General features: G+C 39.8%; 3 protein-coding genes across 3 annotated transcripts; 2 read left to right on the forward strand and 1 right to left on the reverse strand.

Moving 5' to 3' along the window:
- The first annotated feature begins 9,345 nt into the window (after positions 1–9,345).
- LOC121394230 (solute carrier family 35 member F2-like) lies at positions 9,346–234,993 on the forward strand. The gene is made up of 8 exons (XM_041564610.1): positions 9,346–9,907; positions 146,877–147,052; positions 198,583–198,710; positions 217,430–217,589; positions 218,597–218,765; positions 227,651–227,703; positions 229,140–229,294; positions 230,556–234,993. Exons 1-8 carry the CDS (start codon positions 9,798–9,800, stop codon positions 230,778–230,780), a joined length of 1,176 nt encoding a protein of 391 aa, XP_041420544.1. The 5' UTR covers positions 9,346–9,797; the 3' UTR covers positions 230,781–234,993.
- LOC121394229 lies at positions 112,215–119,101 on the reverse strand. The gene is made up of 2 exons (XM_041564609.1): positions 118,112–119,101; positions 112,215–114,902 (listed from the first exon to the last, which is right to left on the reverse strand). The coding sequence occupies exon 2, from the start codon at positions 114,819–114,821 to the stop codon at positions 113,463–113,465; it is 1,359 nt and encodes a 452-aa protein (XP_041420543.1). The 5' UTR covers positions 114,822–114,902; positions 118,112–119,101; the 3' UTR covers positions 112,215–113,462.
- A 3,505-nt stretch (positions 234,994–238,498) lies between the features above and the next one.
- LOC108717918 lies at positions 238,499–249,534 on the forward strand. Its single transcript, XM_018265368.2, has 8 exons — positions 238,499–238,811; positions 241,100–241,373; positions 241,686–241,823; positions 245,003–245,260; positions 246,013–246,104; positions 247,545–247,726; positions 248,527–248,696; positions 248,786–249,534. The coding sequence occupies exons 1-8, from the start codon at positions 238,530–238,532 to the stop codon at positions 248,965–248,967; spliced, it is 1,578 nt and encodes a 525-aa protein (XP_018120857.1). The 5' UTR covers positions 238,499–238,529; the 3' UTR covers positions 248,968–249,534.
- The last annotated feature ends 38,824 nt before the right edge of the window (positions 249,535–288,358 follow it).

Below are 288,358 nucleotides of genomic sequence, written 5' to 3' on the forward strand. Positions count from 1 at the left end.
ATTAAGTTGTAGTTTTTCAGTTTTTTTAAAATCACATCTAATTCATAGGTGTATGCGCACGGAGGCAAATATGTTATTACTGATGATTTGCAGCACTGGGGCCCTGGGGTTTGTCCCAACCATGGCTTGGTGTGTATGGTGTTTGCCTGTTTTCCCTGTGTTTGCATCATTCAGCACATTATTTGCATCCATCTGGGTGCTGTGTTATCCTGTCAGTTACTCGTGGCACAACAGCAAATTAATTGTCTCCTGAATTTGAATTTATCATCTTCCTCTCACACTCCAGAAACATACAGATAGATTAAACTGTCTCCCCCACTAGGGAAATTTTCTCTGGAACGCTTTGCTAAAATTGCCAGGAAGTGAAAAGTACTTTTTTAAAGGGGACCTGTCACCTGAAAATATTATTTCAAATTCTATTTTAGCACGCTAGTCAAGCAAAAGAAACTTTAATTTCACTATACAAATTATTTGAATCTTGTTTCCTTCTGTCTGGGAATTCTTAATTATAGCAAGCAGGCAGAAACCATTTTGTGAACACTATTATTAAGGCAAGACTTGCATCATCTTGAAATCTTGTTTGTGCACTAGAATGGGGGCCTGATGTCCATCCCCATGCACTGGCTACACAATTAAATGATAAAGAGAGAGGGGGAATGTGGGGATAGCAGTTACATCTAGGAAGTGCTGAATGAAAAGTGAAAGTAAATGCGTGCTCCGCCTCTATGCCTAAGACAAAGAGGAGGGGCAGGCAAAAATTTGACAGATTGACAGCTGAGATTTTAAATGAGTTTACAACAGCTATGAATGCTTTAATAAAAAAAAAGAATTTGGATCTCATGTTTCATTTGGAAAGAACTTTTATTACACAACTTTTTATGTTGGGTAACAGGTCCCCTTTAAGTGGTGAAGCAAGGCTGTAATTAGTGTAATGGCTAGGGCACCCCATGAGAAGCAAGCCACCAGTTTATAGCAACAAATCTTTTAGGCCACACTTATTACACACCATCCCAAAACCACAACATGGTCAGTTAATAGTGGGAGTCACCATGTTACTGTTAACATGGTCATCCAACAGTGATTTTACTAATCTGCTATCAAAGTCTGCTATCAAAGCTAGAGATAACATGGTAATTAGTGTGTACTGACGTATCTATGGAAAGCATTAAGGGCATGTCAGTATTATAGGGTTGTCACCTCTCTGATTTTAACCCAGACAGCCCAGTTTTTGAAGGTCCAAAACCTGTTGGCCATTTTGTACCAGACAAATCCTAGTGAACCACATAGCGTGTGATGTCAAACCCCCACCCAATGCCACAATCCCACCCCAAACACCATTATCCTGCTTCCAACATCATGAGTCAGACTTTTTTGTCCAGATTTGGTTGCTGGTAAAGATGACACCCCTCCAGTATTGCTAGGTGAGAATGGGCAACAACCATCTTTGGTACAAATGTGCCCCAATGCTTTCAGCCCAGTGTAAACTACATACTAGATCAAGAGAGAGCCGTAGAGCCAGTGCTGCATCTTTTATTGTAAGCTTACTGACAGATCACACAGTCTCTAGCCCAGTTATACTACCAACTCTCTGCTTCCAGGCATCTAAAGCATGTCAGAGTGTCAACTATGGTAAGTACTGGTGAGCTGGGCATGGCTTTGGGGCACTTTTGATCCAAAAGAAGGTCATAGACATTCTTACCTTGCAACAGTGGTGTAACTGGTTGTTACTGGACCCCATAGCAAATTCAATTTAGGGTCCTAAAACATTGATAAACTCTTGTATTCTACCAAGATTTACTGAAATTGCTTTTTTAATTACTTTGTTACTGGGCTCTCTAAACTCCAGTTCACCCCTTGCAACCACAGGGTCTGCTTCTTGTGTAGTTACACCACTGCATATCAATAACGACATGTTCCTCTATTTTGCTTAAAAACAGGCCTAAGTAACATCTAAACATGGCAGCATGGTTTGTTATTTGTGTTAGAAATACATAGTTGAAATACATAGTTGATGTTTATAATGTACCACACATCTGTACATGTAGAATCTATACATATAAAAACAGGATGGTTAACAACAGCTTCAGCAGATGGCAGTAAAACACAGTGTAAAGCAACAAGTAATGTAATCTGGGAAAAAACTGAAAACCATAGCGTTTCCTTGTTGCACCGAACAAGTAGAATCACAATGACACAGGTGAAGAATTTCACCTTCTTCTATGGCCAGGATCTAGGGGAAGTGCTTGAAGATCCCAGTAAGAAGTGTGCATGGGTTGGAGGGAGCGGGAGGGTTTTTGACCCAAGGCTCAGCCAGACCCTAGAAATGTTGCATATTTTCCAAACTGAAATATTGGTGGAAGTACAGATTTTTGTCCAGCTTCCATAGGTCTGACTCCTTGATGAACGAGTGCTAACATTTCTTAAGTGCTAATATTTCACAAGTGCTTAGAAATGACAGTTAAACAAGGCAGTTGGACAAGGCTTTGACAAGGCAAAAGGAACCGGATTCCCCTGTAATCAACAGTGAACCATCTGGGATAAGAAGAAAACAGATTTGTTTGTACCTGCTAGTTTGTTACTTCTTACTCTAAACATGCTTTATCCTGCATTTCTCCTCCTTTCACTCTCATGCTTCATAAAACATTTTTCACTACCTCCTCCAGCAAATCCCAGTTCAATACAAATCTCAGCCTCTCTACTCTCCTCTCCTGTCCTCTCCACGCATGAAGTTTATAAAGTACTCTGTTTAGCTATTCCACAAAACTCCTCTTTTTCATACAAACTAAGGACTTATAAATCCCACTCTCACTTAGTCTATCTTTCCTTTCTATTGCTGGCAGCTGGGGACATTTCCCCAATAACTGGCCCTTACCCCATCCCAGTTATATCATGACCACGAGCTCCTTCTCTCCGGAGCAAATTCAAACAGTACAGAACTCTTACTCCTATACCCAAAAACCCAGTTAATCTTTCCTGTGCTCTCTGGAACGCCAGATCTGTCTGCAACAAACTCACCGCTATACATGACCATTTCATTTCAAATTCCTTTAACCTACTCGCGCTTACTGAAACCTGGCTTTCTCCTACTGACACCGCCTCACCTGCTGCCCTGTCCTATGGGGGCCTACACCTTACTCATACTCCCAGACCTGGTAACAGACCTGGAGGTGGGGTAGGTTTGCTTCTCTCTCCCCGCTGTACTTTTAAAGTTCTTCCACCTGTTCCCTCTCTATCATTCTCCTCATTTGAGGCTCACTGCATCAGGCTCTTTTCTCCTGTTTCAATCTGCATTGCTGTTATATATTGACCAACAGGACCAACTGCACAATTTCTGGACAACTTTGCTGCCTGGCTTCCTTACTTTCTTTCATCTAACATCCCATCCATCATATTAGGTGACTTTAATATACCCGTTAACAACATTAACTCTTCTGTCTCTAAACTTCTTTCACTAACCTCCTACCTAGGCTTATCTTTGTGCTCAGACTCCCCCTTTCACTCCAATGGTAATGCTCTGGATCTCATATTTACCAGACTCTGTTCAACCACCAATTTTACTAACTCACCATTTCCCCTCTCTGATCACAATATGCTCACATTTCAACTCTCACTAACTCCCTCCTCACCCCCTGCTATTCCCCAAACACGTACTTACCGTGACTTGCAAGCTGTAGACGTGTCACATCTCTCTTCTTCCTTTGACTCTCTTCACTCTAATATCTCAGCCACCTCATGTTCTAATGTGGCTACCTCTGTCTACTATAGTACTCTCACCACTGCCCTAAATGAGCTTGCTCCTATAAAAACTAAACGTTATAGACCCAAACCACTTCAACCTTGGCATACTACTCATACAAAAGCGCTCCAAAGACATTCACGTGCACTTGAGCGTCGCTGGCGCAAATCCCATTCAGAATCAGACTTTTGGAGGTACAAATCTGCCCTGCGCTCCTATAACACCAGCCTCTTCCAAGCCAAACAAACATACTTTACTTCACTCATTAACTCCCTTTCTAAAAAACCAGCACAACTTTTCTCCACCTTTAACACTCTCCTTTCCCCTTCTCCACCCCCTCCATGCACATCTGTCTCTCCTCAAGATATTGCTGAGCACTTCAATAACAAAATTGACACTATCAGAAGGGACATTACATTACTCAACCCCCCTAGACTTCCACCACCCTCCCTCCACACTCCCCAGTCTCTCCTGTGCTCCTTCGCCCCTGTCACTGATGAGGAAGTCTCAAAGCTTCTGGCCTCTTCTCACCTTACCATCTGCCCGCTTGATCCAAATCCCTCAAAACTTCTCCGCAATACCAATCCTTGTCTAATCAAAGCCTTAACTCACCTATTTAATCTTTCGCTCTCAACTGGACTGTTTCCTTCTCAACTAAAACATGCTCTTGTCACCCCCATTCTGAAAAAACCCTCTCTTGATCCCTCCAATCTTGACAACCTCCGACCTATCTCTCTGCTACCTTTCATCTCTAAACTACTTGAGCGCCTAGTCTACAACCGACTAACATCATTCCTCTCTGACAATAACCTGCTGGACCCCCTACAATCTGGTTTTAAGCCACAACACTCCACGGAAACTGCCCTGGCTTGACTAACTAATGACCTTTTCACCGCTAAAGCCAACAATCATTTCTCACTACTAATACTGCTTGATCTCTCAGCCGCATTTGACACTGTAGATCACCCTCTCCTCCTCCAGTCCCTCCATTCGCTTGGCCTTCGTGACACAGCCCTGTCCTGGTTCTTTTCTTACATCACCAATCCTTCCTTCAGTGTCTCCTACAATGGAGTATCATCTTCTCCCCTACCTCTTTCTGTTGGAGTTCCTCAAGGATCTGTCCTGGGACCATTACTATTCTCCCTCTATACTTCCTCCCTCGGCAAATTAATCAACTCGTATGGTTTCCACTACCACCTCTATACTGACGATACTCAGATCTATCTCTCATCTCCTGATCTCAACCCAGAACTCCTCGTGTCTCCTCCTGCCTGTCCGCTATCTCTACCTGGATGTCGCAACGCTACCTTAAATTAAACCTCTCTAAAACTGATATGGTTCTCTTTCCTCCAACTAACACCAGTAACATCCAGTAAGTATCCATCATAGTTAACAATTCCACTATCACCCCCTCTCCCCAGGCCCGGTCCCTTGGAGTTATTCTAGATTCTGCCCTGTCATTCACTCCTCAGATCCAGTCACTTATTAAATCATGTCACTTCCACCTAAGGAACATATCCAAAATACGATCATTTATCACCCAAGATGCTGCCAAAATTCTTATTCACTCTCTCATCATATCGCGTCTAGACTACTTCAACTCTCTTTTAATTGGCCTTCCCCTCCAGAGTCTGTCACCTCTCCAGCCTATAATGAACACTGCTGCCAGGCTCATATACCTCAGCAACCGCTCCTCCTCTGCCTCGCCATTCTGTCAATCCCTGCACTGGCTTCCGTTACCTTTCAGAATCAAATTCAAATTAATGACACTGACTTTCAAAGCACTTCATAACTCTGCCCCACCCTACATCTCTGAACTCATCTCTATATACTAACCCAATCGCTTACTACGCTCCTCTACTGACCTGCTACTCAACTCTTCTCTCATTACCTCCTCACATCCTCGCATTCAAGACTTTGCAAGGGCTGCACCCCTCCTCTCTCCCACGGTCTGTCCGACTTTCTCCCAACCTTTCTACTTTCAAGAAATCTCTGAAAACGACCAACGCAACACCACATACAATACCACATTTCTCACCCATTTAATTCGATCTTACCCACTCCCACACCTTGTGTATTACTCCCTTCCCTTTAGACTGTATGCCTATGCATAGGGCCTTCCTCACCTTTTTGTACCTGTATTGATTGTGATGTATGTAACTCCATATGTTCTATGTACAGTATATAATTCATGTGATTTAGTTGTATAATCACATTTACTTTACAGTGCTACGCAATATGTTGGCGCTATATAAATACATGTTAATAATAATAATAAAATAGTGTAAACTCATTGTATGTGAAATCTCTATTAAAGTCTGTACAATAAACAAGCCCTTCAGTTTCATGTGAGATACAGATCCTAGTTTTGCCTGTCTGGGGATTCTGACCTGTAGAGAAATTCATACATGCTAAAAGTTTGATGTCCCTTCATTAAACCCAATCATTTGTTCAGGTAAAGGTAATGGTTCCAAACGTAGCTTGTTACAGGTTGTAACCAGATTAACGAGTGAATGTAGTTATTCTTTTAATAACCTAACAACCTATTTTGAGGAAAAAAAATTCAAATACAATTAAATGCAAATGAATATCTTCATGTGATGCTCCATGGCAGAAGCAGCATAGGGTTACTTGCCTAAAAATCCATAACATGAGGGCCCTGGACACCTACCTAATTAGAAGGTTATCTTCCTGACCCTCCTTCCCACACTTATTACCTAGTAAAGTTGGTGGATATTGAAATACAATATAAACTTTGTAGGGATCACCTAGACATCCTTATTGCAGTTATGTCCATAGGCCCCAGTTCCACTATTACCTGCATGGTGAGGTAGTGATTTCAGGCTCCTTAAATCTGCCCTGTACATGGAGTTGTTTTGGTTCACTTGAGATTCCATTGGCCCCTCTTCTTAATTTTCCATCTGGCGTACAGGAATATATTAACAATAGGGGGGGGGGAAATCAATGTTGGCCCCTGGCTTAAGAATTGGTGTTGAGAGCATTATTAACCACCCTCTATGTTTACATATTCTTTGCACCACCACCCATGGTGTATGGAGATGGAGGTGTCTGTTGGAGCTCCCTGATATGCATTCACCACTGTAAAAGGAGGAGGTAGAAGGTTCTTGGAACCCCAGCAATCACATGAGTGCTTATACCACCACAGATGAGACAAGAAAAAGATGGTCAAAGACCAAACTCGGGTTTTTTAATGGGCATAGGTTTTAAATCCCTTATACTCCACCCCAGTGAGTGCAGGATGGGAAAGTGGATCAAGGGTATAACCTACTAAGTCCATGGCAGGAGGGCATCCAGGGTAGCCCAAGCCACTTGTTAATGTTAAAACAGGATTCAAAATGGTCTGTCAGACCAGACATATATAACATATAAAGGTAATGTAAGGGACCCTACTTTCTGACTTTGCCAAAGGGAGTAGTGCGGGACTTTGCCTGGTAGGGAGGTGCCAGGATGGGACTGCTACAGGTTCCCAGGGTAGTGGGTCAATTGTATAAATGAAAATGTACAGTTTTACTTACCCTTTAATTTACACTTTCTTTGTATAAAGTTGATGTTTTTATAGTGTGTGTTGAATGTTATTCCTAATGGGCCACCCGCAGGTGTATTCTCGGATCCCATTAGGTGGAGGCACTGCCGAAGAAGAATTCCCAGTACCTTTTCACCTTGCAAAGGGGACTCAGGACCTGTAAGTCGATAATAATGTACAACATTGGCACCAGGGGGTTGCCAAGAAGGGTGTTACAATAATATATATATACTGTATCTTGGCCAAATCAGGAGGCCCAGACATTAATGCAAGGTTTTCTTGAATCAGTCACAAGCCCAACCTCTCCTTCCACAGCTAGCTATTAACCAAAATAAAACACAGCATTTCTCAACAATACAGAATTTAAAAACATAATTTCTTTCCAGCCATCTTCTCAGGTTACTAGGCCTGGAAAGGGACATGGTCACAAAATTTGTGTGAAGCATATCTTTTTGTCGCTCTCTATCATTTTCAAACATTAAATGCTATATTTATCAAAGGTCGAGTGATAGAGTTTTTTTTAACTCGAATGACCTCGACAGTCGAATGGTATCGTATTTAAGAAAAAACTCAAACGTTTAAAATTAGAATGAATATTACAAACCAGAAAACTCGAATTGAATTTGGATCAAATTCGAATGGAACTTGATTCGAGTTTTTTCTCTGAAAAAAAACTTTGAATGCCAGGAAGCCTATTAACATCTTCAAATGTTTCACTGGACCTCTGCCATTGACTTCTACATGAACTCGGCAGGTTTTAGGTGGTGTACTATCTAATTCAAGTTGTTCCCAGGGTCGAGGTATGATAAATCTAATTTGGAGTTTTGACCAAAAATCCAACTTAAAAATTCGAATTTACCATTCGAACCTTAATAAAACTGCCCCTAAATTGAGATGGATTACATTTGTCGAAAATTATTTTTAGCATAGGAGCAATATATATGTTCAAAAAGCCAAAAGTGTCCAAAAAAGTGTCAGTTTAAAATTACATATTTACAGTTGGAACACTCCCTGCATAGAGTGTCTCTGGAAACAATGTCACCACTAGAACTATTCATTCCAAGTAAGCATGTTTTTTTTGAGTGATCACCATATGCAATGCCAAAACTCAGTTGGACTCTGAAACCATGAAAACTTATTGTCTGAGTAAGGTTCATACAAAATGCACGATACAGGGTGCAGGGGACTGGGCATATTTGAAATGTAAATAGCCACAGTGAAAGTCCACTGAAGTCATCATAATAATTCCTTTATATAGAAAGGCATCAAGGCTATAGCAAGCCATAAATAGTTAGCTTAACACATTAAAAAATAAAAAATATATAAGACCCAATTCCACCCCTTCCTGCCACTGTAGCAAACAATATAAGGTCTCAGGACAGGATTATTAGAATCAATAGCCTTTCAGCTCTCCTATTACCAGCAGTGGGCGCTGTTGTAGCACTGAAGCACCTGCTTTATGCACATATTGAAAAGCTTGAGACACAGACATAAACTACAATCCCATCATGCTGTAGGAGGAGAAGCAAGGCTAGTGCCCGTAGGTTAGGGAACCCCTCACTGTTCTAGGGATCTCTGATGATGAGAATGTGGCACAGCATGTGAATGTAGAGGGTATCGCAGTATCCCTGTATTCTGCCATACAATCTCCCTGACCAGTCTATAATCTCTGTTACTAATAAATCTTTATTGCACCTCCCCAGTTCAGCTCTCCCCACCTCGGCTAGGGGTAGTGGATTGCTTCAGCTGCAGCATAGTTTCTCTGCCCTACAAAAGAGATAAATTTGTATGTGACAGGCCAGACGAATCAGGGTGCAGATAGAATGCTGTAGCAGGAACAAATTGGGGAGTAGAAACCAGGTAGAATGCTGCAGGATAGAGGAATCAGGCAGCAGGATGGGGTTAGTAGGGAGCAGAAAGCATGCTGCAGACCAGGACGTTTGCTTAAATGTAGCGAGAAGGTAAAATACTGCAGCACGATGGAATCAGGGACCATGATAAAAGGAGGTAGCCAGGGAGAGGAGGGAGCAGGGCGGAGGGGGAGGGAGTAGAGAGCTGGATGGAGGGAGGAGGGAGCAGGACAGAGAAAGTATGCTGCAGCCTGGAACAATCATTTACACATAGGAGCTTAACTGGGGAGGCATGGTTGAGAATTTTTAGCAACACAGTTTTTAGTCAGGGGAGGGAGTAGGACACATTGTTATTTTGCATACAAATGTCCTAAAATGGACACTATGCCCATTTCAAGCTGTAGCATTAGGAGCTGGCTGGTGGCACAGGAGAGCTGAGCAGTGCATGGCACAGTGTATGGGGCATCCCTGGCAGCACAGTGATACCTAAGGCACTCTTTCACTCTACCTGCCTGCTCAGATCGGTTTCTTACCCTTACATTCCCTGACGTTGAATCTGTGGTGCCGGAAAGGCAGCAGGTGTCTTCTCGTTCAGTGCCCTGGGCTGCCAGGTTCCTTACATGCTGGAGTTGGAATATGTACAGTGCCTTCTGAAAGCAGAGACGCGATGATTCCTGAGCAGCCAAACCATGTTGTATCCACCATTGAGAACCTGCCGGCTGAAAGCATCTCTACCAGCCCAGGCCCCCTGCACAGGATGAGGAATGTGTTCAGCAGGTGAGCCCTGAGGCCCCATGGTTTGTACCTACATCCCTATGGGAACTTTTTTATATTTGTGTATTTGGCTGGTTTGGGGGAGCAGGGAGTTTATATTATTGTGGAATAGTCTCAGCCAAATTGTCTTTGGGAAATTACAGACTGGAAAACCCAATATTACATCTGGAGAACCTAGTGCATGCCAATGCCACACAGAACTATTTTCATTGATTTTCCACCAGTAAGGCTGCTAAATTTTAGTAATCGCCCAGGATTGGTACCTTGTCTCTGCTAGTGCACTCACAGGTCCAGTAGTTATTGCCATAAAATCTGCTGCATTTCTGATTGATAAGTACCTGACCCATAAGTGCAATGACATGATAGTTACCACTATTTCAAGGCAGGGGGGTTAGATGGAATCGCAATTTGGTTGAGATTTTGGATGAATACTTATGTGCTGTTTCTTTTTCCAAAACTGTAGAAGGGTGACAATTTCTGACATTAACCTTTGTTAGCTGGGACAGGGGGGAGGGGTATATTGGATTTTGGATAGAAGCTTAATTCTTTTGGAAAAAGGTTCTTCCTAAAACCTGTAGAAGAACTATATCTGTCAAGTAAAACAGAGTAGGCTATGGCACATTGGCACCCAAGGCATTTTGATTGTGATTGCCAGTACTGACAGGCCCAAAACAGTTTTGAGGAGCTCCACCAGTATCACTTTGAATGGTTTTTTTCTTCCTTGCTGTGTAACTTGATTTCCAATGAAGTTAAAATGTATTGCTGTGTTTATGGCACAAGCAGTCAATTTAGGTCAGTTAATTTTTTTCAACTGTTACTATAGACCAGCACAATTCAATAAAAAAACAACTTCTTTATCACAAAACACTTGTGTCCAAGGTATCAATCCTTATTCAAGTACCCTGATTTTAAGTTTTCCCGCATTTTACATTTTTTATTTGTGGTCCCACCAATTTATAATGCATTTCAATTGGTGCATTTCCCTGATTTTAATTAATGTTTTCCAGGATTTTACATCAAAATTTTGTCCTCATGTACCCAAAAACTGCTTTTTTCCCTCTATGAATGTTATTATTTGTGGAATAAAGAGGTTTAAATTACCAACCAGATGTATATTTTGCCATGGTCCTGCCTGTAAATGATCAATTCCAATTAGTCTGTCCCTTATACAATTCTGCACAAATTTCTTATTGTTTTAGGTTGTGTACTTGACTGACAGAGAGGCCTTGCACATGCCCCCCATAGTGTAATATTAACGCTGCAAAGCTAAACCCTTGTTAATAACACAGTAAATATTGTATCTCAAAGTAAAACTGACTCCTGTTCTTATATCCTTTCAGCGGTTACTTTAACACATTTTCCGGATTTTTCATTTTCCCTGATCATTTACATCATTTTTTCCTGGTCCCCTGAAAAACATAAAATGGGGGTTCTACTGTACTGACTGACTGCAAAACTTAAATACTCACAAACACTTTGAAAATGTTGCCAAAATGATATCATTCAATTCACACCCTAATAAAGTTTATTCATTTGTGCTTCTATCATATCATTTATATGCAATTGGCATATTTGTCCTGTAGATGTCACTCATATATACTATATATATCTATACACACATATATCTATATCTATCTATATATAGATAGATAGATAGATAGATAGATAGATAGATATATTTACAAGGGCTTTAAATCTTCTACACAAAGGGATTCTAGTTGTGTCCAGCTCCACAAGATTCACACCTGATTTGATATGACCTGTGCTTGACAAATCATCCATAACTGCTTATATATATATATATATATATATATATATATATATATATATATATATATATATATATATATATATATATATATATATATATATATATATATATATAGACAGCTATATCTAAACTTGGACATTTGAGTCAAACATACAGCTTGACACAATACTGTATATCTGATATTAATAGAATGAAGAATCGTTTGACACAGTTTGGAGCTACTACTGTATATCTAATATATCTGCTAGCACAACTGCATCTTTTGAAAGCATCTACTGATGAATAAAGCTTTAGAGAGCCTCTTGCTCATCTAGCAAGCTTACATTCATCTCTCTCCACCTATGGTGAACTCCACAGAATGTGGCCTACCACCAGCCATGATTCTATATAAGGCTCATATCTGGCTCACCTTAAGTTCCTCTCTGAGGTAGCACATCTCAGACCTCTTGGTGCCATTAACAGTTTCTTTTCATCAGCCAAGATAAAAGACAAGAGGATAAGACACATTACTCACTCCATTTTATAACCGCTCCCTCTTGATTGATACTGAGGGAGACCTATTTCCAGAACTTTTTAAAAGGAGATCCCCTGCTTCACAGCACAACAAGGTGAAGTGTTTTGGTGTAAGTTGCCACAACAATGTAGTTTTATTCAACAGATTTCCAGCATAACTGCACTTGCTGCAGAACTAAAATATAGGATGCTTTTATGCCTCTGCCCACTGTTTTGTATTCCAAACACATACTGTAAATAGGTTCTTTGGGGGAGCCCCGAATAGTCCCTCAGAAATATAGCTACTGAAATATGAAAGAGTTTATTCAGTCAAAATTAGGACAGTTAGAATATAATAACGGCATCAAACACCTTGAATACTGTATTTCTAATATATTTTACAAAAGAAAACAAAATGTGTTCATGGGGGTTGTTGTTAGAGACCTACATTTATACTCCAGAGGTCAGTATCGGATATGCAAGGCAAGCAAGTGAGAATCATGTGTGCTTGTGTGTACAGTATATGTGGGGACGATTGCAATCTAACTGTAGCTTCATTCTTTCCCAGCAATAAAAGGGTAATTGTTGAAGTCTTTGAGAAATTTCCATTTATTCTTTAGAAGCATCATGGGCTACCATTGATTAATGAACTGTGCATTCTAAATGTGCTTTTCTCTGTTACACTAAAATAGGAAATAGAATAAGTATATGTCTAAACAACAAATGGATCTCGTCTGTACACTGAACGTGGTGACATGTGTCCTTGGAGTTTCCGCCTGCCTTTCCCAAACCAATGAATGAAATCACTCAGATTAGGGATGTCAACCTTGCAGCATTTAAGCTGTTTTAAACTACAGAACAGAAGAAGCCGGGAAATTTAGTTTTGAGCCTCAGTTTTAAAGACTTGGTTAGAATTTCTTTCCTGAAGTCTTAGACAGAGGTCATAGGAACCTTCATGCACTGTCAAGGATAAAAGCAAAATAGTGAAGACTATGAGTTTCCTCTGCCATGTGGGCAGAGTTTGTGTTGGTTATAGTGATACTGACACTAAAAAACTACTTTTTAAAATATTAAATGTACATTAAAAGTTACCTATAGGTCATGTTGATCAGTTTTTGCAGAGAGGTTTATTTTTGTAAGCAAGTTATTTTAAGTTTCTAAACCTGAATGTTTTGCCAACCTGACTGTCCCATCTCAGCCTGTCAGTTAGAGTTTCCAATGCTAACGGACTCCTGCTGCACAAATATGGCAGCCCCCTCATATAGGAACATGGGGCATCAGACAGGTAATGTAAAAGCAATGTGCAAATACTTTTTGGCAAAGTTATAAGTAGCTTTCAAAGCAATTTTATGAAAGATGTAAAAAAAAGTTAAATTTTTGGTGTCAGTGTCTCTTTAAGAGAGATGCAGCTACATAAAGGTATCTGGAGTAGGCAGGGAGGCTCGTAGCACAGATGCTTCCCCAGGGTTAACCTGATAAATGTAGTGGTGGGGGACATAATTTATTAATTTCCTGTGGTTGCAGTGTCTCTTAAAGAGAACTAAACCCTAAAAATGAATATGGCTAAAAATGGCATATTTTATACACTGAACATATTGCATCAGCCTCAAGTTTCAGCTTCTCAATGCAATGATCCAGGATTTCAAACTTGTCACTGGGGGTTACCATCTTTGAAAGTGTCTGCGATACTCACATGCTCAGTGGGCTCTGAGCAGCTGTTGAGAAGCTAAGTTTAGGGGTCGTCACAAATTATCAAGCTGAAAATGAGGTTGGCCTGTAATATACGCTGATTATTAAATTATTTTGCTAGTTGCACTGGTTTCTTTGCTTGTTCTTGGAGAGGTGTTGAGTCACCTGCATTGAAGCCCAAGAACTTGGAGGAACAGTCGTGAAATTGGCCAATGACAGACAGAAGTTGAAATCCTTTGTTGCTACCTTACATGCCATTGGCTATAAGTGACGTGAGAGAGAGCATTTGGTATGCTTTACCGTGTTGGAAAACTATTCTCCCCTGATTTCATGTCATCAAGAATTCTCAGGGAAATTTTGGCTACACCCTTAATTCACCCCAGATAATTTTCTGATCATTTCAGACATAGCCACAATACTGCCTACGTCTACCCCACTTTTTCTTTTTTTTTGGTGTGCCATAAAGGGGCTTTAGGAATGTATGGCATTAGCTGTCTAGAAAGTAGTCTCTTTTGTTCCCAGCAGAATATACGTGTTACATAGTGTAAGTAATCATCTCATTGTGTATAGTAAATGAGCAATAGCTCTCATTGCCACTGCCATTCCTATTGTATATGCAACCATATTACCTTCATTGTGCATGTATACCAGATCCTGTCTGAATAATAGGAAAGAACTTTTGCTGGATAAAAGGACAAACAGCAGCTAAAGTAAATTAAGGGTCTAGTGATAGGGCTTTCCCATTTTGTATATACGGTTGGGTCTGCATTTAACACATGTTGAAGGTCGATTGGACATATACATATGCACAGTTTATTTGGATATTTCTGTATATACTCATTGGAAACATTAACCCGTAAAGCAACATTATTGTTATCCTTTAATATCACATTCAATATTATTTAAATCAGTTGCTGCCTCTTTCACCTTTGAGAAATAACAGATGTAGCCTTGAGTGCTTAGATAAAATATGTTGCCTGCTTTAAAAGGTGAAACAAGTTGCCTGTTTAAGAGTCCCTACAGAAATGTGCAAATTGTTTCAGAGGGAAGATGAGAGTTCCTCTGATGAATTGGTGACCTTATTAGTCTCTAGCTGCAAGGCATACACTAGAGACCAGTAAAAAGAGGCAAAGTGACAAAGATCTTCTGTTGGCAATGCTGGCATTTGGCCTAAACTTGATGCTGTTATTAAGGCTGTACTGTTCATTAGAATCTCTCTCCTATGCTGCTTGCTATGTCTTGACATATAATGGTTCATACCAACCATTTGGTCAGATCTAAGCTGCAAATTATTCAGATTACAAAATGCTCTCAGTTGACTCATGTGCCATTGCCCGTACACTTTCCATTAAGAGCAATCAGTATTCGTTTAGAGTACTTCCCTTGATTCTCATCCAATATTCCTACTAACGAGATTCACGCACATTTACCTGCCATGGTGTAAACACAAAGTGCAATCAGTGACAAGGAGCAAGCACTTCACTAAAAATATATCTACTTTTAGAAAATGAAGCTTATAAGTGTTTTCCTCCATCAGGCTTAGCATTAGCATAATAGTGACTACGCTCCCAGCCATTGTTTCTACATATTTGGTTCTGTAAAGAAATGTAAAGTAATATGCTGTATAATTGTGGGTATTGACTATGGATGTCACTATAGTTCAGTGCTGTATTATACTAGGGGCACATTTATCAAAGTGTGAGATCACAGACAAACTCACTCGCTGTCTCTTCATTCCTATGGGTTTTTTAGAAGCACATTTATCAATGGGTGAAAGAACGATTCTTAACAATTCCATAGAAATGAGTTTTTCTGTAGTGAGCTCTAATTTCACACTTTGATATGTATTTTTACTGTATGCATCTTCTGCCAGCCAAATGTATTCCAGTAATATCTTGCATGTAAAACATAGAGAATTGTCAACACATTTGGAAATTAATTGGGGATGGGTAATAATAGAAATATAAATCTGGTGCAAGAAAATTGAAAAATGTACTCTTAAGAAAAAAGGTCAATCTCCTGTGTGGCTTTGTGGAAGATGGTGGTTCTGGGTGTCTTTTTGGTGCCTGTTCTTCTTGGCTTCTTTGTATATAGCAAGGGAACAAGTGAGGTTTGGCTAGAGCTTTGCCTTTGTGTTCTGTGGATGTGCCGTTCAGCTGCACTGGGAAAGCTTTTGTCATATTCTTATCCTTTGTGAGAATAAGTAGGATAGAAGATTTACTAAGCAACGAGATAACAATAGTTGGAATTTCAAGAACTCATTGATTACTACTTGGAATAGAAAGCAAGGTGGCCCTTTTTTCTGGAAACCCCATTGGTGTGGTCTTTCTGCGTTAAATATATATCATTGCCTCGTTCAAAGAAATCACAGTTTTGAGGATTTTGTGTTAAACCAATTAGGGCTGTATTTCAGAAGGCAAAATATATAAAGTAACATCCATTTTTTCAACAGATTTCTTAAAATTGACACAAATATATTTGAATCAAGCAAGATTTTCCTAGTGGCTGCTTTTTCATGCTGGAGTTTTAAACAGAAATGGTGATGCCTGGCAGTGTCAATATTTGGATTATTTTATATATCATTAAATATGAAGCTGTCAGGCTGGGCAATAGGTTAAAACATGCATATAAAGAGTACATTCTGCCAGCCTATGGGGTCTACTATCTACATAATAAAGGTTGCAATGGGAGAAGAGAGACAACAGCCACAGAGTAATGTGTCTAAAGTATTAACTGTGTTATACTGTGAAAATCAGGAATGTTAGGATGTAGTATTGCTTTAAGAGAGACAACCCTGAAAACAAGCAAAAGCATTACCATAGTGTAATCAAAAGAAAACCCTTGAATACACTACTGTATTTTTATGTTCTCATTATGCAATACTTTGTATTCTCTTTTTAATACTTTTAAGCTTACAATCTTGACGGTTTCACTTTTTGTGTATATCTATACCATTGGTAGCCCAACTGGTGTAGTATAAAAAATAAAGTGCTTTAGGAGCAGTTCTTAAACCATTTATCCATATTGTTTCTATTGTGAGAACAAAAATATACACCATTCAGGAAATATTTCACAATTTTGACTTTTTTCTAGTTGGTGATTTTTTTTCCCCAGTAACTAAAAAAATGGTCACTTTGTAATTTTTAGAGATCTAAATGTGCCCTCTAAGAAGAATTATTTATGTCACAGCTGCCGGTGAAATGGGAATTCAGATTTCTTGTGATTTACTTTAGATAGATTGGTTCTAATAAAATAAAAGTTGTTTATTACTATAATTTTCTTCTTTGTGGTATGCCAGAAACTGATTTGTTGGTTTTGTACAAAGCAACTGTAGTTGCAACAGCTACATTTGTTCCTGATGGCTGATTTTGTCATCAAATAATTATTGACTTGACTATAATGTCTGTTAGTAGCATCTCAGCGGCTGTTGTATAAGGTATATAAGTTTTATTCATACCTATGCTTTAAGCAAAATTAAACCCACTGCTCATTTTTAATATATAGGCCCCACCTCTCCTCAACTGCATCAGTTTCTGTTCCATGTCTTCTGCCATATACCAACTCTCTTACTGCAGAGTGGTGCAGTGCTGGCCACCATCTTCAGCCACATCACATTCTGTTTATGGCTCCCTGGCACTTAGTGCAGTAGCATATACAGGGGCTACTCTGATATTGGCTTCCCTGTGCTTGGTTCTTGGACTTTTATCTACAAATATAGATGTGGTTGGGGAGAGGACAAGGAAAAGCTATCTGTTAAAATCCTGAGACCTCCTACAAAAAAGCCAATCACAGCCCTTATTTGGCACCCCGAGGAACTTTTTTCACACTTGTGTCGCTCCCCACTCTTTTTGCATTTGAATGTGGCTCACGGGTATAAAAGGTTGAGAACCTCTGTCCTAAAGCATAAATCTATCCTCAGTCACCCCTCAATGACCACTCTTTATCCATATCTTGCTTTCCTAATACCCCACTATTTCTCTTCCCAAACTGTGCCTCACGTTGTACCTTGAATAATTGCCCTGTGTTCTGTGTACCAATGCTATAAAGAGATGGTGTTAAATATAGGCAAGAATGTGTGATTACTAGGCAAGCAAGTACATGATCTCTTATGAGCAGTTAATTCAAACAGGGCTGTGAAAATCAGAAGCAAAGATGTATATAAAGACAAGATGGAGATAAATAAAATTAATTTAAAGGAGATGGAAACAGGCACGGATTTTGTGGGGAGGCAACAAAGGCCCGTGCCTAGGGTTGCATAAATTAGGGGCGGCATCCCGCCCATCCCCACAGGTCGTTTTCCCGACTCTGGGGCGCTAAGCACTTAGCACTATGGTAGGAAAAGTATGAGCAAGCACGTGATCCTAAAGGAGGGAGAAGCCCCAGAGGACGCTGGGGGGAAAGGCATTTTTACTTAGCGGTGCCAAAAGTTAGGCATCCCCAGTGATTGCATCTACTTATCTGACACCACGGCCAGTGCACCTATCAGGAGAAAACGGCACCGGCCGGGGTTATTCAAGCAAGCACGGCGGAGTGATCATCTTCCTGCTTCTTCTTTCTTCAAATTTACCGGGGCAGACGCATGCACAGTAGAACAAAATAGCTGGCTTTTTCATTAAAGTTCGGCAGTTCGCTGTACTGCGAATGCGCATCCACAAAAAGAAAGAAGAAGCAGGAAGAGGATCACTCCGTGGTACTTTTAGGTACTGGAATAAACCCTGGACAGGTGCAGTTTCTGCTGATAGGAGTGCCGGCCTGGAGTTTCAGGTAAGTAAATACAATCACTTGGGGGTGCCTAACGTTTAGCACCCCCAAGCACACTGCTCTACAGACATACTGATCAATACAGTACTTCCTTCCATTTAACAGATGTCTTTAAGGGGCTGGTGCCTCATTTCTTATTTAATGCTTCAACCTTTTTTTGACAAATGCAAGGGTGTCCACTTGTGTCCAGACACACTTTTACACATCCATATTGTTGCACTCAGTGCCCTTTAATTCATTATGCAAATGGTGTGTAAGGGAACCTTGGAGCTACCACCCTGAACGAGGTAGAACAGACTTGCTTATGTTAATGCCATCTTAATGCTGGAAGTGATGCCTTCCCTGCTACAAATGTTTTCGCTGTCTGATTAAAGCTGCATTATGTGTACTTTTGTAAATATTACTCCTTTTTAGGACTCAGCATAGTGGTGCAATTTGAAGGTCAGTGAATGTACTGTATGCTCTCATTGGAACTGCTTCACTTTACATCATCATATTTTTATTACTTTAAAATGCTTTTATTCTTTTGGTGTTACTGTTCCTTTAATAATGTATAATGGAGAATTGCATTTATTATTGGACATCCCCACTATGCAAAAACTGTGTTAATACTCTTATTATGCTGTTACTATACAAAATTGGATTAGTGCCTCTACAATATGCTTCAAAAATAGAGCAATTAGAAATTAGCAGTTTGCGACTTTGAAAACAGACATTGGATTGTGTTAATGTGCACTTATTTTATTATTATTATTATTATTATTATTATTATGTTTTTTATTGCATAATCCAAACAAAGATTACAACATTTTAATGTATCATTGCCATCATTCAAAATGTACCTATTAATACATCTTGTGCATGTTTACAGTACATTTAGATTGTTCCTGTATCCGTGGCATGCTCGGTAATCGGTGGTATGTGTACCTATGAATAAAGTTGGTTGAGGGGAGGGGGGGGAGAAAGGGGGAGAAGGTAGAAATTATTAGCAGGGGGGCCCCCTGAGGAGTGGGGGAGAGAGGAAGAGGTTTGCAGATTAGAAGGTGTAGGAGCCGAAGAGATCTGGGTGTAACCGTTGTCTATCCTCTTGTGAGAGATTTTGAGTCTTTGAAGGTGGTCTAGTGTACCCAGTGCTGTATTGGTGAGCTCTTCAAATCTATAAATCTCATTTATTTTGCCTATCCACTCTTGAATCTTGGGAGGTGCATCTGTTTCCAATGTGTTGGGAAGAGCATTTTCGCAGCATTTAGTGGTTGACATAAAATGTGAAATTGGTTTGTTCAAGTTGAATAGCAGTATGTATGCTGGGTCATCTGGTATAGTAGATTTGGTGATCTGTTCAGAAAGGTTCCTGACTTGTTGCCAGAAGGGCCTTGTCTTGGGGCACTCCCAGAATATGTGTCTTAAGGTGCCTGCTGTTTGTTGACACCTCCAGCATTGGTCTGTTGTGGTTGGCCATATTTTGTGGAGTCTGGTTGGGGTGAGATACCATCTCGTAAATATCTTGTAGTTTGTTTCCTTCATTCTGCAGCACCTGGAACTGTTCAGCAGCATGCGGGTTATTGTATTAGTCTGTGCCTCTTCTAGTTCTGTTTCCAGGTCCCTAGCCCATTTCTGGAAGTACTCCAGTTGTGGCGCCTTTGATGTTTCTTGCAATAGTTTATACAGTGAGGACAACGTCTTTACGGGAGGTTGATCCGTTGAGCACATGGATTCAAATGGTAGCAGCTGTCGGATTAGTGTCTTGTCTCCTCTTAGACTCCCATGGTAATGATGAACTTGGGAAATTGCAAATAAATCGGCTGTGGATGTCTGGAATGTTTTTCTCAGCTGTTCTATGGGGATGAGTTTGCCCCTCTCCATAAAATGTATCCGTTGCAAATTGTCATGTATGAGCCATTTCTTGAACCTTGAGGTACCTTGTCCTGGTGGAAAAGCTGGGTTGTTTATTAGTGGAAGTAGTGGGGATGGGTGTTTATGTAGCCCATATTTAGTTCTGGTTTTATCCCATATGTCCAGCGTAGTGGCTAGTGACGGATGGTCTCTCTGATTCGCCTATGTATTAAGTCTATCCATGGTAAGTAAATAAGGTAGGTATAGGTTGCCTGTTGTTCCATCTGGACCCACTTTTTTGTGTCTGCTTGATGGGACCAGTCTATAGCCCTATTTACAATGGCGTCCTGATGTACAATAATCTAGGTAAGGTGTTCATCTTGACCACGTTGATCCTTCCCATCCAGGATATTGGTTTCACATTCCATCTGGATAAGTCAGTCGATATCTGCTTTAATAACTTTGACAGGTTTATTTGTATCCATTCATTGTAATCTTTTGTAATTATCACCCCTAGGTATGTTATGGAGTTCTTCATCCAGTTATATTGGTGTTTCTTGGCAAGTTGGTCTATTTGTTCAAATGGCAGCAACAGGTGGAGGGTGAAGTTGTTGAGGTTACCATAGGTTTGAAGCTCAGAGTCCAAGTGCTGAAGTGATTTGTCCGGGTCCGTAATGAAGAAAAGTAGATCATCTGCATATGCTGCCAGTTTATGCTCTACATTCCCTATTGTGGTCCCCTTTATATCCGAGTTTTGTCGAATTTTAGCAAGTAGGGGTTCCAGCATGAGAATAAACAGCGTTGGGGAGAGAGGGCAGCCTTGGCATGTGCCATTGGAGATGGTAAAGGGATCTGATATCGCTTGATTGATTTTAATCTTGCTGTTGGAGAGGTGTATAGAGAACTGATGCAATTAAGAAGTTTGATTGATTTTAATCTTGCTGTTGGAGAGGTGTATAGAGAACTGATGCAATTAAGAAGTTTGGGTCCTATTCCATAGTGTCGAAGGCATGCAAACATGAAGGGCCAGCTTACCCTGTCGAAGGCCCTCAGCGTACGTGGAAAGGAGGAGGCTTTGTATGTTGTTCTTCTTATTATGGAACTTTAAGTTGTTCATATTATCTCTCGCTTCCCGCCCAGGTACGAACACAACCTGGTCCATGTATATTAAGTTATGGAGGTATACCTGTATTCTACTTGATTTTTGCCAGAAATTTTATGTCTCCGTTAATCAATTAAATTGGGCGGTAATTGCCCGTATCCAGGGGGTAGATAAGATGGTGGCAGAACTGAAGATACAGTTAGCAGAGGATTGGAGAAGGGTATAGTATGAGAGTTAGAAGAAAAAGGTGGTGAGAGGGGAGAGGGGAAGAGGAAAAAAAAGGGGGGAACGGGGGAGTAGGGCCTAGGTAACAAAAACAAAAATCAGGGGTGGTGAGTGAGATTAAGCGCCGTTACACCGGGAGGCGCTGTAGGCACACCCTATGTAGTTAGTCTCGGCTTAAGTCTAGTGGAATCCACGTAACCGTGGAGTGTCAATTGAAAAGTGGTAGTTGGGAGAGTCCTGGGAGCTCCGCCCCAGGTGTGGGCCTAACTTTGAAACTAGAGACAGGGGTGGTGTAATATTTTACCATGGTTTCCTGTGGAGAAAATGGTTACTTATAACAGGTGCAAACATTTTGATAAGCTGTGGCATATTCAAATACTGTCCCGTAACCCTTTCTAGTCATCAGCAACTCCACTGTCTTATTCATATCAATAAACCTAAGTCAGTAAGTGAAACATTTGAAACATTTGAAATGTATTAACTCAGTCTACTTAACACTTATACATATAACGGTTCTGATCCGGGTGACTCCTAGGTTGGGCCCTGGGGTCCTGTTTACGCCTGCCCTTTCAAAGACTCTGTACCCATATATATATATTTTTTCCCCCTTCTTTTCACACATTCCATCAGCACTGAGCTCTTGCAAGCATTCGTTTTAAATACTGTGTGTAGTCCCATGCCAGTATGTCCCTTTGCCATAATGTGCACTTATATCTAACAAGCATGCTTCTCTGTGGCCAGTGAACACTACAAAACATTTAAATCAGTTATTCTTAAAGGGGAAAATTAAATATTACCTCCAGCATACTGAAGTAAGAAACTTTCTATATACAATCAATTAAAAATTCTGTACCGTTTCTGAAATAAACAAGTTTATCTTCACTATTCCTCTCTGCATATGTTTCTCTTCATTCTGTCTTCAAGCAGGAGTTGGGTCTGATAATCATTGACAGTTAGAGCCAATATATCTTATATTATATTATCATTTTGCTTAGAAGATGTATAGGGGCAAATTTACTTACCTTCGAAGTTGCGCCAGTGTTGGCTTCGCGGCACTTAGCTGCACTTCGCCAGGACACCGCTAATTCACTAAAATCCGAAGTTGCACTCAGCAAGGCGGAAGGTAGCGAAGTTGCGCTACTGTTAATTCTTCAAGCAAAGCGAAGTTACACTAGCGATGCCTAATTTGCATACAGCATGCAGTAAAAGTACAATGAACGTATATGTAGCAGCAAATACATTACGCTACACAAGCCTGGAAAAGCTTCATAAAATAAAATAGAGTTTTTATTTTGCCCTATACATGTGCCTACTGTATAGTTTAGGTGCCATATGTTAGGAAATGTAGGGGGGAAGGAGGGTTCCCCCAAAAAAATTTAGGATCTTTTTCAGCCTATCACCCTTAAAAAAGTAAAAGACACCAGCGTTTTTTGTGACTTAGAAAAAATTTCAACTTTCTTTGAAGCAAGTCCTATCTACACTATTGCACTTCGCCTGGTCTGAGGTGGCGAAGGCAAGTCTGGTGCAAGAGGTAACGTTCAGTAAAATACGCAAGTTAGTGAATTAGCTTAGTTACATCCCGTCGCCATAGCGAAACTTCGTCTGGCATCAGGGTGCGAAGTAGCGCTAGAGTAGGTCCACTTCGCTAGCAAATTTACGCCAGCACCCGTTAGTAAATCGGCGAAGTAACGAAATGAAACGCTGGCGAATTTTCTCTTCACCCTTTAGTAAATTTTCCCCATAGTGCTCACTCTAGACACCATGATATCACCAGACATCATGTCTCTCTACATGCAGAATTTGGAATCAGTTATTTGAGTGAGCTCTAATACATCTGCTAGGAAACAAAGCTCCCCTATAAGATATACTGGTTCTGTCAGTGATTATCTGACAGCCGACTGCTGCATGAAGACAGAATGAAGAGAAACAGATGCTTAGAGAGGAAAAGTGAAGCTAAACTTTATTATTTCAGAAACAATGCAGAATTTTTAATTGATTGTATCAAGAAAGTTTCTTACTTTAGTATGAGAAGGCTTATATTAAATTTTCATTTTCACGATAATTCCCCTTTAAGCTAAGGTCAGCAACCCAAAATCATTTAGGGTGAGACTCCATCACCCCCTTAATAAAGGAAATTGTCTTGATAGATTAGCTAAAAGTAATTAAAATAAGGTACAGATTCAATTTTAAATCCACAAAGTCATAAAGCAGACTCCCAGCTTTAATTTGGGTTCCCTTTAGAAAAGTGTTAGGAAAACATGATTATAATAGCTGGAACTAAGGTCATTATTGATCCTGTTTTTGATCATCATAAACCGCATGGCTTTTACTAAACTCCATCCTGTCTAAAGAAGCCTACACAGTGCAACCACCTCTACAACCCTTTACTTACCTTTTATGTGATCTCAGTGGTGTGAGGGTAGGGCATATCAACTTTGCACTTTCTGTAATAGATAAACTAATTAAAAAAATGTAAAAATGTTCACACAAAGATGTAAGACTTAAAGTGCAGGAGCAGCTGTGCTTGCTTAAACACATTGGCCACTATTGGGTCAGGCACATTTCCCTGTCCAGGCTGCAGTGAAGATGGGACTATATGGAAAAACTCTTAACTATGGGTAAAATATTGCACTCAGATTTGCACTTTGTGCACAGCAGTTGGTATCAAATATAGGGACCCGTAGGGTTAATTCCCCTATGTCTGAACCACATGGTGGAAATCCACTGCTTGTGCAGCTACAGGGTCTCCTAGAGTCTTGGGAGGGGCTGGAGCCCTTGTCCCTATGCAGCATGTCTGGCAGATACCCGAGGGTATCACAAGGTGTCGCTGGTGCACCACCTTTGGATATATAGGAGAGCCATGTGCTCACAGCCATTCCTACTTTCACTGAGAGAGGGTGGACAGAGACTACTGCAAAGATGATGGGGCAGGAGCCCCTGGCCAGTGGTAGCGTTGCAGCCCCAAGCCTGGGAGCTAGAACAGGAGGGTCTGAAGCTCCTAAATGCAAAATATGATCTTTGTGTGCTCGTGCTATGGTCAGTGCTGGGAGCTATAGTTCAGCTGCAGAGGATAAAGCTAGTTGTGTGCACGGCTAGGAGAGCTTGGAGCTTTTGATTATGTCATCACGTGGATGCTTGTTCCAGCTCTGTGTGACCAGGCGCCCTAGGCAGGCCCAGCAGTTGCGGCGCCTGCACGAATTTGCGTCCACGTGCGCATGCACGAATATGCGCTCACATGCGCGAATCCAAGGTCGTGCGAATGCGCAGAAGCTTTGAGAAGCGCGAAGAGAAGGGAACCGGACTTGGGGTAGGCGACAGAGAAGGTACGTGCCTGGCGCCCTCCCAGCTTTGCGCCCTAGGTACGTGCCTACTCTGCCTACCCCTAGTTCCGGCCCTGCGTGTGACCCCCGGGTGAGTCTGCCTGTGGAAGGGTAGAGAAAATGAAAGGATCCAGCGTGTCTCCTGTTGTGATACAGGCTTTGTGTGTGCCTGCCACATGGGAGCAAATGCCTTGTCCAGTGGGAAAGGTGTTTGGGTGGCTAGCGCTACCTGGGAACAATTGTGCTCTTTGGGGAAAAGGGACTGAGACTCTTTGTCCTCCAAAGGAGTAGTGCGGGAATTTTCCTGGCAGGGAGGTGCCAGGATGGAACTGTCACAGGTTCCCCAGGGTAGTGGGCAATGCTATGTGAATGCATATGATTAAACTGAATGTTTACTTTGCCTTTAATCTTGCATAAAGTTGATATTGTTATAAAGCACTGTGTGTGTATTACTGTTTTTCTAATGGGGCCACCTGCCGGTGTATTCCTGGATCCCATTAGGTGGAGGCACTGCCAAGAGAAGAACTTCCCAGTACCCTCTAACCTTGCAAAGAGGACTCAGGACCTGAATTGGTAAGACGGTACAGCCTTGGCACCAGGGGGGTCGCCAAGAGGGTGTTACACATAAATGACCATGGAGTTATGTACTAGCCACTGTTCTAAATATAACAGTTTATATAACATAACTTGTTTTTATACGTACAGTAGATGAATCACACCTGCGTCTCCTCTCTTAATTGGTTTAACCACTTTGTGACAACTCTTTTTGTATTAAATAGCAATACTGCAACATGTGAATACTGTATATGTGAGATATGTACTCTTACTCTTAGCTTATTTAGTACAGAAGTGGGTATACACAGGGTTAATTATTAATCATTCTAACACATGTATTGATTATAAAGGCCATTGAAAAGCATTATTTTCTATAATTCCTTATTGGCTATGTGTGTAAAAAAAATATTTTTTGAGCACATTTTAAACTTGTGTGCGCATTTTTAAAAACTGTGTGCACAAGTCAGAATAAATGCAAAATTTTGTGTTTTCACACAAATTTCTTTGTGTGCATCACAATTTGTTGTGCACATGCGCATGGCTTAGTGAAAAACATTGACCCTCGTGCTTACATATATAGCAGCAGTTATATGGTCTGTCTGTGTCTTTTATGGGAGCACTATTGATGATGATGAAATATGATGTTTTTTCAGTTTGAAAGCTTACCTTGAGAGCTTCCATTTCTACATAAGTGCTTTTTAGTTTGAAAATGTAATTTATTAGCAAGCATATTTCACATTTTATTACTTCAACAAATTAAACAGACAGTATTCCAATCACCCAAAGGATTTATTTCAATAGTTAATCTTGTTAGAAAAATAATTTGGGTTCTGTTTAGCCTCAGGGGCCCACAAACCATTGAAGAGGTATAAGTAGTTCAGAATAATGGGGTGTGGGGGTGGCATCACAATATATAGTAAGAAAATAATTAAGAGACTGAAAAAAGCATTTACAAATAATATGTATTAAAATATGCATAATTTCTTTGCTGTATAATCTGTAACTGATCACTGTATAGAATATTGATCTATCTAACTAGCTGTTTAGGTATGTTTGTTTAGATATTGTGAATGAATTAAAAGAGTAAAGAATTTGTTTACAAATCCTGGCCCCTTTGGATAAGGATATGAGCAGCATGTAGTAAGAGACAGAGAGAGTTGGTGGCTTGTAAAGGGGGTCTGTGTCTCTAAAAAGACAGAGAACTCAATAACCTTAAGGACGTACAATGGCATGAGGTCCTTTTGCTGATCTAAGAATTCTACTGGAAAGAAGTAGATCCAAATAACTTTGCTGGAAAGCAAGTCCATTAGTAAACTTACTTTTGGGACAAGGGACAAGAGAAAGCTATTGAAGCTGTTTCATACAGGCTCATTAAATCTATAAATACCTATGTTCATATACTGTTATGCACTGTGTATGCCTCCAGTCTATGAGTCTATGTAATCCTGTCATGCAGAGCTTTCTGGATAATGGATCCTGCACTTGTACTGGAAATGTTGGGCTGTACTCCTTCTAGCTGCTATATCATTGAGTCCTTTTGGATGCCTTTGTTCATCAGACCAAAGTTTTCAAATATGCCTGTAATGTTCTCAAGTAATTGGGCCATAATTCTCACAATACATGTATTTGTACAGTATTTGTATTGCAAATATAAAATGAGGGTTGTTGCACTGCAGACTTCTGTGCCCTTTTATGAGGTATACATTCTCTCTAAAGCAATCTTGACATTTTAGCTTAGGGGCAGAAATGCAATATACCCTCTGGAGTCAGAACATTTTGTGGCCTTTGCTAAAATGATTTCATAGGAATACAATGCCGCCTTTTTGGCTCCTCTCAGGCACAGATAGTGCCGTGTTAATGTATTGTTAGGCTCTTGGTGACCTTTGAGGAGACAGCTTATCATGGGGTATTGACTGAAATACGTATTGTGCAATGCAAAATAGACCTTAACTGTACAGATATCAGCTAGTGCTTACAGTGGGAAACATTAAAAGATTATGTTGGTTGATTGTGGAACATATAAATATGTATTTCAGTACTGATACAAGTATGAAATAAAACAAGTACTTTGTATACAGTATTACTAATATGTAATGATACGATTTGATACAATTTATGTTTACTATTTTCAATAATTAAGCTATAATAAGCTATAGTATAAATAATGTTTGTTTTTGGTAATTTATTACCACATTTTTAGCCTGCATCAAATACCATAATAAAATGCAATGCAGAATGAGCAAGCATAGAAAAAAAAATGAATAGAATCATTAATTTTATAAAAGACACATGAGGACAAGGTGCTAGCTTTTTGTTTTTTCAGATGCCAGTAATGCCATCTAACTTTTCCTTTAGAGCTTGAACATTTATTGAAAGGGGGTGAAAATACTGTAGTATTTTGGCTAACTTCAAGTTCCAGACTAGTACAAAGGGGTGGCAACATGCATAGCTCCCCTTGTGGTTGGTATTGAAAATGTTCAGTACTACAAAGTTAAAAAGAAGAGGTACAGTATGGCAGTAAAAAGAAAGCAGGACGAAAAGTCTAACCAATGCAGGTTCCTACATTTGCTTATTTGCTTAAAAAAACCTTTTTTATACTGCACAAATTCCCACTCCCATCAGAGGATTTTCAGGGCAATTTATCAATGTTTGTTATTTTTTGCGAAGTAGAAGTGCTTACAAAATAACAAACATTTGCTATTAAGAAATTGCTTTTCAATCCTGGAAAAAATTGTGCCAATGTGGAAAAGATTGCCTGCATTTTTAATTCTTTGCAGTTTGCATTGGAGACTCCCAATTCAGATGGGTGTAAGAGCTTCTAACAACCCACTGAACAGGACAGTGTATTTCTGACACATCTATCTGTCTAAATAAACCTGTCAGTTTGTTAAAAACATTTTTCTGATCAAGAAAGTTCTATATAACTGAAGATTTGAGATTCCTCAATTCTAATTGTATTAACTCTGCCCCTAAGTGAGGATTGATTAAATGTGGTTAAATTGAAACAAAGCATAGAAAAACCTTAGGTAGATCAAAAACAAGAAATTCATGATTAAAAATATTATCCAGTCTAATCTGGTTCTTCTGTAAACCCGTGCTCATTTTAGTTTCATTGGCACAGGTTCCCAGCCAGCAGGGAAATGTAAACAGCAGAATTACTGCCATAATTATGATGGCTTTTAGAAAAGGACAATATCTGCATGACTAAGGGCCTTTTTTGAATAGGTGCAATGAAGCAGAAGCGTGAAGGAATCTCTCCTTTCATCCTTAGTAATTATATTGCATATTTTATAACTGGAATAAAGCTTATATCTAACTTTGTGTTACTCGAATCCTGCTGTTGTATCATCTTGTTCCAAACATACATATTGGGTAAAACAAATAAGATTAGTATATTTTTTATATGTGTTTGTGTGCGTGTGTGTAGTTAAAAAACTATAGTGCTGAATTACAAAAGTCTCAAACTCATCTGCTTCAGCACTAAGGCACATACATTGGAGTGCTTACCCATCACTTAAATTTGAAGCACTGCTTTGTTCTGTACCTCACACTGGATCAAAAATCCAGAGGAAAATGCAGAACACAGCAATGATGGTTGCAAAGTAGCCCTATATGTACTGTCTGCCATAGGAATCTGAATGGATGCCTATGGATCTGGATTACCATTTATTAGGAATTGTCTCTATCCTGAACAGGCATCATTTTTTTTCTTAAGTGGCCCTGAAAGATCTGAATGATTTTGTTTTACTTCCAAACATGCTTAGTTACTCAAAATTTTCAGAACAGGATGAGCGAACAAAATCAGATACGTGTAGACCTACTCAAAATTTTACGTGTTAAGGTATACTTACTATGTTTTTGTTAAATGCTTGTGTTTGGCCATTCTGTAACATTTGCTTTAGTGCTGTTTCAGGACATATGTCCAGATTTATTTAGAAACCTGCAAAATGCTGTAAAACTAGAAAATAGAAATGGTTCTATTTTTGTGTCTGGCTGTCAATATCTGTGTATTGTTTGCTATGTTTAGCTTTGTATCAAAATTCGCTGAATTGCATTGGAGTCAATAGGAAGTCACATGCATTTTTCGCTCAGTATTCTACTGCACGCATGCCCTACATTGTTAGAGGACCTCCTTTCCAATATGCTTTCCCATTGGTTATTGTGGAAGGAGAGGGGTCAATAATATGGTGACGTTTTTCTTGCGTACTATTTGTATTTTTTGTTGCATGCAAAACTGACAAGGTAGTGAATTTTTGGTGATGTTTCACAAAAACTTTGCCAGAGCTGAAAACACAGAAATTCGTGGTGGAACAATAAAAAAATCTTCATCACTAGTGGTTATCATTAGAACAAAGATGGTTCTGTGATTGTTATGTTATACTTATTGATTTACCATTTGTTTCTACTGTTCTACTTGTCATAATTATTGCATAATTTTGGTATATTTATGTAATCAGCAAAATATTTTGAGACAGAGGTTATGCTGGCAAAAAGTAGCCACTGATGTCTTTAAGCTCAGTAGACTCAGAAGAACTTGTGGTTGGCCAAATTGCATTGATCTGGCTGGTTGACCGATGGATGCACAGGGAATGAGTAGCCCATACATTTCAAGGTCAGCTGACAATATGCACCCAATAATTCTAGATAAACCTCTACCAGCCCTAAGCAATGCCGAAACATTTTGGGAAGACTTCTGGCTACAACTCTATCACACACTAGTCACACCCTGTGACACTCGACCACCTCCAAAAAAACTCTGAATTTTTAACCCTTAGAGTGTGGATGAGCAATCCATTTACCAATAGTTAGTATTTTATTAACATTTCATATGTACTAATGCAGTTCAAGAAGTTCAGGCATTTCCTTTTTCATGTCAAGCTGCTTTTCATTCTAAGTAGGTTGCATGTAACATGAATAGCATCATTTGTTGAAGACCTCTCTGCAGTTATGGAGAGAGATTATTCAGAGAACAAATAATGGAATTCACCAGGATAAGATCAGCTCAGCTGGATCCTACAGCTTCTAGAGACTTTGATGTCGGTCCAGGTTATAGAGGTAAAATATGTCAGCGGAAATCATTAATCCTGTGCTCACAGAAACCTAGAAATCTCCCTTCAGGTGCTGTGACATTACAGTTCAGGCTAGAAAGAATCTCGTGAATGATGCTAGTTTCCTTCATCATTGTCCAAAATAGTGTGTGATGCAAGAATGAATATATGGCCTGTTCTCTAAGGAAGGAGGAAGCTGTTCAGAACATCAGCTGTATAGAGTGAATGAAATATGCCTGAGTACAAACACTGGATTGTGACATCTCTGAGGAAATCAGAGGAGAAGAAAAATAGTGGAAACCAAATGAAAATACAAGAGCCACTGTTTTTGACAAAAGCCTCATGAGGAACCAGCAATGGGAAAGGAAACAGAAAATATAATATTCTTTTTCCTTATTCTCTATTTACTAGCACAAGAAGATCTCACAAGAAAAACATAACATTTATAGGAAGAGAAACCTGTATTTGTCAGACTAAAACATGCTTTCTGAACGTACTCTATCATGCAGACCATTTGTTAATATTCCAGCCAGATAATTTCTTCCAAATGTGGCAAGAGTATAATAACACCAGTCTGCCAACTAATAGCAGCCAACCAGTAACTGGTATAGTGTAGTATATTTTTTGTATTGAATGGAAACATTGATGTGGGCATTGATTGATACAGGTGACTAGCTTAAAGAAAGAAAAAGAACCTCATGTTGCACGCACTTTGTCCATTAAAATCATAGAATCTACAACACTACTGGAACTCAAGTACCAGAATGCCAGCACCCAAGATTCTATGTCTGGGTTCTTTGGTCTGAGGGTTCCCCAAAGCTGGCACTAAAAGGGTTAAAGTAACTTTATATTGATCCATTATCTATAAGCAGTATATAAAATAGAGAGAGTGTTTCCTGCTGACAAAATTAAGGGCTATCCCTGTATTGTGATGCATCAAAACAAATCTCTTTCTAAAACTATTCAAATATAGCTTCATTGTTATATAATTTCAGTTTTTAATAACAAGACATTATTTGCACAACTTGATTTGTCACTGCGGTATCTGTTATGAATAAATATTTGAACGCAGAGTAACTCATTCCATTTATTAAAGTAATGTATGTAGAAGCCCTTTATATGAAAAGACCACATTTAAATTCAGAAACAAAAACATTCCACCCATTGTTTCTAAGATATCATTTGGACTGACACCTACAGGACAACATTTTTGCTTCTTTTGCTGAGCTGGGAAATTATGAATTATTATATGTGCTGAACACTAGTGTGATCATAAAGTGTTACAGACTAATAGGGAGCAGTATTCAGATTTTAAATATATACCACAATGTAATAAACAGTGTAATTAACTTAATTACATTGCACATACATAATTTATATATCTATATAATATTTTCCATTTATGTGTTTTATTTCATACTTCCCTAAACTTGAAGCAGTCATTTCTGTTTGCATGAGTTGGAATGAAAATATATACCCTGCCAAATGACACCATCATTCAGATTAGCCTGATTGCACAGATACTGTATACTCATTCTGTATAAAATGGTACATTTTATATCTGCTTTTAGCTCTGCTGGATAGTTTGATGGTAGTGTGATAGCTGCCTTGAAAAGAATGTTTACATAACAAAGTCTTGACTAAACATGAAATATAAATGAATTTCTGGACAGAATAATCGAGTTCTGTTACATATTTTATATATGCTCTAACAAATGTTCCTTGTAAATCATTTGAGATGTAAGCAAAAAAAATACTGTATTTTTACAGAGCTGAAACTATGGAAGAGAAACCTACATATATTATTATAAATAAACAGCCCTGGATTTGTTGGCAGGCCACAAAGGGCACAATTGTGGCCTATGGGCATACCAGCGTTAAATATTTCCCTGCTCAAGCTTTCAGGCTTATGTTAGTCAAAGAACCCACACTGAGTTTCAGCCCAATCAATGGCACTACTGCCATGAGGCGAGTTGAGAAACTCACCACAGATGGGAGCAGCCCACAGATTACCAGGGGAGGCAAAAAGCCACCCTGTTAACTAAAAGAATGTTGGCTCTTCTAGTGCATTTGCACTCTATGCAATAGTGATGCAGCCCACCGGGTGCGAGCATCTGAAAGGCCTCCTCAGGCACCCTGCGCCCAATAACCTTATGAATGTTTATTAAGCTTTGTTTGGCAGCTTTAAGGAGAAACAAACCCGAAACATAAAAAAACCCTACCCCCTACCCTTTGTAGACCCCCTCCCTCCTCCCCCCAACCTAGCTCCCCCCCCAGGCAAATGCCCCTAACTTTTTACTTCCCCCCCATGGAAATTTTCGTGACTTGCGGTGAATGCACAGTTGTTCAGGACCGGAAAATTACTACAACTGCGCATGTGCCGATAACGCAGATCTGCTTCTGAACTTTAACAAAGAAAAGAAGATCACTGTTGTGAACTGCGGGGGAAAGAATCTGCACCGAGGAATAAGTAAAAAGTTAGGGGCATTTGCCCCGGGTACCACCTAAGCTGGGGGGAGGGGGGTCTACAAAGGGTAGGGGTTTTTTATATTACGGGTTTGTTACTCCTTTAAAGTGGAAAAAACAAATATTGACGAGGTTTTCGGGCCCAATAACTCACGTGAGGTTTCCCTAAAGATTGCTCAGGTCTGAAAGCATAAGCAATCTTAAATAGGCTCCCCTGTCCTTGTATATTGCATCAAATAGGTAAAACATGGTTTAGAGAATATTATTTCTAAATCAAGACCACTGGAACACACTTTCAGGATGGTAAATAAAAGGGGAATGAAAACCCATTTGTGTTACATTGTGCTGAAAAATATCATCAAATTAGCACTATTGTCACTGACGATTTGCCGAGACTAAAATGGGGTGGTGATTGGGAGCAGGGTGTTCTCAGACTGAATGTTATTGAATTTGTACTTTGGGTATTTTAAAACCCAAAGGAATTGAAGGGTTGATTCACCCCTATATTCATTTTTAGTATGTTACAGACTGGCTAATTCTATGCAACTTTTCAATTGGTCTTCATTGTTTATTTTTTTTATAGCTTTTTTAATTGCTTGCCTTCTTTTTCTGACTCTTTTCAGCTTTCAAATGGAGATCACTGACACATCTAAAAAAACAAATGCTCTGTAAGGCTACACATTTATTGTTATTGCTACTTTTTATTACTTATGTTACTGTTTGCTCCCTTACAGAGCATTCCTGTTCCAGTCTCTTAATTCAAATAAATGAATGGTTGGTAGGACTATTGGGACTGTAGCAACGACAAATAATAAAACATGAAAACCAATTGCAGATTGACTCGGAATATCACTTTTTACATAAAACTAAAAGTTAATTTAATTGAGGTGAACAAACCCAATAAATCTATCATGCTTTTTGCCAACTCGTTATTTGTCAGTATCCAAGGTGTTAATGAATTGTACAGGTGGTAGAGTGAGGCATTTGGTGTGTTTAGAATGGTTGTGCATCAGTGCAGGTTGTGGTTGTTTGCATTAAAAAAGGTAAAATTTTTAACATCCTGACGTGCCCTGGAGATTTTGCAAGACTTGCTACCAGTGTGGTGTGTTTACCTCTAGTCTGGACACAACCAGGGTCGGAACTAGTGGTAGGCAGAAGAGGTACCTGCCTAGGGTGCAATGATAGAGGGGGGCTGGACAGGCACCTGTTAAAGCGTCTTCTGCCTACTCCTAGTCCATGTTCACTGCCCTCTGTTTCCCTCCCATCCCTCCCCTCTGCATGCATGGACATGCGTGCGCACGCGGGGGGCGGGGGGCGGGGTGTTAGGGTGGCCAGCTGGGTTACCTGTGAGCAACCCTCACCCAATATATAGTATTCAATACCTCCTTGCAGGATTCTCTGCTAACCCAGGCTTGGAAGTTCATCCTGGCCCACAGCTCATTGCGCAGACTCCTGAACATGGCTGAATGTCCCTGTCTCTGGTGTTTCAGTCTGGCAGCTCAGTAATTCAGGTGCAGACTCTAAACTGTTACAATTTTGCAACATTGAGTTGATGCTTTTTCTCAGCAACATCTGTTGAGTATTAGCAACTATTGTATCAATTCTAACAGCTGCCTGTAATGAAACCCAGAGATTCTGCTCAGCAGGGACAAACATAAGAAATGTATCAACTAAATGTATCCATTTAGAATAGTTTACAGGGTCGGCAACCCCCCTCCCAGGACTGCTTCAGAAGGTGAAAAATGACACTTTACACTTCAATATTAGAATAACGGTCACACATAGAAAATGGAAAGTCATTTGAAAAAGTTGTTATTTCTGGTGATCTACAGTATCTGAAAACTACTAGTTGTTTGAAGGTGAACCACCCCTTTAATACCCATTATTCAACAATTAAAAGATGATGCTGTTTCTCCCCTAATTCTTATCAAGCCGTAAACATGATAACATTTCAGGGATATGATGAAGGGAGGGTTTTTCCCATTAATGTCATCCTGGTTGTCCTGGTTAATAAATGGGTTAAGCTACTAGCGTGTGCACCTCCTCTTTGTGTATTTTTTCTTGCTTAATCCCACATGTAATTATATTTTCATTGTGTAGTAAGAGAAGATAAATATTCAATTAAAAACTGATTCAATAATAGTCACAAATTTTATATACTGTAGGTAGCTTCACCCCTTGATTCCCTGAACTACATGCCAGGCTGTATTTATTAAGCTGTTATTGTCTAAGCCCCACTAATTTGCTATGAGTAGAACAGGGAAAAGAAGGGAGGAACTGAGTAGCTGAGTGATACATACAGCAAGTGGTGCAACATTGCCTGGTAAATGTTTAACTATGTTTAACTATGTTCACATGAGGAAAATTGTAGTCAAAAATCTTCAAGAATGAGATGTAAATGATCATGTCTTGACCTAAAATGAACCCATCCCATACTTGTGGCAAAACTGTAACATGGCCTTTTTGGCACTACTTCAGATAGTTTGGGTATTGTTAGGTATGGTGAACTTAAAAGTAAGAATGTTTCTTTATGTGCGCTATCAACTAAACCCATTTATATTCAGTTTCCTGCCCACTGAATGTTAATCTATTTCCACTTACCATTTCACAGAAGGTCTCTCGTTGTCTTCTTCCTCATTGTGCTTTCTCTTTCCAGTCCTGGCAAGCTGAGAAGTGAGCATTATCCACTGTTGACTGCAATTAAAATATAATGGTAATTTCAACAATTATTACAGTTCATGTTCATGTAGAAGAAAGCAGATAAGATTTTTTGGTTCAGGTTTGACAGTGAAAGCCAACTCTGCTTATGTGGGTCCCAGTTACATTACTAAGCCAAATACTGTGCCCTAATATAATTGTCTGGAGCATCTAAGGGTAGAGCTACAGGGAGAATAGGTTTAGATGTCAATAAGGCAGCTGGGAAACAAGCCAGATGAAATTGTAATATTATATATATTATATATTCTTGGCCTCAGGCACAAAAAAACTTAATTGCAAGCTCTATTTGCCTGGTAGTCACCAAACTGCTCTATGTATGTAGATATAACAACAAGTTTCTAGGGTAGTTGCATTGACATTGTTAAGAAAAAGAAAAACAGATGTTTAAGTCAATGTGAACGAAGCTAAACAGAAAGAGCCAGTATATTCTGTATGCCTGTGTAGTGCTCTCTGTTTTGCTTTCTTATTAACCCTGTATATTCTGAGTTTTGAGTAGTTGCTGGGACCCAGGAATGAGGACACATGCAGCATTACAGTGCAGATGAGGGATTTTGTTCCCTTTATTTTAGTGTGAATTCTGTATATGCAACCGACTACATACTGTAAAATATAGGGCAGCCCAGTTTGGCACATGCACAGTGATTTCTATTCAGTCTCACTCCAGCTTTTTTCTTGGCTCTAATAGTGACTAATCTGGTGCCTCACTTACGTTCTCACCATTTCTTCGTTGTCCAGTTGGTCTTCGAAATCCTGTGAAATACTCACTCTGAAATACTCGCTCAATGTATGAAATCTGAAAGAGAGAGGATGATTTAGTAATAAAAAAACAACATTTTCAATGGGGCAGATTTATCAATATTCAATATTATGCTTTGTTGGCTGGTGCAATTTTAAAAGAATTGGAGTAATGGCCCAGGGTATGAGGTATACAATTAAAGTCACTGGGGGAAAACCTGTTAGCTAGTTTCCAGTCCACATTACTGAACTCATGAGGTATCCCTTACCTTGCTTGCACACACAGCAGTTAATCAAATAAATATTGTTAGGGACAGATACCAAGATGCACAGGTTTACTGCTGTTAAAGTGCCCTTAATCACACAACATGTTTTAAACCTAAGAAGCTCTTTATTAAGTAGCAACAAACAAGTTCCCTCTGTCATTTTTTCTGTCCTTGTATTTTTATACACATCAGTTGCCATATCCATCCGTGTGGGGCTGAAGCAGAGGCTTTGGAGCGCTTTGGGAGATTTGGACAAAAAGCCTATTTGATCTATTAGATACACCTGCAAGCCCTGCCTGGGGATCAGCTTGGATGAGCTTGGGCCAAAACCTTGTTTGCTACCATAATGAATAATTTTGAAACTATGTCCAAGTGACTGATATAGCAGTGTGTTGTGCATATCTTAATTTATGACTTAAGGGGAGCACTGACTGAAATTTCCCCCTTAAAGTGATGCTTTAAGGTGCATAAGAAAATGTATATGTTTTAAAAAAATATATAAAAATACTTGAGATTCACCAGCTTACATCAATCTCCAGAGGGGTAAACCGAGTGACATCAGCATCATTCCAACAGTTTTTTATTGACATGCTTAAGGGCTGTCATTGGTTTATCAGCATAGGGAAACCAGTGGCTGCTGGATCAAGGTTATAGAAGCATGTTTTAGCACCATGTTTCCCATCTCTAGAAATATATTTAGTAGTAAGAGAAATAAGATGGTGTCCTAAAATAACTCATCTACCATTGCCACAGGGCTCAAAATTGTGTCATTTGTTTACTTTATTCAATTCAATGGATATTTATTTTCTGTAAAATATCAGAATTGGTTAATGTAAAATTTCACTCCAGCTTTATCACTGTCTCCTGTAAAGTTTGGGTATGGGGCTTTTTGCTATTACACAGAGAAGAATAACAACCGATCTTTTATTCTTTTTCTTTGCATAACTTTAATTCTGCATAATATCCACTGTATTGCCCAAAACCTGTCCTTCCAGAAACTCGTTCCCCAAGAAAGAGTCTCTATCTACTCTTCTAGCATGGCTTTCTATTTAATGTTCCTAAATTAGCATGAAGTTGAATAAATAAAACAGTCAGGACTGCACCTGCCATGAGGCAAGGTTAAAACCTTGTCTCAGACCACAGCGAGTGGCCAGTTACAAGGGGAAGCTAAAAGCTGCCTCTGGTAAATTTAAGAGACACATTCTTCAAATGGAAATTTTGCTCTTCTAGTGCAGAGAGTGAAATAGAGGCACTCCCTTGACTCACCAACACCAAAGAGTTTAGTGGGTACCTGATAAGAAGGGCAGCATTGGGGCTGCTGCTTTAGATGCCATCAGCCCCAGAAACAGCTCTGAGAACAATAGTAAGAGACCATGGCATTTAATGGGCACACTGTACAATATAGGTTCTATCGGGCCAATCAATAGTATACATAATACTGTCACTGTGTACAGTTGTCATTATTTCATGTGAGGTCTGTTGGTAGATCCATGCTTTACAAAACATATCATTGACAAGGAACAGCTGCAAAAAGGCTGATTTGAATGCCAAGCAGCAATTTTCATGATAATTCTGCATAGCCAAACAGCTTATGTAGTGCAGATGTAATATTAGTTTAAAAATATTTTTATTTGCCCACATTCACGGAATGGTTGATAAAGGTTGAAGACACTCGCAAATTAGAGGAAATAGCATATATCGCAAGAAATGATAGTGATCGATACTGGGATATTTGGAGGCCTTGGTTGAAAAATATCCGACCTAATACATATTAAAGGTCACTGAGTTGTCTAGCATCATAAGTATCACTATTTCTTTGAACGATTGTTGTATTATGGTTCTGTTTACATTATCACATTACCTAAGTACCCTCTCTTACAACATGTTTATTTGCTGATACACACTGTACTTTAATGGATATTTAAGGTTTTATGATGTATCTCTGTATGTATATCGCTTCTTATACCATTGCTTTGTATAACTTCCAGTTGACGTGTATATTGTATCTGTATGCTTTCTTACTACCCCTTTCCCCTCCTAATACCCCCTCCCTTTTTATTTCTGTATCCTCATCCCTCCCCTTCCCTGCTTTAAAATTTGAAAATAAAGAATATTTAAAAAAAAATATATATATTTTTTTATTTTTGATCAGTTAGATAATTCATTGTAGATTTACTAAGCAGACTATTTTTTGATTTTTTTTCTATTAATTTTGGCACCATATATTGATATGCTCTATCACACTTCAGTAAAGGGATGCCCAGATCACAAGCAGCACAGGGAAGCAGATAATCGGCTACTTGCATTTGAAAGGGTGGTCCTGTAACTTCTCTAATGCAGAAAGCATTACATTGGCACAATATGAATAGCATTGCACTAGTTCAGAGTGGAGCTCTGTATGCCCTTTAAAAGAGCATCCAATGAAAGGGAGCCCCTGTGTGCAGGCATAAAGTATAGGACTCAGGAGCACCCTGCACCCCTGAAGGACACGGAAGGGTGTGCCAGGAGATACTCTTGTATCACCTGTGTGGCACCCTCTTCATTGCACCCTGTATATAAAAATGGGTGAAACACTTGTAGCTTTAGTCAGGGTTCATTAAGAGTGGAGCCTATGACTGGACTGTACAACTAGAGGGTATCGAGGAACAAAAAAAAGTTGTTTGCTTCCCTCATTCCACCTGTTGTGAATAAGTCCTCAAATATTTTAGCAGATGGTTTGAACTCAGAGTTTATGTCAAATCCATAAACCTACATTTTTATCTATAAATAATTTTCATGATTGTTCTAAAAGGAGTGACAGGCACTTTCATGCAGCTGCCAGCAGAGATTCTAAATGTGCCTTCACTCATCCACTAATGGCAGTAGATAGATTATATTGTGCAGAGGAATGCACGATAAATTGTTTAATTATGAAGGGCATATTGCCTTTTCTGCTTCCTAGCACAAAGTAGTATGATCATGTACTTTATTTTTTAAGTACTTTATTTAACTCTTTCACTCCTCACTGGTTTTCGTCATGGATAAATAATAATAATAATAATGGGCAAAATGCATTAGTAGGCTTGCCACCTTTTTTGGAATTAAAACTAGCTTTGTAACTTTTTGGATTTTTTTTTATTCCTTATTTATAACATTGATTTCAGGATTCAGGAATTGTTTCCATTTACTCGTCTTGTTACTCCCTTCCACCAAGCTTGAAGCCGTTAGCACATATTCTATTATTAGAAAACCCATTATCCAGAAAGCTCCAAAATATGATAGGTACATTTCCCATAGAGTTTAATTAAAAAAATCTTATTTTAAATGATGTTCCTTTTCTCTGTTATAATAAGGTAGTAGCTTGTACTTAAAGGCACATAAGCTACACAAATCCATCTTAGTGGTCAGACACTTGGATTTTTTTGTTGTTTTCTCAGTCTTGAGGAATGATTTAATAAATTATAGAAATATCCCTTATCCAGTATAGAGAATTCCAGATGATAGAGCACATACTTTTGTGTCAATACAGGAAGCTGGTTTTCACCTGAAATATCTATTTATAAGTCTGCTGATAACATGTTCTACAGCATGTTAATTTTTACAAAATCAAAAGTCTTATTAGGATCACTGCACTGTATCCTTTTATAAAAGAATCCCCCTTCCACTCCACACTTGATACACAAAATGTATCATTGAAGTGGGTGAAATGGGGCTGCATCCAGGGTCGGACTGGGCCAGCGGGATACCAGGAAAAAAAAGGTGGGCCCCCATCTCTTGTGGGCCCCACCGGCCCAGATCCGCACCCTGCGCCTTTACTCTTTCTGCCATTAACAGCTGCAGGTGGTGGGGTGGTCAGAGGGGGGACCTGCGGAAGCAGCCTGGTGGGCCATGGGCCCCCCAGTCCAACCATGGTTGCATCACTAATGTAGACAGCAGTATTGCACTCCCTGCATTAGCAGAGCCGAATTTCTGGTTTAAAAACCGGATATTTGCCTCTTATGGTTACAGGAGGTGGCTATTTGCCTCCCTTGGACTTGGTCTATAGAAGGCCAAATCAGCAGCCTTAAGGTAACTTAACAAGAGGAAAATCAGAACTCCTCCATAATTTGTAGTTACCTTACCACTGGGGGGGGTTTCAGTGCATAAAGACATCTTTCGAGGCATACAGTGTGAATCATTTAGCATGTTGGAAAACATTTGGTATCCTGTGTCCAAATAATGTGTGGAGTGTTGTATCCTTCATGGATAAGGACTGTATATGCATAATAACCATTTGTCTTGTCTAAGTCATTAGTTTGTATTCTTTAACTTCAGTTAAAGCTCTCGTGGCTATTTAATCATTTCTATTTTTTACAGAGTGTAGCTATTATCATAAAGCAAAAAAAAATGCTTGGGATCTGAGGTTTTCAGGAAGGAGCTCTTTACTTAACATAAAGTCATATGAAAAAGTTTGGGAACCCCTCGTAATTCTTTGGAGTTTTGTTTATCATTTGTTGAGCTTTGAAAGTAGCAACTTTCTTTAAATATATAGTATGCCTTATGGAAACAGTAGTATTTCAGCAGTGACATAAAGTTTATAGGATTAATTAGGATTAGGTCTAACAAAATTATACAGGTGCATACATTTGGGCACCCCAACAGAGATATTACATCAATACATAGTTGAGCTTCCTTTTGCAAATGTAACAGCCTCTAGACGCCTCATATATAGGGATGTAGCGAACGGCGGAAAAAATGTTCGCGAACATATTCGCGAACTTGCGACAAAACATGCGAATAGTTCGCGAACGTCGCGAACCCCATAGACTTCAATGGGAAGGCGAATTTTAAAAGCTAGAAAAGACATTTCTGGCCAGAAAAATGATTTTAAAGTTGTTTAAAGGGTGCAACGACCTGGACAGTGGCATGCCAGAGGGGGATCAAGGGCAAAAATGTATCTGAAAAATCCATTGTTGACACAGCGCTGCGTTTTGTGCTGTAAAGGGCAGAAATCACACTACGTCACTCAGGTGATGTTTCTGGACACGGAATGTGAAAAAGCTCACACAGCTAGGTGGCACTTGGTTAAAGACTGGGCAAATAATGCCTGCAAGGTCAACGTATACACTACAGCCGTTGGATACGGAATATATTATTGCTGCTTGAAAAACGTCACTCGGGTGGTGTTTCTGGAGACGGTATTATTATTGATATTTAGACAGCTAGGTGGCAGTTGTTTGAAGAACAGATGCAGATGAGAGATCAGCAGCAGGACAGCTGCCCACAGCAGCTACATACAGAGCACTGCAGTAGAAGGTAGATTACTAGCCAGCAAAGCTACCTAACCTAAAATGTCCCTCAAATCCCTGCAGAGTTCTGTCCCTACAATACAGAGCAGTATCAAGTAGATTACTAGCCAGCAAAGTTACTATCAACTGTCCCTCAAATCACTAACAGCTCTCTCCCTACACTAGCTCTTCCAAGCACACACAGGCAGAATGAAAAAACGCTGCAGGGCTTCAGTTTATATATGGAAGGGGAGTGGTCCAGGGGGTGTGGGGGTGGTCCAGGAGGGAGAGCTTCCTGATTGGCTGCCATGTATCTGCTGGTCTGGGGTGAGAGGGCAAAAATAAGCGCCAGCTAAGGCGAACCCAAATTGGCGAACGTCGCGCGACGTTCGCGAACATTCGCCGAACGCGAATAGTCGATGTTCGCGCGAATTAGTTCGCGGGCGAACAGTCCGCGACATCCCTACTCATATACCCTTTGATGAGTGTCTGTATTCTGTATGGTGATATTTTTGGCCAATCGTTCATATAAAATCTCTCCAGTTCAGTTAAATTTGATGGCTGCCGAGTCTTGTTGGAATAACCTACCCCTGTGTAATTTAAACTTTGTGACTGATACTTGAACATTATCCTGAAGAATTTGTTGATATTGGGTTGAATTCATCCGACCCTCGACTTTAATAAGGGCCTCAGTCCCTGAACTAGCCACACAGCCCCACAGCCCCACAGCATGATGGAACCTCCTACAAATTTGACAGTGGGTAGCAGGTGTTTTTCTTGGAATGCGGTGTTCTTTTTCCACCATGCAAAGAACTTTTTGTTATGACCAAGTAACTCAATATTTGTCTTATCAGTCCAAAGCACTTTTTTTCAAAATGATTGTGGCTTGTCTAAATGAGCTTTTTGCATACAACAAGTGTCTCTGTTTGTGGCGTGAGTACAGAAAGGGCTTCCTTCTCATCACCTGCCATACAGATGTTCTTTGTGCAATTTGTGCTGAATTGTAGAATGTTGTACAGATACACCATCTGCATCAAGATGTTCTTCCAGGTCTTTGGGAGTGATCTTTGGGTTGTCTGTAACCATTCTTACAAACCTCCACATATGCCGCTCCTGTATTTTTCTTGGCCTGCCAGATCTGGGTTTTACAGCAACTGTGCCTGTGGCCTTCCATTTCCTGATTACATTACTTACAGTTGAAACTGACAGTAAAAGTTTTTTGTAGCCTTCCCCTAAACCATGATACTGAACAATCTCAGATTTTCAGATCTTTTTTAGAGTTGCTTTGAGGATCCCATGCTGTCACTCTTCAGAGGAGAGTCAAAAAAAAGTACAACTTGCAATTGGCCACCTTAAATACCTTTTCTCATGATTTGAAGAACTGTGATTCTATATACTAGATCCCATATTTAGTCTAGAAAAAAATATCTCCCGTTTTCATCTGTTTGATAAGGGAACATAATCTTAACACGTACAATACTTGACACTCTACAAGATAACATATAAGTGAAGTATGTAGGGATGACTGGCAGGCATATTATATATATTTGTTCAAGCTCCCACTAATCATAAAGTACAATGAGAAAAATGGACCATTTGCCCTTTGAAAAATCTTCCAAAAGGTCATACAAAGAAGAAACAACGGGAAGAGGCCATGGGTGCTTTGTACCAGACTATGTAAGATCAATATACTGTGACTGCCACAGGGTAGCTTTGGGCTTGATGCAGAAATTCCATTTTTGTTCTATGTATTCTCTGGATGTTTTGTTTTATCTCTGTGTATTGATTTTCTTGTTTAGAACATGTATTAACATTAAATGATATTTACTTTTCTGTTATCCAGAATGCTCGGTGTCAGGATCAGCCCGGGACTTGAACTCTGGTGGTGCTGTTCTGCTCATTGCAGCACTTACCTGATGAGCCACTGGGGGCTCTCAGGGCTGATTCTGAACTTTTGAGTGTATTGTTTTCTGTTATCTGCCATTCACAGTCCGTTTTCCACCCACCTCGTTTACCCTCATGTGTTTCCCATTTCCTAATCACCTTCCCTTTATAAACCCCGCCCTGAGCTTTGCTCAGTGCTGAGTCATTGATTGTATCCTGTTTGTTCCTGACCTGCTATTTTGAATCTGAATCTGAATCTGAATCTGAATCTGAACCTGAACCTGAATCTGAACCTGAACCTTGAAAACCTTGTTTGTCTTGTTCCTGAAAACCTTGTTACCTTGTTTCCTGAGTGAGTACCTTTGTTCCTGTGTTCCCCATTTTTCCCTCACCATGTGGATTCCTCGATCAGCCATTTTGCTTGTTCCTGCCTTTTGTGTTTCTGTGTTCCGACTGCAATAAACCTACTATAATTTCTTCACCATCATGTCTTTGCCTACAATTACCTATGGCTACACCCCTGGGCGTCCACCATATCCACTCCCCTTGGAGTGGCTATCCTCGGTCACAACGGTTCCTCGTTGTGAACGTTACAGAATGACTCAGCCCAACTACAGGAAGCCTTTGGGAAAGCCCTCCATGCCTTCTGACTCTGTTGTTAAACTGCAACTCCCTTGGGATGGAGAGGGTAAGGCAGAAGACGCCATCCATTTCACTGATGATGTCTGGCAGGATTTTGTCTCCGATGATGAGTGGGAGGATTCAGCCTTCGATGAGGACTGGGAGGATCTAGACTCGGATGAAGATGAACTACAAACCGCTATCTGGCCTGTGTCAGATCGGCCACTTCCAGTTTTTGGGCCCTTGTCTCCTCCACAACCTTCTGCTCCTGTGGCAGCTGCCAAACCCAGGTCACCCTCTTTTTCTCTCAGACCTGAACCCCAGTTTATTAGTTTTTCTACAGTTTCCCAGCACCCTCTCCAGTCTCCAGCTCGTGTGCCGGCTCTTCAGTCACCTGCTCGTGTGCCGGCTCTTCAGTCACCTGCTCGTGTGCCGGCTCTTCAGTCACCTGCTCGTGTGCCGGCTCTTCAGTCACCTGCTCCTGTGCCGGCTCTTCAGTCACCTGCTCCTGTGCCGGCTCTTCAGTCACCTGCTCCTGTGCCGGCTCTTCAGTCACCTGCTCCTGTGCCGGCTCTTCAGTCACCTGCTCCTGTGCCGGCTCTCCAGCCACCTGCTCCTGTGCCGGCTCTCCAGTCTCCAGCTTTGGTGCCGGCTCTCCAGTCTCCAGCTTTGGTGCCGGCTCTCCAGTCTCCAGCTTTGGTGCCGGCTCTCCAGTCAGTCCTCTCTCCTGTGCCGGCTTCCCAGCCAGTCCTCTCTCCTGTGCCGGCTTCCCAGCCAGTCCTTGCTCCTGTGCCGGCTTCCCAGCCAGTCCTTGCTCCTGTGCCGGCTTCCCAGCCAGTCCTTGCTCCTGTGCCGGCTTCCCAGCCAGTCCTTGCTCCTGTGCCGGCTTCCCAGCCAGTCCTTGCTCCTGTGCCGGCTTCCCAGCCAGTCCTTGCTCCTGTGCCGGCTTCCCAGCCAGTCCTTGCTCCTGTGCCGGCTTCCCAGCCAGTCCTTGCTCCTGTGCCGGCTTCCCAGCCAGTCCTTGCTCCTGTGCCGGCTTCCCAGCCAGTCCTTGCTCCTGTGCCGGCTTCCCAGCCAGTCCTTGCTCCTGTGCCGGCTTCCCAGCCAGTCCTTGCTCCTGTGCCGGCTTCCCAGCCAGTCCTTGCTCCTGTGCCGGCTTCCCAGCCAGTCCTTGCTCCTGTGCCGGCTTCCCAGCCAGTCCTTGCTCCTGTGCCGGCTTCCCAGCCAGTCCTTGCTCCTGTGCCGGCTCCCCGAAAGCTGCCTGTGCCGGCTCCCCGAAAGCTGCCTGTGCCTGCTCCCCGAAAGCTGCCTGCAGCCCAGACGGTTCCAGTCTCCGTGCCTGCAGCCCAGCCGGTTCCAGTCTCCGTGCCTGCAGCCCAGCCGGTTCCAGTCTCCGTGCCTGCAGCCCAGCCGGTTCCAGTCTCCGTGCCTGCAGCCCAGCCGGTTCCAGTCTCCGTGCCTGCAGCCCAGCCGGTTCCAGTCTCCGTGCCTGCAGCCCAGCCGGTTCCAGTCTCCGTGCCTGCAGCCCAGCCGGTTCCAGTCTCCGTGCCTGCAGCCCAGCCGGTTCCAGTCTCCGTGCCTGCAGCCCAGCCGGTTCCAGTCTCCGTGCCTGCAGCCCAGCCGGTTCCAGTCTCCGTGCCTGCAGCCCAGACGGTTCCAGTCTCCGTGCCTGCAGCCCAGACGGTTCCAGTCTCCGTGCCTGCAGCCCAGACGGTTCCAGTCTCCGTGCCTGCAGCCCAGACGGTTCCAGTCTCCGTGCCTGCAGCCCAGACGGTTCCAGTCTCCGTGCCTGCAGCCCAGACGGTTCCAGTCTCCGTGCCAGCAGCCCAGCCAGACTCCGTTCCCGTGCCAGCTCACAGACGACTGCTTCTTCCCGAGCCAGTTTCTGTACGGTTTGCCCTGGCCTCCGGGCCTGAGGACCTGTTTGCCCTGGCCTCCGGGCCTGAGGACCTGTTTGCCCTGGCCTCCGGGCCTGAGGACCTGTTTGCCCTGGCCTCCGGGCCTGAGGACCTGTTTGCCCTGGCCTCCGGGCCTGAGGACCTGTTTGCCCTGGCCTCCGGGCCTGAGGACCTGTTTGCCCTGGCCTCCGGGCCTGAGGACCTGTTTGCCCTGGCCTCCGGGCCTGAGGACCTGTTTGCCCTGGCCTCCGGGCCTGAGGACCTGTTTGCCCTGGCCTCCGGGCCTGAGGACCTGCCTGCCCTGGATAGTGCCACTTTCCCTGCTACTGGACCTGGTAGGGCGGTTAATCCTGTCTCTATCAGGTCTATTGCTGTAGGTGTTGGTATTGCTGTCCTGGCTTGCCTCTTCCTATTTCTAACGGGTGCCTGTGCTCCTGGTCCGCCACCTGTGATGGGTGCCTGTGCTCCTGGTCCGCCACCTGTGATGGGTGCCTGTGCTCCTGGTCCGCCACCTGTGATGGGTGCCTGTGCTCCTGGTCCGCCACCTGTGATGGGTGCCTGTGCTCCTGGTCCGCCACCTGTGATGGGTGCCTGTGCTCCTGGTCCGCCACCTGTGATGGGTGCCTGTGCTCCTGGTCCGCCACCTGTGATGGGTGCCTGTGCTCCTGGTCCGCCACCTGTGATGGGTGCCTGTGCTCCTGGTCCGCCACCTGTGATGGGTGCCTGTGCTCCTGGTCCGCCACCTGTGATGGGTGCCTGTGCTCCTGGTCCGCCACCTGTGATGGGTGCCTGTGCTCCTGGTCCGCCACCTGTGATGGGTGCCTGTGCTCTTGGTCCGCCACCTGTGATGGGTGCCTGTGCTCTTGGTCCGCCACCTGTGATGGGTGCCTGTATTCCTGGTCCGCCACCTGTGATGGGTGCCCGTGCTCTTGGTCCGCCACCTGTGATGGGTGCCCGTGCTCTTGGTCCGCCACCTGTGATGGGTGTCCAAACTCCTGATCCGCCACCCGTGATGGGTGCCTGTATTCCTGGTCTGCCACCCGTGATGGGTGTCCAAACTCCTGATCCGCCACCCATGATGGGTGCCTGTATTCCTGGTCTGCCACCCGTGATGGGTGTCCAAACTCCTGATCCGCCACCCGTGATGGGTGCCTGTATTCCTGGTCTGCCACCCGTGATGGGTGTCCAAACTCCTGATCCGCCACCCGTGATGGGTGCCTGTATTCCTGGTCTGCCACCCGTGATGGGTGTCCAAGCTCCTGGGCCGCCACCTGTAATGGGTGCCTGTATTGATCTTGTCTGTCTTCATGTCCTGGTTTCCGACTCTGGCTGTGATATCTTGGCTCCTAATTCTGCCAATGTTCCTGTTCTGGCTCCTGACCCCAGCAATTTCTTTGTTTTGTTTTCCAATCCTCAAGAAGCTCCTGTTCTCGTTTCTGGCGAGGCTTCGGCCCATTTCCCCAGGGTTTGGACTAAAATGGATGGGGGACCATTTGATCCTGGGATCGCCCGGAGGTCGATCCTCAAGGGGGGGGTAATGTCAGGATCAGCCCGGGACTTGAACTCTGGTGGTGCTGTTCTGCTCATTGCAGCACTTACCTGATGAGCCACTGGGGGCTCTCAGGGCTGATTCTGAACTTTTGAGTGTATTGTTTTCTGTTATCTGCCATTCACAGTCCGTTTTCCACCCACCTCGTTTACCCTCATGTGTTTCCCATTTCCTAATCACCTTCCCTTTATAAACCCCGCCCTGAGCTTTGCTCAGTGCTGAGTCATTGATTGTATCCTGTTTGTTCCTGACCTGCTATTTTGAATCTGAATCTGAATCTGAATCTGAATCTGAACCTGAACCTGAATCTGAACCTGAACCTTGAAAACCTTGTTTGTCTTGTTCCTGAAAACCTTGTTACCTTGTTTCCTGAGTGAGTACCTTTGTTCCTGTGTTCCCCATTTTTCCCTCACCATGTGGATTCCTCGATCAGCCATTTTGCTTGTTCCTGCCTTTTGTGTTTCTGTGTTCCGACTGCAATAAACCTACTATAATTTCTTCACCATCATGTCTTTGCCTACAATTACCTATGGCTACACCCCTGGGCGTCCACCATATCCACTCCCCTTGGAGTGGCTATCCTCGGTCACAACGGTTCCTCGTTGTGAACGTTACACTCGGGACCTATGGCTTTCTGGATAATGGATCTTATTGTAATTTGGATCTTTATACCTTAAATCTACTAGAAAATCATGTAAACATGAAATAAACCCAATAGGCTTTTTCTGCTTCCAATAGGGGTTAATTATATCTTAGTTTGGATAATGTACAAGGTACTGTTTTATTATTACAGAGAAAACGGGAATCATTTTTAACAATTTGGATGATTTGGATAAAATGGAGTCAATGGGAGATGGCCTTTCCGTTATTTCAGAGTTTTTTGGATAACGGGATTTTGCATAATGTATCCCATACCTGTAAAAGATTTTACTGTATTAAATGGGATCATGGAAAATCTCCCTAAATAGTTGTCCGTGAACTCCGATGCCCTGAATCTGCACTGAGGGGTAATGAAAGAATTAGGGGCATTTACCAAGGGTACCACCTAGGCTGGGGGGAGCAGTGAGCTGGGTCTATGTAGGGTTTTTATTAGCAAGGGTTTGGTTCTCCTTTAAGAGCATACAAGCTGAACCCAAAGCTGCGAAGATCTAAAGCACCGAATACCCGATTTGGGGAAGACCCAAAGTGCCAAAGACCCGAAACTTTAAAGACCCGAAGCACAGAAGATCAGAAGCTGCAAACAGATCCAAAGCTGCGATAAGACTCGAAGCCACGAAAGGAGCCGAAGCAGAAGCCACGAAAAGACCCAAAGTCACGAAAGGATCTGAAGTCGCAGACACGAAGCTGTGAAAAGACCAGAAGCCACGAAAGGAGCAGAGAACAAATTAAGTAGCTGCCATCGCCAAGGACAAGGAAGAAGAAACTAAGGTAAAGTAAGTGCCACTGAACACCAATATTTTTTTTATTAAATCCCTTGCCACCAATGTTTTTATTTTTAATATTCTATGGGTCCCCTGACCACCTATGTTTTTTTTCTAACTTGTAGAGGGGGGGGCTGGCCATTTTTTTAACTTTTATAGGGGTTCCTGACCACCAATTATTTTTTTTTAACTTTTTTTAGGGGGACCCTGGTCACCAATGGGTTTTTAGCATTCATATTTTACTGTGTTGTGGGTGTGTGGGGTCCAGGGCGGGGGCTGTGGTGGTGTTACAAATTTACAAGCAGTGGTACCTGTAACTTTTATGGGGGGGGCCTTTTTTTAAAAAAATTTTAACTTGTAGGGGGGCCTGGCCACCAGTGAAGTTTTTTTTTAACTTTTATGGGGGGGCCTTGACCACCAATTATTTTTTTTTGAACTTGTAGGGGGACCCTGGCCACCAATGGGTTTTTAGCATTCATATTTTACAGTGGTGTGGGTGTATGGGGTCTATGGTGGGGGCTGTGGTCGTTTTACTAATTTACAAGCAGTGGTACCTGTATTATCAGTACTTTTGTATTATACAAGTATTAGCATCAATGCCCCTTAATCTAAATGAATATATTTAATAATTGTGAACTAGCTAGAGAGTAAAGAACTTTCCTAACAATCATCTGATAAATAAAGAGTATCTAGATGAAGAAAACACATTACCCTTGCATTGATGGTCACCTGAATTTATTAAAATGTGAATAATTCAGATATGTTCTGGAGCACTCACATTTCAGTCCTATTTAGAATATTAATGTTTCCATCTCTGTTCTTTGTCATTAGTTTGTTTGAGCTTTAATGCCCATTAATGTTTGATTTTTATTGGGTAAGCAAGTTATCACTGAAGAGTTGAACAGCTTTTTACAGAAATTGATGTTGCTTTTTCTCTTCAGGCTGCTATAGGAGTGAGAAAATTAAATTCAACACTGGCAGAAAATAACATTTGCAGTTTAAAATTTGCAATACTAGAGTTTTCTAAAATTGCTTGTACCACAAAGTTTTTTATTGGCACTAATTATGGTGAAAAAAAATATTTTTCTACCTAAAACATATGTCTTGGTTGGATAGGTTGGTAGTTTCTTTATGAAACTGTACTTTTTATAACTCCACAAAACAACAAAACAAAAAGTTTATAAAAATGAGATGATAATGCACATGCATTGAAGTGATGTAATGCATATAAGCATCACATCACTTGCATTAGCGTGCAGGCCCACAAGATACCCTCTACACCCCTCCTCCACCACCAGATTTAATGGAGAAGTAACATAGTAACATAGTAACATAGTAAGTAAGGTTGAAAAAAGACACATGTCCATCGAGTTCAACCTTTTTTTTTATTAACTACCTATCTGCCAGTTGATCCAGAGGAAGGCAAAAAAACCCATCTGAAGCCTCTCCAATTTGCCTTAGAGGGGGAAAAATTCCTTCCTGACTCCAAAACGGACTAGTCCCTGGATCAACTTGGACCATGTTATTCCCCATAACCCTGTATTCCCTTACTTGCTAAAAAGCTATCCACCCCCTTCTTAAAGCTATCTAATGTATCAGCCTGTACAACTGATTCAGGGAGAGAATTCCACATCTTCACAGCTCTCACTGTAAAAAACCCCTTCTGAATATTTAGGCGGAACCTCTTTTCTTCTAATCGGAATGGGTGACCTCGTGTCAGATGGAAAGACCTACTGGTAAATAAAGCATTAAAGAGATTATTAAATGATCCCCTTATATATTTATACATAGTCATCATATCACCCCTTAAGCGCCTCTTCTCCAGCGTGAACATCTCCAATTTGGCCAGTCTTTCCTCATAGCTAAGATTTTTACCAGCTTAGTTGCCCTTCTCTGTACCCTCTCTAATACAAAAGTATCCAACAGTGGTGGGGTTTTTTTCTGCAAAAAATGTTATTTACCTTATAGGCAATAGAGGGATATCCCCCTAAATCTGCCACCCTAAGCACAGACTCTTGAATGGCTACATGGTAACTATGCCCCTGAGCATAACCGAAAATGCCTCTCACCTTAAGGTGGTTCCTTTCCCACTGGGTATGACTCAGACATAGGAAGTAGTGTCAGATTGTACTCCGCCACTGTAAAAAACAGAACAATTACCTAGAGGAATGAACGTTGGTGATTTTGGGCCTCAGGAAAAGGAGGAACCATTTTCAGCAAGGTAATATCCCAAAAGTCCAAGGCCCTACATTAAGACTGACTGAAGAGATATAAGGCCTTATTTATGTCGCCAGATTTTTCCCAGCAGTAAATTGCATCTAAAACCACTATCATTAAAGGTATCCAGATACACTCATCTCACTGCGATATAGTCACGCTCAGTGCAAATCAGTCTTTTCATCTTCCGTTTTGAATGGATTGAGTACTGCTATGGCTATTGACGCATGGGGCTGTGCAAACCCATTACCCCTGACCAGGAGGTAGCACCAGGGTTCAATCAGCACCCTGCGTCAATAGTATCCTCACACCTAAAAAATTCAGGCACAGATGTAATTTGCACACTGAACACCGGAATCAGACTGCGTATGATTTACAGTGAATTGCATCCAATTCAATGCTCTCATTGCACAGGCAGTGTTGCTAGGATTCTGAGTGAAAAAGGCACATTGTGAGTAAAAGAAACATGGCAATTGCATTTCACACAGTGTCAAGGTAATGAAATACACCATATAATCTCTTCTCATAACCTGAAATTATTGCTGTGGAGTAGCAGCAAGCACTTTTTAAGCTAAAGGAATAGAGTTTCCTATGCTTTCTTTTCAGAATTCTCATATGCACAGTAAGGCCTGCTTCACATCTGCTTGCACAAAAAACTGGATGTTATTGCAGGTGTTGAACTGGCATCCATTGACTTTTATTGAAATCACGTTATAATCAGGCTGTGCAAATTGGTTTCCAATGGAGTCCAGCTATTATGCTGTGATACTGCCATCTGAAACTTGCCCGTTAGCAGTGTGTGAATATGCAAGAAGTTGGAACAACTGCAATCACTTATTAAACAGATGTGCAGGATTGCACATTGCAGAATAGAACCAGAGCTGATTTACATGTTTAATGATTAGGCTTTATTTTTCAGTAGATTTATTTTGTTCCAGCTTTGTCCATATTGTCTTATATTGTTGCTCTATTTCATCAGTGTTTAGTCCCTGACCAACCAGAGAAACACATTAGAATTATACTCCGTTAGTGTGGTGGCTTGATTACATGTATTAAACTAAATGAATACTGGAGGCTTTATATCATATATATGAAAATTAATATGACATTAGTGAAAGTTTAGACCAATTAATTGAACGTTTAAAGTGAGCATTAATGTCCATAAATAATAAAGTAGAGAACAGATTCAGGAATCAGACAGGCAAGGTAGCTTTGGAATTTTAATGAGGAGTCCTATTCCCTTGGTACTTTTTAGGAATAAAGTGACAGTTTTTTATGTGAATTCTTTATTGTAACAGACACAAGTATATTCATCCTAAAATTAGATAACCAGATATAAGCTAAACAACTTAAAATATAGAACACTGATCTTTTTCCTTGAAAATTTTGATTCGGGTACATTTCACTGATTTATCACTATAAAAAAAAAAGAACCTGTTAAACAGATAAGCAGAGACAGTAATAAGCTAAAATATACTAAAGCAGAGGTTACAGAGAAGATAAGTAATACAAAGTTAGTCTCTTCTATAAAAGAACGACTTAAGACACCCATATGGCAGTAGAATTTGAGTTAATCCAGTCTGTTTGATCTGTAGACCCAACTTTTAAATAGTGACCTTTTTGGCCATCAGCATCTTGATGAAAAATATCTTCTGATGCCGCAGATATGCAGCAAGAATAGACATCAACATAAGCAAATCAGATTTCATTACTACTGGCCACTTGGAGTTAATATATGTTGATATCATATTAAATATAATGAAGCAATAAAGGTAGGCGAATGTTATGAAGTAGAAAACATTGAAAACTTTTAGTGAAATGTAACACTTTCTTGGGCTATCCTGCCAATTAGGAGTTAAGGGTGTCCAGTTAGGAAGTGAGCATAGGTTACATTGCGAATCTACACCCAGGGCAGAGACTTCGCCAAATGGAAGCTTCATCATTAATATGTTGTAAAACTACAACCCACAAGCTAATTAGTGCAAAAGTAGATGAATTGGACGCCAGGAAGTTCTTAGTGAAACAAAAGAGTGGTATTTATTGTACAAATATGCAAAATGCAATTGACCACAGGTTTACTCACGCAGGAGTTGTAGCAGGTATAGCATATCACAGAGGAGGAAGGATAGCAGGATGATGATGCAGCATGATAGATAGTGATGGGCGAATTTGCGCCGTTTCTCTTCGGCGAAAAATTCGCGAAATTCGCGAAACGGCGAAAAATTCGTGAAACGGCGCCGGCATCTCGTTTTTGACGCCGGCGCCCGTTTTTGACGCCGGCGCCCGTTTTTTCCCGCGAATTTTCCCGGGCGTTTTGCGAATTTATTCGCTGGCGGCGAATCGCGCAAATTCGCCGCGAATTCGCGCCTGGCGAATAAATTCGCCCATCACTAATGATAGAGACTGTCACTCCCATAGTCAAATCGTCAAGAAGAATACCTCTTTCCCAAAGACCGATATACCAGTGAGGGGATCGGGATCAATCAGGTAGGGTACAGGCAGTCCACTGCTAAACTAGATTCCCTATCACTGAGTTCCCTGCTCTAAAGGCAAACAAGAAGCCTTTGGGAAGCTACTCCCTGCTATTATCCTTGATGGAGCACACAGCTGCTCATGCTACACAACACTGACTATCTCTCTCTCTCCTACAGAGACTATTACAGGTCTGCCCTAATGATAGCTAACCTCATTCAAGGGATTGCCTGGTTCCCGACTTCAGCACCAAAATTACAGGTCCCTGTGGGGTAAATGGCTTTACTGGGACCTCGGTGATCCCAGGCTCAATGGGAAACACCTAGCAGCACAGACACCAGGAGCCAAAGAGAAAAAGGCCACTCCCTGCACAACACTATATAGCAGTGTGGCAGGGGAGTGTCATTACACTCTTTGTCCAATAGGTGAGGGGGTTACACTTAAACTGTTGCAAGGCTTGTGCCCAATGACAAAGGATAAGAGTACTATAAGGAAAGGTAGGGGATTAACTCTATAGGGACTAGCAGAACCTATAGGTTCCTACAGAAAGATATTCATATGTATGTTTTAGAACTGATAAGGTTGTAGTATAGTGTCTATTTATGCAAAACTGCCCCTCTTCAGAAAGGTATCCGTACATGGTCCTCTGCAGCTTGAGCACCACTGAGCCCCTGTAGCCTGCGGTGATGAATTGTGTCTGTTGTCATTAAGCTTTTTTTTTTTTTCTCAGGGGACCCAAATTAAATGAGGGAATGAAACTGGTTATACAAATAAGTAATAAGACATTTATAATCTATTGCCTTGGGATTTGCCTTGATCTAAGCATGGTATGCCCAATGTCTTCCTCGCAACTGCTTATTTAGCCAATGTAACAAGTTTGCGGGACAGTTTTAAGAAGATAATTTCATACAGTATATATGAATCTATAAAATTGATAAATGATCAGGCTGGGGGACCATATAATTTGAAGGTCTCATCTGGCAAGTTGCATAGCCTTGGCCTAAGAACCAAACCTAAAAAAGGCATATTTATTAAGGAGATATTTATTTTTGCATTCTGATGACAGTTGGTCATGGCTTCTCTTTGTATTGTACAGGTATGGGATCCGTTATCCGGAAACCCCTTATCCAGAAAGTTCTGAAAGTCTTCCATAGACTCTATTCATTATAATCAAATAATCCAAATTTTTAAAAATGATTTCCTTTTTCTCTGTAATAATAAAACAGTAGCTTGTACTTGATCAAAACGAAGATGCAATTAATCCTTATTGGAAGCAAAACCAGCCTATTGGGTTTATTTAATGCTTACATAATCTTCTAGTAGTCTTAAGGTGTGAAGATCCAAATAACGGAAAGACCCGTTATCTGGAAAGTCCCAGGTCTCAAAAATTCTGGAAAACAGGTCCCATACCTGTACTGCCAACCAAAATAACCCTCTTTTTTCACTATTTGAGTTTTACCAAAAATTCAAGAGCCATTGATATAATTAGAGACAAAAGATTAGCAAATGTATTTTTTTCATCAGCAATAACTCATAGGGGCAGATTTATCAAGGGTCGAATTTCAAACTCATGGGGGTTTTTTAAAACTCCCATTAACGCGAAATTTGACCAATCAAAATTTATTAAAAAAATCTAATTTTCTAAACTCAGGTGAATAGGATAAACCCGAAAACTCAAAAAAAAACTTGAATGTTGGAAGGCTGCAAACAGTTCCAAATTTATCCCAGGATGTCTCCCACTGACTAAAACAGCAATTTGGCAGGTTTTAGAAGGCGAATAATTGAGTTTGAGTTCTTAAAGGGCCAGAGTTTAATAAATCTCGAAAATTGAATTCAAAGTTTTTAAAAACTTGATCAAATTTTAACAATTCCCTAGTTTAATTCGACAGTTTTGACCATAAAAAAATTTGAAAATTCAAATTCGAATTTTCTATTTTACCCTTGATAAATCTGCCAAATAATGTGTGCCACCACATAAATCCACTTTAATAGACCAGGGCCATAGCACTCTCAATATAACAGTTAAACACAAAAACAACTTCTACTATCCAGATTCCAAATTACTTTCCATAACACTAAAATGCTCTTATTTTATGTTGCTGCTTTGAAGGTCCATTATGCTTTTGATTTGCAGCCCTGAGCAAATAAGTTCCATTCACCTTGCTAGGAATTCTTGCTACATTTGTTTTTTCCCCATTTTGTGAGGAGATGCAATAATTTACAGAGATTGTTAGCCAAAATATCATCAGTAAAATATTCCCTGTAAGACTGCTGCTAATGTTAATATGCAAAATGTTAAAAAAATATTTTCCACCAATGTACAATTTTTAAAAAACTGTGTTCCCAGAAGGGTGGATAGGTGTGAGCAGATACTAAAAATGTCATTTATGCAAGACCTTAAGCGCTCATTTACAGAGCTCTTGTGCCCCCGGAATTACTGCTCTATGCACTTGCTGCCAGAGTTAGAAGATGGAACCATACTCTGTTCTTACCACAAGGCTGTACTGCCTGCCTCTCCTACATTTCATCCCTGAATGAGCACTAGTTAGCGGTCCGGAGAGGGATCCCTAGGTATCTCCATAAGCCCACCCCTTACCAGTACAGAACTAACATAAACAGTCACTGCTGTATTAGCAAGGGGATCCACAGATCTATACGCTTTACAATGGAGTGCAGTGGCGTTTGGCAAGTTACATAATGCTTGAATCGTGCAAAAATTGGCTGATTGTAACTGAGCCCTAAAGGGTATAATTTATGAAGTATTTGTAACATTTACCAAGCACACTATTGCACAGTAAATGTTACCAATCATTTTGGTAATGATTTGGAAGGGTATTAGTGCTCAGAGGGCCTAAGTCAATGTTTTGGCAGTATGTAGGCACAGGTATATATTATTGCAATGTTCCTGAGGAGTACACAGCATTTTCTGGTGAGCAAACGATAGTGAGCTGCAAAGGTGTGCAAGGCTGATTAATGTTAATGTGGGACCATTATTCAAAAACAGATCCTGTTCTCAGGCTTAAAACTATTAGCCTGTAGATATCAGTTATGGGAGCTTTTGGAGAGGTAATAAGAGATGAGATACTGAAGTACAGTTCAAGTCTCAATATATTAAGTTTCTGCCAGCATGATTTTATGTGTACTAGATCTTGCCAGACAAATTAAATTACCTTCTATGAGGAGGTAAGCAGAAGGCTAGACATTTGGGTGGCAGTGGATGTGATCTGCATAGCATTTGATTCAGTACCACTGAATAGGGATGTAGCGACCGTCGGAAAAAATGTTCGCGAACATATTCGCGAACTTGCGTCAAAAATGCGAACAGTTCGCGAACGTCGCGAACCCCATAGACTTCAATGGGAAGGCGAATTTTAAAAGCTAGAAAAGACATTTCTGGCCAGAAAAATGATTTTAAAGTTGTTTAAAGGGTGCAACGACCTGGACAGTGGCATGCCAGAGGGGGATCAAGGGCAAAAATGTATCTAAAAAATACATTGTTGACACAGCGCTGCGTTTTGTGCTGTAAAGGGCAGAAATCACACTACATTTCTAAACTTGTGTAATAAACTGCTTTAAAACGTCCGGCGTCTACATGCCAATCAAGTCGTGTAAAGGTTACAGCCTGTTCACACGCAAAGACAAAACGCGGCGCTTACTGCAACGCAAAAAAACGCAAAGAGCTTTCATGAATGATACCGTCAAGTGAGCAAATAATAGTTTTTAATTACTAGTTGCTTGTCACCTCCAGGATGTTCGTCCTGTTGGTGGCAATATTTCTGTAGTGGTGTGTTTAGCAGTCACCGTGCTTGTGCGCACGTGCACGGTCAGGCAGAGGTAATTCAATGTACAGTGAAGTGAACCAAAAAACACTGATTCTGCAGTGTCGGCCCAGTTTTGGTCTACTTTATTGATCACCTGCGGTGACCATAAAAGATGCGATTTTGCCACTGTTGCAGAACCCTGAAAAATTAGGCATGTGTACTTTCCTGAAAAATTATGTTTTTTTTGTCGCAGCCACTGAAGCACAGAGGCCAGAAAAAATATGCCATGTGAATGCTAAAAATATAAAAAAATTTTGTCGCAGCGACTGAAGCACAGAGGCCAGAAAAAATATGCCATATAAATGCTAAAAATAGTCATTTTTTTTGTCGCAGCCACTGAAGCACAGAGGCCAGAAAAAATATGCCATATAAATGCTAAAAATAGTCATTTTTTTTGTCGCAGCCACTGAAGCACAGAGGCCAGAAAAAATATGCCATATAAATGCTGAAAATAGTCATTTTTTTTGTCGCAGCCACTGAAGCACAGAGGCCAGAAAAAATATGCCATATAAATGCTGAAAATAGTCATTTTTTTTTGTTGCAGCCACTGAAGCACAGAGGCCAGAAAAAATATGCCATATAAATGCTAAAAATAGTCATTTTTTTTGTCGCAGCCACTGAAGCACAGAGGCCAGAAAAAATATGCCATATAAATGCTAAAAATAGTCATTTTTTTTGTCGCAGCCACTGAAGCACAGAGGCCAGAAAAAATATGCCATATAAATGCTGAAAATAGTCATTTTTTTTGTCGCAGCCACTGAAGCACAGAGGCCAGAAAAAATATGCCATATAAATGCTGAAAATAGTCTTTTTTTTTGTCGCAGCCACTGAAGCACAGAGGCCAGAAAAAATATGCCATATAAATGCTAAAAATATTCATTTTTTTTGTCGCAGCCACTGAAGCACAGAGGCCAGAAAAAATATGCCATATAAATGCTGAAAATAGTCATTTTTTTGTCGCAGCCACTGAAGCACAGAGGCCAGAAAAATATGCCATATAAATGCTAAAAATAGTCATTTTTTTGTCGCAGCCACTGAAGCACAGAGGCCAGAAAAATATGCCATATAAATGCTAAAAATAGTCATTTTTTTTGTCGCAGCCACTGAAGCACAGAGGCCAGAAAAAATATGCCATATAAATGCTGAAAATAGTCATTTTTTTTTGTCGCAGCCACTGAAGCACAGAGGCCAGAAAAAATATGCCATATAAATGCTAAAAATAGTCATTTTTTTTGTCGCAGCCACTGAAGCACAGAGGCCAGAAAAAATATGCCATATAAATGCTGAAAATAGTCTTTTTTTTTTGTCGCAGCCACTGAAGCACAGAGGCCAGAAAAAATATGCCATATAAATGCTGAAAATAGTCATTTTTTTTGTCGCAGCCACTGAAGCACAGAGGCCAGAAAAAATATGCCATATAAATGCTAAAAATAGTCATTTTTTTTGTCGCAGCCACTGAAGCACAGAGGCCAGAAAAAATATGCCATATAAATGCTAAAAATAGTCATTTTTTTTGTCGCAGCCACTGAAGCACAGAGGCCAGAAAACTCAGGATTTACCTGTCCAAAAAGTTTTGATTCAAATGAAACCAAACCAGTAGGGTTTGCACCCTAGTTTGTAACGGTGGCGGAGGGAGGAGGACGCTAAAGGACAGCTGTGTGTGGAGTCATGCGGCGTGCAGAGAAGGACAGCTGCATGGGGAGTCAGAACAAGTCTTCCGGCGTGCAGTAACCCTCCGAGATCCATGCCTCGTTCATTTTAATAAAGGTCAGGTAATCCACACTTTTGTGACCTAGGCGAGTTCTCTTGTCAGTTACAATCCCTCCTGCTGCACTGAAGGTCCTTTCTGAGAGGACACTTGAGGCGGGGCAAGACAAGAGGTTCATGGCAAATTGTGACAGCTCTGGCCACAGATCAAGCCTGCGCACCCAGTAGTCCAGGGGTTCATCGCTCCTCAGAGTGTCGATATCTGCAGTTAATGCCAGGTAGTCCGCTACCTGCCGGTCGAGGCGTTCTTTGAGGGTGGATCCCGAAGGGTTCTGGCGCTGCCTTGGACTGAAAAACATTTGCATGTCTGACGTTACAGAGTGGCCAAAGTGCATTGTCCTTGCAGGTGCGCTCGTGGCAGGATTACTGGCACCTCTGCCCCTGGAATGTTGATGAGTTCCTGAAGTGACATCACCCTTAAAAGCATTGTACAACATGTTTTGCAGGCTGGTTTGTAAATGCAGCATCCTTTTGGACTTGTGGTACGTTGGTAACATTTCTGCCACTTTATGCTTGTACCGAGGGTCTAGTAGCGTTGCGACCCAGTACAGGTCCTTCTCCTTAAGCCTCTTGATACGGGGGTCCTTCAACAGGCATGACAGCATGAAAGACCCCATTCTCACAAGGTTGGATGCAGAGGTATCCATCTCCGCTTCCTCGTTATCAAGGACTACATCATCCACGGTCTCCTCCCCCCAGCCACGTACAAGACCAGGGGTCCCCAAACGGTCACCACAAGCCCCCTGGGAAGCCTGCTCCTGTTGGTCCTCCTCCTCCACAAAGCCACCTTCCTCCTCTGACTCCACTTCTGACACCTCTCCCTGAGTTGCAGCAGGTGCCTGGGCTCGTTCTGGTGATTCCGACCAGAAATCGTGCGCTTCCTGCTCCTCGTCACGCTGGTCTACAGCCTCATCTGTCACTCGTCGCACGGCACGCTCCAGGAAGAAAGCAAAGGGTATTAGGTCGCTGATGGTGCCTTCGGTGCGACTGACCATGTTTGTAACCTCTTCAAAAGGGCGCATGAGCCTGCAGGCATCGCGCATAAGCAGATTCTGTAATAAATGTTCCTACCGCACACTCGCCTTTCCTCTCACTGCGTTGGTGGTGCTGGTTTCTCCGTTGACCCCGGCCAGGTCCCTTAGCAACAGCAAACAAGAAACGGATCCGCACACACGCTATTATCAGCAGTTGGGGGGACACCCCTCTTTATTATATCACCTCGTGATCAACGTTTCGGGGGGATAAACTCCCTTCCTGATGAAGGGAGGTTTATCCCCCTGAAACGTTGATCACGAGGTGATATAATAAAGAGGGGTGTCCCCCCAACTGCTGATAATAGCGTGTGTGCGGATCCGTTTCTTGTTTGCTATCGCGCATAAGCACCCAGTAACGGGGGAAAAAAATCCCCAGCTCTGCAGATCCAGTCCTACCACCCAGTTCAAACAGGTATTCATTGACGGCTCTTTGTTGTTGCAGCAGACGTTCAAACATGAGGAGCGTTGAATTCCAGCGAGTCTGGCTGTCGCAAATTAAACGCCTGACTGGCATGTTGTACCGCTGCTGAATGTCAGCAAGGCGTGCCATGGCTGTGTAGGAACGTCTGAAATGGGCCGACACCTTCCTGGACTGCCTGAGAATGTCCTGGAATCCTGGGTACTTCGAGATAAAACGTTGGACTATTAAATTCAGAACATGTGCCATGCAGGGCACATGTGTTAAATTGCCCAGTCTCAGTGCTGCCAACAGATTGCTTCCGTTGTCACACACCACTTTTCCGATCTTCAGTTGGTGTGGGGTCAGCCACCGATCGGCCTGTGACTGCAGAGATGACAGGAGTACAGATCCGGTATGGTTTCTGCTTTCCAGGCACGTCACCCCCAAGACAGCATGACAACGGCGTACCTGGCACGTCGAATAGCCTAGGGGGAGCTGGGGGTGCACAGGTGTGGAGGAGGAGGACCCAGCAGCAGAGGAGGAGGAAGCAGAGGAAGAAGACGAGGTAGAGAGCGAAGGAGGAGTAGAGGTGGTGGCAGAACCGCGTGCAATCCGTGGCGGTGACACCAACTCCACTGTTGTTGTTGAGCCACGCATTCCCTGCTTCCCAGCCATAAGCAAGTTCACCCAGTGGGCAGTGTAGGTGACATACCTGCCCTGACCATGCTTGGAGGACCATGCGTCAGTAGTCATATGGACCTTTGCCCCAACACTAAGTGACAGAGATGCGGTGACTTGGCTCTGCACATGGTGGTACAGGTGTGGTATTCCCTTCTTGGAGAAAAAATTGCGGCTGGGTACCTTCCACTGCGGTGTCCCAATTGCTACAAATTTGCGGAAGGCCTCAGAGTCCACCAGCTGGTATGGTAAAAGCTGGCGGGCTAAGAGTGCAGACAAGCCAGCTGTCAGACGCCGGGCAAGGGGGTGACTCGCAGACATTAGCTTCTTACGCTCAAACATGGCCCTCACAGAAACTTGGCTGGGGGCAGATGACTGGGAACTTGTGGTCAAGGTGGAAGGCGGAGTGGAGGGTGGTTCAGACGGGTCAAGGACAGCAGAGGTAGAGCAGTAAGATGCTGGACCAGAAGGAGGGTGGCTTTTAGTTTGTCTGCTGCCTTTGAGGTGTTGCTCCCATAGTGCTTTGTGCTTGCCGTTCATGTGCCTTCGCATAGAAGTTGTACCTATGTGGGTGTTGGGCTTCCCAAGACTCAGTTTCTGACTGCACTCATTGCAAATTACAACGCTTTTGTCAGAGGCACACACATTAAAAAAATCCCACACTGCTGACCTATTTGAAGCTGGCAATCTGGCGGTAACAGTAGAAGTTGGCGGCAATGGCGGGTGCGTTGGCCGGCTGACCACAGGTGGCGATACATGTTGTTGCCCTACTGTTCCCTGCAAGCTGTCCTCCCTGCTTCTTCTAAGTCTTATTCTCCTCCTGCCTCTCTGACTCTCCGTCTCTCCATCTGAACTATCCTCCTCTTGCTCTCTTCTACTGGGCACCCACAAAACATCAATCTCCTCATCATCATTCTCCTCAGATGCATCAATTTCTTCTAACAGCTCACAGAAGGAAGCAGCAGCGGGGACCTCCTCATCACTCATTATGTCCATCTCTGTTGTGTTTTCTGCCAGAATTATATCTGGTGTAACGTCCTCATCTCCTTCATCTTCTTCTGCCAATAATGGTTGCGCATCACTCAGTTCAAAAAACTCATGTGTAAATAACTCCTCTGACTCCAGTGAAGAAGGGGCGCCGGTGGTGGAGGAAGTGTTACGTGGGGTGCCCATAGCAGAGGAGGATGAGGATGTTGTGGCAAAGTTAGAAACGGTAGAGGATGGGGTGTGCTGTGTAAGCCAGTCAACTACCTCTTCAGCATTTTGGGAGTTCAGGGTAATTACCTTTGTAAAACTGGGCAATTTCCTAGGGCCACAGGATAGCATAGCAGCACGGCCCCTAGTGCCTCTGCGTGGCGGCCTGCCTTTGCCTGGCATTTTTTTTAAAACAACAACAACAACTCAGGTGGTGTTTCTGGAGACGGTATTATTATTGATATTTAGACAGAATGTGAACAAGCTCACACAGCTAGGTGGCAGTTGTTTGAAAATGAAGAACACACTGGGCAAACAATGCCTGCAAGGTCAACGTATACACTACAGCAGTGGATACGGAATATATTATTGCTGCTTGAAAAACGTCACTCAGGTGGTGTTTCTGGAGACGGTATTATTATTGATATTAAGACAGAATGTGAACAAGCTCACACAGCTAGGTGGCCGTTGTTTGAAAATGAAGAACACACTGGGCAAACAAATTGAAACAATGCCTGCAAGGTCAACGTATACACTACAGCAGTGGATACGGAATATATTATTGCTGCTTGAAAAACGTCACTCAGGTGGTGTTTCTGGAGACGGTATTATTATTGATATTTAGACAGAATGTGAACAAGCTCACACAGCTAGGTGGCAGTTGTTTGAAAAATGAAGAACACACTGGGCAAACAATGCCTGCAAGGTCAACGTATACACTACAGCAGTGGATACGGAATATATTATTGCTGCTTGAAAAACGTCACTCAGGTGGTGTTTCTGGAGACGGTATTATTATTGATATTTAGACAGAATGTGAACAAGCTCACACAGCTAGGTGGCCGTTGTTTGAAAATGAAGAACACACTGGGCAAACAAATTGAAAAAATGCCTGCAAGGTCAACATATACACTACAGCAGTGGATACGGAATATATTATTGCTGCTTGAAAAACGTCACTCAGGTGGTGTTTTCTGGAGATGGTATTATTATTGATATTTAGACAGAATGTGAACAAGCTCACACAGCTAGGTGGTCGTTGTTTGAAGAACACACTGGGCAAATAATGCCTGCAAGTGCACTACTATTGGTGCACTACTATGAAGAACAGCAAACAGCACTGGACACGTTAAAGAACAGTGAGATAAGTAAAATAAAAAAATATATATATATATTTAAAAAAAAAATTACTCTGGTTGGTGCTGAACTACTAGGAGCAGCACACCAGTCCCACTCCCCACCCCAACACAGCTAGACTAATAGCACTGGGCTCTTATAGTAGCAACTAGCAAAGTAAAAAAACAAAAAAGAAAATAAAAGCAGTCCTTACAAGGACTATTGGGTTACAGGCAGCAGTCAGCAGATGAGAGATCAGCAGCAGTGCCCACAGCAGCTACACACAGAGCACTGCAGTAGAAGGTAGATTACTAGCCAGCAAAGCTACCTAACCTAAAATGTCCCTCAAATCCCTGCAGAGTTCTGTCCCTACAATACAGAGCAGTATCAAGTCGATTACTAGCCAGCAAAGTTACTATCAACTGTCCCTCAAATCACTAACAGCTCTCTCCCTACACTAGCTCTTCCAAGCACACACAGGCAGAATGAAAAAACGCTGCAGGGCTTCAGTTTATATATGGAAGGGGAGTGGTCCAGGGGGTGTGGGGGTGGTCCAGGAGGGAGAGCTTCCTGATTGGCTGCCATGTATCTGCTGGTCTGGGGTGAGAGTTCAAAAATAAGCGCCAGCTATGGCGAACCCAAATTGGCGAACGTCGCGCGACGTTCACGAACATTCGGCGGACGCGAACACCCGATGTTCGCACGAACTAGTTCGCGGGCGAACAGTCCGCGACATCCCTACCACTGAAGGTTACTGATTAATTTAAGGAAAATTGGCCTTACTTATTATACTGTATTAAGGAGTATTTGCTTGGAACATGATGTTTGTACTTGAATAGAGCACTGGCTGAATGATAGATTACAGAGAGGGGTGACACCTAAAACATTTTCTAATTGTCCTTGGTCCTTTGTTTTTTATTTTTTTTACTAAAGACCTTATGGTTGTTATTGTAATTGCTGTCTCAATTTTTCCTGATGATAATACAGTATATAGTGCAAAACAATAAATTCCTTGTAAAATGTTGACACTTTGCAGAGAGATTTTGAATTGTATAACTGGCAAATGAGTTTCAGTTTTGAAAAGTATAAGGTTATTCACTTTGGTAAAAACAATACATGCTAGTTATACACTGAATGGTAGTGATTGGGTGCCTCCTTAACAGACACCTGGGGGGAATGTAATATGTTTTGTTAGCGACCGTGTTTGCTCCATTTTTGACTGGTTAAAGACCTCAACGACTTCCTTGCAAAGTACAAAAATATTTAGCGAAACTCCAGACCAGGTGTTAAATTGTGAATTTTATTACATTTCCCCAGTGACAACTAAAGCAAATAAAGTGCTGTCTTGCAGAGAAATGCTAATTATCCTGAGGGATGGATGCAGAATTTTGTCTCTGGGAAGGCATCACCTTGACTATATGCAGTTTTGGCCCCCAATCCAAAAAAGGATATTACAGAGCAGGAGAGAGTGCAGAGACATGCAACTAGACTTAATAGAATAATTCAACTACAAGGAGAGACTTCCAAGGTTGTAGGGCTCATGATTTTTGTTTACATATACATTAGATGACATTGTAGACACAAGGTTGGCACATAAAAGGGGTCATCAACCTACTTGCTTATTAGATGAAAATGTTGAAGGTTGATTGGATACACCCAGAGTAAACCCATGCATGGTAAGTAATATACAAATGTACAGCAAAAGAGATTAAGAATAATAAAATAGATACTGACATTAAACCATTTTTACATCTATAATAGTATTGGCTTTGTTTGCCGCTTATAATTTTGCACAAAGCTTTTTCATTACCCATCTTACTCCCCATGCTCGTCTATGAGGGGATTTCCATAATTCTGCATCAGAAGTCCGTTAGCATTAGACAGGCTGAGATGGGACAGTCAGGTTGGCAAAACAGTCAGATTTAGGAACATCATCTAAAAATTATTTACAAAAACAGACGTCTCAGCAAAAAATGATCAGAATGACCTATGGGTAACTTTTAGGGGCAGATTCACTAAGGGTCGAATTTCGAAGTAAAAAATACTTCGAAATTCGACCCTCGAATTGAAATCCTTCGACTTCGAATATCGAAGTCGAAGGATTTAGCGCTAAACGTTTGTTCGATCGATCGAAGGATTTTTCGTTCGATCGAACGATTAAATCCTTCGAATCGAACGATTCAAAGGATTTTAATCCAACGATCGAAGGAAAATCCTTAGATCAAAAAAAGGTTAGCAAACCTATGGGGACCTTCCCCATAGGCTAACATTGACTTCGGTAGGTTTTACCTGCCGAAGTAGGGGGTCGAAGTTTTTTTTAAAGGGAAAGTACTTCGACTATCGAATGGTCGAATAGTCGAACGATTTTTCGTTTGATTCGTTCGATTTCGTTCGTATTCGAACGAATTTAACCAATTCGATGGCCGAAGTACCAAAAAAATACTTCGAAATTCGAATTTTTTTCATTCGAATCCTTCACTCGAGCTTAGTGAATCGGCCCCTTAATGTACATTCATATTTTAAAAAAGAACTATATTTTAAGCAGCACCTGAATAGAAGCTTGGCAATACAAGGAAAATGATTATATATTCACCCCTTGTTACATCTATTAGAGAAACTGAAAGGCAAAATTGACTACAAAGTTATAAAGGCCCTGTAAGCCATCCTGTTTAATTAAGTGTGCTTAACTTTAATGAAATAATTTGTTCATATTTTAGGTGTTTACTATTTCTGCTACACAGATGTACTGTACTGAGCTTTTACTTACCATATCAAATTGATATTTTGCGAGTGAGTCTCAGGGGCAGTATTTGGCTGTGTATTCAGCAATGCTCAGGAATGAAAGTAACTATCAATATTGAAAATTGAGGAAAGAAAAAACCTATATTTCACCATGGAGGACGGCTGACTATGTATTGTTAGAACAAACATCTTTATGAATAATTCATACTCACAAAAAAAGGTTTTATATCTTTGAAGTTTAAACCAGAATAGACATCTATAAAGATTTTTTTTTCATTGTTTTCTACAAAAAGGATAGTGGAAGAGTTCCTGGAGCAATTGTAATTACCCTGGGAATACTGTCATTGGTATTAGCGGAAAATTATGAGATCTTTGTGCCTTATCTTCTAGGTAGCTGTTAGGTTAGAGGGCAGCTGCATAGATTTAGGTTTTGTGCTTAGACCATATTTAAGAATTTGAATTGACTATTTTTGGGATTGAAATTGGGAAGCCCATGTCTTACTATTTTGTTATCTATAGAAATGTAAATTCTGAATACTGTAGAAATTTTCTTTTTTATATAAACCTCTTAAAAAAGCTATACATGTTTTAAGTATGCATACATTTAAGAGACTACACTCTCTTTGATATATGGCTAATAGGTGCTTATATGTGAATCACGTGGAAAACAATTCATTGCCAATTGATAATGTTGCTTATGCAAAGACAAATCTACTCAATTGACAATTTTTACATCAGTGTTTTTTGGCAAGGCTAGAATAGGTTCCTTGCATGCATGGCAGTAGCTGCTGCTACATTACGGGGCAGATTTATCAAGGGTCGAAGTGAATTTGAGGGATGTAAAAAAATTCAAAAGTCTTTAAATTGTGTAACTCATTAACAATTTTGCCCAGTTTCTTCCGTATTCAAACATAGCATTAACAGTAGGATGCAAGAACTCTGTAAAACAAATGTGTCTGGAACAATGGCAACATGGAAAACAAGTTTTCCCTACTCCTGCTTTGACTAAGCTTTCAAATTATGCAGACTGATAAAATGAAAGGCCTCACATCTCTTGTGCCTGAGAGGTCTCTCCACATAATGGATTATATTCAATAGCCACTGATTGCCCAAGAGATGGCATACATCAGAATATGTCATGAGAGGCAGACAGTTTCACTAAGGAAATGTTACATTTTAATCACCAGTGCAGAAAATGACTGCAGTGAAATAATACTGTTCAGTGAACTGTTTATTTTATTTTGCCTGCTTATGCGTGTCAGTCTCCTGTGTGCTTGATAGCTATGGCATTTTTGTCTAATTAGCCATTTTTCAAGTTGAGTCTTCTACAATTAAATATCAAATCCTTGTATTTAAAGGACAGAAAGTGTTTCTTTCTTTGCTACTGCTACTCTTCAGAACAGCTATTATGAACTAGAGATGTTTCCTGTATCCTCACCAGTAAGAAGTCCTGTCAGGGTAGTAACTTGAGCGCATTGCCCCCCCCCCACTTGTCTGCAACTTCCTCACCGCTTCTCCACACAGGTACGAGTGTGTTAATTAAAAGAGAAAGATGACTAGAGGAAAATTTTAAAGCAGACCCGTAATCCAGACCTCCCCTTTTCCCTGGGCCCCCCATGATCACAGGGTCTGATTTCTCTATAGTTATACAACTGGGTCCTTTGACTCCCACTAGCCTTAAAGCTGTACATCCAGTTCCAGGCTGGCAAAATGTTAGTGAGCCATTTATTTCAAGGCATTGTGCCTATACCTTGTTCTTTTATGGGGTTAGCTTTTAAACGGATTACTTTATTCCATGTCCAAAATAACCTTGGGGTTTAGAAAGTGCTATACAAATATTTTGTAAAACCTGTGCAATATGATCATTTCTAATCACAGTTTTTCAAACCTATGTATTCTTTATTGACTATGTGTCAACAACATGCAAGTTTTGATGCGGGTCTTCGTATAACTATAGGCATAACCTGTGGCATGGCTATAGAGCAAGCAGACCCTGTAGTCGCATAAGACTATGATTTTGTACCATCTTTTTAGGATAAGTGAAAATGCATGCTTCTTCTATATAGAAATCTGTTTACTTATTCCTTGGAATGTGTTCTCTAGGAAAGAACCCAGCTGCAGCTACATTTACTACTTTGTGCCTTCAGTGCCAACATGGGCATAGTTTAATTGATATCCCTGAGACTAAGTACTCAGCAGTTATCTAATTACATGGCTATAGTATAAGTTTGGGGGAATGCTATAAAAATCCTGGTTTGAGTTTATTGAAGAGCAATGCTAGGATGTAAAAATATACCTTGTCCTTGTTAAATGTAATTTATTTGGTAACTACACCCCCCATCTGTCTAACCCTAATTCAAAGTTTTGTGATGAGGTTACCATTATTAATGGAAAATGGTTATTGCAGTGCTAATCAAATTTATTATTTGAACTGTCCCAATTTGTCATATGATCGAAATACCTTTTCTATGCATGTAAAATGATCTGATATTTATTGTGGAGTTTTTACAATTTTTATGAAAGCTTCCTGCTTCTAAATATTCAACATTTGTGGATCAAATCCTAGGTAGTAGTGATGAGTGAAGTTTTGCCACGAAAATGATGCCCATAGACATAAATGTTGTGCAACAAAAATCTGCAGTGCAATTTGTCGAGCATCAAAAAACATTTTTGTCACCCATAGACAAAATTTTAAACTAAGAGAAACAGGACTTCCTCAATATAATCTACTGTGATGAAATCAGTTATACAATTGAACAATGATTTAAGTTATAAAGTGTGATTTATAATTTTCTTTCTCATTTAACAACTAAATGTGACACCAGATTCTAAGGATGTGAGGCTGCCCAACCCAAAGAATTAAAAATGTTTATAGCAGAAACAGCTGACCCTGATATAGAACTGTTACTGAAATGTAGTCCCATAATGTAAACCCTACTTTAAAATGGGTTGATTTTTTTTTTTTGCCGTAAGAAAGCAAGTGAACATGAAAAAGCGCCCAGTGACAAATGCTTTTTGCATGAAAAAATGCAGCATGGTATTTTGCCATTAGGCCCACTGAATAATACAATGGAGGCTCACCAGGAAGCATACTGCACATCCACCCAAACTGCCATATTAACAGACTGACAAATATAAGCATAGCCATAGGTAGTCACATTTAGACCATAGTATTCTTAGACATATTATGAATGAACTTTGTTACCGCCTGTATAGATTTAAAAAACAAAGACTGGCAGAGCTATTTAGGGGGTGTTATGATGACATAAAAAGCATAAAAGCTAAATTACAAAAGACAGAATATCTTTCTGTAAATGTTTTCAAGTAAGAAGTGTGAAACCTAGTTATTTTAAATGTGTTTGCATTTTTAACACAAGACTGAATTGCAGCCTGTTGGGGGAAGTTATGAAAGCTTGCATTTGCATATGTAGTGGTGAAATCATAAAAACAAGTGTTTCTCCTCACAATATCTTCTAACTTGGGAGGAACTTTACAACTTAAATGAGTTAAAGTAAATGAGCCATGACAAGAAGTCAGTTTATAATACATTCACTTGGTTATATTGGAATTGGCTATTGGGAGTCATATTTGTGGAGCCATCTGGAAAATGTGGAACTGCACGTTTCTCAAGGGTGTAACAGGAAGCAAATTTCACAAGTGGATCAGGATCTAGAAAAAAAATGATAGAAGGCTGTAACACGCAAAGCTTGTAGTCCACAGTATAACCAGGTCTCTGACACTGCACATGGTTTACAATAAGATACTGACCAGCATATGTAATAAAAGGCAATGTTTGCCCAGACGCAATAACACATAGCAACCAATACAATGTTTTCATTTAAACAGGTGACCAGTAAATGCTTCATGTTGATTGGTTGCTATAGGTGATTGAATTTCTTTTTTTAGCTTTATGTCTCCTCAGCATTGTGATCATTGTGAGCTTTTTTAATATTTTTCTCTAATTCAGTTACAGACCTGTGAACTTTGGGTCCTATTGCAGTACTTAAGGGTGAACGAAAGGTCAACAAAGAATTAGGCTATCAATGCTTTGGCCATGTGTACCAGCCTATGGCCAAGATCTGTTCCTCCAAAGATGCCCTCAGTAGCTCCCCAGTAGTTCATTCTGCTTCAGAATTAACAACCAGCCCTGTAGCATCAGCTTTTGTGACAGATGTAACCTTATTTTCCACAAATGTTTTGATGATTTCCAATAAGCTTAGCTTCAAAACAGCAGTCCAGGGCACAGTTAGCATGTGACATTTAAAGGATGGCCTAACAAGATCTGAAGATGGTGAGCAGCTGTGGACATCTTTGAAGGCATGGATCATTACTGTCAACTCATAACGCTTATCGACCTCTGGGCTGGTACAGTATATTTAGTATATAAAATACCTCATTTCTAGCCATATGCTTATTTAGGATTCAGTTCTCCTTTAAGGCTATTAAATTATACTGTGGTCATTTTAAATCTGCTAAGAGAGTTGTCACATTTATTCTGCCCAAGAACATAAAGGCTATAATTTGCAGTGAATATCTATTCATATTGTGCTAGGAATGGTAAAATTGTTGTGCCATTTCCTTAATAACTAAAATGAGATATATAACAAAGAGCTCTCCTTAAACTAAGTGGAATGCAAAGTGAGGATATTTTACTGGATGATTTCCTGGCAATTTGCTTCGAAATTTTATGAACAAAAGAAGCTTTCAAAAAATGGCGTTTTCTCCGGTAACCCATCAACAGAACTAAATTTGTAACAAAGATAATGAATGTACAATGAGATATTTTCCAGAATACAAAAGATACCACTACAGTCATTATAAAATGAAACACACTGCTGGTTACAGAAATATGGTAAAATATTTAAAACTTGTAAAAATCTTGGGAAAGTATTCCTAAACTCACTTAAAATAAAATGCCTCAGTGTTATTATCTATTGTTATCTTTAATGCTATCGCTATTAAAGGGGAACTGTCATTTTTAAATAATATCCACAAAACGATAGCGGATATTTAATAATTGTTTCTAAATTTTAGGTTTTATAATTTGTTTCTTATAGTTTTTAATTTGTCATTATTCTTAGCGTAATCCTTCAACCCAGCAATTTTTCAACTCTGCTGTTTGTGAGTAGTGCATAGTGAATTATGTGAATCAGCCAATGAGCAGGTAGAGTTATTCATTGAGTCACAGCCAAAGTGTGTTGGTTACATCTCGAAAAGTGTGTTAATTTGAAGAACACACTGATAAGTCATATATTATGTAAACAAATGCATGCATACAAGGCCACCACTACCCTTTCATCCTTATAAAATATTGCCAGGGTCGGACTAGGCCAGTGGGACACCGGGGAAAATATCTGGTGGGCCTAGATCTGGTCCCTGCACTCCCTCTCCCTGCACTCAGAGAGGGAGAGGACTTTGCTGAATATTGCATATACTATATTCCAATGTTCCCATTATAAATCCACCACAATACCCATATTGTCAGTCTGAACTTCTGTGACCTCTAGAAAGGTACTTGATATGCAATATTTTGTCTTCACACATGAAACTTTGCAGTAACTTTCAGGGCCAGATTTACATAGCGGACGCCCCTAGGCCCTCCCCTTTATGCGTGCAAATTTTCATGGAGATTGTATCTCCTGTGCATCCCCAGTGTTTTTGAACCAATGTGGGTGTGGTTGGGCAGCATGCCGCCCCCCCTAAAATCCTGCCGCCCTAGGCCCAGGCCTAGGTGGCCTTCCCACAAATCCAGGCCTGGTAACTTTGTTATAGTTTTTATAATTGTATGCCTTGGACAGGCATTCAGAATTACTAGCACATATGCAGCCATTGCATACAAACTTACAAGCAGCTTCTTCTTAGATCTCATCAGACAAGACTTGATGACTGATTAGAAGGACTTGTATAATAAACAATTGGAGCCAGTAATGTTAGGATGAGCTAAAATGACACAAATACACAACAGAGTCTACTAGAAGCAATGGATGTGCAAGAATCAGAATATAATATGATATGGTAAAATAAAATGAAAAGTTTAACAACAAAACAATGTTTCCTGTCTATCTTGTGAAGTCTTGCAAAGGGCTTCATTAAAAGTATGCACTGTACTGTATATCAGTGGAAATTAAATAAATGGTCAAGTAATAACTGAATAAAAAGTACAGTAATAAAGTTCAACCTAAACACAGGTATTGTACATAAATGTTCTGAACTAAAATTCTGTCTTTGTCTGATATGTTATCCAACTATATAAACCAACTATCAATAAAAAATGTCTTCATTTGTAGGTTTCCATATCTAAATCTGAATGCTTCCTGGAGGCAAAGTTCTCAAATGTGACAAAACATCCCTCATGACAGCAGACCCTTATTTAATATGAAACTGGAATTTCATTTTTTTTCCACAAATCGCAATTTTTTTTTTAGTTTTCTAATTTTTTTAAAAAAGATCAAATAATTTTAGATTTATCAAGTTTAAAAACCACGACAGCCTTTCATGCCAAACTTTGTCAAGTTAAAGTAGTCAAGGTGCTATAGAAGTCAATGGGAGGAGCGCTGATCTTTTAATAAATTCAATGACAATCATATTTAAATAAGCCTCCACGTTAAGATTTAATCAACTATTTTAATCTAATAAACCAATTGTGAGGAATTTTTAATATTAAATTGGGTTATTTTTTGTAAATATGATTTAAGTTTTATATTATTTATAATATTACATAGTAACATAGTAAGTAAGGTTGAAAAAAGACACAAGTCTATCAAGTTCAACCTTTTAGTTTTTTTTTAATCTGCCTAACTGCTAGTTGATCCAGAGGAAGGCAAAAAAAAACATCTGAAGCCTCTCCAATTTGCCTCAGAGGGAGTCCTTCCTGACTCCAAAATCGCAATCGGACTAGTCCCTGGATCAACTTGTTCTATGAGCTATCTCCCATAACCCTGTATGGGGAATGCTTCATTTTCTAAAAAGCAATTCAACCCCTTCTTAAAGCTATCTAATGTATCAGCCTGTACAACTGATTCAGAGAGAGAATTCCACATCTTCACTGCTCTCACTGTAAAAAAACCCTTCCGAATATTTAGGCGGAACCTCTTTTCTTCTAATCGGAATGGGTGACCTTGTGTCAGCTGGAAAGACCTACTGGTATATAAAGCATTAAAGAGATTATTATATGATCCCCTTATATATTTATACATAGTTATCATATCTCCCCTTAAGTGCCTCTTCTCCAGCGTGAACTTCCCCAATTTGGCCAGTCTTTCCTCATAGCTAGGATTTTCCATACCTTTTACCAGCTTAGTTGCCCTTCTCTGTACCCTCTCTAATACAATAATGTCCTGTTTGAGTGATGGAGACCAAACTTGTACGGCATATTCTAGATGGGGCCTTACAAGTGCTCTATACAGTGGAAGAATGACCCCCTCCTCCTGTGACTCTATGCCCCTTTTGATACAGCTCAAGACCTTATTTGCCCTTGATGCTGCTGACTGGCATTGCTTGCTAAGCCAAATTTATCATCTACAAGGACTCCAAGGTCCTTTTCCATAATGGATTTGTCTAGTGCAGTCCCATTAAGGGTATAAGTGGATTGGATATTTTTACAACCCAGGTGCATGACTTTACATTTATCAAAATTGAATCTCATTTGCCACTTAGCTGCCCAGATTGCCAGTTTGTCAAGATCATGTTGGAAGGATTCCACATCTTGGATGAAATTAATTGGGCTGGATAGTTTTGTGTCATCTGCAAACACTGATACATTACTTACAATACCCTCCCCTAAGTCATTAATGAACAAGTTAAATAAAAATGGACCCAATGCCGAGCCCTGAGGGACCCCACTAAGAACAACTTTGGGTTATGATTCTATGCATTTCAATGGTGCAGGTAAGTTGAGTTTGTGTGTAAAGTACGACGAGTTACTACAACTGACAGATGGGCTTAAAGGGGCGGTTCATTTTAACGTTAACTTTTAGGGGGTTATTTATTGAAGCACAATTTTTTCGCAGCATCCGTTTTGACACTGAAAACCTAAAAAAGAAGCAATTTTTTTGCGATTTATTATGCCCATAAGCTGTTCCAAGTCCAAATCCGAAAATACTCCATCTAAAATGAATTCATGTAAAAGTCAATGGCAGATGTCCCCTTAACCATTTGAAAATGTTTTAACCCTCACAAAATGTTTGGAGTTTTCGAGGTATGACGCTGGTTTTTCAGCGAAAACTCAGATTTTTCAAGCAACAATCCAAAAAAGTCGTGTTTTAACCTGATCTGATTTTTATAGCTTTTTATCAATGAATAAGGGCAAATCGTGGATTCTAGTTTAGTTGGACTTTTTGTATTTAAAAAAATCTGAAAAATTCTGATTTTGATAAATAAACCCCATAGTATGTTCTAGAATAGTTAATTCTGAAAAACTTTTTAACTGGCCTTCATTTTTTTTATGGTTTTTAGAATTATTTGCCTTCTTCTTCGAAATATTTCCAGCTTTCAAATGGAGGCCACTGACCCATCTACAAACAAGTGCTCTGTTAGGCTACAAATGTATTGTTATTGCTACTTTTTATTACTCATCTTTCTATTCAGGCCATCTTCTATTCATATTCTAAACCCCGTGGGGGGTGGGTGAGGGACCTGGACCACAGGGTCTGCTTCCTCTATAGCAGTAAAAAATGGTCCCCTCCCCAGCTGCTGTCCTAGCTTTGAGCGGGAGGGAAGGCACGGAGAGCTTAATATGCTAGATGTAGTGCAGGTAATGGGAAGGCAGAGTTACATGCAGGATTAAGTGCTAATGTTGCACCATAGATCTTAGTCCACCACTGTGGTCACAGAGTGTATCCAGATTTAGTGATATAAGCATTTTAACTCAGTTTTTCAACTGTTATTGTAGAGCAAATAAAAGGGTATCTAAAGCCAAGCATGTCCTGTACTTACCCATAGTGGTAACATCAGATTTTAGTCATTCACCAGTTCTTTGCAGTGTAACTAGAGACCCTGTATGATTAAATACCACTCAAATGTGTACTCCGGCATTGCACCTCGCTTATTTAAGTGTCATCTTTTTTTGCTGCCAGGGATTATTCTTTGAATGAAAAATATTCAATAAATGCACAGTGGTACATGCAGTTCTTTTACATTCTTAAAGAATAAAAAAGGTTTTCCTCAGATATAATCTGTTTTAAAGTCTTGGAAAATACAATATATAACGTGTTAGCAAAAGAAAAGAAACAAATGTGGCCTTGTGCTTTATTGTGAATATCAAATGGACAGCAGGTTATTAAGTAGCATTTTTATTCTGTCTGTGATATCTTGGCTTTTTCTCTGCTTTTGTTTTTTATACATTTTTATCTTGGGCAGCACATAATCTCTCCATTATATTTCTCTCTTGTGCAGTAGTATTACAGAAAAATATGAGTATTCTTCATACATACATTGTTGGCAAAAAAATGTTTTAATTAGCACCCTAGCCTACCTTTGCAGTGTCCAGCATAACATTGTATAAACTATCCACCTCAATACCCCGTCTTGGGTGCAATACGGCAGGGAGGAGCAGGGGGTGGCGATGGATGTATGACTGAGCAGGTGTGGGCCAAGCATGCAGGGAACACCAGCCTAAGTATTATTGCCTTGGTCAGCAATTAATTTTGGCCCAGCTCACCTCAGCCTCTTAAGCAATAATTTTAACACTTCTTTTATCTAGTATTTTCAGGTTTGGTTTGGCTACATGGGGGTTCTACAATATTTCGAATTAAGAGCATCCCTGGGCTAAGTACATTTCAGTTCCCTGGTTGGCATATGGATATATTATCCCAATTAGGCCTCCTATTATATGGTCCCTAAACACTTTTTTATGATTTCACCATTGTTGTTGATTTTTAAGAAAAGGAACAGAGCTCCTCTACATATAGGGTCAGACTGGGCCCAGACCTGCTCCCTACTTGAAACACCGCTGCTCTCCCTCTCTGGCCCTGGTCACTGCCTCTCTGTCCCTCCCTGGCACGGTCACTGCCGCGTGAAGCAATAGGTAAGAGCCAGGGTGCCAAAGTGCAGTTGTAGGTGCAATGGGGAGGGGCTAAAGGGCTGGTTACAGCTGGGGGGAGTCAGAGTGTGCTTTGCAGCTGGGGGCCCAGGGGTGGTGTGGGGGCCCCTAAGGCAGCAGGCTGGGTGGGCACTGGTCCTACAAGCCCGATGCTGCCTACATATAGATGGGAGTGTGATGAATGCATTACTGCATCTACTATATAGAATGTACAACAATTGCTGAAAATCTGTTATGGTGCCTTGTTCCTTAGTATTTGAAAGACAACTTATTAATGTAATTAAAGCAGTAAAACCTGATGGTCCTGAAGATTTAGAAGAAAAAATTATTTTAGGTTTCCTTGGACTCATAATTTGGGATTTTGGTAGCTTCTCAGTTGCACACTTTCACATAGATTAATTAAAGCAATTAGTCAGCAATCCCATTTAACCTTAATTAATGTTTCAGGCTTGATGCTGCTCATCGATCCCTAAACATCTAGCAAGAATGATAACGTATCCATATTACATGATCCATTAAAATGCCACATTCCATTAATTTACCTAATAGTTCTTTATAATAGTCATTTTCAATTAGAATTATTCACCAACTGGGCTTAAAACTTTACATAATTTTGTCAGGTAACACACAAGTTGGTAATGCAAAACATAAAAAAGTAGGGACATTTGAAATGTGTTCGCTACTGTATGTTAAAGGGAAAACTAAGTCCTTCAATGGAAATATGTTGTAAAAAAAAGCAGATGCATGCTATTTTTTATTTAAAGCCAAATATTGTTTAAATAGGTCATATATATTTTTTTTGTTTCTGTTTTTGGCTATGTTAGTATAAATGCCTTCTTTTCTTTTCTTAAAACCATTTCCCGCATGAGTAGTTGGCATCACTGACCTATACATCCTTCCAGTATCTGTAGTTATCCCCAAGAAAACAAAAGCAAGAAAACAATGAGGGTCTCTTATCACAAATGCCAGTAAGTCCGAAATGTCCTCACCATGTAGAGTGCCAATTTTTTGTTAGTGACTACACAATTGAGTTACATTAAAAAGTGGGCATCAGGAGCATTTTCAGGTGCTTTTTCTCCAGCAGAAATATGATGATGAGGGAAAAAGCCATGTGTGTCTTAGGGCACATGGGCCTAGCTGCCAAGCTATTTTTTGAATGACATTCTTTGGAAAAGACATTGGTTTTCCAATTTGTTCCTTTGTGGTTTATGTGCAGCTGTTGCCTGAGGCTTTCAAGCAATATGAAACTGTTAGCCAATCCTAGATGTTTGTCTTTTTTTTGTGAATGTTTAATTTCTTTTTATTGTTCTGTTTTATGTTTTCGTCAAAATATTTGTACCTTTTTTCTTATGATAGATAGTCATTAGCATATAGCATTATTATAACCATGTAAGGTAAAAGAGGGTATTCTCGCCAAAATGTTGTTTCTACCCTCATGTACCCAGCAGTGCTTAGTGATGACAACATTCAACAGGAGTTTCTGCAATAGTGTAGTAGTGAAAGTTGACCTGTCATTCTATGTACCTGCACTAATCAAACTTTGTTTCCTTCAACCCACCATCATAGCAATCATGCAGGCATCATTTTGTGGAAGTTGTTATCAAGGCACCATCCCTAAATCTTGTGCATGTAGTATTATTTATAAACGTTAAAGCATAGTTACAGCAGTAGTCACATCAATCAAATGCTTTTCAGAGTGCAATAGCTGCAGTTTAATGAGGCAGGGCTTACTTTTGGCCTTTAGCATGCTGAGTGGTAAGAGCTAAAATGAGTGAGACAGAGGCTGCTAGAATGTAGATTGAGAAGTTATAAAATGTTCATTATACTCTTTTAAATCCATGTTATCCCATGATTTGTAAGATTAGGAAAATACATTCCTTGACAGAATAATAAGGTGATGTTCTGCATTGTAACCCCTAACCCCACTATTCCTCTTTATTGGAATGAAAGCTGCTCACTATCTTTTTTGAGCCTGTCTCTTGCTCCTAGAGCAACAATGACAAAACTTTCTATCACGAGATAACTTTATCTAACTTTTACCAAACTACAGCCCTGGGCCTGTAACACCTCTCAGAGAGGTGAGGTCCCAGGAAAAACCATGAGCACATGGGGCTATACAACTTTATACTTTTAAACGCTACCATCTACTTGGCAACAAGAGCCTAGCTCAAGTTACAGTAAATCCAGGAAGGGAGACATAGCTGCCTGGGTAAATCCAAAGGACCACAAAAATACAAGGGGAACTGCCTGAGTTAACCATACCTGAACCTCAGGGTTCCTACATGCATATTCATTTTAATATCTTTAGGTTTTGGGCAGATTTTGATTATGCAAGCTCTTATGCTATAGAACAAGAAGTTGTATCTTTGTACTCTGTAACAATGGCTTTGAAATATGTAAGAATTGGGTGTAAAATGCAAATAAAGCAAACAACTTACCCAATAATTATCTGCACTTGAATCACCTATAGTCCACAGTTGACAACAAAATTGTGCATCTTCTATAATCATATACCCTACATACATGTCTAACAAGGAAATAAAGTACCTGCATTCTGTTTCTTGCAGTGCTTTACTCTATCTTGATAAATTAAATATTATATATTGACAATAATCTCCATGGGGCTGGGACTTATATGAATGGTGTGTAATCACTATAATAACACTGTGTAAATATGTTAGCGCTCTATAAATAAAGGATAATAACATCATGATGATAAAATGTATTAACTGGTGATTGCTCCCGCACACCAGTCTGTGCAGATATATCCAAATCCACTTGGTGCTCAGTGATAGAGGTAACCGGCAACCTCAAATCAGATACTGAGAAAAGGCACATTGGCACACAAAGGGGCTTGCCCCAAAACGTTGCACTTCTGGTAATAAAATTTTGCAAGGTTTTCAGGTGCATTCACATCTTGTGTGCCAGTGTGCCTTTTCTCAGGATAAAATGTATTAAGCAATGAAGACACTCTAGAGATCCAAAACCTTGACCTTGTCTAAATTCATGATTTCGATTTACACACTGGCTTTGTTTATATAGCTGAAGGCATATAAGTTTTTAGTGACAGCAGCTTGTTAGCGGACATCACTAGTTTCCAGAGAACAGACACATATTTTATTTGGCTGTCGAAAACCAGTAGTGCCCATCCCTCTTGCTGGTTCATATCGAAGAGGGCATCATCATACAATTGCCATAATAACCATTAAATTTGCTTCTAGTGCAAAGTGACATCTGCCCATTTGGAATATTAAAACTTAAATGCCAAAAACCAATTTGATAGCTAAATTCTTCTAACTTTTAGTCCCATAATTAATGTAGATTATTGGTACTCGATATTGGTACTTGATTTGCAAGCAGGTTGAGAAAGCATACTGTTTTCTAATTCCTAACTAGAACATTTTTACATAATTTTTGGGTTTGTTAAAGAGCCAGGATGTGGCTTGAAACGTAACTGTATCTTTTGGTCATAGCCAAGTTACAATAAAGGCTTTTTTACTTATAAAAACGGTGCTGTCCATATTCGAAACTCTACATCATTTTTGGAACCTTCAATGACATATAGAAAATTCAGACGACCCAGAGTACACTGTTAATCAATAAACGGAAACACAAATCTGCATTAAATTAAGCATCATATTGAAAAATTTCATTTTATCACCGGCTCAATCAGTGTTCCAACCTTTAAGCTGGTCCAGTGCCATGCTAATAATATCTGCTTTAGATGGCTATGTGAGAGCGATAATAGCATGCATTGGATTGACTGAAGGCACACATTAACCACAGACTTTCATGTACATCAGTTGGTATTGCTTCTGCATAGAAATTCTGTATAATCAAGAGAAGCTGTTAATTGCTTCAGCACAGTGATGGCCTGTCTGTTCCTTCTTTTTAAATCTACACAAGGCCCAATCTCTGTTTTTCAGAAACATTTTTGCCTTTTCGATTCATTTCAGAAGCAGATTTTGACATTTACTTTTATATTCACAGATAACAAAGGCAAAAATATATATTTTTCTATTCATATTGCTCTTTTTCCAATAAGGATTAATTATAACTTAGTTGGGATCAAGTACAAGGTACTTTTTTAGTATTACAGAGAAAAAGGAATAATTTTTGAAAAATTACATTTTTAAAAAAAATATAGTCTATGAAAGATGGCATATGCATAATTTGTAGCTTTCTGGATAACAGTTTTCAGATAACGGGTTTCTGGATAATTGCTACTGGCAAAGTTTATTTTCCAGTATACCAGAATAGCTATACCCATACGGCGAATTTATGAAACAGTGCTTATTCGCTTAAGATTCATTAGACTTCAGATACTGAGATTCCAGTAGTGCCTAAAGATTTATGTTACCCTACCTACAGAACCATTATGTGAAATATTAAATTTTTTAAATGCATAGCTAGATTAAGATTGATAGGGATTCCACCTGTTGCATTCTGATACTGAATAAATCTGGTTTTGTACCATAATGATAGTCAGGGCACAATACACATATTTTTAGTATTTGAAACCTGGAATATGACTGAGGCTTCCCTCTTTAAACCATTTGAGATAGAGTTTGGGAAATTATTTTATGCCTCTAGTGTTAACTCTTTGTAACCTTTTTGCAGTCTCTCTACTCCTAATTAATCGTACTGTCATAAATAGATCATCACAGTGCTAAATATTGAAAAGTGTTGGAAGTGTAAAATGCGTTTGCTTTGCTTATATTTCAGCAGCCATTTATATGCTCCTTTTTTGAGTATGCTGGGGTAACTAAAGTGCTCAGTTCAGCTCCCTAAACCTATTTATAGCCCTTCTGGGAGACAGAAATCAGAGGTTTTGAAAGTGAGAGCAGACAGGAGCAGAGATCATTCAGTCTATCACAGCAGTAGGTTCTGCTACATCATTACCACTTGCTCAGCATCTTCAAGGTGCTCACTGGGGCTTAGACTAAAAATAGGCGAGATATTTCAGAGCATTGATTCCAATATTTTATTTGTAGAAATAGCCCAGTAATAGGCATCTCAGCTCTTCTGCTGTTAAACACTATAAAAAGATGTTTGCTACAGTAGTAACTCCTGTAGGAATGATATTTTATACTATGTAATGATACGTTAGCATAACTTTAATTACTATTTTCATTAACTTTTGTAGTGGGTTTCAGTGTGATATTTAATAATTAATGTTGGCCTATCATATCAGTACTTGGACCACCTTTCACAAGAAAGACATATTGGATGTTTTATTCAAATGATTAAATCTTCAGTTAAAGGAGTGTTATTGGCTGCACCAATTACTTTCCCAAAAGGGTTAACATGGTGCCTGCCCTACATGGAGCTAGCAAACCAGTTCACATCCCTTCATCTGTCACAGGATTGTGTGCATCCATTCGGCTGTCAGTGGGATGCTGGGAACAGTAGATCAAGGCCATATGGAAGACCAAAACCCACCCAACCATTCCTTATAGCAAGATTTCTATGACGAGCCAACCCAAAAGAATGTGTATATGCACTCCTTCCCCCCCCCATTTTTCAGCTATATCATTATAAATATGCACACAACCTATACAACTCACAAGATTGCTCAGTGAGAAATCCTTCAAAGAATATTTTGTACCATCATGAAGTTACAATGCTATTTTCTTTTGAATTATAAATACAGAAAATACAGATTTTTGTTTTAAGGATAATTTTAGATGCTACATGAAATATTCTAATTAATATTTTAAAGTCAATTACATATTCTCTGTAATGGAAAATTCTGTAAGAAACATTGCATGTTGTACCATCAAGTATTTTTAACATATTGAGTGGGAACCAGAACTTGACCAGGGATATCCAGCCTCTGGGCATTCAGACATGTTACAACTACAACTCTCAAATTAAGATTGTGGTGAATACTGGCAGTTCTCCTGTAGTTCAGCAACAGCCACTGGCTGGACATCCCTGACATATAGCATTTAAATATCAACATGATTGATGTTCAGCAGGAACCCTCAAGTTGTATGAACTAACAATCCGAATGCATTTTTACACATGGCTGGCCTAGTCATGTTCTCTCAGCTTCAACCTGCTGGAATACAAAACAGTCTCCTATTTTGTATTCCAACAGGACCCCGATCTGTGAAGTATGAAAGTGGAATTGAATGAGCCCTTAAATGACTAATGAACATTCAAATGCACCATAAAAGGATTCAAAAGCACTATAGCATACAAGGTTTTAATTTATTTTGTAGGAGCAATATAGCTAATACAAATAAACCACAGCAACTTGCCAGAACCACAAAAATATTACAGTAAATGAGATGCATGGGTGCACATTTATTAATGGGGGAAATAGAGTTCAGCCTGATAAATATGCCCCTAACTAAGGAGGAATTCCATCCTAGTAAACTGTGTCAAACTCAGTTTTCACCATTTGCAAGATATGTCACATATAGTATGTTAAAAGAAGAAGATTCAAGAAAGCATGGCAGTGCATGTGCAACTTGTTCTATGCTGTTGTTATATAAACCATATGCCACGACTGTCCAATAATAAGAACATAGAGGTAATTTACGAACACATTGCAGTATGAAAAGTGAAGTTTTAGACACAAATCAGCATTTTTGTTACCCACAATGAAGCTTGATTCTAAAGGGCAGATTTTTTATGTGGTGTAAAAATGGCATAATAATTTGCCACACAGCGCTTAGCATTGGCATGTAAAAAATGGTGCACATCTGGTGTTCCCATGACGTAAAATAAAATACACCTTGATAAATCCAACATTTATTTTACACAGCTTTTAACGCAGTTTATTGGCGAATTTCATTCTACACAGCATAATAAATAGGCCCTGTTATGTCTAGATTTCTGGTGTCATTGCAAGCATTAGCTTGTGGTTTTTACTGCGTTAATAGGCACACTTGTACTTAACTTAGCAGAAGAGGCAGAATAGACACAGTGTCACATGGCACAACTATAGGGAAATGGAAGGGATGTGTTTGCACACAAGTACCTTTAATGAATGGTGTTGTAAGCTCACCATTTGCCTTCATAAATTACCCCTTTTATCTTTATGGGAAATGCTAAAGTAGTACTACTGATGTAAAACAGATCTATACAAATCTGCTTTAACTATGATTTTAAATTGTTTATACCAAAAGTATCAATCTAGGCTTATGCAATAAAAGGTAAGCAGTTTCCTAAAGGTCTAGTCACCTATAGCAACCAATCAGCAGTTTGCTTTTACTGCCCACTTGCTTAAAAATGTGCATCTTATTGGATGCTAAAATAAGCAAATAAGGAGATATGTATAGACTAGATTGATCGAGAATGTTTGCATTCTTAGGGAAGTGTTTGTTTTGTTTATATTTGCATAATAAGGAATAATCACTGCACCACTGAAAATAATAATAACAAATGGCAACTTTCAGTGACAATATTGTTATGTTTTAACATATGGTGGATTCAATATATGACTCCTTTAAGTGCCTATTATATTTGCATTTACATCATGTTTGCAAATTCTGCAACAAACCTTTTACCTTAGAGTAAATTGTAGATCATGTTGTCATGGTAAATGCTACAGTGTATGCTGTTCAAGTCATGATTTAAAGCCCATTTTTCTGGTTAATAGAACAATACCCTTATTTCCTGGGCTTCGTGTAGCCTGGAAAATCCATCCTTTTGTGTAACCTAGCAACATCCCTACCTCCCTGTGGACCGTTCAGAAACAAGAATCTGTATGATGCAGCAGTAAGTATGTGTTTGAAAAAAATTTAATTTCATTCCTCTGGATATGATTGTTCATTTATTTTATGGGTTTATTAAGTCACACTTTACTTATGTCATATTATAGGCCTAATGGAACTAGATTCACTAATAACCTCAAAAGCCACCTAAGTTTTGAAATTTTACCATAGCGATAACCCATTTTGCACAACCTGCCTCAAACCTTTTGAAAGCTTTGAGTTAAAGAATGGCACAGAAGCCAATACCTGCTCAAGGCATAATTTTAGCAAGACATAACTTTGGCTACAATATATAGATAAACATGTAATATCTCTGCCCTTGGTTAACATGTTTTGCATATACAATGCAGTGCTTTCCAAGAATTTGAGCATAAAATCTAGTGCAAAAAACTAGCACATGATTAACCAATGCAGACACAAATGACTTTCCAATGGCTCAGCAACTATGGTGACCTAAACCTCTACATGCTTCTGCCACCACAGTTTCAATTTACCATATATTCTGCTCCTCTATAAATGTGTAATAACTGTACATTGTTACCATAACTTCATTAGTTTAAATATGAATCATATTTTATTTAGTAATCATTTTATTCCCCTAGTACAAGCAGTGTATGCACAGTTTAATAGCATTTTAATTCATTACAGACAGAAAATACACATAAAGGTATGTTCTGTGCCAAGTAGACTAGAAAGGGTACTTACATAATATGTAAAGTGATGAAGAATAAGTAACTAAAATGATGTGGAAAAAGATGGAGGCTGTTTAATTTTAGAAGTATTAAAAAACATGAAATGGAAATTAAAGCATAAAATAAACTGTAGGAAATCATAATTTTGAGAGTGACTGTCTCGGAAGATGCTTATGCTAAATCAGTCCTCTGTGTGAGGTTTACAATTTCTAATGAACGCACACACTAATATAAAACAAAATGTTAAAATATGAATCTTTTAGCAATTTATTTAAAGTGTTAGGGCAGCTGTGTGGTGTTCCTAAGTCAAACCTAAAATATTGTACTTTAAATATACAATGGATAGAAGCCAACACTGCATTGGTCTCCACTGGCAAGAAAGTACATTGGTCCTAGTCACTAACCATAGTCTAGTCCAGAGCTGTCCAAGTGGAGGCCCACAACCCCCCTTGTGTGGCCCCCCACCTACCTGCTGTGTTTGCTTGCCATGTGTAAACTTTAAAGGGTATAACTACAGAGATTAACTGGCCCCTGCATTGTTTAAACCTCAAATTCAGACTAATCCCCTGTATTGTTCACACCTGTGATCCCCCTGCATTGTTCACACTTGTGACACCTATATTGTTACACCCCTAAAGACCTGTACTGTTCACACCCGAGACACAGACTGAAACTGCCCACATTGTTCACCTGTTCACACTTTATACAAAATGCTAATAGGGCACCAGCACTGTATCACTGTATGTAGTACATATTAGACTGGTCCTGATTGGTTTCCCTGTCTCTTGCTCTGTTCTGCCTTCTATATGCTCCCTGTGTGTGCCCTGTTCTACCTGTGTGTGCCATGCTCTGCCTGTGCCCTACTCTGCCTGTGTGTGCCCTGCTCTGTCTGTGTGTGACATACTCTGCCTGTGTGCCCTGCTTTGCCTATGTGTGCCCTACACTGCCTACGTGTGCCCTGCTCTGCCTGTGTGTGCCCTGCTCTGACTGTGTGTGCCCTGCAATGCCTTTGTCCTACTCTGTCTGTGTGTGCCCTGCTCTGCCTGTGAGTGCCCTGCTCTGTCTGTGTGTGACATACTCTGCCTATGTGTGCCCTGCTCTGCCTGTGTGTGCCCTACTCTGCCTGCGTGTGCCCTGCTCTGTCTGTGTGTGCCCTGCTCTGTCTGTGTGTGCCCCGCTCTGCCTGTGTGTGCCCTGCTCTGCCTGTGTGTGACATACTCTGCCTATGTGTGCCCTACTTTGCCTGCGTATGCCTTGCTCTGCCTGTGGAACTTAAGCCTGGTATTTGTTCTTGGGGTTTGTTAGCATTTGAACATAAATTATTGTTAGGGGCCCCTAAGGTGTTTAATCCTGTGCTGGGAGTGCTGTGTTATCCAAGGGGAAGAGGAGGCATTTAGATTTAAGGGTATTATGACAACTTAAGGGTAATATGACAATTTTTTTCACATATGAGTGATATCCCTGCAGTGAGCACCAACCATTTAGTTTTTTGGTGTGCTACCACAATTAATGTGGACATGGTATTGTGGTAACATAGGTGTAGTTTAAAGTGGGGGTGGTTTAAAAACAGGGAGTGGTCAACACTGGCTTCCATTATCGGCCCTCCACTATGTAGGCCGGAAAAATTTTGGCCCTTGGTACCACAGAAGTTGGACAGCACTGGTCTGTAATGATCTGACTGTTGTTAAATAGGAGAAATATTAGTTCTCTAGTAGTTCTTATTTGGTGACCCTCTGTGCTGCATTTGTATAGATATTTATTAGAGTATCAGCATTAGTGGAGTTTGAATATGTTTATTATTTTCCACTGATACCACAGGAAAAAAGAGCAGAGATAAAATACTTACTGTAGGTAATTCCTGCCTGGCTACCTTAATGCATAACTCTGCCAATATATTATGCCAATCCTCTCATATTTTCTCATTATATACTGTATTATCATAGTAGGCTGTTGAATTTATATAAAAGACTTCCGCATGCTTGAGGCATTTATGCATAAAACCATGGCATGAGTTGAGCAAAGTTGTTATGAATTATACATACACATGCATTCTCACTTTTTAATAGTAATATGTTGATAAATATATAAAATACACAGCATCAATATATAACTATACCATTGCATTTTTGGGGGCATTATTATATAATTATTTAATTTATTTTAATATGTGAAAGTTTTAATGAGAACACTGAAAGAAATAAAAATAATTATTTATTGCTCAGATCTTATCATGTGTGCAGATTTTATGTACACATGAAAAGACATATAAATGGATAACTATCAAGCTGCTTTTTATTATGCAAAAATCCTTTCAAAATCCCCTCCGCGTCTGTTTCAATCTGTTTGATTTTTATACAAAAGTAGTTTGGACTTCATCTATAATAAAGCTAAGGCATTAGCCTTCAACTTTTAGACCATTTTAAGAAACATGTTTGTAATGATTTGTTTTGGAATGCATTATATTGTTGTTAAGGACCATCATCAGGGAAACTAGGTATAATACATAATGCTTCTATATTGTAAGAGTGTAAATAATAAGGCTGATGAGCTTTATTGTAGACAGGGTCTAATTTGTAAATCCCTTCAGCATCATCTATCACAAGTGTCTAGCCAATAAACACACTAGAGCTGTCATAAGCAGCAGACGCATTTATGGAGCGGGTAGAATTGATTTCAGTGTCGGACTGGCCCACAGGGATACCAGGAAAAGTCCCGGTGGGCCAAGGTGTCAGTGGGCCCTCATGCTGCTAGACATTTGGCCTATTTCATGGCCATTCCCTATTTCTATCAGAACAAAGTGGCTAAATAGATCATCATCATCATTTATTTATATAGCGCTGTCAAGATATGCAGTGCTTTTTGGAACCATAGATTATAGTATGTAGAGAAAAGGAGAATAGATGAGTAAGGAAAGAAAGAATAATAACTAAGCACAGACTCCTGGTCTAAGATTAATTGGTGGGCCCCTAGTCAAAGGTTTTTGGGTGGGCCCCTGGTGTCCCAGTCCGACACTAATTTTATTTTGATACCTATGTAAGGCTCTTGAAGGTGAGGGTGTTCTGGATGGCCAGTGAAACATTCTGGTGTATTATGAAATGAGTATGGTAATTAATTCTACACATGCACCAGTCTCCGTATCTAATTTTCATGAACTAATCTTTATAAATACAATAGCAGAGTTTGTGGCACTTGGGAAATAGTGTTTTCTTTAAATAAACATATTCAACATATTCAAATGCTATAATAACATTTATTTCTTCCTATCCTTACATATATTAAAACTGAGTTGATGAATGATTATATGTTGATTATTGTCATTATTATGACACAGCTCAGAGCCCTCCGTTGCACATGTGTACACAAGTGGCTCAACTAGTTTTAATATATGTAGGGATTAAAAAATTTAAAAAATTATTATAAAGGTAAACTATTAAAGGGATGGTTCAGCTTTGGGTTAACGTTTAGTATTTTATAGAATGCCCTATTCCCAGAAATTTAAATTGTTTTTCATTATTTATTTTTTTATAGTCGATGAATTATTTCCCTTCTTTTGCTGCCTTTTCCAGCTTTCAAATGGGGTTCACATGTTATTAATTATCGTTCCATTTAGGTCCACTCCTGTTCATATTCCCATCTATTATTTTAACCTGGTTGCTAGGACAAATAATGCTACCCCCCCCCCCTCAACCACCACACACTTACCTTTTCTGTGCTCAAAAAGCACACTAGTGCATGATTCTTGGAACTAATTTGGTGCTCACAATTGAACTTGCCTCAAATACATGCAAGTGCAGGGCAAGTACCTTTAATAAATGCCTTCAATACATACAATGACATACAGAACAATTGTGGCTGAGGTATTAAATGATCAATACTGATGATATAAATGCATACAAATTATATTTATATTGTGTTTTTTTAAATAAAGCAATCTATTTATTTCTTAGAAACCATGAAAATATGAGACATATTTCAAGTGTTTCTATTGATGCAATATTAAGAGAATATTGTTTCAGTACTTCACATATACTGGAAAGCTGTCATGAGATACATTTTACCTGGAAACTCTTGCTGTCCATAACATGCGTTCCCTTCCAACAATTCAAAGCTATAATTGAACATTAAAAGAAATTCTTGCCAGTCTGATTGTGACATCACAGTTATTACTAAAGCAGCATGGTGTCTTGGGCAGGTGTTCAGGATTAATAGAAAGATAATGATGAGTTTGAAATTCACACATTATTATAATAAATATATTTTTCATAATTAGTTGAACGTTGGTGCATGGACCTGACATTGGAAGGAAATACATCTCTGGTACTAATGTGTAACTTACTATTTAAAACCATTTCTTTAGGAGCTGTAGTGAGACAAGCAGGGAAGCTCCTAAATCTCAACTAATTAAAGTATCCCTGTAAGAGAATCACTGTACTAAGACCTAAATGGAAGAAATTGTGCTTGTTCTAACACATCTATCTCACCGCTCAACATCAGCTGCTCCCATATGCATATCCCTTCACTGGCTTCCAATCTCTAGAATCAAATTCAAACTACTGACAAGTGTTTGACAAGTGTACTGACAAGTGACATTCAAGGCCCTTAACAGTGAAGGCCCTCCCTATGGTGCATATTTATCAAGGAGTGAAGTTAGAGATCACCACAGTCCACTAGAGTGAAATTCCGTCACTCTCCATTCATTTCTATAGGATTTTTGAAAGAGTATTTATCAATGGGTGAAAGTGAAAGTTCACTCTTCCTTTAAAAATGCCATAGAAATTAATGGAGAGTGGCAGATTTTCGCTCTAGAGAACTGTGGTGATCTCTAACTTCACATACATATGCCCCATTTCATCTCTGATCTCCAAATACACTCCTTCACGTAACCTTATCTCAGTTTCTAACATTCGCCTCCCTTCTCCTCTCATCACTTCCGCCCATTCTCGTCTACAAGATTTCTCTCTCGGGCCTCTCTTTTTTCTCTCTGCCTTCAGCTGACTTCAGACAGTCAAGAGTCAGACGAGTCAGACTTTCTCCTTCTTTCCAAATTTTCAAACACTCCTTAAAGACCCACCTGTTTAAAGAAGCTTATTCAATGTACGCTGATTAATCAATCATTAGTGATGGGCGAATTTGCGGTACTCGCCGCCGGCGAGTAAATTTGTGAAACGGGCACGAAGATTTGCGGGCGAAAATTCACCGCCGTCAAAAAAAATTGACACCGGCACATTTTCGCCAGCGGGAAATTCTTGAATTTTTCGGCAAAACAGCGCCAATTCGCCATCACTATCAATCATTGCTGTATCAAAAATCAAAATTTTTTTCTAAAATCCTAATGTCTCAATTGTACCCTATGACAAATAAGAGATATGGAGAGCACTACTTACACTCTTCAGGTGTTGTTGGTGGTGCTATTCCTTAGATGTACGGCCACGTCAACATTCAGCAAAATTTCACAGGAAAGGCAAGCACTTCACCACTTGCTGTGCAAATAATCCTTTATTTTAGCCAGTTTTACCACAGAACAACATTTTTATATTAAACATCCATATCTGTCATAAATTAAATTGAAATCTCAAATGTCTAACATATCGTGCCTTCCCTGCCTCTATACCTCAAGCACACTTTTACAGTACTTTAATTTCTACACTACTTAGATGTCAATGACCTCCCCACATCCCCCTTCACTCTCTATACTTGGCTTGGGCTTCATGCCTCCATTCTGGTGCATAAATAAGATTTTGGGATGATGCAAAGCTCACCTTCAACATTTTACTGAAGGGTCAGAGACCGTCACAGATTGCTTTTAAAACCATTCATCGATCTTTATGTTCCAACATTTAAAATGTTATGAGCAAATATATCCCACTTTCCTCGGTTATATTATCAAAAGGGTGTATTTATTTGGTTTAGTTTTTCATTCAGTTTAAAGGAACTGTAACACCAAAAAAATTAATTTAAAGTAATTAAAAAAGGATTTACTGTTGCCTGGCACTGGTCAAACAGGATGTTTGCTTCAGAAACACTACTGCAGTTTATCTAAATAAGCTGCTGTGTAGCTGTGGGAGCAGCCATCCAAAGCTGAGAAAGGAGAAAAGGAACACGTTTACCAGCAAACATATAAGCTTCAAATTGATTCAGCAGAGCTTATCTGTTATTTACTATGTGCCTTTTCTATTTTTTTCAGCTTGAATGATTGCCCCCATGGCTACACAGCAACATGTTTATATAACTTATAAAAAGTCTTCATATCTGCTCAGATGGTTGGACCTGTGTTTGTGAAACAGCTTCATGAACTTAAACATAAATAGACATCAATTTAGACATCAGAAACGTCATTAAGTGGCTTACAGAGGGCCATGGAATGGAGACAAAAAAGTATTGTGAGTGGTGGCAGGTCATAAAAGGCTGCAAGTTATAAAATGATGGACAAGCTGTGACTACGACATGCAGCAAATGATTAAAAATGTAGGCCTGTAAGGCCTGCAAAGAGGTGTAAATGAGAAGCCAGCCAAATAAACAGAAATAACAACAGGTAGGAAAAAGGAATGGGAATACTAAAAAAGTTGCCTGCTATCTTTCTCCAACAGCCAGACTCAGTTTGCATACACAGCTGTTGTGGCATCTGTATGTGTGCAAAGCAGTATATATTCGAAGGAAAACCCATGACAATACATAAGTAAAAATTAAAGTGGACATGCCAGAATTATGTCATACACATACCTTCATGATATAGGTCTATATACTAGCACAGCATTACTGTTCTTATTTATTTTTTAAGTCTCTCTTGAACTTTTCCATTTTCTCGAAAAGCAGAAATGTTCTCAGAGAGCTCTTTGTATTGACCTTTTATATATTTTTCATATTCCCTTGTTAGCACATCTTATAGCAGGAACTAGCGCAGGCTTTACATCCTTTTTTTTACTGCTTAAATGTTTTATTTCTGTTGTGAAGTTAATTACCATCTGCTGTTATTTCAGATCCAATGTGATATATATACACTATATATATATATATATATATATATATATATATATATATATATATATATATATATATATATATATATATATATATATATATGTATACACACACTATATAGGGGCAGATTTACTAAGCTCGAGTGAATTTTCGAAGTTAAAAAAGTTTGAATTTCAAAGTAATTTTTTGGGTACTTCAACCATCGAATAGGATACTACGACTTTGAATTTACTTCGATTCAATTCGAAGTAAAAATCTTTCAAATATTCGACCATTCGATAATCGAAGTACTGTCTCTTTAAAAATAACTTAGACTTCATACTTCGCCAAATTAAAGCTACCGAAGTGCAATGTTAGCCTATGGGGACCTTCCACAGCACTTTTCTACGTTTTTTTTTTGATCGAATAGAAATCCTTCGATCGGTCCTTAAAAATAGTTCAAATCATTCGATTCAAACTATTGAATCGAACAATTTCTATTCGAATCAAATATTCTAAAAATCCTTCAACTTCGATATTCAAAGTCGAAGGATTTCAATTCGAGGGTCGAATTTCGAAGTTTTTTTAACTTCGAAATTCGACCCTTAGTAAATCTGCCCATATATGTATGTATGTATGTATTTATGTATGTGTGTATGTATATATATATTTATATAGTTTTTCAAACATGGAATTTAACTTTGATTAAAGCTTTAATCATTAGATTTTAATTATACTAGAATTATATATTGTTGGCTTTCAAGACGCTAACTGGTTTTGGGAATAGATGCATCCTTGGAGAGGCTTCTCTGCCAACATCATAGGTATAAAGCTGGCCAATTACAAGATTCTGTTTTATTATTACAGTCTGTTTTATTATATTATTACAGGAAAAAGGAAAATAATTTTTTCAAAAATCTAGATTATTTGGAAAAAATGGAGTCTAAAGGAGACAGTCTTTCCTTAATTCGGAGCTTCCTGGATAACAGGTTTCCGGATAACAGATCCAATACCTGTAATGCAAAAACAATCACAAATAAAAGCAAAGAAAACCAAAAACATTGCATATGAAACAAATGTATGATCTGCAGATAAGCTCTCAGTTATAAAAACAAACTGCAGAGAGTATACGGGGTGTTAACTGTATAGGTCAGATTTTATAGCACACACAATTTTCTAACTGAAGATGATTCACTATAAACAATACACTAAACTATACATTTCCAAATGCTCCACCAGTAGAATATATAAGCTTTCATAATACTGCAATAAACTTCCATGGCATGTTTAACTGTGTGAAACTGAAAAGAAAATCCAACCTTGGTGTTTCAAGTGCATGCTGGCTTCATAAATATAGATGGACACAGAGAATGTGACAAAAAAAATGTGTTGCTGTGCCATCCAAAGCCATGTGCTTTTAGAACATAATTGACTTTACACTCCAATATTTTCCAGCTATTGTGGGTACTGCGGCTATGATAACATTGACATGTCTCTATTTCCAGTTTCCTTTTTGATGTATGCCATGCCATGTGCATAACTCCCAACTGTCCCGTTTTGCGCAGGACAGTCCCAATTTTGACAGCTCAAACCACAGTCCTGGATTGTTACTGAAATGTCCCAATTTTCTCTTTGATCTCCTACACTAAACAGCCAGAAATAGATACAAAGTTTCTAAAACTTAATTGGCTTTTGGCAGAGAGCCCAGACTATGTGGCAGGTGCACTTAGACACATGTGTTACAATTTAAGATAAGCAAATAAACAATTGTAACTATTTAAGATAAGCAGGTCTCTTGGGGAAACTGTGACTTCCAGTTTAAAGGGCAGTTCACATAACACATAATAACACACAAAACCTGACCCTAAAATCGCCAGAAATGTGTTGAAACTCCCCATAACTTGCCAAATTTTGTAAAATGGACATGGTAATTAGGGTGTGTGATCAGAAATTGGTGTGGTCTATCTTTCTATTTTCAAAATGTTGGGTGGTATGCATGTTTTACCAAGCCTGAGTATGCATATGTTCCCAAGTGACTGGTGGTGTCTTTATGTTAGCAGGAGTACATATACAATACATTTATACAATAACACACACATATACTGTATATAGATAGATAGATAAAACTTATTCATATCTTGGCAACTACCAAACTTCAATTTGTTATAACTATAGCATACATCAAATCACTGAGCCATTAAGAACAAGAAAGAACATGGATAAATGAAATCAGCAGAAAACAGAGGAACTTAATTTTAAATATTCATGCAAGTCATAATCTTTATTCAGCACATGTGGAACTAAAGTATTTAACCTATGTATGCACCACACCTCACGTCTTCTCAAGATCTGTTCTCTATACCCTCCCCTCCTAGGTATGGGGGGCCATTTCTAGGACCATAAATGTCCATGTTCAATATAGTGTATATATACAGGTTATTTCATTTTACCCTTCCTAATAGTAGAGTGGTGCTGAGTGATCTGCAATGTGGTCTCACCCACACAGAGGAGACCACATGGGCAGACCAGGACGTATACCACAAATTTGATCAGAGAAGTGTGATATCCCCTAATATGATAAATTGTCTCAGTTTCTGGATGTATGAAGGATCTACCTTTAATCATCATAACTTAGTAACATAGTAAGTTAGGTTGAAAAATACACACATCTATCAAGTTCAACCTTTTAAGTATATATATATATATATATATATATATAAAACTTGTTGCCTTATATAACCTGTTTTTAACTGCAGAGTATAGAAAACGTTAGATTAGGGAGCACCGACCATCAATTTGAGAAAGCGGATGGTGTGCAGGGTCAAAATTATAAGTCATTAATAAGAGAAAAAAAATGACTAACCCTTGAAGTGGCACCTTCCCATCCCATGATCCGATCACTCAGTTAACCAATTTAAAACATAACTTTTACTATGTGAATTAAAAAGGAAAATCTAGGAAAAACATTAAAATAAGGGAAGGAACGGGGAGACAGAAAGACTGAGGGTAGGGGAAAGGCAATCAGTGTTTATGGGGCAAATTCACTAAGATTCGTAGTTGCGCCAGGCGCAACTTCGCCGCGCTTCGCCGCACTTCGTCACACTTCGCAAGGCGTAGTTTCGCCAGCGCTCCGCAAATTCACTAAAATCCGAAGTTGCGCACAGGGGTAGCGTAAGATTGCGAAGTTGCGCTAGCGTTGATTCGCTAAGTGAAGCGAAGTTACGCTAGCGAAGGTTAATTTGCATACGGCGCCAAATTCAAATTTCAATGGAGGAATACGTATAAGCACTACAAATGCCTAGAAAACCTTCAAAACATCAAATAAAAATTTTATTTTGCCCTACACATGTGCCCACTGTATAGGTAAGTTGCCATGAGTCAGGAAATGTAGGGGGGAAGGAGGGGAGCCCCAAAAAATTTTTAGATCTTTTTCAGCCTATCACCCATAATGTAGAAAACACGCCAGCGTGTTTTGGGACTTAGAAAAAAATTTTGACTTTTTTTGAAACAATCCCTATCTACTCTATTGCGCTTCGCCTGGTCTGAGGTGGCGAAGGAAGTCTAGCGTAAAAGGTAGCGTTCAGTACACTGTGCGTTAGTGAATTTGCGTAGTTACGTCCGTAGCGAAAATTCGCCAGGCGTAAGGGTGCGAAGTAACACTAGCGAATCTACGCCAGCGTTCGTTAGTGAATTTGCGCAGTAACGAAAATGCCAAACGCTAGCGAAGTAATGCTTAGTGAATTTGCCCCTATGAGTTTCAGAGTGGGTCTCAGACCTGCCTAATCGGCTTGCAGCCAGCTGCTGTAGTAAACTAGGGATACCCCTTCAGTAAACCATTCATCAACTACCTCTTCATTAATAGCGGTACATTTTTGCTTACCAAAATCACAGTAAAGCAAATTTTGTGACAATTGCAGTGTAATAAAAGAACAAATCCTGACACATATACTGTATGTGTAACAGTGTAAGCATGAAAGTGAAAATTATTATTTAGCTTAAAATGGTTCGGAAACTGTCAGAAGGACAATTTGAAACTCAACAGTGGCAGAAACTGTAGTTTGCAAAACCCATTTGTAAAACATATAGTGGTTAAACTGAAGATTAGGGGTTGATTGCTTGCACATTAGCATAACGAGTACGTCATATAAATGTACCCTTCCGACTGACGTATTATTTTAAATGTCAGAGTATGGTAATCACTTTAACCCCCAGTTATCATACTCCTCTTTCAAGTCACAAAAACCAGTAAAGGTATTGCTGACTAAAGGGGTCAATATTTCCGCTGGGGTGCTAATGTCATTAGGAGCATTCTCTTTGTTTTTTAAAATGACTGCTCCAAAATTGCTTCCCCTTCCACTGCCCACTGCTCTGATCACTGTTACAGGTTGTAGCAACCACGCTTGAAGAGCTGAGTTGCTCGAAGCATCTGCTTCCCAACAATAAACCAATTAATGAATAATAATGGGTATAGGGTGAATTGCAGTGATTATTGATGTCATTGGGGCAGTGGTGTGCACAGTGGTGTAACTAGGCAACAGCGGGCCCGGATGTAGAATGCGCACCACCCCCCTTACGAACTGCATGTGGCAAAAATCTCCCCCCTGCCCTGTTGCTTTCGATAAAACTTATCGAAGCTCCAGCAAGCCCCCACATGCCTGGTAGTTATGCCACTGGGCATGCATCAACTACAGTAATTGCTAAATGTCTCATATTTGCAAAACACTTTTTCATCACACTTAATATGGTGTTTGCTAAACATTCTTTGTATTATTACCTGTGCCTAAGCTTTGAGAACCCTTCTGATACCATGCCATTGGATTCTTGTCCATTCTCTTGTGCCAGCTTCCTCATAAATTATTGTGGCTCGGAAAGCTTAGCAGGACAGATGTGTTCTTTTTCCAGCCTCAGTTTTTCCAGTTCTTTTTTACTACTTTTACTATATCATACATACTGTATATAATACATGGAATTGCTTGCTTCTAAAAGTCAAACTTGGGTACTCCACCCACATCACAGTAAAAGAAAAAAATAATTTCAAGCATAATATACAATACAGTGCAACCTTTGCATAGAGATTGCTTAACCCACTGGAGATGAGGGCTACCATACTCCAGACTGGTGTAACAATAGTGTTTTCTTTTTTATTTAAAAAAGCACCCTATGAAGTGCTCTGCCTCCCACACTGAGAGGGAGCTCCAGGCAGCCATGCTGGGATACAGCTTACGTACCCCCTGTCCTATGACACATGCATGAGTGAGCCATAACACTGGGTCAGACCACACAAACCAATTTATGTGAGAGGTGCCCTTTAAATACACATTTGCACTGGTTGTAAATTTATTTGTAAATGTAATTACTCTGACTCGTAAAACAACATTGCAAAAGAAACTCCTGTTTCATTGTTTTAAGAGTCAAACCCAAAGAACAGAAATTGATAAACTAAATAAAACATATGGACATTTGTACTTAATATGTACTAGATAATGTAGTTCTTAGAAGTATATTATTTCTTTCATCACACAAAAAACAAAATCAGTTTTGGGTGGAAGAACCCTTGAAAGTCAGTTCCTAATTTGCCTACTATGAATAACTGATTGCTGCTTTTTTAAAAGGGGTCCTCCACTGAAAACCAGGTTTTTAGCATAGTCAATGAGTAAATGAAAATTAAATGAATGCAACTTTTCATTATACATAATTAAATATTTTCCATGGTTTTAAAGTAATTTATTGATGTATTATAAAAGTGTTTATTTATCATTTCTTTCACTTCATGTTTTTGGATGGAGGATCCTTTAAATGTTTTATAATGGATTATATTCTGCATTGCTTTACTGCTTGGGTAATAACATATGATTACCATATTGACTGCAGATATAAAAAATAATGACAAAGACTAATAAAGTAGGCTTTAATCCTCATCAAAGGCTCATTAGGTTAAAGGAGATCTAAGAATAATAATTGATCCAATTAAGCTGACATTTCCCAGCACATTATATCTGACTTGTGGTTTACATCTGAAATCAAAAGACCTTAAGAGTTCCACAGAGCTAGGTCTGGACTGAGAGTTAAAATAGGCCCTGGCATTTCAGGTACGCAGAGGCACAATCAGCCCACATAGAGGCCCAAACAGCCTCCATCAGCCCACTAAATACTGACTTTCTATGGGAACTTATAGTACCCTCTCTGGCATTTGCCAGAACCCACAGATTGCCAGTCCGGGCCTGCCAGAGCAGTTGGATGATAATTACTTAGATATGGGTAAGCTACAATTCCAGTATTAGACTTGTCTACCATTTACTCACAGTTAGGTTGGAATTCTTTTTATAGTTCGGTTCCTAGGATAATTCTAATTGTATGTAATAGGATTTAATAATAAGCAGCAGTACTGTACTAATGTGCTGGTATAAGTGCTGCTTACATGAATATAAATCCAATCCCACACACTGGCAAACTATATTGTAGTGTGAAAAGATTAGGCAACACATTTTTTTTTTATTGTTTCAGAGTTCTGATAGAAATCAAGAGGAATAAAAGAGGAGGACGAACACAAGTGCTAGGGAAGAGGGTGCCAACTAGAAAAAAAAAACTCAGAAACGCCTACATGATTTATTTTGTTGTCAGGAAGATTTGAATTAGTTCTCTCTCCTGATCCCCATTCTGGAAAATAAAGAACTAATTACTATGTAGAGCATATATAGTTTGGAAATACAGTACATTTATAAAAAAACAGTAACAACAACAAAAATTATACTGCTGTTGTACTGTTACACTTCACTGGTAAAAATAGTATCTGGTTCAGAAGCACTACTGCAGATTATACTGCATAAACTGCTGTTTAGCCATGGGGGCAGTCATTCAAGTGGAAATTGGGCTATAGTATGATCTTTATAGTTCACAGGAAGGTACATATAATTTATGGCTCACTACAGAATGATATATTGAAAACCTTTCTCATATAAGGAACAACATTTGTATGTTATAAATAATACGTTCCCATGGGAGCCTTGTGGTTCTGGTATATATACATATGCCAATGGCTATACTCAATATCAGAATAGCACAATGTACGGACCCACGCAGTCCACAAGGATATAGTCAGATCCAATTTTTTTGGAAATTATGTTCCATTGAAACTTGCCCAAAATATTAAAATAGCAGTGTTCACAAGGCCTTAAACTTATGACACAAGACTCAGGGTTTTGACTTAATGATTAACCCAATTACATTCTTCATTGATAATGGCTGCAGAATCCCTGAAACTAGCCTTAAGTTTTATTAGAAAAAGATCAGTTGAGCTGTTTTCAGTACACCAGACCTAATGACATTTTTCCATTGTTTATATTTTTACTGTTTTTCTCAGATTTAAGTTTAAGGTTTAATTTTCCAGCCTCCTGTGTACCAGGAGCAATTAGTAAGATAGAGTCACCCTCTAAACTGTTAAAATGTTATATATTTTTGATACGTTTTTTAAAGGGGCATAAATGTACTGTATGTAGAGTGGTTCTTTTCAGCCAGCATTGGACTGGGCCGGCGGGACACCAGGAGAAAACACGGTGGGCCCTGGCCCTTGTTGGCCCCCGCCGACCCAGGTCCACTGTTGGAAACTTCTGCCTACAGGAGCCAGCCACATCACTCTGCTCCCCCCCCACGTGCATTAAGTATGTGTTGTGTGCGGGTGGGTTGGTTTAACTTGTGATTGGAGTGGTGGTGGCACTTGCGACTGGGGTGGGGGCCCCCAGGCACCAGTCCCGGTGGGCCCGGACACCCCAGTCCGACACTGCTCTCAGTCTCTTTTGTCATTTACTTTAATTTCCTATTTTAAATGCTTTCTGAGAGATATTAGCAGTTTTATACTACCAGGCAGGCTTTCTACTCAACACCTTTTGAAGGCCCAACATGCCACAACACTAAGGGGCCCATTAACTAACAATCGAATTGCGTTTTTTTCCCCATGAATCACCATGAAAGCCTTTAATGTGAATCTTCAACAAGCAAAAGTTGTTGAGGGGCTGTAGAAGTCAATGGGAGGTGAGCTGGTCAGAATGTTAGAGCTGTTTATTGAATTTGTATACAAAACTATCCGTAATACACAAAATTAATGTCTTTCATGGTATATAAGTATTTGTGACCATACACAGATAAATAAATATACGAAAGACTTATTTCTATTAATGAATGAGAACATACTTACCTACTGTATGTCTAAAAATGATGTAAATGGAAGCATCTTTTTGAAAATGCTATGGGAAAATATGGCATTCATCCATCACACTTTTTTCCACATTTTTTTTAAAATAATTAAAGGTATCAAAATATAAAGTGATTATTGCTGGTGAACTGTCTCAATACAATAAATGTTTGGAACTACCCCTTTAACTAGAACACTGGTTACAGCTGTAGATTTCAATGTCAAAAAAAGGTCAAGAGAAAATGTAAGTTGTAGCCATGGGGGCAGCCATTCAAGGAGAATAGGGCAAAAAGGCACATAAGATTGAAATGCTGTATATTATAATAGTGTTAGGAAAATAATAATTGTCAAATGTCATTTATGACTCTTTAAAGGACTGCAGAATGAAAACTGATACAAATGTTAAATATATTAAGTATAAAGTATATTAAATATAAAAATGTAATTAATTTTTTTATTTTACTGGTTCTGTAAATGAGGGGTCTGTTCTTCTAATTACTTGTCATTAAGCATTCAAGTACATAGTTTAGAGCATCCTCAGATTACACCTCCCATTCATATTTTCATTTAGAATATTTACCTGCCATATTGCTCACCTGTAATTTTCAGATGAATGTAAAATTACAGTGCCAAAAATAGATTTGTTACATTTAGGAAGTATGCTTTATTGAGGACTGGGTAGAATGCTTCACCAAGGGCAATATATAGGGAAGCTCTTAATCTTATGTGTATATTCAGGTAATGTATGTTCTTTACACATAATGAGCTAGGTGAAATAGACTTCTCTTACTTGAAAGGCATAAAAATCATTCAAAGAAATATATAGGGACAGGGTATATTCCATATTAAATATTGTGCATTTACATGGGCGTCCACATATAGGGGCAATGGGGGGCACTGCCCCCCCCGGACTTGTACTTCATGCCTATCTTGCCCATGTGCATCTGTAATGGCACAGCCCGGGACCATGAGGGAGAAGGCACTTACCCCGCCACACGATCATCAATGTCAGACTGGGACACAAGGGGACTACCCAAAAACCTTAGACCAGGGGCCCACTCTCAGTACTATTATTCTTCCTCTCCTCGCTCAACCGATATTCTCCTAGTCTATTTTCTTTACATAATATAATAGTAGCATCAATTATTCCATCTGACTCTAGGTAATTACACCGGGTGAAATTTTTTTTATTATGATACCTCTTTTGTCTTTGTGTTGTCTGTGAAAATGTTATGTGCTGCTCAGACACCATATGACTTCAAGTATTTATATAACATAAATGAAATGATGCACTTTGTCCCAACTCACTGCAATGTTACTTCATTCAGTAACTGCTTAGACATCCCACTATGCTGCACAATAAGAACCGCCTAGATAGTATCTCAAAAATTTGTATATTTCTTTTTTTTTTTAAAAGGTATTGTGTTGAGTTACATGAAGTATAATGTGCAGCACTTTTGATTAGTTAGGGGCCCCTGAAATGGTGCATTTTGGTAAAGAGAAATACCATAAAACTGTCATCTTGGGCATTCCTCTGGGCTTACCAGAACTCTGCTGTAATATGTAAGTGTATAGAATCCCTTTTGGTGCAATTATCTAGATGTGCCAGAAAGAATCCAAGTACAGGTATCTTATTCCAGTGCTCTGACATACACACAATAGGCTTAACTTGTTTGAAAGTGTAGTCGCATTAACAATAGAAATCACTTGCAAACAGAGATCAGAGCTAATGTACTATTCCATGTTCTGAAATAAATACCACAAGCAGTGCTGTTGGTTCCCTTTACTACTCATAAAGATTTCATGATATTAAATATTTTAAGGTACTAACATATAATTTCAGATAATCTGTTTCTCTCCTAGGGCTGTATTTAAGTCCGATGCCACCCTAGGCACCTGACCTAAACACGCCCCCTACACTGTGCGCATGACATCACTTCCGCCAACCAATTGCCTGCATGATCCCTTTATCTATAATACCCTCATTCATACTGTATGTCTAAAATGCTGGTCTTGTTGTCATTTAACCACCCACAGTCTCAGTATTACCCTGTTGCTTTATCAGCTTTTTACAGATGGAATTGTGTAATGCACTTTTAGCTTGTATAACCTTCCTCCATACAATACAGCTAGCTATGTTCAACCTTGTGTTCATTCCAGGAGTCTGATTCTCAACATCTGTTTCATAAAACCTCTATAGATTATACCTTCTTACACTAATAAATGGGTGTGATAAAGGCTGGGAAGTGTCAAGTCTATATAAATATCCCACCTAATCCAGATGCAACCCAGTATAACTTGCCTTTGTTATCATCTACTGAAGAGGCTAAATAAGTAGATTCCTTCCTAATTCCAGGGAATTTTAGACAACTAAGGTAAAAGAGCATGAGATAATGGGGCTCATTTATCAACACTGGGCAAATTTGCCCATGGGCAGTTACATATAGCAACCAATCAGTGATTAGCTTTTTAAAGCCAGCTGCAGGTAAAACAATAAATGCAACCATTTGATTGGTTGTCATGGGTTACTGCCCATGGGCACATTTGCCCAGTGTTGATAAATGACCCCCAATGATTCTAAAACAGAATTTGGTTGCAGATCTGCATGTAACTGGTTTTCTCTCTAAATATTCAATTTCCATGGCTTCCTTAAACCAACACAGACCATCAGGGCCCTTCTAAACCGTGGGGCCAGCCCTTTTCCAAAAGCCCAAAGGGAAGAGTTCTTCAAAGGCCATTTAGGGTGATATTTTGAAAGGATGTTTATTGGCTCTCAGTATTACATAGGTTCCTATAAGTCCTATGGACGATAGTAGTACTGACACAGCAGTAATATGTTGTTTCAGGTTCATTGTTAGGAACCAAGGAGAAACATAACCAATGCGACCATTTCCTGCTCTATAAGAGCCTTATTCTAACTTCTCTCCCTCCCCTCTATATGTTATCCCTGCAAAAACCCTAGCCCAATACCCACAATAAAGATACACACAATGACTTTGTGGTTAATCGTGTAATCCACAGCTTTATTATTAATTAGATAAACTGCGCTTTTTGATCGCAAGGAAGGCAAAAAACCTCTGAAAAGCGAATTTCCTTCACTAGAGGGAAAAATTCCTTCCTGACCCCTTAAAGGCGATCGGATTTGCTCCCACAATCAATACGCCACATTGAATCAAGGGAAGCGGAGGGGGGGGAATATGGTACGGTAAGGGACTGCAGTGAAGGGATAAGAAAGAGAAGGCAATATGGCAGCATAAACATGGTCACATTAAAGGCGCACGATGAATGCTGCATTCCTTTCCATTCCATTGGACCCGGGCAGCCTGCAGACCCCAGCATTTGCAGTCTGAGGGATGGAATGAAAAGGAATGCAGGGTCTACCAAGTGGCTTAAAGGAGTTCCTGTGTATAACACCATATTTTGTATAAAGGGGAGGAACCACTGGTGGAACTAAGGTGGCTGAAAGCACCGCTGGTGAAAGTGCAGTGGATGAATTGGGGGCATCACTGGTGGAATTGAGATGCCCCATACTTACTGCTGTTTCCTGAGGATGTGGTGCCTCGACTGAGGTGCATCGGTATTTGGTACAGAGGAAACTGCTGGTGGTGCTGGTATCATGTGCCGTTTGTGAGTTGTTCCGAGGACCATCTGTAAAACCAAACAAGATAACTCAGACTATGTATTTGTTTACCTTAGCAAGTGATATCCCTGTAAAATCCTTATATGGGTATGGGACCTGTTATCCAGAATGCTTGGGACCCTGGGTTTTCCGGATAATGGAAAAAAAATGGAAAATGGAAAAAAAATTGGATTAGTTGAATAAAATGAAGTCTATGGGAGATGATACTTTCTGTAATTCGGAGCTTCTTGGATAATGGGTTTCTGGATAACAGATCCCACATATTTAGGAGCACATTAAGCACAAATCAGGTGATTAAGCAAAATTAAATGATTGGCCAAGTGTGGGAAAGCAAAGGATGGATTACATACTGCACCTGAATATCTCTCATTGTTCTTAATCAGTATGGCCTTGTTGATCTTCTCTAGTTTTTTGTAGAGGTGTTTCAGGTGGGCCTTGATGTAGTCCTGCCAGAACTCCTTCTTAAGGTGTAATTTCCACCATTTTGTAATCTTCACACAGTCCTTGGCCATCCACAGCTTGTAGAGTGCAAACCCGATGTCATTGGTGATCATACCCCTGATGCACTCGAGATAAGGGCCCGCGAGTGGATCCTCAAAATCCCTGATCTCAAAGATGTCCAGATCAGGCGAGATCCACCGTGAGTGCTAGAAAAATGTAAGAAGCAAGAAAACATTGAGGTCAGGGCACACACTATGCTAAACCCTGTCAAATTTCTGTTTCATTGTATTTACACAGAAGATATGCCATGTTTAGCATTGGGTTAGCCCCTCCTTTATCCCCTTGGATATCTTTCTCAGCAGTCAGAAAATAAAATGAGGAAATTAGCTGTGAGCACCTTTACCTTTTCATAGCGCCACTGGTAGTAAAGCCTGCTACTTGCACTCATGCCCATCTTTGATGTTCCTGTAATATAAAATAGAGATTTGGGAAGGTTAGTGTTAACATAAAGATGTAAGACCCCCAAATAAACACAATAAAGAGCAGAGGTAAAAACAGCAGCATATTTACACCTTATTTAATAAGAACCCTTTTCATTCAGAAACTATGGTTTTAATATGGTTCCAATTAGAAACAAATGCTTACTTATGTATATAGAATGCCCCTCCCCACCAGCTCCCCATGTCCCCATTTTAAGAAAATACCATCCCATTTTATTTGGTCCACAAATCAGCCCATTATTTCTGTCAGGGCCCTACTTTCCTCTGGATCAGCAGTTACACAAAAAGGTCTTATCTACTGTGTAATCATATTACAGAAGGGAACAGGGCCACCATTAGAAATCACGGGGCCCTGCCCACACTTTCGCCTGAGCCCTACCCCAGATCCCACCTACTCCACATCACAGTTAAAAGACCACATAGATATCAGCGCTAAAAAAGTAACCCCCCACACACAAGTTACAAAAATATTGATGGTCAGGGCCCCCTTATAAGTTAAAAAAAACAGTGGTGCCAGGGCCCCCCATAAAAGTTTTTTTTAAAAAAGCATTGGTGCCAGGGTTCACCTTACAAGTAAAAAAAAACTTGGGGCCCCAAAGAATATTTTTTAAAAAAAACATTGGCTCCAGGGCCCCCTTACAAGTTAAAAAAAAATTGGGGCCCCAAAATTTGTTTTTTTTAAAAAAAACATTGGTGGCAGGGGCCTATAGAATATAGAATTTCAGCTGTTTTCGTGACTTCAGGTCTTTTTGGTGCTTCAGCTGTTTTTGTAGCTTCGGGTCTTTTCCCCGCTTCGGGAGTTCGGCTTCAACTGTTTTGGTGACTTCAGGTCCTTTGGCTGTTCGGCTTTTCGGCACTTCCACATTTCGGCTGTTCGGGACTTGAGAAAATGGCCCCACGGCTCAGGCGCTCTCAAGGGGGGCCCGGCTCTTGCTCTTTCGAAACTTGTCCCCCCTGTCCCCCTCTGATGGTGGCCCTGGATGGGAAATGCAGGACCCTTACCTTCCTCCAAATAACTCACAATGGGTTAGGCAAGTTGTTCTTCTGCTCCTGATGAAAGTTGATAGTCTTTAAAAAGACTTTTGTGTTTATTCTTTATCTCCTCCTGCTCCTGGGAATCGCTGAGAATCACTAGGCGATCGTATTTCACTTTATGGGGAGAGAAAGAGAGAGAAGAGATTGTGAACTGAACTCTCTCTGCCATATATATCTGTATATACTGGATTTCCCTTAATAGCTCAACACTGCACTACCGAATATGGTTGTGCCTTATAAATAACCAGTAACACCAATCAGCAGCAACTTTAAAAGAATGAAGGAGCTGATTGGGAGAGAAAGAATTTATTTGTGCAATCAAGGGCCCTAGACATCCCTGCTAACCAAGGTTGGGTCCTAGTGACACAATGCACAAACTAATAGTTAAATGAACACGTGGAATCACCCTCATTCATTTCTATGCCAATTGCTTTCACCAGGGCTCAATTAAATTGAATTTAGAAATGAACGGGAGTGATCATTTGGGAGTGAGCATTTGGTTGGCCATACACCGAATTGGAAATCACATGGGGACAAAACATCCCAAATCCCCCTCTGTGCCATTACTGTAAAGCTGTATGTTACTGGCAGGGTGTTATAGGGGCAGAAGACACTGGTTCCCATTAGAGGCCCAGATGAGTAATAGGCCCACTGGGGCATTTCATAACCAGTCAAGCTCTGATCAGTGCCCCTACACCCATAACACAAGGCACCCTAATTCTAGGCATGTAACTATTGTTCTGGTTTGTGCTACTTGTCTTTCTTCTCAGTCCTCCCTTACCCATTATCTACTCTAATGCTGAGGCCACTAGGATGAGTGATGAGTGGGACAGTTGGAAAATGGCAGTTGACATTAATAGCTAAAGAGCAGCAGAGTAAATGGTCTAACACTTCAAAAGCTGTAACAAGTAAACAAGAAATAACAAACACACTATATTCTATAACTATAAGTCAGCCACAGGGGGTGCTGGGAATTGTAGTTAAGGCACAGCTAGATAAGCACAGTCAGTGGGACAGCAAGTTCTCATGTTGTCTCACTCCCCTTAGCAATGGCACACAGGCAGATTTTGGGTACGTTGGCACCCACAAGTTTTAGTAGTTTGGTTAGGGGCAGGGTGCCCACCAGAAACCATTTTCAAGGCCCCATCATTGATTGCCCCCCTCTGTACCCCCTGATGGCTTATCACCAAAAATTCCGCCCCCCCCCCTTTTCCAATGAAATTGGAAAAGATGGAACTTGAAAGACAAACTGATATCTCCAATGGACAATTTCATGACAAGCACCATCCCAGAAAATTACAATAGCAGGCAATGGTGGGGCAATTGTGGTAGCTTTGGCTCTAGACTAAAGTCTGGACTGGGAATTAAAAATTGTAACTTGTCTATAGAGACTGAGACTGCACCCAGCAAATACAGTATACTTTAGTAGGGTGCAGCAGACCCAGCAAGGGCCTAAACATTCCCCCTATGACGTGCACCCTAACCCCTCACCACCCCCCCCCCAGCTCCGTCACCGTATTTCCAATGGAAATCCGTGGCAGAGGCTGGGGAATGTTTTTTTTTTTAATTTAAAAAATACATTTATAGGCACCCGAGGGCCGCCCCCCAAAACCTGCCGCCTTAGGCACAGGCCCTCGGGTGCCTTAATATAAATATGCCCCTGTCCTCTCCAAGAGATAACACGGCTCCTACATCAGAGGCAGGTTCTGGAAACCTGCAGATATTTTGTATGTACAATACTGTAGTAGCAGGTGCTGAGGAAGGCATCCACCTTCTAATTAAATCTGACAAGGACAGTGTTTGCATGCAGTGCTTCCTTTAATGAGGACTGAGAGAAAAATAGTTTGTTGCATACTAATTCCACACACACTCCCTCTCACACACACACACTCTCACACACACACTCCCTCTCTTACACACACTCCCTCCCTCTCTCACACACACTCTCACACATACACACTTAATAATAGAGGATATTCTCTTGCAATATCTGCAATGGACCAGAAAAATGGTGTAAAGTCAGTGAAATGTATTGTGCATTAAATATTGGTGGGACCACAAAAAGTTGTATAACATATGGAAATACTTAAAATGGTATGTAAAATGGAGGCTTCGCTGTATGTATCTAGTAATTTTGTTAAATGAATTGTTCAGTGTAAAAATAAAAACTGGGTAAATAGATAGGCTGTGCAAAATAAAAATGTTTCTAATATAGTTAGTTAGCCAAAAATGTAATGTATAAAGGCTGGAGTGATTTGATGTATAACAAGTCAGTCAGGGCACTACTTCCTGCTTTTCAGCTCTCTTGGTTTACACTGACTGGTTACCCTGGCTACCAGACAGTAACCAATCAGAGACTTGAGGGGGGGCCACATGGGTCATATCTGTTGCTTTTGAATCTGAGCTGAATGCTGAGGGTCAATTACAAACTCACTGAACAGAAATGTACCATGTGGCCCCCCTTCAAGTCGCTGACTAACTCAGAGGTATAAAGCTGAAAAGCAGGAAGTTGGATTCTGGCTGTTTTATTAGACATCTGTTCACTCCAGCCTTTATATATTACATTTTTGGCTAACTAACTATATTAGAAACATTTTTTATTTTGCAAAGCCTATCTATTTACCCAGTTTTTATTTTCACACTGAACTATTCCTTTAAGAAAGTAGAAAATATCAAAGGAGTTTGTGTCGCTAATAGAATGGCAATGCTATACATGTGCAACAGTTACTACTCTATATATTTATAGAAAAGCTTTTGTTAGGTTTGTGTGGAAACCAAAATGTGGGTACACTAATTTGTGCAATATGTTTTCTTCCTTGCCCCCCCCCTGGAAAATTTTCTGTGGACACCCATGTGTATTTATGTAAGAGTATTCCTTATTTTGAGGTAGGGATGCACCGAATCCAGTATTTGGTTCGGGATTCGGCCTTTTTCAGCAGGATTCGGCCGAATCCTTCTGCCTGGCCGAACCGAATCCGAATCCTAATTTGAATATGCAAATTAGGGGCGGGAGGGAAATTGCATGACTTTTTGTCACAAAACAAGGAAGTAAACAATGTTTTCCCCTTCCCAGCCCTAATTTGCAAATGCGAATTAGGATTTGGATTCGGTTCGGTATTTGGCCAAATCTTTCGTGAAGGATTCGGGGGTTCGGCTGAAACCAAAATAGTGGATTTCGGTGAATCCCTATTTTGAGGTAGTACAGTTTAAATCCAAATGCCATTTGCCTGACAGGAATCAGGAATCTATGTAACTACTCCTCTTGGGGTTAATATGGCTTACACTTCAACTGATTATTCAATGTTCCTACATTTTAATTGATTACATCCATGGTAACCCTAATTGTGGATCTGTACTGAGGTTTTGCAAAAAAGTAGAATTGGTCAGCTGACCATTAAGGGTCAGGGCACACGCTCAGATTCGGGGAGATAAGTTGCCGGCGACAAATCTTCTCTTCTTTAGGGCGACTAATCTCCCCGAACTGCCTCCTGAAGTCGCCCAAAGTTGCCTCAGAGGAAACTTCGGGCGACTTCAGAAAACGAATTGCTCCGAGTGCCATCCCGCCAACGATTTACATTCTAGCCGGCAGGAGGCAGTTTGGGGAGATTAGTCGCCCTGAAGAAGAGGAGATTTGTTGCCGGGCGACTAATCTCTCTGAATCTGAGCCTATGCCCTGACCCTTATGGACATAACTTATGATACACTAACAGGTTGGTGATCCAAATTCCAAATAAAAATTTGATTGGTCAGCTAGAGTAGGACTTGTGCTGAACATCCTTTTTCCTATTGCTTTAATTATGAAATATCTATTGGGTTTGTTAATTTTTGCACAAAACAAGAATATGAAGGCAGTTTCACTGTAATATTTTCTGTTACTTCTGGTCCCTAAGAACTTCAAAGAAGCTGATGAAAATAATTACCAGCTTACTGAGAAGTCCCTGATAATAAACTGTCCATAGGCTATTGCTTAGATAAGGGAGGGGTTTGTTTGTTCAAATGTAGATAGGGAGCTCTGAACAAATTACCCTATTTATAACAGAAGGAAGGTAGGTTTAGACCAACTTTTAAATTAGTGCTTTAGAATGGCAAAAATAGCACAATATGGATTTTTTTTAAATTAAAACAATATGCAGAATGTAATTTCAACTAAAATTCTATTGACAATGCCCATTTTTACCAAAGGTGTATACTTCCCCTTTAACCGGCTAAATAAGGTTCTGTAAGGCTCTTTGTATGGGGTATAGTATGCATATTGTATGTATTGAGCATAGCCCAATCTACATCTATTAAAGTAGCCTCATGGGATTTAGATTGTCAGAAGATTTTAAAAAGTTGTTTGAATCTCCTGCTCGCTCAGTCCCTACTGGTGTTATAATAACACAAGCAAAGTTATTCCCAGGCTTTTGTAACCCATACCAACTAATTAGCATTTTCAAATGCAAAAGCTAAAAGTGTGACTGCTCGCTATGCAATAGAAAAATGAACAAACATTTTTCCTGTTACATTTACCCTGGGTTACACCATTCTTCTCTAATTGATACATTGGATATCATATGATTGTTTCAAGCCCAGGGCAAAATGGAGCACCTGTCATTAATGACAATTTGAAGCAACACAGTTCTAATATGTTACATTTTAATAACTGGTAGGTGTAATGGTAAAATGTCTATTGCGACATTAGTATTAGCTCATTATATTTTGATATAATAAAAGGTTTGGCTTCTTCCATCTCCAGGTTTTTATTTGGACAGTGCTACTATTGGGCAACTCCTTCTGTATGTACTGTATAACAAAAAAGAAAAAGCTTTCAAAAATATGGTGCAAGGAAGTCTTTGGCATTCATTTAGTCTGTGCTTATTTTAACTTCTGTTTGGAGGTTTTCATACACCTAAGCAGAACTTTCTTTAAGACTATTAAACAACACCTTTAATGACCTTTAAAGGTGTTTCAGTAAATAAACTTGATCATTTGTTGGTTTCTCTTTATTAAACCCTGAAAGGAAGTGTAGAAGCCAACCTGGAGGATGACTTTAGAAAACAAATTCAACAATCACTGGATTAATGTTATCTACAGTTTAAATGCATTTTAAAAAGTATTGCTTTGAACAAGACCATTTACATCCATTAAAGTTTGCAAACATAATGTAAATCAATTGGAGTAGTGATGCTTGCAATTGCTATGTTTGCCTTAGCATTCATTGTTAGCAGAAATTGATGTGATGGATTAATGTTAAAAAGAAAGCAGGCCAATTAGAAACGGCTACCTGGGTAGAACCAGTAAATAAAAAAATCAAGCACACACAGGGAACATGGGCAGGCAAAGTATGGCACACACAGGTGACATGGGGCAGACAGAGTAAGGCACATGCAGGGAGCATAGGTCAGACAAAGTATGGCACACACAGGGAGCATAGGGCAGGCAGAGTATGGCACACACAGGGAGTATAGGGCAGGAAAAGTATGACACACACAGGCAGAGTAGGACAGGCACAGTATGGCACATACAGGGAGTATAGGGCAGGCAGAGTGAGGCACACGCAGGGAGCATAGGTCAGACAAAGTATGACACACAGGGAGCATAGTGCAGGCAGAGTATGGCACACACAGGGAGTATAAGGCAAGAAAAGTATCACTCACACGGGTGTTAGGGCCACTAATCTCCACTGTGCTATCCCTGCACTGTCCTTGCAGCTGCGAGCCGGCTCGTCTTATACTTGATGCAACGGTAAACCATCTGATATCATCTCTCCAGGCGTGCTGATCAGGGAACTTGCAATGAACGACACTGTAGGCTTGTGTGTTGCAAAACAAGTTCAGTTTATTATGGGTAGTACTACAACTTATATAGCATAGTAAACAAAGAGATTCCATTGTGATGTCATACACAATGTGATTACCCTATATTTGGTAATGTTTGAACACCTGAGTGGCTATAGTATGTTTACACAGTCTACAACTTGTGTGTATTTGATAAGAAGCATACTTGTGCAATCAAGTGTTCAGGCAGGAAAAGACATTAGCCCCTTGCAATCCCTTTCAATCCCCCTTTTAGTCACATAAGTGACTATACGCGAGCAGCATGAATAAGCTTAAGTTGCAAGCCCTCAGAAGAAGTAATTAAAGATGAAGTTAATTTCCTGATATAGGGAATTATACAGCAGAAAAGAAATGAAACAAAAATTAAGACAATCAATAAGGTGACACCGATCTGAGCTAAGATTTTTTGCCAATGGAGTTATACCAGAAGGTGGTAGTGCCATCACTTTGTTTGATTGCAACTTGTCGTTCATTAGTAGACTGACCTCCTACGGTGGCGATGGGGTTTGATCGTTCATGGCGATGGAGTGTTGTATTGCTCTTGAAAAACTGGTAACAAACTGATCCCAAAGGGCTGTGAGGGTTTGGGTAACATATGCAGTTAAGGATTATCATAATCGGGAAAAATAGAAAAAGGAAAGTGCCAATTATGCACCATAGTGCATATTTTGTCGACTTCCTCATCATCATCGGTGGTAGGGGTGTGAGGTCATCTTCGGGTCCTTCTGTGACGGATTTGGTGGTGGTGTCATGTTCCGTGTTGTCAGCTTTACTCAGTTCTGGCGTTGGAAGTGTTGGCGCGAGTTTCACTCGTGAAGCATGGATCAAATGGTCGCTGGCATCGGTGAGGACTGCTCTCCGTGTGATGGCAATCACTGTGACTCGTGGGCCAAATGGGAATCCCCCTTTTCGATAGCGATGGAGCTGTCGAACCACAACAGGATCACCTGGGCGAAATGGATGGGTCGGCTCCTGGGGGGGCAAAGGAAAAGACAAAGAAACATCACCATAGATGCCATTCAATGTAGTAATAAGATTACGTACATACTCCTCCTGAATTGAATTAAGTTCAGTGTGTTGGATGACTAAGGAGCCTTTGACCCAGGGAGTGGGAAATGGGCGTCCCATGACAATTTCAAAAGGAGATAATTTAGTAACTGAATGTGGTGTCATGCGTATTTCAGCTAGTACTGCAGGTAAAAAGGACTTCCAATTAGTCCATGTGGCAGATGTGGCTTTGGTGAGCTTATCCTTTATGGTGCGATTCATTCGCTCAACAACACCGGCACTCTGTGGATGGTAAGGAATGTGAAACTTCCATGTGATTTGTTAGGTGGAAATTAGAAGCTGGAGGACCTTACTAACAAAAGCTGGGCCATTATCGGAATTAATTTGTTGCGGACAACCAAATCGGGGTATGATGTCATTAACTAGGAACTTAACAACGGTTTTTGGCGTCCTCGTGACGGCAAGGGAAAGCTTCTACCCAGCGAGAGAAATGGTCGGTAAAAACGAGCAAATATTCCTGTAGTTTGCCAATCTTAGGAATATGAGTAAAATCAACTTGCCAGTGAGAAAAAGGTGCAATTGGGGGAGGCAAATTTTGGTGTACTTTGTGTTGGCCCTAAGACAGGTGAGGCAAGTTTTAACAAAGGTAGAACAATGCTGTCTGAGATTCTTTGCGATGAAATGTTTTTGCATTTCAGCCAAAGTGAGCTTAGAACTCCTATGGCCAATGCCGTGAGCTTGAGAGATAAGTAGGGGTAGACTGTTTTCGGGGATACCCACTTTGCCTTGGATGGAATAAAGACCAAACTGGTCAAGGGTAAGATTTTGCTGTTCCCAAAAATGCAGGTCAGTCTGAGTGGCAAATGTTTGCAAATACTGTAGAATTTGACTGTCTGGACAACTCGGAGGTGTGTGGAGAAACATGGGGATGACAGTGGGAGTGGCAGAGGATGCAGTAGTTTTGGCAACCTGGTCTGCTAGGGCATTACCGAGGGAAATCTCATCAGTTCTGTTGGTATGTGCCCTGCAATGGATAATTGCAATTTCGGAAGGAAGTTGGATGGCCTGTAAAAGATTATGAATGAGGGCAGGGTGTGCGATGGATTTCCCATCTGCAGTAACATAACCTCTTTGTTGCCAAATTTTGCCAAAATCATGAACTACCCCAAAAGCGTATCTACTGTCACTGAATATATTAACGGGGCGGTTGGCAAACAAGTGACAGGCCCTGGTGAGTGCTATAAGTTCTGCTGCTTGTGCAGAATTAACAGGGATAGACTTAGTCTCGAGTACAATATTAGGGAGTTGGACAACTGAATATGCTGCTTTGTAGGTGTCATCGGAAGGCCTGGAGCAGGAACCATCAACAAAAACGTTAGTAGCATGTGACAAAGGAGTGTCAGTTGGATAGAGTCGAGGTGAGGTAGAGTAGTGGATAGATTCAACACAGTCATGAGGATCGAGTATAAAAGCATTAGTAGGGTCAGACAGATGTAATAGAGCATGCAGTATGGCAGCAGGCCCTTGAGTGTTGATTGCGTATTTGATCTGTAAATTTGCAGTACCTAATAGAATAACTTCATAGCCACTTAATCTTTGGGAGGTCATGTGTTGGGTGGTAATGTTCTTCAATAGGTGTGTAACCTGATGTGAGGTGTGCAAAATAGTATTGTGGCCTATTGTGACAGACTGTGACAGTTCAACAGCCATAGCACTAGCTGCTAAAGCTCTGAGACACGCCGGCATCCCCTGTACCGGAAGCGGCATTACTTTGGAAAAATAGGCCACAGGACGAAAACTTCCCCCAGATTCTTGAGCACAGACCGCAGCCATGGTTTTACAGGTGTCCTTGACATACAAATGAAAAGGTTTAACATAATTAGGTAAACCAAGCGCAGGTGCTGTAACCAATGTCTGTAGGAGAGAATGAAAAGCATTAGTCATTTGTTCAGTCCATTGTACGTAAGGTGGTGCATCCTTTTTAGTACATTGTCTTAAGATATTGTCAAAGTAAGAACAGTTCGGTATCCATTGATGGCAATAATTGACGATGCCAAGGAAGGACAGCATTTCCTTTGGAGTTTCAGGTTTTTTTATCTTAGTTAGTGCTTGTACTCTCTTTGGGTTTATTTGTCTCTGGCCGTGGGAAAGAATGAATCCCAAATATTCAACAGTCTCAGCCCCCATCTGAGCTTTATATTTAGCAACCTTATGACCCTCTGCTGCCAGATGTTGCAGCAGTGAGGTGGTATCATGGTGGTTAGCTTCCTGGTTTGGACTACACAACAATAAATCATCAACATATTGAAGCAGGACAGAACCATGGCCGGGGGCCCATGACTTAAGGGTATGCTGGAGCACCAGGGAGTAAGCCGCTGGTGAATCCACTAGGCCTTGGGGGAGGTGTTTCCAGGTAAGTTGGAACACCTCAAAAGTAAAAGCCAAAAGTAACTGTGTCTCAGGGTCTACTGGAACCATAAAAAAATGTATTGGATAAATCCAAAACCGTGAACACCAAAGATCACACGGAATGGAGGTAAGAAGAACTGTAATGTCTGGCACAATAGGTGCAATTGGTATAATTAGTGAATTAATAGCTCTTAAATCTTGTACAAATCGAAATTCGTTGTTCTTCTTAGGAACTGGATTGATGAGAGTATTGTAAGGAGACACAACACTAGTGAGGATATCCTGATTAAGGAATATCTGTATTAACAAACGGATACCATCTAACTTTTCCTGTGATGGAGGGTACTGTTTTATGTATACTGGATGTGAGTGTGGTTTAAGTAGTGCTTTGTAAGGTGTACAGTCAACAAAGCCCACATCAAATTTGTCATTAGCCCATACAGACAGAATGGAAGGGTTAGTAAAAAGGTCGTTAGAATTTAGAAAAATAGAGTTAGTTTCGGAAACAAAAATATCTGCAGAAAGGCCCCCATCAGGGGAAATTCTGATGGATTGAAATCCTAACTTGTGGAATAGATCTCTGCCTAACAGATTTTCGGGGCACCCAGGGATGAGTGTAAATGGGTGTGAAATGGTACCGGTAGAGCCTGGGCATACAATAGGTAAAGGCGGTGTTTGTCCACTAGGAATAATAAATCCACTCCTGCAACGTTTAATACAATGTATGGGTCTGCACTGAATGAAGATGAGATGACAGGGAAAAGTGGGGTACAACCTTCAGGGCAGCCCAATGTAGAACCTGGCCAGTTGATGGTGTGTCTGGGAGTGGAATTTGTCGAAGCCTGGGGTTGTGTCTGAGGTGCTTGTGGTTGAAATGTTGGGGCAGGGGCATTAGGGACTGCTTGTTGATTTTGAAAAGTAGGACGCGGCGGCCAGGGGCATTAGCAAGTATATTTTGTAAATCTGTGGGGCTTAAAGGTTTCATTATGAGTTGTTCACCAACAGTAAGAAAAGGATACTGTTTTGTAACTGGATGTTGACCCCCCCTTTTTTTAGGTTCTCTTTTCCTTACCGTCATCTTCAGACGGTCAGGAGTGATATGAACTATTTCATAACCTGCTTGAGTTATTATACCCATATCTTTTTCTAATTCGGGCATTTGGGGTATCTCGATTTTTATCAGTATCTACTGTATCTAAGCCAGATAGGGGGAAGGCCGGCAATGGGTAGGCTGCAGCTTCAATCATACGGGTTGGGGGCAGGGACAGGCATTGGTTGTTGAACCAATGGGGCTGCTTGGACTGGTGCTATAGGGGCAGCTTGGGGTACTATAGGAGCAGAAGCTACAGCAATGCAAATCTTGTCATCCTCCACGGTGTCTGGTTTATGTGTCAAATTGGGGTAGATAGCCATGTAAGGGGGTGGGGTAGTATTAACAGTTTGATCACAGGTTGTAGAGCATTGTGAATTGTGTCGTTTAAATAGTTTTAAAACACCAGTTTTTCGTGGATTGTAGTTCTTAGGGAGGGAAGGTGTCGAGTACCAACCTGGGGCAATCTTAAAACAATTTTACCACCCGGTGTCATATATGTATAATCCCATTTAGGGTCACCTTCTTTCTTCTGAACACACATTTGATAAACTATATTCATATAATATAAATCATTAGCTCCATCACGTGGAAAAGGATTGTCTAGCTCTAAATGTTCACACCAACCTGCAAGATTATCTACCCAGGGGTCAACATAAAATCCTCCAGTAGGACTACATCTATACACATATATGGGGCCGATTCACTAAGCTCGAGTGAAGGATTCGAATGAAAAATACTTCGAATTTCGAAGTATTTTTTGGGTACTTCGACCTTCGACTACGACCTTCGACTTCGATTCGAACGTTTCGAACGAAAAATCGTTCGACTATTCGACCATTCGATAGTCGAAGTACTTTCCCTTTAAAAGAAACTTCGACCCCCTACTTCGGCAGATAAAACCTACCGAAGTCAATGTTAGCCTATGGGGAAGGTCCCCATAGGTTTGCTAACCTTTTTTTGATCGAAGGATTTTCCTTCGATCGTTGGATTAAAATCCTTCGAATTATTCGATTCGAAGGATTTAATCGTTCGATCGAATGAAAAATCCTTCGATCGATCGAACGAACGTTTAGCGCTAAATCCTTCGACTTCGATATTCGAAGTCGAAGGATTTCAATTCGAGGGTCGAATTTCGAAGTATTTTTTACTTCGAAATTCGACCCTTAGTGAATCTGCCCCATACTGTTTGCAAGTCTCATTAAGGAGGGGCGGTGGTAAATTTTTTGAAGTCTTACCACCCATCTTGATTCAAGACAAGTACAGTCTACAAGTAAGATTAGTAAGTATCAAAAAGAGAAAAAGAAGGTATAGGATAGACTAATTAGTGGTGTAATGATTAAATGTAACTCACAGTTTTCCTAACGAGAACTGTTTATTTGTTCTTATATTATAGGCTGACTCTCTGTTCCAGGTTTATTCACCTATTGCCTGGACTCATAAATCTAAACTTTTTGCAGGAAAGATAGCCTCGAACTCTGAACACGCAGAGTTTATACGTCTACGGTGTATAATGGGATAAGAATAGGCCGAAGGAAGAGAAGTGAAATAGAGTCAACAGAAATATTGGTTAATCAATTATGTGGACTATCGAATTCAATAAAAAAAACAAATATCTCAATACCTTAAATTCTTATCAAAGAACGTGTCATGTACGATTGCAACGAAACAGAGAAGCCAGGGCTGAACTGAGATCAAGGTCCCAACAATACCCGTTAGCAACTCGTGATCACTCTTAACGCTGCAACTGTTCACAGATATATTTTAAAACACAAATACACAAATACACAAACAAGACAAGACAATAATACGCATGGAAAGATGAATCAGTCAGTAAGAAATGGTTCCCGTGCACAACCTGAGTATCCCTATTTTACTATACTACCATGGGATCTCTATAACCCGTCTCAACCATACATGAGACAGTCTCAACCATACATGAGACACTTTAAGCTGCTAATCATTCCCTTGTCTCAACCATACATGAGACAGTCTCAACCATACATGAGACACTTATTTAAACTGGTAATCATGCCCTTGTCTCAACCATACATGAGACAGTCTCAACCATACATGAGACACTTATTTAAACTAAGGAATTGGTCAATCGGAAAGAGCCAAAGGTAAGAGAAAACACCGTCAGTTCAGACAGTGATTCTACTTACCTCTGGATTTCCAGCCGTTCCACTTCTGACACCAGAAAACTGTTAGGGCCACTAAACTCCACTGTGCTATCCCTGCACTGTCCTTGCAGCTGCGAGCCGGCTCGTCTTATACTTGATGCAACGGTAAACCATCTGATATCATCTCTCCAGGCGTGCTGATCAGGGAACTTGCAATGAACGACACTGTAGGCTTGTGTGTTGCAAAACAAGTTCAGTTTATTATGGGTAGTACTACAACTTATATAGCATAGTAAACAAAGAGATTCCATTGTGATGTCATACACAATGTGATTACCCTATATTTGGTAATGTTTGAACACCTGAGTGGCTATAGTATGTTTACACAGTCTACAACTTGTGTGTATTTGATAAGAAGCATACTTGTGCAATCAAGTGTTCAGGCAGGAAAAGACATTAGCCCCTTGCAATCCCTTTCAACGGGACGCCACCCATGTGGTTTATCTTCATAGTCTGGGGCCTGTGGCTGCCAGAGCCCCAGCCAAACAAATCACTCCATCCTGAAGTTAACTGAAAGTAGACTGACTGAGCACATGGCAACTTAGCTATATGAAGAAATTACGCAACAGGGACACATCAGGAATCTGCCAGGGCACATTGCATTAGTAACAAAGGACTCACTCCCCCTCCCTTACCCAATTTAGGCCCACCACTTAGCTGGGGGAACATAGCGGAATTTAACCTTGTGGGTTCCTACATAAACATAAAGTAAAAAAAGACCCTCATTTTGTAGGTAGTAATAATTACTATACAGTATGACATTGGTTTTACTTGGGGCTACCAATTATTATTATTATTATGTTCAAAAATGGCCCCTTATTGGAGCTTCCCATAGATTTCCATTGGTCCCTCTCTGTATTTCAAATGAGGGGTAGGTGTGTCCTAACCTACCAGAAGCACAGTAGGAGGGGGATAGCCAATCACAGCCCTGAAGTCACCCATGCAAAGACAGGCTTCAGTTTCCTATCATGTCAGCCTAGCTGCTGATAGGTTCCTGTCCTACAGTGCAGATGCGCTGAGTGCCATTGGCACCCCTGCACAGCCAGAGAAATCACCAGGCAGGAAGTGGAAAAAATAGACAGGTCTCGTTGAGTTTGGGGGGGGATTTTTAAATAAATCAGTCCCAAACACATCATTTTTAAGCACATTCCTTCTATAGTTAGAGGAGCAGATTCTTGTTTTTTATACAATATATCCCCTTTAATAAGCATCATTGTGAATTGCATGAGTCTTTTTAATAGTTAATATGACAAAGTATGGTTTGGGTACTGGAAGAAACAATAACAATTTTGAAAAAACATTTTCCAGCAGTTTAACTTAAAGAAGTAGTTTAAGGTCAAGGTTTTAAATAGAGCAGTATAGCTGACAATGAAAGATTTGATCATTTTGTTTTTAAAGCAAAAATGACAGACCACAACCACAACACCTGAAGGCCAATATATCAACTAGCTTCAACATTTGCATCCATAAGTAAAAGCCAAATGCATAAAGGAATCCCACATCTAGTTCGTATCAGTACATTCAAATTACTGGCAACTGCAGATGTCATGCAGGTGGTTAGTTTCCTAACCGTTTCTTTAACAAAACAAGTGTGAGTGGCCAAACAATGCTAAAGACTGAAATAAAGCTTTGTTTACAGGTGAATCTGAATTTGACATGCATGGTTGCAATTAGAGAACTTAAGAGAGAAGATTGGCTTGAGTAGGGTCAGGTTTTAAACAAGCATGTGCTGGTTAAAGCTGAAGGAAAAGTATACTCATTGGGGGTGCTCAGTGCTGGTGTAGGGAAGTTTTAACATGGGCAACTTCTCCTTGTCTGTCATTGCCCTTTTTGTAGCATTGGTCCCTCCCCCTCCCAAACTGAATCTGTATTGTGTTGTATTTGTTTATATAGTACAAGTATATGCAATGTTTAAAAAGCAGAAACATAAAGGGGTGTACAGTTATTATGAAATAAAGTAGAGTATTAGCATGATGTGGTCCTGCTCCAAAGAATTTACCGTACAATCTATGAGGAATTCAGACACACAGAAACAAAAAGGGAAGAAGAACAAGATCATAAGTCCAGTGCTGAATGGGATGCAATTGCACTGATGATTTTTAATATTAGGTTGGTTTAATTTCCAGTGTTTGGCATCAATATAATGTATATGCCCAATTCTTCAGCCACAAGTTCCAAGATAAGAACCCTGGAACTACTGCCACCTTCTGTCCTCAGCTTTATTTCACACATTTGCAACAGGAGACAGATATATATTTTTTAAATATGTTCCTGCTGTGCTGAGGAATTCTTATAAGACTATTAATGCTAAAGGGGTAATGGAGAGTCCTGTAATCCCCTGCCTTCTAGGATGTTGTTATCACTTCAATAAAAATGTAAATTAATATTAAAGCCCAGCTGGCTGCAGATAGAGGATCTTTTATGGTGAAGTCAAAGCTATAAATAGAAGCAGCTTTAGGAATATTACAGCGGTGGATCTGATCATGTCATGCAAGCTTACCAGCAAAATCTATGCCAACTATCAAGTCAATTTTTTTCAGCTGTTATTACTGTCAGTAGAAATTTGAGATTTTGGGACAAATTTACTAACCATCATTATGGGGTGATCAATTACAATTAATAACTCATGTTTTTTATCTTTTTAAAGAAAATAGATCAATTTGGATCAATTCCACCTGCATAATGAGTATCTTCTACAAAAGGCTTAGCTTTTCAAGATGAACAAAAGTAATATGTTAAAAGCAATGTGAAAATCACAAAGTCAAAGTGGAGAAACACTGAGCTGGGTATAATAAATATAAATGTTCCTCCTATCACTGCATATACTTATTGTTATTTAATAATTATTATTATTGTAGAGTAGCTCTAATAATAATATTACTCCAAATGAATACAAATGAACGTCACCCTAAAATAAACCTTCCACTGTGCATTTCAGCAAAGGTGAGCATTCACGTACAGAGGCTGAAATAATTTGCGGTATATACGTATGTTAGAGGATGTCATCATGTTGGGGATCCATGGCTCAGGAAATTCCAGGACTGACCGTAGGCCCCAGTGATTGTGCTTATAGGGTGTTACGGCAAGTAGTGTAGAGAAGCCTGTAACTGCCAGGACCTACCCCTTAGGTGTAGCAGGAGAGTTATACCAGCTCCGGTCTTCACCAATGCCCTTTTGGGGCCCCGGAACTTTCTGCTGCGATGCAGGCAGGGATCCTACACACAGCCAAGGTAGTTGGAAGCGTGGTACCAAAGGGTCAGGCAAGATCAGAGTCGTATCCAGGCAAGGGTCAGTGGCAGGCAGAAGTCGATAATCAGGCAAGGAGTCAAAACCAAGTAGAGATGCAGGACTATATGGAGGATAACAATGTATAGTTGGTGTGAACACTGAATAGAATCAGCTGCAACAGCCATGTTTAGATGGTTCAAGATATCTTGGACTGGTGAAGAGCATTATTATTCATCAAATGCTTGATGAATTATACACAAAAAAAGATTTATGAGTTCAGTGAATGAGATACACTGGTAAATTTGTGTAGATGAATTTATATAATCCTACAAATTACTAGATTTGCAATATATGCTGCTTTGTTCCCTGTGAGCTGTAAATATTCCGTTGGGTTCCATTTTGGGAAAACTCACTGGTGTCACTGCAATCTGAGATTTTGCTCACCATTTTAATGAGTTCTGATCCATGCATAGGTGGTTATAGAAAATAAAACAAAGCTATCCTGTGTGTGCCCTCCATCATGGTAAAAAGGTAATGACATAGTCTCTAAGTCTCCCATTTTATGTGCATTTAGGTAAGGGTCAAGAAAAAGCTCCAACTATCACCTACCATATAATCTCTACTATCTACTATCATTCTACTATCTTATTTTAGAATATATGTTGTTAAAATATTGACAGTTATTGTCATTGAACTGCTGCTGTTCAGTATTTATTGCCACTAAGTTAGATTCAGTATTCATTGTTGGGATCAAAGCTGTCACAGGATTTGATCCATTAATTACTTTTTTGCAAGCTTGCTAGGCTTACTGTAATGTTTGGAGGAAACAAAAGACATGGGCAGGCAAACAATGAAACAAAAAATATTAATACACATGTAGCGCTATAGTAAATTGAGTGCACCTAACTCTACTATGGGCTTCACTCCTAGTACATTTGCTCCGGATGAGACCTTAAACCTTAGGGAGTGAGCCTTCGCATCGAGGTGGAAGCAGGGTGTAGTGCAACTGTAACTGTAATCAAGGTGCAAAGAATTGGGCGCCAGTGGTTCTTATAACTTAACCAAATAACAGATTTATTGAGCACAGTATACAATCCTCAGTGGAGTGTACATAAATCAGAGCAATGCAGGTTCATACAGTACATTGAATAGGCAGTACTCACAACACCTTTGGTCAGTATGATTCTCCTCAGAGATAGGAACAATATATGCAGCTTTGAGGAGGTACACCCAGTTTTCAGCCTTTTCCCTAAGTGGAACCTGAGGGGAATCTATCTACCCTAGGTCTGTACACTTAGTCCCTACTTCTGGGCAATGAGTACCCTGGGATCTTAATCCCACTACAATCCTCGTAGGAGCCTCAGACTGCTCAGCTAAATAAACTGACTGACTATCACTCCTAGAGTGATCTATAATTGTGAGTAGCCTATTCTTACTAGACCTGACCTGTCTAGGTTCCAACTCGAGCTCTGCCTCCTGCACAGGCTAGAGCCAGCACAAGATGGACACTGAAGTCTGCCTTCAGAGCCTTTTATCCTCTAGCCCAGCCCTCTGCTGGTCACTAGGGGCAACAGCAAGAGTCAACAGTACCCCTCCCAACTGTATTTTAGGACCCATTTAGGTGTCCATAACATGGAGGAACTGCCTGCACAAAATACTAGGGGTGGCTATTCTACACATCCCTACATTCTCCCCCTGGTGAATTCCTTACGTCCCGGCAAGGAACATATTCAATCACAAGGCAAGAATACATTACAACAATAACACATGTATTGCATTTACTGTACGGTTAACATTTCCATAGTAGCCTCTCCATAGGCATACTGGGGAACCATGGTCAACCTGAAAAGAAAGCAGTTTAGGCATATCATGCTAGGAGCCCATTACGAAAAATAAGCAGTTAAGGCACATCTTGCTAGAAACCATTTTGAGAAATATATCTCTATCATAGGACAGTGGACTAAGTCTTCTCACTACTGGAGACTTAGTACATTCATATCAAACACTTTACCAAAAAGTGATACTTAGCCATTACCTTATAACCTCTTCGGGGTCACTCTCCTGAGTATACCCAGGTAACAATGGCATATCTGAAAGAGAACAGCAGCATAGAAAAACATTGGACTGTGCCTTTATTAGTGTCACATCTCATATCATTGTGGCAACACCATAGCATTCATCTTATCATATGACCACTCTTGAGTACTGTCCAGGTACCTTTGGTCAACAACTCTCTGAAAAGAAAGGCACAAGTTAGACATACTGTTTTTTTTCAAATACTTTAGCATTCCAGTCCATAAAAGAACCTGAACCCATAGTCCTTTTGTATATGCACTTAGGAGGGTAAAGGGGAAATGGAATGAACCTACAAACATGTAGGTGTTAACTAAAACAGTCCTTGGACCTAACTCCAAAAGGAGCAAAAGAAGAAAAAATCCTTCCCTGAAGAAAGTTCAGTCACTTTGGAGGGACAGGAAAACAGGTAGCTCACAATAGCTGTAAACAACTCCCATGGAGTATCATCAGTGGAAAACAAACCACCACCCACCAGTAGACTCAAATCTTGTGAAGAAACCTGGCCTTGGTGTCTTCATAGGGAATGTAATATTTGGGATGGGATTTGTCCACCCATTGGCCATCTCCCAAATAGACTTCCAAATTAAAGTACTTGGTGGGGTTGTACTTGCCACAACTTTTCACAGCATTTTGCAGAATGGTGCGGCCATACCACCACTCTTTCTCAATAGAGCGCAGGTACTGCCAATCTTGCTCACGCCTCACCTTGTCAGGGTTTGTGAGGCAACTGTGGTGCATCTTTTCTTAGGATCTCGTCGATCAGCCAATTTTCATAGGATGCAGCCACCTTCTCGTACACCCACAGAGGAGCATAGGGCATAAAGTAACCCCACTTTCTATGGACATGGAAGTTGATTACTCTCTGCACTCTGGAGACAGAAGTAAACACATTCGGATCTGCCCGACCTGGCAGCACCCAAAAATCTTTTTCCTCCTCGGGTCCTATAATGGGAGGAGTAATGAAACTACAAGGCACTTCTGTAGGAGGACCTGGGCCATGCTCAGCTACTGGAGCCCCCTCATATTCTTCCCATCCTGGAGCTGGTCCTAAGGGATTGTCATCAAGAAGAGCAGCAAGTAGGTTCTTTTCCCTCTCTAGGGATATCTTTCCCCACTCGTAGTGGTACAATTCAGCCACTCGAGTGCTCCCTCCTGGCTCACTAGGAGTTTGAGGCACCATCACTTTGGGGCAAACGAATTTGATTGGCTCACTCACCACAGACCTTTTACTTTGGCACAGAATCTGTGCAGGAACTTCCAGTATGGATTCATCAGCACTGTTCACACTGGAGGACATCAACTTATCCAGCAGATCCTCATCATCCTCCAATATTGGAGGGTCTCGAATGGAGGGAGCTATGGGTGCAATCGACCCCAATCGGTTAAAGGAAAACTTCCTCCAGTCCACGTCATGGCCTATGACTGGAATTGAAGTAGGAACAGCATCAGGCCTGCAGGCCACATCAACTTCAGGCGCATGCCACACCCTTTCCAGACAGTCCTCTGGTAGCGGTTCTGTAGCAGGAACACAACAAACGGGGGCCCCTATAGCAGAAGGGGTACACACTTCTCCCCCTGGTGCATCCGACACTGCTGTAGATACAACCAATGGTGTAGGCATCACGGCCGCCAAAACATCACACAAGCCCTCAGGCTTCAACGAAGGGGTAGTGGAGCACACATCTGCCGTCCAACCGGACGGGGTTGTTTCACTGACCGCAGCCGCTGTCACGGCCACATCTCCCTCAAGCGGAACCACTTTGGTTGGGGAGGCACACTCGGAATTGAGTGACTCATCCAATACACCCTCTGGTGTGGGTACAAAGGCCGACCCTAGCGCAGGTTCTGGGAACTTCTCTGGGACAGGTTCTGGTGCGGGGGTCGCAGCCGCTGACACCCCCGGGGCCTCCTCTATCTCTTCGTAGACAAGAATAGTTTTGCCGCTCACCTTGTCCCGTGTCTTCTCCACCAATGGAAGTTGATCAGCCCGGTTAAATGGTCCCATCCATAAGCGGGTCTCGCATTGCGAACTTACGCCATCCGGGTCCTCCAAGGCGTTGGGCGCTTCCATATCACACACGCCACAGGCCGGAATCATCATTCCCTTTTCTCTCGGGGTAAAGGTACCCTGGTACACATACTGCCATTCGGGCTCCACCCGGGTAGGAGCGCACGGCACTGTGTTTTCTTCAGGCACTTGAACCTCCGGTTCAGCAACAGGCTCCGCCATCTGCCCTTTCACATCCGCTAACTCTCGCATGGTTGAAGCAAGATACAAAATGGCTGCGGTACTGTCTTCTGCACTGAGACGCCACGCCATAACCCTAGAGGCACCTCCTCTGTTTGGTCTGACATGCCTCCTTTGTCTCTTTTGCGCGCTCTCCAACTTAACCCTCACTGAGCAGGGTATTGAGGGGGAATGTGACGCAGTACGAATTTCCACATCAGTAACTTCTTCGGAAACTCCCCCTGGTGGATCACTCTCAGCAGGGGCACATTCGGGCATCACATTAACACGGGCCACTTCTATGGCAGGAGAGTTGTCCAGATTCACTGCACACAACTCCGTCGTTAATAAAGTAGTAGTTGAATCCACTTTCAAACATGGAGACACATTAGCACTGGGCCCAGACTCTTCCTGGGGCAAGTTCGCTACACAACCCTGGTCTCCATTGTCAGCTAAGGAGAGGGGAACTACGATTGTAGGAGTGCTCTCTTTTAATAACGCTACCGAACTCTCAGGCTCACACGGTAGCTCAGCAACAGGGACCCCGTATTCTTCCAAGCAGTTCTTGCGGTCAGTGGATTCGGTTAACCCTGTACTCTCCAATCCTGGAGTACAGGCAATCACAACTTCAGCACTCTCTTCCTTTAAGGGAAGCTGAGTTGGCAGGCTTGCATTAACACAGGGGTCACCCGGGTAAATGAGGGGACAGCCCCCTGAGGACAGACCTACAGGATAAATTCTACAAAGTCCTGAATTGTCCCGTAGTTTCTTGGACACCTTATAAAGTAGACTGGAATACCCATTCTCTCTGGAGAGTCTCCTAGCGACCAGCAGAAAATCTTTAAGTCCTAACTCCAACCACTTGCAGTTAATGCCCCCAGCACTGTACTCTATGGGTACCCAATCAACGACAACAGCATCTTGAGGGTTAACATTCTCCCTCGTAGCCCACTCGAATGCCTCCTTAGGGGTTAGTGTGGCTGTCGTAACTGATTTGAAATGGCTGGGCCTCTCAGGTTCAGTCGGTACTACAGGGCAATTGGTCTGCACCTTCCCCCAACTTCGGGCTCTCTTTGCTCCGAGATGACTACACGTACCCTGGGCCCCTGACCATAGCGAAGGATCAGAATAAATAACTGGGCATCCATGATAGTGAACTCTCACTGGACAAATAACATAGGGGGCCGTGCCATAATTTACCTTCACTGGAACCCGATAGAATAATGTGGAATGCCCTGGTTTTCCAGAAGGTTCCTTGGCAACCAACTGAAAACCCTTCAGCTTGGGGTAACGGTTTAACTCCTCGTTAACCACCTGCACATTACAATCCTTGGGCACATATTCCACAGCAAAAACCGGCCTCGGGTCAATGCCTTTGGCAGCAGCCCAGGCAAATATCTCATGTGGCCGTATCATAGACATTTTCTGTTTATGCTCAATATTATACTATTTGACTGCGCCAGAATATTTGAGCGGGAGAGAAGAACCACAGAAGTCTCCCGCCTCTTTCCTGGCCTTTTTCCTATTGAGTCCGCACCTGCAGCGCCTGTCACACTAGGCTGCAGTGCGGTGTTACAGTTTAACCCTTCTCGAGCCCCACGTGCTGGGCGCCAAAATGTAGCGCTATAGTAAATTGAGTGCACCTAACTCTACTATGGGCTTCACTCCTAGTACATTTGCTCCGGATGAGACCTTAAACCTTAGGGAGTGAGCCTTCGCATCGAGGTGGAAGCAGGGTGTAGTGCAACTGTAACTGTAATCAAGGTGCAAAGAATTGGGCGCCAGTGGTTCTTATAACTTAACCAAATAACAGATTTATTGAGCACAGTATACAATCCTCAGTGGAGTGTACATAAATCAGAGCAATGCAGGTTCATACAGTACATTGAATAGGCAGTACTCACAACACCTTTGGTCAGTATGATTCTCCTCAGAGATAGGAACAATACATGCAGCTTTGAGGAGGTACACCCAGTTTTCAGCCTTTTCCCTAAGTGGAACCTGAGGGGAATCTATCTACCCTAGGTCTGTACACTTAGTCCCTACTTCTGGGCAATGAGTACCCTGGGATCTTAATCCCACTACAATCCTCGTAGGAGCCTCAGACTGCTCAGCTAAATAAACTGACTGACTATCACTCCTAGAGTGATCTATAAGTGTGAGTAGCCTATTCTTACTAGACCTGACCTGTCTAGGTTCCAACTCGAGCTCTGCCTCCTGCACAGGCTAGAGCCAGCACAAGATGGACACTGAAGTCTGCCTTCAGAGCCTTTTATCCTCTAGCCCAGCCCTCTGCTGGTCACTAGGGGCAACAGCAAGAGTCAACAGTACCCCTCCCAACTGTATTTTAGGACCCATTTAGGTGTCCATAACATGGAGGAACTGCCTGCACAAAATACTAGGGGTGGCTATTCTACACATTCCCTACACACACAATCCATGAATATCTTGTAAGTTATATCCTTATAAACAGTGAGTTCCGATGTCATCAGTTACAAACGGTGAGTTCTGATGTCATTTCTGTCACATAACTCACTGAAACTTGTGTATTATAATAAATAAAGTACCCCCAGTTGCAAAATATGAGGATATTAGAAGTTACCCTGGAGTTCAACCTCGTGTTTTTTTATGGTCATGAAACTGCTCCGTAACTTATAATATCCTTATAATTTACAAGAGGGGGTACTTTATTCACTATATATATTGCATATAGTGTGCACAGCGTGGGGCAAAGCAAGTACTAAATGATGTTATTGCATGCAGAATGTTTGAAGCTCCATACAACATGGAACAGACAGGGTATCAAGCAACACAGTTACTGTATCACAGTATGTAGAAGAAAAACAACAAATGTAACATTTGTCTCCTTGGGAGAATCCACAAAGCTAAAAGTAATATTGTAAATATTGAGATATAGGTTTCCTACATCTTTGGCTCAGGGACCCGTATATAGCACCATAATGCTCTTCATACATTCAGCTTAAAGGCCACCTTTCAGCTGAAATAGCTAAATTAAATAGCCAACGCTAGCCTGCCTGCATGAGGAGGGTGCTCCTAGTGCAGGCGGATATGTGATGAGGGAGTACCACAAATCACTCATTATGCACATGCATTTGACATATGTCAGAGGCCCATTACACACATGTGTACTATATAATATGGCTGCTTGCACCAGGAACTCCCTCCTAGTGTGGGTGGCCTGGTGCTAGTTAGATGCTAGTAAGGACACTTTTAAAAAAACTAACTGTTGTTTCCTCCAACCAGAGTGGGGTCTCTTTTAGCCTGCACCTTTAGTGGGGAGTCTTTTTCAACAGGTGCCCATTCAACCTCATTATAGCATCTAGATTACAAGTAGAATTCAATGAAGAAGTACAGAAGAAGAATCTGAAGATTGTTGTGGAAGTTTAGAATAGTCATATTAATTAGTATAATGATAACTTACAGTATAGATGTGAATTGGGTTTAGTTTTCCCTATGTACAATATACTGTATATACTTTTGCTGTATGATGCAGACTAAATGGCGTGTTTTTTAAGCAAATTGTAATGAAATACATCATTTCTTTGCAAATAAGAAAATTTGCAGTAACTCCAGGCTAGATTTCTTTTTGAGCTTAGGATACTGTATATACTTGCTAACCTTACAGTAATATATTGTCATTTCCCATGTATCTGAATAGTTTGGGATGTGATACTTGCACAGTATTGACATATTTTAGTTCTGGGTCATGCAAATAAAAAACGTCTCTCATATAATTTCAAGCCTATTGGGTACACCAGAGAGAAAGGGCATGTGCTGTGCTGCTTGCATAAAATTACTATGGTAGCTCTTGGTAGTGATATATATTTATATGTAAAAAAAGAATCAACCACATAACCTAAGGAGAGAAGAGTCTATTGAAAGAAACACTAAACCCAAGCTCTCTTTCTCACTCATGGAAATGCACATGTATAGTCTATAGCATTGCCTAACTAATGGGACACGAGGAAGGCCATGAGGGAAAACAGATTTTGCTCAGAGGGTAAACAGACAGACTAGTATTTAGGAACATCTCTGGCATTTTAACAAGAACAATTTTTGGTATTATTTCATATTTTGAAAGCTTGTCCTCCTTATATTACCCTTTGGCTCGGTTCAAAGAGCACATTTTTTAGTGTCTCTTTTAATACAAGCTGTAAGAATGGTTTTGATTGAATCTCTTGGTTGGATTACAAAATCCTCCTTTCCTAAGGCTATACACATTTTTAAAACTTATCTTGTCTTATAGGACATCTAAAAGAAAAATTGCACGCAATTTTCTTTACAATAAAATCGTTCTGAAACTCTACAACACAAAGAAGGGGTTCAGAGATGCTGTAAAGCTGTAATACCACAAAAAATGCAATAAAGGCATTTTAATTTGAAAAGTTACATGGGACTGTTCTAATATTTGATTGAGATAATGAACTTCTTTATGGAAATCATTTTTCTCCTGTGACTATGAAGATTTTCATTCATCCAGGTCATGCTATAACTAGTATAGGTAAATCTAAAACAACTGGACTCTAAACTCTTCCACTAATCCAATCACAATGGTACATTGGAACTCTTCAGATGTCACCACTTTGAAGAGTTACAATGTGTCATTGTGCTTGGATTAGTGGAACAGTTTATATGCGGAGAACTTCCCATACCAGTCAGTTGCACTGAAGAAGCTGCTCGAATGAGTAGTGAAATGTCTTCTATGATTACTCAGCAAGTCCAGTTGTTTTAGATTTACCTATACGAGATATTTTTCTCCTGTGTTCTAACTGGCTGGTGTCATTCAAGGCATACTGCTACATGAGTGTATCTTAATCAATGGAGATCTAACAGAAGTTGGCGGTGTAAATGTCTCAGCCTTCGTTAGAGAAATGCTACTTTTTTTTGCTGTTGTGTGTGTCCTGTTCACTTTAATAGGAATGCCAATGGAAAATTTGCAAAAGCAAAGATATGTTGATTTACATTCTAAGTTTGCAGGGTGGGGCCCTATGTTGCCATACTCAGGGCCACATCAGGGGGAAAGAGGGGGTAATGTTGTGCTGGGCCCGGAGAAATACATTTTTCAATGGGGTTTGGGCACATTGCAAAAGTTACACAAATTGGGTGTTACATATAAATTTAAGATAAAATTTCACAATTTGGTTAAGTTCTACAAAAACAGCCCTGACTTTACTAGGAACTTAATGGAACTAACATAGAAGCTTAGTCAAATCAGTAAAGGTGCCACACTTACACTGAATCGCCTTTTGAAGCGTCGGGTGCACAGCTGTGTTCCTCTCAGCCAAGGAATATATCCACAGTAAAGCAATAAATCCAGCAGCACTCCGATATGTGATTCAATTGTTTATTCGTGCCATTAGCAAAGCGACATTTCGGGCTATTCCAGCCCTTTATCAAACTTGATCAAGGGTTGGAATAGCCCAAACGGCGCTTTGCTAATGGCACGAATAAACAATTGAATCACATATCGGAGTGCTGCTGGATTTATTGCTTAACATAGAAGCTTAGGTAACTTGTGTATCAAATGCAGGCAGGGTCAAATTCCACTGACCAACAATGAATTAAAAAAACATGAGGTAAATTGCATTGCCCCCAACAAACTGACTGCCATATTAGCACATTCATTTATTAATAATTCTGACTAATTATATGAACTACTATTGACTAATTATTGGGCTCCATAGCAAGATCATCAGCTCCCTAAATGTATGCAATTTACGCATCTCCTGCAAAAAATGTATATAATTTTTTAAATAAGTAAATTAATTAATGGAACTATTTATTTTATATGAACTACTCATTATGGAATAACATCAACTCTATTTCCATTTCTATTGGGATCTATTTACTACATTTTATGAGTCTCTCCTACATAAACTTCTCAGCAGAGGAATGACTCCTCCTCAGAAACGGCGTCAGGGCGACGATCCATCGTGTGGCGCTTGATTTCTCCTCCCTGGCTATTTCCTATAGAAGGCAGGGAGGAGAAATCAAGCACCACACAATGGATCGTTGCCCTGTCGCAGTTTCTGAAAAGGAGCACATGCAGAGAATCGCTAAGTAATTTCTTAATAAAAGCTTTGCAATTTAAAAGTTAAAACTGTCTTGGTGTTTTTTATTCGTAAAAAAAAAACATTTTTTTTTTTAAAATTTTTTTTATTTTACTGGTCCTTTAAATCGCTAGGTATTAAGCCAGGCAAGATTTTCCATTTTGCTAGACTAACTACTATGATTCTCTGCTCATAAGCAGAAACATGTAGTAAAAGCTGTAACCTGAAATTAGGAAAAGCTTTTCATGCTGTTAAAGTGTCTGTAGCTATGGTTCTTTATGCTATTCTTCCTCTTATTATTTTTTTGATCCTTATAAACAATATTTATCCTCCTTGAGATAACCCTCAGTTTATTTCAAGTAGCACATTTGCCCCTTGATTACATTTGTTGGCTGGATTATAAAAGTCTTACATTTTATTTACAACAAAACTGTTCTAGCTGCATTTACTGATTCAGTCTGTTCCTTGGAACTTGCCTCGTATTTATAATGCATCATAAAGCTAACTTCAGTGCTTTGGGTCCCCTGTGAGTATCTATGTACACTTACGCCTGGATATAAATTGGAAGCTAACGCTGCCTTCAAATTATTGTTTAGTTTCAGTTGTTTTATGGTGCAATAAAGTAAGAACTGGGGTTTGAAGGACATGTGAAAATATGTGTGTATAGATGATAAATACTGTAGTTACATATATTGTAACATTTATTCATAGCTAATCTATTTCTTCCTTTATTTTTAGAAATTATATAACTTGCACAAGGTCTTACTGACTAAGATAACAATGTTGCCATATGCCTAATTAAATAAGGACCAGCTGCTTAAATAATAAATAAAATGTGAATAATGAAATGCCCTGCCATATTCATTTATTCATGTCATAGGGCAGGGGTTCTGAGACTAGCATTCCTGGGCTACTCTGAGTAAAGTTAGCCAGGGTCTACCATGAGTTGTATCTACAGTATAATTTTATTTATATAGAGCTACTTGAGAGCGAAGCACTGTACAGCAGAACAATAAATTAATAGAACAAACAGGGGGGTCATTACAATAATAAATACAAAAAAGTACAAAGTACAGTAATAAATACTAATAATTACGATCTTATGCAGCTTCTGGTCAATATATACTGTAATTGTTACACATGTTGTATAGGCATATTAAATGGGGACACCCTTTCCTAGTTTTTTTGTGATAGCATGGCAAGAACCAATGGGCATACCCACTTAAACACTGTTTTACAACCTGATTTGGAGGGCATTGATTTAAGGCAGACTTACTGATGGTGCCTGTTTTGGCTGCACTGACTGGAATCTGAGCTGAATATTTAATTGGACAAGGACGTGTTTGGTTGTAAGTGGGCATGGCTGGACAAAGTGTCCTTTTTATTATTCATGTTATGCTAAGGTCTTGCAGAATTACCACTAATATAAGGTTAAATGGACTTTTATTTCACCAAATAATTTCACAGCATGAATTTCTTTGCTCTTGTCTACACAAATCATGCAAATGATATTCTTGCTCTCTGTTAAAAACGCAATATGGTAAATGAATCACCTGTTTCCTTTTCAACTATGGCTAACATTTCATTTTTTAAAAAGTAAGTTGAAATCTGTTATGCCTAAATATTTGGAAGGGTTTTTTTTTTTTTTACAGAGGATGTATAATTCTCTCCCTGAATCAATCATACAGGCTGATACATTAGATAACTTTAAGAGGGTGTTGGATTGCTTTTTAGCAAGTGAGGGACTAGAAGGTTATGGAAGATAGCTCATAGTACCCAGGGACTAGTCTGATTGCCACTTTGTCAGGAATATATTTTTCCCTCTAAGGCAAATTGGAGAGGCTTCAGATGGTGTATTTTGCCTTCTACTAGATCAACTAGCAGTTAGACAGATGAAAATAGAGTTAAAAGATTTAACTTGATGGACGTGTGTCTTTTTTCAACTTAACTTACTATCTTACTATGCATGTAAAATATTTTGTTATTATTGTTTGATGTTCATCACAGTTGGTTTGTGTGAGTCTGCTACCTATATGTTTTTTTATTCTTGCTACCAAATGCTTTGAAAGGTCTATTGTTAGACTGATGGGAGATTTAGAAGAATACCTATTTTTACTTTGTATTTTATTAATGATATTTTTATGTTAACGCTGAACACCTACCATATGCAGGGGCATTTTATAGCTGCCCTACTATATGCATTTCTCTTATATCATTTATCTATCTATAGAGAGAAACTTTTATCTTATTTATAAACTTTTTATGATTTACATTTTGAATTCCAATTTAATGAGAAAAGGATATGTAATACTTGGATGCTATGGGTTACTAGACCTGGTACAAACTTTGGAACATTTATTATACTCCAGCCAACAGCTATGTATGTACACATCCATCCCACTCAAAAATGATGGTTTAAGCCACAAGTGATTCAGTGCAGATAAATCACTATACAGAATTTTCCATTATAAGTGTCCTACAGCCAAGAACCAAGATCATGCCATTTCATTTAAAAAAATTGCCTCGTATATAACCTGGTCACTTAAAGTTTAAACTGCTTAACCGCACTTATACTATATGGCAAACTAATGTGTGCAGAGAGCAGCTTTTCGCAAAGTTACTGAATTTGCAATATAGTGAAATAGAAATATTTCTGTATTGTATAGTTCATTTTTATACAATCTGCTAGAGAGGAAAAGTAATTTAAAGGAGAAGGAAAGGTTAAAACTAAGTAAGCTTTATCAGAAAGGTCTATGTAACAACAACAATAAGCACTCAAACTAATGCTGCCCTGTGACCACATTCCTTTCCTTCTATTGTGTACACACAGGCTTCTGTATGAGACTTTCCTCTTTCACCCTAAACCTCCATGGGCTTGAGCATGCTCAGTTTGATCCTCTCACCCCCTCCCTTCTCACCCCTCCCTCCCTGCTGTAATATGAGCCCAGAGCTATGAGGTAGCAGGGAGAGACTTTTTTTGACGCGCATCTTTTTTTTTTTTTTTTGACGCACGCCGCCATACAAGTCTATGCAATATCCAACAGACCGCAGCACACTGACACATTGTTTCTGTGAAACTTTTGTGATTTATTGGCTCAGTAGACAAAAAATCCTGTGTACATAATCTCGTATTCATCAATTTAACAATTGGAAAATCTGAGACGCTTGTGTTACCTTTCTTGCAACATTCTATTCCATGACTTCTTTTGCATAAGGTAATGATAGCACTCAGAATTATCCGATTCCCAAACCATTCTTATTACCCTTTAGAAAAAAGAAAAAATTGTTAGTTTTCAAGGAGTAATAAGTGTAAACTTCAACAGTCTACTAACCTACTGATTAATAAATAAAGCAGGCGTGTAATCTCTATTCAATCCTCTAGGCCATATTGTGTCGAGCCTGTGAATCCACTGCATCTCCACTTTGTGTAGCAACATCAGTCTGTCCCCCCCTCTTCTAGGTGGTTCAGCAGAGTCAATTATTTGAAATTTGAGTTGACTTATTGAGTGTTTTGCTTCCTGAAAATGCGCAGGTACAGGTAATGTCGTTAGTCCCTTACGGATAGTGGATTTGTTTCGATATTCTGTCTTTGATTTTTTGGGTCGTTTCACCCACATATAAAAGTCCACACAGACATTTCAATAGATAGATAACATAAGTGGACTCACAGGTGTAATATTGCCTGATGGCGTATTTCTTCCCGAGTGCGGATGAAAAAATGTGTCCCCTTTAATGACTGAGTTACACTGTGTGCAGCTCAGACACGGGAATGTCCCGAATTTTGGCTTCTGTAAAAAACGAGTGTTTGATCATTTATTGCTACCCACATCTGCTCTTATGAGTCTATCCTTAAAGTTTTTTGCTCTTTTATACGCTAACATTGGTGGTGACTGAAAATCAGGCACATCTGGTAGGCATGATTGTAATATATGCCAATGTTTGTGTATAATCTGCCCAATATGTTTGCTAGCCGTACTGAAGTTGCTCAGAAAGGCCAACCTATCTTTTTGTTTATCTCTTGTTTCTCCTTTTATTAGCGCTTCTCTGCTTTTTTGTTGTACTTTGTCTAGACTGGTACTTAAAACCTTTTTGCTGTACCCTCTTTTTGTGAATCTATTTGACATATCCCTCAATTGTGCCTCGCATTCTAAGGGGTCACTGGTGATACGTTTTACCCTCACGAATTGTGACAGTGGAAGTGAGCATTTTAATGTGATGGTATTTTAAGTGGTACCATTTTGACCTCGTGTAAGACAAAACTCAGTAAAGGAAAACCTTTAGTAATAGTCAGGCAATTTATTCATACAGAATACAACATAACAGTTTTGTCTGGGTAAGCTGTTGGAGTAACACACAGAATGTCAGCCAAGGACTTATCAAAGACACACCTCTTGGTCCAGGCGTTATATAGCTTTCAGAAGGCATTTACAGTAATTGTGACAAAAGGGTTCACGGAAATACCATACATAGTCTGACTCCTCCTTGTACAATTAATGTCTAAATGATTTACTTAGTCTTACATGTTATGAAAAGAATGTTGTAACATACTGTGCCTAGCTCCAACGGTCCACAACCTCGCAATCAGCTATTGGCTAACCAAGGCCATTGTGGTATTTCCAGTAATTTGAGCAGCACTTCAGCTAAAAGGGGCCCCATCAGACAGGCTGGCGTTATGTTGACACTCTGGAATTTAAGTAACAGAGTGATGATCTTTTGTTTGTATGGCCTAGTATAAGCTATATGAGTGACCATTGTCCACAGTAGACCATTAGCCCTTATAGTCCATCCTGCCTTGGGCCCTATAGCGTTATGGCGTCATAGAGGGTGGGGGTGACAAATATCAACCCTCTGACACTAGCCATTCGTCCGTTTTAGGATTTAGACCGTTCCAGATATATTTTATAATAACAAATGGTTCTGGGTGAAAGCTAGCAAAATGTAAAAGGTTATTTCTATCTGTGGATTTCCTGTAAAGGCTAGTTTTCAATTTATCACCCTCCCTCGTGATTAGCACGTCCAAAAAACTTAGGGATAATTTATCTGAGATTACAGTAAATTTTAGGGTATCCTCCATCTGATTGAGAAATTGATGGAACAGATCTAGGCTCTCACTGGTGCCTTGCCAGATTAACAGCAAGTCGTCGATATATCTTAGATATAAACGACAATGCCATTTAAAGAGGTGGTTGTTGTAAACAAGGGTGTCTTCCAAAAAGGCCATGTAAAGATTCGCATATGTGGGGGCCACATTACTGCCCATAGCCGTACCCCTCAATTGCATGTAGAACGTGTCCCCAAACAGAAAATAGTTCTGGTGCAACACAACCTCTAATAATGAGAGAAAGAGAGACTTTTGTTCAGCAGTGTATTCCGTAACATTTAAGTGAAACTTAATAGCATTAAGACCAGCATCATGTGTGATAGACGTGTACAGACTGCTAACATCAAAACTGACAAGCAAAATTTCTTGTTCAGGTAATACAACTTCCTCAAGTAATTCAAGTAAATGGGTTCTATCCTTAACATATGATTTAGTATTCTGAACAAGAGGCTGTAATACCTTTTCAAGATAGATTGCCAAGGGAGACAGAAATGAATCTGTGCCCGCTACAATTGGGCGGCCTGGTGGATTGTGGAGATTCTTATGAATTTTTGGTAAAGTATAAAAAACCGGTGTAATGGGTTTCTCCCTAATGAGATAGGTTTTAACATCTTCCCCAATAGTACCGTTCTCCACAGCTGCCAGGACTATATTCATAATGCATTGCTGAATGGATGTTAAGAGATCTGATTCAATTTTTTTGTATACATTTGAATCTGATAATTGTGACATTATCTCATCCATGTAAAGTTCCCTTTTCATCACCACCAAGGCCCCTCCCTTGTCAGCAGGTTTAAATATGAGATTCTCATTATCTTTTAATTCCTGCAGACATTTGCGTTCCTTATAGGAAAGATTTGATTTAACCCCCAACATTGGATTGCGTTTAACCCGTTGTTTTAATTTCTCCACATCATTGTTAACCAATTTTATATAGGCTTCAACCACATTATCCGTAGAGGGGGGTACAAAACTACTTTTATTACGCAAGCCAACCCTTTTAAGCGATAACTCTGAGTGGCCCAGTATTGCTGTATACAGTGTCAGGAAATTCAGGTATCTTTGAAAAATGTCTCTTCAACCTCAAGTTGCGGAAAAATCTCTGTAGGTCTATATCTAAAGAAAATGTGTCACATACACTAGTGGGGCTAAAGGAAAGACCCTTTTGAAGCACTTGTATTTGTAAAGGAGTCAGTACAATGTCAGAAATGTTGTATACTAACGTTTCGCTTGGGTCCTCCATGCTGAGCGTTGCGGTTGCTGCCTTCTCTCTGCTGCTTGATTCTGTTCCTTGGTATAGCCCCGGTTCTTGTTCCAATCGGTTCCGCTTCTTTTTGCCCCTCGGTATCCGTTGCCGGAGTCGGGAGGGCTGTATCCTAAAAAAGAAGACGCTGAGCTGTCTGATGTAGTATCCCCTTCGTGAGGATCAGTTGCGCGCCACTGTGGTTCTTATCTTGCTGGTGCCCGGCGCTGCTGTGCCTCTCCTTGCTGGTCACGTAGGAAGTCTCCTTGCCGGTCACGTGGGGCGTCCCAACGTGCGCTACGTTGCATTCCAGCACTCGCTCCAGTCTGGCTCCACTGATAGACGCTGCCGGCACAATAGTCCTCTGCGTCCCTTTGAAACTTGGATCTCTTTCTCTCCTCAACGATCCTCCGATGCTTTAGGACTGCTTCCTCCGTACGGGTAAAGATTTCTTTCCACTCCACTGGGCGTGCTGTCTGTTTTAATTGTTGTTCCAATTCTGAAATTGAATGCATGCTTTCTGCATGCATTCAATGTTCAAAAGTAGAATATCGAACGAGCATTTGTTAATAATCTGCTCATAACGTTTGACAAAGTCTATATCATCAGAGAAAATGGTGGGCCTTAAATTAACCCTCAAACCTCGCGTTATGCGTTGTGCCTTGTAGTATTCCTTTAAGGTGATGGAGTGAAGGTCAAGACCGGTTAATCTCCTTTTCTCTTTCTCCAACTCTCGGGCTAAATTGTTGCCTGACGGTTCAGTCAAAAATGAGATGTTGCTGTGTTTTAGGCCTAGAATATGGATTGCATCCGCCTCTGTGTAGGCAAAAACAGTAGGTTCTTGTGAATTAGAGCCTGTTTGAGACATTTACTCAATCTTCTGTTCACAGCGGGAGCAGCTCCTGGCAGGACAAATATTCCACACAAGAATGAAGCGCTCACCTCCGTCTCTTTTCCCTTGAGGACCAGGTGCTTAGCAGTCAATTTCCCACTCTGCCATGGGTATCCATCATATACAATATCCAACAGACCGCAGCACACTGACACGTTGTTTCTGTGAAACAGGCTCTAATTCACAAGAGCCTACTGTTTTTGCCTACACAATCCATATTCTAGGCCTAGAACACAGCAACATCTCATTTTTGACTGAACCGTCAGGCAACAATTTAGCCCGAGAGTTGGAGAAAGAGAAAACGAGATTAACCGGTCTTGACCTTCACTCCATCACCTTAAAGGAATACTACAAGGCACAACGCATACTGCGAGGTTTGAGGGTTAATTTAAGGCCCACCATTTTCTCTGATGATATAGACTTTGTCAAACGTTATGAGCAGATTATTAACAAATGCTCATTCGATATTCTACTTTTGAACATTGAATGCATGCAGAAAGCAATACCCAAAGTTAAAGAACGTATTTCAGAATTGGAACAACAATTAAAACAGACAGCACGCCCAGAGGAGTGGAAAGAAATCTTTACCCGTACGGAGGAAGCAGTCCTAAAGCATCGGAGGATCATTGAGGATAGAAAGAGATCAAAGTTTCAAAGGGACGCAGAGGACTATCGTGCCGGCAGCGTCTATCAGTGGAGCCAGACTGGAGCGAGTGCTGGAACGCAACGTAGCGCACGTTGGGACGCCCCACGTGACCGGCAAGGAGACTTCCTACATGACCGGCAAGGAGAGGCACAGCAGCGCCGTGCACCAGCAAAAAAAGAACCACAGTGGCGCGCAACTGATCTTCACGAAGGGGATACTACATCAGCCAGCTCAGCGTCTTCTTTTTTAGGATACAGCCCTCCCGACTCCGGCAACGGATACCGAGGGGCAAAAAGAAGCGGAACCGATTGGAACAAGAACCGGGGCTATACCAAGGAACAGAATCAAGCAGCAGAGAGAAGGCAGCAACTGCAATGCTCAGCATGGAGGACCCAAGCGAAACGTTAGTATACAACATTTCTGACATTGTACTGACTCCTTTACAAATACAAGTGCTTCAAAAGGGTCTTTCCTTTAGCCCCACTAGTGTATGTGACACATTTTCTTTAGATATAGACCTACAGAGATTTTTCCGCAACTTGAGGTTGAAGAGACATTTTTCAAAGATACCTGCATTTCCTGACACTGTATACAGCAATGGGGGATTGGGCCACTCACAGTTATCGCTTAAAAGGGTTGGCTTGCGTAATGAAAGTAGTTTTGTCTTTCTCTCATTATTAGAGGTTGTGTTGCACCAGAACTATTTTTTGTTTGGGGACACGTTCTACATGCAATTGAGGGGTACGGCTATGGGCAGTAATGTGGCCCCCACATATGCGAATCTTTACATGGCCCTTTTGGAAGACACCCTTGTTTACAACAACCACCTCTTTAAATCGCATTGTCGTTTATATCTAAGATATATCGACGACTTGCTGTTAATCTGGCAAGGCACCAGTGAGAGCCTAGATCTGTTCCATCAATTTCTCAATCAGATGGAGGATACCCTGAAATTTACTGTAATCTCAGATAAATTATCCCTAAGTTTTTTGGACGTGCTAATCACGAGGGAGGGTGATAAATTGAAAACTAGCCTTTACAGGAAATCCACAGATAGAAATAACCTTTTACATTTTGCTAGCTTTCACCCAGAACCATTAAAATGCTCACTTCCACTGTCACAATTCGTGAGGGTAAAACGTATCACCAGTGACCTCTTAGAATGCGAGGCACAATTGAGGGATATGTCAAATAGATTCACAAAAAGAGGGTACAGCAAAAAGGTTTTAAGTACCAGTCTAGACAAACTACAACAAAAAAGCAGAGAAGCGCTAATAAAAGGAGAAACAAGAGATAAACAAAAAGATAGGTTGGCCTTTCTGAGCAACTTCAGTACGGCTAGCAAACATATTGGGCAGATTATACGCAAACATTGGCATATATTACAATCATGCCTACCAGATGTGCCTGATTTTCAGTCACCACCAATGTTAGCGTATAAAAGAGCAAAAAACTTTAAGGATAGACTCATAAGAGCAGATGTGGGTAGCAATAAACTATCAAACACTCGTTTTTTACAGAAGCCAAAATTCGGGACATTCCCGTGTCTGAGCTGCACACCGTGTAACTCAGTCATTAAAGGGGACACATTTTTTCATCTGCACTCGGGCAAGAAATACGCCATCAGGCAATATTACACCTGTGAGTCCACTTATGTTATCTATCTATTGAAATGTCCATGTGGACTTTTATATGTGGGTGAAACGACCCAAAAAATCAAAGACAGAATATCGAAACACAAATCCACTATCCGTAAGGGACTAACGACATTACCTGTACCTGCGCATTTTCAGGAAGCAAAACACTCAATAAGTCAACTCAAATTTCAAATAATTGACTCTGCTGAACCACCTAGAAGAGGGGGGGACAGACTAATGCTGCTACACAAACTGGAGATGCAGTGGATTCACAGGCTCGACACAATATGGCCTAGAGGATTGAATAGAGATTACACTCCTGCTTTATTTATTAATCAGTAGGTTAGTAGACTGTTGAAGTTTACACTTATTACTCCTTGAAAACTAAAAAAATTTTCTTTTTTCTAAAGGGTAATAAGAATGGTTTGGGAATCGGATAATTCTGAGTGCTATCATTACCTTATGCAAAAGAAGTCATGGAATAGAATGTTGCAAGAAAGGTAACACAAGCGTCTCAGATTTTCCAATTGTTAAATTGATGAATACGAGATTATGCACACAGGATTATGTTTAACAAGGGATTGACTGCTGGCATTCCAGCGGAATGAACAAACAAAAAAATTTTTTTCAAAAAATTTTTTTTAAATAAATAAATACATTTTTTTATTTTTCGTTTTTTTTAGTTTTTTTAATTAATTGAAATTTTTAGCACAAATAATATATATTTTTCTATATGACATCAGTTTGATGCACTTACTTATGTTACTCATGAATATGGGCACTGAACACAATGGTTACTGATAATCTGATTGTTATACACCATATGTATCAAAAATGTGATTTATTGTAATTTATGTTCCCACCCACCACTTCCCCTGACCTTTCCCCGCCCTCTTTGTTCACTATTTAACACAGAGTAATGAATGTAACTACATGCTTGATAAAGGGTCCTGTGAGACTCGAAACGTTGCATTTTTTGTCTACTGAGCCAATAAATCACAAAAGTTTCACAGAAACAACGTTTCAGTGTGCTGCGGTCTGTTGGATATTTTATATGATTGATACCCATGGCAGAGTGGGAAATTGACTGCTAAGCACCTGGTCCTCAAGGGAAAAGAGACAGAGGTGAGCGCTTCATTCTTGTGTGCCATACAAGTCTATGGGCATCATTTTTGCGGCGAAACAAGGGGAAAAAATTTGCCCATCCCTAATAAAAAATGTAAAATGTTTTGGAAAACTTAAAATCACGGTGAATCAAAGTTTCACTGTAATTCTAGTGGGTGATTTATCAACATTCAAATTTTAGCTTTTTTTGTGATAAAACTCCTAAATTCCAGTTATGCTTTCAAAACATGAATGTACTATGCAAGAAAAATTTGAATGTAAAATTTCAGCTACTAAAAGTTGCGAGTTCATGTTAAAGTCAACGAGACTTTAAAGCCTTTTTTCAATGCAAGTTTTTTAAAATTTTTGACTTACTGAACATAAGAAATAGAGTACAAATTCAAGGTATTCTTGTTATTTTTCACAGTTTAAATCATTTGCAAATATTTGTATTTTTTTTTTTTAAATAATAATTTTTGGAAGTTCAGAAAAACCCTAACATTACATATATTCAAATTTTGATAGATAGGCCTTCAAGTGTCTGGTTTATTTTTACACTTTTATTGAAATTAAGGTTTAATGTATTATGCTTTGTTATTGTATGCAGAATTGTTGGACATTATAAAGATCACTGACCCTTTGAAAAGATGATTTTTATTATTGAAAACTAATGCAATATTGAAGCCCTTGGCATGGGATATGTCTGAAAGAAGAACCCATTTGTCTGTGACAGATTTGAAGAATAACAGTTTGCTGATACTCTGTGTGAAACAATAATGGGATTTAATCAGCAGCACATCTCTTTTGCTTTGCTTCAATAATGCCTTGTAGTAAAAGGTGAAATTGTCCATTCAAGGTTGTAGGCTTTACAGTAGCTAAACCTGTCTTGGATAATTGTCAATAATAGATACCACCACTTTACCTATTATGTGCCTGATCAATATTCTTCAATGTTCTATTTATAAGGTTCTGTAGTTGTAATCAGCTGGTAATTAAGTATGTAGTTATGTATGTATTGGCACATTTGGCTTTAAGATAGCATTGACAACTATTTGTTCACATGTGATAAGGATGTTCATGTAAAATTAACAAATCATTTATTACTTTTATAATTTTTCCATGGTTTCCAAAATATTTTTAAAATATCACAGAGAAACAGGTATGCTAGTACAGTAACAATTTCTAGAAGCATCTGTATTTGCATTGTATGTATGTATATTATAACTTACGTATATAGTGCCTACTTATGTATGCTAGGTTTGCTAACTGTCTGGTTTTGACCCTGACAGACGGATTTCAGTCAAAACTGCCTGCCTGGCTTTTCAAATTAGGAAATCTGAATAGGACTACCACTGATTGACATGGTGATCAACCAATTGGCAATTGCCACATTATAGCCCCACCCATGATGTCAGCAGACATCCCCCCTACATAAGCAGCACTGCCCAGTGACATCACTGCATTGCCAGCCTGCCGGTAGTCCTTAGAAAGAAAAGGTGGCAACCCAAATGCATGCATTGCTGTACAGCACAACAATAAATTAATAGATCAAACAGGATGTAATTACAATAATAAAAAGTACAGATACAGTAAAGATGAATAGCTCAGTGTCAAAGAACAAGAGGACAGAGGTCCCTGTCCTGTAGAACTTACAATCTAAGTGGGAGGGTAAGTTACAGGCCCAAATAGGAGGTATTAAAGAGATACCAACATCAGAAATTAAACCTTAAATCTATTATAACATTGTCTTTGCGTGCTATTTTGCCATAAAAGTATTTGCACAATGCTTTTACCTATCTGATTTCCCATGTTCCTCAAAGAAGAGACTGCCATATTTGTGCAGAGTAGTCTGTTAGCATTAGAAACTCTAACAGATTGAGAAGGGACAATCAGGTTTGCAAAACAGTCAGGTTTAGGAACTTACAACAGCAGACGTATCAGCAAAAAATTATAAAACATGACTGATAGGTAACGTTTATTGTACAGTAATAGGGGGCTATTTATTTTCCTAAATTTCCTAAAAAAATTGAATGAAAATTGTACTGTAGGGACCTATAGGATCTACATTCCCTATAGAGTTAATCCCATACCTTTCCTTGTAGTTCTCTTATCCTTTGTTATTGGGCACAAGCCCTTGCAACAGTTTAAGTGTAACCACCTCATCTATTGGACAAACAGTGTAATGACACGCCCCTGCCACACTGCTATATAGTGTTGTTTAGGGAGTGGCCTCTTCCTCTGTGGCTCCTGATCCTGTGCTTCCCATTGAGCCTGGGATGACCATAGGCCCAGTAAAGCCATTTACCCCAAAGGGACCTGTACCTTTGGAGATCTAAGTCAGGACCAGGCAACCCGTGAATGAGGAACAGCTAGCATAGTAAGCTCCTGTAATAGACTCTCTAGGAGAGTGAGACAGAGAGGTTTAACAGTAAGAGCAGTTGTCGCTCCAACAAGGATTTGTAGAAGGGAGTAGCTCCCACAAGGCCTGTTTGCCTTTAGAGCAGGGAACTCAGTTGACAGGCATCTAGGTTAGCAAAGGACTGCCTGTACCCTACCTGATTGATCCCGATCCCCTCACTGGCAACGTTGGTTAAAGGAGAAGCTATTACCCCTGTCTGCTGATATTTTATGCTCTGATCTGACTGTGTGGGCCACTCTGTCCACTGTGGTTCCATCTGCTGTATCCTACAAGTATTGTGAGTAAACCTGAGGTCATTTGCATTTGGCATTATAAACCTGTTCACCTGTTTTACTATCCAAGAACCTCCTTGCGTCCAACTTATCTACTTTTACACTAACTAGCCTGTGGGTTGTAGTTTTACAACATCTTAAAGGGGAAGCTTCCATTTGGCGAAGGCTTTGCGCTGGGTGTAGATTCACAATGTAACCCATTGTCACTTCCTAGCTGGACACCCTTAACTATATTTGTGCTGAATAGCCCAAGAAAGCGTTACATTCTGGTGCCCAACGTGGGGCTCCGCCCTAAATCCAGGCTATATTTTGTGTTTTTGTGCTTTAGTGTAATTGTGCACTGTTTCTTTAAATTTTGCTGACAGGTTGCCGGACCCGATAGGCAAAAGGCAGTCCCGTGTGCAGTTTCTATTTTTAGTGTAGCGCATAGTAAGGCCGTGGGTTCGGGCTTGGAGGTTTTTCCCGCTACCCTTTTTCGCCTGCGCCACTAAAATCCCCGCCAGACGAAACTTCGCTGACTTTTTTCCAGAAAACCTAAATTTTTGGGGATTTTCAACCAAAGTCAGCCAGAAACCCTTGAAAATCATGAAGGCAAATAACATCTTCCAGTTGTAAAAGGGACATCTGCCATTGACTTTTACATGACTTAGATTTTAGTTGGAGTATTTTCAGATTTTAATTATTAGCAGCTTTGGAGCATAATAAATATTGAGAAATTCAAGGTTTTTTTCCACTTAAAAATTTGACCAGAAACAATTGAGACTTAACAAATAGTCCCCATGTGCTGCAGGTTACAGTGGGTGACACTGCCATTTAAGTTTTCCCAATTCAGGTGTGTCAGGAGTTAGTCTTTGAGTTTAGTTCTGAAGAGACTGAGGGAAGATTTTTTTTCAAATGTAAAGAGCTGCTACAGTATAATGGCATCTCAGATAGAAGTCCCAGAAGTCAATATCACTTTTCTACACAGATTCTACATCTTTTACATACTTATATATGACTACCGTATCAGGGCAGCCATCAGGGGGTTATAGGTGGCATAGTGCCATTAATGAGGCCCCGAAGTATGGCACAGGGAATCCTACATTCTGCATTTGCAAAGGGCCCCAGTGTAAAAGGATACACATGTAAGCAAAATAGGCGTAGAGTTTTGCATGAAACTTTAAATGCCTTTATGTAGTGAAATATACATTTTAAATGATTGCGAATTGCACTCTTACATAAATACAGGATTTAATTTATGATGACATACAGTGTTCTAATTCCCATTGCTACTATTCATTCTTTTTACAGGGAGATGCTGCTCTCTGTCGCTCTGGGCCAAGTGTTATCCTTACTCATTTGTGGCATCAGACTTACCAGCAAGTACTTGTCAGAGGATTTTCATGCCAACACACCACTCTTCCAGAGTTTCCTTAATTATATCTTACTGTTCTTGGTGTACACCACTACACTGGCTGTAAGACAAGGTAAGCTGTGATCTCACTAAATATGAATGTAAGCATCGCTAATACAGTATAAAATATAAATTAGATTAACATTGAAGATATTCTTGTGCTATTTTGTGAGCTGATCAGTCTTTGATAAGCTCACCAGAGTTAGCTCTACTTGATTCAAGATATGAAATAACTGGCAAATAGAAGCTAGCTTTTGTTCAGCAATTAAATAAGTTTGAGGATAAGTTTGACCAATGTTAATTGGTACATCATTTTGTTAGGCCCACATAGAAGCTTATATAGGCCTACATGATAGCATTTTCACTAATACCTAGGCATATTTTGGCCACAATGTTGTCTAATGCTTACAGTGTGCATAGTCACTGTTGTTTTCTACTATAAGTTGTTTATAAATATTTTCAAGGAGAAGATTTTCTTAACCCCCCCAGAATTACCAGACACAAGTAAATTGTGAGGTAAGTGGGGCCTAGCTTGAATCCTTTAAAGGGATCTTTATTGCATAATTAAAGGAAATGCCATGATCAGCAACCTTCCAATAAGAACGTTTGTTGGTGGGTTTCCTACCAAGTGTCCAAGTGTGGATTGGCTGTCAATGGCCAACAAGAAAATATGAAAAAGCCTTTTCTTCCTGCAACGTAGTATTGCTGGAGTTTTTATTTGATTTTAGTAGTAGTGGACTTATAGTCCTGGCTGTAAAAACACGCATTTGTTGAGGAACTTCAAGAACCAGAGACAACTTGAGGTAAAAAGATGCAGTTTATTTGACACTAGCTCAGTGGATTCTAGACTCACAAAGTCAGAACCATGAACAAAGATTCGTTTTTATAAACTTGGAAACATATGACATAAAGACTTACTACCATAGAAGAACATTACCATTGCTAGAGCAGAGATATATCGCTTCACAGCACAGAAAAACTGCCCATTTAACCAATCAGAGGGGGGGGGGGGGCTCTTCGGGGAATCTGCATACACAGAGTTTTATTCTTTCTCACATGCATAAATCTTTTGTTACCTGACTATGTCACTAAGCCTGAGCCATGCTTGAGTTAAGCTCCATATTTGTCTGTCCATATATTTTGATGTAAACACTACCTGTGCCTGCCTCCTCACCCATCCATTGATGGACTTGATGGCCACCTAATCTTTTTAAATTGTTATTGTTTTTTTACATACAGATTTCATACAAATGCAAAAGAAGGCAAATGACATATAATAAACAGGCATTGATCAGCAGTTTAAGTCTAAGGGTGCATGCAGTTGATCACTAGTATGATCGCAGTAGCTAGATTTTCAAGGCTGGCTTAATCTTAATAACTCTTTCCACTGTGCCTTTTGGTTGTTGGGAGTTCTGTGGACTTTGCTTCTCTTATCAGGGAAGCATGAGTGAACATGTTGACCTGACAAAGCTTAGAGAGCCTCATGCCGATAGATTCCTACTCCATATTTCCCTACTCTACTATGTCGTTGCTAGGTTTCAGAGTTCTAGCTTTATTCCTGTATGTTGTTATATAGCAGACTATTATTATTTATGAGAAACTGTCATATAACAGCTCATGACAAATGTAAACATCAATCTCCTTTCACCTTTTTAACTAATGCTGTTATGCCAAATATCTCTATAAGTTTGGGGTTGCATTGCACAAACACTATATGGACAAAAATATCTGGACACATTTGTAGCCAAAAGTATCTATACACACTCTATCCAAAATGGCCTGTTCTCAGTTTGAACACTTACTACTGAGTTCCAAACTTTATCTGGGATCAGTGTCAGCATAAGAACTATTCATAGGGAGTGTGGGTTTTTATGGGTGATTAGGGGCAAACCTAACATTACCATGTGCATAGTTTGGGCTAGGTCCACTGATTCTACTGAGAACCCCTAGTCCGACACTGTCAGTGTCTATTGGAAAGCCTTCCCAGAAGAGTCAAGTCAGTTTAGAGCAGCAAAGGAACAACCAACTTCATAGTTTAGGAACAAGATGGTGGACAGGTAGGTGCATGAATGTATTTGTGCATATAGTATAGTTCAAAGTATTCTCCATAAGAATGGTATTTTGGATACAAAATGGCTGCTCTAACTACAGTATATAAAACCCTGCTGTGTAGCGGTGAGCAACACTACTGTGTGACAAGCTGTTTTTGCTTAATGTTTGGCTGTTTACTATACCATGTCAAGGCATGAGACAAGGCAGTGAACAAGAAAATGCTGCCCTTAATCTTATTTTTCTTTATTTATATAGCGCCAATATTTGCTGAAGAACTTTAAAGAGATTATACTTCCTTCATAGCAGTATCTGTCCCATTGGAGCTTACAGATTAATTCACTTTCACATTTGAACAAACTAAGGTCAGTTTTATCAGGAACCAATTAACCAACCTGTATCTTTTCGGAGTGCTGGAGGAACCCAGAGGACACTGCACAGAGACAGAGAGAGCATTCAAACTTCTGCACATTGTGCCCTAGCTGGAATGGAACCTAGGACATTAGTGCTGTAAGGCAGTGACTAGGACTGAATTAGCAAAAATTGTACCGCCTTTTACACACCACTACTCTTAAACTAATCACTGGGATTGTGTAGTAACTGTGTTTCTCATCTCACACTACTGACAGATCTCCTGTTTATTAAACCATTGCGGTTCACAGATTCCTGTCTGATGTGAATGTGATGAGAATATTAATGTTCATCTCTTTTAACTGCAATGCCTGCAGGGATGAGGTAAATCAAGGAAGCCCATTAGTTTTCTCAATAGCTCCAGTTTCCTTTAGCATAATAGTAATATTAATAATGTGAAACATTTATTTATTATTGCTCAACAAGGTGCAGAGGTGCAAAGTGCATTTGTTTTTTTGCACTCCCCCCTGGTTGTCACTATATATATATATCTATATATATATATCTATATATATATATATATATATATATATATATATATATATATATATATATATATATAATCCAGTAAATGGACCCGCACTCGTTCATATTTAGTGAAATAAATGTGTCTTTATTCACAGGTTCATTTCCAACGTTTCGGTCATTTCTAACGTTTCGGTTTTTGAAAAAGGTCCCCGAGAGGACCGAAACGTTGGAAATGAACCTGTGAATAAAGACACATTTATTTCACTAAATATGAACGAGTGCGGGTCCATTTACTGGATTGTATTATCAAACTTTGACCAACGCACCACTATCGACTGAATTATATCCGGAAGGAGTGCGTTCACTGTACCGACATAATATATATATATATATATATATATATATATATATATATATATATATATATAGAAACCCAGGCAGATCTCTGCACTCCCTTCAGGGCAATCAGGACCGGGTGCTGCAGCAGCGCTTCTCATACATCAAATCCACAGTTGTAAGCAGCGCACACCGGAGTTTAAAAAATTTGTTTCTTTATTTATCAAAAGATTAAAACCATAGTCGCAAGGATCGACGTTTCGGTCAGGATCTAAGACCGTTATCAAGATCCAGAATCACATGTTGAGGTACAATTTATAGTCAAATTTACATAATTAATTGAACACAGGGAATCAGAAGATACACCCACTGACAAGAATAATCAAGATATGCAAATCCGTATCACAGAGTATCCAAACTACCTCTTATCTCTCTGTGTATCATTATCTTAATAACAAAGTATCTGTCTAATCTGGCAACATTGCAACAAAGTTAACTTATATCAATAAACACATCAGAACAGAGAATAATGGATACATTCAAAAAGTATTTTATCTTTGTGTGAGGAAGCATGTAAGGGACAGTTGTTCATTAAGCCCATATGGTGCCATTGTATTAAGTTTATTGATCCAAAAACATTCCCTCTGTAAGAGCATTTTGGATCTGTCACCACCCCTTTTAGGGGGAGGTATATGATCAATGCCTATGTATTTAAAAGTGGGTAAATGATGCCCCTTTTCTAAGAAATGTTTCGCCACAGGTTTCAATGATTTATTGTCTCTGAACGCAGTGCTGATAGCGGATCTATGACCATCCATTCTGAGACGCAAAGTTTGATCGGTCTTACCAACATAAGAGAGACCGCACGGGCAGGTAATCAGGTAAATAACATGTGTTGTGGTGCAGGTGATATGTGACCTAATGGAAAATCTTTTACCCGTATGGAGATGCACAAAACTTTGTCCTGGCGACATATATCGGCATGATGTACAACTGGGGCATCTGTAGCAACCCAACCAGCAAATCACGTAAATTAGCGCCCCTCTTATACGCCATCAGTGGGGATTTAGACACAGGCAGCTTTAGACTCTTATCAGCTTGCAAAATATTCCAATTTTTATATACCACATCACGAATAGGTCCAGATACACCTGTAAACTGAGAAGCAAAAACCAATCGCTGTGTGTCCTGACCTCTATGTCCCAAGCCTTGGACATTACGTCTTGCTATAAATAATGCCCGTTTAAGTAGTCGCCTAGGGTATCCTCTCGCTAGAAATCTCCCCTCCATCTCACACAGTTGTGCCTTCACTGATTCTGCAGTAGAATTGTTTCGTAATACCCGACAAAATTAGGAAATAGGTAAAGATAACTTTGTGGAACTGGGATGTTGACTATTGAAATGTAATAAAGTATTGCGATCTGTTGTTTTACGATAAAGGGAATACTCTAGCTTCTGACCCTTTCGTGTTATCTCTAAATCAAGGAATTGTACAGAACAACTACTGGTGGTGGCAGTGAATTTTACTGGGCCGTCAAGATTGTTCAACTGAATCACCATTTCATCAAAAGATGTCGTATCACCACGCCAAATAATCAGGATATCGTCGATGTAGCGACGAAAGAACAGTATCTGGGGATTAAATTGAGAAAATATATTGTTCTGTTCAAATTGATGCATGAACAAATTTGCATATGCAGGTGCCATGGCCGCTCCCGTCGCGGTCCCCGACACCTGCATATAGTATTCAGCATATAGTGAATAAAGTACCCCCTTTTGTAAAATATAAGGATATTATAAGTTACCGAGGAGTTTCATGACCATATAAAAACACGAGGCTGAAGGTCATGGAACTCCTCGGTAACTTCCAATATCCTCATATTTTGCAACTGTGGGTACTTTATTTATTATAATACACAAGTTTCAGTGAGTCATGTGACAGAAATTACATCAGAACTCACCGTTTATAACTGATGAAATCAGAACTCACTCAACTCGCCCGCTGCTGCTCTTCAAATGCGTTGCCTTTCCCTTAGTGTGCGTGCGGCGCGCACTTCCGTGTTATGTAGGTGCATTAGCGCTGGCGTGATGATGTCAGCGCGCAAAGGCACGAAATTTAAAAGTATTAAAGGGGTATTTTACTGTTTTTTCATTGCCCATGATAGGATTGTTATCCTGGTGCTTCTTAGCCTTGTGCTTTCTGTTCCTGTATCCAAATCTTGTTTGTTGATCCGTGTTTGACCCTGCCTGTATTCTGATTACTCTGAACTCTGAATATTGACCCAGCCTGAACTTTGACCACTCTTTTGCCTGATCCCATCTGTCTGATTGATACCCGGTTTTGACCCATGCCTGCCTGACGATTCTGTTATCCGCCTGCCTCGACCCAGCCTGTCTGACCATCCGCTTGCCTTGTCCTTTGTACCGTGACCTTCGGCCTAAAGAATCTGCTAAACAGCCATTCCCCTTCGCCAGCCAGAAAATCTCGCCTTGCACCCCTCGTTAAGTCCAGGTGGCACCCAAGTAAGCTGTACACTGTAGGACTGAATCATTCAAAAAGTCATACATTTTATCTTTTATGATGTATTTCTCCTTGAGAGAAGGACAAGTGTTTGTAAAGAATTAATAGGAGTTATTTTGCTTACTTGCACTTCTCTTCTTATTGCATTTTTCAATCTGTTTTTATTAAGTTTTGTGCTCCATTATCAAAAAATCAAATGAAAAAGAAATATAGTGGTGGGTAGAACCGCCTTGAGATGAAGTTGATGAGATTTCAGTGTCTTGTATTATAATATACATTAAAGACCGATTTTATGTTGCCGGTTAGGAGTTAGAGAAGAGTTATGGAGTATCTGGAGGGACATTTCTTGGTACTGAAGATAGAGTGAAATTTTCATTATGTGAATTTGTAAGTTTAGGATCTCTGTATGGGGAGTTCAGCAGTCCAAGCAATGTTTTTTCTGTTATGAAGTGTTGAGTTTTATATAAAGTCTGTGGACTGAATTGTTTTTCTATCGTTTCTTATTTGATGGAAATTATTTTCCTTGCCTTTCTCTGTAAGATATCATATGATGTGTGTAGTGTAGTATAATGCATGTATCAAGAGGGATATATGTTAAGCTGAACAGGGTAATTTTTTCCTTTATTTTCTTGCGTTAAAAGCTTGCTGCATTTTTACATTATACAATTAAGGCCTATTCTTTTGTGTCAGCAAATAGGGCTTCTGGCCATTTCCCATGTATGGTAGCTCTATGCAGGGCCAGCATTAGAAATCACGGGGCCCTGTACAACAAAACACCACACACAAGTTATAAAAAGCTATTGATGGTCAGTGCCCCCTTATAAGTTAAAAAAAACTGTGGCACCAAGGCCCCCATAAAAAAAAAAATTTTTTTTAAAAATTGGTGGTCAGGGCCCCCCTACAAGTTAAAAAAAAATTGCCGCAAGGGCCCCCCCTAAAAGTAAAAAAATAATTGGTTCACCAGAAAATATTTTTTAAAAAAAAAACATTGGCGCCAGGGCACCCCTTACAAGTTAAAAAATTTTTGGGGCCCCGGAGAATATGTTTAAAAAAAAACATTGGTGGCAGGGGCCTGTAGAGTATTAAAATAATACATTGGTGGCCAGGGGATTAAAAAAAAAAAACATTTCTCTTTTCACCGTTTCAGGACTTCAGCTTCAGGCACCTCAGCTGTTCGGCTTTTCGGTAATGAAGAAACGGCACGGCTTCGGCGCAGTTAAGGGGGGCCCGTCTTTTTGAAAAGTGCAGCACAGGAGTACCCCCTGTGCCCCCCTGATGGCGGCCCTGACTCTACGTATTAAAGGGATTCTGTCATGATTGTTATGATTTTGTTTTTATTTCTAAATTACACTGTTTACACTGCAAATAGTTCACTCTACCATATAAAATTAATTTCCAGAACCAGCAAGTATTTATTTTTTATTTCATATAGTAAGAGGAGAGTACTCCAAGGTAGCAATATGCTGTGAAAATATTTATTCAGGACTAATACACAACATGTTTCGGGTCTTACATACCCTTTTTCAAGTTCACTTGAAAAAGGGTATGTGCTCTCCTCTTACTATATAAAATAATCGAAAGCTGTAACCTGGAAGAGGATTAGATGCATTCATAGCAAACTAAGGCGGAAAACTTCTGTGTTTAATTTATATATTTTTTTAGTTGTAATATTGGTGTGTAGGCAGCCATCTCAGGTCATTTTGCCTGGTCATGTGCTTTAAGAAAGAGCCAGAACTTTAGGATGGAACTGCTTTCTGGCATAATGTTGTTTCTCCTACTCAATGTAACTAAATGTGTCGCAGTGGCACCTGGATTTTACAATTGAGTGCTTTTCTCAGATCTACCAGGGAGCTGTTATGTTGTGTCAGGGAACTTCTATCTGGTTACTTTCCCATTGTTCTGTTATTAGGCTTTCATTGTGCAATCAACATGTTGCTTACCAACCTCTTGGATGTTACTCCCAGTGGCCTCGAAGCAGGTGCTTATTTTGTAATTTTTGGCTTGCCGCAAGTTTTGCTTTTTAAAAAACATGTGTACTGCCAAACATAGCCTTCTGTAGGCTGTCAGTCCACATAAGAGCTATCAAATGCCCAATCACAGCACTAATTTTGCATCAACCAGAAACATTTCATGTTGCATTGCCCCCTGGCTTTTTCTATACCAATGTTGCTCAGTCATGGATAAAAAAGATCAGGGACATTTAGTATGTCAGTGATTGTGTTAGCAGCTTTACCAAAAGCATTACCAGTTACCATAACTCTCTATACTTTTTAATTACACCCACATCATTTCAGAGTTCATTTGCATCTCACAGTACCAGTATGCCAGTGACACTACCATCCTTCTAAAATCCACAGGAATACCTCACCAGTTTAGTAGCCCTACATTTATGAGCATCTCCCTCATTCCCCAAGCTTGTTCCACTAAATTTTCACCTAAACTGCCAGACCTAATTTCTCAAGAAATCTTTCTTTGTAGTTTGTTTGTCTGTCTGTCTTTTTTGTTTATTAGCTAAATCTGTAGGAAGCTACAACAGGGCATGCACACAGACATATTACTGACCACTAAACAATCATTCAAAGGCTCGCACAGTTGTGCTTGCAAGATCTAACAGTTGAGTGGAGACAGAAATAAAATAGATGCTATAAATGTCACAGAGTTGTGTAAATAAGGTTTTTAACTGAGTTCTCTGTCTATGACTTTTCCGAGGCCAGGCTAAACAGATTTTAACAGATAAGCTGCAGAAACAGAACAAAGAGAAACTTCCGAGACAAAGTGCATCTTGTACAGACTGCAATTTTCCATTCTACACAAAGATATTTTTAATGTAAGTCAGGATTCTGAAGTGGCCACTCCAAGGCTTTTATTTTCTTTTTAAGAAACCGCAGTGCAGCATTTACCTTGGGCTCTGGGTCATTGTCTTGCTGAAAGGTGAAGTTTGATTTTACTTTTAAGACTTTGGTTGATTGAATCAGGCTTTTCCCTTTGACTTAGATCAGGAAGTTTTATTATTATTTAATATAAGCAGAACTTTTGTGTGAGCCAGAATGTCACGGCCGGCACCCAACACCAGAACAAGTGCTCGAATCCTGGTTCTGAGCTAAGCTTCACCAGTGGTGTGACCACCTTTGAGCTTCGGGAGGAGCCCTCAGCCTAATCGGGTGCCACCTGGTCTTACGAGAGGTTCAAGCAAGTGTTCTGGCAGGCAATGGGGCACGGCTGGTAGCTAGAGTCTTTGGGACCGAGGATCACGGTAACAGACAAGGATAAGGCAGAAGGATCGTCAGACAGGCTGGGTCGTGGCAGGCAGAAAGCAAGGGTCGTCAGGCAGGCAAGGGTCAAAACCGGGTATCAAGCAGGAAGGGTACAAGCAGAAGAGTAGTCGGATATCAGGCACAGGTCAGGATACAGAATTCAGGATGGTCAAGGTACAGGCTGGGTCAAACACGGATAATCAGATTCAAACAGGCAAAATAGCACAAGGCTTCAGAACAGAGCACCAGAAACAAGTTCTATCACGGGCAGTTTGCTGGGAGTGGAAGTGGCCTATTTATACCCTGTTTGGACGCCAAGGTTTTCGCGCCAAAATCGACGCACACGCGTCAGGATCGACGCGCGCGCGTCCGCGTCAAAATAAAGGAAACGAGACGCGGGCGCGCGCGTCCTAAGGAGGCAAGATGGTGGAACCACGAGGCGGGCGTCCCCGCGGCCGGCGTGGCGGGCGTCCCCGCGGCCGACTTACAGCACCCCCAATCCCAGGTAAAACAGATTTCCTTACATTACCCCCCTCTCTAGGGGGGGACACCGGACCCCCAGGCTTCCCAGGAAACTTTAAATGGAACTGCTTCCTAAGACGATCAGCCTTGATGTCATCAACTGAGACCCAGGAGTTCTCCTCAGGACCGAATCCTTTCCACCTAGTGAGGTACTGGAGTTTGTTACGTACCATTCGGGAATCAAGGAACTCCTGGATCTCAAATTCAGGCTGACCGTCAACTTGCACTGGAGGGGGAACAGAAGTAAGGCGAGTATTAGCGGCAGGTTTAAGTAAAGAAACATGAAAAGAATCAGAAATCTTGAAATTAACAGGCAATTTAAGGCGAACAGACGAAGGGTTGATAACAGTAGTGATGGGGTAAGGACCAATGAAACGGGGACCCAGCTTAAGGGAAGGAACCTTTAGCTTGATGTTTTTGGTAGAGAGCCACACCAAGTCTCCCACTTTATACTGGGGTGCTTCTCTACGTCTTTTATCAGCAGCCCTTTTCTGAGCAGAAGTAGCAGTAGACAAGGAATCATGTACCTGGGACCAAATCAAGGAAAATTGTTCGACAGAGGAATTAGCGGAAGGGACAGAAGAACCAGAATTAGAGAAGGAAAAGGCTTTTGGGTGTAACCCATTAACAACAAAAAATGGAGACTCCCCAGTGGAGGAGTGGGTAGCGTTATTGTAGGCAAATTCTGCCCAGGGTAACAGTTCTGCCCAGGAAGATTGATTTTCGGACACAAAACATCTTAAAAATTGCTCTAAAGACTGGTTCACTCTTTCGGTTTGCCCATTGGTTTGTGGGTGATAGGCGGTTGAAAAAGAAAGATCGATCCCCACTAACGAGCAAAATGCGCGCCAGAACTTAGAGATAAATTGAACACCTCTGTCTGAAACAATATTACTGGGAAACCCATGCAACTTAAATATATGTTGAATAAAAAGTTCGGACAAAGTTTTGGCAGATGGGAGGTGGGGAAGAGCAATAAAATGACCCATCTTACTGAATCTATCCACCACCACCCAAATTACTGTTTTCCCCTGGGACACAGGCAACTCCACAATAAAATCCATAGAAAGATGGGTCCATGGTCTTTCAGGAATAGGGAGGGGAATCAGTAACCCTTGGGACAAATTTCTAGAAGACTTGGAGCGTTGGCAGACAGGACAAGAATCCACAAAAGATTTAACATCTTGTTTACAGGTCGGCCACCAAGCACTTCGAGTAAGTAATGAAATAGTTTTACTTACACCAGGATGTCCTGCCATCTTGGAATCATGAACCTCTCTTAGAACCTGTTCTCTAAGATCTTCAGGAACAAAAAATCTCCCAACAGGAGTGTTAGAGGGAGCGTCTGTCTGAACAGGGGATAACAAAGAAGAGAGGTCAGATTCCAAAGTAGCCACAATGACTTCACCCGGAATAATTGTACTACAGTCATCAGTTTCAGAATATATTGAGTCAAAGCTTCTGGAAAGAGCATCTGCCTTGACGTTCTTTGTACCAGGCCTAAACGTCAAGGTAAAGTTAAACCTAGAAAAGAACAAAGCCCACCTTGCCTGTCTGGGATTTAGACGCTTTGCTGACTCAATATACAACAGATTTTTATGGTCAGTGTAGACCGTAACCTGGTGTTTAGCCCCTTCTAATAGATGCCGCCATTCTTCAAAGGCCCACTTGACAGCTAATAGTTCTCTATTCCCTATGTCATAATTTGCCTCTGCAGGAAGAAATTTTCTAGAGAAAAATGCACAGGGATGTAACCTATTAGTAGTCGGGTGCCTTTGAGAGAGAATTGCCCCTGCTCCCACCTCAGAAGCATCTACCTCAACTATAAAAGGTAGTGTTGTATCGGGATGGCGGAGGATTGGGGCAGAACTAAACTCCCTTTTGAGGAACTCGAAAGCTTGGATAGCTTCCGGAGGCCACATACTGGGGTCAGCACCTTTTTTAGTAAGATTTGTGATAGGAGCCACAATAAGAGAAAAATTTTTAATGAATTGCCTATAATAGTTGGCAAAACCTAGGAACCTTTGGGTTGCACGTAAAGAATATGGTTGGGTCCACTCCAGGACAGCTCTTACTTTGTCTGGATCCATTTCGAGACCCTTGGAAGAAATATTAAATCCCAAGAACTGTACGGAAGCAACCTCAAAAATACATTTTTCCAATTTTGCATACAGGTTATTAGCTCTAAGCCTACGCAATACCTCACAAACATGAAGACGATGATCAGACAGATTGGCAGAGAAGATGAGGATGTCATCTAGGTAGACCACTACGTATATCCCCAGCAGGTCCCGAAAGATGTCATTGACAAACTCCTGAAACACTGCTGGGGCGTTACATAGACCAAACGGCATAACAAGGTACTCGTAGTGGCCATCCCTAGTATTAAAAGCCGTTTTCCACTCATCCCCCTCCCTGATCCGAATGAGGTTATAGGCACCCCTCAAGTCAAGCTTGGAGAAGATCTTAGCATCCTTGACCTGGTCAAATAGTTCGGAGATTAATGGTAAGGGGTAGCGATTTTTTACAGTGATTTTGTTAAGCCCCCTGTAATCAATACAGGGGCGTAAACCACCGTCTTTCTTACCCACAAAAAAGAACCCTGCCCCCGCAGGGGAACAGGAGGGCCTAATGAAGCCCCTGTCAAGATTTTCTTGTATATACTCTTTCATTGCCTGGGCTTCGGGCAATGAAAGAGGGTAGGTTCTACCACGTGGAGGAATTGACCCAGGAACTAAATCAATAGGACAGTCATACTGCCGATGCGGAGGTAAGGTCTCAGCTGCTTTTTTGGAGAAAACATCAGAAAAAACAGAATATGCTGTGGGTAACCCCTCAAAAGAAGTAGTGGCTACTACAGAGGGAAAACAAACCCCACTACATCCTGTACCCCATTGAGTCACCCCCTTAGAAACCCAGTCTATCAGAGGGTTATGCCTCTGGAGCCATGGTAAACCAAGAATAAGAGGAGAGGAAGCTCCCTCAATGAGGTATAGAGCTATCTCCTCACAGTGTAGATCATTTGCACACATGGAAAGATTTGTGGTCTTTTGGGAAACCACCCCTGATCCCAAGGGTCTTTTATCGACAGCCAGAATTCTCAAAGGAGGATTGAGGGCAACCAAAGGAATTTTATTTTTAGCAGCGAATGCTGCGTCCAAGAAATTACCCTCCGCCCCAGAATCAATGAAGGCTGACAATTTAACAGTGCCCGTAGGCCAGGTTAATTTAACAGATAATAGGACCTTGGAGGCAGATTGGGGAGAGGAAACGCCTGCACCCAAATGGAGCTCCCCTTCTCCATTTAGGCTAGAGCGTTTCCCGGCCTCTTGGAACATTGATTGAGGAAGTGACCCTTCTCCCCACAATACAAACACAACCCAAGAGACCGCCTCCGTGCCTTTTCCTCAGGAGAGAGGTGAAAGATGCCCAGCTGCATAGGCTCCTCCTGAGGTTGAGACACAGAGGGGTTTGACAACTTAGCACTAAAATTATGCTTATACAAAGAAGAAGTACCCTGTTCCTCCCGATTTTCCCTCTGTCTCCTATCTACCTGGATAACCAGAGACATAAGGTCATCCAGACTGGTAGATAGGGGGTAATTGACCAGGCTGTCTTTGACAGATTTGGCTAGACCGATGCGAAACTGGCTCCTTAGAGCTGCATCGTTCCAGCCAGTCTCCACCGCCCACCTACGAAACTCTGTGCAGTAAATTTCCACCTCCCGTTTACCCTGGCGTAGTTTGCGAATAGCGGAATCGGCCGAAGAGGCGCGATCCGGGTCATCGTAAAGAATGGCCATAGAGCGGAAGAAAATATCTAAAGAGAAACGGGCAGGGTCGGTGGCTGGCAATCTAAGTGCCCAGACTTGGGGGTCACCCACTAATAGGGTCATTACGAACCTGACCTTTTCCTCGTCAGAGGGAAATGAGTGGGGGAAAAAGCTGAGGTACAGCTTACAGGCTTCTTGAAAAACAAAAAACTGGGTTCTGTCCCCACCAAACTTGGCCGGAAATGCAATCTTGGGTTCCTGAGGTCTGAATACAGCACCCCTATCAGGCAGGGAACCCACTGAAGGAGTAGGAACAGAACTGGCTGGCTGCTGCGAGGGTTCCAGCTGGCGTGTTAGGTTATGAAACCCCTGGAGTAGATAGTTCTGCTTTTGCTCCTGCTCCTCCATGCGTTCCAGCAGCGTAGTTAGCAACAGCTCGGAAGAAGATGGAAGTGGAGCAGCGGCAGCAGCTTCGGTGTGATCGTCGTCCTCCATGGCCCGTGATAATGTCACGGCCGGCACCCAACACCAGAACAAGTGCTCGAATCCTGGTTCTGAGCTAAGCTTCACCAGTGGTGTGACCACCTTTGAGCTTCGGGAGGAGCCCTCAGCCTAATCGGGTGCCACCTGGTCTTACGAGAGGTTCAAGCAAGTGTTCTGGCAGGCAATGGGGCACGGCTGGTAGCTAGAGTCTTTGGGACCGAGGATCACGGTAACAGACAAGGATAAGGCAGAAGGATCGTCAGACAGGCTGGGTCGTGGCAGGCAGAAAGCAAGGGTCGTCAGGCAGGCAAGGGTCAAAACCGGGTATCAAGCAGGAAGGGTACAAGCAGAAGAGTAGTCGGATATCAGGCACAGGTCAGGATACAGAATTCAGGATGGTCAAGGTACAGGCTGGGTCAAACACGGATAATCAGATTCAAACAGGCAAAATAGCACAAGGCTTCAGAACAGAGCACCAGAAACAAGTTCTATCACGGGCAGTTTGCTGGGAGTGGAAGTGGCCTATTTATACCCTGTTTGGACGCCAAGGTTTTCGCGCCAAAATCGACGCACACGCGTCAGGATCGACGCGCGCGCGTCCGCGTCAAAATAAAGGAAACGAGACGCGGGCGCGCGCGTCCTAAGGAGGCAAGATGGTGGAACCACGAGGCGGGCGTCCCCGCGGCCGGCGTGGCGGGCGTCCCCGCGGCCGACTTACAGCACCCCCAATCCCAGGTAAAACAGATTTCCTTACACAGAATTTGTCTCAAACCAGCCAGACTGTCAATTGCTTGTCATATTCAACACTTACTTCAACACTTATGGGGGAGTTGGCTTTTTCAAGAAAAAGAAATAGCAAAAAACGCTACCGCACGGTTTGTCTTTAGAGATAATTACTACAACGGTGTTAGTACCACACTTTGGCCAAAATATGTAAGCTCACAATTTCTTTCTCTCTTTTTCAAGAAAAATGCAATGAAAATTAAAAATTAATGGGACAATGAGATTCTCACTGACATGCAACTTTTTTCCAGTGAAAAAACATGCGCAGGAGCATTTTGTTCAGTTTTTTTCTCAAAAAAATAGCATTCCAGAAAAAAGTCACACGAGTTTTGTCTGCATTTTTGAACACTTGACCTATGTTCATTTCTAGAAGGTAACTGAACTGATAAATATGACAGGATGTATCTATAGTAGTACAGTAAGTCAAATCAACTCAATTTATTCTGAATTGAAAGAGCCAGTCGGATGACTAGCGAAACATCTTTTAGGAGAAGATAATGCATCTTCTGTCATACCACTCTTCAAAACTGACATTTAGAGGCATATTGATCAACAGTCTCATTTTAGTGGTTTGAGAGGTTTTTGAAACCACAACTTAACACACTTTCTCTAAAATAAGGACTACCATGGAATTTATTAAAAAAGATGAATTCAAAAACCATTTATTAAATATGAATACCTCTAAACCCTTAAAATTAAAGTTTTTCAGAATTTATTAAAAAAGGTCCAATAGAATCAGGGTAACTCACACTGACGTCTATAGCATCGCAACAACTTTTACCTGGTGAATTTTTGTATTTAAGGGTTTTGTCGTTTTGGGGGCAGATTTATCATTTATTTTTTATAAACCCCTATTTATTATTTATAAACCCTCGAATTCGACCCTCGAAGTTAAATCCTTTGAATTCAAATACCAAATTCGAAGGATTCAGCGCAAATGCTTCGATCGAACGATCTAATAAAAATCATTTGATCGAACGGTAGAATCCTTCGAATCGAACGATTCAAAAGATTTTAAGCGTTCAGTCGAAGGATTTTTATTCGATCAAAAAAAGCTTAGAAAAGTGCTGGAGAAGGTCCCCATAGACATTACACCTAGGTAGATTTAAAGTGGCGAAGTATGAAGTCGAAGTATTTTTTAAAGAGACAGTACTTCGAAGAAGAAGAGACTGGAATATGATTAGGAGAGGTCCTAAATAGAAAGACAAGTAATAAAAATTAGCAATAACATTTGTAGATTCACATAGCAGATGGGGTCAGTGACCCCCATTTGAATGCTGAAAAAAGTAAGAAAAATATTGAAAAACTATAACAAAAAAAATAATGAAAACCAAATAAAAAGTTGCTTACAACTGGCTATTCTATAACATACTATAAGTTAACCTTAAGGTGAACCACCCCTTTGCTGTACAATTGATCAATTCCATACCATTATTAGGTGCATAGGCAGAAACTCAAGGGCATTTTGCACTCCGATTTATGAATGATATGTTGGCATGGTTCTGTTGCCTTTGATAATGAGAACATATATTGCTGCAGTTCAGATTTTGGTAAGCCTCTAAAAATACCCAAAACTGTCCCCCTATCTGATCCCCTCTATCTTAAAACTTGCTGTGAAGTTGTGCAACACAGGACAGGATGACTGTCAAAGGCCATCCATATATATTCTCTAAAATAGCTTTTGATTTCCCTAAATTATAGCTTATAAGGGTGCACAGCCCAGGATTTAACCAGTGTCTTTTTGAGACAATAAAAACTTTTACTTTTTATAATCATCTCAAGAATGCTCAGCAGGATATTATATGTCTTTGAAATATTTTTATACCTTCTGATCTGTGGCGAGCTCCTTTGGTCTTGCTGCTTACTGATCTTTGAGAATTGCTACAGTTTTATATACATTAGTATATACTGTATGTAGGCACCAAAGCCAGTTTGGGTAAATAAAGCAGTTTTGTAAATAAAGCAAACATTTAAATAGGATAATAAAGGTTTTTTTTTTTTATCAGAGGATGGTCCTCATTATGGTTGACATCTTTCTATTGGATGAATTCCAGAAGGGGTGGGGGCAGAACAGGTGATTTGGAGAGGTGGTGCCATGATGTCAGGGGCAGGTTTATGATATTATGATGCAACCCTAGTCCAGAACTGTCCTAAGCACAAGTGCTAGATCACTAAGCAACATTAGGACCCAAAAACAGAGCACTTATGCCCAGGACTGCAGTTTTTGCAGACTGTGCTCTGCACCTTGCACTGGATTAGAAGTCACAATAGACAGGTTGTAAGTACAGGGATTCCAAAGTCTTGGGTTGTTGGTGCTCCTCAGGTTACATGTCTGAATTCTGCTCAAGGTAGCTGATGTGTGGCCCAACCTTCAATACCCCCAAATGCTGGCATAACTGCAAACATGTGAGTATTATTGTTAACTTTGCACCCATTTTTTCTACCTTGCACCTTTTCTGAAGCTTAGCAATGAAGCCTAATTTTGGCTTGTTGTAGTGGCAAAGGCACTAAATTCTTAGAAATAAACATGTTCTTTAAGCTAATTAAATGCTATTGCATGTTTAATAATGCTGCAGAATAGATCAGTACTGTAAAAATAGTGGGCATTAGCAAAACACACGCACATGTTATCATAAATTACACCAAATAAAAAAAAGAGCACTTGAGTAAGGGGTGCCTCCCTGGAAATGTGATAAGTTGCTCATTCTAATTAACAAAGAGTGCTTCTTGGAAATAAGTTTCCAAAGAAAGTATATTTATTGTTTGTTTTGTAGAGCACTACCAAGTAGTTCAGATAACATATTTTCTTGCACACTTTTTTGATTAAAGAGGAGAATTGAATTAATTCTCACCTGTCTCTTGCTTATTTTCTTGAAGGCTGTTGGTACTTGGCCTCACTGCTTTTAGGTTTTGCTCAGGATGTAGTGCCAAATCTCTATGTTGTACTGATGACCTCCATCTAAGGCTTTTCTCTGTAAATAAGCAATTTTTTTTATTTTGTTATCACAGCACATTTTCCTTTAGTGCTTAAACATACAAACACCCTAGAAGCCTGTACACCAATATGTCTTTAGAAGTAAATGCATATGCACTATTTAACAATATTTGTGTAATATTTAGCATTTGGATTCATTAGAACAAATCCTATCATTAAGTAAAGGGCTACCTTGCTACAGCGGAGTGGAATCTGGCACAAGGTACAGAGCACAGCAAAACACATGGGCACAAATGCGCAGTTGACAGTGGTGCAAGTTTGAGCCCCTTTAGAACATTTGTTGTAATGCCTATGGAATTAAAGTAAATAAACCCCATACTGATAACCTTTTATCTTTTAACAAGGAGTTACTCACTGTTATAAAGATACACTTTAAACAGACCACAATTACAGTACTTAATAAGCTTAAAATACAGTGTAGTGCAATTAAATATTGACTAAATACATGTATTTTAGGGAACTAACATCTTGGGAGACCTTGCAGCTATATTCATTATTTTAATAGGCCCATCTGAGAGAATTGTAAATGTGGATTTAAAAGTACTCTTTCATTTAATATTAAAGTGCTTAGTGCCTTTTTTGTAGACACATATTCTTACTTGATACTGTTTTGAGATTCAAGGAACAAAATTGCTAGTAAATGGACCCATGCAGGCTTATTTATTAATGGTCGGATTTTTGTGGTTTTTGAGGTTTTTGAAACCACGATTAACTCACAAACTCTAAAACCAAAAACGTAATGAAATTTATTAAAAGATCCAAGCTGAAAAACACGAATGGGAAAAGTCACAGGCTACACCTTTTTCGACTTGTAGCACAATAACTACAACTTTTTCATATTGTAGCACTAAAGTCAGTGTCAAAACACCTGAAAACCTTTAGGACCTCAAATCAAAAAAAATCTTCCAGTTGTACAAGGGATATCTGCAACTGACTTTTGCATGATTTCTACAGTTGTTAGCTGTAGTATTTTTGGATTCAGAATTGTCTCATTTTTGTTACATGTTAAATGCCAGAAAAGTCACGCTTATTTGGATTTTTGGTGTCAAAAAGCCTGACTTGAAAAAAAAACTTGCGGTTTAGTAAATCAGCACTATAGTTTGGAAAAGAACATGCTTTAGATATTCATAGCACTAAGAATGACAGTGTAGAAGGGCTTCTTAGTGTATTTATAGACATGGGATCAGCAAGCTGGATAAGCAAGCGAACTTAAAATAAAATAAACACACAGAGACCAAAGCTTAGTGGAGAATGTGGCCGCAGCTTGATTTATTATTTTCTTTCCAAACCTATATATATAACATAAACTATGAACCTAGCCAGCAAGGAATACTAAAATCTTCCCGCTGCCTATATCTTTTTCTCTTAGCTCCTGCTTGATGCTTGGCCAGGAGGATTGATCCTCAAAAACATAACAAACTTAAACAAACCTCTCCAAGCTGCGTCAATATATATAAATTATATATATATATATATATATATATAAACCATACAAAAAAAGCCGCACTCCTAGGTCTTTTGTAGAAAAAAAAAGGAAAAAATTTATTAATTCAACGTTTCGGCAACCACACGTGTGCCGTCTTCAGGAAGGTGAACAATACAAAATGGTGATCGTGCTTATAAAGGGGTTAAAATGGCGCCAATTAGTCATAGATGACGTCATCACTGGGTGTCAAACTTGTCAAAAATCCCATCAGTGTAAGGAATATTACAGTCAGGCTCCTACTATTCGCATAGGAGCGTATGTGTTAATGTGACAAAGTAAAACAAGGTGGCCAAAACATAGTGACAAAACGAACATTCTGTCTAGTGAATCCATCATCAGTGAACATCAATAGCGATGTCAGTGCCTTGGTGTGAATAAAAGCAAGGAAGACATATAGCATACAGGATACGTTTGCTCCATTAATCCAGCGAGTATGTGGGAAAGTGCACTTACCCCAGCAGGATCCAGAGAGGAAGATGCGATCGCACTTGTCGCCCCTTGTCAGCACTGCGCGCCCCAGACATACGCTGCTCGTAACCTTTTCTCCTTACCGCATCAACGGCCTGGCCTCTCGCATCAACGTGTTAATCCCCTGCTCCTGCGTATGTTGAGCTCCGCCCCCCTTCACCAAGGGAACCGGACGCTGAACCGCTGGGCTGGGTATTCACCTGCTCGTGCAAGTATTGAGCTCCGCCCCCCTTCACTAGGGGAACCGGACGTTCACTAGCTGGGTAAGGTAATGTCGGAGACTGAGGAGGGACACTTAATTGTAGCAGCATAATGCTGCAAGTAGTATTATTCAACATAGAACCCCCTGGCAGCACATAGACGGGTATCACCTCCCATCTTGCCCTGCATCAGACAAGGAACTACATAAACCATCAGGACTTCACAACCTTAACTGCATCAACTCCTTGCTCCTTATACCTGTCCCAGTCATGTCACGAAATCCGCAGTGGCACGGAGGACCAGGCTGTACATGTATGTCCGTCAGCAAGATGTATGAACAGCACCAGAGCGCACAGTGTGCCGTGGGCTGCTTCCTTCCCATCCCCTACTGGATCCTGTCTAGGGTTCCCAAGTGTCTGGAGGAAACAAAAAAAGAAGAAAAAAAAGAAGAACAACATTCTTTGTTATATATATGTACACACACAAGTGTATCCAACAGGGGAATGTGTAGTTAATCCATTATGTAGCAATTTTCAGGAAGGAAAGGATACTCTTCACGGGGCAACAATGTTACAACATTGGTCAATTCGTGACAGCAGTAGGTTCAAAAAGCCCCAAGATAACAATCAATCCCATTCAGAATGTCTGTAAAATGAGTAAATCACCCCCCATTTTTTTGTTCAAAAGGAGGAATAGGGGAATAAAAAGAGTATGAAAATCCGCATTTAGATACAGTCCAAGTTATCCAATTAATAGAATGGTGACATGGGCAATGTCTCATTAAGCCCTTTCGGAGCTAACGTGTCCAGCCTGAAGATCCATTGTGACTCCCTCTGTAATAAGATTAATTCTCTATTACCTCCCCTGCGTGGGACAGGCACATGATCAATGATCATGTGTCGAAACTGTGGTAGAGAATGCTTAGATTTAAGCCAATGCCTTGCAACTGGTTGATCCGCTTTACCGGATGCAAGTGCCAGCCGTATCGCACTTCTGTGGTTGTTCATCCTCTCCCTATACGTGGTCCCGGCTTTGCCCACGTAATGGAGGCCACAGGGGCACCAAGCTATATAAACCACATGATCCGAGGTGCAAGTTAGCCTAAATCTAATGTCCAATTTAACCCCGGTCCTGGGATGTGAAAAGTGAGTACCCTGCAGCATCCCGCTACAGGTCAGGCAACCGGCGCATTTGTAACATCCTTTCTTAAGTGGCCTCTCCAGCCAGGTAGCCCCTGTTTTTGCAGATTCAAAAAGATCTTTAGTCACTAAAAGATCCCCCAAATTTCGTCCTCGTTTGTAGGCTAATAGTGGTGTTTTATCAGCAAAAGGTAAGTTTTGATCTGCCTGTATGATCTCCCACCGATTCCGCAAGGATTTTTTCATCTCCCCACTTAATTCTGTCCATTGTGTTGAAAAAATCAAATCAGGAGGGGCCTTCTTTGTGTTCACGTCAGGGTTCAATAAAAGATCTTGGGTCATTAATTCCGCTCTCTGTCTCTGTTCGTTCACTAATGCACGGTTATAACCCCTCGACACAAATTGGTCGGACAGAGTAGTGAGTTGTAGTTGTGCTGTACTTTCATCGGAGTTATTCCTAATTACACGTAAGAACTGTGAATACAGGACCCCCCGGGACATGTGTGTAGGATGGTGTGATTGTGCCTGTATAAGACTATTTCTGTCGGTGGGTTTCTTAAACAGAGTGGTACCCAGACCCTCTCCTTGTTTAAATATAGTCACATCTAAATAGTCAATTGTCTCTTTGTCATAAGATAAGGTCAATTTTATGGGAGAATTTTCTTTGTTTAAAGATTCGTGAAAGTCAATCAGTTCCCGTTCTGTGCCCCTCCAAATCAATAACAGGTCGTCGATATACCGTTTATAGAAAAGAAGTCTGTCACCCCCTTTGGGTAGAAGCACTGTCCTCTCGAACTTGTCCATAAATAAGTTCGCAAATGAGGGGGCTACATTAGACCCCATCGCGGTCCCGGCTATCTGAAGAAAAAATTTGTCATTAAACATGAAATAATTGTGAGACAATATCAGATCCAAAAGGGCTATCAAAAATTCCACTGGGGGGCCATCTTTATGTGTTTTGATCAGGGCTTCCCTACATGTTGCTATCCCTGCTTCATGGGGGATGACAGTATATAAACTTGATACATCCATGGTTGCCAATATGCTGTCAGGAGGTACCTTCAGTCCCTTCAGCATGGTTAATAAATGCGTGGTATCTTTCACGTAGGAACTCATAAGTTGTACTATGGGTTGTAGGTAGTGGTCTATAAATATGGCAACAGGTTGGAACAACGAACTTACTGCAGAGATGATTGGGCGTCCAGGAGGTGTAGACAGAGACTTGTGTATTTTTGGTAGGGTATACAAAAAGGGTATTTTAGGAAAGTCGGTAGTCAAAAAACGTTTGGTACTTTCATCAATCCATCCTGCCACCGCAGCAGTACCGATCAAAGTGTCTAGTGTTTGTTTGAACTTTGTAGTGGGGTCCCCCTTAAGTCTAACATATGTGTTTGTATCAGAGAGTTGATTGGTTATTTCCTCCGTGTAGTAAGTTTTATTCAAAATCACTATAGCACCCCCTTTATCTGCCTGTCTGATAATGATGTCTTTATCGGCTTGTAAGGTTTTGATAGCCTCCCTCTCACTTACTGTGAGATTAGCATAGTGTTTGTCCTTAGTATTGTGTGTTCTCAGCATATCCTTACCCAGTAAATGTATAAAAGTAGAAATTGAGGGTGCCGTATTTGGGGGATCAAAGGTGCTCTTAACCTTGAACATAGCTGGTTTTAAGGGGGCCTGATCTTTAAAATGATCTTTCAATTTCAGTTGTCTCTTAAACTTATGGATATCTTTGTATGTCTCGAAAGGTGTAGCCCAATTTGTAGGGACAAATTTCAAACCCCTATTCAATAATTTGCGCTCACCCAGTGTCAGAGTGTGACTCGAAAGGTTCACCACTATGTCTTCTTCCTCCCTCTGCGCGGGGGTTTGTCGCTTATTTTTCTTCCCTCCCCTCCTAGGGGTGCCCCTTCTTCTCCTGGTTCTAACGGTAGCTGGGGGTTGTTGCCTAAAAAAGGCCTAGTGGAAGTAGATTGTTTACCCTGGTGGAGGGAAGAAAAATAAGCGACAAACCCCCGCGCAGAGGGAGGAAGAAGACATAGTGGTGAACCTTTCGAGTCACACTCTGACACTGGGTGAGCGCAAATTATTGAATAGGGGTTTGAAATTTGTCCCTACAAATTGGGCTACACCTTTCGAGACATACAAAGATATCCATAAGTTTAAGAGACAACTGAAATTGAAAGATCATTTTAAAGATCAGGCCCCCTTAAAACCAGCTATGTTCAAGGTTAAGAGCACCTTTGATCCCCCAAATACGGCACCCTCAATTTCTACTTTTATACATTTACTGGGTAAGGATATGCTGAGAACACACAATACTAAGGACAAACACTATGCTAATCTCACAGTAAGTGAGAGGGAGGCTATCAAAACCTTACAAGCCGATAAAGACATCATTATCAGACAGGCAGATAAAGGGGGTGCTATAGTGATTTTGAATAAAACTTACTACACGGAGGAAATAACCAATCAACTCTCTGATACAAACACATATGTTAGACTTAAGGGGGACCCCACTACAAAGTTCAAACAAACACTAGACACTTTGATCGGTACTGCTGCGGTGGCAGGATGGATTGATGAAAGTACCAAACGTTTTTTGACTACCGACTTTCCTAAAATACCCTTTTTGTATACCCTACCAAAAATACACAAGTCTCTGTCTACACCTCCTGGACGCCCAATCATCTCTGCAGTAAGTTCGTTGTTCCAACCTGTTGCCATATTTATAGACCACTACCTACAACCCATAGTACAACTTATGAGTTCCTACGTGAAAGATACCACGCATTTATTAACCATGCTGAAGGGACTGAAGGTACCTCCTGACAGCATATTGGCAACCATGGATGTATCAAGTTTATATACTGTCATCCCCCATGAAGCAGGGATAGCAACATGTAGGGAAGCCCTGATCAAAACACATAAAGATGGCCCCCCAGTGGAATTTTTGATAGCCCTTTTGGATCTGATATTGTCTCACAATTATTTCATGTTTAATGACAAATTTTTTCTTCAGATAGCCGGGACCGCGATGGGGTCTAATGTAGCCCCCTCATTTGCGAACTTATTTATGGACAAGTTCGAGAGGACAGTGCTTCTACCCAAAGGGGGTGACAGACTTCTTTTCTATAAACGGTATATCGACGACCTGTTATTGATTTGGAGGGGCACAGAACGGGAACTGATTGACTTTCACGAATCTTTAAACAAAGAAAATTCTCCCATAAAATTGACCTTATCTTATGACAAAGAGACAATTGACTATTTAGATGTGACTATATTTAAACAAGGAGAGGGTCTGGGTACCACTCTGTTTAAGAAACCCACCGACAGAAATAGTCTTATACAGGCACAATCACACCATCCTACACACATGTCCCGGGGGGTCCTGTATTCACAGTTCTTACGTGTAATTAGGAATAACTCCGATGAAAGTACAGCACAACTACAACTCACTACTCTGTCCGACCAATTTGTGTCGAGGGGTTATAACCGTGCATTAGTGAACGAACAGAGACAGAGAGCGGAATTAATGACCCAAGATCTTTTATTGAACCCTGACGTGAACACAAAGAAGGCCCCTCCTGATTTGATTTTTTCAACACAATGGACAGAATTAAGTGGGGAGATGAAAAAATCCTTGCGGAATCGGTGGGAGATCATACAGGCAGATCAAAACTTACCTTTTGCTGATAAAACACCACTATTAGCCTACAAACGAGGACGAAATTTGGGGGATCTTTTAGTGACTAAAGATCTTTTTGAATCTGCAAAAACAGGGGCTACCTGGCTGGAGAGGCCACTTAAGAAAGGATGTTACAAATGCGCCGGTTGCCTGACCTGTAGCGGGATGCTGCAGGGTACTCACTTTTCACATCCCAGGACCGGGGTTAAATTGGACATTAGATTTAGGCTAACTTGCACCTCGGATCATGTGGTTTATATAGCTTGGTGCCCCTGTGGCCTCCATTACGTGGGCAAAGCCGGGACCACGTATAGGGAGAGGATGAACAACCACAGAAGTGCGATACGGCTGGCACTTGCATCCGGTAAAGCGGATCAACCAGTTGCAAGGCATTGGCTTAAATCTAAGCATTCTCTACCACAGTTTCGACACATGATCATTGATCATGTGCCTGTCCCACGCAGGGGAGGTAATAGAGAATTAATCTTATTACAGAGGGAGTCACAATGGATCTTCAGGCTGGACACGTTAGCTCCGAAAGGGCTTAATGAGACATTGCCCATGTCACCATTCTATTAATTGGATAACTTGGACTGTATCTAAATGCGGATTTTCATACTCTTTTTATTCCCCTATTCCTCCTTTTGAACAAAAAAATGGGGGGTGATTTACTCATTTTACAGACATTCTGAATGGGATTGATTGTTATCTTGGGGCTTTTTGAACCTACTGCTGTCACGAATTGACCAATGTTGTAACATTGTTGCCCCGTGAAGAGTATCCTTTCCTTCCTGAAAATTGCTACATAATGGATTAACTACACATTCCCCTGTTGGATACACTTGTGTGTGTACATATATATAACAAAGAATGTTGTTCTTCTTTTTTTCTTCTTTTTTTGTTTCCTCCAGACACTTGGGAACCCTAGACAGGATCCAGTAGGGGATGGGAAGGAAGCAGCCCACGGCACACTGTGCGCTCTGGTGCTGTTCATACATCTTGCTGACGGACATACATGTACAGCCTGGTCCTCCGTGCCACTGCGGATTTCGTGACATGACTGGGACAGGTATAAGGAGCAAGGAGTTGATGCAGTTAAGGTTGTGAAGTCCTGATGGTTTATGTAGTTCCTTGTCTGATGCAGGGCAAGATGGGAGGTGATACCCGTCTATGTGCTGCCAGGGGTTCTATGTTGAATAATACTACTTGCAGCATTATGCTGCTACAATTAAGTGTCCCTCCTCAGTCTCCGACATTACCTTACCCAGCTAGTGAACGTCCGGTTCCCCTAGTGAAGGGGGGCGGAGCTCAATACTTGCACGAGCAGGTGAATACCCAGCCCAGCGGTTCAGCGTCCGGTTCCCTTGGTGAAGGGGGGCGGAGCTCAACATACGCAGGAGCAGGGGATTAACACGTTGATGCGAGAGGCCAGGCCGTTGATGCGGTAAGGAGAAAAGGTTACGAGCAGCGTATGTCTGGGGCGCGCAGTGCTGACAAGGGGCGACAAGTGCGATCGCATCTTCCTCTCTGGATCCTGCTGGGGTAAGTGCACTTTCCCACATACTCGCTGGATTAATGGAGCAAACGTATCCTGTATGCTATATGTCTTCCTTGCTTTTATTCACACCAAGGCACTGACATCGCTATTGATGTTCACTGATGATGGATTCACTAGACAGAATGTTCGTTTTGTCACTATGTTTTGGCCACCTTGTTTTACTTTGTCACATTAACACATACGCTCCTATGCGAATAGTAGGAGCCTGACTGTAATATTCCTTACACTGATGGGATTTTTGACAAGTTTGACACCCAGTGATGACGTCATCTATGACTAATTGGCGCCATTTTAACCCCTTTATAAGCACGATCACCATTTTGTATTGTTCACCTTCCTGAAGACGGCACACGTGTGGTTGCCGAAACGTTGAATTAATAAATTTTTTCCTTTTTTTTTTTTCTACAAAAGACCTAGGAGTGCGGCTTTTTTTGTATGGTTTATTATCTTTCTTTGACCGGCACCCAGGCGGTTGGCTATTGGGTTAAGAGTGCACTGGTTTGTGGATGTTTATATATATATATATATATATCTATATATTTTTTTTTTTTTTTTGATTGAATGGGTGGGTGGTAGTGTCTTAAGACCGTTCCCTAGCAGGTGAGCCCCTTGCCCTGCAGGTTTGCCTTTTATACTCTGCCATAGAACCATGTGACTCCCTCTGACCAACCCTGTATTTACCTGTTAAACTTGCAGCTGCATAATGTGCCTAATTTGTGATACCTGTAAATAGACTGGCCGGCTTCTCCAGCTGCTTTCCCCATGTTGACTACTGGCCTAATTACGGCCTTCCGTTTTCATTCTCAGAGAGCGCTGATGTTCCCCTAAAAATATAGGACACACTGGTTATCTAAACTATTAACAGTTCCATACAATTGTGTATCTTTCTTTGCAGTGACACCATTGTTTGTTCTGCACTTCAAGATCAGACTAGTTAGCTTCTGATTATAAAAAAAAACATAGGATGGCAAGTTCCATTGGAGCAGGAGCCAAAGTCATTAATGAACTATCTTTGTGGTGAGTTGAATAATATTGTAGTTACATAGTTACTGTACTGTTAAGTTGAGTTGAAAGAAGACCAAAGTCCATCAAATTCAGCCCCTCCAAATGAAACCCAGTGTTCATACATACTTAGACTCACACCAACCCTGCCATGCACTCATAAACATATATACAGTACATACATATGTACCAATATCTATATTATTTGTAGATTTAATATCACAATAGCCTTGTATATTATGCTTATCCAATATATCACCCAAGCTCCTCTTAAAGGAATTAACAAAATCAGCCATCACATAATCTGGCAGGGCATTCCACAACCTCAATGTTAAAGGTGGTTCACCTTTAAAGTAACTTGCCAGAGGGAGATGAGTCCCGTTTCAGAAATAATTAAGTTTTAAATATAATTAGGGAAAAATTCTGAACAAAATAGTTTATCTTCACAGTTGTATTTCTCATTAAAAACTGACTTATAACAGCACAATACATGCAGTGAACAGAATTATTCAGACCCATGTAATAGAACAAATTACCACCGTATTTTCTTTCTGGTGTCTTTGTCCCCCCTTTCTTTCCCTTCCTTTTCTACTCGTATTTTTTATCTCCCTCTCTCAGTTTTCTGTTTAAAATAATAATATTGTTAAGAATAAAACAATATTGTACAATGGTTTTCTTGTGCAATTCTTTTTTTGCCCTTTACAATGTTTGTAATAATTTATATGGCATAATAAATATGTCCCTAATTGTATGAGTTGTAATGGGCAGTGCTCCTGTTAAATCCTTTTGTGCCATGTGAACACGATAGTGGGTGAAAACATGGAATAATTAATTATTTATTTAGTAAGATTTGCTATACATTGTAACAATGGTTATTGTAACGTGCCAGTGAAAAATTACTTTGTGCCACTGAAAACGTTTACAGCTATTTTGACCATGGCCTGACAGTGGTGGTGATATTGAATTTCTATGTACAGCAAACACAAAAGGCCAATGCATACAGAAACCTGAATAATGATTAAAATCAACTGTGCTAAAATATAAATAGGTCATAGTTAATTTGCAAACTCTTACAAATGTTAGAGTTGCAAATCTTGAGTTCCAATATATGAAGGGAACAGGACAGGTGGTGCTGTTTGTACTGCCTAAAGAAAATGTCGATGAATCGCCAGCACTGTGTTTGTAAAGGCATTGCCCTAGGCATACCTACCCCTCTTCTACTTTCAGGCTATACATATTGATTTCTTAACAGTTTGTTCAATCAGATCTGATCACAGAGGGGTAGCCAGCTGCAGGCTATGAAAACAATCTGAAAAAATACATTCTTTTTTATAAATGTCTTTATTATTTGCACCAAGCAGAAATATGTTAGAAGACAGAATGAAACATGCCAATACAATTGTATATGAAGCCACAAATATGAATTACAGTAGGTCCACATATTCCTCGACCATCCAAAGATCAGAATTGTAGGTTAAGCATTACATTACTTTAAATCTTGAACAGTTTACACTTCCTCCCCCCTCCCATCCTGGAACCCCACACCATTCCTCCAAAGGTTGTTTAATATGGAAGATTATCAGGGCATTAATTGGTATTCTCGTGTGCGGGAGTTCCCCCTAGAGGGTTTCTTCCTGCTAGTTCCTCAGCCATGTACCTAGTAGTGAAGCGGAACACATAGGCAATTTCTCGTTATCTAACAGGGGGTAGTGTTTGTATGTATTTTGCCCAGGTGGCAAAAAAGGATGTAACTCTGCGCTCTCTACTAAGGGTGGCTTCCAACCATTCCATACGGAAAGCATAATCAAGTCTAGTAAGCATAATTTCAAGCGTGGGAGGTAGATTTGATATCCAGCACTGTAGTATAGCTTTCCTACCAACCGCAGAGAAAATGTTTGCTAATTTTTAATCTGCCTTTGGCACTTTTGCTGTGTCTCCAAAGATTGCCCACGTAGGTGTAAGATATGTCTGAATATGTAATGCAAGTTTACAGTAGGAGGTGACTGCATTCCAAAACTGTTTGATCAAATATATTTATAGACACCTTCCAAAGCTGTGGCCCTAGGCATTGGTCCTCAGGTGCCTGTATAAAATGTATAGACCTGTGTTTGGCACAGGCGATTTAATTTAACATCAAAATGTACAGCCATGTACAGTCTGAGAATCATTTTTCAGACTTGCACAATACAGTGTTTCGGTCTGTTGCCCATTTATGTGTGTTTGTTTTTCAAACCAAATCTATGATGTATTTTCTAAAACCAGGCATGTTACTCAATTTTTCTATTCAATTAAACACCTTATGTCATCTTAATGTGAATATGCAGCAGTAGAAAGTACTGATATAGTTTAAAGTACCTTGTTTTAACTGTGAGCATATAATAATCTGCCCAAGGAACATGTTTTCTACATTCATTCTCTGCACCTCACTGCATACATATTTTTAAGCATTGTTAATAAAGAGTATTACATGAGGAATATGTTCATTCAGTATAAATATATCAGGTAAACAGAAAATAATATATCTGATCCTTTGAGATTTAGGGGAAGTTCCATTTTAAGGCGCAATAAGGGTTTTTTTATATATAAGAAATGAGAATTTTGTAAAAATCATGAACAAAACACTGTTTTCTAAATATCCATCTTTTTAGAAATACTGGCCCAGATTAAGTATGATGAAAAAAATGTATCTTATGGATCACATAAAAACTTCACTGACTATCGGGGGGTCTGGAACCTTATTAAGAACATTATTGACTTGCATCTTGTTCCCTGTTCCTTATATAATGGTTTTGCAATAACTGTACATTCAAAAAGGTTAAGAACAGGTCAAAATGCAGGATTTTTTCATGATAACACCTCCCATACTTAACTTTTTATAATAAACATTGTTTATACCATATGGGCATGTAGATCCCACATGTTTACTGCATACATCAAAATGTAGGTGCTGTAATTACCCATATAGTAACTTAATATTCTTTTTTTCGTTGAAGCAACCTACAAAGACAGACTATTATTATTCTTCCTTTAGACAGCTACTTGTATTTTGCATGTCATATTGGTTTGGCTAATGTTACTCTGTTAAAATACCCGTTAATTTTGGTTAATGTTATCTTGTGTTGTTGTAGTTGATTTTTTTGGGGGGAGGGGACTGACACAATGGTGAGAATTGATGACTGGTATAGCACATATGAATGATTTTCTCCTCATAAAGCAGATTCACAATATGATGAGAGGCAATCTCTGCTGATTGAAACAATTTTTCATTGTGCTCAAGAATTAAATTATCTGTCCAGTTCTCTTCCTGGTTACATGTCTCAGGTGGATATAAATATTGTTATATGAATACATTCTTCAGCCCTGTTGTTCTCCATATTGTTATATGAATATATCCTCCATCTGTTACTGCAGTCTCAGTTTTCACCTTCCCATCCCAAACTGATACTTTAGTTACTAGTTTCTCCTAGTTTCTCCTTGTCTACTTCTCCAAGTGATGTTGAGCCTAAGGCTAGTGTCACATGTAGCAGATAAACACAGGCTGAAAATCTGCCCCTACACTCCAAAAAACTCTGCCATGTGGCTTTAGCCAGAACTATTGTGTTGGACCAGGTGCAGGTAAATGGAGTGGGTTTCTGAGCCAATTGCCTACTTGAGCGTTTCTGTGCAATAATACACTCCATGTGCACCCGAGCCAATGCAATAGCTCCAGGTATAGGCACATCACAATTTTTATGGAGCATAGGAGCAGATTCTTTATCCGCAGTCAGAGAATCCGCTACATGTCACACTAGCCTAAGAATGATTGAGACAGAATTACTGGGTGGTAGTTATCAGAATACACTGGAATATACTGTACATGTCACGCTGCATATCCAGGTAAGATACTGGCATAAGCTTCTTTTTTTTTTCAATCAATTAATGTGTTTTAATGAATATACAGTAGCAGAACCCATTCTGATATTGTTTCATTTTCTGGTTGCATGCGGAGGTCAGGTTCTTGGTAACAGTCCCTTATGTGCTGCAACAGGTTCTCTTCTTAACCTATAACTTTTATCCTAATGACATACTTTTACACAACCCACCCTATCTGTCTTAATCTTATTTCTGCAATTTTGTCCCTTTGGACTCTTACTTAAATACTCACATAGCTTGTCCCATTCTGCCCCCCCCCTTGCTTTCATCTCATTATCTCACATCCCTCTCGTTTTGCTCACCTTATTCAGCTTTTCACTCCATGTTTTTAGTATTCTGTTCCTGTTTTCTTCTCTCTCAGTTATCAACTATTTATAAACTGCTTTCCCATTATGCTCCTTTCTCCTTGAAACTGTCTTTTTGCTCTTGGACTAATTTACTGCTATTTGTCCTTTTTAAAATGTTTTTTACATCCTGTACAAATATTAATTGTATATGCAAATACAGCAAGTTTGACATATAGGAAAATACTATTTCCAAAATAAAGCTCTGAATAGAGTTATTCAGAAAGGAGGAGGAGAACTGGGTTTGCGTGGGTAGGTAGTGAATAAAAGGATGAAATAACAATGTAGAATGGGGAGGCTATTCAGTGACAGGTAACATTTATTAATTGTATATGTTCATTTATGAGCTGCATCATAGGTTTAAAGATTAAAGCCTTACTCTGTATACAGCATAAAATGGTATTGTACAGGTATAGGATCTGTTATTCAGAAACCCATTATCCAGAATGTTCTGAATTATGGTGAGGTCATCAACCATAGACTTCATTTTAGGTGAATAATTCAGATTTTTACCTATGATTTTCTTTTAGGGGCTGATTCACTAAATTCGAGTGAAGGATTCAAAGTAAAAAAACTTCGAATTTCGAAGTATTTTTTGGGCTACTTCAACCATCGAATGGGCTACTTCGATCTTCGACTACGACTTCGAATAGAAGGATTCGAACTAAAAATCGTTCGACTATTCGACCATTCGATCGTCGAAGTACTGTCTCTTTAAAAAAAACTTCGACCCCCTAGTTCGGCAGCTAAAAGCTACCGAAGTCAATGTTAGCCTATGGGGACCTTCCCCATAGGCTTTCCTAAGTTTTTTTGATCGAAGGATATTCCTTCGATCGTTGGATTAAAATCCTTCAAATCGTTCGATTCGAAGGATTTTATCGTTCGATTGAAGGAATAATCCTTCGATCGTACGATCGCAGAATTTGCGCTAAATCCTTCGATATTCGAAGTCGAAGGATTTCAATTCCTAGTCGAATATCGAGGGTTAATTAACCCTCGATATTCGACCCTTAGTGAATCAGCCCCTAGATGTGTAATAATAAAACAGTACCTTGTACATAATCCCAACTAAAAACAGACCACAAACCAATGTAACTAAGAATTAAAGGTTTACTGAGTTATTATTATTAAGAAAACCCTCCTGTACTGCAGCACCATGACCATTTCTCCTTGGCTAGTCCGCTTGCTGAGCTGCAGTGTCCTTGCTCACTGAGTATGTGGCAAGTGGCAGTTTACTGTGCTAATGCTGACAGCACCTGTAGTGAGTGGACATGTAAGTGAACCGAACTTTGGGTTGCTACAACAGCACCATGGTAAATGCCCATTATTTATAAAGTTAATTTATATATTATATATTTATAAAATAATTGACTTTAGTTTCTCTACTAGTTATACTTTTTTTTAAAAGTACCGTAAAATAGTTTTCTAAGAAAATACAAAAGTTAATGGGAAAAGGGGATACAGAAAAAATGGAAACAAAATACAAAGTGTAACAGGAGGCAAAAGTGATTCAGATAAAAATTAAAAATTTTATATTACATCTTTGTAATCTAGCTAAATTGAGTACATAATTCTCTGTTAAGTGTAAAAGATAAGAGTAACTAGGATTTAATCATTGTGTTTTATCTAAATTCTATTTTACCTGATAATTTGGTGAGAGTGAGGATGAAGTGAAGCTGCTTTATCTAACTCTGTGTTCAAAGGGACATTTTCTGTTAGTGAAATGGTAGGAGTAGTTGCTTAGATATTCAAAAGAGCTGCTTCTGGGGATAGAGACTGAGTACATTGAATCAAATGTGTATTATTATAATCCCACCATATATAGAACATGTCTTCTTTTTTGTGTTCTCGTGAGTACAGACACCTTATATATATTCAAAATATACAATAGTAAAATATTAATTGTATAATACTTTTTTTTGTTTTCATGATGATTAATTTCTGTGCTATTTTGGAACCACTTGGTTTGCAGTATAGAAATGTTCAAAAGCAGTTAAGGTTCTTATCCCCTTATTAAGCAAATAGAGAAGACATTATTTTAATTGGGGCTCATTTGTTCTGTGAGGTTACAATGTAATTGTTCATTTCTATTTTTCTTTTCAGAACCTTTCCTATTCGCCCTTTAGTCTTTCATTTAAACCAGTACCTGGTTTCTGTGGCAAGCTGGACCCTAGAAACCAGATAGCAGCATACATTTCAAACTTAAAGGCTACTAAACAACAAGCTAAATGATTTTAAAAGCACTAAAAGGGAAGCAAAGTTGTACAGGCAGTTTTCCACTTTTGATATTGTCTTCCTTTTAGTGTCAGTAAAATATTAATTGTGTAATACTTTTTGTTGTTTTCTTGATGATTAATTTTTGTTCTATTTTGGAGCCACCTGGTTTGCAGTATAGAAATGTTCAAAAGCAGTTTAGGTTCTTATCCTCTTATTAAGCAAATAGAGAAGACATTATTTTAATTGGGGCTCATTTGTGTTGTGAGGCTACAATGTAATTGTTCATTTCTATTTTTCTTTTCAGAGCCCTTCCCATTCACCCTTTAGTCTTTCATTTAAACCAGTACCTGGTTTCTGTGGCAAACTGGACCATAGAAACCAGATAGCAGCATACATTCCAAACTTAAAGGCTACTAAACAACGAGCTAAATGATTTTAAAAGCACTAAAAGGGAATCAAAGTTGTACAGGCAGTTTTCCACTTTTGATATTGTCTTCCTTTAAGTGTCAGTGACACTGGTCATGCACACTGTTACGCGAGTTACTGTTGAAACGCCATGCTTAGGGAAGTATTGAAACAATACAAGAGTGAGGTTACATCTGTCATTAAAAGCAAATACTACAAGGCTGATGTAGAATGTACTGTTTTTCATGTCACCATCCTTTGTAAATCTGAAATAATTGCTAATCAGTCTTGTATCCTAAATGTTCTATTGTTTATTAAAATTAATTCCTCAGGCTTAGGTAAGTGACAAACGTGCTATAAATTAGCAGAAAAGTAGATGGGGAGCAGCTTGGCGTTATTTAACTAATGAAGGGTTATGGTAATTCAGAAGGTAAAATATAAGTTGTAACAATTATAGCTTTATACCTTTTAATATATACGTTTTTAGTTCTCATTTATGGGGGTGGCCTTTAGCTTTTAGTACGGTATGGCTAATTCTAAGCAAATTTTCATTTGGCCTTCATTCGTCTTGTTTTCCTTTCAGCTTTCAAATGAAGGTCACTGACCCCATCTATAAAACAAATGTTCTGTAAGACTTCAAATGTATAGTTATTGATAATTTTTATTATTTATCTTTTATTGTTCATATCCTATTCATATTCCAGTCTCTTATTCAAATCAATACATGGTTGCTAGGGTACTCTAGACCCTAGCAAATAGATTGCTGAAAACACAAACTGGAAAACTGCTGAATAAAAAAGCTAAATAACCACAAATAATACAAAATAAAAACAATTGCAAATATCATTCTGTACATTATAATAAACCTCTTTGTTGTATCCCGACGACAGGAAGAAGATAACACCTAATGTTTTCTTTTTATTTTATAATTTAAGTATTTTTTGTATACTTTAATGCTATAGCAACACGATATTCTGCATTGTTTTACAGAGCTCATACATCAGGATCAGTCTCTGCCCCAGGGCATCTTACAGGTCCCTATCGCATGCACACACACAGGCCTGGATTTCCTACATAGGCGCTCCTAGGCCTTGTAGTCCTAGTGCCCATCCATGCAACCCCCACACCCACACTATGATCAGTTTTTACTAAGAGCCAATTAACCTGCTTATAGCAAAAAATTCTATCTGTTATTAGCCCATGGGTAACGCGCGAGTGAATGAGGAATGTTTTTGTTCCTTTTCACAACACAGCTGCTATATAGAGGTTATAGACCAGTAGGAAATCTTCTCAACTATGTCAGACGATATCTCGCTATGACTACGCGTATTCTTATAAATTAAATAACATATTTGACAGTTACAACTTTTAACGTTTTTTCTTTTTTTTATGACATTTTTGAATACAGGATATGATGAATACAGGATATGATGTCACTGACATAGTAATGTTAAGTATGTAGCGTCAATTGGCCAGGTAGAACCAGGTGAAGTAAACTTTGGAGAAAGAGTAACGTATTGGAAAGTTTACACTTTAATACATTTTTGAATTAACAAACGTTGCCTGAGAAAAAATTTGACTGGTGAAAGGCGGCGAACATTCTCTAGCGCTGAGCTTTTTAGCTAGCGAATTGTCTTCTTCGCGTTTTTGGTAAATTGGCAAATTCACTGCAACACTCCCTGTAAAGCTTGTTTTAGGGATAAGGAGCCCCAGCATATAAATTGCTCCTCAATCCCTTTTGGCCTAGGGGTAAAGCCATTCATACCTACACCTATATACTAGGCCCCTCAATTCTTTATTTATTGCAATCACCCTACTCCTACTACCATTTCTTAACAAAGTGTAAAAAGTGTATATTTGTACCTGAAGAAAAAAACTAAACTCTTTTAACTTGTAAATTAAACCTTGTAGCATGTGAAAATTACTCATATTAAAATGCTTATGCAGTAGCTCTAGTCCAGATTGTTATGCATGCTCAGGAGAGTTAACTGCATGGAATAATATACTGCTCTTGTTCTGTTGCATTGATTTATTACAAAGCATGGTGTATACATTTCTGCTTTATTTTAAATAATAACTGGGGAAGGCATACAAAGTTTTGCAGATAGGATACAATAATAATATTGTAATCTGACCTACTGGAAACAAAGCTGTATGCAAAATAGAGAGGATAATATAATAACAGCAAAATCTGAAAGTGATGTAGCCCAGCTGCTACCACATAAGTGGGACTAAGCTATTTAATATATAGCATTTTATTGAGTCACATATAAAATTACCAGACTAGGATAGCTGCAAGTGTTGGGACTGTTTATCACAAGCTACAATGAGGAAGACTTCCCAACTTACTGATATTTCTGAAGGAACAGTGAAGTAGCATTGAGATCTGAGGGTGGGACTGCAAAAAGGGGTAGGCAGCAATGTCATGTATCTAAGCAGCAATTTGGGAGGGCACAATTCTGAGAGTGGTTGAACAATAAGGTAGCAGGTGTTGAGGAAATTCAGGAAAGGGAGATAACCTGAGATGAAAGACAAAGTTAATTTGATACAACCTCTGTAGATTCTGAACCAATAAGTCACCCTGAACAAAGGAATCATTGAGTATGGTAGAAAAAGGGAGTTACCGATGGGAGAGCATAGAGTTATTGCTCAGAACTGTTCTTACAGCCAAGCAGGAGGCTCTGCCCTCAAGGTCAGGGACACAGAATGTATTCTCTCTCACAGGTGAGTAGGAGAGTAGGCAGACAAGGTACAAATATTATTACCTATAATTCATTATATTGTTTATCAATAGTGGTATGACCGAGGCTACTTGCTAAAAAAATAAAAGCAGCAGAGCCTGTTCTTTTCATGATGTATGATCATTTGGACTGTCTGTCCAAACAATAAAAAGTTGACCATGCTGTGTATGTCTTAGAAAATAAATGAAATGGCTTTGACCTACATACCATTATGACCTACATTTTCCATTCAAGATCCAGTACTATTGGTAATAGGTGTTGGGGAGCATAGACAGTAATGAAAATATGGTGGGTATGCGCCATGATATTTTAATCAAGGAGAGACCTACGATAAATTCCTGTATTTGAATGTTGTGTAGGTTTTAAAATATGTAAAACTAAACAAACAAAGATTAAAACAAGAAGCTGCTCATCTGAAGCCCAGGCATAAGGAATGTACTGGATAGCCAAAAGACCCTCTTGATAATAAAATACCGCTTTGATGCAAATATGCCTAAAGTTTTAGAGCATCTAGTAAAATGTACAAATTAAAAGTGCTGAAGATTTTTCATGTGTCATCATTTCCTTTGTTCTTATTCCTTTTGCTGTTTCTGCATTGTACAAATTGTGCAATTTATGTGAGTTATAATTTATAGTCCATTTCAGTTTATTTCAGCTTTTAACATGACCATTAGGGAAAGTGTTCAACTAGTAAGCTGCTAAATTTAATTCTGATGAGGAATTTAAGGATGTAATTACAATTCAATGATGTTTTCTGAATTAGGAAATAGGGAACCATAAGCGTAAAACTCTGTTCTCCTGTCAGTTTGCATGTGTTGCTGACTCAGCCTGAGGCTCTTTGAGTCCATACCATTCATTAGGCAGAAGAAGCCAAGCGCATTGCCTCAAGCTTTCATTGTCCTATTACCTCTGTCATGAGCAACCTCATCCACAGCTCACTGTGCGTTATGAAGTAGGGTCACCATACGGTGACCCAAACAGGGTTAGAAGTTTAGATCTGCTTGGTGAACCTGTCAGGAAGTGGTCAAGCTTGTGGAGGAGAAATGCAAGGGTTATACACAAATAATCAAAGCAAACTTGATAGTGAGGGTGACATCACCGGATCAGAAATTTTTGGGGAAACCAAACTTGGATAAAACTTTTAAATCTTTATTAATCCATGTTTAAAATACAACAATGGAGGCAGGCAGGGGAACCAGCTTAACGCGTTTCTTGACTGGCCATTACTTCCCTGTAGGTAAACAGCTTTTATAACCACACCAATAAAATATGTATATATCAAATAATTAAAAAGTCACTATACAAACATAAGCCATGATTACAGTTGACATAATAAAAAGGTTAAGTCAAAAAAGTTATGGTCATAACAATAAAGATGTATAAATCTAACTCTGCTGAATATATAGAAATATTTATGAATTGATACATTAAATTCATGTATCTACATAAGGAATAAATAAGTAAATCAGTAAATACAGGGTTGATCAACGAATTTGCAAAAATACAAAACACCATAACTGGCAATTTATTAGGTCCAAAAGCCGTGTAATTCAAGTTAATCAAATTTGGTTTCATTTAATATAATATATTTAATTTGATATGAACTAAAATAAAAATGACAAGACCAAATTGATTTTTGTTTAATCAGATCCCCCATATTGTGTAGGAATGTTATATGTCAGTCAGAGTACACATAACGCGGACAGAGCGGAGGTAGAGTGATCGACCAGCAATCATGCTCCACAGTCTCCCTGAAAGTGCTGTAATGTCATTCACCTTCTACATCTTACACACAAATCAATAGGACAACATGTTTACCTCTCCATCTTATAATTATGAACATACCTGGCCTTAACTTTAATAGATATTTTCACTTTTATTTAGATTATTTGAATATTGCATTTAGTACATCCTTTTGATCTAAATGTCATACTTTTAAAAGCACTAAGGGCTCAATGACGAGTGCAAGTGCAGTGTGCAATTTTGGGTGTAAGCCACCATATTTTTTACGCATGATACAATGGGGTTTTTTGCACATGCTTCCAGCATAATTGAGGCCACAAAGTGGTGATGCATACATACTGTATTTGTGCCAGTATGCTAAAACTAGCATAATTGCACATGTACCTTGACACAAATCAAACAAAATTGCAATGAAAATCTTTGGAAATCTTTGGAAAATCATTCCACCATTTACCATGAAAAAGATGGTGAACAGAATAAGTGGCACCAATCACAACTATGAGGAATTGTCAGAAGTAGATTTATATGCAAATATTTTAAATAAATGCCATTATTACAAACTTCGTCTAAAGATGTGCAACTGCAACTACAATAGCACTTTTAAATAAAAGTATGTATTTACTTTTATAGCATTTGTTGGCTGTAATATATGCCATTATTTGATATGTGACTGAGTGGTTCATATACAACAATTTAATATATTAGAGTCACATATTAAGTGACTAAGTGACCAAGCTTGGGTGTAGTTTAGCTTTAGCTGCCTATGTAGTGCAAATTAACACAGCAGATATAGTCAGGGCAGGAACTAGGGATAGGCAGAAGAGGCACATGCCTTGGGAGCAAAAGTAGAGGGGTGCAAGGCACGTAGCTCTTCTGCTTCCTTCCCCTAGTTCAGACCCTTTTGCCCCCCCCATAAGGTTGTCACCTGTCCGGTTTTGACCTGGACTGCCGATATGGATATAGTAACTCCAACGTCTCTCCATCAAGTTTATATCACTAAAAACCCACTTGGCTATAGCAGCAAACACCTGAACCTAGTCCTAGGAGATCTATTAGCTGACACTTGAGGCTAGTGTGCTAGTTTGAAGAGAGCAGTCGTGATTTCTACACTAAAAGATTGAAAGTTGCCATTGTTGACTGCAAACAAAAACCTACCTTTGGAAACGGGAAAGCACTCCTACAGTCCATAGTAAATCAGTCTCATAAATATCTCTAAATATCATTCTGGGGGTAATGTTAAACTATAGGGCTAGTAACCCCTAACAAACAATAAACAGTAGCTTCAGTAGTAAATTTAGTGGATTACTAGATTTTGCACTATAAATGGGGGTTACATTTGTCAGTCCCTTAAACACTCTTACTGGGTTTCCTACTAATTATCACCCACGTGAAAATATACAGGGGAATTACCAATGACCAGGATCGGACTGGGCTAAAGAGACACCAGGAAAAAACCACATCACCCCCATCATGCCTCAATCTACCTTACAGTACATGAGCAGATGCCAATGCATAATTGTTTAAGGGTATGAGAACTTTGTACAGAAACTATTATTGCATGCAAATATGTATTTATTTGCTAGAGGATACTCTGAGGCAATTACAGCCATTTTAAGGTCCAAAAGGCCCATGTTACCATTTCTTCATTACAGTTTAGCATGTGCACACTGTTTATTTAAAGGAACAGTTCAGTGTGAAAATAAAAACTGGGTAAATAGATAGGCTGTGCAAAATAAAAAATGTTTCTAATATAGTTAGTTAACCAAAAATGTAATGTATAAAGGCTGAAGTGACTGGATGTGTAACATAATAGCCTAACACTACTTCCTGCTTTTCAGCTCTATAACTCTGAGTTAATCAGAGACTTGAAGGGGGGGCCACATGGTACATATCTGTTCTGTGAGTTTGTAATTGATCCTCAGCATTCAGCTCAGATACAAAAGTAACAGATATGACCCATGTGGCCACCCCTCAAGTCTCTCTTTGGTTACTGCCTGGTAACCAGGGTTACCAGTTCATGTAAATCAAGAGAGCTGAAAAGCAAGAAGTAGAGTTTTGGCAATTATATTAGACACCCAGTCACTCCAGTCTTTATACATTACATTTTTGCCTAACTAACTATATTAGAAACATTTTTATTTTGCATAACCTATCTATTTACCCAGTTTTTATTTTTACACTGAACAATTCCTTTAACATGGTGGATCAAAAGTTAATTGTCTATGTGTCAGCTTGAGAAATTAATTTGCATGGCAGATAATGACAGTGTTACTGTCTACTCATTCTGTAAAAGTATTTTCAAATATACAGTCAGCAGTGAATCTTGGGAGATGCTGCAATGTGACACATAGATCTGAATTTATGTAGGTGCCCCACTAGCAGCTTCATTATTATGCTCAGCTCCCAGCTTCTGTCCATCTATAGGCTTCAGGTAACAAGCACTACCTCCTAGAGGTATATGCCTCTGTATCTCACCAGAAGTATCCAGGCACTGGAACTGTCAGAAACATGTCACCTCGAGTTCCAGTTTAGCATTTTTTTTTAAAGCTGCAACCTTCTGCAACTGCTTCTGCTTTATAGGCATGCGCAGGCACATGCTTTACTAGGGAGGGGTTTGTGTTCTGCTGGTTGAGGGACCAGTAAAATATCTAAGGTTTTAACAGTGGATCATTGATGAAGGAATAGTTTTAATGGATGAGTGAGTGACAAATATTCTGGCAGCTACAGAGGAAATACTGTAATAGAAAACAAGAATATTTGAATATACAGATATGGAACCTGTTATCCAAAACATATCCAAAACATCTCCCCGAACGCCTTCCTTTACTCTTGCGATGGCTAAAACGCCAGGGGACTAAATCTCCCCGAAACGCCCAGTGTGACCTTACACTAAAAGTAGAAGGAAGGAAGGAAGTAAATGGTGTGTGCTTATACCTTGAACAGCTCTTGCCAGCCCTCCCCAGTATAAAGGGGGTAGCTGGGTAAGGAGGAAGTGTTAGCATAATGTTGCAGTGGTAGAGACTCCCCTGAGGGGGGGAGCCGGTGATAGTGGTAACAAGTGTAGGGCGTAACAGGGATTAGTCCTGGTGCCAAAGTGATAGAAGGGGCACGGTGGAAAGGGCATGAGTTACAGAGGATTACGCAGATTACAGAGGTTACAAATCACGCCCATAAAGGACAACAGGCATTCCCCTAGCTATTGGGTAAAATTCCTTGCATGCCTTCATCAGCTATCAGTTAAATATTTGATAAATGTGATTGTATATTGCCCTATACTCAACAGTTTAGGTTTATGTTGGTCATTATTTATGTGATTTAATAAATATGCTGCAGCTTTTTTTACCCCAGATATCACATGTGGTCATATAGTTGTTTAAGGAAAGGGGGGAGAAGCTTGGTTTTGTTGGGAGAAGTGATGGGCGAATAAATTCGGCAGACACTAATTCACTGCAAACTTCCGCCCTTCGTTGCAAGTGAATTAATTTGCGAAACTGCAGTCACAATTCTCTGTCGAAAAATCCACTTTGTTAAAAAAAAATGTACGCGCGTCAAAATTGGTGTGAGTATAAAATTGCGTGTCAAAATTATTTAGATGCCCATTGACTTCAATGCATTTCGCAAATTTTTCAGCGAAACTAAATGGCACAGATTCGCCTATCACTAGTTGGGAGGGGTTCGTCAGATTGACGCTGCCCCTTTCATGGAATATGCCAATAGCTTGCAGGGTGCAATAGGGCCCTATGCAAACGTGACATCACTGACATCACTGGTTGGACATTAGTGCTGAAAAAAATCTCTTAAGTGTAATATTCCTAAAAAATATAAAACCTTCTGCTGGATTGCTCTCTCCAAGCTGGGCCCTTCCAGCTCATGGTTCCATTCACCAATAGGAAAGGATTGTTATGTGCTGCTAGGTGCTGTAGTTCAGGAACAATTGTAGTCATAGACAATCTCTGATGTAACATAAAACGACTACAGGATTGTCATGAAATGATCAACTCTGCAAAACCACAGTGTAGCATCAAGACTCACACAAATGCATGGTTTTTGTTGGTGAGGGTGGTTTGCATCTTACAGAAAATTATAAGGACTAGACCATATGATCCACAAGCTGGAGCTGCAGGGAATCCAGGCTAGTAAAGGCCTATCTGTAGTATCTCTGCACCCTATCCCAGTTTTTGAATATAATATATTGCCTATTTCTGCTTATTCCTCCTGTTTTCTTACTCACCTTGGTCAATACATGTACACTTATTCACTGAACATATATTTATTTTTTAATGCTTTTATTATTGTACTTTTCTCCTTTCAAGTTATGCTGTGACTTTGTGCTATGTTATTTTATGACACTTGTTAGTGATGAATTTTATTGGATACTTTGCTGGCTCAGCCCTACCAGTGAATTAATAAAAACTGTTGTCAGGGAAAAGCCAATCTGACTTTGCAGGAGCTTTGATTCAGTGAAATAGAAGGTTTGTTATTAAGGCAGAGGCTGATCCATGTTTGGGGGCCCATACACAAAAAATAATCTTGTATTCAGTGCACATTTTATCTACATTGAATGTAATAGCAGACACAGTATCTGTGCATACAATTTCTGCTCCCATCGGGGCACGGGGGGCACTACTTGTAAGACTTTTATATGTTCTGTCTTCCCCACTTCGCCAATACATACTACCAGATTAATTGGGTACTAATTAAACCAACCTAAATGCAAGATTATACAGGTATGGGATCTGTTATTCAGAATGCCCAGGACCTAGTGCTTTCCAGATAACAGATCTTTATGTAATTTGGATCTTCACAAATTCACTAAGCAGTGAAAATGCGCTAGCGACGCCTTTTTTTTCTCCAGGGCGCCGCTAATTCACTAAAATCCGAAGTTGCGCTCAGGGAGGCGAACAATAGCGAATTTGCGCAAGCATTAATTCATCAAGAAAAGCGAAGTTACGCTAGCGATGCTTAATTTGCATATGGCGCCAAGTTAAAGTTGAATGGACATATATGTAGCAGCAAATACATTACACTACACAAGCCTGGGAAACCTTCATAAAATAAAATAGAGTTGTTATTTTGCCCTACACATGTGCCCACTGTATAGTTTAGGTGCCATATGTTAGGAAATGTAGGGGGGAAGGAGGGTACCCCCAAAAAAATTTACTATCTTTTTCAGCCTATCACCCTTAAAAAAGGAAAAAACGCCAGAGTTTTTAGGGCTTAGAAAAAATTTCAAACTTCAACTATTTTTGAAGCAATCCCTATCTACTCTATTGCACTTCGCCTGGTCTGAGGTGCCAAAGGCAAGTCTGGCGCAAGAGGTAATGTTCAGTAAAATGCGCAAGTTAGTGAATTAGCGTAGTTACGTCCCATTCGCCATAGCGCAACTTCGCCTGGCATAAGGGTGGGAAGTAGCGCTAGAGTAGGTCTACTTCGCTAGCGAATTTAAGCCAGCGCCCGTTAGTGAATTGGCGAAGTTACGAAATGACATCACGCTGGCGAATTTGCCCTTAGAAGTTCATGTAAACATTAAATAAACCCAAAAGACTTGTTTTGCTTCCAATAAGGATTAATTATATCTTAGTTTGCATTAAATACAAGGTACTATTTTATAATTACAGAGAAAAAGGAAATAACTTTTAACATTTTGGATTATTTGGATAAAATGGAATCTGTGGGAGAGAGCCTTTCCATAATTTGGAGCTTTATAGATAATAGGTTTCTGGATAACGGATACCATACCTGTAGTATTGTGTAAAACACCACACAATATGTTGCTACTATAGCAATACTGTAAATTACTAAATGACTAAACATTGTTAGTAATTATAATTACATATTCCTTTAAAATAGAACACGTAAGGGTATGAAAAGCCTCAAAAGAAGAATAAACATAAATATGCAGAAAGTGGACTTCTCAGCATGTGTTTGAGAAAAAACTAATTTGAATACTTTTTTTAATGGAAACTCCTACAACAGTTGGGGTTTACTGTTCAACTGGTGACTTATGAGTTATTTTCTATGTAGCATTCAAAAGCATTGCTGCACAGAGTGCCTTCTGTCTCCCCGCTGATATGGCTGTGTACTGGACTCTGGTGTATTGATCAGCATTTTCAAGCCTTTGCACTAATGTCTTGAGTTTCCTGTTTTTTTGGTATTTCCCAGATCTTTCAAGTTGCTGAAAATGTGCCTTCCACAATAAGCTTTTTATGAGTAATAGGGAAATTTAATTTGCTTTATTCAAAATAATGCAGAGAAATTCGATTAATGTCCCATAGGGAAATCATTACACACGAGTGTCACTAGATATGTGTACCAAATTATTAGCCAGTACTTCTCTAGCCCAGTTTAGGTTTCACAGATGAAAATAGGAGCATATGAAATATTCATGCCCATGAATGAAAAAGGTAAGAATTTGGCATTTGTTTTTATTAAGCTGAAAAAACCAAATACCTCTTACGAAACTGACTTGTTTCACGCAACAAAAATTTTGAAGCATGGTTTTATGTGGCTGTAGCAGATGATGCCTTCATTCTAGTACCAGCTTGAACACAGACTTTTGTGATGCTCATTGACATGGAAGAGCAGAAAATGCTTGTAGTAGGTATGCCTCAGGAATTGTGGCTTGTATATAACTGTAGTAACTAAGGAAAACAGAAGGTGCCAGGTCAGCTTGCTTGGGGCTCTCAGTCTCAGTGCTGCTGACAATAGCTTAACTTGGCCATGACATAGTTGTATTGGGAGTTGTCAAAAATGCACATTGTATGTAAACCTTAATGTCATGTATTCCTGATATTTAACCTATTATGGAATGTAATCTGAATTCAATAATATAATCATAATGGCATAGCCAAATTCTACCTGAATGTGGCATATATCAAAATAAAAGAAAACCTGCAGTGAAGAAGAAAAAACAAAATTGTGAGATCATAACAGGCCTTAAGAAAAACCTTGAATTTACAGGATATCAGGCACTGGGTAAATAGGTGGTTACTAATGTAACCCTTTTGACACCCCTTTGTCAGTGTTACAATCCATGTGTGGCATTTACCTGATGACACGGGACAAACCTGAGCCACTCCGCAGTGGTATTGGGAGAGACTGGGTACCTGGTACTTACCAGCAGAGTGCCTCCATCTAGTGGGATCCGGAATGCACCTATGGGTGGCCCCACTAGGAACAAAAGAATAATGCCCCACACAGTATTAGTTGAACTGAATAACTCTTTATCTAAAATAAATGGCCAACTAATACATGCAGCACTCCTAACTGGTGGCAATAGGGCTTCACTAACTAACTTCAATCTGTTTACCTAACTAAAAGGGCAAAGTCCTTTAATGTCCTTTCTTTTGGGTATGTCCCTTTAAACAGGATACTCACTCCAAATCCTTTTTGGATGCTTTACAGTTTGTCTTCAGGTGAGTCCAGCACATGTAGACATACAGTGCGACTACCAGCCCCTTTGGATGCTCAGATAGGAATCTCCTGCTGGTTGCTCCTCCAGTCTGAATTCCTTTCACACTCTCTGTCTCTGCTTCCCTGTGCCAGCCTGATCCAAATGTCTGCTTTTGGTGGAGCCTCGCAGCTCTCTGGTCTCTTTCTCTGTCCACCATGTGGTTCTCTATGCCAGGCTGTTCTCTATTGCCAGTATCTGCGACTTCCTCTTCCTGCCAGCCACTCACTAGCTGCTGTGTCACTTCCTGCTGCACTGAGATCGCTGAACAGCTGGTTGCTAGGTAACAGCTTACAGCACACAGACACAGGCTCTGTGCTTGACCTCTTATAGGGATACTTGCCATGGTTTTGCACTGATTCTCTACACTAACTTTAACTTACACATAACTAAGGAAGAGGTTTAATTAAAATTGTTGGCCTAAAATGTATTTTATTTGAATCACACAACAAAAACATGGCTAGAACTTATCAAGAGTAAAATAAATTACCTTGAATTCTGTCAGCTGCTTCCTGTGTGATTGGTTTGACCATGTTCTTTTTTCACTGAACATATGTAGAGTGTTTTTCACAGGGGTTCATGTTAATCAGACATTTGCATTTAGTAGAGAAATTGTCTAAAACCGAAGACTATTTTTGGTCATACCCAATTTTCTGGGACTCCATGCCAGCACATATTATAATAGGTTATAGTACTGTGTACTGTGTTAATTCACCGGGTTCGCACAATGAGTGCTAAAGGTGATCCCTCATAATGCACCACGATGGAGTCTAAACAAAATGATGACCAATGTGGTGAAACTTTACTTCACTTAAAAGATCTCAGAATATGTATACGGCAGACACAGTCCACTCCAATGTCCACATAAAGAATGAAGAAATGTTGATTCAGGACAATTTGGTGCGAAGAGTTTTGTTGAGCCTTTGTAATGCAGCAGTGTCCAACATTTAGAAAGTAAACAACTCTGCAAATTTGTGTTCTGCGGGTGCTCATAACAGAGAGGGTCAGTGCTTTAGAGACAACAAGATGTGAGCACATTCTTTTTATTAGCATATGTTTAAAAGGCATGGTAGGTGGCGTAACAAAGGCCATATTCCTTAATCAGGGATTACTGACCCAATGCATGATTTGCACAATTTACAGTACAAAGCTTGTCAGAAGCTGGAAACTCTGAGTTAGAAACAGACAACATAATGAGCAACCCTTGTAAAGAGTTAGGAATCAAATAAATAGCAAAAACTAAAATTACATTTATGTCACCATCAAACAAAAGCTGTTTTTAGATTTTGATTGGCCTGTTATGCAAAACGGTATCTTTGTTGGTATAACTGGATTAGGTGGTGGATTAGGTTTAAAAGTTTTAGGAGTATTTTTAGAAGAAGATCAGGGGTCATTTATCAACACTGGGGAAATTTCTGCATTCATTGTTCTACTAGCAGCTGGCTATAAAAAGCTAATCACTGATTGGTTGCGTTAGGTAACTGCCCATGGGCAAATTTGCTCAATATTGATAAATGAGCCCCAACGTCTTTTAACCCACTGATAAACCTGCTCTCTTTTAATGTATTTCATTATTCTTTTTTATATATCATTATTCTAGTTTTTAGAGAAAATTTATGGAATGGACATGTAAAACTGATGTTTTTCCACTGTAAAATGTGAATATGTGTTTATTATCTGTTGTGTAACATCTTTTGGAAGTAACTAATCTTTCCCCTTTTGCAGGGACAAATCGAAACAGTTGAACTCTCGTTAAAATGCACAAAGGATAAAAATAATAATGTATATGCAACATTTGTGAATGAAATGGGCTATGCAGTAACATGGCTAATAGTTTCCCAAACAGACCAAAGTATTTCATGTAAATTTTAATGTGGTAGGAGCAAAATATGTGTTTTAGCAGTGGCTATGCATATGATCATGCCTTAAAGTGTTTAACCAAGTACTATTGCATTCAATTAAAAGTTGAGCACTACTTCCTTTGATTCTAGCCAGTGGCATAACTAGCTATTACTGGACCCCACAGCAGATTATATTTCAGACCCCCAGGTTGATCAGTTTTACCAATATGTATTTAAATTGGACCACATAGGGCCTCCTCTACCTCCTGGGCCCCCCTGCAACCTCAGGGTCTGCTTCCTCCATAGTTACGTCACTGATTTTAGCATTTCATTTGACCTGAGCAACTGTTTCCGAGAAACAAAAATAAAGATGTAGTGCCTACCACGGGCTTCCTGTCGGTGAAGAGACGAGATTGCAATACAAAGCACTGGAAGATGGTGACTGGGAGCTCCGCTTTGCTTCTCTGTATTTAAGGATCAAGGCTTTTTTTTTTTTTAACTAATGCACATAGCTGGGAGGGAGAGGGGAGATACCAGAAAGTTTAGGGGGGCTTAGGGTAGGGGTGTTTAGTTTTCTTTTAAATACTTTATGCAATGCAAATACAATGTGAACAACGTAACATACTTCCTAGTGTTCATTCACTGCTCAGTAAATTTGAAAATCTATGTAAAAAGAAACCCCATCCCACCCAATTCATGTTTTAAGTTTTCATGTTTTAAGTGCTCACAGTTATCTAACAAATTATATTAATTTTGTAAATTTAATTGCGGTGGAGGTGAAAACTAACCCTAAAAAGTTTTTTAAATATATTAATAGTAAAAAGATGCAGGTTGAGAGTGTTGCTCCATTAAATAACGGTACCAGTATGCTTGTAACAGATACAGATAAGGAAAATGTGTTAAATCAGTTCTTTTCTTCAGTGTATACAATAGAGGAGTCTGGGTTCACAGGCTCACTTAATAACTGCATGAATGGTTCCGCTCAATCTAGTCAGTAGCTGACTCAGGATATGATTCAAAAAGCTTTAATACAAATTAATGTAAACAAGGCTCCAGGGCCTGATGGCATACACCCCCGGGTTCAAAGAGAGCTTAGTTCAGTTTTAGATCAGCCCTTATTTCTGATTTTCTCAGATTCACTGTCATCTGGTATGGTGCCTATGGATTGGAGAAAAGCTGATGTTATTCCAATATTTAAAAAGGGATTACGATCTCAGCCTGGCAATTATAGGCCAGTAAGCTTGACATCTGTGGTAGGCAAATTATTTGAAGGCTTGTTAAGGGATCACATTCAAAATTTTTTCCTAATGAATGGCATTATGAGCAACAATCAGCATGGCTTTATGAAGGATAGGTCATGTCAGACGAATTTGATTGCATTTTAAGATGTGGTAAGTAAGATTCTGGACAGTGGGGGGCAGTAGATGTGATCTATTTGGATTTTGCCAAAGCGTTTGATACTGTGCCCCACAAATGACTGCTTTCTAAACTAAGGTCTGTTGGGCTTAATGAAGTCGTTTGCACGTGGATAGGAAACTGGCTACAGGATCGGGTACAGAGGGTGGTTGTTAATGGGACATTCTCTACTTGGAGTAAGGATCTTAGTGGGGTCCCCCAGGGCTCGGTATTGGGTCCATTTTTATTTAACTTGTTCATTAATGACTTAGGGGAGGGTGTTGTAAGTAATGTATCAGTGTTTGCAGATGACACAAAATTATCCAGCCCAATTAATTCCATCCAGGATGTGGCATCCTTGCAACATGATCTTGACAAACTGGCAATCTGGGCAGCTAAGTGGCAAATGAGATTCAATGTTGATAAATGTAAAGTCATGCACCTGGGATGTAAAAATATCCAAGCCACTTATACCCTTAATGGGACTGCACTAGGCAAATCCATTATGGAAAGGACCTTGGAGTCCTTGTAGATGATAAACTTGGCTGTAGCAAGCAATGCCAGTCAGCAACATCAAGGGCAAATAAGGTCTTGAGCTGTATTAAAAGGGGCATAGAGTCAAGGGAGGAGGGGGTCATTTTTCCACTATATAGAGCACTTGTAAGGCCCCATCTAGAATATGCTGTACAGTTTTGGTCTCCATCACTCAAACAGGACACTATTGTATTAGAGAGGTTACAGAGAAGGGCAACTAAGCTGGTAAAAGGTATTGAAAATCTTAGCTATGAGGAAAAACTGGCCAAATTGGGGATGTTCACGCCGGAGAAGAGGCGCTTAAGGGGTGATATGATGACTATGTATAAATATAAAAGGGGATCATATAATAATCTCTCTAATGCTTTATTTACCAGTAGGTCTTTCCAGCTGACACGAGGTCACCCATTCCGATTAGAAGAAAAGAGGTTCCGCTTAAATATTCGGAAGGGGTTTTTTACAGTGAGAGCTGTGAAGATGTGGAATTCTCTCCCTGAATCCGTTGTACAGGCTGATACATTAGATAGCTTTAAGAAGGGGTTGGATTGCTTTTTAGCAAATAAGGGAATACAAGGTTATGGGAAATAGCTCATAGTACAAGTTGATCCAGGGACTAGGCCATTTTGGAGTCAGGAAGGAATTTTTCCCCCTCTAGGGGGCTTCAGATGGGGTTTTGCCTTCCTCTGGATCAACTGGCAGATAGGTAGTTAATAAAAAAAAAAGGTTGAACTCGATGGACATGTGTCTTTTTTCAACCTTACTTACTATGTTACTATGTTACTTACTATGTTACTATGTAAATTTGCCAATGCTATGACAAAGAAATACCTTGCACTAAATGATTCAGTTTTGTAAAATTATGAAAATGCAGATTTAAACCAGGCTGATATTGTTTATAAAGTAGATACAAACCTTGCCTTGTGGATAGTTTATGAATAGGTTTTAAACCCTATAATGTTTAAACTGTTTCTGGCTTCATTGTCCAGGGGCATTTTCTGACCCCTGGCATTCAGCTTATCTAGTACATCTTCTGATGTACAGAGTTATACTAGTATGACAGGGTTGAGGGTTTACCTGGTTGACTGTGATGGATCGTAGAAGGAGCAAGGGATTCAAGAGCTGTTGAAAGAGCATTATTGTAGAGAGATGCTGCCATATTTGCTCAGGAAAGGTTGTTTATATGAGAGATCCACTATGCTTCTACTGTTGATAATTGTTGTTGTTTAAATGTGTTAAGGTTTCTGTATGTGTGGGTGGAGAGAGATGGTTGTAATAGCACTACTGAAAGTGTTAACTGTAAGAAAAGTAAGTGATGGTCAGCTAGGGGGAAGGAAGAGTTAGTAAAGTTTGAGGAGTGGTGGAATATAAGATCAAGAGCATGACCCAAAATGTGAGTAGGTGAGTCGACTAAGAGTGACATAAGTCACTTTTGTTGATGTTACTATTCCTTTAACACAACTACTTTGCAGCCACACTGGACACTATCTGCCAGGAATTTGTATGCCCACTGTATTTGTATAGGTTTCCTTTCACTCTTCAGAAACATACAGGCAGGTTAATTGGTTCCTGATAAAACATTAACCTGAGTGTGTGTTGAGTGAATGCCCCTCAACTTCCCATGGCAACCTTCAATAAAATCAAGCTTAAATATTTATAAGATCTTGTAAAGCAAACATAATTTTCACAAGTGGAGGCTAACAGTATATTACATTAAAAAGAAGGATTTGGGGGGGGGGGGCATTGGAAGTTGAAAAGGGCAACAAATGTGAAACAGGTACAGTAAATAAATGATTATAGACATTTCACTGGAAATACTTTGACAAAACAAATTTGTAGGTGAATAAATTCTCTAATATGTCTAATGTTTTTTTTTTTCTTTCAGGGGAGGAAAATTTATTGGCGATTTTGAAAAGGAGATGGTGGAAGTACATGTTTTTAGGAATAATAGACATAGAAGCGACATATTTGGTGGTAAAAGCTCATCAATATACTACTTTCATTAGTATACAGGTCAGTATTATTCTCTGCCTCTTATAGTGTGGACTGTTATAACAGCATTCTTAATTGAGACTTTTCTAAAATAACAAATTGCTCTTCATCTATTCCATATAAAGAAATCCTTAGATTAACTCTTACATACAAGGATAATAATTTATCCATTTCCATACAATAGTGAACGGTGGACATACTTGCCACTTGGCTGGTAAATTACTGGCTACATTGGTAATGGTACCTGATTTATTTGTAGGGAAATCCTACCTAGTTGAAAAACTGGGACATTTTAGACAACACCTGATCAGCCCAGTCAACCAAGCCATCTACCTCTCAGAAAGCCCTGCCTTTTTGGTCTGTGGTTTGGAACAAATTAAGCCTGAATAGGCATACTGTATGTTGACATGGATTTATCAAACATTTCCATCAATATGATTTAAAGACAAACTAGCTGGTACTAAACTTACTAAGAAGAATTGTCCCTTTAATATAAACAACAAGAAATTATGCCCTTGAGACGTAAAGGAGTTTGTGTTAAAATAAAATATCATCTATATTCTCAAAAGCAATGGTGCCTAAAGGGCATAATTATTAAAAATAATTAGAGAGGGTTTCTTGACTGGGGCTCTTGAAATGACCTGGAAGGTTCTTGCTGTAATTTAAAGGAAATAACTATCCGTGTATAGGGTCCTTAGAATATATTTCTTTGCAGGTGCAGGTTGAAATGCAGATTTTGCAACTATCTCTGCATTTTTGCAAGTTTTAGTTGCTTTCACTAGTTTGTAGGCTTCATAATTTGTGACTTAACAAGATACAAAATGTTGCCCTGTGGTTTAGGACACAAGTGAATCGCTAAAAGAAGGAGAAAGATTGCCAGCACACAGTTTCCCTTTAAAAATAATTATTACAAAACACGAGGCGTTAGTACCACACTTTGACCAAAATATGTTCGCTCATGTGCCACATCAAGGCCCTTCATAGTACATCCTACACTATAATAGCATTCCAAGTTTGTATTGCATTTAAAATCAAGTCCCCCAACAAACAATGTAGTAAACAATGTAGTAAAACCATAGTGCACTTGTACTACTCCCATTGTTTGCTGGGGGATTTTTTGCAATAATTATTTTTAAAGGCAGACTGTGATCTGGCAATCTTTCTGCTTCTTTTTGTTTTTTCAAATATTGGCTTTTTATCATTTATAGCAGCTGGTCAACTCTGAATGTGGGTTAAACCATGCGCTGGCACAAGGCCGCTTCTAGGAGTTGGTCAGTGCTATAGGTTAGACTGAGCACTGGTGATTGTGAAACGCTGCCTGATATGTCTAGGCAAACAATGGACCATATCAGATTGATCTGAATTTTCAACCCTCATCGAACTTAAGTTCCAGGTTGTAGAGAAAGCAAAAAAAAAAAAAAAGCAAAACAGGAAGACAAAAACCTGCAAAAAACCTATAACAATTAAAAATACCATTTAAACAATTGTTTATCTCCAGGATGCAGTTCAATCTTTGTTACTCTGTAACATTTATATGGAAATTATCAATGCAGAATAAGCCTAAAAAATAAAAAATGCACGGATATCGATTTTTTTTAAAGCTTTTTAAAAATAAAATTGAAGCCCTGAAATCAGTTCGGATTTGTGGCAAGGCCTCAAAGGCCCAGGCATAGGGCGGCAACATTTTTGTGGAAGCATGCCGTCCAGCAGCATACTAAGGTGCACTGGGGACTCATAGGTCCCCAGAGCTCCAGTGCATGGGTAAGTGCGCTTGCAGGGGGTGTGTGTGCGAAGGCAATGGGCGGGCACTGGGACTGAGTGCCATCAGGGCACCTCTGAGAGAAATCTGGCCCTGCCAGAAATACCTTTGCTTTGCATATGTCTGTTGTGCTGATCCTCACAGCTGTAACATATTGCACCTGGTGCAGATAAGCATACCTTTATTGGCACTGCCCTCCATTTCTCTTTGTCATCTGGAGCAAAGACAATGTACCATGTGCCTCCACAGTATATTCATAAACATGGACACCTAGTACCCTATGCCCAAAGCAGCCAAAAGTGCTGCGTATGCTGCCCTGGAGTTAGAGAAGCAATGCTATGCCAGATGAATTCTAGAAGGTCTAGCTGGCTGCATCATGCGGTGGCTTTATCTCCTGGCAGCCTTGTGTTATAAAAGTAGTTCATATAAGCAAATTTATTTCAGCGAAATACTACTTAAATATTTATAACTTTACTACCTAGGTGTCTGTCTGCAATATGCTGTAAATTTTTTTTAAAGCTTGCAAGGTTTACAGAAGCACTGAGCCAGGCATGCACCTTTAATATCAATTTCACCTTTGCTCAGATTTAAAGTGGCCTCCAGAAAACAATCATAACAGCAAAAAAATATGTTACAGGCTTCCTCTCTTAAATAGGCAAATCCCTGTTATTTCCCACCCCCTTTATATTTGTTGTAATGCCATCTAATATATTTTTCCTATCCCAGAGATTTTAATTTCAGTGCAGCCTTAATTCACATGCTATAAATTCTACCATAAAGCTGGAATTATTATTTTTTTCTAATTAGAAGCTTCCCAGCATCTCACAACAGAAAAGGCAGGAGCCAAAAATAGATGATTACTATACACTGTAAGCAAAGTAAACAAGAATAAACCAAATATAATTAAGGCATCCCAATCCATTTATTGATTTGGGCAATTCCACTGGGACATTTGCTGTACATCATTTCTCCTGTTAACTACAAGCTTTTCTTTTGCATTTTATGTCACAAGCCACATGGAATATCTATTTTATAAAATATAATAATATATATTTTATAAACTAGCTGTATTTTTTAAAGTGGCAGCACCCATTATACTTATAAGAACCATGCCTTTTATCCTTTTAGTAAAAATACATGTTTTCATAATTGTTTGCATTATAATGCAAAAAAATAATGGAAAGTTGTTCTGCTTTTCCCCAAAGTCACCCTCCCTTTGGGGATGGATTAAATATGCTCTGTAATAACCCCACCCCCTTGGTTTCAGATAATAAGTAAAGAAATATACTGGAATAGGTTTACATCACTATACCTGGTTTTACTACTAATATGTCTTACACCAATTTTATATAACTATGCTGTTTTTTAACCTTTAGTCATACACACTGCTTATTTACCTTCTTAGACCATGGCATTGCTTTGATTTTTAGTTAGCATTATACATTTCAATGGCCCCTCCAAAAAGATTTTAGTCAAACGCTAAGGAGTAGCTTAGATTAAAAACACTAGTGGTTAGATTTATCAGTTTTCATCTGTCTGTATTTGGGCAAACTATTCATACTAATACAAGTAAGTTCCTGACCTTACTCACATTTCCTGTAATTATTTGGCCAAACTCGAACAAGTAAATAATTCCTAAATCTGGCCCTATAAGATCTATTAATTTGCCATTGAATTCTATTTTCCTTCCCTTTGTCACCTCCAGTTGCCCTAGTTAATGATTAATTCCAAATCTAAACCATGACATTAATACTTCTTGATAATACAATGGATAGATAAACAAAAGCTCATTAGTCAATAGTCAACTAGTCAATATCCTACTGGACGTGGCCCAATATCTTAATAATGTTTTAAATTGGCTTTTTAGCTAGTGCCTACAGAATATGACAGTTTGCCCAAATATGAACATATGATGATTGATAAAGCTAACCTTTAGTGTTTTTAAACTAAGCTACCCCTTAGTCTTAAAAAAAATCTTATTTGGACCAGTGCCATGACCTTGGATGTGTCCTTTGACATAGGTAGTTATTATAGATGTTAGTGCACGCTCATGTGGCTGGCCAGATTGCAATGCCTGGGGTTACAGAAGTGCATCCTTTACTATGATAAATGCTGAACCATGATAATGCACATAATTATGTTATGCGGTTGTTACTGGTCTGGCGTGAAGATGCTGTGGCAAGCTGGCGGCTCGAACACGTAACTTTTAGGGGGATTAGTCAATGGTAGGCAGGCAGCATAGGAAAAAAAGAGCATAAAGACAGCGACACACAGCTTCTTCAAGGAAAACACACGTTTATTTTCCCGCTTTGCACAAACAGTGTATTGTCCACAGACACAGGGGTGACCATTTTATCATTCAAACAAATAATAAAATAAAACCTAGCCCATTGGGCACTACCTTCCAACTCTGGAGCAGTCCCTGACTAGGCTGGGCCCCTTGTGGACTACCAGCAAACAAAACAATTGTTGTGGCTCACCCCTGTACTCACAGTCTTAGAGTGAACTTTTTAGCCTCTTGGCTTTTCTTCAATGTCCCACACAGACAACAAATCTGGCTCTTAGTCACAGCCACGCTCTCCCTCTGCTTCATGCAGGATCAGGCGGCACTCCCAGCTCCTCTGGGAGTTCCTAACACAGCCAGGTCTCCTACCTGCTTTGCCCTGATGAGAGACACACTCTCCCATTCTAATTAAGTTTAAATAGCCTTTCCACAGGACAGCTTTCCTGTGGAAGGTGAACTCCAATCTCTGCACTGGATCTGCGGAATGGAGTCCCTGGCTACTAAAGTCTTTAAACAGAGCACTGATTCTCTGTTTCATAACTCCCTTCCTGGAGCCTATCTCAGTACCTGGGGAGAAATTAAAGGCTAGAGTGACCTTTTTCCTCCTTTTCCTAGCCACTCTACCACAAGATCCATTTGGTAATAGCACGGCATTAAATGATACAGTATCTATGAACGCATTTGCAATTATGAGGCTCATGTTTAGGGGCAAATTTACTAACGGGTGAAGTGACTAACGCGGGCGAGAATTCTCCAGCGTGACGTCTTTTCGGTACTTCGCCAATTTACTAACGGTCGCTGGTGTAACTTTAATTGCGAAGGAGCTGTACTTCGCTCCCTAACACCTGGCGAATTTGCGCTCTGGCGAATGGACGTAACTATGCAAATTCACTAAGATGCAAATTTTACTGAACATTACATCTTGCGCCAGACTTGCCTTCACCACCTGAGACCAGGCAAAGTGCAATAGAATAGATAGGACTTCCTAAAAAAAATAGTCCCAAAAAAAGCTAGCGTCTTTTCCTTTTTCAGGGTGATAGGCTAAAAAAGATGTACTTTTTTTGGGGGTAAATGGCTTTCCCCATACATTTCTTAACATATGGCACATAAACTATACACTGGGCTCATGCGTAGGGCATTATAACAACTTTATTTTATTAAGGTTTCCCGGGCTTCTGTAGTGTAATGTATTTGCTGCAACATATAAGTCCATTGAACTTTAACTTCCTGCCATATGCAAAATTGGCAAAGCTAGCACAACTTTGCTTCACTTGGCGCAGTAACGATAGCGCAACTTCACCAGCATTTGGCACCCTGGATGCAACTTCGGATTTAGTGAATTAGCGTTGTCTTGGCGAGTCAATGCCTGGCGAAATGTTGCACTGTGATCGAAGCTGTTGCTGGAGGTTAGTGAATTTGCCCCTTAGAATAATGCCACGTTTCTGACAAAAATCAGATATGTTTGTTTTCATGTCCATGTTACTGTCTGGACATAGTACCTGCAAGTGCCTAGCAGAAGAACTAGGAGTATTTCAGATTTGTCCTGTTCTTTTAGAATGTTGCAATGGTAAAACTGAATAATGCTTGATAGAGGCCACACTAGAAATGAAGGACTTACATGCCTGGGTGCTCTACAATATGTACTGATAATAAGTGATCCAGCATACAAAAGGAATTTTCAATAATCAACTCTCACTTTAATTTATTGGCGGGGTATCATAGTTATATTTTGCAACAGTTAAGAGCTGATTCTAGCTTTATGGTATCCTTTTATCCAAGATTAGTTATACAAGATGTTCAACAACAGCTGACAGGCTAATAGGTTGGGCAACCCTCGTTTATATAGAATGGTCATTTTCAACATTGTTAATGTAGCAATATAGAAATTAGGTTTTTCAACTGCTGCTCTTCAGGAAGAGATAATGGGTATCCAAGCTAAACTATAATTCTCGTCCACATTTGGGTGCAGGTGGTTCTCCAATAGGAACAGCAGATTTAGGCTAATGGCACACAGGTTGTCTTCTCTACTGCTATAAAAGCCAATCTGCTGGATTTGTACCTGTATGTGTGTACACAGAGTGGATTTTGGTGCAAAAATGCAAACTTTAGGGTTAGCAGTGTAGCAAATTTACTTAGGTCCGAATTTTCACTTCGGAAAGCATACAGTCGTTAGTTTGCTACGGCAATGCGTATTCATCAAAATGTGAAAATTCGTATCGGTGAATGAACGCTAGCGTACTTTTTGCTAGTGAAAATTCTCTTAGCGAATTTTCTATAGTGTTAAATTTCTTCCTAGCGAACCTCATTAACATACTAACTCTTATGTCAATTTAAATATGGCGGGTATTAGTGATGGTGAAATTGCTGGAGGTGGCCACTTATTATTAAAAATTTTCAAGGAAACAAAATAAAGTCAAAAGGGATCCTCCACAAATGTGGCATGAGCTTTAAATGGTAAAAAAGGGTAAGTTATATATATATATATATATATATATATATATATATATATATATATATATACGTGTACACATATATATATAAAACATGCAGGCAGAGCGGGCACCATTAGCCAAAAATAGTCTGGGTGCCAGTCTGAATATAAATAGATACCAAGGTGAGTTGACAGCACTCCAAGGAAGTTTTGAGGCAAAGGTTTCAGCAAACAAAATGTAGGTTTATTGGTTCCAATGTTTCAGTTTCACGCTGGAACTTTCATCAGGGATAGTACTGAGGGAAAATTCATCTGGTAAAATGGCGCAAATGGCGCTATGTGGTAGCGACTATGTGGACTGGCATCACTGATTTACAGGAAAGTAAAAGATTGTAAACTGCACTGAGGCAAATTATATAATCTCTGTAAAGTGCTACAGAACATGTTGGCACTATATAAATGGCTACTAATAAATATGCTATTATCAGCATATAGGACTACATTCATTAGTCTGTTACCCAGCCAATATAGTCAAGGCCAGGAATATAAGACTGTAATTTGGTTGCTGTGCACAATGTATCAGGCAGGCAGTGTGTAACCAATCCAATCCAATAGGCTCTTGATTAAACATGCCTGGGAAGAAACACAGAAGTTCAACATATAGTAAATAATGACTGCTGTGTTTAGGAAATACTAATACTATTTGTATTTAGTTTGACTGCCATGTTTACCATCATATTAGTTTGTTGTTGAATAAAACAAATCCAACCTTAGCTCACAGAATTGCTGTGATACAAAATGATACTGAATTTAGCTACTACATTTAAAAGAAAAATGTTTTCTTCCAGAGGGAGCAAAAGCAGAAGGACTAAAGACAAAGATACCGGTAGGGGAATGGGGTTGGCATTTTAAGGGTTTGAGGAGGGTCCTTCTGATGGGAACATGGGGAGGGACTATCCCAGTACTGACATGGGGGTGTCAAGGTAAGGTGAGTACACAGTGAAGGTCGACTCGTTACACAACCTACGTAAATGTACAAAGATACATGCAGATTTTGTTTTGACATTGCATGGTGCAACATAATACACCTAATGCAGACCATAGGGGCAGATTTATTGAGTTTCGAATTGAAAATCAAATTTGAATTTTCGAGTTGGATTTTTGGTCAAAATCAAAACTCAAATTGGAGATTTATCATACCTGGACCCTTGGAACAACTCAAATTCAACTATTCGCCACCTAAAATCTGCCCAGTTCATGTAGAAGTCAATGGCAGAGGTCCAGTGACCCATATGAAGATGCTAATAGCCTTCCTGACATTCGATATTTTTTCAGAGAAAAAACTCAATTCTTAAAATTGTAAAGAGTCCAGCAAATTAATTTTGGGAGTATGCTATGACCATAATGTTATATCATTAAGGGGCATATTTATCAAGGGTCGAATTTCGAATTTGGAAAACTTCGAAATTCGAATTTAAAAAGACCAACCAAAATTAAGTTGAAGTTTTATTTTGGCCGAATAGGTCAGTTTTTCAATCAAATAGGTCCGTATTCTGTTGAATCGAATCATACGAATCTAAGTAATAGCGCGATCGATCGAATTTTAATCAAAGTTTTTCCCAACAGAAACTTGGATTTTCAAAGTCCACCAATTGATTCCAATTAGGTTCTAGGAGGTCCCCCCATAGGCTAAAAAAGCAATTTGCAGGTTTTAGATGGCGAATGGTCGAAGAGACAGTACATGATAAAAATCAATATTCGAATTTTAGAATTTTTTTAAATTCAAATCGAATTTGGACTATTCCCTAGTCGAAGTACACAAAAAATAGCTCAAAATTAATAATTTTTTTATTCTAAAATTCACCTCGAACTTCGATAAATCTGCCCCTTAATGTCTGGTGCAAAAAACAAATATACACTGGGGCAACAAAAAAACATGAATTTCAGAAAAGCTCATTTTAGTGCCTTGTGGGCTGCGCTTCAGAGTATTCATTGGGGCATTATGTTTTTAGTTAAAAGAACAGAAATGGTTGTCATTTAAAATGATATTATATCGTTACTGTTCTCAATTTATTCCCTAAAGGAGTAAATGTAGAAGCACTAAAAATCACCCTTACTATAGAAGTAAAGAAATTAATAAGAAAAAAAGAGAAAGGCATTTAAAAACTACAAGTCTGTTGGGACAGAAGCTGCATTTAATGGATATAAACACTATAATAAATTTTGTAAAACAGCAATCCGGAAGGCAAAGAAAATAAATGAAGAATGCATTGCGACTGAGGCTAAGACAACTCTTAAATGTTTTTTAAGTATATTAATAGTAAAAATATGTGGGTTGAGAGTGTTGCTCTTTAAATAATGGAACCAGTATGGTTGTAACAGATACAGAAAAGTCAAATGTGGTAAATCAGTTATTTTGTTCAGTGTAAAAAATAGAGGAGGCTGAGTTTCCAGGCTCACTTCATAGCTGCACTGATGGCTTATCTCAATCTAGTCATTGGCTGACTCAGGATATGATTTATAAAGCTTTAATAAAAAATTAATGTAAACAAGATGCCAGGGCCAGATGGCAAACACCCCCGGGTTCTAAGAGAGCTTATTTCAGTTTTAGACCGGCCCCTATTTTTGATTTTCTCAGATTCGCTTTCATCTGGTATGGTACCTATGGATTGCAGAAAAGCTGAGTCATTCTAATATTTAAAAAGGGATTACGATCTTAGCCTGGAATTATAGGCCAGTAAATTTAACACCTGTGGTGGGCAAATTTTTTAAAGGTTTATTAAGGGATCACATTCAAAATTTTGTCCTGGTGAATGGCATGAGCAGCAATGAGCATGGCTTTATGAAGGATAGGTCATGTCAGACAAATTTGATTGCTTTTTATGATGAGGTAAGTAAGATGCTGGACAGTGGGGGGGGCAGTAGATGTGATCTATTTAGATTTTGCCAAAGTGTTTAATACCATGCCCCACAAATGACTGCTTTCTAAACTAAGGTCTGTTGGGCTTAATAAAGTTGTTTGCACATGGATAGGAAACTGACTACAGGATTGGCTACAGAGGATGGTTGTTAATGGTACATTCTCTACTTGGAGTAAGGTTCTTAGTGGGGTTCCTCAGGGCTCGGTATTGGGTTCACTTTTATTTAACTTGTTCCTTAAAGGGGTGGTTCACCTTCAAACAACTAGTTGTTTTCAGATAGATCACCAGAAATATTGACATTTCCCAATGACTTTCTATTTTCTATGTATGACTGTTTTTCTAATATTAAAGTGTCAAGTGTCATTTTTCACATTCCAAAGCAGTCCTGGGAGGGGGGTCACCGACCTTGTAAACTGTTCTTAATGGATACATTTAGCTGATACATTTCTTATCTTTGTCCCTGCTGTTCAGAATCTCTGGGTTTCATTACAGGCAGCTGTTAGAATTGATACAATAGTTGCTAATACTCCAGAGATGCTGCTGAGAAATGTATCAACTAAATGTTGCAAAATTGTAACAGTTTAGAGTCTATACCTGAATTACTGAGCTGCCAGACTCAAACACCAGAGACAGGAACATTAAACTTAGATTTTGGAAAGTAAAAAATAAATAATGCATAAGTAATAAGTAATAAGTAAACAAGTAATTGTTCCCCAGTCTATTTCTGGGGAACAATCTGAAAACAACTGAATTGGAAAAAGTGTTCCCCTTTAATAACTTAGGGGAGGGTGTTGTAAGTAATGTATCAGTATTTGCAGATGACACAAAACTATCCAGACAAATAAATTCCATTCAGGATGTGGCATCCTTGCAACACGATCTTGACAAACTGGCAATCTGGGCAGCTAAGTGGCAAATAAGATTCAATGTTGATAAATATAAAGTCATGCACCTGGGATGTAAAAATATCCAAGTCACTTATACCCTTAATGGGACTGCACTAGGCAAATCCATTATGGAAAGGACCTTAGAGTCCTGGTAGATGATAAACTTGGCTGTAGCAAGCAATGCCAGTCAGCAGCATCAAGGGCAAATAAGGTCTTGAGCTGTATTAAAAGAGGCATTGATTCACAGCAGAAAGGGGCCATTCTTCCACTGTATAGAGCACTGGTAAGGCCTCATCTAGAATATGCCCTACAGTTTTGGTCTCCATCACTCAAACAGGACATTATTGTATTAGAGAGGGTACGGAGAAGGGCAACTAAGCTGGAAAAGGTATGGAAAATCTTAGCTATGAGGAAAGACTGGCCAAGTTGGGGTTGTTCACGCTGGAGAAGAGGCGCTTAAGGGGTGATGTGATAACTATGTATAAATATATAAGGGGATCATATAATAATCTCTCTAATGCTTTATTTACCAGTAGGTCTTTCCAGCTGATGCAAGGTCACCCATTCTGATTAGAAGAAAAGAGGTTCCGCCTAAATATTCAGAAGGGGTTTTTTACAGTGAGAGCTGTGAAGATGTGGAATTCTCTCCCTGAATCAGTTGTACAGGCTGATACATTAGATAGCTTTAAAGGAAAAAAATACCCCCAAAATCAACACTTAAGCAACAGATAGTTCATATCATATTAAGTGGCATATTAAAGAATCTCACCAAACTGGAATATATATTTAAGTAAATATTGCCTTTTACATCTCTTGCCTTGAGCCACCATTTCGTGATGGTCTCTGTGCTGCCTCAGGGATCACCTGACCAGAAATACTTCAACTCTAACTGTAACAGGAAGAAGTGTGGGAGCAAAAAAAAACAACTCTGTCTGTTAATTGGCTCATGTGACCAAACATGTATGGTTTGTTGGTATGGTTGTGATTACAGTGAATCCTACGATCCAAGGGGGCGGCCCTTATTTTTTAAAATGGCAATTTTCTATTTATGATTACCCAATGGCACATACTACTATAAGTATATTATTATGAAAATGGTTTATTTACATGAAGCAGGATTTTACATATGAGCTGTTTTATGCAATATCTGCAATCTACATTGTTTGGGGGGTATAGTTTTCCTTTAAGAAGGGTTTGGATGGCTTTTTAGCAAGTGAGGGAATACAGGGTTATGGGAGATCATAGTACAAGTTGATACAAGGACTAGTCCAATTGCCATTTTGGATTCAGGAAGGAATTTTTTCCCCCTCGGAGACAAATTGGAGAGGCTTCAGATGGGGTTTTTGCATTCCTCTGGATCAACTAGCAGTTAGGCAGGTTAAAAAAGTTAAAAGGATGGACTTGATGGACATGTGTTTTTTTTTCAGCCTAACTTACTATGTTACAATGAATTCGAATTCAATTCGAGTTTTCAAATTGGTAATATTTGTTTTGTTTTGAGTTTTAGACATTTTTCTTAAATAAGGTACTATTTGAATTTCTAGGTAATTCGAGTTAATTTGAGGTTAAAAAACCTCTAACATTTGACCTTTGATAAATCAAACCCAAAGTGTAGGTGCACAATGAGACTTCTAAACTGGCTAATGTTATTTCCATCTCATTGTACAATGCATATAGGGGGGGATGTAATATTGGTCGCTAATGTAAAAATCATTCACAATTCATTCGCAATGCAATAAAAACCTAATGAACAATATTACATATAACCTGATTTTCACAGTTATAACAGCAGGCTGAACAATACTTGGATATCCATACTAGCATTATCTAGACTCTGAAAATAAAAGGACCACGGGGGGAATGTAATAAAAGTCGGTAATCTAAAAAATATTCGCAATGCAAAAAGTTATGCCTTTGAGCGAACAAATTTTGCTTTGCGCAAATTTAATATAGCTGTTGCGAACCCGGAAACTGTTTAGCGCCCACTTCCAACAGTGGAAGACCATTTGCAAATTTTATAGTTTGCGCCAATGCGCAGTAAATGTAATAAAGATTCTTACTGAAAAAGTCGTTATGCTTGCTCCAAAAGATTACAACACCTTCAAGCACTTCTTTAGAGTGCGCAATTAAAATTCGCAATGTGCAATTAAAATTCGCAATGCAATGACAGCTTAAGGAACAATATTACATTGCAAAATATGGATTTTTATTCTTATTGGTGCAAATTGTTTTTCTCTTTGCAACTTTAATTACATTCCCCTATGTATGTTTAATTCATATGGTACCATGGGAACATCATCTCAGAAAAATAATTATACAGTCAGTTTATCAAGGAAGCACTGAGTGAAGTAATTGCCATTTAGGCATGGTGTGACAAAACTTTCCATAAATTAAGAACTTACAAAGTAGTCTTAAAGATTGACATGCAAGTCTAGTATTAGATTTTTTTAATTGCAAGTCAAAAGCTAATACAGTGATATTTCCATCACTATCACTATCAAAAGTTGGAATTTCTGTGTTCTTTTTTATTTTAAAAAGAGATTAAAACAATGAGCAGAAATTCATTATAAGAGACACCCTTTGTGCAACATTTTATTCTGCCACACCCCATGTTGCCAGTATACATGGAGCACCATAGGGTTATTTGCTTCTTTCAGGGCAAGTATGAGAATAGGCAGAACTGTATTCATGGGGTAAATGCAGATATCTGTGTTTCATTTTGCACCCCTCAATGTATTCATAAGGAGTGGCCAGGGGTGGCATGTAGGTGCTACCCCCCTCCCACCATTCAGATGTGCAATTTAGGGAGCATCAGCCAGAGCTGGAACTAGGGATACATAGCTCCATTGGGTGCAACTGAGGGGGGCGTGATTTTTAAAAATTGCATGTTTTCTTCCCTCTCACGCCAAACTTCGCCCTCTGCATAAAGAGCTTGACATGGGTGGGCCTGGAACCAATGTTCAAACCATGTGTGTGTTTTAAAAACAATTTGTTGTGCGCACTGACCTAAAATGTGTTTGTGCACCCACGAGCATAAAGTTTAGACTGAACTTTCCTGACATCAATATGGCGGTGTCAGCAAACAAGGCTAGGGGTGGCAGTGAGCCAGACTATGGTTTTGGGCAAGTGGGGGAGTGAAGGTCGGTGTGAGATGACCTTGGATGACAATATCTCTTGGCCCATCTCTTGTGCCGGCCCTATGACAGGTGGTCTTGCATCTCCTGACGCTGTGCTCTACACCTTGCACAAGATTTTATCTAGGGTGAGGTGTAGAATGCAAATAAAACCTGGACAGAATTACTTTTTAAATAAGCATTAAGGGACAAACATTTACCCTCACAGTTTTGTACAGCTTCTATGTAAATGACCCCTAATACAATCTACATTATGTGGCTGACTTTGATGAGGAAATATAAACAGAAAAGTTCAAAGTAAGCAAGACATATACTGAATTTCTGTGTGCACATATAAAACCGTTATTCTCTGCACATAGTAGTTTTACATACTGTATGATGTGCCATATTACTTATGTGCCTTATGAGAGCATTGCCTTGTCTATAGAAAACAACACTATTTGCTAATTACCAGATTGTGCTACTGTTTTGTTGTCATTTGGCAGCTCTTACCCAAGCATAGACACAAATATGTAGAAAGGAATTGTGCACATGATCCTCATTTATTGTAATTCTGAGAGAAACATATGGAAGGCAAACCCTAATACTTGATTTTGTTCATACAAACAAGCCAGTAACAGAAGCTGTAACTGAAGATTGAACAGTCCATGGTAACACTTGGCTGGGTATGCTTTGATTTCCTGCAGTAATTACAGTTTATTTCTATGGATGAGGCAGGGCTGTGTAGTCTGATTCTAATTATTTTTTGGCAGTTTAGGCTGGCATAAATCAAAAAGCAAATCAGGTAGCAGAAAGGTAATATAAGAAACTGAATAAAATAGATATATAACAGGGAACAACTGGCTGTTGCCTTCCTCATTACTACCAGTATATGCTCGCAAGTTAGAGCAGCCAATCCTAAGAAACTGCTTATTGCATAGATCTTATGCACTGGTATTGTTCTGTCGCCACCTGAATTTTTTGCAATATCAACTTTAGGTTCATGTCACACCAAGCGTTTTCCCTCTTTCACTATATCTACACACCTAGGATGAAAATTCAACTCCTTCCTTTTGCCCTGATAGGCACAGATTTAGCCTTTAAATACATTGGCACCAAAATGAAAACTGCCCTGTCTGTGCAAAAATGACCCAATACCTTGCCTGACAGTGCACACTGATGTTGGGCCAGTCACAGATATGCTGGAAAAGAAATTGCCAGGTGTGGTATGGCCCTTTTACACATACAGCAATGTTATTTCTTATTGACCTCCATTAAATCACTATTAGGCAATGACCACATAAACCTAGCATGTACCTTTGGAACAGAATCACACAGACTCATTACAAGTTTAGAAAAGCTTAAATGCATACATTTATATAAAAATATTCAACATAAAAAAGGTAAACAGTAAAAAGGTCTGCAATCAGAAAGCTTGATAACAGACTTACATAAGCAGCTGGTGGTCAATGGAACCATGTACCTTCACTTTAGCTAACACCACCACAACACTACAGAGGTTGATTGTATGCACTCCCAGCTTGCATGGCTGCCCTTGTACCCTCAGATACAGTAGCTGTTCAGGACTTCAGTATGCACCGGGAGTGTCCTATAATTCAATATTCCCTTGCAATGGCCTGTATGTACTCCAATGGGAAAAACTGCAAGTATCCCTTTTTTTGATATAATGCTCACTCACAAAGGAAATGTTACTGAGGCAGAGGGGAATATCAGCTCAGGATACGAAGTTGATTCCAGTGTTAGAAGAGGCTTCTTGTGTTGCAGCTATGTCTGTGAAGAAGGCTTCTACTTCCTTACATTCCTTGTCACCTCTCCCTATCACCCTTTGCCTGAAAGAATCCCAATGATTACTCATGCGAATTCAGTGTGTTTAGGCCCCACAAAATGCTGGTAGCTGCATACGGTTGTCAAGTATACAAACCAACTGGAAATGTATTCAGGGCTCAGCTTGCACTGGTACCCAGCTAAAATGTTTCACTGCTGTCATTTTCCCAGCCAACACTATTCTGAGACATTAACCTAAGAATATTTTTCCATACAATACCCTTTTGTAGCAATGGAATCAGATCTGGTCCAAGCAGTACTGGCTCACAATTTGGCCTGTACATGCCCTACCCAAATGGCTAAAAGACACTAAGCACATAACAGTGACTGGTTCCTCCCACCCAATATGTATTACACCCTGTGTTCACCAGTCTGGGTTTTGTAAAATTGTTAAGAAATAATAATATAACATAATAATAACAAATGTTTCCTCTGAGTGTGAGTTACTTTCCTGTTAAACACAGAAAGTATATGATAAGCAGGCACTTTTGCATATTAGTTCTACTTTGAACTGAAGCTGATTCAGAGTGAATTTCCTTACGAAAAGCATAAGGGAGCATTTTATTTAATTAATTTAATATCAAGGATCAGTGCAGAAGTGCAAGCCTGTGGGGTAAACAAGTGAGCATGGGAGCTGCAAATGACAAAACCTCTAACATCTGAATGTAAAATTGCAGATAACAAACCTCTTAAACTAAAGTGTGAGACACTATACAGGAATAACATGGTTGGATAAGAAGGTTGCATTGCACTGTAAGGATAACTGAGTATGGCACCCTCGTAAATTTAAGTTTGGTACAGTAATTTTTCCAGGATTAGCGGAAATGAACCTAAACTCTTAAAATTATGCAACAATTGGGGGGGGGATGTGTATAGATTTACAGAGGCGAAGAATGGTTTGAATTTGGTTTCATGTTTCAACAAATATTTTCAGTAGGATCTAATATTCAGAAGTGTAGACTGAGTATATCCCTTTCTAGAATCTCCAAGCTTTCAGTGCTCAGCAGAGATTCAGACAATCATCTCACCATTTAAACCAGAGTTGGTTTAATTTATACCTGCACAGAAGTGCCTTATGGCCCTTACCTTAGTGTTCTTTATAGAGGAATTCACCTTAAAATTTACTTTAATATGTTACTAGACCAATTTGAAGCAACTTTTAATCGGTCTTTTGTTTTTTATTTCTAATACTACTTTGCGTCTTTCCATCCTGCAATTACAATACAATGAGTCACTAACCCCAGTGACCAAAAATCAGTTTCTTATTACATATTGTTTATCTTTATCTTCATGCCTTCTCCTATTCATCCTGTATTCTGATTTCCACATTACTGTCTGTTTGCTAGGGTAACTAAGCCCTATCAAATCGATACCAATTTAAATTCCAAGCGTGAGTGCTTTAGAACAAAAAATATCTTTTTAAATAAAAAAACATACTAAAGGCAACTTGCCCTTTAGGTTTTGTTACATTTCTTGTTGCTCTATTTGACTTTAGGGAATAGGTGACTGGATGGCATTAGGATACAACATCGACATTGGCCTTGCACAGGGTCACATGTAAATCTAGGGGCCAGTAACTTTTTTTATGAGATTATGGCCAAAGCCTTCCTGGGATTCATGGGCACTTCTCATCTCTAGCTATTGGTTTCTAACAGTCAGTTAAAAAAAAACAGAATGTCATCACTTTTTACCATCTGTTTTATTTGAGGGTTTTTTTTTTCTCATTTGGAAAAATACATACCGGTAGTTGTATCCAATAATACCATATGTACATATGATTTTATGATTATTATTATTATTATGCTGTGCATTATTGCTATTTTCCTGTTATACCACACCTCCGCAACACATGTGTTAGGCCTCTAATTCAGCAATTCTCTGTTTTTAGAGATAACATAGATTAATAAATTTACATCCTACACCATTTCCCACTTATTATGCTTGAATACAAAAGGATATATTGTTTAACTTAGATTAACTTAGTGTTATGGAAGCATCTTCTCCACATATAAGAGATGCTCTAAATGTTCAATTTGCAACCTATTTTCTATAAATAATGAAAACATAGCTAAAGAATGTGCAGTTGTTTATTTATTCTAAAGAATATAATTACAGAGGAATTGGAAGAATATATTTTTGAAATGCTCCTGGGGGCTTTTAAAGCAAGTCTGTGACAGCAATGTTGATATGAGGCAGGTATTTCCTTTACATGTCTGAAGAAGTATATTTATAATTTAAAAAAGGAAGGCAGAGATCCCTTTTATCTATCCATGATAGGTTGTCAATGCTGCACAGCTTGTGGGCACATTGGCCAATATATCTGCCGCTACTCAGCTGGGTTTCTCTGCTGGATTGCAAGACCCATTCAACGAAAAAGATCTGCAATTTGATTCCCAAAGACTCTCGGGGTCTCATACATGCACAAATACCTGTAAATGCTTCAGAAATTATTTAAATACATCAAAGCAGTTTTAATTAAAGGGGTGGTTCACCTTTAAGTTGGCTTTTAGTATGTTAGCAACATTTCATTTGGTCTTTGTCATTGTTTTTTTTTTATAGTTTTTCAATTATTATATTATATATAATCTTCTGACTCTTTCCAGCTTTCAAATGGAGGTCAATAACCCCATCTAAAACAAATTCTCTGTAAGGCTACACATTTATTGTTATTGCCACTTTATATTAGTCATCTTTCTATACAGGCCTCTCCTGTACATATTCCAGTCTCTTATTCAAAAATGCTTGATTGCTATGGTCATTTAGATCCTAGCAACCAGATTACTGAAACTGCACTGACCTGAAAAGCTGAATAAAAAGCTAAATAATTCAAAAACCACAAATAATAAAAAATGTAAGCCAGTTGCAAATTGTCTCAGAATAACACTCTCTGCATCTTACTAAAAATGAACACAAAGGTGAACAACTCCTTTAATGATGACATCATCCTTTTAACATTTGAGTGACACTCGTATAAAAGCATATGATTAAAAACACCCAAGCTGTAGTAGCAATCAAAATAGGAAATGAGGAAAAAGGAAATGGAAACAGGTTTACAATAATTACCCTTAGCCACCAAACATTCAACGTTTCGGGGGGAAGGGAGGGTGTTTGGTGGCTAAATAAAAGGGGATACTCCCCGACTGCATTAACTTGAGTGTGTGCGGATCCGTTTCTATACGTATAGGACCCGCCCAGGTCAATGGAAGAACGCACCACCATTTGCAGGACTCGTGAACTACAGGTGTGTGGAAGGATAAATGACACTAACTTCTAGTTGCACTACCGATAGAAATTGGTTTTCCTTTATGACTATATCATACATATTTTGTATATGTGCTTGCATATGTAGTGACTTACCTGCCAGTTAAAAAAATATTATTGTATATTGTAGCCATGGTGGTGATGCCCTGCAATGAATACTTTCTTGCCTAAGCCTAATTGTTCTGCATACCTTATTAAACCTTCCCCACAATGTAATTATTTTTTCTTTTTCTTTCCAGTTACTGAATTGTTTTATCATTCCTGTGGTCATATTACTCTCCTGGTTCTTCTTACTGGTGCGATATAAAGTTTTACATTTCATTGGTGCTATTGCCTGCATATTAGGCATTGGTTGCATGACAGGAGCTGATGTGCTGATGGGAAGGCAACAAAAAGATGGTAAGAATTCCAAACTTTTTCCAAAATATATAAGCGCTAACTAAGCAGATACCCCAGGTAGCAGTGTTTTGTACACCCTGCCATTGTTTTTATTTATACGTCATATTTACAGTTTTATCTAGCATCTAATACAGAGGTGCAAACTCACACTTTCTGAACAACATTATAAATCCTATTTATGAGACTCTATAGCCCAACCTAATATCATCATGGTTAATAACCCAAACAGTATTTCTCAGAAATCCTCTGCCATTATCGTCAAGGTGGAATAAAGAGAACTGTGGTTTGGCACAGCACACAGGCAGCTTCTAAAGATCTGTATGATTTCTTTCATAGGCATTCGTAACACCTACAATAAAAGCAGTGGTAGGTCCCACTTTAAACACTTAATCAGTTGAACAATTTCCTTCAACATGTTTGATGAATTGCAGCAGGAATTTGTTAATATAATACGCAATAATATGAGCATTTATGCTTCTGCACAACCTTGATAGAATGGGAATATTCATACACATTGACCAGAGAATGCTTGATTGAGAGGTGGGCATCCCTTCAAAAAGCCAAATACAGTGCAATTTATTTACATTCTGCCTCTGACTCCTTAAAGACAAAGACACACTCTCAGATTCGGGGAGATTAGCCGCCCAGCGACAAATCTCCTCTTCTTCGAATCGACTTATCTCTCTGAACTGCCTCCCGCCGGCTAGAATGTAAATCGCCGGCTGGATGGCAATTGGTGTGCTTTGTTTTCCGAAGTCGCCCGTAGTTGCCTCACGAGGAAACTTTGGGCTACTTTGGAAAATGAAGCAATCCGAGTGCCATCCCACCGCCAATTTAGATTGAAGCTGGCGAGAGGCAGTTCGGGGAGATTAGTCGCCCCGAAGAAGAGATTTGTCACTGAGTGACTAATCTCCCTGAATCTGAGCATGTGTCTCTGCCCTTAACTTGCTAGAGCTATTTCACATAAATTAATTCAGGCACATGATTTGTTTCTTCCTTTTTTTCAGACTTCTATCCAGGAGACAGCAAGTTGATTGGGGATGTTTTAGTATTAGGAGGCGCCACACTCTATGGAATTTCAAGTGTATGCCAGGAGTATATTGTGAGAAACCTTAGCCGGGTCGAGTTGCTAGGCATGATTGGCCTCTTTGGATCATTCTTCAGTGGTATTCAGCTGTAAGTATGCTCTTGAGAAGATGCTCTTAGGATTTAATAAGCTTTAATTCAATGTGTTTAATATTCCAGTGGTGAGCTGAAACTCATACAGGTTTAAAGGAACAATTCAATGTAAAAATAAAAACTGGCTAAATAGTTACGCTGTGAAAAATAAAAAATGTTTCTAATATAGTTAGTTAGCCAAAAATGTAATCTATAAAGGCTGCAGTGAACAGATGACTAACATTATAACCAGCATCCAACTTCCTGCTTTGCAGCTCCCTAAGGGGCAAATTTACTAAAGGGCACTGTCAAAATTCGCCAGCGTGACGTCATTTCGTCACTTTGGCGATTTACTACCAGTCACTGGAGTAACTTTGCTAGTGAAGGAGATAGACTGTAGCTGTACTTCACTCCCTAACGCCTGGTAAATTTGCGCTCTGGCGAATGGACGTAAATAAGATGCAGATGTTACTGAATGTTACCTCTTGAGCCAGACTTGCCTTCGACACCTCAGACCAGCTGAAGTGCAATAGAGTAGATAGGCTTCCTCAAAATTTAGTTGAAAAATTTTCTAAGTCCCAAAAAACACTGGCGTCTTTTCCTTTTTTCAGGGTGATAGTCTGCAAAAGAGCATAAAAATTTCCTAACATATGGCACATAAACTATACACTAGGCTCATGTGTAGGGCAAGATAACAACTCTATTTTATTTTATTAAGGTTTGAAGGGTTTGTGTAGTGGAATGTATTTGCTGCAACATATACGTCCATTGAACTTTAACTTCCCGCCGTATGCAAATTAGGCAACGCTAGCACAACTTCGATTTGCTTTGCGCAGTAACGCTAGTGCAACTTCGCCAGCGTTAGACTCCCTGGAGGCAACTTTGGATCAGTGGAAACCAAAAGTACTGTTCTGTCATTATGTTAAGACATCCAGTCACTCCAGACTTTTTATACATTACAATTTTTTCTAACTAACTATATTAGAAACATTATTTATTGTACCCAGTTTTTAATTTTATACTGAACAATTTCTATAAGCCAACAATGTTGATGCTGCTTTCTGGATAAGAAGTGTCCTGGCAAACCAAAACTTTAGCAGCTCAGGGTATATATGTTGTATAATTGTATGATGATAGGACCGGAGAATAAAAAAGGCTCTAGGATTATAACCAAACACAGTAAAAAAAAAGGAGATTCTCCAGTGGACGAGTGAGTAGCATTGTTAAAAACGCACTCATACAAATAAAGTAATTTCAACATTATACAAACTTTTTCAAATCAATGGCTATTATTTATGATGATCCGGACCGTGCCATCTCTGATGATGTAGCCATATATTACCTTAGGCAAGCGGTGGGATTATTGTACGGAATCACCAAAGTGATGACGTCACGTTTGGCTGGCCGAATAAAACTGAAAATAGCTGAGTAATGCAAACCCGGAAGTATCCGAGAAGTCGCCGTGTGAGTCAAGAGGACAGTGCAGAAGGGAGCAGATGCAGCGGACATCCCAGCCAGACGGAAAGAACAAATCAGTCCTTGGAAGAGGAATTTTTTAGATACATTTTTTTAAAAAAAAAAGGGATACAGAAAGCGAAAAGGCGTCCAAATAGAGACAGGCTGGATCACTAGGGGATAGACTGAACGCCCAAAGCTGGGGATCCCCTTGCAATAACGTAATGACAAAATTAACCCTTGACTCCTCTGTAGGGAAGGGGTAAGGTAGGAAACTGAAATTGAGCTTACAAGCCCCCCAAAAAGCAAGAAACCTGCTTCAGTTCAGGGACCGGAAGCTTGGGCTCCACCATAGTGTTAACGGGTGGTGCAGGAGGAAGCCTGCCTGACAAGGCTGGTGCAGACATGGGAGCAACAGGTTGCTGTTGGATAGTGACCAATCTTGTCAACAGTCTTTGCGAGCACTGAACTATCTGGTCCTGCTTGGACTCTTGTTCTCCGAGACGCTGAAGTAAACTTTCCAGGATGGCTTCACTGGTAAGAAAGAAGTAGCACTTTCAGCGTCCATGTCTAACCCAAAGTACTGTTACGTATGGAATCCCAGAACTAGCTCCAAAGCCCTTATCTTCCGCTTATAACAACCACCGTTGGCTTCAGGAGGAGCCCTCCGCTTCTCGGGTACTGCCAGGTCTTAGTATGAGAGGTCCAGGGAGGGAGCTCTGGGCAAGCAAGGGAACCGAATGTTGTAACTGGAATGGTGAACAAGAACCATGGTCGAGAAACAGGCCCGGTCAATACCAATCAGAGGAAGCAGTACAAATTCAGGAGACAAGAGAATAGTCTGGGTGACAGGCCGAGTCAAACACACCAGTTCAAAGCAGTATCCAAAAGAGTGGTCAACAAACGGGTAAAAATCAGGACAGGCAGCGGACAAGACAAGGTCAGGAACAGATCAAAAACACTCAGAATCGCAACCAGGAACTATTGAAACAGACCTTACATTGGGCAACAAACATTAGGCAAAGAGCCCTTTAAATTTTCAAACTTTGTTGCAAAACGATGACATCCCGTTTGGAGCGCCAAAAATAGCTAAGCAGTGCAAACCCGGAAGTACCCAAGAAGACAGCACGCCAGTCAAAAGGATGGCACAGAAGGGAGCAGATGCGGAGGGCGTCGATGGGGGGCGATGGGGGTCCCCGTCACCCCCCACTAGACCACCAGGCTAGACTCTCACACTGAGGTTGAAAGGTGGGCCAGCTGTGGCATTATTTCCTTAATTTGGCATTCACAGGGCATGTTCTTCTACAACTTAAATGCTGTTTGATATAGGGAAAATTTGCAGTTTTGTTATAGAGTACATTCAATTATTGCAATTCATGTTTTCAATTCTTGCTCATTTAGGCCCATAACGTTAAGAAGTTATAAGGAATTTTTCACACAACTGAAAAGATGTAGACATCCTTTCAATCTGAATTTAATTTGAAATTAACTGTGTACTTTGGATACCATTATACATTTTATTTCTGTTATAATGTGAGTCTAAGTGGCATCACTTGACACCCAAGCTTGGCACTAGTGCAGGGCTGGCCAAGTTGTGGCTCACGGACCCCCCCCCCTTGTCTGAACCCCTACATGAAAGCTGCCTGTTGTAATTCAGTAACTGTAACACCTCTAATGTTCACACCCCTAAAGCCCTGTACTGTTCACACTTCAGACCCAGACAAAGTGCCCACATTGTTCACACTTCATACAAACTGCTGGAGGGGCACCAGCATTGTGCCACTGTATGTAACACAGTATGAACTGTTCATTTTAGAGTCCAGTTAGGTTTCCCTGTCTCCGGCTCTATTCCTCCTTCTCCATGTGTGTGCCATACTCTGCCTGCCCTATGCTCCCTGTGTGTGCCATACTCTGCCTGCCCTATGCTCCCCGTGTGTGCTAGACTCTGCCTGCCCAACACTACTGTGTGCCATACTCTGCCTTCCCTTTGCTCCCAGTGTGTGCCATACTCTGTCTTCCCTATGCTCCCTGTGTGTACCATACTCTGTCTGCCCTATGCTCCATGTGTGTGCCATACTCTGCCTGCCATGTGCTCCCTGTATGCGCCATACTCTGCATGCTCTATGCTACCTGTGTGAACCATACTCTGTCTGCCCTATGCCCCATGTGTGTGCCATACTCTGCCTGTCATGTGCTCTCTGTGTGTGCCATACTCTGCCTGCCCTATGATACCATCTAGTTTTCTTTGCATTTTCAATCAGCACAATGAGGAGCAGGGGAGAATTAGTTTTGATGTCAGAAATAGAATACCAGTATTCAGTATACACCTGTAGTGCTTTTCATGACTTGACACCACAGGCTAGAAGAATAGAACCTTAAACAGATTCTCATTCTATATATTTGGAAAATAGGCCCTAACAAAGGTGTAGTAGTGAAACCTTGTGCTGCAAACCGAATAATATGGCTGCGCCTGCCAGGAGTCCTTTCTAATAAAATAAAACAGCATGATGCTTGACAGGAAAAGATTCATGCTGTTATATAGAATCATCACAAAGACATTCAGTTAGATAAATATCTTAAGTGAATATCAAGGCTAGATATACAGTTGTGTTCAGAAAAATAGCAAAGTGTTTACAAAAGTGAATAAATCTCAAAATCCTTATAACATTTACAGTATTTCCGTACATCATCATCATCATCATCATCATCATTTATTTATATAGCGCTGTCAAGATACGCAGTGCTTTACTGCAGTTATAGCAAACAGGGAATAAATGGTGGATAACAGACAAGGATTACAGAGTACAATAGGGTTTACAAACTAAAAGGTTAGGGTACAATTGAGACATTAGGATTGTATAAACACTTTGTCATTTTTGATATAGCAATGATTAATTAAGGTACAACGAATAGGCCTCTTTAAACAGATGGGTCTTTAAGGAGCGCTTGAAAGTTTGGAAGGAAGGAGAAAGTCTGACAGCTTGTGGCAGAGAGTTCCAGAGAAAAGCAGAAGCCCGAGAGAAGTCTTGTAGACGAGAATGGGCAGAAGTGACCAGAGGAGAAGTGAGGCGAAGATCAGAAGCAGAGCGTAGGTTTCGTGAAGGAGTGTATTTGGAGATTAGAGATGAAATATAGGGAGGGGTTTCATTATTAAGGGCCTTGAATGTGAGTGTAAGTAATTTGAATTTGATTCTAGAAGAGATTGGGAGCCAGTGAAGGGACATACATATGGGAGCAGCTGATGTTGAGCGGCGAGCTAGATGAATGAGTCTAGCGGCCGCGTTTAGAACAGATTGGAGTTGTGAAAGGTGACTTGTTGGAATACCTGTGAGGAGTAAGTTGCAGTAATCAAGGCGGGAGATGATGAGAGACTGAATCAGTGTTTTAGTTGATTCTGAACTGAGATATGGTCGTATTCGAGCAATGTTGCGCAGTTGAATACGGCAAGATTTTGCAAGTGTTTGAATGTGTGGTGAAAAAGACAGATGAGAGTCTAAGATGACTCCTAGGCAGCGTGCCTGTGTGGTGGAATGAAAGGTGGTGTTGTTTACGGTGAGTGATATCTGAGGGACAGGGGAAGATCTTGGAGGAAATATAATGAGTTCTGTTTTAGAAAGGTTCAGTTTCAGGTGGCGCTGTGACATCCAGGAGGAGACAGCAGAGAGACAGTCTGTGACTTGGGAAAGGACAGAGTTAGAAAGATCAGGAGTAGACAAGTAGAGTTGGGTGTCATCAGCATAAAGGTGATACTGAAGTCCAAATGACTGAATGAGTTTTCCTAGTGAAGTTGTATAGAGCGAGAACAGCAGGGGGCCAAGAACAGAGCCTTGAGGAACTCCAACAGAGAGTGGGAAAGTAGTAGAAGTAGAGTTAGAGAAGGAAACTTTAAAGGAACGGTCAGACAGATAAGATGTAAACCATGAAAGAGCAGTGTCCCGAATGCCAGATGAGTGTAGAATGTCAAGGAGGAGTGTGTGGTCAACTGTGTCAAAGGCTGCAGAGAGATCTAGAAGGATTAGAATGGAATAATGACCTTTAGACTTTGCCAATAGAAGATCATTGGTTACTTTGGTGAGGGCAGTTTCAGTCGAGTGTGATGGGCGGAAGCCAGATTGCAAGGGGTCGAGGAGGGAGTTGTGAGTGAGATGCTGGATCAGGCGTTTATAAACAAGCCTTTCTAGTAATTTGGAGGCGAATGGAAGAAGGGAGACCGGTCGATAGTTAGTGGGAGAGCTGGGATCAAGGGAAGGTTTTTTGAGGATAGGAGTGATTAGTGCTTGTTTGTATAATGATGGAAAGGTACCAGTAGAGAGTGAAAGATTGAATAGGTGGGTAAGTGCAGGAGAGAGTGTATCAGAGATTGGGTGGAGAAGGCGAGAGGGTATGGGGTCAAGGGAGCAGGTGGTGGGTTTTGAGCTGGCTAGAAGTTTGCTGACTTCATCTAGAGTTGCAGGGGTGAAGGAGTGCAAAGTAGATGTGAGTGGACTGCACGTTGGTCTGAGATTGTTGTCGGACGGTATGCTCAGCCTAATGAGATCGATTTTTTCATTAAAGAAATGAGCAAGGTCTTGGGCAGTAACATTAATAGGTGGAGGAGGTGGAGGGGGCATAGGAGTGAGTTAAATGTGGCAAACAGCTGCTGTGGTTTGGAGGACATAGTAGATATTAGATAAGAGAAGTAATGTTCTTTGGCTAATAATAGAGCTCGGTTATAGCAAGAGAGCATGAATTTGAAGTGGATGAAATCAGGATCAGTTTGTGACTTTCTCCACCGTCGCTCAGCTGATCTACTACATCTTCTGAGGTACCGTGTTACACTAGTGTGCCAGGGTTGGGGTTTAGCTGGCCGGCTGTGACGGGTGGTAGAAGGTGCAAGGGAGTCAAGTGCTGTTGAAAGGGCATCGTTGTAGAGAGAAGCTGCCATATTGGGACAGGAGAGAGTATTAATATGAGATATGGATTGTGCTGATACTGTTGATAATTGTTGTGGTTCAAAGGCATTAAGGTTTCTGTATGTGTGGGTAGAGAGAGATAGTTGTGAAGGTGCAGGTGAAAGCAGTATCTGAAAGGAGAGTAGATGATGGTCAGACAGAGGGTAGGGAGAGTTTATTAAGTTGGATGGGCAGCATGAGTGGCAGAATATAAGGTCAAGAGCATGACCCTCGATGTGGGTAGGTGAGTCGGTCCACTGAGAGAGACCAAATGAAGCTGTTAGAGAGAGAAGTTTAGAGGTGGCAGCAGAAGCAGAGTTGTCAATGGGGATGTTGAAGTCCCCTAAAATGAGAGCAGGTGTCTCACTGGAGAGAAAGTATGGAAGCCAGGCAGCAAAGTGATCCAAGAAGGTGGAGTAGGGACCTGGGGGGCGATATATGACAGCAACACGCAGAGAGATTGGAGAAAACAAACGTATGCTGTGGACTTCAAAAGAAGTGAAGGAGAGAGAAGACGGTGTAGTTAGATTTTGAAACCTGCATTTGGGAGAGAGAAGAAATCCCACCCCACCGCCATGACGGCCATCCGGTCTAGGAGTGTGAGTAAGTGAGAAGCCTCCATAGCAGAGGGCAGCAGGTGAAGCAGTGTCTGAGGGTGAGAGCCATGTTTCAGTGATTGCAAGAAGGTGAAGGGATTTAGCTATAAAGAGGTCATGGACTGCTGTTAGTTTATTGCAGATTGACCGTGCATTCCAGAGGGCACATGAGAAAGGCAGGGAGGGTGTTGGCTTTATGTGAATTAGGTTTGCAATATTAGAAGTACGTAAAGTCTGAGAGACTGGAAAAGACCTTGTTGAATGCCTGAGAGTAGGAATAAGTGAGGGTACAAATGAGTGAGTTGGACCAGGGTTTGGGGAGACATCCCCAGCTGCAAGTAATAGTAATAATGAGAGTGAGACAAGGTGTGACCTAGATTTGACAGTGCGAGCAGTGTATTGTTTGATGGGATGAGAGGGGATAATAGATTTAACAATACAAGATAGTGTGCTTAGATTGAGAGAGGGTGATGGGAGCAGTGAAGAGGAGATTTCAATTTCAGGATAGTTTGATGGATGTTGGAGTGCAGAGGATGTATGCAGAAGTATAGAGGAGAGAGAGAAAAAGAAGGCAATCAGATTAAACATAGTTGGACAGTATAATCCATTACATGCAATCCATTGGAAACACTGCACATTATATTCCAAAACAAAATATGAAGAAAAATTTAGGAAATTTGTGTAATTCCTTTACAGAAGAAGGGAATATTAGACCATTCCAAAATAGCAGTGTCTGCATTCTTCTTTACAAATTGAAATATTTACTGTATAAACTCATTTAACTAATATTTAGTTGTATAACCACTGTTTGACAACTGCTGTACATCTGTGTTGCATGGCGTCCACCAACTTCTGGCACCTGTTACTTGTTTTGCCTCAGAAACAGCCTTCTTGAAGTCACCCACAAATTTTCTATTGGATTAAAGTTCTGGGATTGGGCTGGCCACTCCATAACGTCACTTTGTTTAATATTTAAAATGCAAGGTTATTCTGACGTACCTTAGTGCAGCCCAAACCCTGGTGTTATCAGGGTTGTGATACATAGTTAAATTGGGTTGAAAAAAAGACAGTCATCAAGTTTAACCCCCTTCAAATGAAAACCCAGCATCCATACACACACCCCTCCATACTGTTTTACCAATATATATTGAAGTTGGTCATAAACTAGGGCCTCATGGGTCCCTCTAAACCTCCTGGTCCCTCCTGCAGCTGTAGGGTCTGCTTCCTCTGTAGTTACACCCTGGTGAGGTGTGTTTCTTGCCTTCCATGTACTTTCTGGATTCCAGTCTTTAAGCATATTATAAAGCATTAGATAAGGACATAGACATTGGGTCTGTGGTAGTCATCTTAGAAAAGTATGAGCCAAGCTTGCTATTAATTAGGAAATATAGCAAAAAGGACAGAGTGGGTAGGGCAAGTGCTTTTTATCTGTTGTTAAATTCTAAGTGCAGATTAACTTAGGCACTGCATCGTGGAAGAACTGCAGATACACATCTTTTGACTGCATAGACTGCTAATACAGAATGATGCAGAGTAAAAAGGGAAAGATAAAGTCATGCAGGGTTAAAAATTGGACTACTGGCAAACAGCATGGTTGAGGTGTTTGATGTTGGAAAAAAAGCAGAGAAAGCAAACCAATAAACCATTGAAATCTTAAAAACTAAAAGAAAATATAAAAAATAATAATACAATTTGAAAATTTGTTTGTAAAAAAAAGATTTATTGAGCATCCACTACAGTCTGGGTGCTTTTTTAGCTCAGTAACAGTACCCATTTAATTAAATGACATTTTCATATCTAATTCACCACAGCACAATCCTTTTTGTGTTTGAGAAGATGATTGAGATATACTGAATGCATTTTTATTGCTTTCAGATGTATAGTCCTGTAAATGTGTTAATTTCCAATTCTTCCCTTCCAGAGCAATAATGGAACACAAGGAGCTGTTAAAGGTGCCATGGGACTGGCAAATAGGTAAGGCTTTTTTCAAACTTGACTTAATAAAGTTGTTCTAAAGGGTAAGCAGACAGAATCTGTCACATCCAGAGCTGCATCATAACAGTCCTTAATTTAGCCCTCCACCTACTGTCTTATTTAACATTTATTGGACTATAATTTCTAGCACAGAAGAGCACCAGAAAAGATCAATGTGGCAATGAAATCACAAAGCATAACTGTTTTTCTTTCAGGGAATCATAACAGCCTTATGCTCATTAACTCAAGGATAATAAAAATAAACAATGATGGAAACATGGAGCTCAAAATCCTATGACATAAAATGGCCTAAATCAAATTATTTGATAAAAAAATTGCTAATGTATTAATGGGAAACTGCATGGCTCATTTAAAAATGCAAGTGTTAAAATGGATGCACAAATGAGTACACATTTATTCAACATTTGTAAACAAGCCCTGCCTAAGTCTTCATAAATATGTTATGTGCAGATTTGCTGTTTTCAGGGGCCAATAGTAAGGGAGAATATTATAGGGTGCAGTAGGATGCAAATGCCAGGGGCCAACCAGGAAACCTGAGACCAAGGCCCAATCTTCAATCTATTTTTCTTTCTCTCTTTACGCACTCTCTTTATTCTTACAAAATATCTCCTTACAAAATATTGCCTATCCTTGCCTCCATTATTTTTCTATGTTCTCATGTATAAAGGAGGAATGTCCATAGTATAGGCAGACCAGGCAAATGGTTGGCTGAACAGGAGGGCCCATTGACACCTGAGCCCATCGGGAGTTTTCCTGTTATGCCGGTGGGCTGTTGAGGCACTGGTAAAATGCATATATTAAAGGGATACAGTCATGGGAAAAAAAAAAAATTCAAAATAAATCAGTTAATAGTGCTGCTCCAGCAGAATTCTGCACTGAAATCCATTTCTCAAAAAAGCAAACAGATTTTTTTTATTTTCAATTTTGAAATCTGACATGGGGCTAGACATATTGTCAATTTCCCAGCTGCCCCGAGTCATGTGACTTGTGCTCTGAAAATGTCTAGCCCCATGTCAGATTTCAAAATTGAATATAAAAAAATCTGTTTGCTCTTTTGAGAAATGGATTTCAGTGCAGAATTCTCCTGGAGTAGAACTATTATTATATTGAAAAAAACATGTTTTCCGATAACAGGATCCCTTTAAGGGTTCTTATACAGTATGTTGTATATACGGCTGGATTATATGCTAGGCCCAATACACCGCACTACCATATTATACCTATAAATGTTGCTATGGAAAGAATTACCTGTGGCCTTGCTGACCATGTTATTAGATGGAACAAGCAAATACAAGCAAAAACGCACCAAGAATAGATGTCAGAGTTCGCTGAGTGTAAGCACTATGTTTCATAATGTTGTTAAAATTAAGAGACTGACACATACTTTTTAAAATGAGAACATTTTCTTTCTAAAGGATTACTCTACATCGGCTTCACTGCCTGCATGTTTGGCCTCTATAGCTTCATGCCTGTGGTTATCAAAAAAACAAGTGCCACTGCAATCAACCTTTCTGTGTTAACAGCAGAACTCTACACTTTTTTCTGCGGCCTCTTCTTGTTTCATTATAAGGTAAACCCTTTTATTTGTACTTTAATTGGTCTTGACTGGATATGGGTACACTTCCTTTTCAAATTTGTCATCAGTGGATACTGTTAGTGCAGATACATAAAAGGAAACTGCTGGTGTTTGTCAAGTTAATGGCTTCTTTTTCATTTCACCCATAGCTGACATAAATGTGAATTTTTTTTTATACCGGTGCTATTAAGTGCACTGCTGCAGATTTTTTTTGTCAATGTTTAACTCCTTAGTTTTCCTTAGTTTTCCTAGGCTAAATGTGGTGGGCTGCACTTTTCTTTATCACAGTATTGGTGGTTATACGGATATTACCAGGGTGTGAAAATTTGCAATTCTGACCTGCACTCCACTACATGCCTTAGAATACCCCAGAATTACTGGATGTTAAACATATTTGTTAATTATATAGGTATATACAGGTGCATAAACTGAGGGCTTAAGCTCAATAATTAACCTGCACCCATGTGTTTAAATGTTTGCTAAGTTTGCTAAGTGACAGCAATCAAAGACATTCTGCATCCCTTTTAGGAACTTTGCAGGGCCATAAAATCCTGTGGCAAAGGTAATTTTTCTCAGATCCCCAGGATGGTTTATAAAATGGAAACTTATTTTCTTAAAAATGTGTGAGACAATCAAATGACCCAACTATCTAGCCCTTGAAGAGCATTGATATTTTCTACAGCAAGGGGGTTGACTGCCAAGTACAAAAGTATCAAGAAAACTATTCACCTAAGATCAAAAGTAGTTGATGTTGTAGAGTTATGATATAAAATGATCAGTAGGGCTCACAGTTTGGGTCAGCTAAAACTCTGCTTAAAAATAATTTTCACAAGAATCTTTTGTGGCAGTTAATCCTCATGCAGTGTGTGATATGCAGTAATTGCTTTAAAGAATGTGCTGGATGTTTTGCTGCCAAGTAGCTATGTGATTAGTGTTGTGTTCACTGTTCAGCCTTCCAGTGTTCTGTATGTGATACTAAGAGAGAGAGAGAGAGAGAGAGAGAGAGACATAGCAGAACAGGCACTGGAGAGAAACTGCTGCCCTCTATATTACTCCAGTGGTAAAGTCACAAACAAATACACTACAATTAATGTCTTAAGAAAAGTTCACTTTGGGAGCTTTGACAATAATTACATGCAGAGCAACAGAGGTTCAAATGTCACACACAAAACTCAGTTTCTGAGACACTGAGTCTTGAGTCTTAAACTAAGAGAAACAAATGTGATGTATTTAATAAGTGCAAATGTTTGTTCAGTTTTCAGGGCTGTACCTTCTCTCCTTCTTCACAATCCTGCTTGGGCTTGTCTTCTATTTCTCCACCACTACGTACGTTGCCCAGGACCCCAGAGTGTACAAGCAGTTCCGTAACCCATCTGGGCCAGTCGCTGAATTGCCTTCTAGTGGACATCTAGAGCCTTCAGTAACTTACACCAGTTTAAGCCAAGAAACAGAAGAGGAACCACGTGTGAGAGTTGCCTAAAGCCAGGCATTATTTCACCCATGGAAGGTTCAGTGGCATCTATTTGTCCATTATCTCTGTATTGTGCATAGAAAAAGGTTCAGCTACCTGAAGGGACTTAAAAATAACATCATGGAAACATTTGGGAAGAATGCAAGGAATATCAGATTAAGTGATATATCTAAAAAGCTCTATTTATTCATATGCGAGGGACCACACATAGAAAGTTAATAAAAAAGAGAAAAACAGGTGATATTACCTCAAAGTTTACTTTTGCACATGCCATCATGTGATATCTTGCCATCAAGTTATTTTTTGGATATTTCACAACATGCATTGTCACGGTCTTTGATATCATCACATGGTTGTCTACTTGTTACTCATATATATGAGTGTTGTCCATCTTCTATCATAGTCATCTTATGGGATGAAGGAAACAGACAATATCTATGGGGGCCTGACCACTAAAAACAGGAAGGAGGCTGGGGGCAAGTTCATTTGCCTTTCAGCCAGTCTAAAGCCTACCAGGTGGAAAGCTCATCTCTATAAAAAGAAATGACATTCCTAAAGTGTCACTGACAGCTAACCCAGATTTGCAGTACATACATATAGAAATCTGTGTATAAATATTCAGTTAATCAATTTTGTTTTGCAATATAGTGTTTTTTGATCTAAATTCCATTGGCTGAGTCAATTGTTTTACCTTTCTATTTTTTTAAAGCAGCTGAAGCACATGGGGAACATTTCTCCATAACTGACTGTGAGTTCTACTGATACAAATTGATGTTAACAGTACACAGATATCTGCAGGACCAGTATTTGGTATATTACATAACTGTTTTTAGTGAACTGTTTTCACAACCACAAACAGCATATGAGAATATAATGTAGCTTGTGCTTCACAAGCCTTGAGCACCTATTTGGTTCCTATATAATCATACATTTGTCTCACAGTGTGGTCTTCCAAGTTACCACACAGTAGTCGCTAAGATGTTCAGTAAGTATTGACTGCACTGCCTGCCACCAAATAGTTCACCTTTATTGTGGTATTATTTGTGTTTAAATTGTGCCCTTAAAACCTTCCACTACAACATGTCTATAGAATTAGTTCACTGTGCTATTGTAACCTAATGAGTTTGTCTACAGTGTTTTATAAGGGTACAAATAATGAAATAGTCTAAAACCACAAAAGGGAAAATTAAAGAATGGTAGGTTCTTTCCATCCTTGGGTCAGTCAGTTTATGATCACAAACCTTCAGCCCTTACGAGTTATGGGTCACTGAGATCCAGCAGGAATGTTCTTACCCGTAACACTCCAGAATGTGGTTGGGTTAATTCTAATTGGTGTCCAGTGGTCGCTGCTCTGAGATGTAAATTATCCAGGAAACTTATTGCTGGCTGGGCTATAAGTACTTAAGATCTACGTTCTGGAAAACAGAACAGTTCAGCTTTTATGTGACAAATCAGGTGATTAAAATAGGTAGATTCATACAGTAACAAAATGGATCCTCTGAAACTTGTCAGTGATAAAACCTTTTTTTAAATGGAGGAATCTCACTGTTCATACAATTACTCTTGGTAGTGCAAGGGCACTGTTTGCTTTTGTAGTGAGAATTGTGTTTCAGCTGTGAAAGTGGAAATCATCTAACAGTGTCAAAGTGTTTGCAAGCAATTTTACTGCCTATTTTACTGTGAGCAAAACGAGTAAGCATAAAGTCACGGATAGGCAAGCTTTGATTCTCCACATGCACAACTCCCAGAATCCTTCCAGCAACAAATGACAGGAGTTAACATTCTGCATTAGCTGGACAATGGAATGCTTGCTTGAATCCTTGCTTTAAGCAGTACTCAGGGACAAAATAAGCTGTGGTAGATATCCATCCGCTATACATTCCTTATATTTTTATACTTGTAGGCAGTGAATCTACACCTACTATACAGTACATACAATGTTGCCAACAAACCACCATTAATATGCTTTACTTGTTTGTTTTATCTGCATTAGTTTTTATGGTTTATGTGTGAAAGTTTTAGTTGCTTCCAAGTGTTACTAATCTTATTTTACTTTAGTCTTACTTGTAAAAATGTTTAGCCAATTTTGTTTTATTAAATTGTGTTTGCTGTACTGCAAACTAAATTGCTTTTTTGATACATCATAGATATTAACTTTTATAGTAGTTACAATATACATTTGAATCCACACTCACACTGCCTATATGTATATTTGTATGCTCGGGGCATGCCAGGTGTTTGCTCTGCTGGCTTATTTCCACCATACTACCGCTGCTGGTGACAGGCAATTTATATTCAATTATATGGCAGTGAGTTTGAGCAGTGACAGGTACAAACACCTGGTGTGCCATGGGTCTTAGGATCTTGCTCATGCTCCTCGTTTCTCTGAACTGTAAACAAACCTATCATACAAATCACACCCACATGCCTGAACAATATCCACACAATTTATGTGCAGTGTATCGTTTATTTTCATTTATCCAAATTTCTCCTGCATAGTGCAAAATAATTAGCTATCCACTGCCACAAAAAGTGCCTCATGTCAAAAGACGGCCAACACGGGGAGTGTGTGTGTGTGCCTTAATTAATTTGCAGTATGTAATGCCATGGGCATCTTATTCATTCATATCTACTGTATGCCTAGTTCAGCTTGCTATCATCATTGATCAGGACCTTGTCAGGAAAGGCAACCACATAGTTGGTACTTCACGAGCCTGACAAAGACAAAAATTTAAAGGCCAAAAAAAGTGACAACCCTACAGCCACAGGCTTCCTATGGACTGCTGTGAGTTAGTGGCCTGTACATGGCTTAGCTAATTTTAGTCTGCAACCCAAGAGTTATGAAAACTTATGAATTCTATTGGCCCAACTTTTCCTATTGCACTATATTTGGGAAATGTCTCTTTATGTAACAAATCATCTATTACAGAGATTCAGTTATGTTTATAGGTCTACTAAAACCTTCAAAATTGTCACTGGTAATTTTGCCATAACACTACCCCAAAGATATACTATTTTAAAAAATTACACAAATTGGGGTCTCCAAAGAGGCTGATTTGTGCAAAAACTGTTGTTTCAGTAAGTAATTATTATATGTCAATATATTATAATGTCATTTCTATTTACATCAATGTCCTGACACTGTGGTTTCTCAATGTCTAGTTTGCCAGCACTCAAACATAGACATAAAATATAAGTGATCGCAAAAGGTGGGCTATGTCTTTCTCAAGGCTATGAGCACACTGGCTGCTGACATCAAAGGTGCTCACTATCTGTGGCACTGATAGCAAACACACACCATAAACACCCCCATGCATAGTAATGAGGCATACACCTGAATGGCTGGTATAAGACTGAGCTGGACCCCAGAGTTTACTGACACCAAGGAGGTAATTCACAAAAGTGAAAGAAAAATTAATCTTTTTAGTTTGACATTGTTCCAGCAAAATGTTTATAACTTGAAATTGGTGTAAGTTGTACTCCAAGTTTGTAAGGAGAAATTAGGTACTCCAAATTCACTAAAGAGGCCTTCTGTTATAACAATGTGTACAAAACCACGTTATTTACAAAATGTATTAAGGCTTTTGTGAATCTGATTTTTTAACTCCAGTTTAACTTAAATAGTATTTCCTTACTCCACTTTTGTGAATATTAACTTTTGGGCACAATATTTCATGGAGCAGTGGGATCCAGTGTCAGGTGCAATGATTTCCTTTGGCAGGATACACTTACAACTGAAACACTAAATCAAGCAGCACCCAATGTTTCCTGAATTTATCAGATTTTAATCTATTGTTGTTATTTTACATCAAAGTTAACTTTTTTTCTCAGTACAGCCTGTACTCAAGCATTGGTTTAAAATTAATACTGCACCCAGAAATTCGCTATTGTGGGAAATAAATGTCACTGTCTTAGGTGCTGATCCATAGGTAACAAATACCTTATTTTTATGTTGTTGGTGCACTGTTGTCCATAAGCAAATTCTTATGATCACATAAAAGCTCTGTTTGCCCTACTGCCCATTATTAAACAGATGAAAAAGCACACTCCCATGGACATAATGAGGACAAATAAACCAAAAATACAAGTAAATCCTTCATAAATTTGGTATACAAACCCTTCTCCGTTTTTAATATTGCATGCTTCTAAATGGACTGGCTGTGGCAATGTAATGCCTCTAAACTGTTTAAAATAAAAAAAATAATATATAAAATAAGCTTGTTTGTGTTTCCTTTATAACTATTTAATATTGCATATAAATATATGAATATTTCTAGTATGGTTTCCAGTTAAAAATGAAATGCATCCAACATATAACTATATATAGAAAAACTGAAATGGATACAATATTAATGCAATATTTTATCCACAGTGACTGAAGCTGTATAATGCAGTACAGCTGCGCTTGCTGTTAGGTGTTTAGGTTCCCATACACTCTATAGTGTGTAGGAACAGGGTACGATATGAATAGTTTTCTATATAATGACAAATGCCTAGAATAATTATGGGTGTACATAATAATGTACATAATGCTTCCTAGCAATGTCTTCACATACAGTATTATACTCCTCATAATATTCTTCACTGACCATAGCAAGGTCTTTGTGTGTGGCATCCAAAAATATTACAGTACTATAGACCTGCATCCCTCTAATTAATATATAATATAACTATTTTGAGACAATTAGCAATTGGTCACCTTTTCAGTGGTTTTTGCACAATTTAGCTTTTCGTTCTCTGCAATTTGGAATTGCAATTTGGAATTTCAGCAGGTATCGGGTTGCAAGGACACAAATTACCCCTGCAACCAGGCAATGGTTTGATTGCCAGACTGGAATATACAAAGGAGAGGGTCCTAATAGCAATATAAATAATAAAAGTAGCAATAACAATAAAATTGTATTGGCGCAGAGCAATAATTTTTGGCTGCTGGGGTCAGTGAACTCTTTTTGGAAGCTGGAAAGGCTCAGAAGAAGGAGGTAAATCATGGGAAAAAAGACCAATGAAAAGTTGCGAAGAACTGGCCAATCTATAACATATTAAAAGTTAACATGAAGGTGAATCAAACCATTAACCCTTGTAATTACATTGCCTGTGGTGGTTCAGTATCATGGGAATTGCCTCTTCCCTTTTGGCACACAGGGCAAGATGGAGGAATTCTCAGGGCCGGATTTCGAGCAAGGGCACACCCCACAAGTGCACATGCCGGAGCACTGAGGGGCTGTGCGTCCGCAGTGCTCCCCAGCAAGTGCAGCAAGTGACTGGGCGGCATGCCGACCCTAATATTTGCCACCCTAGGCCCGGGGCTTTGTGGCCTCACCACAAATCCGGCCTGGGAATTCTGTCAGAATGTCTGAAGCTGTGTTCCTGCAATTACCTTCTCTAGGCAAGTGGGATGAGTTGTCTTCCATTGTCTAGAAAAATACAAGAGAGCAACTATTATAAGTGTTGTTGATGGGTGTTGAATTGTCAGTTAATACAATGCTCATCTAAATAAAATAAAATATAAATTAAAAAAATAGAAAGTGTCTCTTGAAACAATGTAACATAAGTCAGACCTCTTCCAGGTTTATTCAGAACTCAGAACCATCAGTTTAGTGGATAACAAGGGATGGCAAATACTGTTTAAGTTGCAATTATCTTGCAATTTTGGGATGACAGAATTTATTTGTTTGATAATGTGCTTTTAGGGGGAATGTGTTATCTGGATCAAGGGGAGAAAGAAAATGAGCCTTTCTAAGTCGAGGAATTCTTAGCAAAAATGTTCAATATGCTGATTGTAGCCCTTACTAGTACAGTACATAGAATATATACTGTATGTTCTTTATGGATCTGAGTCTCATTTGGGGAACTTCCTGAAGCAGTCTAATTTTTCATAACTTTCACCCACTTCACATGACAACCTGATCACTCCCAGGTCTTCTCCTGAGGATTTCTCACAATGACTCATTGCCAGTGAATTAGCAATGGTAAAACATATGCTTTGCTTTTTCAAAATCATCTGAAGTTTCCTTGAGGCAGAGAAGAAGATAAGGAGCTACTGGTGCGACTTTGGAGATACAGATCTTTACTGTTAAAAGCGTATGATGAGTGGCATAACAAGAGTGTGTCACCCCCCCCAATAAAATCTTTGGAGGGGCCCAGAGCATGTATTTCCTCCAGCCCACAACCCCACCCCTGCACGTTTGCACCGAGCAAATATCTATCTATAAGCAACACATGTGTAATGCAGAAGAAGGCTAGGTGCTAAGGATTTAGGGCTCTTACTCACTGGCGTTCTGACCTGCGCTCCCCTGCGTTCCGTTTTTTGGCGTTCAGCCGCAGGGGAGCGCAGGAATAGACGCATGTCATTATTTCAAATGGGGTTGTACTCACTCAGGCGCGTGTAGGCGCCGAACGCAGGTTGAGACGCAACATGCTGCATTTTTCCTGCGTTCGGCGCCTACACGCGCCTGAGTGAGTACAGCCCCATTTGAAATAATGACATGCGTCTATTCCTGCGCTCCCCTGCGGCTGAACGCCAAAAAACGGAACACAGGGGAGCGCAGGTCAGAACGCCAGTGAGTAAGAGCCCTAAATAGTCTGCTGTTAGTGTAATTACATATTATTTATATTAATAAGGATAGGGATATAATGTGTCCCATTTACCATTTATGGCCAGATTTTAAATAGTTTTTATAGTAATGCAATTGTGTTATAAGTCAGTTATTAAAGGGTCTTGTACTGTACAAAACTGTTCTTTTCCCACACTGGCTCCATCCCACACATCTCTCCAGGATTATTTCACAAAGCTTGACTAATTTAACTCACTTGTGCCACAGAAGCTACTAACATTATATTCAGGTATAAATTGTTCCACACTAGCTTGTTCATTTAGAACTTCAGTTCTTTTCACTCCATTAAGCCATTTACGATTCCTACAGTATTTTGTGTAATTAAAAATGACATTTACATGCCAGTTCATATTCAATCTGGTCCTGATAATATTTGAAAATCTATGAAACAACAGCCTGTGCTGCCCTGAAGCACTTAGGGAAACTGCAGCCGGACTGTGTAGAGGATCTGGTACAGCACTAGCGCCTTCCATTCACCCCTTCCTACCCAGCATCTGATATAAGAGAGCACATGCCCACCTGCCTGTTGCAGGACTTAACTTCCTCCCCCTTGGTTACTCTGCGCACTAGCAGCACAGCAAGATGCACAGCTCCCCTCCATCCCATCCAGTCAGAAGTGCAATAAGTATTTAAATATAAGTTTATTATTAAAAACATTTTTTTTTTCAATCAAGCAGATTACTGTTATATATATTGTATTGTCACAGCATTGCGGTTAATTGATCCTTGCTTGTTATTCTGTTATTATATCAAGGAGATTTCACATGCCCACTGCACACGACGCAGTGGCCAGCATTGGTTTATACATTTGTTTATAAATTTGTTATTGTAATTCAAAAGTTATTGGATTTGGCAAGGATGGGGTTACCTATGGTACCAATATAAATAAAGCTGAGGCCGACCTTCATCCATGCTCCTGTCTCAGTGTCATTTATTTACAATCATTCAGGGTTAAAGGGTATTGCAAGGGGTGGTTTCAAAGTGAAAGGAAGGTAGCAAAATACTTTAGCCTTCTCCGCAGTCTTGAAAATATTTGGGATTTGTGATGCACAAAACCCTGCACCCCTCCAGGTATGATGTATTGGAACAGTCCGACAGATTTTATACAGTGGACCAGCGCCGCCCTAGAGAGGAGTTAGGTAGAATGGAGAGTGAGGTCAGTGCAGAGCTTTACAAGATGTGGTTAGGCACCTATGCAGTCCCACAGGCGGGTCATTATTGGGACTATACTGATGACTCCTGGAATCCCAATGGGGAAATGTGCTCTGATGCTGCCCCCTGCCGTAGGCTCCTGGACATGAGCGATGAAGTCCTGCTAATGGTGCTGGAGTTGTTGGATCCTTTTTCCCTGCTTAAACTTGGAGGAGCCTGTAGAACATTGTATAGGATCAGCAACACGGACAGCCTGTGGGCCCAACATTGTAGGGTGGGTGTTCAGATGTTGATTACTGGCTCTGGTCTTGCATATAATACTGTGTTCCTTCAAACATCTATTGTTTCACAATGAGAACACAATTTGCCTCTGTGAGGGCCTGGCCTTACAAATGAGGGGTTTCCTATCTGCTTACTGCTCGCCTACCCCTCCACCACCTTTTTTGAGAATTGGGTTCACACTGATTTTTTCTTTCAGATCACACATTTTCAGACCTAAATTTGTCATGCCCAATTTTACATCCATTGGAATTTTCTCTGCCAAAGGAGAACATTCTTAATGTATCCTTAGCCTAAATGAGCATTCATGAGTATGTGCTAAAGCTACCAGAACATTAGGGACACTTCTAATATTTATTTCATCTGGCAATTTAGTATCCGCTACATAGCTAATTATCGCTAGTTTTATGCAAGACCCAAGTAGACTTGATTTACTTTTAAGTTGTTCTCCTTTGTGTTAACATTTAGTATAATGTAGAGTGATATTCTGAGAATTTGCAACTGATTTTAATTTTATTACTTGTGGGTATTTAACATTTCATTCAGCAGCTCTCCAGTTTGCAGGTTCAGCAATCTTGTTGCCAGGGTTCAAATTACCCTAGCAACCAGGCATTGATATGAATAAGAGACTGAAAGAGGAGAGGGCTGAATAGAAAGTGGAGTAATATTAAATAGCAATAATATGTGTAGCCTTATGAGAATTTATTTTTGAGTCAGTGACCCCCAATTTAAGAGCTGTTAAAAGTTAGATGGCCATTTGGAAAACTATAACCGATAAATAATAATTCATTACAAAAGTTGCTCAAAATTGGCCATTCTATAACATATTAAAAGTTAACTTAATAGTGAATAACCCTTTTAAAGCCAGTCATCGTTGAGTCATGCTGCATGGGGATTTAATGTAGGGTTGCCACCTTACCCCTTTAAAACCAAAAAACATATATAATACAATACCTGCATGGCTAATTAGCAATTTACTTAAATGCATGCTGCAGACTGAACTTATTTATGTGCACCCATGCATCTAAATGAACTGCTAATTAGCCATGCAGGCTGTGGATTTCATATGTGTTTGGTTTGAAAATACCAAGTGATCTAGTTCAGTGCATGTTCTTGTTTTATATGCAGCAGCTTTATCATTTGATGGTGCTTGTATCATGGAAGCTGCATGGTAAGTGATTCAGTATCAACATTTGCCGCTGCTATGTCAAATGGATTCCTGACTCTTGTTAAAGGAACAGTAACACCATAAAATTACTTTTTGAAAGGAATGACAGTATAATGTTATGTTGCCCTGCATTGGTAAAACTGGTGTATTTGCTTCAGAAACACAATAATTTATACAATCTACTGTGTAGCCATGGGGGCAATCATTCAAACACAGGATACACAGTAAATAGATGTTCTGAATAATCCCATTGTATACTATAGATCTTATAATATTTGATGCATATTGTGTGCCTTTTCTCCTTTTCAGTTTGGAATGCTGCCCCATTGCTACTACAGCTTGTTTACTATAGTTTTTCTGATGCAAATACACCAGAGTTACCAGTGTGGGGCAACCTGAAATATTATCATTCCTTTAAAATATATAAATTTTTTGGTGTTACTGTTCCTTGTCATTTTAAAACTTAATCGGTTTGTTGCCAGGAATATGAGCACAGCAATTAGGTTAAAGGGGTTTTTCACCTTTAAATTAACATTTAGTATGTATATATTGTGATTCTGTGACAATTTGTAGTACATTGTTTATTTATTAATTTAGCCTTCCAGATTGGAATTTAAGCAGCCATCTGGTTGCTAGGGTCCAAACTATCCTGGCATTAGGGCAGTGATATGAATGATCCTAATAGATGAATAGGCGAGGCCTGACTACAAAGAATCAGTAATAACAAAAGCATTGTTATCAGCAACTATAAAATTAAAGCCACACAGTGAGTATTTTTGGCTGCTGGGGTCAGAGACCCCACAGCTAAATAGAAACGTAAGGCTCGAAAGAATCCAAAAAAGAAGGCAAACAATGAAACTACAAAAATGAAGGCCTAATGAAGTTATTTAGATTTAAAAGTTAACTAAAGGTGAACTACCCTTTTAACAAAATTATGAGCGTAGTTGGTTGTATCTAAAATCCACTAGTTTCTCAGCTACTGCATAGAGGGTTGTACACTGGTACCTTCAAATTTTTTTTTTTAATTGGATTGGAGTTTTTCTTATCTGCTTGTTAATCATGATAGAATTGTAATCTGGCCCTTTCATCATTGTCTTCATTTATTTTATTTGTAGCTTGTCTTTGGCTCTGGTTTTAGAAATGGTTGCACTGACTACACCCCAAAGGAAGCATTTAAGCTGTTGTACATGTGGGGAAAGTTGTACAAGACCCTGCCTTGCAACAGACAATTGCAGGACTTGCTGTTTTCAGGGTTACCCCTAAAAAGATACTGGATACAGTGGCTCACTTTAGAAGAAATGGTTCCTCTTCCTCCTGTCCAGCTAACTGATCAGGCTATTGATGATATATGGGGGATTAATAAAGACCAACTGGATGAAAAACATAAAGGTCAGTGCCATGTATTATATCTTCTAGTTGCATTATTAATACTTTGGTTTGCGTGCATATACCAAGTGGAGGCGGAGCCTGCTGAAGCACTTTTGGGCTTATCTCTGCTCTGTGTAGCTGCATTCAGGCATTTGCGCCTGTCCGTGCAGCTACATGGATCAGTTTCTCTCCATCTGCCTACAAAATGCAGGCGTAGAGCAGCGGAGCCAACACTTGAGTTGGGCATAACATTTACATTTTGACTGATATGTAAACATTTGACCACTGTGAGCTTGTAATATTCCTCAGTCTGAGGTAACACTATCTTTATAGTTACAGATGAATCCTTAGAAGATGTAGACAACTGCCTGTATAGATATGACTGGAAGGAACTACATAATATGGCAATAAAGTACCATGGGGATTTTACAAAGGTTCAATCTCATGTTCTTCAAAAAATGAGCACGGAATGTAAGTCAATTGTATGCAATGTAAGAAAAGTTAAGCTGGCCTCACAGGCAGAATAATATAACTTTGACTAAATACCATTATTGCTCTGCAAATAAAAACTGGGCCTACTAGTGAGGGTCTTCTGCCAACCAGAACCTATTTAGTTCTACATTTTGTTTTCTTGGTGGTAATAATGCACCTACCAGTTTTAATAGTGCAGTTAGGTTAGAAAATATTGTTTCTAGGTCTTCAGTCCCTGTGTGGCTTTTTTATTTTTTTTCTGGCACAACTCCTGTACTATTCCTGTCTTAAAGTCATGTTTTCTAGCTTGACCCTCTGCATGTTTGTTTAACTAAATTAGCCCATTACATGCAGGCAAAATAGATTTTTACATTTGTGTTCCATTGAAATGGAATGGGGAAAATGGCAACAGTTGGTAAAAGGGTAGTTCAACTTTAAAGGCAAACAAAAAGTACTGTCACAGCTCATGGTTTTATACAGCTGTGAAGTTGAGTGCATTTTCAATATGCTGTGGCCACCATGTTTTCTGGCCTTCCCACAACTGGGCATATAGCCATGTGACGTATATTAAAACATTTCAATGACGCAAGAGCATACCAGGAATTGTAATATTTTATTTGCACATCCCCCTGTTCAGCCAGGGACCTTTGTATAGACAACAGATTTTTCTGTTGTAACCTTAAAGGACCAGTAACGTAAAAAATTTTTTTTTCTTTTTTCATTTTTGTATAGAACAGAAAAAAAACACCAAGACATATGTAACTTTAAAATCGCAAAGTCTTTATTAAAAAATAACTTAATAGCTTCTCTTCAAAGAACAGCGACAGGCGATGATCCATCGTGCAGTGCTCGATTTCTCCTCCCAGCCTTCAATAGGAGATAGCCAGGGAGGAGAAATCAAGCGCTGCATGATGGATCGTCGCCCTGTTGGCTTTTCTGAAGAGGAGCGCAAGCGGAGTTTCGGTAAGTTAATTTTTAATAAAGACTTTGCAATTTTAAAGTTACATATGGCTGTGTTTTTTTTTTTTTTGGTTTTTTTTGGGTTTTTTTTTTTCATTCTATACAAACCTTTAATATTATTGTAATAAAAGCACTCTGAAGTGATTACAGTAAGCTTAGAGATAATGCATCACTGCTATTGAGGTCCTGTTGTATGCTAGCTTTCCTTAATACTACTTAGTACAGTATAGAATTGCCTATTATATCTTAGTTGTTAGGGACCCAAAGGGTTAGTAGCCTGTATGGCTTTAAATCCCTACAGCAGGGGTATCCAAACCTATTGCAACGAGGGCCAGATTTGGTAAGGTGAAAATGTGAGGGGGCCAACCATTCAGCCTGACATCCATTCAGAGGTAGCTTGCGATCAGGATCATTCACTCCTGGAGATGGGACGCGTACACTGCGTTTGAGAAGTGGGAGTCTGGACTTGCTGCCTGTGTGCTGAAGGTCTTAGCAATAGGCACCTACTGGGACGTAGTGACCCGCCGCTCTAGCATACTTCTTTAGTTTACTGTACTTACACGTCGATTCGTCTATTGCACCTTCAGTCCTAAAGAAGTATGCAAGAGTAGCGTGTCCCTACGTGCCAGTATGTGTCAACTGCTTACAACTTCACAGTAACGTAACTGGGGGGGCCACGGTGCAGCTAGGCCCCCCTCCGTACGCGCTTTTCCTATTGGAAACAGTGGTGCACGAGCTGCCCTGCTCCCCCCGTAGTTCTGCCACTGAACCTTCAGCACACAGGCAGCAGTATAGACAAAGTGGCAGATAATTTCACTAATGTGCCCAAATATTACTGCTACGCGATTCCTGATTGTACTGTGCTGGGGGGCCACATTATTATTATTTTCATGACAGAGGCTGTGGGCAGGTGTACATTTGAAATGGGCTGCAATTGGCCCACAGGCCAGATTTGGACATGCCTGTCCCTTAGTTGCTGGGCAGAAGGGAATGTATCCAAGTAAGGTGACTTGCATATGTATGCTATTGGTTAGCAGGTAGGGTGACTTCCTGCCTCACTTTGATGCAGTGCTGAGGAAAGAGTGTTGCATGCTGTTAAATGCATTAGATAGTGGCAAGTGTAGCACCAGTACACTCTAGGAGTTTTAAGTCGGTTAGGGGAGAGCTAAAAAGAGCAGTTCTGAGGTCCAACATAGGCGTGGCAGTTTTGAATGTATCTCTCACAGGCCATATTGCCTGTAGTGTAGGGGTCCCAGTGGAGCGGGAATTTGGATAGAGTATTTCTCTGAGGTGATCAGAACAGTGCAGAGGTGAAGTGAGGTTCCTGTAAAGTCTGTAAACAGGGGAGTGTCGGCCTGTGTTACGCTCTGCATGTGATGTTGCCTGTACCACTTGCCTCTGAGAAACTGCTGTGAGTAAACCCTGTGCTTGTTCATTAAACCCTTTTTTTGTTTTGTTTGCAAGAACCTCTGGCACCCTCTCATTCTTTATAGCAGCAAGGGAGGTGTAGTTACACAACACCCTAACCTTCCTCTTTGCAAAGACCCACACTGGGTGAGGGAGTCCTGTGTAACCTATGTTCTGCTGGTACTAGTTCCTGAAAAGTAGGTGTAAAACTAGAGGAGGGGGGAGAGCTACATTAAAAAATAGGTAGGTGGTTGTAATGTATCTTATTAATTTAATTGGCAGCCAGTTTACCCTAACTTGGACGCCTGTCCATGTCGAGCTGTTCTTTGTTTTTTTTTCTTCCCTTTACATAAGTTTGTGTACGTTTAGCAATTTCCAAACAGGGCCTAAGACGATTCCCCGTCTCCTAGATGGTAAGTCGCATTGATGCATCCTGCTAATGTATCTTTATGGAAGGTACCATCAATGGGGTTATAAAGTCACCAGTTAACAAAAAACTTGAAAGTCTGGGGTAATGTTCCCTAGGCACTGATCCACCATTTTTCTTCCTCCCAGGTATCCCCAGAAAAACTTCTAGTTGTATTTCCTAGGTAAATTGCTAACAATAGTACTTGCCAGTGGAGTGAACAGACCGTCTTGCACCCACTAAATATCATGGAGTACATTTATCAGAGTGAATTAACGGAAAGAGGTGGTGTTTCGCTCTAGCGGACTGTGGTTATCACTAACTTCACTCTTTGATAAATATACCCCTAAGAATTAAACTTTGAGTTTGACTCTTTAAATTATTTGCTTAATGTTTCTCTCATCAGGTCATGAGGATCTGGAGTGGCTATATTGCCAGTTTATGCGCTATCGTTTCCAATGGCTCTTTTCTTATTGGCTCTTTGGCCTTTCCAAGTCCTGTGCCAGGCAGCTGCAGAGAATCTTTTTATGGTGGAAACGGTTTGACAAAAGAAAAGTGTCTTGTTGGGGTTCTTCAGCCTGTGATGTTGAGTACTTGGCTTCTCTTCATGCGATCACAGATGACTACTGGAATGGAAAGCTGGCATGTGGAGATGAGAATATAGGTGATACCCTGCTTCTTACATAAATCTTTATTTCTGGGAGTTGTAATTGGTCTAATGAAAACCATGCATATTCAGTGTGTTTACCTCTGGGCCAAACAGGATTGGCACCCAAGCCAATCCTTCACCCCCAAGCATCCCTACCCTCCCAGCATTGACTGTATGTTAATCACAAAACCCTAGCGCAGTTTTTCCCAACCAGTAGCTTGTGAGCATCATGTTGCTCGCCAACCCCCTGGATGTTGCTCCCAGTGGCATTCAAGCAGGTGGTTATTTTTGAATTCCATGCTTGAAGACCAGTTTTGGTTGTATAAAAACCATAACTGGAGCCAAACAGAGCCTTCCGTAGGCTGACAGTCCACATGGGGGCTACCAAATAGCAAATCACAGCCCTTGTTTGTCGCCCCAGAGACATTTTTGTGCTTGTGTTGCTCCCCAACTCTTACATCTGAATGTTGCTCACGGGTAAAAGATTGGAGATCCCTGCCCTAGAAACTGTTTACTCAAAACATCTTTCCCCTCCTGCTGATGCACCACTGCAGTTGCTCCTGACCACTGATATTATAGAAGGACTGGAACTAGGGGAACTGTGTGTCCATAACTGCACAGTAGACATTACCTAACCCTAGTTCCAGCCCTGCATATAGCATCTTAAAATTACACTCCGCACATGGCCACTTGTCTAGGTATGAGCCTCACCTTTTGCACATACAGTTAAAAGTCTTGTTAAAACATTCCTGATTTTTCTTCACAAGGTATTCAGACAGTAGAAAACTACTTTTCTATGTGCCGATCTCTACTGGCCTGGATCCTAGGCCGAAAGTGGGGAAGATTTAAACAGAAGAAGGTATGTTAAAGGGCCACTATAAATGTATTTTACTTTTTAAAACTTATCGAATTGAAAGATTACACGTTGTATGAAGTGGCACATTGTTTCAGTGTAGACACTTTGATCACCCCCTAAATGGTTAAGAGTAGAGAAGGTGAGCAGGGACCTTGATTCTGGGATGACAGTGAATGTGATCTACTTAGACTCTGCTAAAGCATTTGATACAGTGCCACACAGAAGGTTACTGGTTAAATGAAGGAATGTTAGCCTGGAACATAGTATTTGTACCTGGATAGAGAACTGGTTAAAAGAGAGACTACAAAGAGTGGTGGTAAATGGAACATTTTCTAATTGGACCAGTGTTGTTAGTGGAGTACCGCAGGGCTCTGTACTTGGTCCTTTGCTTTTCAACTTGTTTATTAATGACCCGGAGGTGGGTATTGAAAGTACTGTTTCTATCACTGCTGATCTAAATTGTGCAGAATTATAGGTTCCATGCAGGATGCTGCCACTTTGCAGAGTGATTTGAATAAATTGGAAAATTGGGCAGAAATCTGGAAAGTGAGGTTCAATGTTGATAGATGCAAGGTTTTGCACTTTGGCAAAAATATAAATACAAGTTATATACTAAATGGCAGTGTGCTGGGAGTTTCCTTAACTGAGAAGGATCTATGGGTTTTTGTGGATAACAAGTTGTCTAATTATGGACTGTCATTCTGCGGTCACTAAAACAAATCAATGTCTTGCATAAACGTGATTTGACGCGCTGTGCAAAACTGCAGGCGCCGCGTCAGATGCCACGGAAATAAGTAATGCTATTGTCGGATCGTGTTGCATTGTTGATGCGTCGCGGCATGACTGTCAGATGCATCGTCTGCATCAGACAGTCGTGTCGTATAAACGCTGCGAAACGATCCAAATTACTTACCTTATCTCCGATGTGACTCCTGCGTTTTTGCGCAGCGCGCCGGAATCACCCGAGGAGTTCTGCCCTTAATGTGGACATAGTCTTGTGGTTACATGGGTGTGGCTTAAAAACAGGAAGTGGTCAACACAGGCCAGAAAAATTCCTGCCCTCTGTACCACAGAAGTTGGGACAGCACTGATCTAGAATATGCAGTTTTTTTTCTCCAATTCCCCTGTGCTGCATGTGACGGGCCATATTCACATCATGCCCTGCTGCTCCCCTACCTTTCCTGCCCTGTCTCAACCTTTTTTTTTTTAATGTAATTTTTTTTTTGCGCAGGTGCTATTTCTAAAACCCATATTTGCTATGCAAAGCATCCATATGTAATGCTGCAAATTAGTAAATGCCACTTCTGGGTGTTATGAAAAGAAATTTGGGGAAGGAGCTAGAAAAGAGGAACCGGGTATCTGTCTTCGCAAAAATTATACTAGAAGTAGCATATTGAATTTTATTTTTTTTTTTTTCTTCTAAACATGTATACTTTGTTGCAGGTCTACCAAGACACGTTAGATGGTGTGCACAGAATGCTAAAGGCAGAAATGCAGGTTTCTGTTGTTAATCATGAGCAGTTCTGGGCAGCAGCTAAAGTCCAGATGATGAGAATATGCACCCTGGAAGAGACAGCTGGCAACTATGTTAACTGGAAATTGATTGACTCCTTGCCATGTTACAGGTACTTTATTAACACATAACTAAAGCATGAATGTTTTCTGCAGTGCTGTATAATGGGAATATACATTGAACATGCAGATTACTTAACAAAAACTGATACAAGATGTAAAAAGGCCCTTCCCAAATAATTTTATAATCTTCTCACTTTCTGACTAAGGGGAATATTTATTTTGTGTAAAACAAAATTACACCAAAAAAATGGTGTAAAAAGGTGAATTTATCAAGGTGTGTGGAATTTTACACCATGTGACTGCCAGATTTGACTTATTTTAAATTGCTTCCAGCAGAAGTCGCTCTAAGAAAAAATAGTTGCACATTTTTACACAGTGAAGCCTAGCGATGTGTGGTGTATTATCCTTCTATTTTTTTTTTTTTTCACAGTATAATAAATATGCCCCTTAGTGTGATGACTTAAGTGTTTTGAAGACCCAAAAGTAAGTTGCCCTATTATAAGAAAGACTTGTGCACTGCAGATCAACAGGCAAATGTTTGTCAGTCACTGGAGGCAGTACAGTGAGATGGGAAAGGCTGACTAATGAATTTGGCAGGTTTATGGTCCCATTGTATAGAGCTGTGTTGGTTTGATATTGCAATTGTACTTACTGTATTCTGTGCTAAATACTTCAGAAATGGCCATTTGATGTTTCTCAACCCTTTTAAGTGATACAGATCGAAAATGCACAAGTACACTGGTACTTTGTGTTGTAAATTATACTATCTATGAATGAAACTAACTTGGTTACCATTCAGGAACTGTCATAACATTCTGCAGCATCAAAAAATGTGAAATTCCTATCTTAGGCTATACATGACGTTTGGCGATTCCTTCTATCTGGAACATATTAAAGGATTTTTAACTAGAAAGCAACTTATAAGTAACTGGCTTCTTCAAGAAGAGAACTTTTGGGTTAGGAACCTTCTACCAGAAAGCTTGTTTTACCTACTGGAGTATGACACCAAGATCTATGAAGGTAACGGTTTTGCCAAGTTTTCCAATTTCTAAAAAGGCAAAATAAACTTGGGTTTAGTTGGTAACCGTTTTATTTTTTTTTTCCCCCAGAGAGACTTCATGGTGATACTATGGCTGCACACCTTACCAGGCTTATCTGGCTGTATCTGCATTCCGGCCATCAGCTATACATTGATGCAATGAAAGGATTTGTCTACGAATGTGCTTATGCCAGTTTTGCATCCCAAATCTATGAGACTGGAACTATAATCTCTTCCTTTTTATACTTTTAACAAGACTTTTTTTTTATAGACTTTTAAAACATTTTTTTACTTAAATTCATGCACTCTTCTGCAGTTTTTAGCTTTGCTCCTCGTGAGTTTCTTAAAGATGCACTACAGTAACTCTTTGGAGCATTGTGGACTGCTAACCATTATCCTAATATTTAGGGCATTTATTGTATCTGAAATTGATTCACAGAACATGTAACAGAGGTGATTCATTAGGATTAGTGTTCTTTTGATTTTTTTTAAAATGGCTCTCCACTTTTAGATTAGTTGCTAGGTGTTGTAGATTAGTTGGAAGGTTTCATCTTGAACATGGCCTTCCATATTACCTTAGTATTGAGTTCATGCAGCAGAAGCACTTCTCCAGGTTTTCTACCATTAAATCTGTTTGAGTAGAAATAACTTTTTTTTTTTTTTTTTTAATATCTACCTGTGAATCATCCAAAAGTGAATTTGTATTTTAGCAATATTTTATCTAGCTGTTCATGAACTGCTTTATTGCAGTAATATTTGAATGTGCTAAGCATGCTAACTTGTAAATGAGTTTAAGGCAATAAATGCCTGTTTCTGCAACTGATGTATTGATGGGTTTTTTTTGTTCTTCTACTGCAATAATTGGTGATTTGCCTGAAATTCAAACGGGTATAAGGGACCTTTCATGTGTTGCGCATTATGCCCTAAAGTTTGTAAACTTTGTAGCAACAGGGCACCATGACTGCCCTCCAGTGGAAACCGGCAGTGGACAAAATGGCCATCCACCTGATGCCACTCCTAAAATGAAAAAGCATGGAGCGGTTGCATAGACCTTGGAGATGATCAAGCACTTGCTCTTCAATGGCCTGCTTACAAAAGTTTTTCATTCTTTAATCAGGGGTGGTGACAGATGTTTTGTTTTAACACTGTTAGGCGCAAGGTAATTAGACTGGAATTGATTTAAATAGAACACTATGGCATCAGCGCCAGATTTCCTGGGCAGGCACCCCTAGGCCACGCTGTCCTAGCACCCCCGCATGCTCGCAAATGCCGGAGCACTGGGGAGCTGCGTGTCCTTTGTGCTTCTCAGAGCAGCTGGGCAGCATGCCACCCAGAACAATTTGCTGCCCTAGGCGAGGGCCTTTGTGGCCTCCCCACAAATATGGGCCTGTATGGCATATGAATTCTGGAATACCCATGGGACATGCAATGCTCCTTTGTCTGAAGTATGAGACTGGGTGTGACCATAATGTCTGAAGAAAGCTATTAAACTGATCGGTGTAGTAATTAGTCTATTGAATACTCACACTCACACTCTCACACTCTAAGCCTATTAAAGTAATTATTTATCTTTTTTTTTTTTTTTCTAAATTACACTGCAAATCTCTACCATGTAAAATATAAAATTCCTAACCCAACAAGTGCATCTTTAGCTTTAATATTGGGTGAGTAGGCAGCCATCTCAAGATGTTTTGGCTGGCTGTGGGCTTTTAGAAAGAACCAGCACTTTAGGGTGGAACTGCTTTCAGGCGGTTTCTCCTACTCGATGTAACTGAAGGTGTCTCCGTGGATGTATTCTTACTATTGAGTGCTATTCTTATATCTACTAGGGAACGGTTATCTGGTTACCTTCCCATTTTGGACAATGGGGGAAGCTCTCTAGTTTCAGCAGTCTGGTTGCTAGGGTCCATATTACCTTGGCAACCAAACGGATTTTAATCAGAGACTTGCATATAAACAGAAAAGGCCTTAATAAAAAGAGGAGTAATAAAAAGTAGCAATAATTCATTTGTAGCCTGACAGAGCTTTTTTTTTTTTTTTTTTTTATAGATGGGTCAATGACCCCCATTTGAAAGCTGGGAAAAAGTCATAAGAAAGGCAAATAATTAAAAAAAAAACCTATAAAATAAATTAAGACCAATTGAATTGCCAGTTTTATTAACTTAAAGGTGAACTTCCCACCCATTAATTAGGATAAAGTACAAAATACTGTTTTCATACAGACAAAGGTAGAATTATTTGTTTAGAACTAATTACATGGCAGATAACCTTTCCATAATCTGGGGCATTCTCGATGATGGGGTTTCTAGAAAAAGTACCTTATACCTGGGGCACATGAAATTAATTACTTGGTTGCTGGATTTGACCACATTATGATTTGCTGAGCACCATCTTTAGGGAAAAAAAAACGTTTAACAGCTATGTGTATAAGCAGGGTTATACATGTGTAAGTTATCAATATTGGTATTTTAGCTGTAGGCATTTAGGCTTGAGGTCAGGTGATGAGTTTTGTCAAGCTTCCTTAAAAGGTCCCTTGCTTATGGTGGCCATATACAGGGCATTAAAAGCTGTTGACTCACTCAGCAACTTATTGCTTTGCTTTTAGAGTAATGTATAGGGGATCACAGCTCTCGAAAGTAACTAGAGCCAATAAACTGTTGGAGTCACTCGACTGTTTTCTCCGGTGGAGATTGTGTGCATTGGAGGTATTTTTACATATCTATATCATTTTTGTTTTTTTAATTTACCTTATTTTATGCCTTAAAAGGTTACTCAACATTTAGGCAACAGGGCGCCTTAACTGCCCTCCAGTGGATAAAATGCCCATCCACCAGTAGTGGCATAGACTGTGGGGATAATGTTCAACCACTTAACCTTCAATGGTCTGCTTACAATGGCTTGGATTTTTTCATTCTTTAATCAAAGGTAGTGACAGATGTTTTGTTCAGTACTGTTTTATGCTGGAGGTATAGTTCTGAAAGGCATAAGGTACTGAGACAAATTGATTGATTAAATAGACCACTATGGCACATGATGTCTGTTTAGGAATTCTGGAACGCCCATGAGTCATGCAGTGCTGATACTGCTTTATCTGAAGTATGGAAGGCTGGGTGTGACCATAATATTGGTGTAGAAACATATTAAAAGAAAGCTATTGAGGCTGCTTAGTTGTCAATGCGGCACGGAGTGCTGTCCTGACTGGTATCGCACTTTCTTCCAAAATGTTCTATCCTGCCATCATTGCAATGCCTAAAGCAGATCGACCCCAGAACAGAAGGTTGCACAGGACAGTTGCTTAAACCTTGAAGGGAGTAGGCCAGAGCAGCAGTGCCCATAAAATGAGCTGATTAATATTGTGGATATAAAATTGATCTGTATAGAATTCTGTCTGTTGAATCAATGGCGTTGGTTTAGGCAGTCTCTCCCTCTTAAAAGCCGCTCAGCAGTTAGCAGGGGAGGATTTAGCACACAATTGAAACCAAGGCACAGGAGATGTTTACATAAAGAATTGTTACTAAACAGAGAGGTAAAATTCCTTATAAACCAGGATTAGAGATAAATAAGTTAGGGACCACCATGTGGGGTTTTATCTTGACGTGGTATGGTGGCTTATCAATATTATGATAACTTTGTAACAAAAAAAACCCTGTTTCAAAATTACATGCACTTACATTCTTACTGGAATCATTTAGACAGGGCTCTAAACTTTTTGAAATTGGCTTCAGGTGTGCACCCACAACCCCCTCAGTTTTGTATTTGCCGGAAGCTTTGGCTAAGCTCATGTGGTTGTTGCACCCTCATACCCACCCCTTTATACTTTTGGTTGTCCTTCACACCTTTTGAAAGTGCCTTGGTTTGTGCAATCTCTCTCTCTCTCTTAAAAGTCATAAATGCTAGCGGCATGGGAGGATCTAGCCGTGAAAAAACAAACGTCCCATTAGACACTTTTCCATTACACACACATTAAACCTATTGCGTTCTTCATTTCGTTTTCCTTTACACACTTTCATACTATGCATACATTCATACACACACACTTCCCCTTTTCACTACCATACACACTTTCACATTTCCCTTGTACATGTATACGCACTAAGCAATAGAACCAACATATAATCACACATGTCTCTTTGGCTTTAGTTGCCCCCCCCCCCAAACAATGAAGGATAGCTGGTTTATTCCGATGCTGTGACAAATCTGTTTAACCTTTGGACATAAATGGAGAAGGGACTATGCCCACCAGGCTGTAGAGGTTGGATCAGTCTAATGCAGGTAGAGCTGGCCATACATGGGCTGATTTTTATAGCTGCCGATTCAACACCTTTAGACCCAGTCAGCCATTTACCAAGATGTGTATTGGCCCTCTTGAATATATGTCCAGATTAAAATGCTGGAGCATTAACGTGGTCTTCCTCCAACAGAGCTGCATAATCCTCACTGTATGATCCAATTGTTGGCTCTAGGGTCAAAAACTGAATCTGTGTGACTTAACATAGTTACCTTTTATTATCTCTCTATCCAAGCCCTCTTCTATGTTCTCATTCAAACCACTGATTTGCTGAAAGGGTAAAGAGGCCATATACCGGGAGCTCCGCTAGTTATTATACATCTTATGGCCATAGATGTAGAGATCCTCTCGTTTGGCGATGTCGCCAAATGAGCGGATCTCTCCCCAATATGCCCACATTGAAGTGGGCGATATCGGGCTGATCTGATCGTGGACCAGAGAGCCCAATGATCGGATCAGAATGGAGGCCAAATCAGATCATGGAACCGCGTCAACGTAAAGATGCAGCCGCAATCCAACAGGTTTGTTACCCTGCCCGATCAGCATCTGGCCAACTTTCAACCAGATATCGATCGGGGACGCACGTTGGATGGCCCCACACACGGGTCAATAAGCTGCCGACTCTGTCTGTTGGCAGCTTTTATCGGCCCATGTATGGGGCCTTTACAGACCAGATAGCTGTTGATTCCAAACTAGGGCTGCTAAAGATTGCTAATTTAAAAAAATATAATTTTTTTCAGACTGCACATTATACTAAAAGTTAAAGATGACCTACCCCTTAAATGATTACTGGAGCACTTTAGTACAGTCCAAAAATGAAGGGATTATTAGTATCATTCTTGCTGTCTTACACCTGAAGTTCCACTTAAAGGACCAGTAACATAAAAAAAATAGTTTCTTTGTAAAAAAAAAACCACGACGGTTTTTACTTTTAAATCGCAAAGCTTTTATTAAGAAATCACTTACCGATTCTCTGCATGTGCTCCTCTTCAGAAACGGTGACAGGGCGACAATCCATTGTGCGGTGCTCAATTTCTCCTCCCTGCCTTCTATAGGAGATGCAAGGGAGGAGAATTTGAGCGCCGCACAATGGATCGTCGCCCTGTCGCCGTTTCTGAAGAGGAGCGCATGCAGAAAATTAGTAAGTAATTTCTTAATAAAAGCTTTGTGATTTAAAAGTTAAAACTGTCTTGGTGGGTTTTTTAGTTACAAAGCAACAAATTTAAAAAAATAAATTGTTATTGGTCCTTTAACCATAACCAAACATTTATACACAATAAACTTATTTTGCATCTGTACCCACTTTATTTCTAAGTAATACAATATCATTTTGGTGCTGTGGTTCCAAGATGGTCTCTAGTTTTGTTTTGTTTTTCTTTCACCCCCCCCCCCAGGTTAAAGGTTAAGCATTTAACCTTACAATAATGCTTATTGTTCTCTTACTTATTAGGTGGCACAACTAGTCTTGTACTGACTCAATAGAAAGAATTCTACACAGATCAATTTAATATCCACTATATCAATCAGCTCATTTTATGGACTTCTGCTCTGGCCTACTCCCTTCAAGGTTTAAAACGCCACAGATTGCCATCCCGCTGGCAAATTAGATTTTAGCCGGCGGGAGTCAGTTCAGGGAGATTAGAAGAAGAGGAGATCCCACATCCCACCATTTAGGCAAGGGGGTGATCGTTCCAAATTGCTGCTCCAGAGGGAAGTTTTTTGGATAAAATAACTGAACACTCTGGCCCCTCACGGACTGAATGAAAACTGCCCCTTAACTTGCTTTTTAAACCAACGATGATCTCCCCCCTGTATATGCTACATTTTCACTTTCCTTACTTATGTAGCTTTTTTCTCTTGACAGTTTCAATCACAAGTGATTTTCTCATGCTGCCCTTGTTATCTGCATCATATGTTTTTATACATTGTATTGTTTTGGGTCACACCTCTCTTAACTTATTTTATTTATTGTTTTTTGTTTTTTTTTTTCTTGACACAGGGGATTTTCTTTTCTTGTTTTCTATGGTGTTTAAGATCACCTGGGTCTTTGGGGGTGTTATTTATTCTCTGCTCACATGACCTTCCTTGCTATTCGTGATTAGGTGAGTGCTTCCATACTTTTTCTATTTAATATGCTCATTTTAACAATTGCTATGGTCTTTACAAAGGTCTTAGATGGAGACCGAAATGTTGGCCAATTTTTGAAATGTTCTAATAAAAGTTTTTATTTTTAACAAAAAAATTTTTTGTCTAAAGGCTCCTGCACGCACCCAAGAACTGCATTTAACAAAATTTTTATGAGTAGCACTCGGGTCAGTTGTTTTCAGTAATGTTGTGCGGAAATCCTACGAGGTTTTGTATGTGTGTATATATGTATATATATATGTATATATATATATATATATATATATATATATATATATATATATATATATATATATATATATATATATATATATATATATACATACACACACACACACACACCTCTGCACCCTTTACCGGTTCCTTCCCTTATGAAAGTTCTGCTCAGGAACTGAAACGTCGGAATTAATAAACCCATGCTTGTTTGATTGAGGTCTATGTTGTAAATCCTTGGAATGCTGTCACACTGTATATATATATATCAGCCAAGCAGATCCGCACTCACTTAGTTAACCCTTTCGTGGTCCGCCCGGGTGCCGCTCCTGGGATCCAGATAAACATAGAAAAGGACGGTAGCGCTCTCCAGGGACTTGAATAGAAATATAATTTATTAGAACATGGTATACAATCGACGTTTCGGCTCCCCTCTAGAGCCTTTATCAAGACAAACCACCATTGCCATTACACCCCTTAAATAACCCACATAAAAGCCGCTCCTCCCCTTGTGCAAAATACCGCCCACAAATTAGACACTTTCCCACTGACACTTTACATAAAATGTATCCTAAATAAATTATTTAAAAAATCTTTTTATAAATACTACACAAGTAATGTCATATCACTGTAGCAAAGGACAACCTGAAGCTCTAGCGTGTATTTAAAAAACAATTGAAAAAGCATTGCTCATTAAGGCCCTTCGGTGCCATGGTGTTTAGTCTTCTAATCCAATAGGTTTCACGCTGCAGAAGCAATTGTGATCTGTTACCACCTCTCCTAGGTTCAGGTACATGATCTATTCCAATATACTTAAAGGTGGGTAATCTATGGCCTTTTTCGAGGAAATGCTTGGCCACCGGTTTAACTGACTTCCCATCCCTGAACGCCGTGCTAATCGCAGACCTATGTCCATCCATTCGGATTCTAAGAGTCAGGTCTGTCTTGCCAATATAGGCTAAACCACACGGGCAGGTAATCATGTAAATCACATGAGTAGTCGTACAACCTATGTGGTGCTTGATCTTGATTTTCTGTCCTGTGTGGGGGTGACAAAATACTTCTCCTGGAGACATATATCTACATGAAATACAGCTAGGACATCGGAAACTCCCCGGCTTAACAGCTGACAGCCAAGTTGACTGCTGCCGCTGGTAACATTTCACCGGATCCTTCGCCACTAGTAGATCACGGAGATTTTGTCCACGAGTATATGCCATAATTGGAGGGTCCGGGCAGATTTTAGCCAGATCCTTATCAGCTTTAATAATCGACCAATTATCTCTCACTAACTGGCCTATTTGGCACGAGGAAGTATTAAATCTAGTGGCAAACATCATCCTAGTGTTGGATGACTCAACACGTGATGTTTCCACTTTCCTTTTAGCACGAGGTAATGCTTTATGTAACACATTGGCCTCATAGCCTCATGCTTTAAATTTATCCCACATTTCACTAATTTGCACTTGGCATTTTTTTGGGTTTGAATTATTACGCAAAACACGGCAAAATTGTGAAACTGGTAATGATTGTTTTAGAGTGGGAGGGTGACAACTCGACCTATGAAGGAGAGTGTTACGATCAGTACTTTTTCTAAATAAGGAATAGTGTAATTTGTCTCGTTCACGCCAAACCTCAACATCCAAAAATTGGACCTTATACTCATCACATGTGGCCGTGAACCTGATCGGAGTTTGTAAATTACTGAGATACTGAAGCATCTCCCCAAAGGACGACATGTCACCATCCCACACCACAAAGACATCATCGATAAATCTTTTGTAGCAAATAAGCTGCTTACCAAATTTCTCTCGGATGTTGACACTTTCATAATGGTGCATATATAGATTGGCGTATGCAGGGGCCATGAAGCCCCCATCGCCGTCCCAGTCTTCTGCAAATAAAAATGTTTTTCAAAGCGGAAATAATTAAATTTCAAGCATAACTCTAACAGTGATAACACAAATTGTATTGGTGGACCCATAGACCCATTGTGTTGTTCTAAGGCTAGTCTTACTGCTTCAAGTCCTTCTTGGTGAGGGATACAAGTATATAAGCTTGCCACATCTATTGTGGCTACACGAATCCTTCTCTCAACAGGTAGTTCTAGTTCCTTAATGCATTCCAAAAAATGAGGAGTATCCCTAAGGTATGACCATGTACCCTGGACCACTGGTTGCAACAGTCGATCTAGATACATTCCCAGTGGATGTAACAAACTATCTCTGGCCGACACTATGGGCCTCCCCGGGGGGGGATTCAGACCCTTGTGTAACTTCGGCAAGGTGTACAAAATTGGACACTTCGGAAATGGTTGTAATAAGAATGCTTTTTCCTTCTCAGTAATCCACCCGTTGATACAAGCCTCATTAATAAGTGAATCCACCTGTCTTTTAAAACCTGCAGTGGGATCAAAGGTTAAGCATTCATATACATTAACGTCATGCAATTGGCTTAATATTTCTTTCTGATAATCAGTATAATTCAAAAGCACTATGCCTCCGCCCTTATCGGCGGGGCGTATCACAATGTTCGTATCGTCACATAACGACTGTATTGCTCCTCTCTCATCCTTTGTTAGATTCAAGAAATGACTCTTGGTCTCTTTCTCAAGTTCAGCAACACCATTCTCAATCGCAGTTTTAAATAATTTGATGGACGGATTTACTGTTTTTGGACAAAATGTACTTTTTAGGCGTAATTCATCGCCACCTCTACTGGATTCCTCATGATCCTTGAAAAGATCCTTAAGATCCAATAATCTTGTAAACTTAAAAAGTTCAATTTCAAATTTAAATGCATCAAAGGACACTGTTGGAACGTACGATAGTCCCTTACTAAGCAGTGATGTTTCACCCAGTGATAGTGTGTGGGAAGATAAATTGAAGATGGGGATATTTATTTCTTGGACTGTCTTCCTCTTCGAGCCCCTCCTGATCGGGTGTCTTTGCCTTTTTCTACGCAAGAAGGGGGCAGAGATGCCATCCGGGGAGCCTCTAAAAAATGATCAGATTTATTATGGGTTGAAGCGCTACTAGTTGCGCTAATACCTTCAGTATCAATGGCCGTGTGGTGTGTACTAGTGGCCCCTCTTAGGGTATCATCCCCCTCCGAATCACCGGAACTATTATCAACGGTATTTCTGGGTTTCACCAACCGTGATCTGGGGGCCGTCTAAATCTTGGTACATTGTCTCTCACACCACTAAGCCATAGATACACCCGGTGTTGTATATAATCCTCTTTAACCCTTCGCAATTTCTCACGTTTAAAACGCAACAAATCATTCTTATAGTTCTCAACCCGCAAATTTACCTTCTGTAGCATCTCACTGGAAGATTCCGAAGAAATGGCGTCCTGGTGTTCCAATTCGTACACAGACCTTTCCTTGCGTATCCTGGCCAAATCAGTCGCTACCTCTCCAATAACCAGGATCATTAAATCTAATGAGCATCTGTTCAAGACGCCTATCCATTTATTGCAGAACTCAGGATTTGTTCGTCCGATGGTAGGGACATTGCGGATGCGGAATCCTTTAGGTATGTGCTTCTCCCGATAATAATCAGAAAGAAACAGTCCGTGCAAATCTAAATCTATCTCACTCTGTCTCAACCGCGTCAATTCATCGCAGACATCTTTGAGCGTGTTGTTAGACGGAAGATCCGCCTGTGAAGATTGCCACAATACCTGCTCCGCTTCTTCCTCCGTTACATGCCAGGTCTCCGCAAGTCCGGTCAGTGCACTGAAGCTTTCCGCCATTCCTTCTCGCTGGGGAAACAACTGCTCCCAATTGTAAAGCTTTGAGGGGGTAAGTTCTCTTGCTCTTTCACATTAAAATTGCCGGGTGCCGGATCCAATAGTGCCTCCCACTACACAAATTCACATCAGCCAAGCAGATCCGCACTCACTTAGTTAACCCTTTAGTGGTCTGCCCGGGTGCCGCTCCTGGGATCCAGATAAACATAGAAAAGGACGGTAGCGCACTCCAGGGACTGGAATAGAAATATAATTTATTAGAACATGGTATACAATCGACGTTTCGGCTCCCCTCTAGAGCCTTTATCAAGACAAACCACCATTGCCATTACACCCCTTAAATAACCCACATAAAAGCCGCTCCTCCCCTTGTGCAAAATACCGCCCACAAATTAGACACTTTCCCACTGACACTTTACATAAAATGTATCCTAAATAAATTATTTAAAAAATCTTTTTATAAATACTACACAAGTAATGTCATATCACTGTAGCAACCTGAAGCTCTAGCGTGTATTTAAAAAACAATTGAAAAAGCATTGCTCATTAAGGCCCTTTGGTGCCATGGTGTTTAGTCTTCTAATCCAATAGGTTTCACGCTGCAGAAGCAATTTTGATCTGTTACCACCTCTCCTAGGTTCAGGTACATGATCTATTCCAATATACTTAAAGGTGTGTAATCTATGGCCTTTTTCGAGGAAATGCTTGGCCACCGGTTTAACTGACTTCCCATCCCTGAACGCCGTGCTAATCGCAGACCTATGTCCAGCCATTCGGATTCTAAGAGTCAGGTCTGTCTTGCCAATATAGGCTAAACCACACGGGCAGGTAATCATGTAAATCACATGAGTAGTCGTACAACCTATGTGGTGCTTGATCTTGATTTTCTGTCCTGTGTGGGGGTGACAAAATACTTCTCCTGGAGACATATATCTACATGAAATACAGCTAGGACATCGGAAACTCCCCGGCTTAACAGCTGACAGCCAAGTTGACTGCTGCCGCTGGTAACATTTCACCGGATCCGTCGCCACTAGTAGATCACGGAGATTTTGTCCACGAGTATATGCCATAATTGGAGGGTCCGGGCAGATTTTAGCCAGATCCTTATCAGCTTTAATAATCGACCAATTATCTCTCACTAACTGGCCTATTTGGCACGAGGAAGTATTAAATCTAGTGGCAAACATCATCCTAGTGTTGGATGACTCAACACGTGATGTTTCCACTTTCCTTTTAGCACGATGTAATGCTTTATGTAACACATTGGCCTCATAGCCTCGTGCTTTAAATTTATTCCACATTTCACTAATTTGCACTTGGCATTTTTTTGGGTTTGAATTATTACGCAAAACACGGCAAAATTGTGAAACTGGTAATGATTGTTTTAGAGTGGGAGGGTGACAACTCGACCTATGGCCGCTGCATACGCCAATCTATATATGCACCATTATGAAAGTGTCAACATCCGAGAGAAATTTGGTAAGCAGCTTATTTGCTACAAAGGATTTATCGATGATGTCTTTGTGGTGTGGGATGGTGACATGTCGTCCTTTGGGGAGATGCTTCAGTATCTCAATAATTTACAAACTCCGATCAGGTTCACGGCCACATGTGATGAGTATAAGGTCCAATTTTTGGATGTTGAGGTTTGGCGTGAACGAGACAAATTACACTATTCCTTATTTAGGAAAAGTACTGATCGTAACACTCTCCTTCATAGGTCGAGTTGTCACCCCCACACAGGACAGAAAATCAAGATCAAGCACCACATAGGTTGTACGACTACTCATGTGATTTACATGATTACCTGCCCGTGTGGTTTAGCCTATATTGGCTAGACAGACCTGACTCTTAGAATCCGAATGGATGGACATAGGTCTGCGATTAGCACGGCGTTCAGGGATGGGAAGTCAGTTAAACCGGTGGCCAAGCATTTCCTCGAAAAAGGCCATAGATTACCCACCTTTAAGTATATTGGAATAGATCATGTACCTGAACCTAGGAGAGGTGGTAACAGATCACAATTGCTTCTGCAGCGTGAAACCTATTGGATTAGAAGACTAAACACCATGGCACCGAAGGGCCTTAATGAGCAATGCTTTTTCAATTGTTTTTTAAATACACGCTAGAGCTTCAGGTTGTCCTTTGCTACAGTGATATGACATTACTTGTGTAGTATTTATAAAAAGATTTTTTAAATAATTTATTTAGGATACATTTTATGTAAAGTGTCAGTGGGAAAGTGTCTAATTTGTGGGCAGTATTTTGCACAAGGGGAGGAGCGGCTTTTATGTGGGTTATTTAAGGGGTGTAATGGCAATGGTGGTTTGTCTTGATAAAGGCTGTAGAGGGGAGCCGAAACGTCGATTGTATACCATGTTCTAATAAATTATATTTCTATTCAAGTCCCTGGAGTGCGCTACCGTCCTTTTCTATATATATATATATATATATATATATATATATATATATATATATATATATATATATATATATATAAACATAAACATTGGAATATTGGCACTCAGCCTTTTTCAAAGAACAAAAAACGAATACATCCACCAAACTAAATACATAGTGTTGGCGCGAAACTCCCGTGACCTCACCAACGTGAACTGACGTGTTTCAAAGTGTTACCCACCCCCCGCTAATTAAACACATCCCATAATTAAACTACTCCTGCACCCCTTATGGAGCTATTTAGACTCCAAATCTCTTAATACCTGTGACCCATATATATGTGAACTCCTGTGTCATGTAGTAAAACATAAATTGTGTCCAAAAAAGCTATCGTCCCATCATTATTAAAGAAATTTTATCTAATCACCCAGTGCTGGTTAATTACCCTCCTCAAACATTCATGTTAAGAGTCATTTTAAACATAGGTGGCTATTTCACCTCGCTATTGGTTTAAAACCCTGTATCGACATTATTGGGGTATACCCATAAAGAATAAAAATAAAAAATAATAAAAAATGTATATACAGGCTTTGAGAATAAAAAAAATATATATAGGACTGTAAATAGAATCTATTTACTAAGCATCGTATATTGAGTGTTTCCTTAACTAACCGCTATACATATGCTTGAGAGTAAAGCTGTATTTCGGGGTTTTTAGGCTCTGAGACCACTGTGCGGAAACAAGGTCAGACGGTTTTTGGGATCTATACTGAGGTGGAGGATAACATGTACCTCCCTATGCACATTATGGATTGTTTAATTCGTTCTCTATGGTCTGAAGGTCCATTTTCGTTTCCTTAATTTTTAATTAATTTACTGCCCTATGAAAGCTGTATTTACATAACCACAGCTCAACACTCTAGGTGGTTGTGTGATGTAGGAGACCGGAATATACACGGATATAGATCTAATCCCATTAAGTATTTTAATGAAAATGATTCGGACATATGTGACAGGTTATAAGCTAGATAACGATCAGTGGGTTATAAAGATTTGGTTGCGATACTAACACTATGTGATACTTAGCTTATTCTTTATTAGAGATAGAATGGTTACTTTGTTAATTTATTGTGCAAGAGGGAAGGATGTGTCACAACATTGTATCTTGAAACACGGAACGCACTGCACTGGGTGATTAGATAAAATTTCTTTAATAATGATGGGACGATAGTTTTTTTTTGGACACGATTTATGTTTTAGTACATGACACAGGAGTTCACATATATATGGGTCACAGGTATTAAGAGATTTGGAGTTTAAATAGCTCCATAAGGGGTGCAGGAGTAGTTTAATTATGGGATGTGTGTAATTAGCGGGGGGCGGGTAACACTTTGAAACACGTCAGTTCACATTGGTGAGGTCACGGGAGGTTTGCGCCAACACTATGTATTTAGTTCGGTGGATGGTGCTTTGAAAAATTTCTTTAATTATTATAAGTCCTGAGCAGTGCAGTTTTTCTTGCTATATATATATATATATATATATATATATATATATATATATATATATATATATATATATATATATATATATATATATACAGGGCAGCCATTGGGGGGACAGTTGTAGGAGGCCCAAGGGTAAGGGCCCCCCTGCTTTCTGAGAGCTGCCGACTTCGGGAAGGCAGGGCGGGAGCACAGGGGGAGGTATCTTCTGTCCATTTCTTTCCCTTATTGGTCACAGAGTTTAAGTCCTGGTTTAACTGCTCAGGGATTGGATAGCTGAGGTTTGAACTTCCCCTCCAGCTCATCCAATCACCATGCAGCTTTACCGGGAATTGAAATTATTTGACCAATAAGGGAAGAAAATGCTGTCACTGGAAGAAGATGCATCCACCTGTGCTCCCCTCCTCCGTTCTGTAGTTGGCAGCTCACTGACAGCAGGTGGGCCACACTAATGAAGTAAGTGCAACATGGCAGGGCCCCCCTAAAGTTAACCCTTTGTGGTCCATGTTGTGTGGTGGGGCCCTGGGCACCAATTTTTTTTAAACTTCTGGGGGGGCAAGTTTTTTTACATGGACATTTAAGGGGGGCCCTGGCCACCAATATTTTTGAATGGGGGGCCCTGACCACAAATATTTTTTATGGGCAGCCCTGACAACAAATGTTTTTTTTAATGGGAGGGCCCTGACCACAAATGTTTTTTATGGGGGGGGCCCTGACCACAAATGTGGGAACCCTAGCCACCAATGTTTTTTTTTTACAGTGTGGATGGAGAGACGTTCTACCAGCTGCTGGGTAAGCTATTTCCCCTGCACTCTCACTTTAGCAGTCACAGCAGTTTAATACAATCTGTTATGTTAAATCACAGAGTCATTATTTTGCTTATATAAAAGTGCTGGTTTGGGGAAGGCTAGTGTAACTGGTCACTGTAAATAATAAATATTTGAGAATCTTTTTTTTTTTTAATTTTTAAAGGAGGCATCAGCCCCCCCCCCCCAGCTAGTCTTCTGAGTCTTTTACACTTAAAAGTGTTTCTGTTTGCGAACCTGCTCTAAGAATGTGGTGTTGAGCGGCGAAGTTCACAGGTACCATCTTTGGATCCTCTTCAGTAAGTGCATCTGCAGGAGCATGCCCAGTTAAAGCAGATAATAGATTCAATATTACATGCTCCTAAAGGCTCTATGTTGGTAATCATACAGAAGAGGATCAGAATAGGCAGAAGATGGCTGGAGCCTGGGAACTCCACTGCACAACTTTTTCGTTTTTATAACAGGTTCACAAATAGGGAGTATAATAAACTCTGTGGGGAGGAAAAAGAGAGGGGCTGTTTAAGACCAGATGAGGAGAAGGGCTAGGAGGAGGGTGAGTGCATCTTTAAATTGGTGCAAGCATAATAAACGTATTTCTATTAAATGTTTCCATTGATGTGAGACATAGATGCTTAATAGCCCTGTCTGTCATCTGTATATGGAATATGGCCTGTGTTTTAGTGCTCACTCCCTAACTTGTATTATTTCTTTCTTGTAGAGTATAAATTCATCAGAGAAGCCCTGGACATGGACCCCTGTCTGAAGCTTACTGACAAGGTATTTAATTTAGTTACACAGTGGTCTGTCTGTTCGGGCATTTGCCCGAGAGGCCGCTCTATCTTTTCTTTAAGTGTGCCACTCCTGAGCTCTACTCCTTATTAGAATTAAAGTGCCACTGCCTTTCAATCCATCAGGCAGGCTCTAGGACCGCTCCTGCATCCTCTCTGCCACTGTGGCTCCGCCACTCCTCTGGTTCTGGTGCTGCCGTGCTCTGTGCAGGCCCGTGCGCCATCAGGAGGCCACAGTCGTCCGGGGCCCAGAAGGATTTAGACTTGTGGACATCGTTAAAAATGAAGACCGGATCTCTCTCTGCACTTCCTGTGAGCTTTATCACTCTCTGTCCTTCTCCCTGTCTCTCTCTGTCTCTCTCTGCACTCTCTGTGTGTGTGTCACTCTCTCTCTGCACTCTCTGATTCTCTCTCTGTCCCTCTCTCTGTCTCTCTCTGCATTCTCTGTCCCTCTCTCTGTCTCTCTCTCTCTGCACTCTCTGTCTCTTTCTGTCACTCTCTCTGCACTCTGTCCCTCTCTCTCTGCAAACTCTGTCCCTCTCTGCACTCTGACACTCTCTTTACTCTCTCTCTGTACTCTCTGTCTCTCTCTCTGTGTCACTCTCTCTCTCTCTGCACTCTCTGTCCCACTCTCTGCACTCTCTGTCCCACTCTCTCTCTCTCTGCACTCTCTGTCTCTCTCTGCACTCTCTGTCCCTCTTTGCTCTCTCTCTCCGTCACTCTCTGCACACTCTGTCACTCTCTCTCTGCACGCTCCATCACTCGCTTTCTCTCTCTCTCTCTGCACCCTCTGTTTCTCTGCACTCTCTGTCCCTCTCTCTGTCCCTCTCTATCTCTGCATGCTCTGTCACTCGCTCTCTCTGCACTCTCTGTACTCTCTCTCTCTGTACTCTCTGTCTCTCTCTCTCTGTCACTCTCTCTCTCTCTCTGCACTCTCTGTCCCTCTCTGCACTCTCTCTCCCACTCTGTCTCTCTCTCTCTCTGCACTCTCTGTCCCTCTTTGCTCTCTCTCTGTCACGCTCTCTCTCTGCACGCTCTATCACTCGCTCTCTCTGCACTCTCTCTCTCTTGCTCTGTCTCTCTGCACTCTCTGTCTCACTCTGCACTCTCTGTCCCTCTTTTCTATCTCTGTCACTCTCTGCACGCTCTGTCACTCTCTCTCTCGCTGCACGCTCTGTCTCTCTCTGCACTCTCTGTCCCTCTCTCTGTCACTCTCTATCTCTGCACGCTCTGTCACTCGCTCTCTCTGCACTCTCTGTCTCTCTCTGTCTCTCTCTGCACTCTCTGTCTCTCTCTCTGCACTATCTGCCTCTCTCTCTCTCTCTGCCCCTCTCTCTGAATTACCCTTAAAAGAGAACCAAACCCGAAATAGAAAAAAAACCCTACTCCCCCCCAGCCTATCTGCCCCCCCCCCGGCAAATGCCCCTAATTTTTTTACTTACCCCTCTGTGCAGATCTGGCCTTGGGAGTTTACGGCAGCCATCTTCTTTTTTGGTCTTCTTTGAAATCAGACTGGCTTTCTGAAAAATGTCCGTGACTTTTGGCGCATGCACAGTTGTTCGGGACCGGAAACTTACTACAACTGCGCATGAACATTACCGAAAAAAGAAGATGGCGCCCGTGAACTCCGGAGGCCCGAATCTGCATGGAGGGGTAAGTAAAAAATTAGAGGCATTTGCCTAGGGGGGGCAGATAGGCTGGGGGGGTGAGGGAGGGGGGTCTACCCAGGGTAGGGGGTATGTTTTTTTCAATTTTGGGTTTAGTTCTTCTTTAAGTGAGAAAGGCAGCTCTTTATGCATATACATTTTTTGCAGTTTTACCCCAATATTTGAGTGGATTTTTTTGCCCTTAGGCCAAATACCAAACCGAATCCTAATTTGGATACGCATGTGGTAAAAGGAAAAAGTAACAAAAAGTCGCCCCTAATTTTCTTTTGTAAATTAGGATTTGGATTGGCCGGGCAGAAGGATTCAGAATACCGCAACATTACATTACCACAAACAACTCTTAATGGGTAAACAGGCAGCTGATAGTTTTGAGGTGAAGTGAAAATTGACCAGTGGGAAGTGGATCATAGTAAAGCGATGGAATGGTAAAATAGGGGTTAAATTACTTTACTGATTACAGGCTATAATCTGCCCCTATAAGAAACAAATAATAGAGAGCACTCACCCGAACTCGCTGTATACCGACCGACCTTGCCGACTGTGCTGACACATGCACGCGTTTCCGGAAGAACACGCTGAAAACTGTATCCAATAGCCAATCACATCATGGAGCACCAGGCAGCATTTGGGGTCATATAAAAAGTCCAAATTTATTGAAAATGTATCATAAAATCATGTTAAGCAACCAAGTGAAACAGCCCCACGCTTAACGCGTTTCGTGGCCTCACACCACTTCTTCATAATCTGCCCCTACTGTAACTAGGAAATGCTAGATCTTTAATAAAATAGGTTGAAGGTCTAGGCTTAATGCACTCAGACATGTGCATATTAAATGTGAACGTAATTGCAAACAAGGCACTAGGAACCCAGGACCCATGAACTCTGCTGCTATTGACCTAGTGTAAAGTACAGTGTTCCATCTGCAGATTGAGCCAATGCACACTAAATTTTTTTCACCAAATTAAACATTTCAGCACCAATGTCCCTCACCCTCGAGACCTATATTTTGCCCTAGACAAAGTGGGGCTCATTTAGCAACACTGTGCAAATTTGCCCATGGGCAACCATGGCAACCATTCAATTTGCTGCATTCATTGTTCTTGCAGCTGGCTTTAAAAATAAATCGCTGATTGGTTGATATGGGTAACTGTCTATTGGCAAATTTGCCCAGTGCAGATAAATGTGCCCCAGTTGGTTTATGAAGTGATGCAAATATTTTGTGCTCTGATTCAACATGTTGTCGGGAGAGGCAGAGTTATGGAGGAAACTTCTGCATTGTGGTACAAAAACATACCAAATTAGGCATTTTTTCCAAAATGTGCAATTCTGTACAGGTATTTACTGTCATGTTACCCATATTTACTGTACTTTTTTCTCTCTAGTACCTCTTGGCCATGATCCGGGTGTATTTCCAGCGAGCCAGGCTTAAAGAAGAGGAGTACATCGTAGGGTACTTCTTTGGAGCCTTGTAAGTAGCTTTCTTTCTTTCTTTTAAAATTCTTTTTATTAAGTTTTCAATAAAATACAATGACTTAATAAGATAAAATACATATGTTTCCAAATGAAAAAAAAATTACATATGATGAAATTCCAAAGATTTCTTCATGAAAACAATAAAAAAACAAAAAAAAACAAAAAAAACAAAACAAATTAGAAACAAATTGACCTGTTATTCTCATTTCAAAATAAATACAATGTGGCCAAAACAATGACATGTGTGAATGACTTAGACTGTACAAGGTTACCTTATTCATTCATAACCTCATTTTACCCCATGAGTTTAAGAATAAACTCCTTTTTATTAGTCTCCAAGGATGAAATATAAAGGGACCATCTACATTTAATTCTATTCCTTTTTCCGTTTTTCCGACGCTGGCGCCCGTTTTTGGCGCTGCTGCCCGTTTTTGACGCCGGCGTCCGTTTTTCTAAAAAAAAAATTTTTGGCGCCGGTGAATTTTTACCGCAAATTTTCGCGGGCATTTCGCGAATTTATTCGCTGGGCGCGAATTCGCGCCTGGCGAATAAATTCGCCCATCACTACCTTTCATATCCAGCAATGCAAACTGTGGGTTCAATTTCAAATCCAAATGGATTTTTTTTTTTGATAAAACCAATAATTTTTTCCCATAAATTTTTAATAAATGGGCACTCCCAAATATAGTGGAAAAAATCAATATGCTGTTCTTTACACTTTGGACAGAAAGAAACATTCTTAGAATCTATAGTACTCTGGAATAGTAATCCATAACCCAAATGAATAAATCGAAATTGTTGATCTCTCCAACTTTCAGAAACTATATTAGTTTTAAACTTTAGAAAAGAATTTAGGAGATCCTTGGAAGAGATATTAACCCCTAAGAATAAAGACCATTTTTTACTTGGATTCTCAAGTGGATCGAAATCATTAGACAATGAATAAAATAAATGAGATGAAATCCATGAAATACAATTTAGCTGAGGATCTTCAACCAATTGTAATATTGAATTATAAAACTGATGATGTTTTAGTTGTGACTTTGTTTCATTACCAATTAGTTGAAAACCATGTCTGATCTGCAAATAACTCAATCTCTCTTTTTCTGAAAGACCATATTTTTCCTTTATTACATTCCATGGAAAGGGATCTCCCGAATTTTGATCAATAATATGACTGACCTGATATATACCAAATTTTCTCCACTTATAAGAAAATTTAATTCTCTGTTTCTTAGGGAAACCTCCCAAATAGAATGGAGAAAGGAACGGTGAAATATTAAAGTTTAGATGGTTTTGTTTGCATAAAATCTTCCAAGTATTAATTGTGTCCCTATAAATTGGGTTTCTTTTAATATCAATATGCTGCTCAGACCAATTTTTATGTAAAGCGGAAATAATATGTTCCTTAGAAGTTAAAAATACTTCAAGATCTAGATTAGTAAATTTCTCTTTACCAGATATCCACTCCACAATGTATCTTGTGTTAGCAGCTACATTAAATTTCCTAAAATCCGGAGCATTAAGACCACCTAAAAATTGGGATTTCCTAAGTTTAGATAAAGATATTTTAGGTTTTTTACTATGCCAAATAAAGTTGCTTAAAATTTGGTCCAATTTTTGTACATCTGAGTGCTTTAACAATAACGGGAGGTTAAGAATAGGATATGCAATTTTTGGTAAAATAATCATCTTAAATAATGCCATTCTTCCCATTAAATTTAAAGGACTGTCCTTCCATTTAATACAAAGGGCACTAACTTTGTGAATTAATGGAGTAAAGTTAAAAGAATATAATTTAGAAAGATCAGAAGAAATCTGAATGCCCAAATATGTTATTCTACCAGAAGAAGGCTTAATATGTAGGTCTACCAGTAATTGTCTTGGGATGGCATTACATATGTTTAAAATATCTGTTTTACTAGAGTTGATAAAATACCCTGAAAAAGTTTTATAGTAATCAAAAAAATTAAATATATTTCTAATTGATATTGTGGGATTACTTACAATTAAAAGAAGATCATCAGCATATGCTAGGGATTTTATATGTTTACCATCAATCACCAATCCTTGGAAAAGGTCTGTGGAATCTAAAAATCGAATTAAAGGCTCCATCGAAATATTAAACAGCAGTGGAGACAATGGACAACCTTGACGAGTTCCCCTATAAAGACCAAAAGTCTCTGAAAGTTCTCCCACTACAGCAATTCTCGCTTTAGGTTTCGAATAAATAGAATTAAGTAGAGTTATAAATTGTCCCTTAAATCCAAAACTATCACAACACTCAGAAAGATATTTCCAAGAAACATTATCAAAGGCCTTTTCGGCATCTAAACTTAATATAGAGCATGGAATCTTAGATTTCTTAGCATTATAGATGACATTTAATAAAGTACGAATATTTTTTACCCCTGTTCTATTTTTCACGAAACCATTTTGTTGATAAGAGATGATACTAGGTAACACTAGGGATAACCTATCCGCAATAATTTTTGTTAATATCTTAAAATCAAGATTTATTAGTGAGATAGGCCTATAAGAAGCTGGCTGAGAAAGGTCTTTACCCTCTTTCGGAATTAATTTTATATGGGAAACCAAACTAGAATCTAAAATTTTCCCATGGCAATAAATTTCATTATATAAATTAGTCAGAAAGGGAGCTAGTTACAATTTCAACGTTTTATAGAATGGAGAAGTTAAACCATCAGGCCCTCCTGCTTTAAAGTCCTTAAGTGAGCTTATAGTGGAGAGTACTTCTTCAATAGTAATAGGTTGGTTAAGTGAGGTTAATTGTTCTTCAGATAGTTTTGGAAAATTAACTCTCGAAAGAAACTTTAAACTCTCATTTTCATTCATTAGTGAAGGAGAATAAATGGATTCAAAATACCCCTTAAATATAGTAACTATATCTTTTGGAAGATTAGTTAATTGACCTAGGTGATTTGTAATTAACATTGGTTTATGAGGACTTCTACTATTTTTGAACATATTGGCTAAAAATCTGTTGGACTTATTATGTAAATTATTAAATTTAGCTTTATAGTAAGCAAGGAAGATTGATCTCTCAAATTAGTCCAATGTTTAAGTTCATCTAAAGTTTCTTTATATCTATCACTATGTTGCTTAGTAGGATACAATATAAAATTCAGATATGCCTTTTTCTGAGCTTTAGTATGAAGAATAAACTCCTTGTTAATTTTTTTCATAAAGTGAATTCTATAAGAAGTAATTTCCCCACGAATTATTGCCTTCCATGTATCCCATAATAAAGGTAAATTACAGTCACCCTCTTGATGTATCTGATTCTCCTTAAGAAATAAAGCCCATCTTTCTCTCAATTTATTATTGAATTCCGGCTTATCTTTTAGGAATACTGGGTATGACGAAGGGATATAGGACTTTGGTAAAAAGCCTAGTTCTACTTCTATCAAGACTGGGGCATGGTCTGACAAATTAATATTACCAATGCTAGCTGATGTGGTTTTATTTAATACATCAATCGATGAAAATAAGTAGTCAATACGAGTACCTACTCCATGGGGATGAGAGAAAAAAGTAAAGTCTCTATCTGTCGGATTTAACATTCTCCAAAGATCTACCAACTTTGTTTGATTTTCAAAATCTGCCAACAATTTAGATTTCCTAAAAGATTGTTTTTGGACTGGACCACTCTTGTCCAAAGGCCATAAATAAGATTCATTAAAATCCCCTCCAATTATTACTTTATTCTGCGGATAAGACCCTATTTTTTGAATCATCTGGGAGTAAAATTCCTCTTTACCTGAATTAGGAGCGTATAAAGAGCCCATATACCACACCTTATTTTGTAGGAGAACCTCTGCAATTACAAATCTACCATTGGTATCACTCTCTGAATTTATCAATTTGTAAATTTAAGGCTTTGTTAAACAAAATTGCCACTCCCCCTTTCTTTTTATACTACATTCCCAACCCATCCTTTTTTTAATTTTTCAGATTCAACTTCTGAAAGATGAGTCTCCTGAAGCATAACTATGTCTGATTTCAGTTTTTTTAGCTCTGCTAAAATCCTCATTTTCTTTATGATGAATTAAGCCCATTCACGTTCCAAGTAATTATGTTAAGCATTGCAAAATACTAAAATGATATGAAAGAGTGATTCCAAAATGCCAAGGAATGTTAGAAGTTTTAGGCCTAGACAGATAATAACATCTAAAACAGGTCATGTTCTGTAAATAATTGTAACAATAAAATAAAACTAATTTTACACAATATTTTGCAAACCAGAAGTAAAGTGTAAATATAATACTTATAAGAGTAACATATTTATTAAAGCTAATATTAACGTTAATATCATCAAACCTGAAAGCTAAATAGCTTCTTGAACTTAGTGCTTTAGTGTCAACATCTAGCCACCAACTAGAAATAATGAAATAGAGCACCAAAAGTAAAAACATTAAATTCAGTGACTCCACTTTTTTCCTAAAGAGAGAGAAAGTGTAAACTCTCTAACCAAGATAAGTAACAGGGCAAAGTATGCACCACTATTCACTTATAAAGAATAATACCTTCAAATTATTATTTCTGACAAATTTAAGACATCATATTATCCGGATTTGAGTGTTCCTGTATAATAGGAGATCTGGATCTAGATCTCGGAACAGTTGACGAAGTCATGTTCTGAAACTTTTGTGAGTGACGTGAAAAAGTTTTTATCTCTTCTATTCTTCTATCTTTAGCCGAAATACCAGGACTTGAACCTCTCTCTTGAACTGCAGCGGAGGATGAATGCTGTTTCTGAAGTTGAAGAATGAAGTTTGAGGCATCTTTTGGATTCTCAAAAGTACGAGTCTCCATTGCCAGAAAAATCTTCAAAATAGACGGATATGTACAGTAAGTGCAAATTTGATGTTCATCTTAAATAAAGATTGGCAAATTATACTGAACTCTTTCCGTTTCTGAGATAAGATAGAATAGTCTTGGAAAATAAGAACTCGAAAGCCATCAAATTCCATTGTATGGGTTTTTTTGTAAGCTTGAAGTAACAAGGTTTTTTCAGAATAGTCCAAAAACTTGGCAATAACTGCTCTTGGTTTGAGAGGCACTTGGTCTCGTAAAGGACCGATGCGATGAACTCTTTCCAGCTTTATGTTTGTTAAATTTTGATCAATCCCTAGTTTTTTTGGGATAACTGTAGTAATAAATGAAACAATATCACTTATTTTGTAAGATTCCGGAATTCCTATAAACCGCAGATTATTTCTTCTTGTCCTATTTTCGAGGTCATCTATTTTTGCTTGCATATCTTTTGTCTTCTTCTCTAGATCGTCTAATCTTGTTGAAGTGTAGATCGTGTCGTCTTGAATGTCAGAAACCAAATTTTGTAATTCCTGTATCTGACGATTTTGTGAGGTAAGATTATCAGATAAGCTACTAATAGTACCTTGTAAATGTTCAAGTGCTTTCCCAATAGCTGATTGAATAGCCTTTTCAATCGTAGGGTTAAGTAGTTTTGCCACTTCCGCAGCCAGGAGAGAATGTTCATTAGATTTTTGTTGTGTATTCCTATTAGATCCATTTTCATTTTCAGTATTTTTTGGGTATTTCGGTTTATTTCTCTCATATGTTTTTCCATTGCTTTTGGTAGAAAAAAGTGAGGGAGCAGGTGAAGTATCCATTTTTTCCTTTTCTTTTTTTTCTCTTTTTCCCTTTTTTTCTTTCCTTTTTTCTTTTCCTCTTTCCTTTTTTCTTCCCTTTCCCTTTCCTTTAATCTTTCTTCACCTCTTTTCCTTTTTTTCCTCTTTTTCTTTCTTTTCTTTTCCGTTTTATGTAGTTATGAATTTTTTTCTTTCCCCTTCTTCTCCCTTTTTTTTATCTTTTTTTTTCCCTTTTTCTTTCCTTTTTCTTTTCCCCCTTTTTTTTTCTTTCCCTTTTTTTCCTTTTCTTTTCCCCCTTTTTTACTTTTTCTACTTTTTCAAAAAAAAAAAAAAATAATATAACAGGTAATCAAAGCAAAGTTCTCAATCTAGAGAGTAATAAAAGCAAACTTGTGGACCAAAAGTTGAAAAGTCTCGTAATAGTAATATTCAGTTGGCTTGTATGATATTTCAAGACTTGTTATATTTTCTCTTTAAACCATTAGATTTAAGCGCTTATCCAAAAGTCACCGTTGTGCATCAATTGTTTTCACTTTCTCAGCCTGAATATTAATAATGAACTAGGGGTCCAACAGTTAAAATGTCTCATAAGAGTTAAATATGGTCGGCTTGAATCTTGTTATATTTTCCCTTTAAACAGAATGTTTAAACGCTGATCCAATAATAATGGCTATGGATCATTTATTTTCACCACCTCAAGCTGACTCGTAGACTACTTTATTGTAGCTTTGGATAAGTGCAATAGTATATATATTTTTCGTCACTTTTTGTGGTAAACCAGTTAGGGTCTGCGAAGTAAGAATATCATGAGGTAAAAACTCCTTTGAAAACTCTGTCGGCCATCTTGTCTTCACCAGCAACTACGCCATTATCAATTCCAATGTGTCAAAAATATATGAAAATGCCAACCAACCAAAAAACTAAATAAAAAAAAAAAAACAACAACAATACAGTCACTTTAATCCTGGGAGAAATCCAACGTTCCTTATAAACAGCTTAAAGCTAATGTTGTATGTGAGGTTCTTTGGGGAAACAAATCGCTAACTTTTTCTGTCAGAAATACTTTCCAAGCGCTGTTCCAATAATAACTAGGTTCAGTAATCTCTTTTGTAGGTTGTCACCTCAGTGTCCTTGGCAGCCAGATACTATTTCAAATATTAGACTGGAAAATGGAAGAATTGGTAGGTAAATGGTTCAAAAACAAAAGTTAATTATAAGGCTAACCACTACTATTTTCTTTATCATTAAACATTTTTTATTACATTTAGTAACATAGTTTTACCATTAATTTGAATGCATTTGTCAGTAATATGACCATTATTACCTTGGTTTTCAGGTTACTTGCTTATGAGATGAAGGAGGAAACATCTTTTCGTAGCATGATTTACACCTGGGCCCTTGGAGAAATGTATCGGGAACTATGGACCTAATTCACCAAGTTGCGTGATGAAGTGTGGGCCAGGATGGACTTTCGAGCCTGGGTTTCCGAGGAATTCTGTGAGGAGGTGTGTAATACTATGTATTCTTGGTTATAGCCCTTAGCCCAACAGTTTGGGTACAGATAATACAAGTTAAATGCAAACATGTGTGTCATCCCTTATCTAATTATACTGTAAGGTATAAAGTATAGTAAAATAGAAGCCCCATTTAACTTGTTCCAGGAGACCAGAAAGAAATGGAGTCAAATTTAAGAAAATGTAAAATCAGGGAAATGCATTATATATTGTTGGGAAAAAAAATGTTTAAAATGTGAAAACTTAAAATCAGAGAATTCAAAATTGGCGTTCCAGTGTAATTGCTTACTTTTACTAGTACATTTTTATGAATTTTTAAAAATATTTTTGGTTGTAGAAGATGCAAAGTAAAAAAAAATAAAAAAAATTTTTTTCTGTATTTTGCTTTCACTGGTTTGGTACATATAAAATAGGGAAACAGTCTTATTGTGATTGGTTAGAGAACAATAACTTTGCTACTGTATATAGATAAATTCCATAATTGTTGCATATGTAGCACATTATCTGTCACTATGTACTGAAGATATTTCTTTCTGGGGTTTAATATGTGGGGGGTATTACAACATAACAAACCAAAAAGGCGTGTCCATCTCTATACATACAGGATGCTGCCCAGTCATACAGAGCTTATTTGCCCACCAAATATTGTGCATTTTATTATAGAGGGGGGATTTCTCTGTCAGAGGAAAAGGTTGTAACTGTAAGAATGCATTTTGGGCTCTCCCACAGTTCCAGGACTAAGCACATTGGTATCCAAAGAATCATTGGGACTTCTCCCATTGGCTTATATGCAACTTTGACAGGTCTGAGATGCCGGATTTTCAGATTCGGACTTTTCCCATCCTCTGGGTTTAATGAATTACGAAAAATTCTTGATTTTTTTAAAAGTCTGATTTTATAAAAAAAAAAAAATCTAAATTTTTTGTGATTATTGCATTCAGATTTTAGTAAATAACCCCCTTACTGTATCCTGCACATCAGGTAATCCATATCAACTCTCCATCGATAGTTCTCCATAGTTTTTCTCCAATTACTTTTTTTTTTATCTATACTTTTTTCCCCCTTACTTTACATTATCTCCACTGTATATTGGCCTCTAGGTTCTCTGCACCCCAGGACTTTCTTCTGGGTTTTAGTTTTACCATGTTCCATTCTGCCCTTCTTTTCTCTCTTCCTATGTACAATCCTCCCTTTATTACCAACTCCAATGCCATTATCCCCTCATTTTCCCTGTCCCTTTGTTTTGCTTCCTTTATTACCTCTCACCCAAGGACCAACTCTTTCCTTTATCCTGACCCTCATGTTCCTTTCTGCCTTTCAACCAATTTCTTCTTTCCTCTGACCCTTTTCCAAAGTCATTCCCCCACCTTTGCCTTTTTCCCATATCCAATTTGTCCTTTCCCATGTTATTCAGATGAACAAGCTAAGGTGCACCAGGGGATGCAAACTGCTGCAGAGCCATGTACTTACTGCCATTGGCAAGTATAGCAAGTATAGGGCTCCTTTTTGTCTGACAGTGCCATGTTCTGCCGAATACACGTAGAGGTTCCATGGAAAGACCATAAAGGGAACATTTTTTCTTGCAATTCTACAATTTGTAAATGAACAGAGTGCTTATCTTTGATTTGGAGAAGTAGGGTGCCAGGCAGGCTTATTCATAGTTGTTGCTGAGTTAAATAAGTATTTATGACCCAAAACAGGATCACGGCAAGAAAAGTAAGCTGGGTGAGAAATTATTAAAAGTTTACTAGGAGGGAGAAAAAATCCCACTTTCTTAGAGCTGGTGGGATCAATAATGGCACTAAGAAAGAAGCTATATTTTTCTATTGCATTTAGATGGGGGGTGATTCATTGGAAGACTACAGAGAGAGTCTGTTTTTAACCATTAGAGGGGGTCCAAAGGGGGGGGGGTACTTGTTTTAATAAGTTACAAGAGGTTCTGGGAGAAAAACAGTTCATAGTGGTGGAGCAATGACTATACAAATCCATTATAAAGAATTCTGGTGCATATGCCTAACCAGTAGATGCAGTAATCTGTTGGTCCATTACATGGGATGCTATGGGAGAAGCTATGTTATTAAAGGAAGATATAAGTGAAAATTTACTAATCTTTTAATGAGGTAGGTGGTAATCTAAAAACAATTCAGCTTTCAAACATGGATGCTACTCTCCACCTGATCTCCGCTCTGTGTAGCTGCACGGTCCCAGTACAGCTACATGGAACTGCTGATTAAAACAGATCTGCTTCTCTCCCCCTGATTACAACACACAGGCCATGTGTAAATTGGTCTAGAATCATGAGCCCACTCTCCAAACTAATTTTTCTCCTGTCCTCATGTAACTTCTTTATTGTCCTGGTCTCTTGCTTACATGGTATTCTATTCTTCCATCCATCTGGCCTCTTTGTTCCTATTCAGAAATGACCATGACCATGAAATAGGCCAAATGGTTCGTTTTTCTAGTATACCAGTGGGCCAGTCTGGCGATGGGACATGATTACTGTTTACACAAACATAATCAATAGATCACAGGGGATTTTTTTTCACATAGATAAAGTTCAAGAACAAAGGCCATCTGTATAGACTTGGAATGAAAGGAAATTAACTTTGAAATTTGAAGCACCAAAAATGGTTCTGTATGTGTATATATAGTATCTATCTATGCACTGGAGTCACTTGGAGGGGTTGAACTTGATGGACTTAACAGCATATAATATTTAAATACCTAGAGTCTTATGTAAAGTTGTTCATTCTACTTTATTTCTGAGATCAAATGCTGATTCATTCATATTGTGCCAGGTAGTGGTTACTTTGGCCTTTATGCATTTGCCATTTATACACTGAGCAAGGAAAGGCAATTGTATACTTGCATATAACAAGATGTCATTCTCTGACATTTGGAGATGAGAATTCAGTTTTAGATCAGTGGAGCATTATTTTAATCCTAGAGTTGTGCCCAGCATTATGCCCTGCTTTCTTCCTTTAAAAAGTCACAATTCATTTATAGGGCATGTGTGTTTCTAGAAACTAAGTATTCCTAGAGGAAATTATGCCAAGAGATGGGAAGATGTGAAAATATATGCATTGCCAAGATAATTGCAATGTATTAAAAATGGATATTGTGGACTCTTCTGCTTCTTAATCTTCTACATTGAAGGCAAAAGCCAGTTATTCCACCTTAAAGGGGTGGTTAACTTTTTTGTTTATTTTTAGTATGTAATAGAATGGCTAAGAAGACTTTTTAACTGGTCTTCTTTTTTATAGCTGTGGCGTTATTTTCATTTGCCTTCTGACTGTCTCCAGGTTTCAAATGGGGTCACTGACCCCATCTAAAAAGACAAATGCACTGTAAGGCAACAAATGTATAGTTCTTGCTACTTTTTATTACTCAGATCTCTATTCATGCCCTTTAATATTCATATTCCAGTCTCTTGTTCACATCAATGTATGGTTGCTAGGGTAATTGTTGAAATTGCAAACTGGGGAGCTGCTGAATAAAAAGCTAAACTCAAAAACCAGAAATAATAAAAAAAATGAAAACCAATTCTCTACATCATAATACATCATACTGTGTATGGGCGGTGGGGAAATACAGTAGGGTGGCTTATAAAAACTGTGTATAAATTGATGTATGTAAATTCAATACATTATTCTTTTAGCAATACATTAATTAACTATTTAATTCTCATTCTTATACAGTTATTAATGGATGTTGATGGAACGGGCAATGTGCAATCTTCGTGGATGGAAAATGCAGTGGCAAAATTGTTTTTTGATATAGTCTGCATTAAAAATGCCCCTCAAGAAAGTTAGCAAAAAAGCTAGAATCTTGGGGTCTGACATTAAAGTGATTAAATAAATAAGTACCATTTAGAAAGCTAATTGAAAGTGCAACCAGTTGGGCCAGTGACATTATCAATATGGTTGCTTCCCTGAATGATGTCAAGCCCCTGTCATAGTTTTATCCTCTAAAATCATCCCCTAGAACACAGACACTGCTGTGAATAATAATGCAAATTACTTTCATGTTGAAGGTCAGGCTTGGATTCTATAAATGTTATTCAATGGATGGGATTAAGGACATCCAAAACAGAGCTAGTGGATACAGCATACCTGCACTGTTATGTAAGTTTGAAACTGCTGTTATGAAATAAATATTTAAATACCATGCTCACTTTACTTTGCCATCTCTGCCCTTTTGATGTCCTGCATTATTTCGGAAGACTGGATTTAAGTGCACATACAGTATAACTCTGACCTGCAATGATTGCAAGACATTGCCTCTGATTTCTGAGGGTAAATAGACCAACAGGGTTAAATAAAAAATGCCCTAATAGTGTTACAGTACAGTATATATAAAACATTCATGTAAATAAGAATTGCTCATTGTCAAACAGCACAGTAAGACAGCTATATTTGAGTTGCTCAGACGGCCATTTCTCCGGCACCAAGTCCAGTACAACCTCCACACTTTGTGAAAGGGATTTTAAGACTCTGGCTTTTGGGTTTTCATGATTGTAGAAATTATCTCCATCTCCATCTCTTTCAAAAGTCATTGTGTCAAAGCAAAATTTCCAAGGATTGGGATGAGCTATTGGGCCCTGTGAGAGTGAGGGCCTTCCATAGGTAAGAGGTGAACTGGGTCCACAACAGAAAACTCTGAAGGTCTGAAAAAGGCATCCCACAAAACCAAAAGGGTGCAATGATAATTACTGATTTGGCCGTAGCCCCCATATTCAGTATAGGGGATCCAACAGCTGTCGACATAGGAGGAGGGTAATTTTTTTGTTTGGGCGAGGCTAAAAGTAGCTATACATTCCACTTAATGCAGGGTACATTAAAAATCTGAAGAGAAAGACCAGTTCCAGTGCTTGCAAATCTCATGCTCTATATCAACAATACATAATCACACACAGCAGTATACAATGACAGGACCAGAACTAGGGGTAGGTAGAAGTGGCAGCGGCCTAGGGTGAAAAATTAGGGGGGCACTAGGCAGCTACCTCAAAAATTGTCTTCTGCCTACCCCTAGTCCATGTTCGCAGCCTGCAGTCTTACTCCCTGTACTACACTCTGTCACCCACCCCTCCATCGTTCTACCCTCCCTCCTGTTACACTCCCCTCCCCTTCATAGCGATCTGGGGGGGGTGGCTGTCCGGGTTGCCTAGGACACCTGTACGATGGTGGAGCCAGTCTGCATTTTTCTCTGCACTCATGCAAGGTACTTTATAATTCTGTTGGCATTTTAACTGTATTTTTTAATTATATATATTCTTACTTAAATTTTTGTATAAAGAGGTTGTTCACCTTTAAATTTACTTTTAGTATGATGTAGAGAGTGATATTCTGAGACAATTTGCAATTGGTTTTCATTTTTTATTATTTGTGGTATTTAATTTAACTAGCTTTTATTCAGCTATATGAACAATACTGTCACTTGTATTTCATCCTTGATATTGATGACTCAATAGACACATTTGTTTGAAGATTATTGGAGTGCTGGTCCATTTTGAATTATATATATATATATGAGGACGCGTCATCACAGTTACTTACCACGTAAGCTCCGCCTGACAAGGAAGCAAACGATTTGTGCAATGGAGTCCTACACGCTGCTACACGAGAAATACGCTTGAGAAAGGGAACTGATGCTTCCCGAAACGTCGCGTGAGTGTGGTCAAATTGAGCGTTTACATTGGACTTCCTAAAGATAAGTGTCTTGCTACAAATGACGCTATTACTTTTTGATACTAAGAATGTTATTTTTTGCTACATTTTAACAAGCTAAATAAAGGCTATATTTTATACATGGTGTGCGATCTGGTTGGACAAATATAGTATGAGAAGCGGAATTACTCACCGCCATTGAGATCAGCACCCTATACTCCAGTATTGACAAAGAACCCTGTGATTAGTGCATCACAATTGTTGGAATTTTATTTATTTGAGTAGTGATAGCACAATCAATCAATATGGAAACCAGTGACAGCATGCATGGGACTTTTTCATATACTGATAATGATATGGCCAGGATCTCTGGCATTTTTGGAGGTTCAAGGGAATTTTTGGCTACACCATCAGCCACGGTATGCCGGCGTAAATTTGAGTCTTTGAGCAAAAAACAAGTTGAACTACAACTACATGGACTCACGCTTACGGAGTACTTGCATGTTCAGCGTATTCCCAGAGGCCTACGGGTTAATTTACAACCGACACTCTTTGCGCAGAATGAGGAGTTTAAACAGAAATTTGCTGGGATTATTAATAAATGCTCACGTGATTTAATGGCACTTAATATTGAATTTATTGAACGTGAACTTAAGAGTATTGATTTGCAGATTGCGGGACTACAGGATACTATATCTGGTGTTATGAGCACGGATGAACTATCTGAGTTCAAGTTGAAAATGGATACCCTACTAGAAAAATATAAATGTGACGTGATTACACGCAAAAAGCAAAAATTCGATAGAGATACCCTGGACTACGAAAAAGGCCATGTATATAATTGGACACAATCTAATCGAGGACGTGATGGGAATAGATATGATTTTCAACAACCACGAGAGGGACAAGCACGTTCCTCTGAGCGCTCTAGAGAAAGAGCCTTTAATTTTTTATCCACAGGAAACGAAAGACCAGACGTGGTGGAAAAAGGAGAAAACAAAAATGTGAGGACACAGAAGGAACGGAAGGTGCAACCCAGGAGAGAAGTCCGCAACAAATAGTATATAATCTTTCATCTGTGGAGCTGACACCAGTGCAGATGAAAGTCCTATCATATGGGTTAAATTATTGTCCAACATCTAAACTTGACTCTTTTCAATTACAGGTGGACTTATACCGTTTTTTCCGCCTGCTGAGACTCAAAGTACATTTTGCACAGAATCAGGAAATAACTAGTGTTAATTCAGCTCCTATATCGGGGATTGATACGAATAGGTTGGGTTTGAGAAACAAAAGCAAATTTGTTCCTCCAACATCCTATTGTACGGTAGAAACGTATATAAACAAAGTAAAAACGGATATAGAATCATTTCTAAAGTTGCCACTCAGTCTGAGTAGTTACAACAGGAGCCGTGAAGAAATAGATACTTTATCACAATTGTCCTCTATGTCACACATAACGATTAAACCTTCAGACAAAGGAGGGGCAATTGTTGTGTTGGACACAGATAAGTATATATCTGAAATTAACAGACAGTTATCAGATACAACAGTGTACATTGAATTGAAGGGTGACCCCACTATCTCCTTTAAAAAAGAACTAGATGGCTTGTTACAAAATGCCACCCAGTTGGGAGTAATTACAGAGAAATCTAGGACGTATATGACTGTGAATTGTCCGATTATCCCACTCATATATGTCCTACCAAAAATTCACAAAGACCCAATAGATCCGCCAGGTAGGCCAATAGTGGCTGGGATAGGCTCTCTGACAAGCAATGTAGCCGAGACTTTGGATAAAATATTGGGTCCTTTAATACAGACAACTAGATCTTATGTAAGGGACACCAATGATTTTTTAGAAAAACTTACTCAAATATCAAAGATAGAGGGGGTTTGTTGGCTTGCCACTTTTGATGTAGCAAGTTTGTATACATCTATTCCTCACATGGAGGGTTTAAAAGCAACTAGAATCATTCTGAACCGATCAGGCTTGTATAGTGACGCAGAAATAGAATTTTTCATGGAGATGTTAAGCTTCATATTACACAGAAACTATTTTCAATTTCGGGACAAATATTACTTGCAGATACGGGGGACGGCCATGGGGTCCAAGGTCGCCCCGTCATATGCCAACTCATTCATGAGTTGGTTTGAGGATGAGCACGTCTTCCCAAATGTACTCTTCACCGGGCACTGTTGTGCCTGGTGGAGGTACATCGATGACGTGTTCCTCCTATGGCGGGGTGACCTGGACTCCTTGGCCACCTTCTGTGATGCAATTAATGGGGCCCATAAGGACATTAAATTTACGATGACAGCTGATCTCCAGACAGTCACTTTCTTAGATGTATCGGTCACACGAACTCAGATAGGGTTCGATACCCGTATCTATACGAAGCCAACAGATCGAAATCAACTTCTTTCATATGATAGCTTTCTTCCTCCCTCAGTTAAAAGATCGATCCCTATTAGTCAATTCACTAGAGTAAGCAGAATTACAAACAATCCAGTAGCTTTAGAACAAGATTTGGAACTAATGAGTAGGAAACTTAGAGATAGGGGATACCATAGTGAGTTAATTCAGAAGAATCAACAGTCAGTAAAGGAAGGGACCCTCAGGGGCCCTCACAAAGAAATGGGTGCCATGGGGAACAGATTGGCATATGTATATCAATACAATTCAGCAAGTCCAAAATTTAAATCTATATTGGACAAACATTGGCATCTATTAAGGGAAGCGTATCCTTCCATTTTAGAATTCCAACAAGGTCCTATGATGTCATATCGCAGAGGAGCGACCATAGGGAGCAGACTAGTGAATGCTGATATACGTACACCCCCAAAAAAGGCAATGTTTTGGGGTCCCAGGAAAGAAGGCATGTATAGATGTAGAGGTTGTGCCCAGTGTCGCTATGTACTTGTAAGTCCTGAGTTTGACCATCCCCATAGGAATCAAAAGTATCAAATTAGGGGTTATAACACATGTGACACCAATTTTGCCGTATACATGCTGGTTTGCCCGTGTGGGCTGGTCTATGTTGGGGAAACCACCCAAAAGGTCAAGGATAGGTTTTCCCAGCATAGATCAACTATACATACGGGCAATAGGTCATTGCCAGTCTCTAGACATTGTCTGGAACATGGACATACATCTGATGACTTGAAATTTAGGGTTATCCAACACGTTCCACCTCTGAAGAGAGGAGGGGATCGTGCCTTAGCACTTAAAAAAGCAGAAGTCAAATGGATTGATAGGTTGGGCACCCTTAGCCCACAAGGTTTAACCCTTTAAGTGCCAGCAGAATTTCACATTTTGGTTACGCGAAATGCCAGCCGTTTTTGAAACATTTTGTGCTCTCTCACTTTAGGGGCATTTTCTGAGGGGAAACCTATAGTTTACCTAGGAAAACTATACATTGTTTTTTTCGGTAGAAACTGAGCTTTCTAAATCTGCCTGAGTTTTCATGTATTTCCACCTGTGCAAAAAAATTTATAGTGCTAAATACCAAAAAAAAATGAAAAATTACCATTTTTCATCGTATATCAATTTATACCAGAAAAATATTTCATTTTACGGATGAAAATCCAACTGATTTGGAAAGCCTTATGTCTCTCGAACGTGCCAATACCAGATATGTATAGTTTTAGGGAGATTTAGGATTTCTGTACAGCAAAAACTCCCGGCAGTATATTACCGAATTTTGAAAGCACTAAGGCAGAAAACGGCATGCTTTAGATTCTAAGGCAAAAAATCCTGAAACCGTAGGTTTACCCCAGAAAACCATACATTTTTGAAAAGTACACATTCTGCCGATTACAAAATGGGTAACTATGTCTCTCTACTCCCAACTACCAAACATAAAAGCTTGTCTGAACATAGCGGTTTTTCAACAAAAAATTAAAAATTCTGAAAAATCATTTCAAAGGTTTTATTTTGCTGCTCCGCATATCCCAAACTATATTAGGTACCAAGAAAAAGCACCTGAAATATGATTGCCAGGGGTCCACTGAACAGTTTGATACCCATTATGCATAGGTTTACCAAAGTATCTGGCATTTAGAGACACCAATATGAAGTTAGCACATCCAAATTGTTCAGGACTTTACTTCAGCTATTGAGAAATCAACACATTGACTGCATTTTTTTGGGGTAAAAACACAGAAATATATGTTTACAGCCCCAAACCCATATATTTTTGGAAAGTACACATTCTACTGAATCTAAAATGGGTACCCATGCCTTTCTGCTCCAAACTACTGAGTCGCAAGGCTTTCCCAAAATTGTCGGTTTTGGTGAAATATCTGAAAATTTCCTCAAACCTTCAACTTCCCAGCACCATATCGCCCATTTATCATTACGTACTAAGAAAAAGCACCCTAAATATGATTGCCAGGGTTCCTCTGAACATTTTGGTGGCCATTGTTCATAAGTTTACCAAAGCATCTGGCATTTAGAGGCCACAAAATGAAGTTAGCGCATACAAACAGTCCCGTGGGTAACTTCAGCTAATGAAAAATCAACACACAGGAGAAAGCTCTCTGTTTAGTGCTGAATTAAGCATTGAAATTCCTGTTTGAGACAGGATTTTTTGTTATCACTTGGTGTGTGAATGTGTTGTCCACTTGGTGGGTGAAATTTGGGAAGTTTTGAGTTGATTTTCTTTACTAAAAATCGATTTTTCTTTTGACCCTGAAGGTGAGTGATTCCTAGCCCAGTTCCCTTCACTTGCTCTGGGCTACAAACTCACTGTTAGATCCCCTACCCCTCCCCCACACCTGGGTGTCAGTTTCATTTGCATTTTTCTCTTGTTTCAGCACAAATTGTTTAATTTTTGTACAGATTGAGTGGATATTTTGATTTTGCACTCAGTTCTGTGAGGAGAGAAAGCTAAAGGGAGAAGGATTTAATATAAGTATAAATATAAAATCTTTTCCAGCAGCAGCAGTGCAGCTCCCAGGCACCTGCTCACATTAACCCTCTCCCTGCCACAGCTTCTCAACTTAAAACTTACTTTTTTGTTAATCAATAGTATAAAGCTTTCTTTTTTGTGTGGTGTTGTGTAAAATAATGGGAGGGAATAAAAGGAAAGTTATAAAAAAACATCTCTTGGTTCTAAAGCAAAAGGACCTGAAAAACCCAGCTGTAGCTCTGCAAGGAAACACCAGTCAGAGCCCATGTCAAAAAGCCCCATTGCCTCTACTTCTGCTGCTGCAGCCAATGTGACCCCTGCTAAAACATTTGCACACGCGGTAGCTACTGGCAGCAACCCAAGCCAAGTCACTGCTGGGGTAGAGAAGCTTACAAGGAAGCATGGGGTCAGATGCCTAATGTCAAGCACTCATGGCATAGAGGCTTATATAAAGGCTGCAGCTGAAGTGGTGGGCCACTCTGCAGTAGTGGCAGCAAGTAAAATGTATGGGAAAGCCATAATCTTTGCCCGTACTCTAACTGCAGTGCATACTCTGGTACAGAGGGGTATCACAGTGGGAGGGAGTTATGTCCCTGTAGAACCCCTAGAAGGATTGGGCACAAGGGTGGTTTTATCTAATGTGCCCCCCTTCCTGCAAGACCACTTATTGTACCCCCACCTGCAAGCCCTTGGGGAGTTAAAATCAAATATGTCTAGAATTCCCCTGGGATGTAAGGAGAGCAGACTGAGGCACGTCCTTTCCTTTAAAAGGCAGGTGCAACTACTTTTACCTCGGGGGCAAGACACTATTGAGGGGTCTTTCGGGGTTCCATTTGAAGGGGTGCTGTATAAAATTTTTTACAGCACAGAGGAAGTGAGGTGCTTCCTTTGCAAGAACCTGGGGCACACTCGCCAGAGTTGCCCCAAAGGGCAAATTAAGACCACAGCCCCTGTTCCTGCTCCCAGTGCCTCAAATAAAACATCTTATCCTGCTGGGACTATTTCAGCAGGGTCCTCAAAGGGGATATCTCCTTCACTAAAGAACCTCAAGGTGGCTGTTACACAACCCACCTCTACAACATCCAAACCTCCTCCTTCTTCACTGAAGACATCTAAGGCTGCAGCATGTCTTACAATTGCGGCAAAAGAGAAGGGGGGAAAACATATCAAAGCTTCCCCCAGGGTCACAGTTGTTCCTACCACAAAAAAGTGTACCCCTGTTATGGGCACCCCTGAAGGTGTGGGGGTACCCATGATTGCAACACCTGTTGGGGTTGGGGCAGATAGTGGCCTTTCCTCTTCAGATGCCAAGAAAAAGAGGAAATTTAAATCAAACTGGCTGGTACCTGAGGAATGGGCATCAGTGGTTAATGATGGGGCACCCCCATCCAAGGGTAAAAAGGGCAGCAAGACTTCTGCTCCTCATGTGGTGACATTGTCTGGCCCAACTGTTGGTCACGATCAACCGGTGTCAGACCATGCACTCTTGCCTCCAGACCAGGTGGGGAATAATGAGGTTAATGGTCTGCATGGCCTTGAACATGGCAGTGTTGGTTTCCCCACAGAGTCAGGGGTGCAGTATCTGCCTCAAAATCATTTGGAAGATCTTCCCTTGGAGTGTAAAGAGACACCTAATGAGACTCCTGCAGAGTGGGCAGTCAGTGTTCCTGAGGTGCTGAGATTTGGCAACTGCAACCAGCCTCAGTTTTTAGTGCCTCAGGGTATTTCACTCCAGGAGGGGGAGAATATTGGGCTAACCCCCATACAGGACCCTGCAGATAAAACTGCTGGGAAGGATGGTGAGGGTGGAGTTGTAAATACGGTGGAGGGTAGCCAGATAACCTCTACTGTTCATGCTAAAATCTCTCCTCCCTTGTCTTCAACTGACCCAAATGTTATTGCCATCCAGAAAGCACAGGAGGTAGTAGAGAGGGCAGAGGCTAACCATCGAGCCTCCAAAGCTCTACCTGTTGCTGGGGAGCTAATTAGTTCTGTTGCTCCTGTGTCAAACACTTCCAAATGTGTTTCAAGTGAAGTTGAGGGAACACCTGAGCCATTGCAGGGTCTCCAGAAAAGTGATTCTGATACTTTTCCTGTAACAACTTGTGGAGAGATTCTCAAAGCTCTAGTGGAGAGGGGAGATTATCAATCCCTTAGCCAGGAAGAGCTCATGGATGAGGGGAACATCGAAGAGGAGGTTGACATAGGAGTGGCAAATCCTTCTACCCCAATCATCCCTGCTGAGGAACTCAAAAAGTTTCTTGAGAGCACCCTTGGTGTTAAATTAGAGAAGAAGATGCACATGGCTCTGGAGAAGTGGCATGATTTGCCTTTAGTTATCAATTCTGTGAGACAATACATTAAGGTCATAAAAGAGGCCAAGAACTATGGAACAGCGGAATATCTCCGTATAATGAAGTTTCACAATAAAAATGTTTGTCTCATCAGACCTTGATGAAGGTTAAAGCACTTCCTAAGACTCAGTAATGGCCTTGAGTATAAGCACACTTAATACTAATGGCTGTCGGAATCCTTTCCGAATGTTTCAGGTACTCTCCTTTCTTCGTCAAGGAGGGTACTCTGTGAGTTTCCTCCAAGAGACCCACACCACTCCAGAGCTTGAAGCAAGCTGGAATCTGGAGTGGAAGGGAAGGGTCTTTTTTAATCACCTCACTTGGACATCATGTGGGGTGGTGACCCTTTTCTCAGATTCCTTCCAGCCAGAGGTCCTGAATGCTACCTCTGTCATCCCTGGCCGTCTATTGCATCTTCGGGTCCGGGAGTCAGGTAGAACATATAATCTAATGAATGTGTATGCTCCTACTACCGGACCAGAGAGGGCACGGTTCTTTGAAAGTTTGTCAGCCTACA

Source organism: Xenopus laevis, chromosome 5S (assembly GCF_017654675.1).
Source record: "Xenopus laevis strain J_2021 chromosome 5S, Xenopus_laevis_v10.1, whole genome shotgun sequence".
Lineage (NCBI taxonomy): Eukaryota > Metazoa > Chordata > Amphibia > Anura > Pipidae > Xenopus > Xenopus laevis.

Excerpts from the sequence above, each read along its gene's own strand:
- LOC121394230 (XM_041564610.1), top strand. The coding sequence starts at position 9,798 with ATGATTCCTGAGCAGCCAAACCATGTTGTATCCACCATTGAGAACCTG. Across the intron at positions 147,053-198,582 it reads TACACTGGCTGTAAGACAAG|GGGAGGAAAATTTATTGGCG; the intron begins GTAAGCTGTGAT and ends TTTTTCTTTCAG. Across the intron at positions 229,295-230,555 it reads TCTTCTTGTTTCATTATAAG|TTTTCAGGGCTGTACCTTCT; the intron begins GTAAACCCTTTT and ends ATGTTTGTTCAG.
- LOC121394229 (XM_041564609.1), bottom strand. The coding sequence starts at position 114,821 with ATGGCTGCGGTCTGTGCTCAAGAATCTGGGGGAAGTTTTCGTCCTGTG.
- LOC108717918 (XM_018265368.2), top strand. The coding sequence starts at position 238,530 with ATGGAGAGTGAGGTCAGTGCAGAGCTTTACAAGATGTGGTTAGGCACC. Across the intron at positions 241,824-245,002 it reads TCAAAAAATGAGCACGGAAT|GTCATGAGGATCTGGAGTGG; the intron begins GTAAGTCAATTG and ends TTCTCTCATCAG. Across the intron at positions 248,697-248,785 it reads TGACACCAAGATCTATGAAG|AGAGACTTCATGGTGATACT; the intron begins GTAACGGTTTTG and ends TTTTTCCCCCAG.